This window comes from Hyla sarda, chromosome 1 (genome assembly GCF_029499605.1).
Source record: "Hyla sarda isolate aHylSar1 chromosome 1, aHylSar1.hap1, whole genome shotgun sequence".
NCBI lineage: Eukaryota > Metazoa > Chordata > Amphibia > Anura > Hylidae > Hyla > Hyla sarda.
The window spans coordinates 207,636,615-207,910,413 of NC_079189.1; the positions used below are offsets into that span (position 1 = coordinate 207,636,615).

Sequence of the window (273,799 nt, forward strand, 5' to 3'; positions counted from 1 at the left end):
GGCCCTGCCATGTGCCACACCGCTCGGAGCACCTCTCTCACAGTATCCTTTGCAATCCACCCCTGTGCCTCCCGCCGAGGAGGCTATGCAAGTGGATCGGTCTCGCCTGACCCCTGAAGAGAGGACTCGCCGCAGAAAGAAAGAAGATTTACTTCTATACTGCACTGTGCGATTGAGCATGGAACTGTATCTCGGAAAAATTGAACTTTTTGTTTTGCCCAAATGCTCCTCTGAAGTCCTCCTCGGTCTGCCATGGCTCCAACGCCACTCCTCTACCCTTGTCTGGACCACCGGGGAGATCATGAGCTGGGGTGCTTCTTGCCACAGAAAATGCCTCACGTCTGCTCCCAGTCCCGTCAGTCAAACCTCTGTGTCTCCCCCTTTACCTGGTCTCCCCAAGGCCTATCTGGACTATGCTGTGTCTCCTCCTCACAGCCCCCGTCCTGTTAACACTCTGCCCCGTGCCAAGCTTCACCCTCTTCCCTCCCTCCCCACCCCCACGCCTTCTTGTGTGCCCGCTGTTGATGAGGTTTCCCGGGGCTTCGCCACCGTCTGGAAAAAGACTCTAAAATTCCTCATACTAGCCTCATCCCGGGTGAAGAAGCTTGCCGGAAAAAAGAGAAGAGCTCCTCCTGTTTTTGCGTGGCTCTCCGCCAAGTATATCCGCTTCCGTGTCCCCAGTTTTTATCTGGGACCACGTTACCTTGGACCCTTTGAAGTTAAATACCTAGAGGAAGCCACTCCGGTCTCCGGGTCCTCAGACGTCTTCCGGATTAAAGAATTTTCAGGTCCCAAAAAGAGGGGGAGACCCAAGGGGGGGGGGTACTGTTACGCCGAGCGCTCCGGGTCTCCGCTCCTCCCCGGAGCGCTCACGGCGTCTCTCTCCCTGCAGCGCCCCGGTCAGTCCCGCTGACCGGGAGCACTGCACTGACATGGCCGTCGGGGATGCGATTCGCACAGCGGGACGCGCCCGCTCGCGAATCGCATCCCAAGTCACTTACCCGTCCCGGTCCCCTGCTGTCATGTTCTGGCGCGCGCGGCTCCGCTCTCTAGGGCGCGCGCGCCAGCTCTCTGAGACTTAAAGGGCCAGTGCACCAATGATTGGTGCCTGGCCCAATTAGCTTAATTGGCTCCCACCTGCTCCCAGACTATATCTGCTCACTGCCCCTGCACTCCCTTGCCGGATCTTGTTGCCCTTGTGCCAGAGAAAGCCTTTCCTTGAGTGTTCCTAGCCTGTGTTCCAGACCTCCTGCCGTTGCCCCTGACTACGATCCTTGCTGCCTGCCCTGACCTTCTGCTATGTCCGACCTTGCTCTTGCCTTATCCCTTGTACCATGCCTATCTCAGCAGTCAGAGAGGTTGAGCCGTTGCCGGTGGATACGACCTGGTTGCTACCGCCGCTGCAAGACCATCCCGCTTTGCGGCGGGCTCTGGTGAAAACCAGTAGCTACTTAGAACCGGTCCACCGACACGGTCCACGCCAAACCCTCTCTGACATAGAGGATCCACCTCCAGCCTGCCGATCCGTGACAGTTTCCATACTCAAAAGAGATAGGGTTAACAATTTTTTGGGGGGCATTTTCTCCTATTACCCCTTGTAAAAAAGTAACATTTGGGGGAAAACCAGCAGAGCACTTCGCATACACTTATGAGTTATTTCCTTACTCGAGAAAAATTGGGTTACAATTTTAGGGTGATTTATCTCCTTTGCTGCTATTCCTGTGGAACACCTAAAGGGTTAACACACTTGCTGAATGTCATTTTGAATACTTTGAGGGGTATAGTTTTTATATTGGGATTATTTATGGGGTATTTCTTTTATGAAGGCCCTTCAAATCAACTTCAAAACTGAACTGGTCCCTGAAAAATTAGAAAATTGCTGCTGAACTTTGAAGCCCTCTGATGTCTTCCAAACGTAAAAACATGTAAATGTTATGAATCAAATATAAAGAAGACATATTGTATATGTGAATCAATATATAATTTATTTGGGATGTCTCTTTTAAAATTTTCATCAAATTTTGCAATTTTTCAGCAAGAATATCGACAAAAATTTACCACTAACATAAAGTAGAACATGTCACGAAAAATTTTTCTTGGAATCAGAATTAAAAGTAAAAGCATTCATGAGTTATTAATGCTTAAAGTGACAGTGGTCAGATGTGCAAAAAAGGGCTGCGTCCTTAAGGTGAAAATGAGCTGCGTCCTTAAGGGGTTAAGGACCAGGCCAATTTTATTTTAGCATTTTCGTTTTTCCTCCTCGCCTTTTAAAAATCGTAACTCTTATATATTTTCATCTGACTAGTATGAGGGCTTGTTTTTTGTGTGACCAGTTGTCCTTTGTAATGACATCCCTCATTTTACCATAAAATGTATGGTACAACCAAAAAAAATACTATTTGTGTGGAGAAATTAAAAAGAGAAGCACAACTTTGCAAATTTTGCAAGATTTCGTTTTCACGCCGTACAATTTATTGTAAAAATGACGTGTTCTTTATTCTGTGGGTCAATATGATTAAAATGATACCCATGATTTCATACTTTTCTATTATTGTTGCGCTTATAAAAAAAATCTTAAACTTTTAAACCAAATTAGTACGTTTAAAATCCCTCTATATTGACAATCTATAACTTTTTCATTTTTCCATATAAGTGGTGGTATGAGGGCTCATCCTTTGCGCCGTGATCTGTATTTTTTATTGATACCACATTTGTGTATATAAAACTTTTATACATTTTTTGTTAATCTTTTTTAAATAAAATGTATCAAAAAAAGCAGCAATTTAGGACTTTTTTTTTTTTTTACGTTCACACCGTTCACCAAATGGGATCATTAACATTATATTTTAATAGTTCAGACATTTACACACTCGGTGATACCAAATATGTTTAATAATTTAATTATTTTTTTTACATTTTTGGGGGGTAAAATGGGAAAAAGGGACATTTTACATTTTTATGGGGGGGAGGGGATTTTTCTAATTTTTTTAACTTTTATTTTAATTTTTTTTACTTCATCTGAGGGGTTAATGGCAAACATCAGTACGATTGCGGGCAGGGGTTTACAGTTTTCAGCTGCAGGTTTAAGCTGAGGCAAACTTTCCACCGCAGCACAAATTCCCAGCGGGAAACTCGCTGTGAACCCCTGCCCTATGACTGTACTCTAAAAACACTACGCTTTGTAAATTACTTCTATTAAAAAATCTTAATCCTTCCTCTACTTATTAGCTGCTGAATACTACAGCGGAAATTCTTTTCTTTTTGAAACACAGAACTGTCTGCTGACATCACGAGCACAGTGCTCTCTGCTGTCATCTCTGTCCATTTATGAACTGTCCAGAACAGCATATGTTTGCTATGGGGATTTCCTTTTACCCTGGACAGTTCCTAAAATGGACAGAGATGTCAGCAGAGAGCACTGTGCTCATGATGTCAGCAGACAGCTCTGTGTTTCAAACAGAAAAGAATTTCCACTATAGTATTCAGCAGCTAATAAGTACAGGAAGGATTAAGATTTTTTAATAGAAGTAATTTACAAATCTGTTTAACTTTCTGGCATCAGTTGATAAAAAAAAAAAAAAAGTTTTTCACCAGAGTACCCCTTTAACCCCTTAAGGACGCAGGACGTAAATGTACGTCCTGGTGCGGTGGTACTTAACGCACCAGGACGTACATTTACGTCCTAAGCATAACCGCGGGCATCGGAGCGATGCCCGTGTCATGCGCGGCTGATCCCGGCTGCTGATCGCAGCCAGGGACCCGCCGGCAATGGCCGACGCCCGCGATCTAGCGGGCGTCCGCCATTACCCCTCAGGTGCCGGGATCAATACAGATCCCGGCATCTGCGGCAGTGCGCGATTTGACTGAATGATCGGATCGCCCGCAGCGCTGCTGCGGGGATCCGATCATTCATAACGCCACACGGAGGTCCCCTCACCTTCCTCCGTCCGGCTCCCGGCGTCTCCTGCTCTGGTCTGAGATCGAGCAGACCAGAGCAGGAGATGACCGATAATACTGATCTGTTCTATGTCCTATACATAGAACAGATCAGTATTAGCAATCATGGTATTGCTATGAATAGTCCCCTATGGGGACTATTCAAGTGTAAAAAAAAATGTAAAAAAATGTAAAAGTCAAAGTAAAAAAAAAGTGAAAAATCCCCTACCCCAATAATAAAGTAAAACGTCCGTTTTTTCCTATTTTACCCCCAAAAAGCGTAAATTTTTTTTATAGACATATTTAGTATCGCCGCGTGCGTAAATGTCTGAACTATTAAAATAAAATGTTAATGATCCCGTACGGTTAACGGTGTGAGCAAAAAAAAAAAAAAAAAAGTCCAAAATTCCTACTTTTTTAATACATTTTATTTAAAAAAAATTATAAAAAATGTATTAAAAGTTTTTTATATGCAAATGTGGTATCAAAAAAAAAGTACAGATCATGGCGCAAAAAATGAGCCCCCATACCGCCGCTTATACGGAAAAATAAAAAAGTTATAGGTCATCAAAATAAAGGGATTATAAACGTACTAATTTGGTTAAAAAGTTTGTGATTTTTTTTAAGCGCAACAATAATATAAAAGTATGTAATAATGGGTATAATTTTAATCGTATTGACCCTCAGAATAAAGAACACAAGTCATTTTTACCATAAATTGTACGGCGTGAAAACGAAACCTTCCAAAATTAGCAAAATTGCATTTTTCGTTTTAATTTCCCCACAAAAATTGTGTTTTTTGGTTGTGCCATACATTTTATGATATAATGAGTTATGTCATTACAAAGGACAACTGGTCACGCAAAAAACAAGCCCTCATACTAGTCTGTGGATGAAAATATAAAAGAGTTATGATTTTTAGAAGGCGAGGAGGAAAAAATGAAAACGTAAAAATTAAATTGTCTGAGTCCTTAAGGCCAAAATGGGCTGAGTCCTTAAGGGGTTAAGGGGCCACATATGGGGTATTTCCATACTAGGGAGAAATTGCATTACAAATTTTGGGGGACTTTTTCTCCCTTTACTCCTTATGAAATTGGAAAGTTTGGATCTACACCAGTATGTTAGTGTAAAAAAAATGAGTACGGAAATAATTCATATGTAAACGTAAAGTGCTCTGCGGATACACAACAAGGCTCAGGAGTGAGAGAGCGCCATGTACATTTGAGGCATAAATTGGTGATTTGCACAGGGGTGGCTGGTAGTTACAGCGGTTCTGACATAAATGCAAAAAGAAACACCCACATGTGACCCCATTTTGAAAACTACACCCCTCACAGAACATGACAAGGGGTATAGTGAGCCTTAAAACCCCATAGGTGTTTGACGGGAAAATGAAAAATCCGATTTTTTTCACTAGAATGCTGATGTTACCTAAAATTTTTCATTTTCATAATGGGTAATAGGAGAAAAAGCCCCCCCCCCCCCACCCCCCAAAAATTTGTAACCCCATTTCTTTTGAGTATGGAAATACCCCATATGTGGATTTTAAGTGCTCTGCGGGCGCACTACAGGGCTCAGAAGAGAAGGAGCGCCATTGGGCTTTTGGAGAGAGAATTTGGCTGAAATTAAAGGTCATGTGCGTTTACAAAGCCCCCATGGTGCCAGAAAAGTTGGCCATTCCTCAGGGAATGTAATAAGGGGTACAGTGAGCATTTACACCCCACAGGTGTCTGACAGATTTTTGGAACAGTGGCCCATGAAAATGAAAAATAAAATTTTTCATTTGCACAGTCCACTGTTCCTAAGACGCCAGTCAGGTGTAAATGCTCACTGCACCCCTTATCACATTCCGTGAGGGTGTGTAGTTTCCGAAATAGGGTCACATGTGGGTGGGGGGCGCACTGTTCTGGCACTAGTGTTGCTCGCGAAAATTCGCAATGCGAATTTTATTCGCGAATTCGCGAATATTCGCGAATATAGCACTATATATTTGTAATTACGAATATTGTTTTTTTTTCACAGTACACATCACAGTGATCACCCCTCTCTGCTTCCAGCTTGTGTGGTGTAAAGAAGGCTTTAATACTACTGTGTGAGACTGGCGTCTCGCTTTTGCAAATTTTTGTATATGCTAATTTTCGCATATGTAAGTTTTCGCATACGCGAATTTGCGCATATGCAAAAATTAAACGAGAATATTACTAATATGCGAATTTAGCGAATATATGACAAATATTTGACCATATATTTGCGAATATTCGCGAATTTGAATATGGCATATGCCGCTCAACACTATCTGGCACCATGGGGCTTTGTAAACGCACGTGGCCGAATGGCGCTCCTTCTCTTCTAATCCCTGTAGTTTGCCCGCAGAGGACTTTACATCCACATATGGGGTATTTCCTTATGAGGTTACAAATTTTGGGAGGCTTTTTCTCTATTTATACCTTGTGAAAATGAAAAATTTGGGGTAACACAAGCATTTTAGTAAATTTTTCTTTTTCACGTCCCAATTTAACAAAAGTTTGCCACCCTCCTGTAGAGTGTTAAAGGGATACTACCGTGGAAAACTTTTTTTAAAATCAACTGGTGCCAGAAAGTTAAACAGATTTGTAAATTACTTCTATTTAAAAATCTTAATCCTTCCAGTACTTTTTAGGGGCTATATACTACAGAGGAAATGCTTATCTTTTTAGATTTCTCAGATGTCATGACCACAGTGCTCTCTACTGACCTCTGCTGTCCATTTTAAGAACTGTCCAGAACAGGAAAAAATCCTCATAGAAAACATGCGTTGCTCCGGACAGTACCTAAAATAGACAGCAGAGGTCAGCAGAGAGCACTGTGGTCATGGCATCAGAGAAATCTAAAAAGATAAGCATTTCCTCTGTAGTGTATAGCCCCTAAAAGTACTGGAAGGATTAAGATTTTTAAATAGAAATAATTTGCAAATCTGTTTAACTTTCTGGCACCAGTTGATTTAAAAAAAAAAGTTTTCCACGGTAGTACCCCTTTAAAGGATAGGGGATAAGATGTCTGATCGCGGGGGTCCCGCCGCTGGGGACCCCCACATTATTGCATGCGGCACTCACCTGTGTTCTCACCAGAACAGCTGGAGGGTCTGAGTCGCGACAGGTGGTTGCCGCAGGCAATAATGTGGGGGTCCCCAGCGGCGGGACCCCCGCGATCAGACATCTTATCCCCTATCCTTTGGATAGGGGATAAGATGTCTAGTGTGGGATTACCCCGTTAAGGCTCACTATACCCCTTGTTAAGTTCCTTGAGGGGTGTAGTTTCCCAAAGAGTGTGCCATGTGTTTTTTTTTTGTTTTGCTGTCCTGGCACCTAAAAATTATTAAACATTTTGTTATAAAAAAAAATAAAATAAAGTAACATTTCGTTAAATACAATTTTTCCATCACTACTGTGTCTTTTATAGTACCCTGCGAAATGTTATTAAAAAAGGTATCCCCATCACTTTTATGGATTGCTAAAGTCCAAAAAAAATAATAAAAACTGCCTGCAAAAACGGCAAAGTTAAAAACAACATGGCGTTTTTCTTGGCATTTTTTTACTCTACTCTTTTTTACTTCTATGGGAGAAAAACGCCAGAATTTCAGGGAAAAAAACACCATAGGCTCAATATGCTGCGACTTTGCAAAACTGCCAAGGAGCTAAAAAAAAGAGTGAAGAAACGTCAAAAGGATAAAAAAAATACGCAAAACTGAAAAACGCAAGTGGAAAAAGAATTTTGCATTTTTTCACTGATTTACAGCTAACATCTGGCCGCAGAATTGGCATTTTTCTTGGCGTTCCCCCCCCCCCCCCCAAAAAAAAAAACTAGTAGAATTCCGGCCTTAGGGGTTAAAAAACACATAAGTGGACATTCATATGCTAACAATATACATATTGTATACTTAAATATAAATGCAAAGTATAAAATATGCACAAAGCTAAATATTTACTGTATGTATTAAAATGTGTGCAAGTAACATTTGGAACTTCAGCACAGGATCGCTCAGGTGTGGTGCGGCTTAACCCCTAGTGTGCCACACTCGATCCACATAAATATTTCCTCCACCAGGAAACAGCACCCAACACGCGGTCCAGTTTAAAGTGCAAGCCACAGGGTCTTTACTGCATCAAGATATACAATGCGATGTTTCAGCTGACAAGCCTTTTTCAAGCATAACAAACATATAAAAATCCAGCTACACCAAAAAAAAGATACCAGTATACTGATTGAATACAAAAATAGTGAGTAAGCTTTATTCAAGTGCATTATAAAAACATACATAAAATACAGGGTACTATATAGAGTACTAGGGTACTATACAGAGTACTAGAGTACTAGTATAGTACTAGTACTATACTTAGTACTAGACACGCCCCCTGACGAAACCCATACGCGAAACGCGCGTTGGGGTACAGGTAGTGATCTCCCCTATTGGTGTATGGCAGGTACTTGTTACTTTATGCTGTCTTTCATGCTCTCTTTTTCACCATATAATGCTGCTGACTGACCTGTGAACAGGGCTAGGTGCAATACAATTAGTCATTTGCACTTTATTCATAGCCCTATCGAGGACATATACCAGCCTTATACATTCACTATATGTATGTTTCATTATTTAATTTTTATTTATGGGCATGTTGCAATTTGATATCTGTGGACTGTATCCCTGCCGTCCTTATTGTCTACCATTGTGGATTTAGTATCACTACCTTTCTTCTGTAGCTTTCATCTGTATAGTACCCTGTATTTTATGTTTGATTTTATAATGCACTTGAATAAAGCTCACTCACTATTTTTGTATTCAATCAGTATACTGGTATCTTTTTTGGTGTAGTTTGGTTATGATAGGATCCAGTTTATGCAATTGCCTGTTAGCCAATTGTGCTTGTTCAGTGACAGAGATATAAAAATCCAGCCTGAATAGATAACAAAGTGACATGATTTATAGAAACACAAGTGCAGTGAATGTGGTAATTAGTCATGAGCCACCCTCTTATACATCATTGGTCGGAAAAGTGACATGTGAACATGACAGCTGTCATATAATAATATATATCACAGGGATCTTTTATGTAAAACATGATATGTGACAAGAGAATACAGTAAGGGGGGCTCCGTGACACCAATACATTAATCTGATGACTTTACCTTAGCTCAGTTGTTGAGATCTGCTAGGGCCTCGACTATGTTTGTAAACATTGTCAATGTGGCTGCGCGGCATCTCCCTATCAGATCACATACATTTGGCTCTCTAAAACGTGAATGCGCATGCGCAACCATGATATGCGCTGCGCATCCCGTTCACTATCACGGCACATGTTACAGGGAGCCATTGCGCATGCGGTTAAATCTCACATATCCCGCAGCGAGTCTATTGAGGCGCCGGCCGTATCTACAGCCAAGGCCAAAACAGACCTATATACGGATCCACTAGCCACAGTAGTGTGAATTGTCATCTAGAAAAAATTATAAGAATAAAAGATTTTAAACGATTTTGGTATCAAATTTCTTCTATTATGGTGAACATAAAAAGAGAAGTAAAAACAAAGTTTATGGGAGGGAGGGATGTTATCGTATGTATTTTATGTATGTATATATTAGCCCAGGGGGATGGGGGGGATAATGGCACAAGGGCTTTAAAATGGAGGGGGAGGGATATTGGCAAAGACAAAAGGGGATCAGAGGGAGGGGGGAATAATGGCACAAGGGCATTAAGATGGAAGGGGGTGATGATTATACCCCTCCATCTTAATCCCCTAGCGCCATTGTTCCCCCCCTTCATCTTTGTCCCCTTGTGCCATTATTCCCTCCTCCCTCTGATCCCCTTTTGCCATTATCTGATAGCGACAAAAGGGGATCAGAGGGAGGGTGGAATAATGGCAGAAGGGCATTAAGATGAAGGGGTGGGGAGGAGATTAAACCCCCCCCTCCCTCCATCTTAATCCCCTTGAGCCGTTATTCCCCCCTCCCTCTTATCCCCTTTTGCCATATCAGATAATAATGGCACAAGGGGATTAAGATGGAGGGGGGAATAATGGCAAAAGGGGATCAAAGGGAGGGGAGAATAATGGCACAAGGCATTACGTTTCACATTAGTATACACATTAGTATTAAGGTAAGCACATTATGAAAAAAAGTAATTTTATGACTTATTTTGTCCGTGGGTGCTGTTATGGACATGAAAATGACATACATTTTATTTGCTATATTTTGTGATTCTAGTACAAGAAGGCCGCATGGAGTTTAGATAAAAGAAAAGATGGAGGTTCATCTTTATAGTAGGGGTCTCCAAGGCATGCTTACAGGGGCTTTTGTAACATTAGACAGACCACCTGGGGGCTGGCTGGGGGGCGGAGAACATCTAAATAAAAGTCCATTCAAAGGGGGCAAAGGGCTCTCTTTCTATTGCGGGGCTGGATACCAACACACCTGGCCATTCAACTTCCTGTTGGGCCTGAATCCTGAAACAAAGGACTGCAGCCTACTCCCATGCCTGTCTTTGTTCATCATACTTGCTGTAAAGGGTCCCCGAAGCTAAGTATTTCAGTATTATATTCTCTGTGTGTTTCATTTAGTATAGTTGTATCTTTTAAGGAAAATCCACCCATATAGCCAATTATAGGATTTCTACTATAATTGTAGTATATGTGTTTCCTTACATTGCAGATTTAAACTTCTAGGTGTTAGCAATATATTTTCTCTTCTCTCTCTCTCTCTTAGTTAGAGTGTGTTTAGTTTACAACTGTGTATTAAACATCTTTATTTCTGCCAGTGTTTGGATGTGTAGTGTTGGTTTGTGCATTGGATATTAGGATATAACTCTTCCAAAATTCCTTGTTTCAATTCTAGAACATGTTTCAGATTGTCTGAGATTTATTGTTTATATACAGACATGTTATTTTTGTTTAAGTTATATGTCATTTTTATTAGTTCTTTGTATTTCTTGAAAATTCAATAAAAATTTATTTGAAACAAAATTCCTAAATAGGTTAGTCTGTGGGGTGTTTATGAATGCATTTGTTCTCCGGTGATACAGCTAGTTAAATATCTGCGGTCTGTGTGAATATATATTGTATTCACTAGTCCGCATGGCCATTTTGTGTCTCGGACATTTTGTGTCCCAGATGCATGGTCTGCAGATTTTAACTGGTCGTGTGACCATTGGAGCCAGATATAATTCAACACCAGAACCACGAACCGCAACAGGTACCCCTTTTGCGTAAGTTCCGTGCGAATTTACGCGTGATGGGTACCTGCAGACATACTTTCACCCTTTGGGGGTACAGTCGCGAAAAAGGTTGAGAACCACTGCTCTAAATATATTATTGCCACACACTGTACCCCCTGAGTAAAATACTGCCACACATTGTACCCTCAGAATATAACACTGCCATACACTGTACCCTCTGAATATAACCCTGCCACACAGTGTGCCCATAATAATAATGTCACACAGTGTTTTGTCTCAGTTCAGCTGAATACCGTCCCAGCACCGTCCACCTCTGTGCCCCCCCCCCCCCCCCCAGACCCCTTAGTCTTCCACCCGGCTCCGTTGATACACTCCTCTTCCCTCCTATACTTTGAAGTTCTCTTCAGGCTCCTCTGAGACCCCCCCCCCCCCCTTCCCAGACCCCCTAAGTCCTCTCCACGCTCCTATGCCCCCTCGTCAGACGACTAAGTCCTTTCCAGACTCCTCTGCACCCCTCGTCAGACTTCTAAGTCCTCTCCAGACTCCTCTGTCCCCTTCCCCAAAGTCCTGCTCTATAAGGCTGTCAAAACATGAGAGGAGTTGTACTTATGCAATAGCTGGAGATCAACAGATTAGAGAACACCAATCTAAACCAATATTCCCCAGCCCACTAGAGGTGTATTTTAATTTTGTTCTGCCCTAGGTCCACCCGAACCCAATCGCCTCCCACCCCTCCGCATTGATGTACAGTATATGTATGTATGTGGGTATGATAGTGTATATGGGTATGATGTGTATATGACTGGTATGTGTATGATAGATGTGTGTAAGTATGATAGACATATGTATGATAGATGTGTGTATGTTTGACAGTCGTTTGTATGATAGATGTGTGTGTGTGTAATAGATGTATGTATGTATCATGGATTTGTGTGTATGTAAGATGGTTATATGTATGATAGATGTATGTATGTATCATGGGTGTGTATGTATGTGTGTGCATGTATGATAGATGTGTGTATGTATGATGCATGTATGATAGATGTATGATGGATGTGTGTATTTATGATAGATGTGTGATCTATCATACGCACATCTATCATACACACACGTCTATCACACACTCCCACACACATTTATCATACATACACACATCCATCATACATGCACCTATCATACATACATCATACATACACACATCTGTCATACATGCGCACATCATACATACATACACACACATCTATCATACATACACACATCTATCATACATATACACATCATACATATACACACACACAACCCATCTCATCCTAGGTATCCTCATTACCGCATTTCCCCCACCCCATCCTTGTTCTCCTCATCACCCCAATGCCCCCCCGAACCCCATCCTTGGTCTTCTTATCACTCCATAAACCCCATGCACCCCATCCTCAGTCTCCTTACTTCATAAACAAACACCCAGCCCCCCACCACACCCCATCCCCAGTCCCCTCATCACCTCATACACCGCCACCCCCTCCTGCACCCCATCCTCGGCCACCTCATCATTTAATCCCCCCCCGCACTCCATTCTTTGTCTCCTCATCCCCCCTCATTCACCCCATTCACGTCAGACGACTAAGTCCTTTCCAGACTCCTCTGCACCCCTCGTCAGACTTCTAAGTCCTCTCCAGACTCCTCTGTCCCCTTCCCCAAAGTCCTGCTCTATAAGGCTGTCAAAACATGAGAGGAGTTGTACTTATGCAATAGCTGGAGATCAACAGATTAGAGAACACCAATCTAAACCAATATTCCCCAGCTCACTAGAGGTGTATTTTAATTTTGTTCTGCCCTAGGCCCACCCAAACCCAATCGCCTTCCACCCCTCCGCATTGATGTACAGTATATGTATGTATGTGGGTATGATAGTGTATATGGGTATGTGGGTATGATGTGTATATGACTGGTATGTGTATGATAGATGTGTTTAAGTATGATAGACATATGTATGATAGATGTGTGTATGTTTGACAGTCGTTTGTATGATAGATGTGTGTGTGTGTATGATAGATGTGTGTGTGTAATAGATGTGTGTATGTATCATGGATTTGTGTGTATGTAAGATGGTTATATGTATGTTAGATGTATGTATGGTAGATGTATGTATACACACATCCATCATACATGCACCTATCATACATACATCATACATACACACATCTGTCATACATGCGCACATCATACATACATACACACACATCTATCATACATACACACATCTATCATACATATACACATCATACATATACACACACACAATCCATCTCATCCTAGGTATCCTCATTACCGCATTTCCCCCACCCCATCCTTGTTCTCCTCATCACCCCAATGCCCCCCCGAACCCCATCCTTGGTCTTCTTATCACTCCATAAACCCCATGCACCCCATCCTCAGTCTCCTCACTTCATAAACAAACACCCAGCCCCCCACCACACCCCATCCCCAGTCCCCTCATCACCTCATACACCGCCACCCCCTCCTGCACCCCATCCTCGGCCACCTCATAATTTAATCCCCCCCGCACTCCATTCTTTGTCTCCTCATCCCCCCTCCTTCACCCCATTCACGTCAGACGACTAAGTCCTTTCCAGACTCCTCTGCACCCCTCGTCAGACTTCTAAGTCCTCTCCAGACTCCTCTGTCCCCTTCCCCAAAGTCCTGCTCTATAAGGCTGTCAAAACATGAGAGGAGTTGTACTTATGCAATAGCTGGAGATCAACAGATTAGAGAACACCAATCTAAACCAATATTCCCCAGCTCACTAGAGGTGTATTTTAATTTTGTTCTGCCCTAGGCCCACCCAAACCCAATCGCCTTCCACCCCTCCGCATTGATGTACAGTATATGTATGTATGTGGGTATGATAGTGTATATGGGTATGTGGGTATGATGTGTATATGACTGGTATGTGTATGATAGATGTGTTTAAGTATGATAGACATATGTATGATAGATGTGTGTATGTTTGACAGTCGTTTGTATGATAGATGTGTGTGTGTGTATGATAGATGTGTGTGTGTAATAGATGTGTGTATGTATCATGGATTTGTGTGTATGTAAGATGGTTATATGTATGATAGATGTATGTATGGTAGATGTATGTATGTATCATGGGTGTGTATGTATGTGTGTGCATGTATGATAGATGTGTGTATGTATGATGCATGTATGATAGATGTATGATGGATGTGTGTATTTATGATAGATGTGTGATCTATCATACACACACGTCTATCACACACTCCCACACACATCTATCATACATACACACATCCGTCATACCTGCACCTATCATACATACATCATACATACACACATCTGTCATACATGCACACATCATACATACATACACACATATCTATCATACATATACACATCATACATATACACACACACACAACCCCTCTCATCCTAGGTATCCTCATTACCGCATTTCCCCCACCCCATCCTTGTTCTCCTCATCACCCCAATGCCCCCGCACCCCATCCTTGGTCTTGTTATCACTCCATAAACCCCATGCACCCCATTCTCAGTCTCCTCACTTCATACACCAACACCCAGCCCCCCACCACACCCCATCCCCAGTACCCTCATCACCTCATACACCGCCACCCCCTCCTGCACCCCATCCTCGGCCACCTCATCATTTAATCCCCCCCGCACCCCATTCTTTGTCTCCTCATCATTCTATATATGCCCCCCCAATCCCACCCAGTGTATGTATGATGGTTATATGTATATGAATGATAGATGTATGTACGATAGATGTGTGTATTATGATTAGTGTTGAGCGGCATAGGCCATATTCGAATTCGCGAATATTCGCGAATATATGGACGAATATTCGTCATATATTCGCGAATATTCGCATATTCGTTATATTCCCGTTTTATTTTCGCGCATGCGAAAATTAACATATGAGAAAATTCGCATATACGAAAATTAGCATATGCTAATTTTCGCATATTCGAATTTTCGCACGCCAGTCTCACACAGTAGTATTACAGCCTTCTTTACACCACACAAGCTGGAAGCAGAGAGGGATGATCACTGTGATGTGTACTGTGAAGAAAAAAAAAAAAAAAAACGAATATTCGTAATTACGAATATATAGCGCAATATTCGCGAAATTCGCGAATTCGCGAATATGCGATATTCGCGAATAATATTCGAATTGCGAATATTCGCGAGCAACACTAATTATGATAGATGTGTGATCTATCATACACACACATCTATAATACACACACGTCTATCACACACTCCCACACACATCTATCATACATACACACATCCATCATACATACACCTATCATACATACATCATACATACACACATCTGTCATACATGCACACATCATACATACATACACACATACACGCACATCTATCATACATACACACTCCTCTATCATACATATACACATCATACATATACACATACACAATCCCCCTCATCCTAGGTCTCCTCATCACCGCATTGCCCCCACCCCATCCTTGTTCCCCTCATCACCCCAATGCCTCCCCGCACCCCATCCTTGGTCTTCTTATCACTCCATACACCCCACGCACCACATCCTCAGTCTCCTCCTCACCTCATGCACCAACACCCAGCCCCCCCCACCACACCCCATCCTCAGTCCCCTCATCACCTCACACCGCCACCCCATCCTGCACCCCATGCTCGGCCACCTCATCATTTAATCCCCCCCCAGCACCCATCCTCTGTCTCCTCATCATTCTATATATGCCCCCCCAATCCCACCCCGCTCGCACCCAATCCTTGGTCTTCTCATAATCAGCCCCCCCCCCACCCCGTCCTTGGTCGTCTCCTTATCATTCAACCCCCGCACCCTATCCTCAGTCTCCTCAGCGTTCAATCGTCCCCCACCCCAGCCTTGGTTTCGGCCGGGGGAAGCTGCAAGGAAGCCAAGACACCCCATCCTTAGTCTCCTCATCAATCAATTCACACACTTCTCCATCCTCAGTCTCCTAATCATTCAATCCCGCCACCCTCTGGACCCCATCCTCGGTATCCTCACCTTCCTGGAGATCAGTGCATCAGTGCTGCGATGTGGGGTTGCTGCACCTGCCACTGCCTGGGATGGATTTTGCAGGGTCAGTGGCAGGTGCTTGGAGCAGACATGCGTGCTGCATGGGGCACATCTGCTCCCATCAGCCCCTGGCCTGTCTCTAGAGCTACGCCACTGCTTGCGCCAGTTCATGCTGCCATTGCCTTTATAAAGTTTTAATTATTTTTTCCCCTCAGCTTTCTCGAGGTGGTTGGGGTGAGAGGAGGGATTAGAGGGGAAAGTTCAAATTTATGTATTTAAGGATTGTATTGTTGGTACAATTTACTATGTGCAAGGTTTTCATACGCCGCACGTATATAAAGCTACACTCATTTCAGTTTGCTGGATTTACTAAGTCTCGCGCACCTCTTAGTAAATCCAGTGGGGCTTTGCGACTGGTCGTTGCGCCTAATTCTGAGCTGTTGTACATTTCTGCAACTTTTGTCACACCTCGGGCCTAAAGTCTCATGTGAAGCTGTTGTGCCCCCGTATGCCCCTCAAAGTCATGCTACCTTCCTGGCTCCTTCTCTCTCACTATGTAGACGCAGCATACTTTTAAATAAACACGCAACCTTAGTAAATATCCCCTTGCCCTTCATTTGTGTACAATTTAGAGTCTACAAATACATTTTGTAGGATTTTGCTAGTTTATTGCTGGTAGCACACCCAGTTTGGTCAATATTTAGATTATACTGGACCACAAGTGCCTAGTGGCAAATGCAAACCTGCATATAATACACAACCTGGGCACTCACCACACAAGACCATCTTTGCCTCTCACCTTCACTCCTGTTCGGGAAACAGCATGCTTTCACAGCACCACCTATGGGTGCATGCACACCCCGTTTTTGCTATACAGTTCCTGTATATGGTTTCAAGTTAAAAAAAAACGTATGGAACTGTATAGAAAACTGTATGCATTGACTTAACATTGTAAACCGTATGTCAAATGCATCATCCGGTTTAGTCCGTTTTACGTCATATGCGGTTTTGTCCGTTTTTTGTTTTTTTACCCGTACCCGAAACCATAGTCTACCATGTCTTTTGGTCCAGGTGAAAAACTGTATTAAACCGTATACATTTTTTTTTTTATTAACATGGGAGTCAATGGGAACCGTACAGAACTGTATGTGCGTACGGTTCCATCAGGTTTTCACCATACGGTTTTTGACTAGGCACAGTTTTTTTCTTGGAATTTCAATCAAACAAGTGAAACTTTATTCAAAATGGAGTGAAAAGTTAAAAATGTATAGGTTTTTTTCTTTAAAAATGGATGCAACCGGACATCATTTTTCAAACTGGATAAGGTTTTCAACCGTATAGGGGTTAAAATTTGCACACACGTTTTGATACAGTTTAGTCAGGTTTTGAGGAATCCGTTTTTCATCAAAAACCTGATACGGGAACTGCATTGCAAAAACGTGGTGTGAATGCACCCTTATATGGATTTGTCCGTTTTTTTTACCCGTACCCAAAACTGTAGTCTACCATGTTTTTTGGTCCGGGTGAAAAACTGTATTACGCCGTATACGTTTTTTTTTTTACCATGGGAGTCAATGGGAACCATACAGAACTGTATGTGTGTACGGTTCCATGCGGTTTTCACCATCCAGCTTTTTACTTTGCACAGTTTTTTTGTTGTAGTTTTGCAACAACTGGAGGCACCCTGGTTGGGAAACATCATTTTTTAAATCGTATACGGTTTTCAACCGTATATGGGTTAAAATTTGTACACACGTTTTGATACAGTTTAGTCAGGTTTTGAGGAATCCTTTTTTTTTTTATCAAATACCTGATACGGGAACTGTATTGCAAAAATGTGGTGTGAATGCAGCCTATATCAGTGTTTCCCAACCAGGGCGTCTCCAGCTGTTGCAAAACTACAACTCTCAGCATGCCCGGATAGCCGTTTTGCAACAGCTGGAGGCACCCTGGTTGGCAAACATAATTTTTTACACCGTATACGGTTTTCAACCGTATATGGGTTAAAATTTGTACACACATTTTGATACAGTTTAGTCAGGTTTTGAGGAATCCGTTTTTCATCAAAAACCTGATATGGGAACTGTATAGCAAAAATGTGGTGTGCATGCACCCTATATCAGTGTTTCCCAACCAGGGTGCCTCCAGCTGTTGCAAAACTACAACTCCCAGCATGCCCGGACAGCCGTAGGCTGTCCGGGCATGCTGGGAGTTGTAGTTTTGCAACAGCTGGAGGCACCCTGGTTGGCAAACATCATTTTTTAAACCTTCTACGGTTTTCAACCGTCTATGGGTTAAAATTTGTACACACATTTTGATACAGTTTAGTCAGGTTTTGAGAAATCCTTTTTTCATCAAAAACCTGATATGGGAACTGTAATGCAAAAATGTGGTGTGTGTGCACCTTATATCAGTGTTTCCCAACCAGGGAAACTAAAACTCCCAGCATGCTCGGAGTTGTAGTTTTGCAACAGCTGGAGGCACCCTGGTTGGGAAACACTGACCTACATATTAAAGGGGCAGTGCCCACATTTAGCCAGTGCCAGTGCCTCCCCCTGCTTGCCATTACTGTTAGAGCGATCCATCCCTGGTGCAGCTGTACACACAGCAGTCTACTGCTCTCCTTTGTAGTGAAGGACAGCCCGGCTCCCTCCCCCTCCCTCCCCGACTGACAGCAGCATCACTGGGGGGCGGGCCAGCACTGACAGCCGGAACGCTTCCCTGTGGAGCTGCGGCTGCTGTGCACGGCTCCAGGACAAGGGGAGACGCTGGGAAAAGCACAACACACACATATAGGGCAAGCAGTGGCTACCATCCCTCTCCTGTGGCTTGTATGCCCTCAGATGCCCTGCCTGTGACATCCATGGATGGAAAGCCAGGATATCATCAGTGACTCCTCATTAACTATTGGATTACCATTGACAGTGGCTGCAGATGATGAATTTCCCTGCAAGGTCAATGCTGGCTTTCCTGTGTGCAGCACTGAGGGTAAGAGATGCATTCACTGCCTTTGTCTTAATCCTTGTATTCCAGTGTGGAACAGCTGCAGCTATCCTCCCAATGATGGGGATTAGACAGCATCACATATTACTGGGTTTAATTACAGAGCAGGGACAAGGCTGCTGGCATGATGATGATGATGATGATGACCTCTGCTGGGTGCATCACTATGTAGTAGCATTCTTTCTGCCATGTATTCCTAACACTGGCATAAATAATAGAAAGTGCCAGCTAGGGCAGGACCATCCAACTTACAGCAGCTAATGCATTACTGTAGTGCCCAGTGCTGCCTGACTGCAGTGAGGATGTGCCCAGGAATGCTAATGGCCAGTGACAGAGGGGCCATGGACTCTGCATAGGACATGTATGCTGCACTATATAAAGGGATACCCCCCATTATCTAGGACACACTACAGGAAGGAATTGGTGTAGTTTCATGTTTACCAGGCAGAGTTAATCCCCTATGGTCATGGCTGACTATTAGACTATGCATCTATAGGTTGTCTAGCTTGGGATACTGCAGGCTCCTAGGGATTCATTGGTTACAGTGTATAAAGGGGAAAGGATAGCAACAAACTGTATAGTATGGAACTTACATGGACACATAAGGGAACATATACAATAGTGGCGGTGTTGCTAGGTTACTGCTTATCATTATAATGTGCGTCAAATGTATTCCCTGGAAGCGCTTCTCTCTGTCTTTTCACCTTGTGCAGGTTTTATTATTTTTTTTTAACTATTTGCATATTTAGCAGCACATCGTAGGACTCATATATGGGCAGCAGCCGGGTGTGAGACAATATATAGAACTTAGGTATAGCTGTAGCAGATCCGATATGTGTGTCACAGAATGGGAAGCCTGTGGTTTATCTTAATAATAAACAAAATTCATCATGCTGTTTACTTACTGTTATGCTGGGAAAGTAGATGTATGTAAATACACAGGTATATATATATATATATATATATATATATATATATATATAGATGGAGGGAGAGAGAGAAATAAATAGAGAGAGAGAGAGAGAGAGAGAGAGAGAGAGAGAGAGAGAGAGAGAAATAATACAAAGGCAAATAGATATATAGATATGAGAGAGAGAGAGAGAGAGATAAATAGAGAGAAATAATACAAAGGCAGATAGATATATAGATAGATGAGAGAGAGAGAGAGAGAGAGAGAGAGAGAGAGAGAGAGAGATAAATAAATAGAGAGAGAGAGAAATAATACAAAGGCAAATAGATATATAGATAGATGAGAGAGAGAGAGAGAGAGAGAGAGAGAGAGAGAGAGAGAGAGATAAATAAATAGAGAGAGAGAGAAATAATACAAAGGCAGATAGATATATAGATAGATGAGAGAGAGAGAGAGAGAGAGAGAGAGAGAGAGAGAGAGAGATAAATAAATAGAGAGAGAGAGAAATAATACAAAGGCAAATAGATATATAGATAGATGAGAGAGAGAAATAGAGAGAGAGAGAAATAATACATAGGCAAATAGATATATAGATAGATGAGAGAGAGAGAGAGATAAATAAATATATATATATAGAGAGAGAGAAATAATATAAAGGCAAATAGATATATAGATGAGAGAGAGAGAGATAAATAGAGAGAGAGAAATAATACAAAGGCAGATAGATATATAGATAGATGAGAGAGAGAGAGAGAGAGAGAGAGAGAGAGAATACACAGGTAGATATATAGATTGATAGATGGTGAGAGATAAATAGAGAGATAAATAGATAGATGGTGAGAGATAAATAGAGAGATAAATAGATAGATGGAGAGAGATAAATAGAGAGACAAAGAAAGAGAGAGAGACCTGCCTGCACCTTACTACTTAGACCTGCCTGCACCTTCTTACTACTTAGACCTGCCTGCACCTTACTACTTAGACCTGCCTGCACCTTCTTACTACTTAGACCTGCCTGCACCTTCTTACTACTTAGACCTGCCTGCACCTTACTACTTAGACCTGCCTGCACCTTCTTACTACTTAGACCTGCCTGCACCTTACTACTTAGACCTGCCTGCACCTTCTTACTACTTAGACCTGCCTGCACCTTACTACTTAGACCTGCCTGCACCTTACTACTTAGACCTGCCTGCACCTTACTACTGAGACCTGCCTGCACCTTACTACTGAGACCTGCCTGCACCTTACTACTTAGACCTGCCTGCACCTTACTACTTAGACCTGCCTGCACCTTACTACTTAGACCTGCCTGCACCTTACTACTTAGACCTGCCTGTACCTTACTACTTAGACCTGCCTGTACCTTACTACTTAGACCTGCCTGCACCTTACTACTTAGACCTGCCTGCACCTTACTACTTAGACCTGCCTGCACCTTACTACTTAGACCTGCCTGCACCTTACTACTTAGACCTGCCTGCACCTTACTACTTAGACCTGCCTGCACCTTACTACTTAGACCTGCCTGCACCTTACTACTGAGACCTGCCTGTACCTTACTACTTAGACCTGCCTGCACCTTACTACTTAGACCTGCCTGCACCTTACTACTTAGACCTGCCTGCACCTTACTACTTAGACCTGCCTGCACCTTACTACTTAGACCTGCCTGCACCTCACTACTTAGACCTGCCTGCACCTTACTACTTAGACCTGCCTGCACCTTACCACTTAGACCTGGCTGCACCTTACTACTTAGACCTGCCTGCACCTCACTACTTAGACCTGCCTGCACCTTACTACTTAGACCTGCCTGCACCTTACCACTTAGACCTGGCTGCACCTTACTACTTAGACCTGCCTGCACCTTACTACTTAGACCTGGCTGCACCTTACTACTTAGACCTGCCTGCACTTTACTACTTTTACCTGGCTGTTATGCTCTCCTTTTTTTGTGATATATATATTACTTTGAGTGATACATTGCATGCATTGATTTACACATAATGGTAATTGAGAAGGGTATTTATCACTTCTGGTGAAAGGGTAGAGTAGAATACTACTTTGAAAGTCTGCTGGATTTAACCGTCCACATCCAGTTGTAAAGTTTTTCCTGTAGTTCTCTTTCAGTGCTGTCCACCTTGTTTCTGTACCACATCCATTATTTATTGTTATCATTTATGTTTCTTGTTCTGTATTATGTTATTCAGCCAACACCACAAGATTATCGTAATGCTCCAGACCGCATGACAGTGATGTCATCTGTACTTCATGTCGAGTATTGGTACCAAGTCTGAATCTATTGTTACTGCAGATGCTGTACGGTTATCAGGATTATTATTGTGTATAATAAATATGTATTACTACTTTTACTATTCTATTTCTTTTCAATTGTATTTTTACACACATCATGCCAGGCAAAATAGACTTGGGGGAAAAATAATGGCTGAAGGGTCAGCATAAAATTCCATCATGATTTGGATCAGGGCTGGAGTGGGACTGAAATCCATCTCAGGCATTTTAACACTTACAGGCCCACCTGCTGTGTAGTCAATGTTAAATATGGTTGTGCGCTTGTGAGTTATGACTGGTCACAGTATATATAATGTTTAAAATATACATGTTCCTGTAAACATTTGTAGACAAAGCTGAAAAGACAACACTTGGAACGTCAATTTCTCTCCAGGGAAGTTTTGATTCTTCTAGACAGGGATCATGGCCATATTCGAACTGGAGACTCTCATTACATGCAGCCAAAGATCAATTAAACACATGCTGCCCCCACCCTAATTCCCTAAAGGAGGTTCTCTAGTCCAAATATGGCCCAAACTGCTTTCAGGAGTATGTTGTAACCCCTCCATCACAAATCTGGAGCACTGAGTCAATTTATTGGTAATAACTGAATGCACTCTTGAACACTGAGATACTGCAGGTTTCAGTATAACCTATTAATGCCTAATTACAAACTAGAACACTAAAGTATTACAAGTGCCATCATTATCCACTAATACATAAATATATACCTGGTGCCTGAAGGGACCGAAAGGCTGCTGTTCCACTGAGGCCAAGTTTCCACTTGGTTTTTTGTGTCGTTTTTTTCCCCCTAAAAAACACCAAAACGGCCCCCAAGGCATTTTTTTTTTAAACACTGCAGACAGATGTTAGCTGTAAATCAATGAGAAACCGCATCTACACATGAAAAATATTTTTTTTAAAGAAAAAAAAAAGGGAAAATCACTCACACACTATATTTTTATTATTGTCGGCTACATTTTTAGTGCCCTGCCCGCCCACATAAATTGATCCCCGTTTTAAAATTAATTAAAATTTTGCTATTTATTTATTTATGTTGGTATCCAACAAATTTAGAAAAAAATGTCAAAGGGGCCAAAAATGCAATTTCCACTGAAAGGCAAAACACGCCAGAAAAAAACGCATGAAAAAAACCACAGGAAAATGCCGTGGTATTTTTTCTGGCGTTTTTTTTTTGCGTTTTTTTTTTTGGGCCAAAAAACAACCAAGTGGAAACTTAGCCGTAAGAAGACACTAGTATTATAAATAACACATGGTAGAAGGGGTCCTTGTTATACATTTTGTGTTTGGGCTTAGGAACTTCAAATTACTCCCGAATTCTCCCATTAAAAATGATGCCCTATGTAAATTTATATTAAACCTACAGCATATATATGTAAAGCAATTACAGTGGGGCAAAAAAGTATTTAGTCAGCCACCAATTGTGCAAGTTCTCCCACTTAAAAAGATGAGAGAGGCCTATAATTTTCATCATAGGTATACCTCAACTATGAGAGACATAATGAGAAAAAAAAAATCCATAAAATCACATTGTCTGATTTTTTAAGAATTTATTCGCAAATTATGGTGGAAAATAAGTATTTGGTCAAGTTCATCTCCATACTTTGTTATATACCCTTTGTTGGCAATGACAGAAGTCAAACCTTTTCTGTAAGTCTTCACAAGGTTTTCACACACTGTTGCTGGTATTTTGACACATTCCTCCATGCAGATCTCCTCTAGAGCAGTGATGTTTTGGGGCTGTTGCTGGGCAACACAAACTTTCAACTCCCTCCAAAGGTTTTCTATGGGGTTGAGATCTGGAGACTAGCTGGGCCACTCAAGGACCTTGAAATGCTTCTTATGAAGGCACTCCTTCCTTGCCATCACTGTCATGCTGAAAGACCCAGCCACGTTTCATCTTCAATGCCCTTGCTGATGGAAGGAGGTTTTCACTCAAAATCTCACGATACATGGCCCCATTCATTCTTTCCTTTACACGGATCAGTTGTCCTGGTCCCTTAGCAGAAAAACAGCCCCAAAGCATAATGGGGGAGATTGATCAAAGTTGTCTATTTCCTGCATCAATATAGACCAACCTACAGAGGGTTAGGCTGGTCTATTGTGCGCTTAATTTATCAAAAGTCGCAAGGCTCTTGATAAATTCTGCGCACAGACTTCAGGGTCTATGGTTTAGACTGTATTTAAACCTGCTCCATTATGGTCTGACATTTCAGCGTACTTTCAGCTAATATTACTTTTCGCAGAAAAGCTGCTATTGATAAATTCAGCACCAATGCATTTTTCTGTCTAAAATGTACTAGAATGCATCATGTTCTAAAAATCCTCTAAAGCGAAAGTCGCAAAAAAGTAGCACATATTTAGACTGCGACTTTCTGTGTGACAAATTTAGATGGGAAAAAACTGTCTAAATCCTTTGATAAATCTCCCCCAATGTTTCTACCCCCTATGCTTCACAGTAAGTATAGTGTTCTTTGGATGCAACTCATCATTCTTTATCCTCCAAACACGATGAGTTGAGTTTTTACCAAAAGTTCTACTTTGGTTTCATATGACCATATGACATTCTCCCAATCCTTTTCTGGATCATCAAAATGCTCTCTAGCAAACTTCAGATGGGCCCAGACATGTACTGGCTTTAGCAGGGGGACACGTCTGGCAGTGCATGATTTGAGTCTCTGGCGGCGTAGTGTGTTACTGATGGTAGTCTTTGTTACTTTTGTCACAGCTCTCTGCAGGTCATTCACTAGGTACCCCCCCGTGTGGTTCTGGGATTTTTGCTCACTGTTCTTGTGATCATTTTGCATGGATCCCCAGATCGAGGGAGATTATCAGTGTTCTTGTGTGTCTTCCATTTTCTAATATTTGCTCCCACAGTTGATTTCTTCACACCAAGCTGCTTGCCTATTGCAGATTCAGTCTTTCCAGCCTGGTGTAGGTTTTCAATTTTGTTTCTGGTGTCCTTCGACAGCTCTTTGGTCTTGGCCATAGTGGAGTTTGGAGTGTGACTGTTTGAGGTTGTGAACAGGTGTCTTTTATACTGATAACAAGTTCAAACAGGTGCCATTAATACAGGTAACGAGTGGATGACAGAGGAGACTCTTAAAGAAGTTATAGGTCTGTGAGAGCCAGAAATCTTTCTTGTATATAGGTGACCAAATACTTATTTTCCTTCATAATTTGCAGATAAATTCTATAAAAATCAGACAATGTGATTTTATGGATTTTTTCTTTCTCATTATGTCACTCATAGTTGAGGTATACCTAATATGAAAATTGCCGTCCTCTCTCATCTTTTTAAGTGGAAGAACTTGCACAATTGGTGGCTGACTAAATATTTTTTCTCAACACTGTACTTACAAATGGTTACATCATGTGTATGTACTAAAGGAAGATCTCCACCATCTCCCACTGCATGAATGATAATCCACTCCTGACCCCGAGCAGCAGGTGCGTTTTCTCATAGGGACACATACAGGAACATGTCCAAAGGGAAATATGGCACTGGTTATTTAATAAGTGGGAAAATATAGATACAAAGATTCTACTCCCTTACTGATCAGAGTAACTGAGGTGTTTATGGCCTGCTTAAATTTGGCTTTGGTAGAAACAGCTATCTACCCATATTTGGGGTGATCAGGTACCTCACATCTCTTGAATTTGTGAGCATAGACTGTGGAAGTTCTTTCCAACACATTAAAGGGGTACTCCACTCGAAAATATTTTCTTAAATCAATTGGTGCCAGGAAGTTAAACAGATTTGTAAATGACTTCTATTTAATCATCTTAACCCTTCCAGGACTTATCAGCTGTTTTATGCTCCACAGGAAGTTCTTTTCTTTTAGAATTTCCTTTCTGTCTGACCACAGTGCTCTCTGCTGGCACCTCTGTTCATTTTAGAAACTGTCCAAAGTAGAAGCAAATCCCCATAGCAAACTTATCCTGCTCTGGACAGTTTCTGACATGGACAGAGATGTCAGCAGAGATCACTGTGGTCAGACAGAAAGGAAAAAAAAACTTCCTTTGTAGTGTACAGCAGCTGATAAGTACTGGAAGGGTTAAGATTTTTTAATAGAAGTAATTTACAAATCTGTTAAACTTTCTGACACCAATTGATTTAAAAGAAAATGTTTTCTAGGGGAGTACCCCTTTAAGTCTTCTGAAATCCTAAATCCTTTTCCTCAGATACTGTATCAAATATTCTATATTCTGTGACATGTGCCTTGACATGTGCCATTTATCTGTCACCTATGTAAAAAATCCATGTAAAAAAAAAAAATAATCACTCTGTAATTTCTTATATAGTGCAGCATAGGCTATTAGAGAATAATGTAGAAAAGTTTCTTGTGTACGTGTCATGCTTAAAGGGGTACTCCGGCCCTAAGACATCTTATCAAAGAATAGGGGATAAGATGTCTGTTCGCGGGAGTCCCGCCGCTGGGGATCCCCACAATCTCTCATGCAGCACCCTCCTGTCTCAGCTGCATGCAGCGCTGTCTGAAGCCACAGGACCACAGGGATGGAGTATCGTGATGTCACGACTCCACCCTCTTGTGACGTCACACCCCGCCTCCTAAATGCAGGTCTATGTGGCCATCAAGCCCCCTCCCATAGACTTGCATTGAGGGGGTGGGGTGTGATGTGGGTGCTGCATGAGAGATTGCGGGGGTCCCCAGCGACGAGACCCCCACGGTCGGGGATAAGATGTCTTAGTGCCGGAGTACCCCTTTAAGTGTTGTGGCTTATGTTGTATGAATGGCTTTTCAGTCATATTGATTTCTTTTATCCCACTAAAATAATTTCAGAATGCTGCCTACATTTCCCATGAATCTGCTGGCTTTTTCAGTACTGCAGTTGATCTCATCAGGCTGCTGATAAATATTGCCTTGAGACAAAATAATTAAATCTATAACCTATTGAGGTGTTTCATGAAGATTGTAAGTCTTCAGGCTCTGTTCACGTCATGTTTTTACAAAATTTTTGTAGTGTTTTTACTGAATATTTTTTGCTATGATTTTTCCAAATTGCTGAAAAAAATTACTTGTTTTTATTATAATTTGTGCAGTTGCCTTAACCAGTTAAGGACTCAGGGCGTACCTGTACATCCTGAGTCCCGTTACTGGGGTTTAAAGCGTTCTTACGACCAGAGAACGCTTCAAACCCTGTGGGTCCTGATTGCTAGTAGCAGCCAGAACCCAGGGTTAATGCGGGGCACCACCAATCGGGCCGATGCCCGGCATTAACCCTTTAGACACCGTGATCAAAGTTGATTGCGGTGTCTAAAGTGAAGATAAAACTATCCCGGCAGCTCAGCGGAGCTGATCTGGACTTTCACGACAGAATTGCGATGTCCGGATCAGCTTACTGGGCGACAGGAGGGTCCTCACCTGCCTCCTGGTCGTCAGATCAGCGATCTACTGCTCCAGGCCTGAATAAGCCCCCCCCAAGAAAAGTTAGCATTTTTGGTCACTTCATATACCATAAAAATATTAATTAAAAGCGATCAAAAAGTCCCATCAAAACAAAAATGGTACCGATAAAAAACTAAAGACCACGTTGCAAAAAATGAGCCCTCATATAGCCCTGTACGCAGAAAAGTAAAAAGTTATAGGGGGTCAGAAGATTACACATTTTTTTTCATTCCCCCCCCCCCCCTTTTTTTTATTCTCCTTGGAAGGACTTTGAGTCTTTTTGTATTTGTTGTATGTATATGTGTTATGTCTAAAGAAAACAATAAAAGAGATTTTGGAACAGGGACAGAAGATGACAATTTTAAACATAGCCCTAAAAATTAGCAAAATGATGTTTTTTTATTTTTATTTCACCCCACAAAAAAAAATTTCTGCCACAAATTATGTTATAAAATAAGTAATATCATTACATAGTACAATTGGTGATGCAAAAAACAAGCCCTTATTTGGGTCTGTAGGTGCAAAATTGAACGTGTTATGATTTTTAGAAGGTGAGGAGGAAAATGGGTGTCCTTAAGGGGTTAAAAATCACCATTTTACTGTGATTACAGGAAAATCACAGCAAAAACAAGTGAACACAGCCTCAGATATATATTCATATCCCATAGAGATAGCAGGGTGAGATGGGAAGGGGTCTATCAGCAGCCTAATAATAAAAGTTGTTCACAGGAAGTCAGCTGACTTAAAGGAGTACTCTGGTGCAGATTACTCCTGCTCCGACCTGCCCGGGCTGCAAAAAAAATGAAAATGATGCTTCGTTCACACGGAAGTATGAAGGGGATGGACTGGAGGACCGATCAGCTGTAGTGGTGCTCAGCAGGAACCCAGGAAGGTGAGAGATGGTTTATTTTCATTTTTTTTGCAGCCCGGACAGGACGGAGCAGGAGTTCTCTGCTCCAGAGTACTCCTTTAAGACTGACCACATAAAACACAGTAATTTCCGGTGGGTCAGTCTGGTGATCATATGACCCAGTTACAGTAATAAACTGCTAGAATACGGCTGTTCTGAAATTGAACACATAGTGCTGTAGAACCAGTGATGTCAGAGTGCCTGATATGTGCAAAAATAAATGCATTCAGGAGTGCCATTTTAGACATATATATGCCCAGCACCCCTGCCAAACAGCGCTATGACAGAGCCACAACCCCCCCCCCCCACCCCCCTTACACAATGAACAGGGCTGCAATTAAAGTTAAGATGTTTAGTGTGGCCTATTGACCTGTGTAGATAAAGTTGAACTAAGTGGCATGCTGTTACAGGGGGATTACCATAAGTGTACCATGAGGTCCACCATGTAGTCAATTGGCTGTGGGGAAGTATGACAATCTGGGCCCAGGTGTCACTCCAAGCCCAAGCGTCACGATTTCTGATAGGAAAGGATTGCAGGCAGGGACCAGAGAGGGACACGGGAGGAACCGCAGGAGCCTAAGTACAGAGTACAGGTTTATTTTTTTATATAATGTACAATGGGCAAAGTTCTACCAAAAAAAAAAAAAAACTCCTACCAGATAACCCCTTTAATTGTTAGTAAATTTTGATTCATTATTACTTTGTTAGTTTCAAGTTATTTTAGCTCCAATAATGCGATCACTATTTTTGTGTGGTGCAGTTCTTATGTCTGATGCGCAGCCAACCATGGTTTTCTGTATCCTGTTGTTCTCCTATGTAATAGAGACACCCGAGTCTAAGATGTGACGAAAGCCTCTGTTCCCCCTATACTTACACTTTGGTGTGGACCAGGGTGCCTCCAGGTGTTGCAAAACTACAACTCCCACCATTCCTTTCCATGCCTGGACAGCCAAAGGCTGCCAAAGGCTGTCCAGGCATGCTGGGAGTTGTAGTTTTGCATCGTCTGGGAAACACTGGTGTAGACTCTTGTGTAGCGTAATTTAAAATAAATACATTTGTCACGATTCGGCAGGCTGGAGGTGGATCCTCTGTGTCAGCGAGGGATTGGCGTGGACCGTGTCGGTGGACCGGTTCTAAGTTGCTACTGGTTTTCACCAGAGCCCGCCGCAAAGCGGGATGGTCTTGCTGCGACGGTAGCAACCAGGTCGTATCCACCGGCAATGGCTCAACCTCGCTGACTGCTGAGAAGGCGTGGGACAGAAGGACAAGGCAGAGGCAATGTCAGACGTAGCAGAAGGTCGGGGCAGGTGTCAAGGTTCGTAGTCAATAAGGATAGCAGGAGATCTGGAACACAGGCTTTGGACAACAGTAAACGCTTTCACTGGCACAAGGCAACAAGATCTGGCAAGGAAGTGCAGGGGAAGTGAGGTAATATAGCCAGGGAGCAGGTGGAAGCTAATTAGGCTGATTGGGCCAGGCACCAATCATTGGTGCACTGGCCCTTTAAATCTTAGAGGGCTGGCGCGCGCGCCCTAAGGAGCGGAGCCGCGCGCGCCAGGACATGACAGCCGGGGGCCGGGACAGGTGAGTGACTTGGGATGCGATTCGCGAGCGGGCGCGTCCCGCTATGCGAATCGCATCCCCGCCGGCAGTGTCAGTGCAGCGCTCCCGGTCAGCGGGTCTGACCGGGGTGCTGCAGAGAGAGAAACACCGCGAGCGCTCCGGGGAGGAGCAGGGACCCAGAGCGCTCGGCGTAACAGTACCCCCCCCCCTTAGGTCTCCCCCTTTTTTTGTCCGGCAATTGCTTCACGTGGGACGAGGACACTGGGAGCGATTGTAGGGTTTCCTCATCAAATGCAGGCAGTTCAGCAGGAGTGGGAATGGGGAGGGCAGAGGGTGAAGCTTGGCACGGGGCAGAGTGTTACCAGGACAGGGGCTATGAGGAGGCAAAGCATAGTCCTGATAGGCTTTGGGGAGACCAGGTGTAGGAGGAGGCACCGAGGCTTGCCTGACGGGACTGGGAGGAGACGTGAGGCATTTCTTGCGGCAAGCAGGGCCCCAATTCTTGATCTCCCCGGTGGTCCAGTCAAGGGTGGGAGAATGATGCTGGAGCCATGGCAGACCGAGGAGGACTTCAGACGTACAGTTGGGAAGGACGAACAATTCAATCTTTTCGTGATGGAGTCCAATGCACATTAAGAGGGGTTCTGTGCGGTAACGTACGGTGCAGTCCATTTTAACTCCGTTGACCAAGGAAATGTAGAGCGGCTTGACGAGACGGGTCACCGGGATGCAGAACTTATTCACCAAAGAGGTCAGAATAAAATTTCCAGAAGAACCAGAGTCCAAGAAGGCCGCGGCAGAGAAGAAAGAGTTGGCAGAAGGAGAAATCCGCACGGGCACAGTGAGACGTGGAGAAGCAGACTTCGTACCAAGAGACGCCACACCCACGTGAGCTGGGTCCGTGCGTGCGTTTCCCAGACGTGGAGGGCGAATAGGGCAATCCACCAAGAAGTGTTCGGTACTGGCGCAGTACAGACATAAATTGTTATCCCTACGGCGAGTCCTCTCTTCAAGGGTCAGGCGAGACCGATCCACTTGCATAGCCTCCTCGGCGGGAGGCACAGGGGTAGATTGCAAAGGATACTGTGAGAGAGGTGCCCAGAGATCAAGGTCTTTTTCCTGGCGGAGCTCCTGGTGTCTCTCAGAAAAACGCATGTCAATGCGGGTGGCCAAATGGATAAGTTCTTGCAGGTTGGCAGGAATCTCTCGTGCGGCCAGCACATCCTTCATGTTACTGGATAGGCCTTTTTTAAAGGTCGCGCAGAGAGCCTCGTTATTCCAAGATAATTCGGAAGCGAGAGTACGAAATTGGATGGCGTACTCGCCTACTGAAGAATTACCCTGGACCAGGTTCAGCAGGGCAGTCTCGGCAGAAGAAGCTCGGGCTGGTTCCTCGAAGACACTACGGACTTCAGCAAAGAAGGACTGGACAGTGGCTGTGGCAGGATCATTGCGGTCCCAGAGCGGTGTGGCCCAAGACAAAGCCTTTCCAGATAGAAGACTCACTACGAACGCCACCTTAGACCGTTCTGAAGGAAATCAGTCCGACAACATCTCCATATGCAGGGAACATTGAGACAAGAAGCCACGGCAGAGTCGGGAGTCCTCATCAAACTTGTCCGGCAGGGACAAGCGGAGGCTAGGAGCGGGCACTCGCTGCGGAGGAGGTGCAGGAGCTGGCGGAGGAGATGGTTGCTGCTGTAGCAGTGGCAGGAGTTGCTGTAACGTGGCGGTCAACTGCGACAGCTGCTGTCCTTGTTGGGCAATTTGCTGCGATTGCTGGGCGACCACCGTGGGTAGGTCAGCGAGACTTGGCAGCAGCACCTCAGCGGGGTCCATGGCCGGATCTACTGTCACGATTCGGCAGGCTGGAGGTGGATCCTGTGTGTCAGCGAGGGATTGGCGTGGACCGTGTCGGTGGACCGGTTCTAAGTTGCTACTGGTTTTCACCAGAGCCCACCGCAAAGCGGGATGGTCTTGCTGCGACGGTAGCAACCAGGTCGTATCCACCGGCAATGGCTCAACCTCGCTGACTGCTGAGAAGGCGTGGGACAGAAGGACTAGGCAGGGGCAAGGTCAGACGTAGCAGAAGGTCGGGGCAGGCGGCAAGATTCGTAGTCAATAAGGATAGCAGGAGATCTGGAACACAGGCTTTTGACAACAGTAAACACTTTCACTGGCACAAAGCAACAAGATCCGACAAGGAAGTGCAGGGGAAGTGAGGTAATATAGCCAGGGAGCAGGTGGAAGCTAATTAGGCTGATTGGGCCAGGCACCAATCATTGGTGCACTGGCCCTTTAAATCTTAGAGAGCTGGCGCGCGCGCGCCCTAAGGAGCGGGGCCGCGCACGCCAGGACATGACAGCCGGGGGCCGGGACAGGTGAGTGACTTGGGATGCGATTCGCGAGCGGGCGCGTCCCGCTATGCGAATCGCATCCCCGCCGGCAGTGTCAGTGTAGCGCTCCCGGTCAGCGGGTCTGACTGGGGCGCTGCAGAGAGAGAAATCCGCGAGCGCTCCGGGGAGGAGCAGGGACCCGGAGCGCTCGGCGTAACAGTATTGTTGGTTTAGAAAAGAAGAAAAGATGCACTGAGTCAATATTAATAGAGAGGTCATAAATATAGAACTAATTGCTAACAAGGGGATATTGTAGCCATCGCACCAATTCGAGCAGGAACCCAGCATCTTTATTTCCCTCTTGGGTTTGTAACCGCATGAGGCTTGCTATACTCTAAAGATAGTTGTCACCGCTATCTTTCCCGATCATCCCAAACATGCAGTGGGGGATTAACCGCTGCCAGCACCTTATCTCCCTGAGAACGAAAAGATTGAACACGTTGATTTCCAACATATCTGCCCCATCCAACATCGGCCGTAGAGGAGAGTAGGGAGGCTTACACATTAGATTATGGCATATACCCTGAAATTGGCATTTATTTTGACATTATTCTGATTTGTATAAATACAATTATGTTAATTTTCAATAAAATATGAGGTTTCAAAAAAAAAAAATGGGCATGTCAGATGTTCGGCTAGTAGTCAATAACAATTGAATTACTTCAAGCAGACTGTCTATTGTATTCACTTTGTCTCCAAAGATGTTGGTTTGAACCAGTATTGTAATCTTTTTGCATTGTGAACAAATTGATTCAGATTTATTGATGGGTTGTCGAAGGAAATCCATTCCTAAATTCCTAAGTTGTCACCTTATGGCAATGAGTTGGGCTCTTTGTGGCTGCTGCAGGGAAATGTAGCATTTCATTTTGGCTCTTCAAATGGAATGAGAATGGAACGTCTGGTACATAGAGGGTGGTCCCAAAGGGATATGAGGGCTGAAATGAGACAAATCCTATACTACTGCCCTAGGGACGTATTTATGTGCTATGTGATACTGCTTGTATAGAAAAATATTCTATATTATAATATGTCTCATATGAGAGAAATAATTACAGATAAAAGGGCTTATACATAAAATGAGGAATTCAATCTGAATTTGTAATCCTTACTGGTACTGGATTATGCAGTATGGACAGGGTTTTCATGCTGGTTATTGACATTGACATTGGCACAAGTTCCTCTCTTACCTAGAGCCATATAGCAACAACATGACTTCTGGACAGCATTGTGCAAATAACATACTTAAAAATCCATATGGGGTCATTTGTCTCCTTGAGGAAAGTGTCATAAAGAATTGTGTGGACTTATAGACCATTCATGCAAAGCAGCTACCATTTCAAGGTAGCTTTTTCTTAAAGTCAGGGTTTCACTCCAGTTAGAAGTCTTACAACATCACTGGGAATGTATGCCAATCAAAAAATCCTTCTAGAATGAAAGAATACCCATCTGTAGACAACTGTTCCAAGGTTATTGAAGGGGCAATAACCTTAAACAAAATAGTTGTTTACAGATAGGTATTCTTTCTTTATGAAAATATTTCTTTCTGGTTTGGTATATATTCCTTGTAATGTTCTTAGACACCTTCATGGGGTACTCCGGCCCTATACATCTTATCCCCTATTGTGGGGGGTAAGGCTGCTGGGACCCCTTGCGATCTCTGGGTCGTCACCTCGGCTTTCTGAACACTGAAGCTTAGGGCATCTGTGTTCGTGAGGTCACTCCATGCCCTCTCCATATATGTCTATGGGAGGGGGAGTGACGGTTAGTACACAATTGCCACGCCCCCTCCCATATATATGAATGGAGGGAGTGTGGCGTGACTTCACGAATACGGAAGCCCCAAGCTTTCGTGTTCAGAACACAGCGGTGCTGGCCCAGAGATCGTGGGGGGGTCCCAGCGTCTGGATTCCCCAAGATCAGACATCTTATGCCCTATACTTTGTATAGGGGATAAGATGTATAGGGACGGAGTACCTGTTTAATGGAATAAAACTCTCATTATAAGGAAAACTGCTTTGAAAAAGTGTCATGAGAGCTGCTTTGCATATCCTTTTTAAAAATTCCATAGCAAGCATTACATTTAGAAATTGAATTCATTCCTTACTTTGTTACCAAACATGTCATTGATAGGTGTGCTATAGTAAATATAGAGTAACACTTTTTATTGTGTTTGTTGATAAGAAATACAGTAACAACGGTGCCTGAACACAAAGCCTTAAATGGGCACTGTCAGATACAAAAACTTTTGATATGTTGTTAAGCATGTATAACCAATAGGTTTTGCAATTGCTTTCAAACAACTGCCTCCCCTGCCTGCTTGGACACATACTAGTCCTACTGTGTCCATGCATTATCACCTATGTCATGGACACACTTCCTTGATTGACAGCTGTGAGTGCAGAGCTCACAGCTGGAGGAAAAATCCTCCCACTGTCAGCTTGTGTCCCGCTACTGTCAGTGAGGACAAGCTGGGAGTTGTAGTTTTGCTAATGCTAGGGGAGATGTGAGCAGACAGCATACTGAGGGAGGGGGCGGAGACCTGCACAGTGAGGCCACGCCCCCTCCCTTTGAGAGGAATTCAGACAAGTGAGCTAAATTAAAAGTGTAATAAAAAAATAAATAAAGGTGCTAGACACATAAAAATTTGATGTACATGGTCAGGATGGTCAGGAACTGAGTGATACATTAAAAAAAAAAATTTGTTGGATCTGACGGGTACGCTTTAATGAATTCACATAAGACCAAAAAGATTACTTTTTACAACCACCACTTTTTACTACTTTTTGGAATCACCATAACTAGAGGCTGTTTACCTATCAAACACATAAAAGTAATGAATTAACATATATATAGTAAAAGTATTTTGATTCCACCCTTGAGGAAACTGTCAATAGATACATGCTATAATATAATAGGTTTGTATTCATATTTTTATATTGCACATGTATATCTGTGATGTGTGTATTTCCTATGAAGTAAAAAAAAATGTAATGATCATACTCTATGTGTGGTGATTCCATCATTTATGCCAGGGGTTCTAAATGGTATGTTTCACTTCAATAAGAAGTCTTACAACATGACTGGGAATGTATGGCATGCAAGAAATCCTTCCAGAATGAAAGAATACCCATCTGTAGACAACTGGGTTTTTTTTTCGGGTAATTTTTATTTTACCACCGATTGCTTGGGTATATGTCGTGTACTTTCCCCACATTTATCAAAGAGGTGCATATTTGTTATAAATAGCGAAGGAGCTTAGCTGTAGACTGGCTGTGGTCCTGACTACTATGGATTTATGGTGTACTAGCTGTAGACTGGCTGTGGTCCTGACTACTGTGGATTTAGGGTGTAAAGAGTTGCTTTGTGACAAAAAAATGCGCCTTTTCACATAAGTGGCACGCAATAATTTAAAGACCACTGCACAAACTTGCCTAGAAAACCTTCCACCATAGCCTGCTTTGTAAATCACTCAAAATTACATAAATATTTTGCACTAAAACACACTGGGGGACACGTATCAATGTTTGCTTATGTATTCCTTTTGTCTCCCAGTCATTTTTTCCTTAACTTTTTTTTTGCTTATGCGCGACTTATTTATCAGCTGGTTGCAGCCTGTTGATAAATTTGTTGCATGTAAGCAATTTTTTTTTTATGCTTTGGTAGTGGCTTTTTCTGCTCCATGTTTGAGCTGGAGTAAATTTGGTATTTTTTTTCATGCAATGTAATTTTTTTGCGACTTTTGCACTTGATAAATCTCTGACCACTGCAAGTCAAAAATCACTTTTTGCTTTGGTAAGCAACAAGTTCCTTTTTTTTTTTTTTGCTTAGGGCACTGCACAATCAAAAAGTCGCACAAAAAATAGAGTAGTCGCACATGCAAATTTTTTTTGCAGCAATTTTAAGCAAAAAAAAAAAAAAACTACTAAATGCTTTCAGAAATGTCCCCCACTGTGCCAGACCACTGCGATAAACATACACAAAAAAATGAGTAAAACCAATGATAAATTTCCCTCCTTATGAAGCATATTTTCTCATAAATTTGTGTTGTGCCATTCCTGTAGCCTGATGCGCACGGATTGGACAGTGTTGGAGTATGTAAGGACACAGCCACAACACGGCCTGCAAAAATTAGCTAAAATATTAAATTGTTGCATTTGATAAATCAGCTACCTCTGCAAAAGTCAAACCAAATTTGACTTCATCCTAAGGAGTTTTAATAAAATATCTCAAGTCGTGTGGAAGCCAAAAAGTTGCAACATTTTAGGTAGTTTGCCATTTTTCCCAGATATTTGTGACAAATGTACACAAAAAAAGCTGTGTGAATACAATGATAAATTATCCCTCAGATTTCAAGGAAAAGGTTCTACTGAGTTGTTATATTTTGGGGAATACAACTATTTACTAAAAGAAACATATCAGGAAAGTTTTCTGATACTGTGCCAAGGATAACAATGTCGTATAGGAAGCAATGTGAAAGGGTAACACTCTTCCTGATCTGGTGAAGCAGTCATAGAACCCATTGTGGACATCTAGTGCACAGTCTTCTGAATTGCTTTTTATATAGGACAAACTCTCTAAGATGGCCTCACACTCTTTTTATCTTTACTGCAAAGTGAGCAGCTGATATGTATTAATACTCCATATTTTATAGCATTTTTCTAGCTATTACCTTACCTGGTTCCAGCATTCCGTCCTGTTGGGTGGCCATGGCTGCCTACTAATTGGATGCCCATTCCTCTGGTGATATATCTAGTTCCACAGCCCTGCTGGATAGGGCTACAGCTATAATGCTCTGGCTTCATAATAGCATTGGGGTGCCAGTTGCATTGGTGGCCTGGAGCCTGGAGGCCAATTAAAAGGAGATTCTGCCAAGGACTCCCTTCTTTCTGATTATGATTCATTCTCTTTACTGGCTCTCGTTCTTTGCACTACCAAAACTTTTACCGATTGACTCTGACTGTGACTGCTGTTGGATTGTCCTGCTGCCTGACCCTTTGGTAACTGGAGATCCTCTCTGTCTGTGACCCTTGGTTCCCTTCCTGGCTACTCGCCCATTTTATCCTATTGGTCTGTTGTATCCTGACTCCTTGGGATGACTCTCAGCTCAATTCCTGACTATGCTACTGTTGCATCAACATTACTGCTACCAAATGGGGACTATTTTGAGAACTGGACAAGTCTGTACTTCCTTATTGAGGTTAAAGGGGTACTCCGGTGAAAAACATTTTTTTTATATAATCAGCTGGTGCCAGAAAATTAAACAGATTTGTAAATTACTTCTACTTAAAAATCTTAATCCTTCCAGCACTAATCAGCTTCTGTGTGCTATAGAGGAAGGACTTTTCATTTTGAATTTCTTTTCTGTCTGACCACGGTGCTCTCTGCTGACACCTCTTTCCATGTCAGGAACTGTCCAGAGTAGGATAGGTTTGCTATAGGGGTTTTCAGCAGAGAGCACTGTGGTCAGACAGAAAGGAAATTCAAAAAGAAAAGAACTTTCTATGGAGCATGCAGCAGCTGATAAGTACTGGAAAGATTTTGAAATAGAATTAATTTACAAATCTGTTTATCTTTCTTACACCAGTTGATAGAAAAAAAAATGTTCTACCAAAGTACCCCTTTAAGGGTGAAGAATGGGGAGATATTGTTGGCTTTGCACCCTGGTCAAGCTTGTACTAAACCATTTATGGCTTAGAATATCATAACATTATCAATTTGTTATTTACAATTCGTCATGTGTAGAAGTACATTTTGGGATATATGTTTTTCCAGATCACTGGATTTTACATTACCATTTAGTTAAAAGAGACAAGGTGTTTTCGTGTATTAACACTGTAGGAAAATCCTTTGAGGGTTTGGTTGTCACTTGAAATCTATCTAGTTCAGTAGAAAGCGAAAGGTATTGACAGCAGAGAATATAAGCTGTTGGAGACCTGTATGATTTCAATTAGTAGCTTCAACCCGTTCTAGAAAGGAATTTAACATCTGAGAAATAAATGTCTGGCGCCCAGGCTGGCGATTCACAGAATAAAAAATCTTTTATAAGAGCTTAGTGGGGTGTTAGATGTGATTGACACAGATCATTTGTCAATTTCTAAGCCTTTTCCTGATGGATGAATGGGTATTAAAACAAGACTTATATGAACAGATTACATAACCTAAAACCATGTGGATTATGTTTTTTCATTAAAAAATACTCTGTGAATTGTGTGAAAATATTAATAATATCAATAAACGGTATGCAGTGTATACTGTAAGAAAGCAGGAGAGACATCAAAACTGTAAATAATTGATCGCTAGAATGCTAAACAAAGGCACGAAAAATAAAACATCAGCTAACCGAAAGACAAACCTTAGAGGATCATCTGGCAGAAGTTTGTATTTCATGGCCATTGAGCTTTACAAGGCGGCTTTCATACTAGTATATTTGTGATGGATTATTTATGATTTGTGTTCCTGTTGAAGAAGCCAAGCATTGATTAAAGCCTTATCTCCAAGCCTAGAAACTAAAATGAGGCTAACACTGACCCCAAATTCCACCCCCTAACCATAGATAATTCACAAAGGTTCAGCAAGCTTATATAGGTGGTGTTGTGGAGTCCTTACTCTGTTAGGCTACCTTGGGTTTAATAACTTTTTCCTCTGCGTTCCCTATATTATTGGCGGGCAAAGTTGTACAATGTGAAGAACCCATTCAAACAACTCCTTATATCGTGGTTTAGTGGACCTTTTTGAGTTTGACATGGGAGAAGAGGAAATTGGGTTTAGTCATACAATTTGTAAGTTTTAAGCTATGCTTTAAGCTTATTTATATAAAACCGCTATATAAATTATTTAATTCTGTGACACCTTATGTCCTCTTAAAGGTAATCTGTCAGTTCTTTATCATGCTCAGAGTTACAGACATGGGCAGATAGCTGATAGGGAGATACAACAATACCTATCATGTAGCTGTTTTCAGTTATGAAATTATGTTTTCCTTCCGATGTTAAATGTTGAAAAGGTGGTGCTGAGCTGTAGCTTGCATGCCTCCTCTCTCCTCCACCACTTCTTACTCTGCATAATTGGTTTACTGGGCTTAGCTTCCAGCACTGAGCCTCGTAAAAAAATCAGTAGAAAGAAGGACTGGGAATTTAAGAAAATTCCTCAAAATGTCGGTTTTCAGTATTCCCAGTCCTGCTCTCTACTGATCTCAATCTTCCCATTTTTAAAAATCAAATGCAAGAAGCTCCCAGCTACAGAATAAGGCATCTCTACTAACTAAACATATTTTCAACATTGCTCTGCCTGCAGCGCAACACTAAAAGGTGACCACCTTTTACCTTATCTAAACCTATAGCCTAAACCTATAGCACTTAATAGTGCTTCTCTTTTTCTATTTTTCTCATTGTTGTGCATCAGTTAAGCAGAGCAGGTTTGAGGTGGAGGAAAAAGGAGGTGTGAATACTGCACCCCAGTGACAAGTTGGACATTTTTTTTTACACATTTCCAGGGGAACAGCACTGTGCCCCAAGACTGTCCTTTCATTGGAAATTCAAAAATTTACTAAATTTACTATTGTACCCTTCTGTGCACACAATTTTAATAAAATAAATAATGTAATCCAGTAAAGGGCTCTCAAATAGGTCACTTTTATTTTGAAGTTGACCACTAGTGCTTTTTAGCCACCTTTTTGATCCAACCTAATTTAAACTTTAATATTGATGGCCTATTCTCAGGGCCTATTAATATTTAATTTAATATTACATTTAATATTTAATATTGATGGCCTATTCATCAATGTCTAATCAATGTAGTGGTGGCTTCCATTCACTTCAATAGGATGCAGTAACCCAGCACTGCCACTACACAATGAACTGAGTCATCTTCTTCTGGGCCTATTCATTGTGTATATGCTGGAGCTATGGCTGAGCTGAACTGCTGATCAGTGTGGGTGCTAGGTGTTGGTACCATGAAGATCGGCCATTAATGGGCATTCTGAGAATAGGCAATCAATGTAAGAATCCATAAAAACCTATTAATCCGGTTAACACAGACTGCTGTACAGCAATCACATTGATATCAGTCATTTAACCCTCTAAATAGGGATCAATAGCTATCACAGCATTTAAAAGGCTAAATGGCAGGTGTCTCTCAGGTCAAGGGCCCAATCAGCAGCTCTCACAACACGAATGTGGGGTGCCGATCAATTATTATGGCAGTCAGAGGCCTTTAGTAGGCCTCCGAGCCTGTCATAGTAATTCTGTTATAGTAGGCCTAGACAGACTGTACTGGAAGAGTGCCAATCTAACTGATCAATGCTCTGCAATATATCAGGCATAAAAAGAACAGTCAGTTCACAAAGTCAATGTGTCGGAAGCAGGAAAAATAGTAGTATAAATATCTGTGTACCGGTCACAATAATAAGATTGTGTTGGTTAGACGACTGAGCATATAGAATATGGTGGATCTTGTGGGATGGTTCTGATATGCGATAGCAATAGTGTGCCCTGCGTCTATGTAGGTACACCACTGCTATAACTACTGTAAGAAAGAAGCAGTAAATCGAATGTGTAGAATGCTTCTGTAAGACTTAACTCTTCAAAATCCTCTCATACAAGAATAAGCTCAACTCCAACAAGTAAAGTCATATTAAACATTGGGTTGCTGAAATGTTTGCTTGTGAAATTAGGTGAATAAAATATCTTATCTTCACTTTACTTGTGTTGCTTATCATAAGTTCCTTTATCCATTTGAAATATGGAAGTTGTGAAAGCATTGTTCCTGTGACAACATATCCTCTTATATACACAATCTGTGACTACAGACCAGCCTTGGTTAATATATTGCAAAGACTTTGTTGACTGCAGCTGATCTGTTGCTATACAGGTGAGAGTAGAGTCACCTGGATGGTGTGTTTTTAGCTGCTTGAAAAGCAGTTTACCCTCACTGAACGCAATACAGATAAGGTTATATTCACACCTACAGCCGGGTTTCTGTAATGAACAGACACCATGACACACTGCCAAATCTGTCACATGGTTGACATCAGTGGACGGAAAGGATATTGTAAGTTATTTTCTATCTGTGTCCTAAAAGGAAGGTTTGGAAAAACCATTAAACAGGGTATTCCAGTATTTTTTTTTTTTTTACTATGACTATGCTACAGGGGCTGTAAAGTAAGTGTAGTTAATAATATAATGTTTGTACCTGTGTGTGATGGTGGTCTCGCAATTCTTCTGTGATTTTTGCCCCCAAATTTATTTTTAACAAGCATACAAAATGCCGTCTCAGGTTTTCCCGGTTTGCAGTGAGACATTACAGCACTAGTCAGACATAGTAACATAGATCTAGTATACATAACCAGTGATGTTATTATTCTCCAAAATGCATCCAGTCACTTTTTGAACTCTTTTACAGAGTTAACCATGACCACCTCCTCAGGCAGAGAATTCCACAGTCTCACTGCTCTTACAGTAAAGAACCCCCGTCTGTGCTGGTGTAGAAACCTTCTTTCCTCGAGACATAGAGGATGCCCCTTGTTATAGATACAGTCCTGGTTATAAATTGATCATGGGAAAGATCTCTGTACTGCCCCCTGATATATTTATATATAGTTATTAGGTCTCCCCTACATCTTATTTTTTCTAAACTAAATAACCTTAATTCTGATAATCTTTCTGGGTACTGTAGTCCTCCCATTCCCCGTATTACTCTGGTTGCCCGTCTTTGAACCCTCTCCAGCTCCACTATATCTTTCTTGTACACTGGTGTCCAGTTTTGTACACAGTATTCTATGTGTGGTCTGACTAGTGATTTGTACAGTGGTAGAATTATTTCCTTGTTGTGGGCATCTATGCCCCTATTGATGCACCCCATTATTTCATTTGCCTTGGCAGCAGCTGCCCGACACTGGTCACTACAGCTAAATTTACTGTTAACTAAGACTCCCAAGTCCTTTTCCACATCAGTCGTCCCAAGTGTTCTCCCATTTAACACATAATCCCCGCCCGGATCTTTCTTCCCCATGTGCATTACCTTACATTTATAAGTGTTGAACCTCATCTTCCACATCTCAGCCCAAATCTCCAACCTATCCAGATCAATTTGTAACAGTGCACTGTCCTCTATTGTGTTTACCACTTTACAGAGTTTAGTTATCATCTGCAAAGATTGCTACTTTACTATTCAACCCCTCTACAAGGTCATTAATGAATATATTAAATAGAATAGGACCCAAGACGGACCCCTGTGGTACCCCACTAGTAACAGTCATCCAATCAGAATAAGTACCATTAATAAATACCCTCTGTTTCCTATCACTGAGCCAGTTACTAACCCACTTACACACATTCTCCCCCAGCCCAATCCTTCTCATTTTGTGCACCAACCTGTTATGTGCAACCGTATCAAATGCTTTAGAAAAATCCAGATATACGAAATCCAGAAATTGCCCCTGGTCCAGTCTGGAGCTCTCCTCCTCATAAAAGCTGATCAGGTTAGTTTGACAGGACCGATCCCTCATAAAGCCATGCTGATATGGAGTCATACATTAATTTTTTTTCAAGATAATCCAAAATAGCATCTCTTAGAAAACCCTCAAACAGTTTACATACAACAGAGGTTAAACTAACAGGTCTATAATTCCCGGGGTCACCTTTTGGCCACTTTTTAAATATTGGCACCACTTTTGCCATGCGCCAGTCCTGGGGAACAGTCCCTGTCACTATAGAGTCCTTGAATATTAAAAATAGAGGTCTGTCTATTACATTACTTAATTCATTTAGAACACTAGGGTGAATGCCATCTGGACCTGGCGATTTGTCTATTTTGATTTTTTGTAGGTGGCACTGTACTTCTTCCTGTGTTAGACAGGTGACCTGTACTGGGGAGTTTACCTTATCTCGCTGTATTTCACCTGGCATTTAATTTTCCTCGGTGAATACAGTGGAGAAGAATTTGTTTAATATATTAACTTTTTCCTGATCCCGTCTATAATTTCTTCCTCATCATTTTTTAAAGGGTCAACACTTTCATTTTTGACCTTTTTGCTATTTATATAGTTAAAGAACATTTTGGGGTTAGTTTTACTCTCTTTGACAATGAGTCTTTCTGTCTCTATTTTTGCAGCTTTTTCTCTATAGCTTTTTAATGCTTCTTCACTGCCGTCCTGTTTTAGTAGTTTAAATGCTTTTTTTTTTGTCATTTATTGCCCCCTTAACGTTCTTATTCATCCATATTGGTTTTCTTTTATTTCTGACCCTTTTATTCCCATTAGGTATATACATCTTACAGTGAGAATTTAAGATATTTTTAAAAGTCTCCCATTTAGTGTCAGTATTCATGTTTTTGAGGACATTATCCCATTTTATATTGTTAAGGGCTTCTCTGAGTTGGTCAAACTTTGCCTTCCTAAAGTTCATTGCTTTTGTGGCCCCTCGAGAGTTTCCCTTATTGAAGAATAAGTTATTATATTATGTATTATATTATGATCACTATTTCCTAGGTGTCCTTCTACTTGCACATTAGTCTCTGTCAGGTCTGTTGGTTTATATTAAGTCTAGTAGGGCGCCCCCTCTGGTCGGGCTCTGCACCATTTGGGACAGATAATTGTCTTTAGCTATAGTCAGAAACCTGTTTCCTTTATGAGATTCACAGGTCTCAGTCTCCCAGTTTATATCAGGATAGTTAAAGTCCCCCATTTTTATCAACTCATTCTGATTTGCTGCCTTGTTTATTTGCCTCAATAACTGATCTTCTGCCTCTTCCATTATGTTTGGTGTCTTATAGCAAACCCCTATCAGAATTTTTTTTTTTAAATCTCCGTATATTTAATGACTCCACATTATCATTACCCTCCCGTATATCCTCCCGCAGTACGGCTTCAGACTGGACTTTACATAAAGACATGAAACATTACATCACTAGTCATGGGTTCAAAAGAGCCTGCCTGCTTCAATGGGTGGAGCAACCGCTGGGTGGGAGGAAGATCATTCTGTAGTGAATTGTAGTTTTGCAATAGCTGGAGGAACCCTGCTTAGAAAACATTGGTCTATTCTTCACAGCAAAGCATGGAAAGCAGCACAACTATGCTTCAATGGAAGGTGGTGGTGGTGGGGGGGGGGGATTTGATGTGTGGGAGGAAGTAAAGAGACCTCACACTTAAAAACAAGGAATTCTAGGACTTGCAGTTTAAGTAAGGGAACTCTTAACAAGAAATAGCCATTTCACAATTACAACACAGCCATTTAGCCCCAAGATAAGCACAGATCCTTCCTAAGCATGTCCATTACTGTGTGGCACGTAAGTACTAAAATCATGTTATGGTGAATAACCCCGTTAACCCCTTAGGGACCTAGGGCATACAGGTACGCCCTGGCTCCCTGGGACTTAAGGACCTGCTGAAATCATGCAAATGCCTGGGGGGGTCCTGAGAACACCCCCCCCCCCCCCCCATGTTGGCGATTGCCGCAAATTCCCGATCAATTCAGATCTGCAATTTGCTGTGATTCCGGGCTGATCGGGTCTCTGGTACCGATCTACTGGAAAATAGGGAAAACAGCTCCGACCATCCTGAAGGATAGGAGCGAGGTGGCAGGGGTGCCACCTCCTCCTTTCCCCTGTGGATGGCCGGTCAAGACTGACTGGTGAATCGCAGGGCAGGTGCGGGGGGTGACAGTTCATTTCCCCTGCTCTGCCCGCCCCTGGAAGTCCAGGCAGAGCAAGGGAAGATGGTGGCGAGGGCTGCGGGGGCCAACATGGCGGGGTGACCGGCGGAAGTTACTTGATCACCGGTGTCAGGCAGCTGGGACCAGTGCAGGCAGCAGGGGACCGGCGCAGGCAAGTGGATGCAGCGGCGGTGTCAGATGCAGCAGTGAAGATCGCTGTAAAGTGATCTTCGCTGCTGCTTCTAGGTGTTTCAAATCTACAACTCCACGCATGTCCAGACAGCCTTTGGCTGTCTGGGCATGCTGGGAGTTGTAATTTTGCAACATCTGGAGGGCCACAGTTTTGAGACCACTGTGCAGTGGTCTCCAAAATGTGCCCTTCTAGATGTTGCAAAACTACAACTTTCAGCATGCCCAGTCAGTCCAGGCATGCTGGGAGTTGTAGTTCTGTAACATGTGGCCCTTCAGATGCTGCAGAACTACAACTCCGAACATGCCTGGACAGTCTTGGCATGCTGGGAGCTGTAGTTTTGCAACATCTGGAGGGCTACAGTTTGGAGACTGCTATACAGTGATGTCCAAACTGTAGTCCTCCAGATGTTGCAAAACTACAATTCAAAGCATGCCAAGACTGTCCAGGCATGCTGGGAGTTGTAGTTTGGCAACATCTGGCCCTTCATATGTTGCCGAACTACAACTCCCAACATGCCCTTCGACTGTCTGGGCAGGCTGGGATTTGTAGTTTTGCAATAACTGGAGGCACACTGGTTCGGAAACATTGTCTGTTACCTTACTCAGTGTTTCGCAACCAATGTGCCTCCAGCTATTGGAAACTATAAACTCCCAGTATGCAATGACAAACCGTACATGCTGGGAGTTGTAGTTTTGCAACAGTTGGAGGCACACTGATTGCGAATCACTGAGTTAAGTAACAAACTCTCAATGTTTTGCAACCAGTGTTCCTCCAGCTGTTGCATAACTACAACCCACAACATTCACGGACAGTCAAAGGGCATGCTGGGAGTTGTAGTTTTGCGACAGCTGGAGGTTTGCCCCTACCCACCCCCATGTGAATGTACAGGATACAGGGTACATCCACACAGGTGGGGTTTACAGTGAGTTTCTCACTGCAAATTTGAGATGCAGCAAACTTGCTGTAAATCTCCGCCTTGTGAATGTACCCTAAAAACACTAGACTACACTAACACAAAATAAAAATTAAAACACTACATATACACATACCTCTACAAAATCCCATTGTCACTTCTTCCCTTCTGAGCCCTCTAGTGCACCCACAGAGCACTTTACATCCACATATGAGGTATTTCTTTACTCGAGAGAAATTGGGCTACAAATTTTAGGGAGATTTCTCTCCTATTACCCCTTGTAAAAATTCAAAAACTGGGTCTACAAGAACATGCAAGTGTAAAAAATGAAGATTGAGAATTTTCTCCTTCACTTTGCTGCTATTCCTGTGAAACACCTAAGGGGTTAACACACTTACTGAATGTCATTTTGAATACTTTTAGGGGTGCAGTTTTTATAAAGGGGTAATTTATGGGGTATTTCTAATATGAAGGCCCTTCAAATCCACTTCAAAACTAAACTGGTCCCTGAAAAATTTCGATTTTGAAATTATTGTGAAAAATTAGGAAATTGCTGCTGAACTTTACAAGCCTTCTGATGTCTTCCAAAAGTAAAAACAAGTCAACTTTATGATGCAAACATAAAGTAGACATTGTATATTGTATATGTGAATCAATATATAATTTATTTGGGATGTCCATTTTCCTTATAAGCAGAGAGTTTCAAAGTAAAAAAAAAATTCTAAATTTGCTATTTTTTCATAAAATTTCTGCATTTTTCACCAAGAAATGAATAAAGTATCGAAGAAAATTTACCACTATCATAAAGTAGAATATATCATATAAAAAACAATCTCGGAATCAAAATTAAAAGTAAAAGCATCCCAGAGTTATTAATTCTTAAAGTGACAGTGGTCAGATGTGCAAAAAATGCTTGGGTCCTTAAGGTGAAAATGGGCTGAGTCCTTAAGGGGTTAAGTAGTAAATCTAAAATAAAAATACATAGCTGTGAATATCTACCTTCAACTGTCTCTAGGAATTACATCCTAAAAGTATGTTACGTATGTAAAAGCTGTTTAGCTCTGCAATGCAGCCATTCTGTTGACTGCCTAATCGATGCCTTTATAGTGGTAAAAAAAAAAATTTTTTTATATGGAGTCAGCAACAATTGGATAGGCATGGCAAGGGGTTTGTTATGCCACCAGGCTGCCATGCTTCTTTCCTTTACTTCAGCACAGTGCCTGCTGTGTGACTGACAGACAGGTCCTCAGCGTATGCCGGGTAGCATTAGAACGAGCACTCTCTGAGACCTCTCACTACGCTATCGTAGAAATCGACAGTGCATGCACTGAGGACCTGTATGTCAGTCACACAGCAGTCCAAGGACTAATGTAAAGAAGAGAGGTGTGGTGGCCCAGAGACCTTGTGGATCCCTTGCTGGCTCGGGACAAAAAGTAACCGATTGATGAATTCAATTACAAGAAAGTAGCAGCGCCCTCTAGTGGTGGTTGCAGGCAGCCAGAATGTAATATTTTTAATCCACTGTATATCTATGAAAGGATTCAGTTTTAAAAAGACAGAGCTAAACTTTTATAAAATAAATTGGGAAATTATTCAGAGCAGAATTTAGCTAAAAAATAAAAAGTGTGCCTTCAAGGGTGATTTCATGTCAGGTCTATTTGTAGATTTTAGTGTGAACTACTTGAGACTCAAAGAAAGTGCCCCAAAAAACAATGAATAGAATTTGTTTGTTATGTATCACATGTAAATTACTTAATTGTACCAATAGATATTAAAGTGTGGTGAGGGTGTGATGCAGGGCAGATGGAATTACCCTAGGGGCAGATTGCATTAACCCCTTGTGTTTGTGACACCAGAGCATGGTTTATCCTCTACACCACCCAAAGGAATACCACTGGATCCTGGGCTAGGCAATAACTCCAATGACAAGTTATGGAACAACGGCAGCTTTACTGAGTCAGACAGGTGTAACAGTCTATACAACTTTGCTAGGCCCACAGAGGTGACCAGTGACTTCAGAGACCTTAGGGCTTGCCGGGACTTATAGTGGACTTGGCCAATTTGGATGCAGGCCTGACTTGAGACAGGATGACTTGGACTGACTTGACTATGACAGACTATGACTGACTTCACCCCTTCTGTAGCTTTACAGGCTTTAACTTGACCTGTGGGGCTGCTTGACTGACTTTAGGCCTCCTCTGGACTCCAGACACACACCTAGGACTTGACCTTACTGCAGCTCAGCATACTGCATAAGAGCAGAGCTCCAAGAGAGCGAGCTAGCTCCACCCAGGGCTTATATGGTAGAGACTAGGAGGGGTCCCATAGGTCACCCTTAGGTCACATGGTCACTGATACCTCACTGGGTTTCAATCACGTGACAACAGGTCTTAAAGCTATAACACACTTTATGTACATTATATGGTATAACATAGGCATTTAAGTGCAGGGGGGCCAGGGGTCACTGTATGGAGTCTGCCAGACAGGGCAACTAGGGTACAGGGGTGCAACTCCGGTACTGGGCCACCACAAATGTGTTCATAAAGAAAATGTGATAAAGTTTATGTATCTTTTCATGCACAAAGAATAAAGTTTAAGTCAGTGATTGAAATGAAATGTAAGATTAATAGAGAGTTAGTATCTTAAAAGAAAAGAAGATTTATATTAGTGGGTTAAAGTATAAAGGCATATGGAGATAATAACATGACTTAATATTAATCCCTGGAGTATCAAGATAATCTTATTTATCTTTTCTATTCCTGGGTGATGACCATGTCTGCAGTTTGCTTTCCAGTATACATATGTATATATAGGGAGCACACCTCCGAATCACATAAAACATGTATAAAATCTCTTCATAGATTAGTTCTATCCTTCAATAGCAAATAGCAAGAAAGAAAGGAAAACGTAATTCTTTTTCATTTTCATTCTTTCACTAGACGACCTTTTTGAGAAAGTTTTCATATAGTCGTTATGGCATCAGCAGTCAATAGAATCACTCCTCTAACCATCCAGCCATCATTGGGATGTTAGAAGGATAGCAGTAAACTGATCTGACATTGAGGACATTGATGTACATCTATATTTGGGGGGCTAGTGTTGAGTGGGGCTCAACTGGCTCCAGAAAGTTAAACAGATTTGTAAATTACTTCTATTAAAAAATCTTAATCCTTTTAGTACTTATGAGCTTCTGAAGTTAAGGTTGTTCTTTTCTGTCTAAGTAATCTCTGATAACACGTGTCTCGGGAACCACCCAGTTTAAAAGCAAATTCCCATAGCAAACCTCTTCTAAACTGGGCGGTTCCCAAGACACGTGTCATCAGAGATTACTTAGACAGAAAAGAACAACCTAAACTTCAGAAGCTCATAAGTACTGAAAGGATTAAGATTTTTTAATAGAAGTAATTTACAAATCTGTTTAACTTTCTGGAGCCAGTTGATATATATAAAAAAAAAGTTTTTCCCTTGATAACTCCTTTAAGTAAAGGGTCTGAATACTTATGTCAAAGCAATGTTTAATTTTTCTTTATAGTAAATGACTGTAGATTTCTAAGGGCACGTTCACATGACCGTCTGTCCCAGTGTTTTTTCCCCGTTTAGGTTCCGTTGTTGCTGCTTGTAAATGGATAACAAACGGTTGTAAAATAATCCCATTGATGTCAATGGGATATTTTTTACAATCCTTTCACATCCGTTTGCACCCGTCTGCACTCAATTCCGTTTTTTTATGGGAGAAAAGACGGTGCATGCAGTATTTTTTTCTCCCATCAAAAAAACTGGGAAAAAAAAACGGATACAGTAAATTTACAATTGAAGTCTATGGAAAACGGATGAGCATTTAATGTCATCTGTTTGTATCTGTTTGTATCTGTTTTTTGATCCGTTTTTACTTCAGAACAAAAACATTTTTTTTGTTTATTAATTGAACAATAACGGATCCAAACGGATACAAATGGATAACATCCGTTTGCATCTGTTATTGTCCGTTTTTCTTTAAAGTCCATTTTTATTTTTGTCGGGAGAAGAACGGGATGGGTCTAGATGGCCATGTGAACGCAGCCTAACATTCTGTTTGTCATTATGGATTATTAAAAGGCTATTCCAGAAAAAAAAATAATAATTATATCAACTGGCTCCAGAAAGTTAAACAGATTTGTAAATTACTTCTATTAAAAAATCTTAATCCTTTCAATAATTGTCAGCTGCTGAAGTTGAGTTGTTGTTTTCTGTCTGACAACAAGTGCTCTCTGCTGACATCTCTGCTTGTCTCGGGAACTGCACAGAGTAGAAGAGGTTTGCTATGCGGATTTGCTTCTAAACTGGGTGGTTCCCGAGACACGTGTCATCAGAGAGCACCTAGACAGAAAAGAACAACTCAACTTCAGCAGCTCATAAGTACTGAAAGGATTAAGATTTTTTAATAGAAGTAATTTACAAATCTGTTTAACTTTCTGGAGCCAGTTGAGATATATATATATATATATATATATATATATAAGTTTTTTCCTGGATAACCCCTTTAAGCACAGAATTATAAGGGGAAAAAATGATTTTTTTTTTAGTGCATAATGGTAAGAGCTTTCTAATCTTAACCATACAAGTCATATACTCTTGTAAACATGCAAACAAAGCACCCCCCCCACACACACACACAAATATATATATATATATATATATATATATATATATATATATATAATTAATCTAAGTCTGATTGCAGATTGGTTGATGTATTTTCTACTATATGTAATGATATGTAATGATTTTGAATGTTATACTGGCCATAGGCATAAATATGAATGTAGGGACCATTTTGGCTCTATTTCATGTTGGCCATTAGTTGATGTACTTGACAAATGTCAGACAAAGCTATTGAAGCTTTGATCTGCTGTCTTGATCTTCTTTCAGCAGTGATTCATAACCCGAAGATTATGATATTGAATTCATTTATATAGGGACATATGGACAAATGAAAGAGTTAATTCACTTTTTTTTACCAAAACAATTTCACTTTTGTAGAGGGCAATAGACGTTGTCTGATTTAGCTTCCCAAAATAACCAGCTAAAGAAGAAATTTAGTGCTTAATGTCCTCATTTTGCAGGAAGGGTTCTATTCTTTTGTGTAGGCGCAGCACATCCAAGGGGAATGACTTTAATTTGAAGGTATCTATTTTCTTCACACTTCATTATACCAATTGAGACTTGTACATTAAGACAGGCCCAAAACAATTATTTCCTAGAATCTTAACTATGCATTCTTGTATTAAACATTTCATAGCTGGGTAGAAATTAGGCAATGCTCACGCAGCTGAATTTCCGCATGGATTTCCGCATTGAAATCCGCATGGGAATTTTGCATGTGTTTATAGCCTATTCATTTCAATTGGATTCCGCAGTCCCATTCACATTGCATAATTTTCATGGTGGATGTTACGCAGCTACAAAATATAAGTCAAGTCTTATATTCTATGGCAGGGGTACTTAAAGTGGTACTCTGGTGGAAAACATGTTTTTTTTTTTTAAATCAACTGATGCCAGAAAGTTAACTCCTTAAGGACGTAGGGCGTATCTGTACACCCTACGCCTGGTCCCGGTGTTTAAAACGGGGGTCACGCCGTGACCCTGCATCACACGGGGTCGGTCCCGGCTGCTAATCATAGGCGGGACCCTGGGCTAACAGGGCGCAGCATCGATCGTTGTGCAGCGCGCTGTTAACCCTTCAAACGCGGCGATCAAAGTTGACTGCCGCGTCTGAAAACGAAAGTAATCGCTTCCCGGCAGCTCAGTTGGGCTGATCGGGACATCGCGATAAAATCGCGATGTTCCGATCAGCTGAGACGCAGGCGGAGGTCTCCTTACCTTACTCCGCAGCGTCTGATCGTTGATTGATTACTCCAAGCCTGAGCTACAGGCTTGAGCAATCAAGCCCCTATCTGACTGATCCGTGCAAAGCTATGGCTTTGCAGGGATCAACATAGGAGATCAGTGTGTGCGGTGTTATAGGTCCCTATGGGAGCTATAACACTGCAAAAAAAAAAGTGAAAAAAAAAAGTTAATAAAGGTCATTTAACCCCTTCCCTAATAAAAGTTTGAATCACCCCCCTTTTCCCATAAAAAAAATACTGTGTAATTAAAAATAAAAATAAACATATGTGGTATTGCCGTGTACAAAAATGTCCGAACTATAAAAATGTATCATTAATTAAATCACACGGTCAATATTGTGCACGCAAACTCACTTTTTATATCATGAAAAAATGAATAAAAAGCGATCAAAAAGTCAGATCTACACAATAATAGTACCAATAAAAACTTCAGAACACGGCGCAAAAAATTAGCCCTCATACCAGCCCTTACGCGGAAAAATAAAAAAGTTATAGGGGTTAGAAGATGAGAATTTTTAACATATAAATTTTCCTGCATGTAGTTATGATTTTTTTCCAAAGTAAGACAATATCCAACCTATATAAGTAGGGTATCACTTTAACCGTATGGACCTACAGAATAATAATAAGGTGTTATCTTTACCGAAAAATGCACTGCGTAGAAATGGAAGCCCCCAAAATTAACAAAATTACATTTTTCTTCAATTTTGTCACACAATGAATTTTTTTTCCGTTTCACCGTGGATTTTTGGGTAAAATGACTAATGTCACTGCAAAGTCGAATTGGTGGTGCAAAAAATAAGTCATCATATGGTATTTTATTTGCAAAATTGAAAGCATTATGATTTTTAGAAGGTGATGAGGAAAAAATGAAAATGCAAAAACCGAAAAACCCTGCGTCCTTAAGGGGTTAAACAGATTTGTAAATTACTTCTATTAAAAAATCTTAATCCTTCCAGTACTTTTAAGCTGCTGTGTGCTACAGAGGAACTTCTTTTCTTTTTGAATTTCTTTTCTGTCTGACCACATTGCTCTTTGCTGACACCTCTGTCCATGTCAGGAACTGTCCAGAGTAGGAGTAAATTATTACCCAAATAATAAGTCACATTTTAAAACATGCTACTGACGTGTGGATGATACAAATCTACAACACTGTAAGGCTAAGTTTTCACACAGGTTATTTCTGCCAATTTTTTTTTAGACTTCAAAAAAATGCCAGAAAAATCAGCACTGCTTTTTGCAGCATTTTTGTAATTGCAAGACATGCTAAAAACGCAAGATGTGAACAGAATCTGACTTACTACCCCCTTTCCTGTCTGTCATGTTGTGTAGTGTTGCTTTGCCTCTAGTGACCACTTCACTAGAGAGGGGAATACACAGGTCCAGGTTGGACTAGGAACAGGAACAGTGCAACTTAACCCTGTCACTGCTGGGCTGGCGTGTAGTGCTCGGCCCAACATGGGGTTACAGTAAACCAGCAATCTATAAAGATCGCTGGTTAACTGTTGGATGGGAGATATACAATGTATGAAAAATAAAAATTTACATCAAGGGATTTACGGGTGACATCTTTTCTGATTGAAGTCTTTTACTTTTCTTTTTCATTCTGTTTTGACTACAATTAAGACTTCTACTAGCCATGTCTCAGCTATATAGAGTTTGCTGGCATGAGATCTTAGGATCTTCGCTCAATATACTAGCTCTATATTGTTACACTATGCACCTAATATTGCTAAACGCGAGACCACTAAGTTATATTGCCACTGTATCTTTAATATAAAACTGCCACATGCTGTACCCTGAACTGAGTAATGAACTGTGCCACTATCCCAATAATGAACTATGCCATTGTCTCCATAATGAAGCATGCCACTGTCCCCTTTTTGAACTGTACCACTGTCCCCATAATGAACTGTCCCACTGTCCCCCTAATGAAGTCTGTCACTGACCTCCTAATGAACTGTGTCACTGTCCCCCTAATGAAGTGTGCCACTGCCCCTAATGAACTGTGCCATTGCCCCCGTGTGTCACTGCCCCATAATGAAATGTGTCACTGAACCCTTAATGAAGTGTGCTACTGTCCCCCAATAAACTGTGCCACTGCCCCTAATGAACTGTGTCACTGTCCCACTAATAATTTGTGTCACTGTCCCTAATGAACTGTGTCACTGTCCCCTAATGAACTGTGTCACTGTCCCGCTAATAATTTGTGTCACTGTCCCTAATGAACTGTGTCACTGTCCCTATAATGAACTGTGTCACTGTTCCCTAATGAACTGTGTCACTGTCCCCTAATGAACAGTGTCACTGTCCTCTAATGAACTGTGTCACTATCCCCTAATGAACTGTGTCACTGTCCCCTAATGAACTGTGTCACTGTCCCTATAATGATCTGTGTCACTGTCCCCTAATGAACAGTGTCACTGTCCTCTAATAAACTGTGCCACTGTCCCCTAAGGAACTGTGTCACTGTCCCCTAACGAACTGTCACTGTCCCTCTAATGGACTGTGTCACTGTCCCTCTAATGAACTGTGTCACTGTCCCTCTAATGAACTGTGTCACTGTCCCTCTAATGAACTGTGTCACTGTCCCCTAATGAACAGTGTAACTGTCCCCTAATGAACTGTGTCACTGTCCCCTAATGAACAGTGTCACTGTCCTCTAATTAACTGTGTCACTGTCCCCTAACGAACTGTGTCACTGTCCCCTAATGAACTGTGTCACTGTCCCTATAATGAACTGTGTCACTGTCCCCTAATGAACAGTGTCACTGTCCTCTGATAAACTGTGTCACTGTCCCCTAATGAACTGTGTCACTGTCCCTATAATGAACTGTGCCTCTGCTCCCTAATGAACTGTGTCACTGTCCCCTAATGAACTGTGTCACTGTCCCTCTAATGAACTGTGTCACTGTCCCTCTAATGAACTGTGTCACTGTCCCTCTAATGAACTGTGTCACTGTCCCTCTAATGGACTGTGTCACTGTCCCCTAATGAACTGTGTCACTGTCCCTAATGAACTGTGTCACTGCCCCTAATGAACTGTCTCACTGTCCCCTAATGAACTGTGTCACGGTCATCTAATGAACAGTGTACCTGTCCCCTAATGAACTGTGTCACTGTCCCCTAATGAACTGTGTCACTGTCCCTCTAATGGACTGTGTCACTGTCCCTCTAATGGACTGTGTCACTGTCCCCTAATGAACTGTGTCACTGTCCCTCTAATGGACTGTGTCACTGTCCCCTAATGAACTGTGTCACTGTCCCTAATGAACTGTGTCACTGCCCCTAATGAACTGTCTCACTGTCCCCTAATGAACTGTGTCACTGTCCCTATAATGAACTGTGTCACTCTCCCTCTAATGAACTGTGTCACTGTCCCTCTAATGGACTGTGTCACTGTCCCCTAATGAACTGTGTCACTGTCCCTCTAATGGACTGTGTCACTGTCCCCTAATGAACTGTGTCACTGTCCCTAATGAACTGTGCCACTGTCCCTGATGAACTGTCTCACTGTCCCCTAATGAACTGTGTCACTGTCCCCTATGGAACTGTGTCACTGTCCCCTATGGAACTGTGTCACTGTCCCCTAATGAACTCTGCCACTGTCCCCTAATGAACTGTGTCACTGTCCCTCTAATGAACTGTGTCACTGTCCCCTAATGAACTGTGTCACTGTCTCTCTAATGAACTGTGTCACTGTCCCTCTAATGAACTGTGTCACTGTGCCCTAATGAACTGTGTCACTGTCCCTCTAATGAACTGTGTCACTGTCCCCTAATGAACTGTGTCACTGTCCCCTAATGAACGGTGCCACTGTCCCCTAATGAACTGTGTCACTGTCCCTCTAATGAACTGTGTCACTGTCCCTCTAATGAACTGTGTCACTGTCCCCTAATGAACTGTGTCACTGTCCCCTAATGAACTGTGCCACTGTCCCCTAATGAACTGTGCCTCTGCTCCCTAATGAACTGTGTCACTGTTTCCTAAACTGTGGCTCTTCACCTATTGGAAAAATCATGCACTGACAGAAGGGCATGATGAGAGTTGTACTTTTGCAGCAACTGGAGAGCCACAGGTAGAAAAACATGTCCCCCTGAGAATACACACCTGATCCTGTCCTGTGCCTTGGTGGCCTTTTCTAGTCAGACCTGGCCATATTAATCAGGAAGTGCCAATGCATGGCTATCTCAGGGAAGCACTGGATCGCTGGGCAGGGAGCAGAGAATTGCCCTTCTCCTTCTCCATTGTATTAGTGTCTTAAAGACACCAATCCATTGTATTAGTGTCTTAAAGACACCAATACAGTGAAGAGAGGGAGAGCGCATGACTCCTCTTGCGGGGATGGGGCCTTAAATGGGCACTGTCACCAACTTTATTTTTTGATATGTTGTAGTACTTATGTTCTACAACATATCTCTAATATACTTTTATTATTTTTTTTTTTCAATAAAAAGGTTTAAATTACATTTAAAAACCGGCTACTGAAAAAGGACTGATTTTGTGATTTTGGAATGGCAATCAGTCCTTTTTCAGTTAGGCTGCACTCGCTCCTTGCCTGTCAATCAGTTTCACTGCAGTGAGGTTGGGGAAGGGTTAAGGCCTTGCAGCCATCATATGATGCAATATCACAGCCACCTGAAACCAGTCAGGATAATGCATGTCACAACATATTCAACTTGATGATGTCACAGTCATCCAGATTAGAGAATGAACATCTGCATGGTGTTTGTGACCTTGGTGAGGAATGATTTGTCATGTAAAATGCAGATGCTATCACACGTGGGAAAACTATTTATTGCTAATAATTTGGCTTGTTTTGTTTTCTTCATGAGATCTTCATCTGTTGTTACTTTACAAGGCTTAGACCAATAATCGTCATTAGTTTAGGCTCTGTTTACATTGACATCATTCCTGTCTGGCGATCTTTGTTTTCTTTTTCATGAAAGAGAATTTTCCTCATCAGAGGACCTTTCTAATATTTCCTAAATGATTCCTTTTAAATGTGGTGACAGGGAGAGCAGCTCTGGGAAAAAATCGAAATCCCCGCATCAGCTCTCCCAGGTGTTGTCAGCAGGATTCTGGCATTGTGTTAAAGGCTATGGTCACCTCTTCATGCTTTTTTTTTTTAATTCTTGTTCTATACTTATTATAGTACATAAAGATTTTCTCCATAGTATTTTTTTATAGGGGTACTACCATGCTGACAACTTATCCCCTATCTAAAGGATAGGAGATAAGTTGCCTGATAGCACGGGGTCCCACCGCTGGGGACCCCACGATCTTGCACGCAGCACCCAGCTCTCATCAGGCCCTGGAGCGAACATCCACTCCGGGTCTGATGACGGGGCTGGTGATCGTGACGTCACAGCTCCACCCCCCGTGTGACGTCACGCTCCTCCCCTCAATGCAAGTCTATGGCAGGGGGCGAGACAGCAGTCATAGATATACATTGAGGGGCGGAGCATGATGTCACATGGGGGCAGAGCTGTGACGTCACGATACTCCAGCCCCGTGATCGGCAGTCATCAGACCCGGAGCGATGTTCGCTCCGGGGCCTGATGAGAGCGGGGTGCTGCGTGCGAGATCGTGGGGGTCCCCAGCGGTGGGACCCCGTGCTATCAGGCAACTTATCTCCTATCCTTTAGATAGGGGATAAGTTGTCAGCACGGTAGTACCCCTTTAATTAAAAAAAAATTGCTCACTTTACCTTCTACAGTCTCCTGCAGGGAAGTCCTCTTTCTGACAGGTTTGTTATCAGCCCTTTTCTCCTTTCCGAACCTTGATGTATGGTTACATTAAGTTGACCTTTGATCTGGTCATAAGTCAGCCCACATAACAGTTCAGAAGAAGAGAGATAAGGAGACCAAGCCCCTCGGAAAGAGCCTGATGAACTTCCGTAAGAACATTGCAGAAGGCTGTACAAGAAAACCTCATTTTTTTTTAGTAAAGACCTACATGTACAGAAAGTGTTTTACACCACAATACAAATCAAGAATAAAAAATGCATTTTAAAGATGTTAATAGTGTTTAACCCCTTAAGGACCAAGGACATACCGTTATGTCCTGAGTCCTCTCCCTTACTATAGCGCAGGGGCCACGGCGTGGCCCCGCATCATAACGGGTCGGGCCCGGCCTCTAACAATGGCCGGGACCCGTGGCTAATAGCGCGTGACACTGATCGCGGTGCTGCACGCTATTAACCCTTTAGACGCGGCGTTCAACTTAGTGAAAGTAAACTAATGTCTGTTGGCTCAGGGAGCTGTTCGGGATCGCCGCGGTGAAATTGTGGCATACCGAACAGCTCTTAAGACAGCAGGGGGGTCCCTTACCTTACCTCCTGGTGTCCGATCGCCGAATGACTGCTCAGTGCCTGAGATCCAGGCATGAGCAGTCAAGCGGCAGAATCATTGATCAATGGTTTCCTATGAGAAACCATTGATCAATGTAAAAGGTCAGTGTGTGCAGTGTTATAGACCCCTATGGCAGCTATAACATTGCAAAAAAAAGTGGAAAAAAAAAGTGAATAAAGATAATTTAACCCCTTCCTTAACCTGTTCAGGACGTGGGGCATATGCATAAGCCCTGCATCCTGAGTCCTTAAAGGGGTACTCCGGTGAAAACCTTTTTTCTTTTAAATCAACTGGTGGCAGAAAGTTAAACATATTTGTAAATTACTTCTATTAAAAAATCTTAATCCTTGCAGTACTTATTAGCTCCTGAATGCTACAGAGTAAATTCCTTTCTTTTTGGAACACTGATGACATCACGAGCGCAGTGCTCTCTGCTGACATCTCTGTCCATTTTAGTAACCATGCATAGCAGATGCATAGCAGATGCATAGCAGATGTATGCTTGGGGCAGCATGGTAGCTCAGTGGTCAGCACTGCTGCCTTGCAGCACTGGGGACTTGGGCTCAAATCCCCCTAAGGACATCAATCAATAAAGCATTATTATTATTATAATAATGTCAGCAGAGAGAACTGTGCTCGTGATGTCATCAGAGAGCATTCTGAAAAGAAAAGAATTTCCTCTGTAGTATTCAGTAGCTAATAAGTACAGGAAGGATTAAGATTTTTTTATAGAAGTAATTTACAAATATGTTTAACTTTCTGCCACCAGTTGATTTAAAAGAAAAAAGGTTTTCACCGGAGTACCCCTTTAAGGACGTAGGGCGTATGCATACGCCCGTGGGAATTCTGGTCCCTGCCGCTAGCCGGTTGGGGACCAGACCGGGATTACTGCTGGAATCATTCAGCAGGCATCCTGGCACATCGCCGAGGGGGGTCCTGAGACCCCCCTATCTCGGCAATCGCAGAAAATTGCATGTCAATTCAGACATGAGATTTTCTGCTATTCCGAGCTGATCGGGTCTCTGGTGGATAGGATAGGAGCGAGGTCGCAGTGCTGCAATCTCCTCCTATCCCCTGCCATTAGTCAGAACTGAGTTCTGAACAATGGCAGCGCAGGACAGGGGGTTGCCATGGAAACCCCCCGTTCTGCCCACCCCTGGATGTCAGGCAGAACGGGGGAGAGAAGATGGAGACCAAAACCTTACCTGAAGATGGCGTGGGTACCGAAGATCATCGTGCCGAACTGCAACTCCCAGCATGCCCAGACAGCCAAAGGCTGTCTGGGCATCCTGGGAGTTGTAGTTTTACAACATCTGGAGGGTCACAGTTTGGAGACCACTGTTACAGTGGTGCCCAAACGGTAGCCCTCCAGATGTGGCCAAACTACAACTCTCAGCATGCCTAGACTGCCCAGGCATGCTGGGAGATGTAGTTCTGTAACATCTGTCCCTTCAGATTTTTCAATTTTCATGAAATTTTTGAAAATTGCTGCTCTACTATGAAGCCTTCTAATTTTTTCAAATAGTAAAAATATGTCCATTTTATGATGCCAACATAAAGTGGACATATTGTATTTGTGTAGGAAAATAAAATAAAAGTAGAGAGCTTCAAAGTTAGAAAAATGCAAAATTTTCTAAATTTTCATGAAATTTGGGGATTTTTCACCAAAAGAGGATGCAAGTAACGCCAAAAATTTACCACCAAAATAAAGTAGAATATGTCACGAAAAAACAATCTCAGAATCAGACTATTCGGTAAAAGCGTTTTAGAGTTATTAATGCGTAAAGTGACGGTGGTCAGAATTGCGAAAAAGGGCTCAGTCCTTAAGGTGATAAAGGGCTGCGTCCTTAAGGGTCTAATAAAAGTTTGAATCACCCCCCTTTTCCCATAAAAAAAAAAAAAACTGTGTAAATAAAAATAAACATATGTAGTATAGCTGCGTGTGGAAATGTCCGAATTATAAAAATATATCATTAATTAAACCGCACGGTCAATGGCGTACGCGCAAAAAAATTCCAAAATCCAAAATAATGTATTTTTGGTAACTTTTTATATCATGAAAAAAATTAGTAAAAAGTGATCAATAAATCCTATGAATGCAAAAATGGTACCGCTAAAAACTTCAGATCACGGCACAAAAAATGAAATTTTTTCCACAAGTACGACAAAATCAAACCTATATTAGTAGGGTATCATTTTAATCTTATGGACCTATAGAATAAAGATGAGGTGTCATTTTTACTGAAAAATGTACTGTGTAGAAACGGAAGCCCCCATTGTGTTTTTTCTTCAATTTTGTTGCACAATTATTTTTTTCCGTTTCCACGTAGATTTTTTGGTAAAATGAGTGATGTCATTACAAAGTAGAATTGGTGGAGCAAAAAATAAGCCATCATATGGATTTTTAGGTTCAAAATTGAAAGAGTTATGATTTTTTTAAGTTAAGGAGGAAAAAATTAAAGTGCAAAAATGGAAAAAAAACCTGGTTCTTAAAGGGGTACTCCGGTGAAAACCTTTTTTCTTTTAAATCAACTGGTGGCAGAAAGTTAAACATATTTGTAAATTACTTCTATTAAAAAATCTTAATCATTCCAGTACTTATTAACTGCTGAATGCTACAGAGGAAATTCCTTTCTTTTTGGAACACTGATGACATCACGAGCACAGTGCTCTCTGCTGACATCTCTGTCCATTTTAGGAACCATGCATAGCAGATGTATGCTAAGGGCAGCATGGTGGCTCAGTGGTTAGCACTGCTGCCATGCAGTGCTGGGGACTTGGGTTCAAATCCCACTAAGGACAACAATAAATAAAGTGTTATTATTATTATAATAATATCAGCAAAGAGAACTGTGCTCGTGATGTCATCAGAGAGCATTCCAAAAAGAAAAGAATTTCCTATGTAGTATTCAGCAGCTAATAAGTACAGGAAGGATTAAGATTTTTCAATAGAAGTAATTTACAAATATGTTTAACTTTCTGCCACCAGTTGATTTAAAAGAAAAAAGGTTTTCACCGGAGTACCCCTTTAAGGGGTTAAAATAAACCTGTCAACTGTTTCATGCTCTCCAAACCACAGCAGCATGAAACATGGTACACAATTATTTACTCTGAAACGCTCTGGCACTTCAGAGATACCATAGTTTAAAAAAAGCCACCATGAGCCACCACGAGACCAGCATCATGTGAGGTGGTCCTAAACACAGAGTAAATCATAGTGTTCCATGGCCCTAATCCTTGCAATTGTTAATGCTGCCTGTGGTTTGGGTAGCATAAGAGTACCTGTCACCAAATAAAACTTTTAATATATTGTTCCTTGTGTAATTAGCAGACACTTGCTTTTAAAATTATAAAAGGGGTAGTCCACCCCTAGACATCTTATCCCCTATCCAAAGGATAGGGAATAAGATGTTTGATCGCCAGGGTCCTACTGCTGGGGACCCCCGCGTTCTCATTGGTGGCAGCCCGCCGTCATCACAGCACAGAGGAAATTCTCTGTGTTTCCAAGTGGGAATGGGCTTGGAAATGGGGAGTGAGAATGGGGAGTGGGATTTTCCACTGTGCTGTGATGACGGCGGAGTGCCGCTACTGAGAACGCGGGGGTCCCCAGCAGCAGGATAGGAGATAAGATGTCTAAGGGTGGAGTACCCCTTTAAAATGTAAAAGAAAAAACTAGGTGGGTCTGTTCTGTTCCCTGCCACAATTAATACAGCGAGTTTGGTCTCCTCCTGGCCTGGCAGGAGTCCGGACTCAGGAAGTGCTTCTCTGCACTGAGCTTAATTGACAGCTGCAAAGAGCCTCACTGAGAGCTGCACAGAGCCTCATTGAAAGCTGCACAGAGCCTCATTGAAAGCTGAATAGAGCCTCACTGAAACAAAAGCTCAGAATTTTTTTAGGGGTGGGAGGAGTCTTAGGAGTAATTAGCGAAAATAGCCTGATTTTGTTTAGAAAAGTTTATCTGGTGACAGGTACTTTTTAAGCTTCTATATTTCACTAATGGAGAGCAATGGGGCAGTTGTAGTGTTATAAAGGAAGCTATCTTTTAGCAGAATGCAGACACTATAATCAGTGCTGTCTGCTTTTAATATTGGGATGTATGTAGTTCTTTGCTATACGGTTCAAAAAAGGTGAGCCTTAGCTTTAAAATAAATAGATTAGGATAGAACAAATGCTGTTCTAAATATATAACTATACATATTGCGTAAGTGAAGAGAGTTGAGGCCAACATTTTTTTAAATGTATTAGGTAATATTAATATTAGTCACCACAATGTAATCATCTAAATGTTGCCAGATTACATATTACAGAATAGTCCAACCCACATGCAGTAGTTTTGAGAAATTGTGTTACATAAAGTAATTTCCAAGGCTACAGTTTTAAAAGGGTTCTCCGATGGAAAACATTTTTGTTTGCCATTTTTGTTTGCTATGGGGATTTGCTCCTGATCTGGACAGTTCCTGACATGGACAGAGGTGTCAGCAGAGAGCACTGTGGTCAGACAGAAAATAAATTAAAAAATAAAAGAACTTCCTCTGGAGCATAAGTATTGGAAGGATTAAGATTTTTAAATAGAAGTAATTTACAAATCTGTTTAACTTTCTGGCATCAGGGGAGTACCCCTTTTAAATAATGCATTTTTTTAAATTACCATGTCCTTTTTTTATATTGATATGTCTTATCATATTGTAGTGTCCCGGTACAGGACCTTGTCCTGTCCCGTGTCTTAAGTCCCCTCAGCTAGAGTCCCTACATTCATATAGGGCTCTCCTGCAGGGCTTACCCTTGATCGCCTCATGTCAAGTGTGTTTATACTTATTTAATGTATAGGAAATGTATGTACAGGACCTTAGTGGTCACATGATATACGGTTGTGATGTATAAAATGTACAAGGACCTTAGAGGTCATGTGATGTACCCAGAGTTCACTGGGTTCATAACTTACAGGTTTGCTGACCAATGAGCTTTGTCCAGCCCCTTATTATATAAAGGACTGTAGTCAATCAATTCACTCTCTTAGTCTCTTGTTCCTGCACTAAAGAAGCGCAAGCATCTCATCAGCATCAATTCAAATCAACTAGGCCCAAAGCCTAAGAACCTGCAGCCACTAAATGTGAGTTACCCAAAGCTCCATCTATCAAGTCCTGTGTGACTACTACCAGCTCAAATCTTCTAAATTAGTAGCACAGTGGCCTGCATAAAAGCTCATTGCTTCCAAATCCCAGCAAACCTGTGAGGAACCTGTATCCCGGTTCACTCTTGAAACAACTGTTATGTTAAAGACTGTTTCATAAATTCCGCAAGTAAAGTTCTTCAGTTTATTCCTGAAATCTGCTGTGGACATTCCATTATTTTTTCCCTGCCGTTTGTGGGACGGTTGGCGGCAGGAACATTACTATTCAAGGGTTAATATCACCAGACCCTACACTACCACTGCAACACCCCAGTCACCGTTACTCTCCCGGCCCCACAATATCTTATCATAAATAGAATTTGTTAGTGTACCATAGTAGCTCGGTGGGCACCTCAGACAATAATGCCAGAACACCCCCTGCACCTGAGTTTATGAAAAATTCTGTTACAATGTGTTATAAAAACATTCAGTTAATCATTAGCAGAGATTTACTAGCTAGTTTTTGCTGACTGTTATGTCAATTGCATACCTGTTATCTAGCTTATCTTGGTATGTTTGCTGACTGAAGTGATGCAGTTTTACTATAGTTGAGGAACGGGTAAACATCAGTAGTAGTTACGTGTTTTATTAAGTTAATAATGCTATGAAAATGGCATTGAGTAATCCAGAAGTTAACAATATACTTTGTTATTCTTCGTTAGAAATAGCATGCAGTCTTATGTAGTGTTGAAGAAGACTGAAGTTTTTACAGTTATTATAATAAGCTTAAAGGGAATATGTCTCCTGTATTTGCTGCTAAGAGCCAACATTTAAAATGACCTTTTTATTTCTCAGTGTCAAGGAGGTAGGGTTCAGCCTCAGGTATCGGCTCATCCTAGATTGACATATGGGATTCTGTACACCAGTAAAGAAAGGCTTGGGAGGTGGGAGTGAGCAGGGAGGTGTGCCAGGCTGTGGCACTTAACTTACCTATACCCACCCACTTGGTTGGAGAAGTAAAAAGAAAGGAAGATACCATCAGCTTTAGGACAAGCTATGCACCAGTGTCTGCATTTCTTAGCAGCAAATTCAGCTGACAGATTTCCTTTAACCCCTTAAGGAACCAGGGTTTTTCCGTTTTTGCACTTTTGTTTTTTCCTTCTTACCTTTAAAAAAATCATAATTCTTTAAATTTTGCACCTAAAAATCCATATTATGGCTGATTTTTTGCACCACCAATTCTACTTTGTATTGACATCAGTCATTTTACCCAAAAATCAATGGTGAAACAGAAAAAAAATCATTGTGAGACAAAATTGAAAAAAAAATGCCATTTTGTAACTTTTGGGGGCTTCCGTTTCTACACAGTGCATTTTTCAGTAAAAATGACACCTTATCTTTATTCTGTAGGTCCATACGGTTAAAATGATACCCTACTTATATAGATTTGATTTTGTCGTACTTCTGGAAAAAATCATAACTACATGCAGGAAAATTTATACATTTAAAATTGTCCTCTTCTGACCCCTATAACTTTTTTATTTTTCCACGTACAGGGCGGTATGAGCCCCATTGTTTGAGCCATGATCTGAAGTTTTTAGCGATACCATTTATGTATTGATCGAACTTTATGATCTTTTATTCATTTTTTCATGATATAAAAAGTGACCAAAAATACGCTATTTCTTACTTTGGAATATTTTTGCGCATACGCCATTGACCGTGTGGTTTAATTGATGATATATTTTTATAATTCAAACATTTCCACACGCGGCAATACCACATATATTTATTTTTATTTACACAGAGTTTTCTTTTCAAATGGGAAAAGGGGGTGATTCAAACTTTTATTAGGGAAGGGGTTAAATGATCTTTATTAACTTTAACACTGCACACACTGATCTTTTACATTGTTCTATGGTTTCTCATAGGAAACCATTGATCAATGGTTCTGCTGCTTGACTGCTCATGCCTGGATCCCTGGCACTGAGCAGTCATTCAGCGATCAAACTACAGGAAGAAGGTGTGTCCTGCAGCTGTTCACTGAGCTAGCATGGGGTAGTTTACTTTCACTTTAGACGCAGCGATCAACTTTGAAAGCCACGTCTAAAGGGTTAATAGCGCGTGGCACAGCGATCAGTCCGGTGGCCCCACGTTTTAGAAAGGGAGCGGACACAGGGTGTACAGGTACGCCCTGCGTCCTTAAGAGGTTAAAGGGAAACTCCGGTGGAAAACCTTTTTTATTTTTATTTTTTTAAATCAACTGGTGCCAGAAAGTTAAACACATTAGTAAATAGCTTCTATTAGTTAAACACATTAGTAAATAGCTTCTTCTGTCCTTAGAAGAATAGGTTTGCTATAGAGATTTTCTCCTGCTCTGGACAGTTCTTGACATGGACAGAGGTGTCAGTAGAGAGCACTGTGGTCAGACAGAAAAGAAATTCAAAAAGAAAATAACTTCTTGTGGAGCACACAGCAGCAGTACTGGAAGGATTAAGATTTTTAGAAGATAATAGAAGTAATTTACAAATCTGTTTAAAGGGGTACTCCAGCCCTGAGACATCTTATCCCCTATACAAAGGATAGGGGATAAGATGTCTCACCGCGGGGGTCCCGCAGCTGGGGACCCCGGCAATCTTGTTTTCGCCACCCACCTGTTTGAGCTGAACGTCGCGGTGCCAGCTCACAAACAGCCGGGTGGCGACCATGGGGCCGGAGTATCGTGACGTCACGACTCCGCCCCCATGTGATGTCACCCCCCGCCCCGCTATGCAAGTCTATGGGAGGGGGCGTGATGGATGTCTCAGGGCTGGAGTACCCCTTTACCTTTCTGGCACCAGTTGATTTAAAAAATAATAATTTCACCGGAGTACCCTGTGGTAGCCCTTGGGGGATGTTGGTAGTGGGGGTATTGTTTCGGTAGATGAGGGGTTAATATTAACCCTATAGTTCGTGATGCCAGGCTGAGGGCTAATATGTTGAGGTAATTCTCCGGCCTATCGCCGCCCTTCCCAGTAATGATAGGTGCATGTAATGAAACGACTGAAGGTCCACAAGGTACTTGAACTTGGGTAACTTTACTTAAGTGCTTGCGGTATCTCCAAGGTACAACAACAGTCTCAGGAATACAGGCTTTATATAGCTCGATGACTGACAATTGTTGCGGACCTTGAAATAGATTACTCTGACAATTGTTGCGGACCTTGAAATAGATTACTCTGAATTTAGGGTAATTATTGCAGATCCGTCCGGATTTAGGGGATAGATAAGGTCCAGTGATCTTGCAGACTGCGTGGGGATTGATACACTCAGAAATTAGAAGTAATCGGCCGGCGCCGCAAGGTTCAGGCCTAGACTCACTGATCTCAGCAGCGCAGATGCTTCTTGCTTGTTTGCACAGGAACAAGAGAGAAATCAATGGCCGCCGCTCCCTTATATGGGCAGGGGCGGGGTGAATCTGATTGGTCCGAACATCTGTCACTCACTGTTACACAGTGTAATGGGATTAACTATGTCACAAGCAGAAAGTTCACTTAACCACGTGACCCGCAGGTCCTGCTTTGCTATAGACAGGTAATTAACTATTTATAGGGCATCTATATAATATTTACATGCTTCCTAAGTAAGCTATTGGAGCAATAACTATCTGGATGAGAGGTGACTAGGGGTAAACTAAGCAATGGAGACCCCAACGTCCTAGGGACTCGGTACCGGGACACCACAACCCCTTTAACCATTTATGGGTAAGGTCACACGGAGCACATCTGCAACGTATTTCACGTAAATGTGCCAACGGCAGTCACAAGAGAGAGCTCACTGCTGCAGCTGGGTAGCTCTGTGTGTTCACTCGTATCGGCGGATTTCCCGCTGCTCATCTGCTACAAGCAGGCACTGTGTTTACAGCAGGAATTCCGCTACGAGTGGATACACAGAGCTACCCAGTCACAGCAGTGACCTCGCCCTTATGACTGCCGTCAGCTCATTAGCAGGATGAAATACATCGTGGATGCGCCCCGCGGGACCCTAACCTTAGACATCATTTTAATTCTAGGATATTTTGAACTTTGGTCATTATTTTAAAAATGCACTAGCTGTCCATGAATTGAAACCAACATGTCTAATTGTTTTTACAGAAGACAGTTTTCCATAGTCTGGACAATCATCTAAAGGCCAAATACATCAGTAATATAGCTCTCTCCTCTGTCCTGATCAGCAGTGAATAGTATTGCGTATATACAGATTTTTAACCCCTGCACATAAAGTAGAATGTTCCCATTTTATTGAGTGAATCTCTGAAAGCCCTATTATTCTGCCAGGAGTATACACCATATAACTACAGCAGCCAAATAAAGCTTTGTGAGTTGGTCTTAATATCAGAGCAGTGTGTAGTGATTGTCTTGGTCATGTATACTTGATGGCATAATGGATTCTTGTTATTGCAAAATTATTTGGAAGCAGTCAAGTTGCCATTTAATATTGAAATAAAGGGGTACTCCAGTGAAAACCTTTTTTCTTTTAAATCAACTGGTGGCAGAAAGTTAAACATATTTGTAAATTACTTCTATTAAAAAATCTTAATCCTTCCTGTACTTATTAGCTGCTGAATACTACAGAGGAATTTATTTTCTTTTTGGAATGCTCTCTGATGACATCATGAGCACAGTTCTCTCTGCTGACATTATTATAATAACACTATATTTATTGTTGTCCTTAGTGGGATTTGAACCCAAGTCCCCAGCACTGCAATGCAGCAGTGCTAACCACTGAGCCACCATGCTGCCCTTAGCATATGTCTGCTATGCATGGTTGCTAAAATGGACAGAGATGTCAGCAGAGAGAACTGTGTTCGTGATGTCATCAGTGTTCCAAAAAGAAAGGAATTTCCTCTGTAGCATTCAGCAGCTAATAAGTACTGGAAGGATTAAGATTTTTTTATAGAAGTAATTTACAAATATGTTTAACTTTCTGCCACCAGTTGATTTAAAAGAAAAAAGGTTTTCACCGGAGTACCCCTTTAAGATAAAACGTTGTGATCGCAACAGGCCACAATGTAATCATCTGAATATTGATAGATTACATATACAGCAGTGTTTTCCAAACAGTGTTTCTCCAGCTGTTGAAAAACTACAACTCCCAGCATGCCTGAAGCTGAAGGTTGTACGGGCATGCTGAGAGGTATAGCTTTTGTACAGGCATGCTGAGAGCTGAGAGGTGTAGCTTTTCAACAGCTGGAGATACACTGTTTGGAAAACACTGATATAAAGGGGTTTTAAAGTGCCATGCTCTAAATTGTTGGGGTGGGTGATTGTGCAGGGGACTGTACTGTCTCTTTAAAGGGTTTTTCTTATATGGGTATATTGATTTAATAGAGGGGGAACTCCCCTGTATGATTCCGCCCTAGGCTAGACATTGCTTTATACAGGGGATATCTGCAATGTTGTTTTTTCATTGTCGAGTAAATACCCTCTTAGATTTAATATATGCTCATCAAAACTGAATGGAGCGTCTGCATCTTCAGCACTCACTCCTCACTGAGCCTGGGGGCCCGATCAGGAGATTGTGGGGGTCCCAGTGGTCAGACCCTCTGTGATCAGTTAATTTTCAATGGATATCTCTTATAAAGAGAAAGAGAAAAAATTTCAAATGAACTGGTGCCAGAAAGTTATACAGATTTGTAAATTATTTCTATTTAAAAATCTTAATCCTTCCAGTACTTATCAGCTGCTGTATGCTCCAGAGGAAGTTGTGTATTTCCTTTCTGTCTGACCACAGTGCTTTCTGCTGCCACCTCTGGTCGTGTCAGGAACTGTCTGGAGCAGGAGAGGCTTGCTATGGGGTTTTGCTCCTGCTCTGGACAGTTCCTGACACGGACAGAGGTGTCAGCAGAGAGCACTGTGGTCAGACTGGGAAGAATTGCATAACTTCCTCGGTAGTATACAGCAGCTGATAAGTAATGATTAAGATTGTTAAATAGAAGTAATTTACTAATCTGTATTATATTCTGGCACCAGTTGATTTGAAAACATTTTTATCCTCCAGAGTCAGGACATCCAAACCCTCATGCTGGAGGGAAACCTTTGCTCAGAATAAGAACTTTATTGACTAATTATGGGTAGCCATTGAAGTTTTACATCTCTCCAGTGGAGGACAACACTCTGAAAGGTAATTGAAGTAGTCATGTCACCTAAAGAAATAGAGCAAATGTATGAGAAAGAGAAATCGAAAGGTCATGGAAGCCTTGGAAGTAGTGATAGCAAATCAATCAAATAAAAATGAAATAAAGAAATATTCAAGCTGCAATAATAATTCAATAGAAAAGAAAACTGTCCCATTGCTTCTCAGTAGTGATGATGTATCCTGTTTGTGTTCTCATATTTTTGTATCTAAGGAAGGTTTTCTTTGGACTTTGATCTCAGAACAAGGGCTGCTTTTATATATAAATCATACTCTGACATATTACAGCACGCATATTTGCTTTCACCGTCATAACGTGTCTAACTCCTTAAAATGAAGCAAATCATTTTCAGTAAGCAAATCATTTGCATTGAAAATATTCAGTCAGGTCTTGTTGGAAATTGCACTAGTCTAGAACAGTGCTAGAACTTCTCTGGAAGATTCCGTCGGAAATTGAACATGTTAAATCTTCTGTGTCGGAAGTTCTGCTACAGACATCCTGTAATGTGCACTAAGCAGAAGAGTCCCAATGGGAGTCTGCTGCAAGTTGAATCTCATAGCATGAACAGGCAGCCCGGCAGCATTTGGGGTACCTAACAAGTTACAGTACATCTGCAGACAGGTTGTAAGAAAGGATAGTGTGGCACATAACTCACTGTAAGGGTAGGTTTCCACTTGTTTTTTTTTTTTTTTTGCAAAAATGCCAATAAAAACGCCCATTCTTCCGCTTGGCGTTTTTTTTTTTTTTTTTTGTGAAAAAATGCTGCAGCCAGATGTTAGCTGCAAGTCATCCTTTTGGCATTTTTCAGCTATTTTTGGCTACTTGGCAGTTTTTCAAAAACGACCTCTTGTTGAGACTTTAGAAGTCTATGGGAGTGAAAAAAACACCAAGAAAAACACCATGTGGGTTTTATCTTTGGCGTATTTGCCAGTGTTTTTTTTATTCTTTTTTGGACTTTAGCGATCCAAAAAAAGAGATACCTTTTTTAATAAAATGTCGTAGGGTACCATTAAAAAATAATGATAAAAAAGATACAGTAGTGATGGAAACATTTTTTTAACGAAATGTAACTTTAATTTCAATTTATATAAATATAATATAATTTTATGTGGGCAGGCAGGGCCCTAAAAATGTAGCCGACAATCGACAATAAAAAAAAAATGTAGTGTGTGTGTGTGTGTGTGTTTTTTACTTTTTTTCTTTTTACATTTTTTAGGTAGTACTACTACTCCTAGCATGGAACACACTGTTCCATGATGGGAGTAGTAGTTCCTGTTCTAATTGACAGATCCCCTCGGGTCCGTTACGATCCTTCGGTATCATTAAGGCTAAGTTTCCACTTGGTTTTTTTTCTGGTAGTTTTTGGAAAACTACTACTGCAGTGTTTGAGCCAAAGTCAGGCATGGATCCATAAGGAAGGAGAAGTATAAATATGTTTCCCTTTCCTTTTGAATATACGTCTGGCTTTGGCTCAAAAACTGCAGTGGCAGTTTTCCAAAAACTGTCAGAGAAAAAACCAAGTGGAAACTTAGCCTTATAGATGCGGCCATCCGCTCCTCTATGGTACCCTGCACTGCCGTATATATACACCTATTCATATTTCCCGCAGAGAGCTGTGATTGGCCAGATGGTTACAGCCAATCACAACTCTCTCTGGGAAATATGAAGTGTAAATATACGTCAGTACAGGGGACCATAGAAGAGTGGCCTCCCGTATCTATACATTGCAAAATTTTTGCATATGGAAGCCCTAAAATAAGGATATAGTCCAGGCGCTGGTCCTCACAATTAGATGGTGTCAAGAGTCAGGTGTAGGTAAAATCAAAGTTTCTTTAATGCAACATAAAAGTTTCAAGTCCTATGTTGGACTCTTCCTCATCTGAGGAAGAGTCCAGCATAGGACTTGAAACTTTTATGTTGCATTAAAGAAACTTTGATTTTACCTACACCTGACTCTTGACACCATCTAATTGTGAGGACCAGCGCCTGGACTATATCCTTATTTTACGGCTTCCATATGCCAAAATTTTGCTTTCTCTGCTGAGTACCTGTGGCCACTCAGAAAGGATCCGGAGCAGCGGTTACCCTCATTGTCTCGAGCGAGTCTACAGGCTTTTACAGGTGTTGTACCCTCAGCACAACACCATCTGGTAAGCTCACATCTTACCTTACTTTGGGGCCTACCGTTTTAAACCTATTGCACTAGCAGCGCACCTTGTCCTTTTTGTTTCCTTTTTCATATCTACACATTATACAGGAGGATCGCATTGGGTGTCAGAAGTGACACTCGCTGCAATCTGTCTATTAATGCAGGTACTACCGCTCCCAGCATGGAGCAGAGTGTGCTCCATGTTGAAAGTAGTAGTGCCTGCAGTTAAGGACAGATCACAGTGGGTATCACTCCTGACACCCGATGTGATTGTCCTATCTATTGCAGAGATGCGGAGCGGCTCTCCACAGCACTCACATCTCTGCTCTGTACTCTGGCCAGTGATATGAATAGAACATAACTCATTCATATTTCCCGCTAAGAGCTGTGATTGGCGGCAACCATCTGGCCAATCCCCACTATGGGTGGAAAATATGAATGAGTGAGGTGAGTACAGAGCAGAGATGCGAGCGCTGTATGGAGCCGCTCTGCATCTATGCAATAGATAGGATGATCGCATCGGGTGTCAGGAGTAACACCCGGGGCAATCTTTCTATTAGTACAGGTACTACTACTCCCATCATGGACCAGTCTGTTCCATGCTGGCAATAGTAGTACTACAAAAAAAATTGGAGAAAAAAAAGTGCAACACACACACACTTTATTAAAAAAATAATTACAATTTCGCTACTTAAAATAAACATTTTGTTAAATAATTTTTTTTCCCATCCCTATTGCATCCTTTTGGTACCCAACAAATTTAGAAAAAAACGCCAAAGGGGCCAAAAATATCATTTCCACTCAAAGGCAAAAATGCCAGAAAAACTGCCAAAACGTAGAAAAACCTATGGCAGTTTTTCTGGCATTTTTGCTGGCGTTTTTTTAAGTGTAAAGAAAAAAACAAGTGGAAACCTAGCCTTAGATTATGTTCACACAATTCATATGTTATTTTATGCGCACATTTAAGACTGCATTTTTATCAATCAAGGCCAAAAATGTGCACTAAACATAAAACATGTAGCTTGATTTTACAATGTGTTAAAATAACACCTATTTTCTCAGATTTTATCGCAATTGATCAGGCTCCAAACATTTTTTCTTTGAATATAACATCTATTGTTTTAACAGGGTTCATTCACACTACAGAATTTCCACCCAGAGATATTCCAGGCAGAGATTAAACATTTAGCAGGCCTCAACTGAGCACAGCAGTAGAGTCATAAGATGGCATGAGAGGTAGAAAGACCATATACACTGATGTAACATTGCATCTTTTATGTGCACCTAAAGCTGCATAAGAAATGGTTGTATGTTCTTTTTTGTTGCACAGCCACGCCTCTTTCTGTTCCCAAATCCTCATATAGACTATTTTGATAATTTACTGCAGTGTTATTAAAGTAATGTCTGGCACTGTTATTTTAGCAGTGTATTGTGCTATTGTTTATGTGCATCACAGTACTGTTATTTTATCACAGCAAGATGGGTTTATCGATGCATCATATGTTAGTTGTATCTGCGCTGCCTGTACATGTATTCACATAGCAGAACCAAAGGGACATGCTTATGTGGTGTCGGGTGAGGGTAATGTGTAATTAACCTTTTTGTGATGCCAGGGTGGGGTTAGCCTATACACCACCCGAGGTTGAGGCAGCTTCTCCTGTGCCAGGCACGGGGCAATAAATACTCAGACGCAAGGTTACAGATAACTGGCTTTACTGAAACAGGATAGATGGTAAAATCTGTTACAGCTCAGATTGGTGCTAGATGAACCTTGGAAGCTTATCAGCTTGCTGGGACTTATAGTTGATTATGCTGTGTATGACTGACTTGCTGTATGGCAACCCACGCTTGACTTTAGTGACTTGTATGACATACTTGACTGACTTGAATGACTTGAATCCCCAGGACGTAAGTGCTTACCGCTAGGCTTGACATTCATCTGGGCCTCCTCAGAACACCTTACAGACTTACTTCAGACTTCTCCAAACTGTACCTCAGCTGAATCTGAACTCTGATCTTCTACCACAATATATAAGGGCCTGATTTGGAGCATTCCCATTGGGTAGATAAGTCACATGGTTCACCTTATGCACACTCCCCTAACAACAGGGTCTTTAAGGCTTAAAGCAACAGGTACATAGAAAATCCCAATACATTAACCATAGCATAACATTAGTAGATATAGATTACTGAGTAGTGTGGGCCCAAGACAGACACTGAAGGCAACATCTGCCCCACAGGACGGGCAGGATGCTCTATTCTGTACTGGGTAACCATACTTATAAGCCTGGTGTACTGCAAGGGCTCAACTTTTTTGGATAAAGTTGTAGAAAACATAACTAAAACTTACTTTGAGTACATGGTACCATGGCTGCTACAAAGGTTTTTACATAATGAACCTGGACCAGACTGACCATCAAGCACACCAGGCATTTGCCAGGTGGACTGGGCTGTCTGCTTGCCCTGAACATACAGTATTGGGGTCACTGCTTTAAAAATCTGTGCTGTCCCTAAGGAAGGCTGTCGATGTGCCGCATAGGCACATTTCCTCATACACACCCCTCACATTGCCTGCTAGGAGTTGTAGTTTTGCAACAGTTGTAGGCACCCTGCTCATTGTCTCTCTCTTCCTATCTGAGCTAGCCTTGGATCATTAATTGAAACCCAATCCTTTCTGTCTTTTAACTAACCAAATCCAAGGTAGTTCACTGAGAATGTCATATATATTAAATTGGTTGTGTTGACATCTCTGTAGGGTAGGTCCTTTACTACACTGGTAGGTTACATATAAAGGGAAGGTACAGAATGGAATTATAGAGAACCTTAGGTTAAAAATATATTCTAGTTGCAGGCATCATGTTTTAAGGCAAAATGAGTTAAAGAGATTCCTATCCATAGTGTAAAGATTCAGTATAACTAGTAATTTATTCATTTAATTGGGCACTGTCATTGGTAAAACCTTTTTATATAATGTAGATAATACTATTTTATGTATATTTGTAATATACACTTGATTAAACAATGTGTTTATTTTTGGGTGAAAAATGCTGTCCCTGCAGCTATTGTCTGTGTGTCTCTGTGCAGAGACCAAATATAGGAAGTGTGAGTGGACAAGCAGGGCTCTGTGCACTGAGGACAAGCAGGGCTCTGTACACTGAGGAGAAGCAGGGCTCTGTACACTGAGGACAAGCAGGGCTCTGTTCACTGAAAAAACGCAGGGCTCTGTGCAGTGAGGACAGCAGGGCTCTGTGCAGTTAGGATAAGCAGGGTTCTGTGCACTGAGGACAAGCAGGGCTCTGTTCACTGAAGACAAGCAGGGCTCTGTGCAGTGAGGACAGCAGGGCTCTGTGCACTGAGGACAAGCAGGGCTCTGTACACTGAGGACAAGCAAGGCTCTGTGCATTGAGGACAGCAGGGCTCTGTGCACTGAGGACAAGCAGGGCTCTGTGCACTGAGGACAAGCAGAGCTCTGTGCAGTGAGGACAGCAGGGCTCTGTGCAGTTAGGATAAGCAGGGTTCTGTGCACTGAGGACAAGCAGGGCTCTGTGCACAGAGGACTAGCAGGGCTCTGTTCACTGAAGACAAGCAGGGCTCTGTGCAGTGAGGACAGCAGGGCTCTGTGCACTGAGGACAAGCAGGGCTCTGTACACTGAGGACAAGCAAGGCTCTGTGCATTGAGGACAAGCAGGGCTCTGTGCATTGAGGACAGCAGGGCTCTGTGCACTGAGAACAAGCAGGGTTCTGTGCACTGAGGACAAGCAGGGCTCTGTACACTGAGGACAAGCAGGGCTCTGTGCATTGAGGACAGCAGGGCTCTGTGCACTGAGAACAAGCAGGGTTCTGTGCACTGAGGACAAGCAGGGTTCTGTGCACTGAGGACAAGCAGGGCTCTGTACACTGAGGAAAAGCAGGGCTCTGTGCACTGAGGACAAGCAGGGCTCTGTGCATTGAGGACAGCAGGGCTCTGTGCACTGAGTACAAGCAGGGCTCTGTGCACTGAGGACAAGCAGGGCTCTGTGCACTGAGGACAGCAGGGCTCTGTACACTGAGAACAAGCAGGGTTCTGTGCACTGAGGACAAGCAGGGCTCTGTACACTGAGGACAAGCAGGGTTCCGTGCACTGAGGACAAACAGGGCTCTGTGCAATGAGGACATGCAGGGCTCCGTGCACTGTGGACAAGCAGGGCTGTGTGTACCGAGGACAAGCAGGGTTCCGTGCACTGAGGACAAGCAGGGCTCTGTGATGCCAGGGTGATGCAGGGCTCTGTACAGTGAGGACAAACAGGGCTCTGTACACTGAGGACAAGCAGGGCTCTGTGTACTGAGGACAAGCAGGGCTCTGAGCACTAAGGACAAGCAGGGTTCTGTACACTGAGGACAAGCAGGGCTCTGTGCAGTGAGGACAAGCAGGGTTCTGTACACTGAGGACAAGCAGGGCTCTGTGCAGTGAGGACAAGCAGGGTTCTGTACACTGAGGACAAGCAGGGCTCTGTGCAGTGAGGACAAGCAGGGTTCCGTGCACTGAGGACAAACAGGGCTCTGTGCAATGAGGACAAGCAGGGCTCCGTGCACTGTGGACAAGCAGGGCTGTGTGTACCGAGGACAAGCAGGGTTCCGTGCACTGAGGACAAGCAGGGCTCCGTGATGCCAGGGTGATGCAGGGCTCTGTACAGTGAGGACAAACAGGGCTCTGTACACTGAGGACAAGCAGGGCTCTGTGTACTGAGGACAAGCAGGGCTCTGAGCACTAAGGACAAGCAGGGTTCTGTACACTGAGGACAAGCAGGGCTCTGTGCAGTGAGGACAAGCAGGGCTCTGTACACTGAGGACAAGCAGCGCTCTGTGCAGTGAGGACAAGCAGGGCTCTGTGCAGTGAGGACAAGCCGGGCTCTGTGCACTGAGGACAAGCAGGGCTCTGTGCACTGAGGACAAGCAGGGCTCTATGCAGTGAGGACAAGCAGGGCTCTGTGCAGTGAGGACAAGCAGGGCTTTGTTCAGTGAGGACAAGCAGGGCTCTGTACACTGAGGGCAAGCAGTGCTTTGTGTAGTGAGGCCCTGCGACACTCTTCCAGCTGACACAGCAGGATGGTTGAGAAGCCAGGAGCCTGCACAGAGCCCTGCTTATCCTGTTCACACTTCCTGTATTTTACCCCAGCTGGGTAGTCACACAGACCAGGACAAGACAGCATTTTTGCACCCACAAATATACAATTTTGTAATCAATGTATATTACAAATATACATATAATGTTATTATCTACATTATATAAAAAGTTTTTGCAAATGACAGGTACACTTTAAAGGAAGCTTTTTTATTCATGACCTATCCTCAGGCCATCAATATCTGATCGGGGACATGCCGATACTTGACACACCCACGACCAGTTGTTTACCAGAGCCGCCACACCCATAGTATGCATTGAATGGAGCCAGAAGCTGACATCTTCATACACTGTGTAGTGGTCTGGCTGAGTTACTTCTTTTTCATTTCATTAGGAGCTAAGGTGTAGTAACCTTAACTACATTGCACCATAACAAAATTTGCCTTTGGATAAGTGTGCAAGGTCACCTTGCTCGCACCTGCCTTTTCAGCTTTGCCCATAAATTTTCAAAAGTATTGAGATCAGGGCTTTGTGATGGCCACTCCAAAACATTTTCCAAGAGTTTCAGGTTTTTACTAGTGGGAAAAGTTGTTTCAGACATGCAGGATTCCTCTCTATTTACTATTGGGAAAAGTCGGGAATATTTTCTGACCAGCTTTTTCTAGGTCGATATTTCCAGCCATTTACCCACAGGATTTTCTGTGAATTCCATAGTAAATCGGTCGGGTTGTAAAATCACGCCCCTTTTTGGGTGACCACACCCCTTTTGTGAAAGACCATGCCCCTTTTGGGTTTGTCGGATTTTTCAGGCACACACTGTCGCACACTGGCGCAGACATGTCTCAGACATGTCTCAGGCTAAATAACCAGACAAAAACTGGTCGGTTTCAGCCTAGTAAATGAGGACTATTGACTTTGTTATCCTTAAGCCACTTTGTAACCAGTTTGGCAGTATGCTTTGGGTCATTGTCCATTTGGAAGACCCATTTCAACCCAAGCTTTAACCCCTTAAGGACGCAGGGTTTTTGAGTTCTTGCATTTTCGTTTTTTCCTCCTTACCTTTTAAAAATCATAACCCTTTCAATTTTCCACCTAAAAATCCATATTATGGCTTATTTTTTGCGTCACCAATTCTACAGACATTAGTCATTTTACCCAAAAATCGACGGCAAAACGGGAAAAAAATCATTGTGCAACAAAATCGAAGAAAATACACCATTTTGTAACTTTTGGGGGCTTCCATTTCTACGCAGTGCATATTTCGGTAAAAATGACACCTTATCATTATTCTGTAGGTCCATATGGTTAAAATGATACCCTACTTATATAGGTTGGATATTGTCATACTTTATTTACACTGTTTTATTTTTTTAATGGGAAAAGGGGGGGTGATTCAAACTTTTATTAGGGAAGGGGTTAAATGATCTTTATTAACACTTTTTTTTTAACTTTTTTTTTGCAATGTTATAGCCCCCATAGGGGCCTATAACATTACATACACTGATCTTTTACACAGATCACTGGCGTGTATTAACATGCCTGTGATCAGTGTTATCAGCACTTGACTGCTCCTGCCTGAATCTCAGGCACGGAGCAGTCATTCGCCGATCGGACACTGAGGAGGCAGGTAGGGTCCATCCCGGTGTCCTGTAAGCTGGATGCCGCAATTTCACCGCAGCGGTCCCGAACAGCCCGACTGAGCAGCCGGGATAGTTTCACTTTCGCTTCAGATGTGGCGGTCAGCTTTGATCGCCGCATCTGAAGGGTTAATACAGGGCATCGCCGCGATCGGTGATGTCCTGTATTAGCCGCAGGTACCATCGTTTGTCGTTAAGGAGTTAAAGGGGTACTCCGGTGGAAAACTTTTTTTTTTAAATCAACTGCTGCCAGAAAGTTAAACAGATTTGTAAATTACTTCTATTAAAAAATCTTAATCCTTCCAGTACTTATTAGCTGCTGAATACTACAGAGGAAATTATTTTCTTTTTGGAACACAGAGCTCTCTGCTGAAATCACGAGCACAGTTCTCTCTGCTGACATCTCTGTCCATTTTAGGAACTGTACCCCTTTAAAACTAGTATTAAATTGTGTGATGGCTGGATGTTACTACACCATGGTAGGCTTATTGTGGGAAGATTTTGAAAATTATTTATTTATCATTTAGTGGTGAATGATCTTTAAAGCGATTGAAGAGAAGGAATCATAACCTATTGAACAGTTGTCTTTGCCCATGCAATGTATTGAAAGCCATATCTTTGGTCTTTAGGGTATTAAACAAATCAATTGCCATTGCTGCCAGATATACATCATCTTGGGTCTTTCTTTATATCTTTACAAGCTTCACTATTAATGTTTGTTCACAGAAACTACCATGTATAAGACAAATTAAACGTTATTTTGCTAAGTATGTCATAGCCCTTTATTGACATATTTTTTTCTGACAGTCTTGGAATCAAATTTTTTTTTTAGTTCTCACATCAACATCAATCTCAACAACTAACCAGCCTATTCTGTGCAAAATGTCACATTAGTATAATGTCATGATTCATAGCTATTGCTTTGTAACTTTAAAGGGGTACTCCGGGGAAGTTAAGAAAAATAAAAATGCCCCAAAGCCACTACAATACCTTTTATGTGTCCCCTGTAGTTATTCATGTGATTTTGGCATCTCCTGTGGCCCCTGTTGTCTCCTTAATACTTTTTTTTCCTTGTTTGCTGCACAGACTACAACTCCCAGAAGTCAGTGCAGCTCTGTGTAATGGCTGCCAACCAATTGCTTTCACTATCTGTGTGCATATTCACACTGCAGCTCACACACTGTGCAGGTCTTTTCATCCTTCCTCCAGCAATAAATCATGTTATGCTTTGCATGGCAGCAGTGAGTGATAAGATCTACAGCAATCTTCACTCAGCTTCTCTCACAGCACACATAGAGGATAGGGGAGGGGGAGGGAAGCTGTGGCTCTGAAGCCAGGAATCACGTGGTGCTCTATGTAAACCCCTCACTGACCTAGCCCCCACCCTTCTGTTAAGACACAGTAGTTGGCTGGATGACATTTTCCTCACACTTCCTGCAAGTGACATTCGAAAGAGGAAAACTGCTGTATATAGCTAATGAATGATATTTAGACAAATACATAGGTTGGTGAGATGGAAAGGATGGGCTATGGGTTTAGTTAGCTGGAGTATCCCTTTAAGATTGTTTATTTTTGAGGATTAGCATTGTCATCTATATCTTCAAAGTGAACCAGCAACCAAGGTGGTGACCTGCCTCAGACAGTAATTGGTCACCACTAGTGGTGCACAGAAATGAAAACTTTGGGCCTTAACTGAAAATTTGAGATGTACTTGGCCAAAAACAGCCCAAAATTACAACTCCTATCAAAGTTGTGATTTAAAATCTGTAGCTTTGTTGCTGGTTTAGAAGTACAACTTCCAGCATGTCCTTACTTCGGCTTTTAGGGCATGCTGGGAGTTATAGTTCTGTATCAGCTGCAGAGCCACAGATTATCTCTTCTCTATAGCACAACATGTCTGGGTGTAGTTCAGTGTTTTCCAAACGGTGTGTCTCCAGCTGCTGCAAAACTCCCAGCATGCTGGGACAGTCAAAAAGGCTGTCCACTTCTGCCACACATCTCATCCTATGTCCTCCACAGGCCTCCTCTTCCTCCGTCACATGTCTCATCCTTTATGGGCCTATTCTTCCTCTGCCACATATGTCATCCTCCTTCCTCTGCAGGCCTCCTCTCCTGCTACCACATTTCTTATTCTCCTTTCGCAGACCTCCTCTTCCACCACACACCACCTGTCTATCCTCTTGCCATGACCTGGTAGGCCGCAGCCCTTTTACTCACGGCCTCCAATTTTGTCCCCAATTGCTCTTTCAGCCCAAGGCCAAAAACATCCGGCCAGGATAATTACCAATGGACAAAATGTGGTTGCATACCTAGCCTCCACTGTGGTGCAGCAACTGCAGGTCTCTATGGAAAGAAAATATATTATGTTTATGGTTTTTACATCACCCCCAGCTCGGGAACTAATTTTCTCTGAATAATCTCTTTAACGGGAATTTGACATCAGTATCAACCACACTAAACTGTTGGTACAGGCTTGTAGTGTGGAAGACACTGCTGGTAATGGTCCTTACCTTTCTTCACTCTATAGCTCCTTTGGTCCGTAATCCCTTTTCTATGCTAATGGTAATGAGCCTGCTTGGTACATGCGTGGCGTTCCTAAGCCCCAAATGCAACCGGACATCGAGCCAGCTTCCCTCCCCAGACCGGCCCACCTTATGAAAATTCATATCCCTCCTTCTGTGTTCTGCGCATGTGACGCTTCCAGTATAATGCGGATGCTGCTTACACAGTCATAGAAGGTCGTGGCTGAGAAGCAGTGCCAGACGGTGCTTCCTGGTGTACCCTGAACGCGGAACATGCCTAGTAATTGACCAAGGGAGGCAGAAGTCAGAAGGAGAGATATGAATATCCATAAGGCAGGCTGGGCTGAGGAGAAAGCTGGATGTCACATTGCCCTTGGTGTCTTGAGAATGCCTTGCATGGCTCATTAGGCTGTAATGAAAAAAGGGGATTACAGATCAGAGGAGCCATGGAGCAAAGAAAAGTAAAGACCATTTCCATCAGTGTCACCCACACTACATGTCTGTACCAACAGGTTAGTGCAGTTGATACTGAGGACAGACTCATTTTACGGGCTCATGACCATGCCAGCATTACACCGCTGTTTGTACAAAGCTACAATAGGTCAACCCTAGATGACCCTGGGATCTTTACTCAATTTCATATGCAGATATAAGGAGTTTGTATTTTTTTTCAAATAAATGTTAGTTTATTGTGTTTTCTATTTTGTATTTTCTCCAATTGTGATATTATTATGGTAGTAGTATGCCATTTTTCAGACACTGCATATGAATGTCCATCTGGCCAAACACACACATGTTCCAAATGCTTCTTCTCTTCATGCCCATCAACCCTGATGGATTCATGGAAAATTTCAAGCTATGGATTTTCTGTTTCAAACACAGCAGCTAGCAGGTAGGGTCATATGATAGTATGACATAGCCATGTTTCCCTCATCTGACCTAGATGCAATGATTAAGTTCTCCAGAACAGCAGTGAAACAAGCAAGGTGAAAAGCCCCTGCTGATAACCCACATGTATACAGTCCCTCTTCACATTAGGAAGTAATGGTGCAGATAAAAATTACTCAGAGGATCTAACTTATATCCCAATGAATAATGGAATGGAATAGTATGATGCCATATTTTACACTATATAAATTATTTGCCTAAATGTAGGCCACTGCATCCCCTTGAGAGTTCACATACTTCCAGTAAAACTATTACATTTAGAAAGATCACTGTATTCAGCTAGTTTCAATACAAAGCAGAACAGTATATACAGTATTGCATATCCATAGAGGTGCAAGGACACAGCCCTTGTAAGAAAATGAGTGCCCTATTTTAAAAGTAGTTTTCAATTAGATATTTAGTTCTGCCAATTTACTAACCTTAAAGGGGTACTCCGCCCCTAGACATTTTATCCCCTATCCAAAGGATAGGGGATATTATGTCTAATCGGGGTGTTCCCGCCGTTGAGGACCCTCGCGATCTTGGCTCCATGCCGGATGACTTGCGACGGCTGTCACGCCCCCTACTTTAGACTTGCATTGAGGGGGCGTGCCCATAATGTCTCGAATGGAGCATGGCCGTGATGTCATGAGCCTCCGGCGCAGCCCCCGACACTCAAGATGAACGCCAGGTGCAGCAGGGAGATGGCGGGGTCCCCAGTGGCGGGACCCCCGCGATCAGACATCTTGTCCCTATACTTTGCTAGATATTATTATAAAATAATTTATAGCTCCCTGTGTATGCCTTGTACTAATCTGTTTTAGCTAATGTGGCATGCATGAGTTTTTAACCATATTGATTTGTATTTGTCTACTTAAATTATTTTCTAATACTTCCTACATTTCCCATAAAGCTTCTGGGTTTGCAGAGAGGGTGAGAGAGGTGGAGTCTCATTTCTGCAGATTATCTTGTGATCTAATTACCTATCTAGACACCAGCAAACTAAACTGCTGAGACTCATAAGTGGTTTGATGTCAGTTCACATCATGTGCAGTTTTGATGAAATATTTCCAAGAAGAAATTGATCTAAATACTCACAATCCACATACTATTTAAAGTCCAGTACCAAACTCCTCACTCCCCTCCGATTCAACCCACAGATCTCAAACAGTTATGACACTGCAACAGTTACCCCATGGATTTCATCCAAAATCTTCCATTTACCCGATATAACAGATCCATACAAGAGGACACTCTTCCCCTTCCAAACACTCAGAGACAAATATCACCTCTCTAGTGATGCCTTTCAGCTTTGTCAAGCAATTAAACATCACGTGAACACGACCTCTGACGACTACCCTTTTCCACCTCCTACGCCATTTGAAAATCTATGTAGGGGCTCCAACTCAACCAAGGGCCTCTTTTCTAACATTTATAATATATTGTCCCCGGAAGGGGGCATTGACAATCATAGGCACACATACATGGACAAATGGGACTCTTAACTCGGTCACCCCTTGTCCACTTCTCAATGACAGAGCATCTGGAAAGCTGCAGCAAACTCATCCTCCTGCATCTCCCACCGGGAGAACCAATACAAAATTTTAATGATGTGGTACCAAACTCCAGAAAACTACATCATCTCTTTCCACAAGTGTCCCCTTTGTGTTGCAGATGTCAGGCTGGTACTGGCTCTAGACATGTGCAATTCGTTTCTGCACGAATGTCTAATTTACCGAATTTTACAGATTTTGGGCATTCGGACCGATCCGAATGCACAAAAACATATTTTGAACATTCACTATGCTTAAAAACAGTATTTGTCTACAACACCAGCAGTTGTGTACTTTTGGCTGGCCTTTCACAGTATCTAGGCCCTTAGGACTATAGCCACGATAATACGAATAGCAAAATAATGAATGCAATCGTTAATTACCGAATGCATGCGGTAAATAACGAATGCATTCATTATCCGTAAACGAAAGTAAAGAATTCATTCAAATTTTTTTATTGGTCCTTGCGCTATCACTGTTGCGCTACACACTCTTTCTGTTACTGTTACCAGGGTGCCTCCAGCTACAACACCCACCCAGCATGCCGTACAGCCAAAGGCTGTCTGGGCATGCTGGAAGTTGCAGTTTTGCAACAGCTTGAGGCACACTTTGGCAAACATGCGCAAAGCTTTTTAATTCATTTTCAAATTCCACTCGCTTTTTTCAGAAATGGGTTAGTAGGTCAATGCATAGTAATTGCCGTCGGAACATTTTTCATTCATAAAACCGCAGGCTTAATTGGATGATTGCCGTTAAGAACGTTGGGACCCCAAACATTCTAAACGGCAATTATCCAATTAAGTCTGCGGTTTTATGAATGAAAAATGTTCCGACGGCAATTGCTATGCATGTCATTGACCTACTAACCCATTTCTGAAAAAAGAGAGCGGAATTTGAAAATAAATTTAAAAAAAAAAGCTTTGCGCGTGTTTGCCAAAGTGTGCCTCCAGCTGTTGCAAAACTGCAACTCCCAGCATGCCCAGACAGCCTTTGGCTGTCAGGGCATGCTGGGTGGGTGTTGTAGTTTTGCAACAGCTGGAGGCACCCTGGTAACAGTAACAGTGTTAGCGCAAGTGACATGACATGTTATACATAAATCACCCGACAATCAAACACATCGATCAAACACATCAATCATTCATACAGCATTCATTCATTCATTCATTAATTTACTCATTCATTCAACATTACATTATGTATTAATAATAAATCACATAAAATTATATTATCTTACCTGTCTTCCAATGTTCCGACCTCTATGGCTGCCCTCTTTTCCTGCACACACACGCTCCCGATAATGGTCCCCTGCTTAAAAAAGATTTACCCGAATTTACCCGAATGTACCCGAATACCAAATGCTGAATGTATCTGAAAAATCAAAACCGAAAATATTACCGAACCGAAAATTTTATCCAAAACGAAAAAACGAAACGAAAATGTTTCTTGTGCACAAGTCTAACTGGCTCCCTCCAACATATTTTTTGGGACTGCCCCACATTGAGACACTTTTGGTTGGGTTGTAGGCGTTTGTCCTCCCTTGCATACATACCTTCTAAACCTTCCCCCTCCCGGAATGTCCTCCACTTCATTCAAACTACTCTTACACATCCTAACGGCTTCCAAATGTCTCATAGCCTGCTGATGGAAGCGTTCTGATACCCCACCTATCCAGGCTTTACTAGAAAAAATCAGGGAAGTACGCAGGATGGAACGCCTAGCAACTTTCATGGAGAATAGTTTTTTTTTTCTTTTCAGAAGATTTAGAGACTTTGGGAGGAGTACGAAGATTCTATAACTATTCATTGACTGATTATGACCATGCGAGACCCTGATCTTTTCTTTCTTCTTCTTATATTCTTCCACCCTCAGATATTCCAACCGGATTCATTACGGCTTTTTCTTTCCTCACTTTTCAGTGAGCTCATATCCTTTATCTGAATTTCTGTACTTCTCTATAACCTCTTTCTTTTCTTTATTTCTTATTCTTATGTACAATGCCATTTTATTAAGTACTTGTGTACTGTATTCATGCGATCCTAACTAGATCTATTGTACATCCCTCTTTATTTTTTCTGTATGTTAAAATGAAAAAACTCTTTTAAATAAAGTTATAAAAAAAAATTGATCTGACCTATAATCACAAACAATGGCTTGGTCAACTTTGGTCATGTTTTTGTTGGGATTTTTGGAATTGTTTACTGTGATATGTGCAATTGTAGTAAAATAGCAATATTCTGCAGTGATTTCTGGAGAATCACAGCAAAAACGCAATAAGTCCGGCACTACAGTGGCTGGCCATGCACTGCCCTTTGGTGCACATTTTCTGCTGCAGATTTCAGTGTGAAAAAAATCGGTGCATAATCCTCAGTGTATTCTCTATGTGTGAACATACCATAATAGAAAGTTATTGTCATACATAAGAGTTGCAACTCTGTTAACCTTAAAACTTTCTATGGGCCTGTTAGCTCGAATTATATTTACTGCCTGAATCTTCTGTAAGTACATGACATTCAACTAACCCTTCAGTGAATGGAATGTGAAGCCTGCAAATGAACAGCATATAGCACTCATTTTCAATGGATTTTGGGCTTCCCCAGTCTAATAATACCAGCCCAGTGCAACCCCAATACCCGACTATCAATGTATAGCCAGGTACTGGACCATCCCCTTTGCAGGACCCCGGCTGCGGTGGGTATTGGGGTAATAATGGGGGGGGGGGTAATGTTAGCCTATTTAGTAGTTAACACTAAGTCCTGTCTTAGTGTGATGGATGCTGTCAGACAGCAGCCATTGATAAGGAATTAGTAATGAAGTAAAAAAAGAAAAAGAAAAACATACTTTATTGATATAAAAAAAAAAAACTTACACCCCTCTGCCGGACATTGATGTATCCCAAAAAAATCAACGTAGTCCCATAAGCGGATCTGCAAAAAAACTAAGAAAGAGAAAAACACATCAGTAAACAATAAAACAGTACATTTATCATACTTACCTGTGGTGGTCCAGCTCCTTACGGATGTAAACAAGCCCATGATGATCATTTCCTTGTTTACATCATGTGATAGGGGTTACTAGAGCTCATTTTAAAATAACTATAGTAACCTCCAGGCTCCCTGCATCTGCAGAAGTTCTCATCTTTCCTGTCATTGGAAACTTCTCTTTTCTGATCCCAGGAAAGATGGGTACTCACTCTGCCTGACAGTAGATTGCACAGGCAGGCTACAAGCAGAAAGTTGTAGCCAACCATGTACTGCCAGGGTTTACAAGTCATCTATTGCCAGCAACAGACGACGCTCTCTGCCCTGGAGCCAGAAAGATGGGTAATGCATATCAATAGCAAATGCAACAATGAAGGTTGCAGTCTTAAAGGGGTATGTCACGGCCACGCCCCCTAATGATGTCACACCACGCCCCTCCCATAGACATGAATGGAAGGGTGTGGCGTGACATCACAAGAGGGTGTGGCGGTGACATCACGTCCCCATCTTGGAGGCAGCGAGCCGGTACAGAATGCCAGGGGCTGCACCGAGATCATGGTGGACCCCTGCGATCATACATATTATCCCCTATCCTTTGAATAGGGGATAAGATGTGTAAAGCCGGAATACCCCTTTAAACTTTTTGAAATCTTTTGTTTTAAATGCAAGGTAGCAACTAACATGGAAAAATAGTTTTCTAGATTTCAAAGCTGTGCAAAGTCTTAGCAGGGGTTGTCTAGCCATTTTATTTGGTTTATACTTACTGGTCTCTCTTAACATTGACATGTGATGACAGAAACCAGCAGAAATTGGTGAATGGCCAAAGGGGTAAAAAGGTTTCTATACAGGAACTATAAGGAATTGGTCGGGTGAGTATAACTTACATAAACTTATCAACTTACATTTATTTTTTTTCACCATTTTGAAAAAAAGGATACATAACGCCTGTTTAGTAGTTCAGAATGGAAAATCACACCTAAGGGAAATTATTCCTCAGACCATACAATGCATCGGAAAGTTTTAGGCCTCGTGTATTTTTTTTCTTCACATTTTGTTATGTTTCCCCCATCATTTTCCACTCAATACCCCAAAAGGATGCAGAATTCTCGAAATTTTAGCAGATATATTAAAAGTAAGTATTTAGACCCTTTGCTATAACACTTGCTCTGGCTCCTCCCATTTCTCTGGATCATCTATGTTTCTATACCTTAATTGCAGTCACCTGTGGTAAATCCAGCTTATTGGACAGGATTTGGAAAGAAACACCCCTGTCTATATAAGGTCTCACAGCTGACAATGCATATGAGTTCAAAACCCAAGCCATAAGAGGGAGAAACCTACCTGCAGAGCTCAGGATTGTGTAGAGGCACAGGACCTATAGAAGGGTACATAGAAAATGTCTGCTGTGCTGAAAATTTCCAAGAACAAAGTGGCCTTCATAATTCTTCAGTGGAGGAAATTTGGAATAACCAGGAACCTAGAGACAAATTCACCAGGGAGAAGGACCTTGGTAAGAGAGGTCTGGACGAGCTCTAAACATCCTGTATGCAGATCGGAGAAACGAGTCATAAAAAATCATCTCCTTAGTGAAAAACAAATGAAAGCCCACCTAGAGTTTGCCACAAAAAAGACATCTAAAGGATTCTTAGACTGTGAGAAACAACATTCCCTGTTCTGATGAAGCCAAGACTATACTTTTGGCCTCAATTTTGAGCATCATGTCTGGAGCCAACCAGGCAATGCTTATGAGCTGCCCAATAACATCCCTACCAATACCATCTCAGCTGTGGGGGTGTTTTTCAGCAGCTGGGACAGTGAGACTGGATTATGCAGGGAGCTACATCACAAAAAAGGAGTGAATAGTAATAAAGGGAAGGGTTAGACGGGATGGGAGATCGTAGCAGCGTGATCGTCACTAAAAGAGTAATGGGAGCGCCTCTGTTGCTAGTTTTTCCTAATAAGCATATTTTTACTTTTGTTCATAACTCTGCCATTGGTCCACTGATTCTGGTGAGTGATACCTTGTTTGAAAGAGGGTCACCCATACTATAAGCCTATATGCATTCCTCTTGTCAGTTTTCCTTTAAAGAGGTAGTCCAGTTCAGAAAGTTTTTGTGTCGTCATCCCTGGGCAGACAGAATATAAAACAATCAACCTGGCTCACCTGCGGCCACTGCCTCGGTGCCCCGGTATCAGTTTTTCCCTCCTCTGGTGCCATCTTCTTCCAGGTTGCCGGTGGTCAACGCATCACACTGCAGTCTGTCGTCGGCCGCAGCAATGTCACACCTGGGCCAGCGATAAGCTGAGCGGCAGTCTGATGCATTGTCTTTGGGATATAGACATACAGTATGAATACTGCCAACATTGCTGTAGAGATTAAAGGGGTGGGGAGGTCAGCCTGTCAGTGCTCAGACCATACGTGGCATACTGCATTAAATTGGTCTGCATGGCTGTTGTCCCAGAAGGAAGCGCATGACTAAGAGGGTTTGGCCTTAAATGTACCATGCGGCAGGAGGGAGCACAGGTCGCTATCCATCTGACTTGATTAAGATCAGACATCTTTTTGTATGAAGTTTTGTTGGAATATTCTGTGAAGTAATGAAGCTGAAAATAAAAGTAAAAGAATTTGAGAAAGCATCTGAGTCTGTGAGTAACTTCACTGAATGATCTTAGTATACATCTAACCGAAGCCATGCTGTGCAGGGACCTTCTATATAAGTCCCAGAAGGAAGCCTCTTCCTAAAGATGATGCAAAAGAAATCTTGCAAACAGCTTGCTGAATTCAAGCAGACTAAGGGCATGGCTCACTGGAACCATGTCCTGTGGTCCGAGGAGATGAGATTAACTTCAGTTTGCTTGATTCAGATGGTGTCAAGCTTGTATGGCAGCAACCAGGTGAAAAGTTAAAAGACAAGTGTGCCTTGCCTACAGTCGGGCATGGTGATGGGAGTGTCATGGTCTGGGCCTGCATGAGTGCCATTGGCACTGGAGAGCTATAGTTCATTGGGACCCATCAATGCCAACATGCACTGTGACATCCTGAAGTACAGCATTATCCCCTCCTTTGGGAGACTGGGCCACAGGGCAGTATTCTAACATGATAACCTCAAGACGCCTTTAACCCTATTAAGCATTTGTGTGGCATCCTGAAACGGAAAGTGAGGGGAGTGCAGGTGTGATGTCATCTGGGAATAATGGAAGAGGACAGGCAACTTGTGACGCTCTGGTAAACTCCATGCCTAAGAGGCTTAAGGTAGTGCTGGAGAATGATGGTGGTCACACAAAATATTGACATTTTGGGCCTAAGTGGGACATTTCCACTTAGGGGTGTATTTACATTTTTTGCCAAGGTTGAGACATTAATGGTTATGTGTTGAGGTATTTTGAGGGGACACAACAATAAACAATGTCTTTCCTCTGTCTTTCCTTTCCTCCAACAGACTACAAATATTTACGGAACATCGTAAATATCCCCATTGCCATTTGCTTATTATGCACATACATTAATTGTTAGATTAGGTAAATATGCCACATATACCAAATATTCAATCTGTAAAGCAATATTAAGCCTTGCAAGAGGTTTTACTGCCTGGCACAGGATTTATCATCTTACACAGCAGTTAATCCTATACTGTACATCATCTGTCAGACCTAAATCAAGCTTTATTGCAGTACAATCAATGGAAAAGAGGAAGATATAGAAACAGCAAAACTCAGTAAATACATTATTTCAAATACATGTTTTATGTTTCAGTAAGTAAGTAAGTAAACATAAGTATATGTTTATTATATTTTATTTTTTAAATAAAAAAAGCATAATATTTAACTATACAGTTAGGTGCTCCAACTAAATACTAAGTAAGGGTGTATTCACACATACAGTATCCTGTGTATATTTGATGAACAGGATTTGAGGCACAGGATTTGAAACTTCATCTTTTTTAACAAAATTAGCTTTTTAACATTAACAATTCTGTTTTTACTTTATCATTATGAGGTATTTAGTGCAGGTTTTCTTATTTTAGCAGAAGGAATGATGTGACGTTCCCTTGTGAGGGTCTCCTTTGTATTGAGGTTCCCCATGTGGTCTTCAGACCAATCTCTGGCTATCATTGTGTCAGAGACAAAAGCAGCACTCCATTCCATCTGTCTTGCTCTGCACCATGATAGTCTTTGAGAGCGGTGGCGTGGGGTCAATGAAACACCTGTAGCTGGTTGTCTGACTGGTACCCCAATGTCGAGGAAGCGCCTTATGATGCTTTGTCTAGACAATGTTTGATGCCCTTGGCTTGACGTGAGACACCCAATTTTTCTCGCAATACAAAAGGGATTGATATGCCACATTTTTCTAATTAGACCATTTGTGCACCTCTTTCTGTTATTCTACTTCGTTGTTGGTCTCCCAACCACTGGGGTACACAATTTAAAGAGGTGCTGACATCTTAGCCTATAATAAACCAAGGCCTGTCCCACTCAGTGTGGGATATGTTGCAATAACAGGCATATCAACGAACAGGAGGCATCGCACAATCATATAGTACTGACTTGATCTAATTTATTATGTGGCAAAAAAAAATTATATACAATTTATGTGGCAATTTTTTTTATATACCATTAAAGCCCCTCCCACATGCCACAGATTGGATCTTAGCAACACCTAGTACTTCCTCAAGCTGCATAACATTCTGGCTTGTCCTACTAGGTGTTGCAAGTTAAGTGACCGGGGGTTTTTCCGTTTTTGCATTTTTGTTTTTTGCTCCTTGCCTTTAAAAAATCATAACTCTTTCAATTTTGCACCTAAAAATCCATATGATTGCTTATTGTTTGTGCCACCAATTCTACTTTGTAATGACGTTAGTCACTTTGCCCAAAAATCTACGGTGAAACAGAAAAAAAAATCATTGTGAGACAAAATTGAAAAAAAAACGCAGTTTTGTAACTTTTGGGGGCTTCCGTTTCTACATAGTACATTTTTCGGTAAAAATGACACCTTATCGTTATTCTGTAGGTCCATACGATTAAAATGATACCCTACTTACATAGGTTTGATTTTGTCGTACTTCTGGAAAAAATCATAAATTCATGCAGGAAAATTAATACGTTTAAAATTGTCATCTTCTGACCCCTATAACTTTTTTATTTTTCCACATATGGGGCGGAATGAGGGCTCATTTTTTGCGCCGTGATCTGAAGTTTTTAACGGTACCATTTTTGCATTGATAGGACTTATTGATCGCTTTTTATTCATTTTTTCATTATATAAAAAGTGACCAAAAATGCACTATTTTGTGCGCGTACGCCATTGACCGTGCGGTTTAATTAACAATATATTTTTATAATTCGGACATTTCCGCACGCGGTGATACCATATATGTTTATTTATATTTTTATTTACACTGGTTTTTTTTTATGGGAAAATGGGGGTGATACAAACTTTTAATAGGAGAGGTGTTAAATGATCTTTATTCCCTTTTTTTCTCATTTTTCTCATTTTTCTGCAGTGTTATAGCTCCCATAGGGACCTATAACACTGCACACACTGATCTTTTACATTGATCACTGGTTTCTCATAGGAAACCAGTGATCGATGATTCTGCCGCTTGACTGCTCATGCCTGGATCTCAGGCACTGAGCAGTTATTCGGCGATCGGACAGCGAGGAGACAGGTAGGGACCCTCCAGCTGTCCTGTAAGCTGTTCGGGATGCCGCGATTTTACCGAACAGCTCCCTGAGCTAACCGGCATGGTTTCACTTTCACTTTAGATGCGGCGTTCAACTTTGAACGCCTCGTCTAAAGGGTTAATAGCGCGCGCCACCACGATCAATGCTGCGCGCTATTAGCCACGGGTCCCGGCCGGGCCCGACCCGCTATGATGCGTGGCCACGCCGTGGCCCCGCGTTATAGATCGGGAGCGGACACATGACGTTCCAGTACGTCATGTGTCATTAAGGGGTTAAGGAGTGCAGGTTCTAATAGTGTATCGGATCTTTCCTGGAAACCTATGTAAGGATTAACTGAATTTTTTTTGCAATCCTTGCTATAGGCACAGGAAGTATTTAGTAAACCAAGAGAGAAAAATAACACATTTTAACTCTTCAACAGGATATGGAAGAACGTATAACCAAAGCAGAAATGTCATGAATCAACATAAGTTTACAGCATTTCATGTTAAGGAAGGATTGCAAGCATGAGGAGCCCAAGAGGCCCATTCTAAAAAATGTGGATTAATGTCCATCAGTTTTGCAACAAATAGCATGACATATTTACAAATTGTATACCTTTGCCAGTGTCTTCCTGTCATTAGCTTTTGTCCCTCGTAGCATGTGGGATCCATAACATGTACAGCTCTACAAAATTGTGCTGGCCATCAAAAGGAGCAGTCAATACCAGGCCGTACATAGTGACTTTTTAACTAGAGCTATTCAACTTTACACAGGTCTATTTCAGACTGCAAATGGGAATGTACAACCTTGCCCCCCCCTCCCCCTTACAGTCATAAAAGGTATTGTCTTTTTAAATATGGTAAGGTACATCTCTTCTTAAATATATCACATATGTCACCCTTGTCCGCTGCAGCTCCGCTTCTTTTCCTTCTGGTCTCCAATGCTTCTTTCTTTTTCCTGCTTCCAAGATCAGCATCCTGGAAGTCCTGTCTCGGCCAGTGATTTGCTGAGCCTTAACACCCCACAGTTGTTTGATGAACTTTCGTTAAAGTTGGATGTGAAAATGAAAAATGAAAATTTTTTCACTAAAATGTTGGTGTTATCCCATATTTTTCACTTTCACAAAGGGTAATAGGAAAAAAAAATTGTAACCATATTTCTTCTGAGTATATAAATACCCCATATCTGGATGTAAAGTGCTCTGAGGGCGAACTACAATGCTCAGAAGAGAAGGAGCGCCATTGGGGTTTTGGAGAGAGAATGTGGCCCCCATTTTGGAAACTACACCCCTCACGGAATGTAACTAGGGGTGCAATGAACAGTAGTCTATAAAAATGAAAAATTTAATTATTCATTTGCACAGCCCACTGTACCAAAGATCTGTCATACGCCAGTGGGGTGTAAATGCTCACTGTACCCCTTACTAAATTATGTGAGGGGTTTAGTTTCCAAATTGGGGTCGCATGTGGGGGGGGGGTCCACTGTTCTGGCACCATGGGGGCTTTGTAAAGAACATAGCCCCCGACTTCCATTTCAATCAAATTCTTTCTCCAAAAGCCCAATGGTGCTCCTTCTCTTCTGAGCATTGTAGTTTGCCCTTAGAGCAATTTACATCCACATATGGGGTATTTCCATACTCATAAGAAACGGGGTTCAAATTTTGGGAGGCTTTTTCTCCTATTTCCCATTGTGAAAATTAAAAATTTGGAGTAACACCAGCATTTTAGTGAAAAAAATCAGATTTTTCTTTTTCATGTCCAACTTTAGCGGAAATTTGTGGGTTGTTAAGGCTCACTGTACCCCTTGTTATGTTCCTTGAGGGGTATTGTTTCCCAAAAAGTGTGCTATGTGGGGCTTCTTTTGCTGTTCTGGCACCATAGGGGCTTCCTAAATGTGACATGCCCCCCAAAAACCATTTTAGCAAAATTTGCTTTTCAAAAGCCAAATGTGGCTCCTTCTCTTCTGAGCATTGTAGTTCACCAGCAGAGCACTTGACGTCCACACATGTGATATTTCTATACTCAGAACAGAGGAGGTTAAAACTTTTGTGGGGCATTTTCTCCTATTACCCCTTGTAAAAATGTAAAATGTGGTGGAAAACCAGCATTATAGTGAAGAAAAAAAAGTTAATTTACACATCCAACTTTAACGAAAATAATCAAACACCTGTGGGGTGTTAAGGCTCACTGTACCCCTTGTTGCGTTCCTTGAGGGGTGTAGTATGCCATGTGGTGTGGGCTGTTCTGGCACCATAGAGGCTTCCTAAATGTGACATGACCCCTAAAACAATTTCAGAAAAACTCACTCTCCAAAATCCCATTTTGGCTCCTTCCCTTCTGAGCCCTCTACTGCGCCCTCTGAACACTTTACATACACATATGAGGTATTTCCTTACTCAAAAGAAATTGGGTTACAAATTTTGGGGGGATTTTTCTCCTTTAAGCCCTTCTAAAATTGAAAAACTGGGAACATGCAAGTGTAAAAAATTAAGATTTAGAATTTTCTCCTTCACTTTGCTGATATTCCTGTGAAACACCTAAAGGGTTAACACACTTACTGAATGTCATTTTGAATACTTTCAGGGTGCAGTTATTATAATTCTGTCATTTGTGGGGTATTTCTAATATGAAGGCCCTACAAATCCACTTCAAAACTGATCTGGTCCCTGAAAAATTCAGATTTTGAAAATTTTGTGAAAAATTCGAAAATTGCTGCTGAACTCTGAAGCCCTCTAAGGTCTTCTAAAAGTAAAATCATGTCAACTTTATGATGCAAACATAAAGTATACATATTGTATATGTGAATTAATATATCATTTATTTGGTATGTCTATTTTCCTTACAAGCAGAGAGCTTCAAATTTAGAAAAATGCTAAATTTTTTCATGGAATTTTGGAATTTTTCACCAAGAAATGATGCAAGTATCGGCGAAAATTTATCACTATGTTAAAATAGAATATGTCACAAAAAAAACTGACTCGGAATCAAATTCAGAAGTAAAAGCATCCCAGAGTTACCGTTTTAATGCTTAAAGTGACAGTGGTCAGATGTGCAAAAAATGCTCTGGTCCTTAAGGTGAAAATTAGTTTGGTCCTTAAGGGGTTAAGAGGTTATCTAGGAAGCAAATCTGCAGCAGATCTGCAGCAGAAAATATGCATGTGTGACTAGCCCTAAATTTGGATAAAAATAGCAGCACATTCCATCCATATTTTGATACTGTCACGTTAACAAGGTCACACAGCTGCTTCAAGAACATACACATGTATATATGTGTGTGTGCGTGTCATGGAAACATATTTGATGACAGAAGGCTGTTCACTGATTTTCACAATGATTTATATGGGCCAGGGGATTATATGTGATGAGCATTAGAGTCATGCTAAGTAAAAGATTAAAAGTGGTGGGGATAACCTCCACAGCTCAACATGTCTATGTATGGTTGCAACTTAATAAAAAAAATTAAAAAAATTGTTTTTCATAACTTGAAAATCCTATTCATTTTAGTATACACATTTTTTTGCAAATCCATATAACAGCCAAAGTAATGAGAACAATGCAACAGGTACTGCTCTATCCCCGTAACCCGGCTTCCGTGCTGCAGACCGGCAGGGTGGCGTTCCCTTCCACGTGCAATAGTAGAAAAACGGAAGATGTCCAGCACCAGGAAGGCAGGTAAAAACTTGTTTATTGAGGTACAAAAAGTAACAAACAGCATATCAAGGAGCGTAGAGCCTACGCGTTTCAGGCTGAAGAGCCCTTAGTCATGGCATAAAAACTTTACAGCACTGTGTTCTTTTATAGTAAAATGCATTAGAATCACATGATCTGAGCAGCAAAGTAGTGGATCATCTAAAAAATGCGGCATGGAGTTAATCACAAACCAATAAGATTGTTATACATCTATAGAGATGGCGTACAATACACAGGTATATAGGGCAACCACAAGATTCAATTGCACTGGTACTTATATTATCATGAGCAATATTGAAATCTGGCTAAATAGATGGACCGTATTTACTAATTACTTCTGTTATTAGAACGTTAGTATAAGGTCTTGTCTCAAATTTAACCCTTGTGGTTCTCTCGTGCCTAGCATGAATATCCAGAATGATTCCCTATTGAGAACCATTCTTCTTAAGTCCCCACCCCGTCTCGGTTTCCTAACCTTTTCTATGCCCATGATTTGTAATGTATTCATGTTGCCTCCATGAACATCCCTGAAATGCCTGGACAACGCAGAAATATTACTATTAAAAGACAAAGTATTCTTTGCATCAGATATGTGCCTGCGTATCCTAGTTTTCAGGGAGTTCATGGTACAACCAACATACTGGCATTGGCATGATGTGCAGGACGCTAGATAAACTACATTTTTTGTATTACAATTTACATAATCCCTCAAAACAAAAGTTTTGGTATTTGAATATGATTTAAATTCCTTATTGACCTGCATGTAACTGCAAGTGATGCAGACATTGTGCCCACACTTCCAGTTACCCGCATGAAGCAACCAATTCGTACCAGTATGTTTGTTGTCAGTACTACTAAACATACTGGGTGATAGGATAGATCCCAAAGAGGGACCTCTTTTGGACACCATCTTAAAGTTGTCCTGTAAAAGATTATACAAAACAGTGTCTTGATGCAATATAGGTAAATTCTTTTCAATGATATTCCTAATTTTATGAAATTGTTTGCTGTACTGTGTGATGAAGAAAGGGGGATGAGCCCTATCCTGTCTCGTTGTAAAATCCTTATCTTTGGTACCATGTGCAATGAGATCCCGTCTATCTAGTTTGGCCGCTCTATTTCTTGCCTTATTGAGTGTCTCCGGGTGATATCCTCTTTCCCGTAGTCTGTTAAAGAGTAGGTCCGATTCATGTATAAATGTTTCTTGTTTGCTACAATTGCGTCTTAATCTGCACCATTCCCCATAGGGGATGTTGCGGAGAACATGTTGGGGATGGCATGATGTGGCTTGTAGTATAGAATTCCCTGTATTCTCCTTTCTATAGGGGGCCGCCACAATCCTATTATTATCCACAGAGAAACATACATCCAAGAAGGGTATGCTTTCCTGTGAAAAATTGTAGGTGAAGGAAAGGTTCAGTTTGTTATCATTAATGTATTGTACAAACTCTTTAAACTCCAATTCCGAGCCTTCCCACACGACACGTCCCCCTCATCCCCCTTTCTTCATCACACAGTACAGCAAACAATTTCATAAAATTAGGAATATCATTGAAAAGAATTTACCTATATTGCATCAAGACACTGTTTTGTATAATCTTTTACAGGACAACTTTAAGATGGTGTCCAAAAGAGGTCCCTCTTTGGGATCTATCCTATCACCCAGTATGTTTAGTAGTACTGACAACAAACATACTGGTACGAATTGGTTGCTTCATGCGGGTAACTGGAAGTGTGGGCACAATGTCTGCATCACTTGCAGTTACATGCAGGTCAATAAGGAATTTAAATCATATTCAAATACCAAAACTTTTGTTTTGAGGGATTATGTAAATTGTAATACAAAAAATGTAGTTTATCTAGCGTCCTGCACATCATGCCAATGCCAGTATGTTGGTTGTACCATGAACTCCCTGAAAACTAGGATACGCAGGCACATATCTGATGCAAAGAATACTTTGTCTTTTAATAGTAATATTTCTGCGTTGTCCAGGCATTTCAGGGATGTTCATGGAGGCAACATGAATACATTACAAATCATGGGCATAGAAAAGGTTAGGAAACCGAGACGGGGTGGGGACTTAAGAAGAATGGTTCTCAATAGGGAATCATTCTGGATATTCATGCTAGGCACGAGAGAACCACAAGGGTTAAATTTGAGACAAGACCTTATACTAACGTTCTAATAACAGAAGTAATTAGTAAATACGGTCCATCTATTTAGCCAGATTTCAATATTGCTCATGATAATATAAGTACCAGTGCAATTGAATCTTGTGGTTGCCCTATATACCTGTGTATTGTACGCCATCTCTATAGATGTATAACAATCTTATTGGTTTGTGATTAACTCCATGCCGCATTTTTTAGATGATCCACTACTTTGCTGCTCAGATCATGTGATTCTAATGCATTTTACTATAAAAGAACACAGTGCTGTAAAGTTTTTATGCCATGACTAAGGGCTCTTCAGCCTGAAACGCGTAGGCTCTACGCTCCTTGATATGCTGTTTGTTACTTTTTGTACCTCAATAAACAAGTTTTTACCTGCCTTCCTGGTGCTGGACATCTTCCGTTTTTCTGCCAAAGTAATGAGTTGTATTTGTTCCAAACTTTAGGACTTGCTAAGCAGAGTTTGGGAAACACTAAGTAGCCAGGCATATTCTATCTAAGAGCCGAGGAATGTGCTCTCGAATCACCCAAAGTGCAAGAAAAAGTGCAAACGTGTTACACTAAAAAAAAACGTGCACAGAGGATGCGGTCTATCGCAATCCCTTTTCCGATAGGAGAGAGGCCCCCAACAAACCTTACCCTTCACATCTGGACCAAAAGGTACCTGCGAGGTTCCAGGTTCGATGTCCCTTTTCGCCGAAGTTACTAAGGGACCACAAATGCTCCCGGCATCCCCCTGGGCGTTAGCCAAGGTAACTGCCAGCAGAGCCAATAACGGTTGGTACCCTGCCAAAGCAGGAGTACCCGGGGTGTTTGCAGGGAGGTGGGGAACCTGATGGCCACACACGTCCCCTAGATTGCCAGGAGGGACACCCAGAAGGGCTACCGCATCGTGACAAATCCAGTGGACACACAACACGCAAAAAGTGACACAGTGAGACAAAAATAAATAAATAAGTGAATGTGTGCAGATATACTGCCCGGACATCCGGCCGGATCTATAAAAATGTCTCTGATCCTAGCCAGAAGGCCGGGAATCAAGAGGTGAGTGCCACAAGGTGAAGAGATTATGGTGCCCGTGCTTCCACTCGTGAGTTTCAGCACTTCGGGGTCACCACTCCCCGAGGCACAAAAGTAAATCGGCTCTAGACCCTCTCAGCCTCATGGCGAGACCCGGAGGGAACTGGTCACATCGGGGCAGCCATCGAGCTGATTCCTCAGAACCAGCCCCGGAAAGCCCCGGTACACCTGCACCCTCCATGCAGCACCCATCCCCACCAGCCCAAAACCGGCATCATTCGGGCACCGGCATGAAACTGATAAGAACAGATACTACACTTTATCTTAGCCAAAAGGCCGAGAAGCAGCCAGGCACAAACTGCTAAGCCCCAGAGATCTGCTGTAAGAATGCTCACCTGCTGCATACTCCTGTCTGAGGCCCGACTGGCATCTCCTCTTTGGCTTTTAATGACCATTTCAGGATTATTAGAGATGAGCGAATTGAAGCTGACGAATCTGAATTCATTACTAATTTCATGAAAAATTTGATTCACAACGAATGCGAATGTCGCCGCCATTCTATTGCACGAATCGCTTCATTAAACTCCATTTAGCGCGGTCTAGGCTCTAGGGCATCTAAAATGGTGGATCCACATGTTAGGACATTGGGCAAGGAACTCTGGGAAGGCAAGGCGGGTAGGCGGGATGACCCTGAATCACATGCAGGATGCAGCCTATCAGCAGCCAATCACCCCTGTGATGTCACATCCCTATATAATCGGCAGCCATATTCCACTGCACTGTTCATTACACTGCAGAGAGATAGGACAGACAACCTATGTGTGTGTTACACAGAAAAGCTTTTTCCAGCAGCGTTTCACCTCCTAGTCACATCAGCTTTCTGGTGGACAGTAGTGTTGCTCGCGAATATTCGCAATTCGAATTTTATTCGCGAATATCGCATATTCGCGAATTCGCGAATATTCGCGAATATAGCGCTATATATTCGTAATTACGAATATTCATTTTTTTTTGTTTTTTTTTTTACAGTACACATCACAGTGATCATCCCTCTCTACTTCCAGCTTATGTGGTGTAAGAAGGCTCTAATACTACTGTGTGAGACTGGTGTGCGAATTTTCGCATATGCGAAAATTAGCATATGCAAATTTTCGCATGCGCGAATTTTTGCTTATGTTAATTTTTGTATATGCAAATTTTCGTATAGGTTAATTTTCACATATGCGAATATTCGTATATGCGAAAATAAAACGAGAATATTACGACTATGCGAATATTCACGAATATGACGAATATTCGTCCATATATTCGCGAATATTCGCGAATTCGAATATGGCCTATGCCGCTCAACACTAGTGGACAGAGAGCAGTGCTTTTTTTCATTGCAGCCATTAACCTCCCAGTCACTTTCTACAGCATTGTATTACAAAGAGGGGCAGAAAGCTGTGTGTTGCCTGATACATTTCAAAAAGCTGCCTCAACTTCATAAACCTTAGCAGAGGAAGCAGGAATAAGTTTTTTAGGGCAATTCTGTATCTTTGTTCCACAACAAATAATCTGCTGTTTATACTAGTCTGTAGACGGTATAATACCCAGCAGTCAATTCCTAATAGTCTTTGACAGAGTGCAATTTTGGGTTTACCACACAGCTTTCGTGTGCTGCAGCACTGTTGTGTACTGCTGGTGTTGTGCAAAAATATATATTTTTAAGTTTACTGTAGTGCATTTTCCTGCCCTCATAAGTGCATACCTCTAACCTACAACTTATTAGTGAACTATTTTGTGGCTGTTAATCTGTCAAGGGCCTAAATACTGTGAAAGTCCAGGCAAAAGTAATCACCGGCTGGTGTTGTACTCAGGTACTTTTTCTTTTTTAAGCGTACTGTAGAGCATTTTTCTGCCCTCGTAAGTGGATACCCCATACGTACATCTAAGTAGTGTACTATTTTTAAATGTTAATCTGTCAAGGTCCTAGATAATGTGAAAGGCCAGCCAATAGTGCACACCTGCTGCTGTTCTAGACAAATACCGTTTTAAGTGTAATGAAGCGTACTGTACTCCCCTCATATACGCAATAAGTATGTCAGGCAGAGTAGTGCCAGTTCCACACAGGAACGTCTCCCTATTTCAAGCTAAAAACTATGGGAAATAGCAGTGTTTTTAGTTTGAAGGCAATATGATTTTTAGAAGGTGATGAGGAAAAAATTAAAGTGCAAAAACAGAAAAACTCGTGGTCCTTAAGGGGTTAAAAGAGACCTGTCAACTGTTTCATGCTCTCCAAACCACAGCAGCATGAAACATGGTAAACAATTATTTACTCTGAAACGCTTTGGCACTTCAGAGATACCATAGTTTAAAAAAAGCCACCATGAGCCACCACGGGACCAGCTAAGTAGTCATGTGAGGTGGTCCTAAACACAGAGTAAATCAGTGTTCCATGACCCTAATCCTTGCAATTGTTAATGCTGCCTGTGGTTTGAGCAGCATAAAACAGGTGACAGGTTTCTTTAAAGAGTACCTGTCACCAAATAAAACTTTTAATATATTGTTCCCTGTGTAATTAGCAGACACTTTCCCATTCACTTGCTTTTAAAATTATCAACATAAATATGCTAAAAGGAGTATTCCACCCTTAGACATCTTATCCCCTATCCAAAGGATAAGGAATAAGATGTTTGATCGCGGGGGTCCTACTGCTGGGGACCCCCGCGTTCTCATTGGTGGCAGCCCGCCGTCATCACAGCACAGAAGAAAATCTCTGTGTTTGATGACGTGGCGATACAGGGGCTGGAGCACCGTGACCTCTAACAGGTGGAAGGAAACAACGTATGGTCCATTGTAACAAGTGGGGGTAAAAACTTCCCCTGTAAGGCCCTACTCTAGCACTATTAATTCCCTTCTTGGCAAGTGTTACTCGTCCTAAAAAGGGCAGCCCCACACAGGAACCTCTCCCTATTTCAAACTAAAAACTATGGGGAATAGCAGTGTTTTTAGGTTGAAAGCAATATGATTTTTAGAAGGAGATGAGGAAAAAATGAAAGTGCAAAAACAGAAAAACCCGTGGTCCTTAAGGGGTTAAAGAGGGGCGTGTCCCACAAAAAAAAATGCTGTATATTACTCAGTAGTATAGGTGCTAGACATTTATATTTCTCTCTCAATTATCTTCTTTCTGTAGCGTACTTGGTTTTTTATCCTGTAGAGAGGGTATGTCTGCCTCTTGCCCTCTATCTGCATGACTAATCTTCCTCCCTAAGTCTGTGCTTCAGCAAAGATGATGCTGCAACTGGACAGGATTATAGGGGAGATTTATCAAAACCTGTGTATAGGAAGAGTGGTGCAGTTCCCCATAGCAACCAATCAGATTGCTCCTTTCATTTTTCACAGGACTCTTTGAAAATGAAAGAAAATTATATGAAGTATATTACTGAAATATGCTGAAATATGTGCCAAGGACATATTTTGGCAAGAATATGGCCCAAAAGAAGACCCTGCTCCCTTAATTTTCTGTCCGTTACTAGACTTAAATTTTTATTGTGTGGGATCTAAATAAAATTTTCCTTATTCATTCAGTTGCATTCAATTGGGAAGAAAATGCCAATCTAGTAAATGCCGTCTTCTCTACTGTATATATACAGGACAATCCAATGACAGATGACATGAGAAGGGTTAATGTAAATTAATACAAATCACCAGGCCCATATGGCATCCATCCAAGAGTTTTTCAGGAATTAAATACGATGCTAGACAGACCCATATTTTTTATACTTAAATATTCTATAATATGATGGATTGTTCCACAGGAATGGCACTTAGCAAATGTGGTACTGTTGTGGATAAAAATAATTAAAGGGGTACTCCAGTGGTCAACGTGTTTTTCCGTTTTTGACTTACCCTATTTGTTTTGTTTCATTTCTATTCTTGTTGTTTAGCCTACTCTATTTCTGTTCTTTGTTGTCTTTTTATCCCCCACTTTGTTTTCCTATGTTTGCCTCTATTTCCTGTTTCTTGCTGTGCTGAAAACTACAAATCCCAGCATGCTACATGCCTTGCTGGTTTGGGGAGGCTCCTTTTTTTTTTTTTTTTTTGTTCCACCCTTTAACCATCCTACTATTTTCCCGGGTCGGCCCCTTTATACACAGCACACAAATATAATCAGCCTTGGTTGGGATACGCTGTCATACACACACAAAAGGGACTACAACTCCCAGCATGTGTCATTCAGGAGTCTTCAGTCTGTGGTATGCTGCCTCTGTAGTCTCCTGGGGGTTGTAGTTCACCACACCTCTGTAGGGCATACACCAGTGTTTCCCAACCAGGTTGCCTCCAGGTGTTGCAAAACTACTACTACCAGCATGCCCGGACAGCCTTTGGGCATGCTAGGAGTTGTAGTTTTGCAACAGCTGGAGGCACACTGGTTTGGGAAACACTGGTGTAACGTGATGTGTATGCTGAATAGGCTAGAACAGTGTTTCCCAACCAGTGTACCTCCAGCTATTGCAAATCTACAACTCCCAGCATGTCCAAAGTCTGTTAGGGCATGCTGGGAGTTGTAGTTTTGCAACAGCTGGAGGCACACTGGTTTGTAAACACTAGCATACACACACACACAACAAGGACTACAACTCCCAGCATGTGTCATTCAGGAGTCCCCCCTCCCCCTTCACATATAGAGATCATTCCCAGTATGAGATTTATTCCCCTGCAGTCCATACATCCCCAGCCCGAGCACCTTCTCATCCTCCCCTTCAGATAACACTTATCTTCTCTGTGTTCTTTCTCCTGTGCAGACCTGCATCCTTAGAATACAGAGGAGGGGGGAGGGGAGGAGCTGTGTACTCAGCTGGATGAGATGAGGGGGCGTGGCTTATTCCTCTCATGCAGACAGAGAGGGAAAAAAAAGCTGTGACATGTTGTCCACAACAGACTCAGAACTGTGGACAACAGTAAAAGAAAACACTCTGAACTACAGAACTTCCTGCCCAACAAACAGGTAAGAAAAACACATACATGCTGCCAAAACATATAACACATGTATATTGCAAAAAAACTAAACTTACAAAGAAGGTACCATATAGTCAAAAAAATTAACCACCGGAGTACCCCTTTAAGGATTACCGGAAAAATACTATTTTGAGTATTTTAACCACTTCCCTCCCCAAGATGTATGGGTATCCTGGGAAAGAGGGAGAAGCTACGAAGCAGGATTTAATAGGCTAATCGCCGCTGCGAGCCTATTAACCCTGTAGTTCCTGCAGTGAAAACTGACAGTGGGACCTAAAACCGGCAACTCAATGTTGCCAGCTGGTTACTATGGGTAATCGGGACCACTGCCGGGCAATTGCGCGATCTCAATCACCTTAAATGACGTCTGGAGGTTCCCTAACTTCCTCTCTGCCGTTCAATCTTCTTTGTGTTGTTCTAGCCTGCTTTGACAGGCTAGAGCAACAGAGCGCAGATAACACTGATCAATGTTATGTCCAGCATTGATGTGTTAGATTCCATGTAATAGTACCCATTGGGACTAATAAAAAAGTACCATTAAAAACTAAAGGTCATGGTGCAGAAATTAGCCCTCATACAGCCCGTATACATAAAAATAAAAAAGTTATAGGGGTCCAAAGTAGACAATTATAAGCCTACTAATTTTCTGATAAAAAGTTATATTTTTTTTCACTAGCAAAATAAAACAAAACCTATATAAATTGAGTATCGTTGTAATTGTATGGACAAAAGATAATGGCCCTCATTTACTAAGAGTGGAGTGTCTGTGTTTCTTTTTGTGTTTCCAACCTTTTTTCCACTTGATATTTACTAATCTGTTGTACTTTTCCCGATAATTTTTGCTCCAGGGAAAAATTATTTTGCGCGGTACTTTCTGTCGCATGGTTCTGTCGCACGGTAATTTCTGTCACAAGGTTTTTGGTCGCACAGTCATTTCTGTTGCAGGGTTCATCTGTCGCACAATAAAATCTGTCACAGGGTTAATACTGTCGCACATTAAAATCTGGCGCATGCATAAATCTTTCGCAATGAAAATTCTCTCACAGTGTGACAGATTTTTTAAATAAAAACTGGGAAATGAAAAAAATTATAATTTGTGAAAATATATATGTATTGAAATATATATATATATATATATATATATATATATATATATATATGTACAAAGCAAAATGATCCTTGCAGCACACCCAAATAGTGCAAAGTAGTGAAGGTTTATTAACCCATACAGACGATACAACGTTTCAGCAGCATCAGGCTGCCATTCTCAAGCATGCTTGAGAATGATGCTACTGAAACGTTGTATCGTCTGTATGGGTTAATAAACCTTCACTACTTTGCACTATTTGGGTGTGCTGCAAGGATCATTTTGCTTTGGATCCACTTCCATGGTCTGCGATTGGGACCGTGTACTTCACTTGCCTGCACCTCAACAACATCCTTGAACTGTGGTTGTGCTGCCTCTACCTTGCTGTATATATATATATATATATATATATATATATATATATATATATACCGTAAATCCGGATAACAGCAGCACACAAAAATAAGTGCAAAAGTTAAGGTTTATTGCATCATTCCATTGTATACAGAGCAACCTTTCTGCGACCTCTTGCCGCCATTTTCAAGCTCGGGAGGTCGCATAAACGTTGCTCTGTATTCACTGGAATGATGCAATAAAGCTTAAAGGGGTATTCCAGGAAAAAACTATTTGTTTATGTCATCTGGCTCCAGGAAGTTAAACAGATTTGTCAATTACTTCTATTAAAAAATCTTAATCCTTTCAATAATTATCAGCTGCTAAAGTTGAGTTGTTGTTTTCTGTCTGGCAACAGTGCTCTCTGCTGACATCTCTGCTTGTCTCGGGAACTGCACAGGGTAAAATAGGTTTGCTATGGGGATTTTCTTCTAAACTGGGCATTTCCCGAGACACGTGTCATCAGAGAGCCCTTAGACATAAAGAACAACTCAACTTCAGAAGCTCATAAGTACTGAAAGGATGAAGATTTTTTTAATAGAAGTAATTTACAAATCTGTTTAACTTTCTGGAGCCAGTTGATATATGTGTATATATATATATATGTCTATAAATGACATTTTACAGGGATTACAGAGTAGAATTTCAATATATGCATATGACACTAAACTGGGTAAGGTGATAACATAATATTACAGAGGGATCTGGGGAGGCTAGAGGCTTTATCACAGACATGGAAATGAAGTTTAAAGTAGGTTATGCACTTAAGCCATTAAAACAACATGTACAATCATGTGCTAAATAATAAAACATTAGGTGAAACATCTACTGAAAAAGATTTGGGTGTACTGGTTGACAGTAAGCTCAACTTTATTGACCAATGCCATACACTGACTGCCAAGGCAAATAAAGTCATTAGATGTATCAAGAGAGGCATAAAGGCTTTGTTAAAATCATTAGTCAGACCACATATAGAGTACTGTGTCCAATTTTGGGCACTTGTATATTAATGTAAGTTAATGTAAACAAGCAGGGGGCTCTGCTTCACATAGTGGCTGGGGTGCAGAACAGTGCGACTACACAGAATAAAAAAATACCACAGAACACTACACACTGTATATACCGGTGCACACCCAAATATCACAACAATAATATGTAGTAGAAAACATGATAATACATTATTATACATCAATGAAGTACAAAACAGACAGATTAAAATCATTTTAAAACACTACAAATAAATCTTGGAGGTGGCAAGACGCTCACCCTCCAGAGCACATGAGCATGTAGTATACACAAAATACATACACCTCCACAATGAAAATTAATGGGTAGGGTTGTTCCTGCTGAAAAGGATTACTTGTACAAAATTGTAAAACCTGTAATCATAGAAAATGTATCATGCGGCTAAAGAGCATGCTATGAAATGCAGACAAACGTCAGATAAGTAAATAGCAATTCCTAAGTCAAGGACCCAATATATCAGCAGGATGAAACACGCAATACAAACTGAACACTGTGGAAAATCGAAGGTGGAGTATGTGCTCAGATGACCCCTTGCGTTCCGTTGCTCAGGGCAACTTCCTAAGAAGGACTTGGCTGAACTGGAGAGCGTGCAGAGGAGGGTGACCAAGATAATTGAGGGAGTGGCTGGATTAGAGTACCAAGACAGGTTATTAAGCTTGGGGTTATTTAGTTTGGGGAAAAGCCGTTTTAGAGGCAATTTGATCACAATGTACAAATATATGAATGAACAGTACAGAGATCTTTCTAGTGATTTTTTTAACATCTAGGCTGGTAATCATTAAAAGGGGGCATACTTTTGGTCTAAGAAAGAAGGTTTCACCATCATCACAGACAGAGATTCTTTACTGTAAGAGCAGTGAGACTATGGAACTCTTGGAAAAGGAACCAATAAGCAACCAATAAGATTGCTTCTTTCATTTTGCAGAGGCATTGTTAAAAATTAAAGAAGCGAGCTGATTGGTTGCTATGGGCAACTGGGCAACTTTTCCTCTGGACAGGATTTGAGAAATCCCCCACTATAAAGCTAAACACCATGGAAGAGCTTAAGTTGTATAAGTGCTGCAAAAACTGTTAAATCACACACTAGAAGAGATAGCAAGACAGTGTGAATACCTTTTTATCCCCTGCTGTGCTGAACACTGTCTCTCGGTGATTATATAGAACCTATTTTTGGCTGCAGCTGGACTTGCCACTATATAAATCACCAAGTTCAGGTCCTGCTTGAAATTTTCTGAATTGCATACACTAGTGGTGACCACTAGATCTGCCTCTAAGAGCACCCTTAAAGGAGTGATGTAATAGGTCCTCTTATTAACACTAGTTCTGATGGCAGATTTCATCCACACTGCTGTGATCTGGAAAACATACTAGTAGATTATTTGAAACAGTGAATAATATAATATCTAACCTACTTAGTGCCTGTGTCAATGGGTGACCTATTTTCCATGCATTTATATTCCACTGATACAGGCCAGTTTGTGGAATTACTTCTGCTGCCTGCTGACTAGAGACACTGGAAGCATTTGGCAAAATATATGACTAGATTACTTCCAATTAAGCCTCAGTGAGGTTTGTTCTTCGACTAACTCTATTGATTTGATGTAAACTACAATGACCAAAGGGGACTCTCAACACTTATTAAAATGATTTACACTGTGTGTTTGTTAGTCTGACCTACAGCAAGAGTCTAGTTGTTTTAAATGTCTTCTGACTTTTCCCTAAGCCATTGTCTTTGTGTATTATCTTTTCTTTCATGAAAGAATATACAGTGCCACCATTACATTCTATCAACTGAAAACTTTTATTCAATGCCTATTGTATTTAATCAGATGTCTTGAGAATAAACAAAAAATGTAAATATTAAAGACTCTATCTAGTTCAGAAAGCCAACCTAACCTTGAGATTACCCATGAAGGCACTTTATAGCTACATAGGACCAATCTGATCAGCTGTTGCTGCAATGAGAAGGAAGATGGCAGGGCATCCGGTACTCATATTTATCTCCTAACATGTGTTTTAGGTACACAGTTTGTTCAACTAGCCTGCTAGCCAGGTTTTTCTAAAATGAGCCCCCACGCAGGCCTCCTTTAAATAGTTAGAAATATTTGTAGCCAGCTAAAGTGTTGAAAGAATGTATAAGAAGTCAAGGCTAGATCACAGTTAGGGCTGCTTGTTCCCTCAGGCCTTTACCACACTAAAAACCTAGAAAAAAGGACAATCAGGTTATGCTGATGACGAATGTATTAGTATTTTATGTATCCAGCATTATGCACAAATTCTACCCCAATATATACTCTTCTAGTTTTAGTTGTTCAGAAATTGGAACCATGCCTAATGGACTTGTCTTGTGATCTCAGCTTTTTAGGACTTCTTGGTTAATGTTCTGGCCAGAACATTTTTCCATAAATGCTCCATTAATAATAAGCCGCAGAAAAGTATCCAGTATATTCTCATGAAAACCAGGACCCATGTTGCAGCCAAATGAAGAACCTCAACTCTGTTCACATGTGGTTCGTGACAGGACTAACTTATCATGCTCTGAGAAATGATTCCTTTATTCCTTTTTCTGGTACATTAAGATTTGGCAACCTTGGATGCTATGCTGAAGCCCTATACTTAATTTGAGTCACCTCTGATTTAGCCTCATACAGGCCTTGACGACAAGAGATTTAATACTTGGCTATTCTGCCTATTATGTCTATCCCAGACTGGTAAAGACACAGTGCCCTTGAATTTAGATTTATATGCTTTTCTATTTTGTTTCTAATGTGATTTATGTACTGTACCACTGTACGCTATCCTAACTTTATCCCCTGCAAGAGGACCATATTATTCTTTGACCTGTTTGTCAGAAAGAAATTATGTGTAATACATAATTTAAGACATTTCTTACTTTAGAAGATCTACCCCCTCCCCCCCTCTGTTTCTTACCTGTGACCAGAGGGGGATAGCACATTTGCTGGGTGTCTGTGGCATCGTACAGGCCCTCAGCTGCCTATTTAGTGAAGAGGAAGACCAACTTTATCTATCTCACTACCAGCCATCTGGTTCTTGTCAATTAAGGTTTTCAAATTGAGAATGTGAGAAAAAAAAAACACATAAAATGCAAATACATTTACAAATGAGTTTTCTCTTATTTATAAAGCTATAGAGCTTCATGGGACAAAAAATTCCACAACCTATGTGGCGGTTTTCCTCACTTTTAATTCTATTTTTGTGTTATTGTGTTTTGTTTTCTTTTTTTCCATTATGCAACATGCCTTAGGTCTTTTATACCATAGACTTCCATAGGTTTATTTCCTGCTCACAAAAATATGAGTATAAAAATGTGTTGCATTTTATTCATATTTGTGGTTTAGATTCATTTAGTTCTTTTTAGATATAGAATTATATAGAAATAAAGATAATAAGTTGTCCTGTTTCTGGAAGCATCTTATGATATATTGCAGTAGGCTTTCTTTGTGAAAATAAGTGCAAATAAAAGGGTGAAGAGTTGCCCATTGTAATGACTTAGGCTACTGCTTTCTGAAAGATCACAGCTTTATTATAGTGTATAATAGTTGGATGGTGTATTAGTTATCTATTATGTTCTTTGCAATCATTTGTATACATGAGTTATATAATATATACAGCCCAAAGCCATCATGAATTAGTATAAAAGATGCTGTGACTGAATAATCCAAGAGGATTTACAATACATTTTTTATTTCCAATAATGAGCGATAACCAATCAGAACTCTCTATAACATAAAACCACCTGTCTAATATTCTCTCACTTGTAGGCCACAAGACATTTTAGGCATGGGCAAAGCTACATCATAATAGGGAACAGGGCAGCAAAGAAGGAATCCTGTTATCAGTAATTCATACATTATACTCTTAAATTTGAAAAAAAAAATCTGTTAATGGTGTCCAACCCATTTAACAGTACTGTATTTACTTATACATCTGCAGATTATGTGTATACAGTAAGTCTGGTATCTATCACTATATGCTCAATGTATAGTAGCAATATTAGTCTCTGCGTCATTATTATTGAGTAACAGTAGCAAAATTGGTAATATCCTAAATTTTAATATTGGTAACGTATGGTAATATTTTTTACTTGTAGTGATAATGGTAGCTGTCACAGTGTGTTAGTATTTTTTTGGGCCTTATATATTGATATTACTAGCTGAGTACCCGGCGTTGCTCGGTTTTCCCCTCCTAATCCTTGTTGGGGAGGAAAATCAACAAAGGTGGAAGCTTTTGACTTCATATCCCGTCCTCATATATTGTTGTCATATCCCATTCCCATATTCTGTCCTCATATCTCAACCTCATATCCCGTCCTCATATCTCAACATCATATCCTGACCTCCTATCCCATCCTCATATCTTGCCCTCATGTCCCATCCTCCTATCCCGTCCTCATATCCCGACCTCCTATCTCGACCTTCTATCTCAACCTCATATTCCGTCCTTCTATTTCATCCTCATATCCCGACCCCCTATCTCTACCTCATATCTCAACCTCATATCCCGTCCTCATATCTCAACATCATATGCTGACCTCCTATCCCATCCTCATATCTTGCCCTCATGTCCCATCCTCCTATCCCGTCCTCATATCCCGACCTCCTATCTCGACCTCCTATCTCAACCTCATATTCCGTCCTTCTATTTCATCCTCATATCCCGACCCCCTATCTCGACCTCATATCCCAACCTCCTATCCCTTCCTCCTATATCGACCTCATATCCTGTCCTCATATCCTGTCCTCATATCCCTACCTCATATCTCGACTTCCTATCCCGACCTGCTATCCCGACATCCTATCCTGTCCTCATATCCCAGCCTCCTATCCCATCCTCCTATCTTATCCTCATATCCTGTCCTCATATCCCGACCTCCTATCTCAACCTCCTATCCCGACCTCCTATCCCGTCCTCATATTCCGTCCTCATATCCCGTCCTCATATCCCGTCCTCAATTCCTGTCCTCCTATCTCGACCTCATATCCCGACCTCGTTTTTGGTGTGTACACACACACATACACACATTGAGTTTTTTATATATATAGATAACTAGCTGAATACCCAGCGTTGCCCTGTTTTTCCTTCCTAATCCTTGTTGGGGAGGAAAATAAAAAAGGAGGAAGTTTTTGACTTCATATACCGTCCTCATATATTGTTGTCATATCCCAACCCCATATCTCGTCCTCCTATCCTGACCTCCTATCCCGTCCTCATATCTCGTCCTACTATCTCAACCTCCTATCTCGACCTCCTATCCCGACCTCCTATCCCGACCTCCCATCTCGTCCTCATATCCCGACCTGTAATATGTGTACCAGGTATTGAAATATCTCCAGCCGTACAGAAGTTATGTGGGAACATACATTTCCCATTGATTTGAATGGGACTTTAAACAAAAACCCTGACCCTCACAAATGGGGGTAGTAAAGGGTTAAATTAACTATCCTTTATTTTAAGTGGACATATAAGTAACATGTGACCAAGTATTATAGAAATATCTCCAGCCGTTTGGAAGTTATGCAGTAACATATATTTCCCATTTACTTGTATGGGACTTTAACCCCTTAACGACGCAGGACGTATATTTACGTCCTGCGCCGGCTCCCGCGATATGAAGCGGGATCGCGCCGCGATCCCGCATCATATCGCGTGGGTCCCGGCGCTAATCAACGGCCGGGACCCGCGGCTAATACCACACATCGCCGATCGCGGCGATGTGCGGTATTAACCCTTTAGAAGCGGCGGTCAAAGCTGACCGCCGCTTCTAAAGTGAAAGTGAAAGTGACCCGGCTGCTCAGTCGGGCTGTTCGGGACCGCCGCTGTGAATACTGCGGCGTCCCGAACAGCTGATCGGACACTGGGAGGGCTCTTACCTGCCTCCTCGGTGTCCGATCGACGAATGACTGCTCCGTGCCTGAGATCCAGGCAGGAGCAGTCAAGCGCCGATAATGCTGATCACAGGCGTGTTAATGCACGCCAGTGATCAGCATTAGAGATCAGTGTGTGCAGTGTTATAGGTCCCTATGGGACCTATAACACTGCAAAAAAAATGTAAAAAAAAAGTGTTAATAAAGGTCATTTAACCCCTTCCCTAATAAAAGTTTGAATCACCCCCCTTTTCCCATAAAAAAAATAAAACAGTGTAAAAAAAATAAAAAATAAACATATGTGGTATCGCCGCGTGCGTAAATGTCCGAACTATAAAAATATATCATTAATTAAGCCGTACGGTCAATGGCGTACGCGCAAAAAAATTCCAAAGTCCAAAAAAGCGTATTTTGGTCACTTTTTATATCATTAAAAAATGAATAAAAAGTGATCAAAAAGTCCGATCAAAACAAAAATCATACCGATAAAAACTTCAGATCACGGCGCAAAAAATTAGTCCTCATACCACCCCATACATGGAAAAATAAAAAAGTTATAGGGGTCAGAAGATTACATTTTTAAACGTATAAATTTTCCTGCATGTAGTTATGATTTTTTCCAGAAGTGCGACAAAATCAAACCTATATAAGTAGGGTATCATTTTAACCGTATGGACCTACAGAATAATGATAAGGTGTAATTTTTACCGAAATATGCACTGCGTAGAAACGAAAGCCCCCAAAAGTTACAAAATGGCGTTTTTTTTTCGATTTTGTCGCACAATGATTTTTTTTTCCGTTTCGCCGTGCATTTTTGGGTAAAATGACTAATGTCACTGCAAAGTAGAATTGGCGACGCAAAAAATAAGCCATAATATGGATTTTTAGGTGGAAAATTGAAAGGGTTATGATTTTTAAAAGGTAAGGAGGAAAAAACGAAAGTGCAAAAACGGAAAAACCCTGAGTCCTTAAGGGGTTAAACATAAACCCCACCCCTGGCAAATGGGGGTGAGTAAGGATTAAATCACCTATCCTATGTTTGTTGTTGTCATATGAGTAACATGTGTGCCAAGTTTCATGTTAATATCTTTAGCCATTTGGACTTGATGCTGGAACATACACACACACACATTGGCCCTCATTTACTAACGTGAAACCGACAGTTTTTGTCGGTTTGTGCAACCAAATTTGTGTCGCATAGCCCATGCGACACAAATTTGGTCACACAATCCGACAAAAGATATGCTCTCCGAGTGATTTTTAAACCCGTCAAAATGGGCATGGTTATCACAAAAACGGGTGTGTTCCCGACAAAAAAGAAAAAACACTCGGAGTATGATGAAAAACTCACAGGGAAATTACTGAACACCGAGTGAATCCTACCCCCATCATGGAACAGGGTCTATTCCATGTTGGGGGTAGTAGTACAGGGGTTGATCGCATCGGATCTCACTTCTGAGACCCGAACCGATCAAAAGTTATTAAGCAGGGGAGCGGGCGGCATGGTCCACTCCCCAGCGATGTATGATGTGTTTTACTTTCATTTTCCCAGCCGGGATCCCTGAATAGCCCGAACTGAGGAGCCAATCAGGGATCCCTGCGAGCTGCGGTGGGGAAAGATATATAAAATCGCTGGGGGGGGATGTATATGTCCCCACAGCTTCTATATATCTTGCCCCCAGCTGCGCAATATGTCTTGTCCCCCGCCGCGCTATTATATACCCCCCCCCCGCAGCGCATGTGTACACACATATATATACTATATACCCCCCCGCATAGCGCTATTATATACCCCCCACAGCACATGCAGATATATATTATACATGCCCCCGCACAGCGCATCTATATACACATGCCTCTGAAGCACTATCAATGACTAATGCAGTGGTCTCCAACTTGCGGACCTCCAGATGTTGCAAAACTACAACTCCCAACATGCACGGAGCATTCTGGGAGTTGTAGTTTTGCAACATCTGGAGGTGCGCAAGTTGGAGACCACTGGCTAATACTTGTCAATGATAGCGCTTCAGAGGAATGTGTATAGAAGCGAAGTGTGGAGCAGACATATAGCGTTATCTGGTCCCCACTTCGCTACAATACACAATCCTCAGCCATCACCGGAGCTGCCCCATCGCCTCCCCCATCCCCGGGGTTATAATTACCTGTTGCCGGGGTCCGCGATGCTCCTGGCTTCAGTGCTCTTGCTGTGCGCTGTCACTGTGCGCACTGACGGTGACGTCACGACGTGCGTTGGGGACGTCACCATCAGTGCGCACAGTGACAGCGCACAGCAAGAGCACCGAAGCCAGGAGCATCGCGGACCTCGGACCCTGGCAACACTCTTAGTAAATGAGGGCCATTGAGTTTTATATATATATATATATATAGATTGGTGATATTGGTTTCTGTATAATTCATTTATACATTAACACTTAATCACTGTATTTTTGTAATATTTGCTCTTGGTAAAGAGATCTTATTTGATAACTATTAATGTATAAACGTATAAATCATTTTTATAAACCCTAGTAATAGCCCGCGAGGAGATCAGTGCTGTAATTCTCGGTACACTGTCTTCAAATTGACTGATTGTGTTATTGTTGAAGTATTTCTGCACTTGGGACCCCAGAGTTTTTACCTAGGGCCACCCTTTGTCTGAAACCAGCCATGTCCTTACAGCTATGAGCAGAAATATGGCTATGAGCCCTGTCTGCCTCCCATTTAGGGCTCCAGAAGCTGAACAGGCATCAATGGGTCCCGACAGATCCCACTGACTTTAATGGGATCCGTCTGGTTGTCCGTTTTGTTTCCGTTGTTTTGCAGACTTTGAGTGTAGAAATAATTACTGCTTGTAATATTTTTTTTCTCTGTTTATATCCCACTGTTTCAGTGCAATCAGCGAATGGAACTCCCCTGAATGGAGTCATGCACTGATGTACATGAAGCCTTAACTGACATTCCCCAAGATATACAGTACCTAGAAGTTAAAAGAAGGATAATCAAATCTTTAGAAACTATCTAATACAAATGTCAATAAAAGATTTAGTAGTTTGTTTTAAATGTCCCCCTGGTAACATTGTGCTCTGGAAAAGTTTAAGAACTTTATCTAATCTGTTTTAAGATAGCTCACCGGAACACATCTTTCCACAGGCAAAGCTGTTTGTTTTTTTTTTTACCTTTTTTTCTCCTTGAGATATGGTGTCACAGTAAGGGCTCATATACTTTCAACATGAATATCATTAAAGATTATCAGTAAATTAAACAGAGAGCTCTTGTAGAATTTGCTAAACATAGTGTTCAACTATAAACACTTACATAAAACTATAATAAAAAGGGGCCCTGCTCACATCACGATAGAGCTTTACTTCCAGCATATACCTTTACCATGCATATACACCAAATATATCCATAGTGCTCCATTCACCTGACAAAAATCGAAGCAGTGTCCTTTTGGCTTCTGTCAGATCAGTATACTCCAGTAAATCTCCTTCTTATTGTATAGAAAAGGTTAGTTGAGGCATTCAACTTTTAACAAAGGTTATTTTTGTGTACAAGAATGTTATCCGTAGACTCAGGATTTAACACCTTATCGACACAGGGCTTACATGTAATCCCTGGTTGCGGTCTGGGTGTAAGAAGCAAGTTTACAAGTTGTGCATGCTTTATACCTGGTGAGTTCAGGCAGCTATCAGATAGCAGCCAGGACTCACCGATAGTGCTGGATTACATTATTACTAATGACTGGCATTGTCCCTTTATATGCTGCAATCAAAGTTGGAAATTCTGTCAGTCCTTTAGAGGGGCTGATCTGGACCTCTGGGACGCAATTGTGGGGACCCGATCAGCCTGCATGATGGCCGTAGGGCCCTTACCTGCTTTCATGCTGTCTGCTCATCAATCTGATTCTCGAGGAAGTTTCGGCAGGCAAGAGAAGCAGAATGCTATGCTATGGAATAGAATTAAACAGTGTTTGCAATCAGAGATTGTATGTAATAGTTCTAAAGAATTCTAAACACTCTGTATTTTATTTAAAGGGGTACTCCGGCACTAAGACATTTTATGCCCTATCCAAAGGATGAAGGATAAGATGCCTGATCGCGGGGGTCCCGCCACTGAGGACCCCCGTGATCTTGCACGCAGCACACCGTTACAAATGGTCCCAATAGCACATTCACTCCAGGTCTGATTGCTGGCGATCACGGGGGCGGGAGCATTGTGATGTCATGGCCCCGCCCATAGGCTTGCATTGAGGGGGCGGAGCGTGACGTCACATGGGGCGAGGCCGTGGAGTCACAATGCTCCGACCCCCATGATCGCCAGCAATCAGACCTGGAGTGCTGCGTGCAAGATCACGGGGTCCCCAGGGGCGGGACCCCCGTGATCAGGCATCTTATCCCCCATCCTTATCCCCTTTAAATAAAATACAGAGTGTTTATAGACAAAAAACATTTAACATCATTATTAGACAAGTGATTCTTCTGTAATATAGTAAGGTTTCCATATCTTTATATGTGTTAGCATCAATTTCATAGAAAGAGTCTAGATTATTTAAGCCAGCAGTCAAAAAAGCAATAAAAATATTAATTAGTTAAACAAATCCTCTAACTGTCTGTTTACGCTGACACCAAGGCTGGCATTGAAGGCGTAATTGCCATTATTTTTACACAAACACTAAAACTGCTAATTATTCTAAAAATAATGAATTCATCTCCTTCAATTAACAATGTGCAGATTGTCTAGTCTTCATCCTTGGCCATTTATCCACTATTAAAGCTTGTACAACAGTCTTTGCCAGTATGTTAACATTTTTAATGGTAATTTTCTATGATATTAGGTAAAATCAATGCAGCACAATACAACTGCTGAATTGTGACATAGATTATTACTTATTTTCACAGAAATTAAAGTGTTCTTGTCGTTAACAAAAATTTTAGATACAATGTAGATAATACTATTATATGTATATTTGTAATATACATTGATTAAAAAATTTGTGGGTGAAAAAATGCTGCTCCTGCACCTATTGCCTGTGTGTCTCTATGAGGAGTCCAAATACAGGAAGTGAGGGCAGGACAAGAAGGGCTCTGTGCAGGCTCCTGGCTTGTCAACCATCCTGAAGTGTGATCCAGGAGCGTGTCACAGAGCCTCACTGTACAGAGCCATGCTTGTTCTCAGTGTTCAGAGCCCTGCTTGTCCTCATTGCACAGAGTTCTGCATGTCCTCACTGCACAGAGCCCTGCTTGTCATCACTGCACAGAACCCTGCTTGTCCTCACTGCACAGAACCCTGCTTGTCCTCACTGCACAGAACCCTGCTTGTCCTCAGTGCACAGAGCCCTGCTTGTCCTCAGTGTACAGAACCCTGCTTGTCCTCAGTACACAGAACCCTGCTTGTCCTCAGTGTACAGAGCCCTGCTTGTCCTCAGTGTACAGAGCCCTGCTTGTCCTCAGTGTACAGAGCACTGCTTGTCCTCAGTACGCAGAGCCCTTCTTGTTCTAAGTACACAGAGCCCTGCTTGTCCTCAGTCCACAGATCCCTGCTTGTCTTCAGTGCACAGAGCCCTGCTTGTTCTCAGTGCAGAGTCCTTCTTGTCCTCAGTGCACAGAGCCCTACTTGTCCTCACTACACAGAGTCCTACTTGTCCTCATTGCACAGAGCCCTGCTTGTCCTCAGTGCACAGAGCCCTGCTGGTCCTCAGTGCACAGAGCCCTGCTTGTCCTCAGTGCACAGAGCACTGCTTATCCTCAGTGTACAGAGCCCTACTTGTCCTCACTACACAGGGTGTCTACTGGCCAAAAACCATTGATAGGCCACTAAGGCATGGAACTGAGGCTTCTGGCTCCCATGCACTTTTTATTTCTGGGCTCAGCTGATTGGCAGGGGGGTGCCTATTGTCAGTACCCCTCTGATCAACTATTGATGGTCGAACCTGTGGATAAGCTATCAATAGTTTTTGGCTAGAAAACCCTATTAGGGTATGTTCGAACGACCAGATCTTCTATGAGTTTCCCTGTATGGGTTTAAGCCTAGGCGGGTTTTCCGCAGCAGATAATCCGTAGCAGTCCACCATTGAGGTCAAAGTAATCTCCTCATTAAGTGCTGTGTATACAGTGAACGGGAAGCCAGGGACAGTAATAAACCATCCCTGCCTTCTCTCATCCCTTTACACAGGGAAATTCCAGAGGAATTCCACGTACAAAAGCCTCATCCGGAATGGGCAATTAATGTATGTGGCAATCTACCACGGACAGTAAGTACAGTTCTATTCACTACAGTGCAATGCCAGGAATTCTCCGGTGTCTGCACTTCTGCATTGGAGGTTTCACTACAGAATTTTAGTAGTGTGGACAAAGTAGCAAAATCCCATTGAGATCAATGGTAAATTATGTAGTGTGAAAGGGCCCTAATTGTACAATAGAAAAGGTAGATCTGGAGCATTAACATACGGTGCATACTAAGCAGCTTTTCTGTAAAACAGCTGTCAATGGACCAGCAAGCTATTTTTAGCTCACCCCTTTTCTGCTGTCCCTCTCCCGTATATCTGAACTGAATTTTACTGTGGGTTTTCAGTAAAGATTAAAACATTTTTATATGGCAACCAGGTAAGTGCCACTATCAATTTCTTTTTGACCCATGGGCATTTATTTATTTATTGTAAAGTTGGGTTTTGACCATGGTTTGATATACTATACACTGATGTTGAGCTTTTCTGCTTGATACAGATGTGACTACAAGGAAATACATGTACAGTAGTCATTATTTAAAAAAAATGTCTTGTACCAGCAACCTGGTATTGTCTATTGTCTCCTTAAACTTCTATAGACTTTTTCTTGGCATCTTTCCATTATACTGAAGATTTGAAAGTACTGAGGCATCCACGCTGCATTTAATTTGTACCCTAATTATTTTTGGTCCCTGCAAGAAAGTTTACTGTCTGCACATCACAGCGCTACTTCACCGAGGGATACCCCCCCTCCCTCTGCCCGGACTGGTAGAGAAGCGCTCCTCACCCAGCCTGGTCCTGCTTCCTGACAACCAATCCCCAATCACAGTGCTCCCTCCACTACACCTCCCATGTATATATATATATATATATATCCCCTCCCCCATCCATGGTGTATATATTTGTATATATATATCAGCGTTTCCCAACCAGGGTGCCTCCAGCTGTTGTAAAACTACAATTGGGCAACATGGTATGGTGTTGTTATTTAGTCACGATATGACGTTATTGTTCTGGTATGGCAGTGTTGTTCAGTCATTGTATGGGGTATTGTTCACAAACAAATGGGGGAACACAGCCCAAGGCCTTGTTTGCAGGTCGGACAAAAATATGTTTTTTAGATCAAGGGCCAGACCCCCAAGGGTTGGGTTGGAGGGGTGGGGCAGCAAATTGGGGTTTTGCCTAGGGCGGCAAAAATCCTTGCACCAGCCCTGCTTTCATTTGTAGTTTTTTTTTTTGTATTTTTATGATTGTTCCTCAGGTACAGTGTTTATGCAAAATGCAAGTACATTTTAAAGATAATGAGGACTTCGAATGAAAAATACTCCTCACATTATAAGATAGCAAAGCACACACATATGTCCAGATAGCAAGGCACACACATAGATTAACAATGGAGGATAGTTTGAATAAAGTGTAACCAATTTATCATACTCACTAAACCTGAACATAAACAGTTATATTCTGCCCCACATGAGTTTCACCATAATGGCTTCATCTGGCACTAATCTCTTTGGTATGGTGGATTTTTGTAATGATAAAAAGGCAAAAAAAAATGTATACATATGTATTTATAAAACATGCACAGACATAATGATGCATTATTATTAATATTAATATGTTTTTAGTATTACCCCTTCATCATTTGACTGACTCATGGAAAAGCTGATAAAGCATGATTTTAACCTGTGGCTGTTACATAATACCAGTGATTAAGAAGATGCAGTATATTTGGTTGTGCCTTGCACTTCCTAGAAGGCAACAGATGGCAATTACCCAGAAATCTTGCTTGACCTTTCTACAAAGATTTCATGAGGAGAGAACCTTGATCTGCTGTGTAAGACAACTGCATAGGAGTAATAGAATTCAGAAATAGCTGAAATGAAAGAAACCGCCTATGAAGCTGTAGCGCATAACTTCAATGAGTTGCGCAGCTCGTCTCATGTACCAAACTCTTCAGTGCATATGTTTCTACAATGCTAGGGATTCTACCTGATTTCTATGAATTAACGTGGAAGTTCAAGGTGCTACAAAATGTATGATTTTGATCCTCCACTAAGTTAGTAAATGACTTGAAAGAGGTTGTAGCAATTGTAGCTATTGTAATGGAGGACTATTGTAGCAATTGTTGCAAAGTACATATGAAAGCCGGGAAAAACAATAAAATTCAGGTGTCTTATTAATGTAATAGCGTGCACAATGAAAGTCTATGAAAAAGTGTCTGTCAGTGCACACACTGTTAAAGGAAATTTCCATAATTCCAACACTCGAATTAGAGAAGCTTTTTTAAACAGCTTGTGCCTTGACAGGTGCTTTTCCATAAACTTTTCTTGTGTAGATTATTAGGTCAAAAATAAGTTTTTATATTATTATTATTATTATTCCTATTTTATTAACATATTTTACAATTCATTTTACAACATGTGAACTTAGTCTACCAACTAAAATACCTTTATTGTTTACATTTTATTTTATGTTTTTTTTATGACCTTCCAACCACCCTTCAACTGTGGGTCTGGTTATGAGTTTTTTTTTTACCCTGGACAGTAATGTTTACTAATATCTAATTCAACTAATTATAACATCAGTAAAAAATATGCACTATTTAAGCAAAGGAATGACAGTTTTCATGTGTCTCTTTCAATTTCATTGTCACAGGTGTATAAAACACCTATCAATACCTTTACAAACTTTAGCAAAAAATAGTTTATTTAATTACAGTGGTCTGTATTAGGATGCCACCACTGTAACAAATCAGTTTATTAAAGTTTTTCCATCTTTCAAATTCCACAACCATTTGTAAGGGGCATTATTGAAAAGTGGAAGCATTTAGGTACCACAACACATCAGCCACAAAGTGGAAAACTGCAAGAGCATAGTGTGTAAATGTCACCAATTCTTCTTACTCAGTAACTGCGTTGTTTCAAACCTCTTCTGGCATTAAAGGGGTGCTCCAGGGAAGTAAAGAAAAAGAAAATGCCCCAAAGCCACCAAAGTACATGTTCTGTGCTCCCTGTGTAGATTGTGCCAGCTCCTATTGCCCCTGTTGTCTCCTGAATATTATTTTTCCTTGCTTGCAGCCCAGACTACAATTCCCAGCAGTCAGTGCGGCTCTGTGTAATGGCTGCCAGCCAATTGCTTTTACCATCTGTGTGCATGTGTGCATTTCAGTCAGCAGCACACACTACATGTCTTTTCTTTCAAATTATCCCTCCCCCCCCCCCCCCAGTAATAAATCATACTGTGCTCTGAATAGCAGCAGTCAGTGATTAGATCTACAGTAGGCAAAGAGCAGCGTTATGTGCTGAGGAGACACTGTGCTGTTTCTCTGCCGGCAAGATCCTCACACATGGAGGGGGAGGGGAGGTGTGGCTGTGAAGCCAGAGCCCTAGACAAGACATAAATCACATGGTGTTTGTCTTCCAGGAGGGTGGGGGCTAGTCTTACAGAGGGCTTTTCCCAAAGATAAAGTGGATCTGATAGTAATGTCTTTCTCTCACTCCCTGCATGTAAATGACAGCTGAAAGCAGGAAACTGCTCTATATAGCTAATGAATGATGTTTAGACAAATAAATAGGTTAGTGAGAGGGAAAAGATGGGCTATGGGTTTAGCTCCCTGGAGTACCCCTTTAAGATCAGCAAAATAAATGTCTACTAGTAACTTTATGTCCGAGCATCTGCATGCCTACCTTACATCCCCAGACACAATGGCAGGTGTTGGATAGAGTAACATGTAAAGCATTTTAACACCAGGTGCTGGAGTAGTAAAAACATGTTATGTAGAAGGATGAGTCCCACTTCTCTATCTGAATGTCTTGGTTTAACAAATTCCAGGAGAACATTACCTGCCTGACAGTAGAGTGGCAACTGTTAAGATTGGGGAGGAGGAATAATGCTATGTGGTTGTTTTTCAGTGGTTGGTTTGTTCTAACTGCATTGAGAGGTGCTAACTTTAGAGTAGTGCCTATAGATTTAGAATAAGATGTCCTATAAGGTGTAGGTGTAATGTGTTTGTATGGAATCAAAAACATAGCCTGAAGTTGCTTTAAAATGAATCCAACAACATGAACCCATCAAACATTGATAACAACAATTTTCCAGGATTCTTGCAAGATTGTACAGGATTCTTGCCAGATGTAATAACCATCAAACTTCAGGTAACATGATTACAAACCATGGGTGATGCACTAAATAACCTGTTATTGCAATTCCCCCACTACTCCCATACCTCTTCTCCCTCTTCTTAGGGTATGTTCACACTATGTAATTAGCGTGGAATTCCACGAGCTGAATTGCAAATCAGAATTTCACATTGAAATTGATCCACGCAAAGAACATGTTCTTTCTTTGCACGGAAGTCCGCAAGTACTGTATAGCCATCAATGGTGATGGCGCAATGCCACGAGGTCCTATCGCTGAAGTACTTCAGCGGCCGCCGCCAGATGGAATCTGTGCTCGCTAAATTCTGCGAGTGGAGATTCCGTTCAAAATACGTAGTCTAAACATACCCTTAGTGTACCTGTCATTATATAATGTAGATAATACCATTATATGTATATTTCTAATATACATTGATTTAACAATTTGTATATTTTTTGGTGAAAAAATGCTGCCCCTGCAGCTATTGTTTGTGTGTCTCTATGAGGAGTCCAAATACAGAAAGTGTGGGTGGGACAAGCAGGACTCTGTGCAGGCTCCTGGCTTGTCAATCATCCTGATGTGTGAGCCGTGAGCATGTCATAGAGCCTCACTGCACAGAGCCCTGCTGGTCCTCACTGCACAGAGCCCTGCTTGTCTTCACTGCACAGAGCCCTGCTTGTCCTCAGTGCACAGAGCCCTGCTTGTCCTCACTGTACAGAGCCCTGCATGTCCTCAGTGCACAGAGCCCTGCTTGTCCTCACTGTACAGAGCCCTGCTTGTCCTTACTGCACAGAGCCCTGCTTGTCCTCAGTGTACAGAGCCCTGCTTGTCCTCACTGCACAGAGTCCTGCTTGTTCTCAGTGCACAGAGCCCTGCTTGTCCTCAGTGTACAGAGCCCTGCTTGTCCTCAGTGTACAGAGCCCTGCTTGTCCTCATTGTACAGAGCCCTGCTTGTCCTCAGTGTACAGAACCCTGCTTGTCCTCACTGCACAGAGCCCTACTTGTCCTCAGTGTACAGAGCCCTGCTTGTTCTCAGTGTACAGAGCCCTGCTTGTCCTCACTGCACAGAGCCCTGCTTGTCCTCATTGTACAGAGCCCTGCTTGTCCTCACTGCACAGAGCCCTGCTTGTCCTCCCTGCACAGAGCCCTGCTTGTCCTCAGTGTACAGAGCCCTGCTTGTCTTCAGTGTACATAGCCCTCCTTGTCTTCAGTGCACAGAGTCCTGCTTGTCTTCAGTGTACAGAGCCCTGCTTGTCCTCAACGCACAGAGCCCTGCTTGTTTGAAGTCACATGGGGCCTGATGTTTGATGGTAATTACAGGTTTCTAGATGTTAAAGTGTGTCTAAAAATCTTTGTGTCATTAACCTCTTAAGGTTTACAGCTACGCCCTGCACCTGGTCCCGACATTTAAAACGGGGTCACGCCGTGACCCTGCATCATACCGGGTCGGTCCCGGCGGCTTATGATAGGCGGGATCCTGGGCTAATGGCGCGCGGCACCGATCGTTGTGCCGCACACTATTAACCATTTAGACGCGGCGATCAAAGTTGATCGCCACATCAAAAACAAAAGTAAAAGCTTCCCGGCAGCACAGTCGGGCTGATCGGGACTATCGTGATAAAATTGCAATGTCCCGATCAGCTAGGACACGAGCAGAGGTCCCCTTACCTTGCTTTGTCACATCCGATTGGCATTTGATTGCTCCAAGCCTGAGCTACAGGCTTGAGCAATCAACCCCCTATAACGCTGATCAATGCAAAGCTATGGCAAAAAATAAGCCATCATATGGAATTTTATGTGCAAAATTGAAAGCGTTATGATTTTTAGAAGGTGATGAGGAAAAAATGAAAATGCAAATACGGAAAAACGCTGAGTCCTTAAGTAGTTAAGGGGTTACTCGTGGGCACAACATGCAATGAATACATGTATGTAGAACTTCACTGGGCTGGTGATAACTAAGTGGTATGGTACTTTGAAAAAACAACTAAGGGCTGGATAGGTTTGCGCAGTAGGGATGTCACAATGTAAGTAAAGGGGATCATAAAAAGGATTGCCTGGCCGCATATCCAACCCTAGACGTCGGCCATACTATAAAGGTAAATGCTGCTTTACTGTATTTAGCGATACGTCCAGTAATTGTTAGCTTAGGGGTTGATGGGGTTGTTCGCGCAAAGGAGCGTTTTCTTACAATGACCTGTCACTCGTATGGCATGATGAATAGTCACAGGTGGGTATTATTGAATTGCGGCTTGCTGAATGATGACTGAATGTTTGATCATAATGCTGACGATAATTGCCACTATAATGCATTTGACCAAAACATCAAGCTGCCGGGTAAGCTAGCTGTGCATATTGCATCCTAAGTGGGCAAAAAATTTAAGTGTGCATTAATTTCCCATATATTAATATATTAATCAGTGGGGGTTGGTATAGGATCTCTAGATATTATATATTGGATGAAATGTTGTTATCGACACTTCTGTAAAGTAGTAAAAAATAAATGGAGATGCATAGGAACATAGATAATGTATATATAATGTATGCATATTAGGATGGATCATGTGGGCGTTCCTGGAGGTATTGTTTATTACACAGACTAGAACATGTTATCTGGGTCATTATATCAGAGATTACCAAGCTTCCTTTCTTCAGTGTTGTCACTTGAAAAGATATAATAAAATATTTTCAGGGTTCCTCTTCTTTTCTTCTTCCTCTCTTTCTCTCCTTTAGTTGTGTTCTTCTCCCTTTTTCCGCTCCCCTTCCATCCCTGTTTTTTTCCTGCCCCGTGTTTGCCCACCTTTCCATGCCCCCTCCCCCTCTTCTCCCCCCCCCCTCTCCTTCTGAGAGGGTTGATGTTTGCTTGATCGGCTTGCAGTTCCCTGTTTTTCCGTTATACCTGTGTATTTGCTGTTCTGATTGTCCTTATGTGTTTCATTGGACCGCCTCTCTCATGTCATATTGCCTGTCACTTGCATCGTGATATTGCATATGTTTCTTTATGTGCATGGAAATTGAATAAAACACATTCATTTGAAAAAAAAAAAACACACATATATATATATATATATATATATATATATATATTTTTTTTTTTTTTTTTTCAGGGTTTTAGATTAGGTTTAGAGGTGTGGCCATCACGGAGCAGGTGTCAGCAAATCTCAGAGATGTTCTTTCAGGAATAATGAGAAATATGACAAAAACATGACATGAAGTATGTTATGAAAGTGGAAAGGCACATTATCCTAGGCCATTTCCATTAAAGAATATCATTGCAGTGAATGGGTGTACATGGTCTTAGGTCTTATGTTGGGTAGGGATGAGGCCAGAAGATGGGCTAGTTTTTGCTCCCACACGCATCAGTGGTATGCATTAAACATTTCCATAGACCTCATTACTCGACAGAGGCCAACAGTGTGTCCTTTAAGTCTCCATTCAGGTGGTATATGTAGGGGTTTGCTGGATGGAATTGCGCAAACTTTTGTGCTTCTCCATACACTTTTGACGTAAAACATACACCACATGGTACACATACTTATAACCTGGAACCCAATGTATGATGGATTCTATTAAGTGGCATCTATCATAGTTTTACATCAGAAGTATATGGAGTTTCGACAAGGTTGTTCTAAATTTAGCACTTGGCAAATTTTCCTGGTACATGGACATCAACTTTAAGAACTGACTGTTCCCCTGCTGCCTAATGTATCTCATACCTTGACAGGTGATGTTGTAATTCAGTTTACTTATTAGTATTTTTTTCTGTCTGTCTGTCTGTCTATCTGTCTGTCTATCTGACTATTCGTCCATACACACACATCTGTGTGTTTGTGTGTGTGTGTATATATATATATATATATATATATATTCATATATATTTCACTAGCTAATAGTATATTACCAGATGCCTCGAAAGACAAGTTGGACCATAATAATGTTGATGATGTATTTCTAATTTGAGTCAAGTATTGGCTGAATTCCTAATCAGAAGCTTGCCTAATTCCACGTAATGACCATCTGGATGTCTATTGTTATGCAAACCTTCTACCTCATGATAGTTTATCCTTATACAAACATTACGTAGTACATTCAGTTGGTACAAAATACACATACTGAAAAATATCCAGATTTTCCATGCAAACATTAAAGGACAAGTCTCATGATCAAAAACTCATATAAGTTTTAGATCACGGGGGATCCAAACGCTGGGGCCCCCCGCGATCTCCTGTTTGGAGCCCCAGTGTGCCGAAGTGGAGGCCGCCACACCCCCTCCATATAGTTCTAGGAGAGAGCCGTTCGGAAATCTTCTGCGTTTGTAATCATTTTTGATCATGAGACTTGTCCTTGAAATGTGTATATAAAATGTTGTACCTCCATACATACACAGAAATGCACACAAATACATACATATATACATACATACATACATACAGCGATCCCTCAACATACATTGACCTCAACATACAATAGCATTAACATACAATGGTCTTTTCTGGACCATTGTAACTTGAAACCAGACTCAACATACAATACTACAGACAGTCAAGATCTGTGATACCTGTCAATGGCTGGAAGAACTGAACAATCAGAATGGGCATTTTACTGGTAACACACCTGTGTTACTAAAGTGCATGCACTGACTGGCTGTCTGGTAGCGCCTCCCTACAGCACAGATTGGTACTACATGTTCTGTTTACTTTTGCCACGCTTAGGTGCTCCTTTGGACAGCAGGTGAGGGCGGCTCCATTTTACTTTTTTAGGACATTGTGTGTACTGTACAGGACCCTGAAGAAGCTCCTGTTCCCTACATAGACAGTGATTACAGCTCCCAGCAGATCTGTCTTACTTTTAAATGTAAGGACTTGCTTTATCTGTACTAGTTATCTACTGATTCTTCTTAAATCCTCACTTTTTTCTATTTTGAACAACATTTTGGTGGCTTCAGAATCAATTACCAGGTTTCCATAAAGTTATGGTCTCAACATACAATAGTTTCAACATATAATGGTCGTCCTGGAACCAATTAATGTATTGTAACTTGAGGGATCTTTAGGGATCTTAAAAACTGAGATAATATCTGTTTTCAGATGATAAAAATACATAAAGTCAGGTACCACATGAACTTAATTGTGTTAAAGATGAAGACTAAGGCTGTATTCATACCGTATTTTCTTCTTTCCATCATTGGTATCCTTCAGCATCTTACCAAGAACAGAATGCTGACGTATACTGTTGCACACAGTAGCTGATGTTATTCATTTCAGTGGCCCAAACGGAATCACCTAGTGACTCCATTCATGCTTCTTTTTGTCTTCTCTTTTCTTTTCAGTATGCAGTTATTTATCAGGGCTTTATAGCACAGCAGACTGTGTAATGAAAGTCCTCCAGAGTATACACTGGCATCCCGTTCTCGGTGCCAGTGTATACTTATGACAGAAAGGCCACCTTAAGGCCACCTGCAGATGCAGTCCCTTCTTTCTCCACCCTCTATCCCAGTCTCTAAGGGCTTTTGCCAAACCATCATATAACCAGTCATATTGCTAACTTATTGGGGCTTAAATGATACTTCGGAAAATACACAGCCACTGGCAACAGTTTCTCAGACTCACCTGCCTCTGCAGCTCTTTTACATTCCAAGTGACAACGTTTAAGGGCTTCTTTCTCCAGGGCCCTCCAAAACACCAGCAAAGATGTAGTAGTTTCACAGTCTTCACAAATCCCTAGGCATCCAGTTATTTTTTTTTGACCCTTACTCACTTTCATAGCCCACCATTGTTCTCTTCAATGGCTTTCTAGGCCCAGATGTCTGTTTTTTCTCACAGTTGGTCTGCCTGTCCTTAATTTACTTGCTGCTCATTCTTTGCCCTAAAATGTTATGGTGCAGCACTTCTAGCTATAGAATATTGCTGCCTAATATATCCTTTCCTTCAATAGGTGCCAGTGTTGTGAGATATTATCTACTTGAACTGTCATAAGTTATAATGTTATGTTTTGGTTTCTATCTTGTTGTTACACTAGAAATTCATCTTATTATTATTTATCTATATCAAATTCTTTATTTTTTAAACTCTTTGTTTCTTACACAGGTTTGAAAATACAAGAACCCGTCTTTGATCTGTTAAGCTGTTGCCTTATAAAATACAGTAATTCTGCCTGAAGATTCTGTCCAACAAAATCAGATTCCATGGGGACTGTACCGGATCCTTCAGGATCTGACAAGTCATCACCCTCGTTGACAGAGGAGGAATGCCTTGCTAGAGAAATATCCCAGGAGGATGCTCTTGAGCTTAAACGGGCAACATCAAGCAATGGGAATGTTGCACAAATAACAGGTACATGTTCTTCAGATCTGAATTGCAAACTATCGACAGAAAGTCCTGGTATTGAAAATATATGTGAGCATGAAGACCAGCAAACCAATGAAACATTGTCATCGTTCAGGACTTGTACACAATCAGATACCCAACCTCCCTTAGATTTAACAAGCAAAGAGGCACAAGCCATCCATGAAACTAGTCAACATGCTGCCAGTTCTAACAATACAATACAGTCACAAACAACTACTGTATCATCTGTTGTTACAGACATGACATTGCCAATTGAGGAACCACCAACAGAAGAGAGTGGCTTGCCAAAAGGTGTAACTTTGGTACAAATAGCAACAGAAACTCAAGTAGAGAGCAGAAGATCAAGCACACATATATCTGAAATGACCCAAAATATGGATAATAAATCATTAGGCAGTGACAAAAATGGGCACATTCCTTCTCCTAGTGAAGAAACATTAACTGAGAATACACAGACAGAAACAAGTCTCAACTCAGATCCAGTACAAGATGTAGCAAACATAGAAGATAATAACATTGAACCTCTTGTAATGCAATGTTCACAGATTAGCCGGACTGAGGAAGAGGTGAATACAAATGGGGATCATGATACCGTGGAATTACAGTTGGTTTGCAAGTTTAAGGAAATGGGTACAATGACATCACAGCTCGAGAGCTGGGCTAAACAAGACGCTGAAGTACAAGCTGTAGCAAATGTAGAAAATAAATCGGTGTCCACCAGCCCAAGTATATTTTCTGCATTTCTGAAATCTAGCTCACCAGTTCTTAAAGACAGGCAAGAACAAGTATGTATATTCTATCAGGGTAATACAGGGAATCCTCAGATTGACCGAGCTAATTTTGCATTGCATTCTCAACTGTCCCAAAACCATTTAACTCCAAAAGTATGTTTTCAGCCTCCTGATGCAATGGGTCCTCAGCCTCTCCAGTTGCACACAAAAAGTCCCCCAGATATGATACGATCCCCCTTTCAGAGACCAGAACTAACAAGAAATTCGCAGGTTTTATATAGAAGTGAATTAGACGGACAGGGATTATGTCTTAGAGAAAACCACCCAATGCCACAGATGCAAATGGCTAATGCCTCCCCAATTTTAATGAATGTAAAACCTGTTTACCAAATCAACATAGACAATAGTAATCAACCGAAAGCTTGCCAGATGGCAAAGGACAAGTTCAGTGAGCAGTCCCAGTTCAGGGCAGCTCATGAACTGGGCAGCAAAGCTAGGCTCCATCATTTAAGTGGAATAGAAAACATTCAGTTACATAACATTCGCCAAGACAATGAGCAGACAGACACTCTTAGCATCCCAGGTGAAGGTAGTTCTGATAGGAAACCTTTTCATTTTAAGATTACCAATGAGCAGGGTTCCACCCAGGCTATCATCACCACAGATATAAAAAAGCCAAAGAAGGAAGAAAGACCAACTCCACTTCATGTTGAAGTTGAAGTCAACAGCAGTATTGGAGCTACTGGAGGTCAAGTAGAGGAAATACTTGAAGTTTTGGTTAGGAAGGATCAAGATGAAGGAGAACATGCCAAAAGGTCGAGCAGTCTAAGTCTGCAAACCAGACCAGCAACAGACTTCAATCAAAGTTCAGTACAACTCACACCCCGACAAAGAAAAGCTAGGGAAGAGAAAAAGGAACCAATTCTGGTCACCTTACCTACCTCTGAACCTCCCAAGTCACATGGAAAAAAGTCAAGTCCAAGTTCAAGTGGAGAGTCTAAAAGCCAGGCAAAGCAGCCAGCTAAGAGTGTAAAAGATGTGGTATGGGATGAACAGGGCATGACATGGGAAGTTTATGGAGCTTCTATGGACCCAGAGGCCTTAGGGATTGCTATACAGAACCACTTGCAAAGACAAATCAGAGAACATGAGAAGATGATTAGGGCTCAATTAAAACAAAACCGTAAATCAATCTGTTCCGATTCTTCAGGGAAAAAGCACAAAAGAAGACAGCACAGGGTATTTCAATCAATACTGAAGAATTTTAGACGGCCCAATTGCTGTAGTCATCCTCCTCCTTCTGCTGTCATAGAGTAACTTTCTGTAGCATTGTTGACATTTATTGCCACATCAACTAGTAGACAAATATGTTTCTTTGCACTTAAGAATGTCATGGAATGTTTTTTTATTTGATTACTGTACAGGGTTTAGGGTGATTACTGCGTCACCCTTATTTTTATTTTCACTATAGGGTGGACATTAATGGATACATTCACACGTTGTCTTTCCAACACCAACATTTGATAACAGTTTTGTATGTATTGAATTTGTATTTTCATCTCAATAGGCAAACAGAATTAGGCTGAGCTGCTGAAATGTCAATAAGTGTGCCATTAAATGCAGTGCCAGAAACGCCTTTTCACATCGGCCTTGTTTGACTCTGAAGTTAAAAATAGAATGAGTGATGATCAGTTGTATATAAGAGCAATATAAAAGCACCACAGATGTCTGCACCATATTAGTATTACATCCTCACCTTCGATACATTCTTTCTCCAGAAAAAGGGTCTTTTACAGTAAACAACCCAAAAGAAGAAAAGTATAGACAGGTCAAGTTTTGCACAGTATCACACTTTACTAGGGTTCCTTCATACGCCTTTGAAAGTAAACAGAGAACCATCCAGAAAAAGAAGAGCAATTAAAATGTATTTACAGGCAAGACATTGGCCACTTCTGTTATAATTCTAAAAATCTTAGGCACCGTTTTTAAAAGATAAAAAATTATGTCAGACCATGTGTTGTTAGTAATGTACTGGGTTGACAACCTTAGTTTTAGTTTTTTACTGGCAAAAATCAGATAATATTTTTTAATATATTAAACAAATTTTGGAACCTACAAGATTCTTTTATTGCAAATAGTACATTATACTACTACTAGGGCTAGAAAGACATTTTAGTTTTTTCTTAGCAATTCAAATTATAATGATAATGATAATATTACTATTACAACTACTTATTGTACTACTGTTTCAACCAGCGACACATTAAGGCTATCAGAATCATTGAAGTTTATAATTATTTACTTCTGTTCACATTGGTTATTCTAATTGTACACTGGTACTAAAACAATACATTCACAAAGTTTTCAGGCCCTTTCACTTTTCACATTTTGTTATGTTGAGGATTTTTGCTAAAATAAAATAAAATTCATGTTTTCTTCTATCATTCTGCATTTAATACCCCCATAATGACAAAGTAAAAACTGAATTTAAGAAATTTTTGCAAATTTATTAAAAAGGAAAAACTACAATTTTGGAGGGATATAAATATTGAGATCCTTTGCTATGATACTAGAAATTTGGCACTTGGTGGCTGATTGGACATCATTTAGAAAGACACTCCCTGTCTAAATACAGTCATGGCCGTAAATGTTCGCACACCTGAAATTTTTCTAGAAAATGAAGTATTTCTAACAGAAAAGAAGTGCAGTAACACATGTTTTTCTATACACATGTTTATTCCCTTTGTGTGTATTGGAACTAAACCAAAAAAGGGGGGGGGGGGAAAGCAAATTGGACATAATGTCACACCAAACTCCAAAAATGGGCTGGACAAAATTATTGGCACCCTTAACTTAATATTTGGTTGCACACCCTTTGGAAAAAATAACTGAAATCAGTCGCTTCCTATAACCATCAATAAGCTTCTTACACCTCTCAGCCGGAATGTTGGACCACTCTTCCTTTGCAAACTGCTCCAGGTCTCTCTTATTGGAAGGGCGCTTTTTCCCAACAGCAATTTTAAGATCTCTCCACAGGTGTTCAATGGGATTTAGATCTGGACTCATTGCTGCCACTTCAGAACTCTCCAGTGCTTTGTTGCCATCCATTTCTGGGTGCTTTTTAACATATGTTTGGGGTCATTGTCCTGCTGGAAGACCCAAAATCTCGGACGCAGACCCAGCTTTCTGACACTGGGCCATACAGTGCGACCCAAAATCCATTGATAATCCTCAGATTTCATGATGCCTTGCACACATTCAAGGCACCCAGTGCCAGAGGCAGCAAAATAACATAAAAATCTGCACCATATTTCACTGTAGGTACTGTGTTCTTTTCTTTGTAGGCTTCATTCTGTTTTTGGTAAACAGTAGAATGATGTGCTTTACCAAAAAGCTCTATCTTTGTGTCATCTGTCAACAAGACATTTTCCCAGAAGGATTTTGGCTTACTCAAGTTCATTTTGGCAAAATGTAGTCTTGTCTTTTATGTCTCTGTGTTAGCAGTGGGGTCCTCCTGGGTCTCCTGCCCTAACATTTCATTTCATTTAAATGTCGACAGATAGTTCGCGCTGTCACAGCAGGACAGCTTGAATATCTTTGGAACTTGTTTGGGGCTGCTTATCCACTATCTGGACTATCCTGCGTTGACACCTTTCATCAATTTTTCTCTTCCGTCCACGCCCAGGGAGATTAGCTACAGTGCTATGGGTTGCAAACTTACTGATAATGTTCCGCACTGTGGACAAAGGCAAATCTAGATCTCTGGAAATGGACTTGTAACCTTGAGATTTTGGTTCTCAAGTCCTCAGGCAGTTCTTTTCGCTTCCTGTTGTCCATGCTTAGTGTGGCACACACAGACACACAATACAAAGACAAATTGGACTTTCTGGTGGGATTTTTATATTGCTTACACCTGTTACTTGTCCTAGGTGAGTTTAAAGGAGCATGACATGCTGGAAACAATCTTATTTTTCCACAATTTTGAAAGGGTGCCAATAATATTGTCCAGCCTATTTTTTGGAGATTGGTGTGACAATATGTCCAATTTCCTTTTTTTCCTCCCTTTTTTGGTTTAGTTCCAATACACACAAAGGGAATAAACATGGGTATAGCAAAACGTGTTACTGCAATCCTTTTCTGTGAGAAATACTTAATTTTCGAGAAAAATTTCAGGGGTGCCAACATTTACGGCCATGACTGTAAGGTGTTACTGCTGACAATGCATATCAGAGCAAAAACCAAGCCATGAGAGAGAATGAACTGCTTGTAGAGCTCAGAGACAGGATTATAGGGATCTAGAGATATGGAGAAGTAAAAAGAAAATGTCTGCTGCACTAAATCACTAAAAGTTCCAAAGAGCACAAATGCCTCCATATTTCTTTAATTAGTTGAAACAACCAGAACTATTCCTAGAGCTGGCCACCCCACCACACTAAATAATCGGGGAAGAGGGGCCTTGTTGAGAGAGGTGCCCAAGAACCCTATGATCACTGTGGCTGAGCTCCAAAGATCCTGCGTGCCGATGGGAGAAATTTCCAAAAGGCCAACCATCACTGTAGCGCTTCACCAATTTTGGCTAAATGGCCAGAAAGAAGCCTCTTCTCAGTAAAAGACACATCATGGAGTTTGCAAAAAAGCAACTAAAGGACACTCAGAGATTTAAAAACAAGATTCCTTGGTCTGATGAAACAAATATTGATGTTTTTGGCCCCAATTATAGGTGTCATGCCAGTACAAAACAGGCAGTGCTTATCACCTCCCCCATACCAACTGACATACAGTGTAATGTGGAGGCAATATCATGCTGTAGGGGTGTTTTTTCAGAGCTGGGACAGGGAGACTACTCATAGTTGAGGGAAAGCTGAATGGAACAAAGTATAAAGATATTTTTAATAAAAACCTGATCTAAAGTGCCCTAGACCTCAGACTAGGCTGAAGGTTCACCATCCAACAATACAATGACCCCTACACACACACACAGGCAAGACAAAATAGACTCCTGGCAACACAAATTCCTGCATTAGGGATAACTATGAATGTCCTTGAGTGGCCCAACCAAAGCCCTTACTTGAACCCAGGTAAACATCTTTGAAGAGATCTGAGAATGGCTGTGCATGGACAGTCCCCATCTAACTTGACAGAGGTTGCGAGGATCTACAGAGCAAAATGGCAGAAAATCCCCAAATCCAAGTGTGTAAACATTGTGACATCATAGCCTATAAGACTGGAGGCAGTAAGCACTGCAAGGGGCTTCAAGTACTGAGTAAAAGATCTGAATACTTATGTCTATGCAAAATTTTATTTTTCCCTTTTAATAAATTTGCAGAAATTTCGAAAATTATGTTTTCACATTATCATTGTGGGGTATTGAGTGTAGATTGATGGGCAAAGTGTGAATTCTGTTGATTTTAGAACAAGGCCACAAAATAACAAAATGTGAAAAAAATATAGGCCACTTCACAAGTAGTGCCACCACAGTGCCCCTATGAATGCAGCAATAGCCACAGTGCCACCCATAAACACTAACAGTTACTGTGCCCCCCATAAAGTTGTTGTTTGAGAGTAGAGTGCTGTTTATGATAAAGGGAGGGCCTTTATCATTAAAGGGAGGGCCTTTATCATAAACAGCACTCTACTCTCAATAAATGTTGAAAGCCACGGTGCCCCCTCCCTGGCAGCTACATACCTCTGTCTGCCAAAATCAGACTGAATACAGAGGGATGACAGCTTCACTACTTGCTGTGCCACAACTGTATTCAGTTACTTTTTGGAGAGTACTATTGCTGCTTATACAGCGTCCCCATAAACAATGACAGCAATAGTACGCCCAAAAAGGTAACTGCCACAGAACCAATCATAAACAGCAACAGCGCATTGTCCCTTAGTTGCAACCATGGTACAATAGTAGAATTTGTATAGTCGTGATCTTAAGCATTACATTGTTGACATTCTAATTCTGCTTGATCATGAGTCAACCAGTCTGGTGACCTGGTTTGTAACAAATTATATGAGGGCAGCCATGAATATTACTTGTATTGGGTCACAAAGCACAAAAAAATTTTGAACTGAAAGACGATATATGATATTTTCATTTATAATTTGGATAATCCCTCACACATTATTTAAAATGATTCTTACCCTCAATAAGGGATGGGCATTTATCATAATTAGTGCAAAAGAATGGAAGCACTGCCTATAAGTATCATTCAATATCCAGCACTCCTTTTACAAAGGTTATATGACAAATGTATGAAGCTCCCATTTAAAGAGGTAATTCCGTGGAAAAAAATATTTTTTAAATCAACTGGTGCCAGAAAGTTAAACAGATTTGTAAATTACTGAAAAATAATTGAATAGTAAGGGCTGTATTATACACACAAGTTACAAACTGACCTGTAGATAGTACGGTTGCTGAAAAAATCGGTGGTTGCGGTGTAAGTGTAATGATCCCACAGCAATGCTGTTACAGTGCGATTGCTGTGTATTGCAGTGAAGGAGGTACCGCTCTGCAGATACGTGGGCTCCCTGAAGTGGTGTTCCAGAGGTTGCAAGTGGTTCTTACTGAATTGACTCCCGGATGTAGCGGGTTACTTCTTTTAATGTTGTTTCCCAGAGTGTTACTTCATGAAGGGTCCGGTCTCAACATTTTCTGTATATTACTTTCTACACAGTGTGCATCCATAGGGGAGCACATTTATAGTAAAGCAGCAGTACAATCACACATCAAACCAGACCCATCCAGCGCTAGTGATCTTTTTTATTCTCTAAGATTTGTAAATTACTTCTATTAAAAAATCTTAATCTTTCCAGTACTTTTTAGGGTCTGTATACTACAGAGGAAATGGTTTTCTTTTTGGAACACAGAGCTCTCTGCTGACATCATGACCACAGTGCTCTCTGCTGACATCTCTGTCCATTTTAGGAACTGTCCAGAGCAGCATTTGTTTCTATGGGGATTTTCTCCTACTTTGGACAGTTCTTAAAGTGGACAGAGATGTCAGCAGAGAGCACTGTGCTTGTCATGTCAGCAGAGAGCTCTGTGTTCCAAAAAGAAAACCATTTCCTCTGTAGTATTCAGCAGCTAATAAGTACTGGAAGGATTGAGATTTTTTTAATAGAAGTAATTTACAAATCTGTTTAACTTTCTGGCACCAGTTGATTTAAGAAAAAAAAAAAAAAGTACCCCTTTAAGCATTACCTCCACTTTCAAGTTGCACTCATTTTCATAAATCTCAACCATTTGTTCAGAAGAAGATTAAGGAAAGGAAGCAGGGAAACAGATCACTTAAAATTGTGTCGCCGTGAATATCCAGCATACACAACAGATTATGTATAGCACAAATCATACATAGTGGGAAACAGCTTGTTCTATTTACCTGACAGTTATGACATAACTATGTTCTATTGGGTTGCCCCCTCATTGACCACTATATTTTGCTGGAATATTCCTTCATTTATTGATAAATCTTGCAAAATTTACCATGTAGCCATAAACGTACTATACACACCATGTGGATGTACAGTGGTCCCTTAACATACGATGGTAATCCGTTCCAAATGAACCATCGTTTGTGGAAACCATCGTATGTTGAGGGATCCGTGCAATGTAAAGTATAGGACAGTGGTCTACAACCTGCGGACCTACAGATGTGGCAAAACTATAACACCCAGCATGCCCGGACAGCCAACGGCTGTCTGGGCATGCTGGGAGTTGTAGTTTTGCAACATCTGGTGGTCCGCAGGTTGAAGACCACTGGTATTGGAGGTTATACTCACTTTTTGCTGCCGCTCCGGACCGTCACCGCTTGTCACCGCTGCCCTGGATGTCGCCCTCCATCGCTGTTGCCGCATCCCCGTGGTGTCCCCGACGCTCAGGCAAGGCCTCTGCTTCCCCGGCATCCTCGCTCTCCGTCACCGCCATCACGTCATTACGCACGCCGCTCCTATTGGATGACGGGACGGCGTGCGCAGAGACGTGATGACGACGATGGAGAGCGCCAACGATGCAGGGGATCCCGAAGAGGACGTGCCGGAGCCCCAAGGACAGGTAAGTGATCATCACCGGAGCACACGGGGCACCGTAAACGGCTATCCGGCGACAGCTGAAGCAGTCAACGCTGCCGGATAGTCATTTATGCAATGGCCCCGACATACAAAAGCATCGTATGTTGATGCTGCCTTCAACATGCGATGGCCTCTGAGAGGCCATCGTATGTTGAAATGATCGTATGTCGGGGCCATCGTAAGTTGGGGGGTCACTGTATATAGCATGCAGTAGGGAAAGAAGCTCTCGTATAATGATACATGGTTGTTTCCCCCAGTAAAATAATCATTTAGCTCACAAGCATCCTATAAACAAGGGAAGGATGAGAATGAGGAAACAATGGACTCACGCAGGAAATCTGTTGTAGTCGATTTTAAATGCTCTGTCACTGACCTCATTTCAACAACCGTGCTACTAAACTGTAAACATTTCTACAATTTCGGAACGCAAATAGGATAACGTGGTACTACTAAGCAATATCTCACGTCATTCCGAACAAGCACTGTTTTTTGTTTGGAAACCTTCTGTCTCCAGCACACAGGGAACTGCAGTTTTAAAGGATTTTCCCTTCATGCGTATAGGAGGATTAATCAGAATGACCAAATTATCAATCCATGCTAATCCTAGGACATGCTTAACACTGCGGTACTGTGTGACCCATATGCATGCTGGGTACAATTGTGCATACTGCCCAGAAGTAAATAAGATAAAACAGGGTGTATTTATTTTATTTCCGAATTAATGCAATTTTATTGTTTCTGTCCTGACTATGCTTCCTCTATAAGCAATACAAAAGAGCTCTAAAATGTAAATATATATGCATTGATTTAATTTGCAACGTATGTTATAAATGTAACAGAGACGTTCATTTCCCTTACATGATGAAGTGTAAAATGGTTGATCTCATTGAGTTAATGTATAATAACACTCTTTGAAGAGGTTCGTGTTTAAAACAATCTGTGAGTCGGTGTGACTGTAGTATTTCAATTAATGTAGCTGACAAAATTGTCAATTATTCATGCAAATGTTTCCAAGGTGTACTAATAGACAAGTGACACCATCTTTGTCCTGTTTATCTAGGTCACATTCAGTGTTTCCAACATGTGATATAGAAAGATGGAGTTGGTTGATGTTGATGTAAACATGTTACATGAAGCTATTTAAATAGTTTTCATCAAAAATCCATATAATTTGTATGTATTGTAATGTTAAAAAAAAAACATGTTATAAAAAAAAAGAAAAAAAAAAGAAGAATGTCCTTTTATGTGTATAGCGATAAAAAAAAGACATTTTCTATTTGAATGAAGAAATATTTTCAGGCACATTTTTCAAAGCTACACCATCAAGAGAAACTAAAAGATAATAGAAATGTTATAAACAACTTTGATTTTTATTATATTAGTATGTAACATTTATGAAAATATATCTGGAATAAGTAAATGCACTTGTGTCACAGATCTGTAATAAATATAAATCAAATCATGCATTGAATTGTATTAATACCTGACACTTGTCTCATCAGAAATTATTTATTGGCACGTTTCTGTTGTATTGTTAGATATTGTTTGATATTTTAATTTTATTTTTTTCTTTGTTTATTGTATTGTTTATATAGAAAAACACCTGTTGCAACATGGAAACCAACAAGCAGGATGACTGCTGCTGAAGAATCTTATTATGGATTCTGTGGCTCACTACTTATTATTTAAATTAAATGGGTACGTGGTCTCATTAGTTTAGGATGGTATAGGGGTTGTCAGGTTTAGAAAACTCAATCCCAAATTCTCTATTATAGTACTTGAGTTAAAAGAGGGGGCCCCTCAGTGAAGTATTCATCAAATAGCTTGAGCAGAGAGTGGCTACAACGTGTCCTATTTATGTCCATGCTTTATATGGACAGCCCAATGATCAGAATAGCCTGTAACAACTATGCCCCATCTACTCCCCCCAGCATCATCTTAGCCTATGGCTCCTTGCTACTCTTAACCCCTTAAGGACTCAGCCCATTTTGGCCTTAAGGACTCAGACAATTAAATTTTTACGTTTTTATTTTTTCCTCCTCGCCTTCTAAAAATCATAACTCTTTTATATTTTCATCCACAGACTAGTATGAGGGCTTTTTTTTTGCGCGACCAGTTGTCCTTTGTAATGACATCACTCATTATATCATAAAATGTATGGCGCAACCAAAAAACACTATTTTTGTGGGGAAATTAAAACGAAAAATGCAATTTTGCTAATTTTGGAAGGTTTTGTTTTCACGCCGTACAATTTCTGGTAAAAATGACATGTGTTCTTTATTCTGAGGGTCAATTCGATTAAAATGATACCCATTATTATATACTTTTATATTATTGTTGCGCTTAAAAAAAATCACAAACTTTTTAACCAAATTAGTACGTTTATAATCCCTTTATTTTGATGACCTATAACTTTTTTATTTTTCCGTATAAGCGGCGGTATGGGGGCTCATTTTTTGCGCCATGATCTGTACTTTTTTTTGATACCACATTCACATTTGCATATAAAAAACTTTTAATACATTTTTTATAATTTTTTTTTTAATAAAATGTATTAAAAAAGTAGGAATTTTGGACTTTTTAAATTTTTTTTCGTTCACGCCGTTCACCGTACGGGATCATTAACATTTTATTTTAATAGTTTGGACATTTACGCACGCGGCGATACCAAATATGTCTATAAAAAATGTTTTTTACGCTTTTTGGGGGTAAAATAGGAAAAAACGGACGTTTTACTTTTTTATTGGGGGAGGGGATTTTTCACTTTTTTTTTACTTTTACATTTTTTTACATTTTTTTTTACACTTGAATAGTCCCCATAGGGGACTATTCATAGCAATACCATGATTGCTAATACTGATCTGTTCTATGTATAGGACATAGAACAGATCAGTATTATCGGTCATCTCCTGCTCTGGTCTGCTCGATCACAGACCAGAGCAGGAGACGCCGGGAGCCGCACGGAGGAAGGAGAGGGGACCTCCGTGCGGCGTTATGAATGATCGGATCCCCGCAGCAGCGCTGCGGGCGATCCGATCGTTCATTTTAATCGCGAACTGCCGCAGATGCCGGGATCTGTATTGATCCCGGCACCTGAGGGGTTAATGGCGGACGCCCGCGAGATCGCGGGCGTCGGCCATTGCCGGCGGGTCCCTGGCTGCGATCAGCAGCCGGGATCAGCCGCGCATGACACGGGCATCGCTCCGATGCCCGCGGTTATGCTTAGGACGTAAATGTACGTCCTGGTGCGTTAAGTACCACCTCACCAGGACGTACATTTACGTCCTGCGTCCTTAAGGGGTTAAGTAGTGCACATGCTTATCCAATCCTAAGAGGGCTACCCTTCCCCATTAAGAGGGAAAATACTTGAGATGGTTACACCACTGAACTTGGGTGCCATGTCTGATACTTCATCAGAATCAAGATGCTTTCTTACGTGGTATCACATACACACTGTCCCACTTTATTAGAGACACCTCACTGCTAGGACACCCAAACCCAAAATTTTGCCCCCACCTGCATGCAATCTCCAGAAGGGATCCCCAAGAGTTTTTTATGAATGAAGCAGCAAGTCAAGCATGCACTCCATTCATTGTCTTTTCAGCTGCTGAATGGAGACAGATGATGTATAAGGCCATCTTTGTCAGCTCCATAGACAATGAATGGAGCAGTGTTGTGCATGTGGGAGTCGCCGCTCTGATTATTTCAATGAGTTGGAGCCCTGTTCTGGAGATCACGTGGGTTAATCTGACTCCTATTCCGTATGGATAGGGGATAGGTAATTTTAACTTGTCACCAGGTTTTATCCCATAAGGCCTCTCACACTGTTCTATGGGGGTGTTTAATCATTCCTACTATGTCCATGTTATAGTAGGGCACTCTTGCAATCCAAAGAACTTTGAGTCCTTTGCCATATGCTAATGACTACCACCGAGTTGCCACCATTTGCTTAGGATCCCTCCTATGCAGGCATGACTAACAGGCAAGAAGCTATGTACATGATTTGCAGCAGCCAGTAAGCTTCAGGGCATCACTTTCCTGCAGGTAATAGTCTCAAATGCAGTTGAAGAAAAGGATTGCAGCTGGACACCTTCCAGAACTTTTACATTGCTGCCCAGGCGTACATAATACCCATACTCACCAACAGGGTGAAGTGCAGCCATGCCAGGGTAATCCCTGGCTCACGGAAGGTGTAATGCTGCTATCCTCTTCACATTGGATTCAATGCTATTATATGCAGACTGCAGTGAGTGATGAAGGAAGCTCCTTGCCTGTCATTGACGTCTGCCGAGGCAAGATTGTAGGCAAATGTTGGTGACAAATTAGTGCAAGGACATTATGACGATGCAGTGATAAGAGCTGGATTCTTCTTCTTCAAAAAAAAAAGGACTCACAATTTCTGGTTTCCACACGCTTATTCCCCCTTGTTCTCCTGATCAGTGGAAGTCTCAGCACTAAGACCCTAACTGATAAAAACTTTTGATATGTCTCTGTGACATGTCAAAAGTTTTTTTAAAGGACAGAGACATTTTACATTTATAGATGACACATAAAGTGTCAGGATAAGGTTCTTAATTTATTTTTTAGTTGCATTATCTTTAAATTTTTCCTGTGGGATTGCAAGGTCATGGTCCCCTTAATCAAGACCAATTGGCGACAGATATAGTTTGGTGAAGCATCTCCTCTAAAGCGAACCTCTCATTTTACCCAGGCTTTAAATCATATCAACTCTGTTCTCCGTTGCTAAAGTGAGCAGTATACAGAATTGTGTGAAGCGAAGTCCCATAGAATTGCGCTTGATGGGATTTTACGCTTGGATCCTGCCACCTTGGTGAAAAAGGTGAAGAGGTACCCTTTAAAATGCCAGGGCTGATGGTATTATTGGCTGCTGTTTGTCATGGCAACCCACTGCAGCTAAGAGGTACGAACAGGGGGCCATGATCTCTGAGACATCACTGGAAATTTTGAGGAAAAAGTCTCTGGTTGACTAGGAACAAGATCCAGCAGGCAGCTAAAGTTGTGGCCAATTCCTGGATTTAACAGAAGTAACAGGACCTGTTTCTTAAGGCCTCTTAAGGGTTCCAAGAAGCTTGAGGGGATACATTAAGTGAGTATTTTTGACAAGCTCTGGAGTATGAACATCCTCCTTGGGTATCTATGTTTCTCCATTGGACCATAGCTTCTTTGATCAATAGTACTATGGTATCTGTTCATCACAGTGATGTTGTTTAGCACAAGATATCAAGTATATCAGTTAAAAAGTTGACCAGTTACCTCTAGCAACCAATCAGATTGCTTCTATCATTTTTTTAGAGACCTTTTCAAAAATGAAAGAATGCTGAGGAAAAGTTGACCAGTTGCCAATAGCAACTGATCAGATCACTTCTTTCATTTTCAGAGGCCTTTTAAAAAATGAAAGAAGCGATCTGATTGGTTGCTATGGGCAACTGGTCAACTTTTCCTCTGCACATGTTTTGATGAATTTCCCCCAGTGTTCTGAGAGAACCTCTCCTGCCCATTTCGTTTTTGTCAAATATAAAGACTTGAGTTGTAATTCCAGGTTTCATTTCAGTCCAAGAAGGCAATGCTGAAGTAGTGGACCTCGCATAGTTCCAGTGATTGCATCTAGGCAGGCATCCCAACCCTTTTCTTCTTTCTTCTTATCTTCTCCAGTGGCCCTATTCGAACAGGCAGGGTGGTCCTGGCATCTATCAGCCACTGGGACCCGTGTCTTATGCCGGACATCACTGATCGTGGTGATGCCCGGCATTAACCCCTTAGACGCGGTGATCAAAGTTGATTGCTGCGTCTAAAGTGAAAGTAAACGGTTCCTGGCAGCTCAGTCGAGCTGTTCAGGATCGCTGCGGTGAAATTGTGGTGTCCCAAACAGCTGAGAGGATGGGGGAGGTTCCCTATCTGCCTCCTCTCTGTCCGATCGGCGATCTGCTGCTCCATGCCTGCTCAGCAGTAGAGAGCCGATAAGACTGTTCAATGCTATGCTATGGCATAGCATTGAACAGTGTATGCAATCAGAAGATTGCATGTAATAGTCTCCTGTGGGGACTAATAAATTGTGTAAAAAGAGTAAAAAAAATAAAGTTAAAATGGGAACGCGATCGGCGATGTGTGGTATTAGCCGCGGGTCCCGGCCGTTGATGAGCGCCAGGACCGACGCGATATGATGCGGGATCATGGCGCGATCCCGCTTCATATCGCGGGAGCCGGTGCAGGACGTAAATATACGTCCTGCGTCGTTAAGGGGTTAAAAAAAAAGCCTAATAAAGAGTTATCAAAAAGTCCCATCAAAATAAAAATGAACTGGTTCCGATAAAAACTTCAGATCATGATGCAAAAAATTAGCCCTCATACATACCCATATGCGTAAAAATAAAAAAGTTATAGGGGGTCAGAAGATGACAATTTTACGTCCTTCGCCGGCTCCCGCCATATGCCCCCGCGTCATATCGGGTTGGTCCCAGTGGCCATTAACGGCCGGGACCCGCGGCTAATACAGGACATCACTGAACGCAGTGAAGCCCTGTATTAACCCTTCAGACGCGGCGATCAAAGCTGACCGCCGCATCTGAAGTCAAAGTGAAACTATCCCGGCTGCTCAGTCGGGCTGTTCGGGACCACCGCGGTGAAATCGTGGCGTCCCGAACAGCTTACGGGACACCCATAGGGACCTTACCTGCTTCCTCGGTGTCCGATCGGTGAATGACTGGGATCCAGGCAGGAGCAGTCAAGCGCCGATAACACTGATCCCTGGCATGTTAATACACGCCAGTGATCTGTGTAAAAGATCAGTGTATGTAATGTTATAGGCTCCTATGGGGGCTATAAAATTGCAAAAAAAATATAAAAAAAAAGTGTTAATAAAGATAATTTAACCCCTTCTCTAATAAAAGTTTGAATCACCCCCTTTTCCTATTAAAAAAATTAAGTGTAAATAAAAATAAACATACCGTATATACTCGAGCATAAGCCGACCCGAGTATAAGCTGAGGCCCCTAATTTCACCCCAAAATCCCAGGAAAAGTTATTGACTCGAGTATAAGCCTAGGGTGGGAAATACATCATCCCCCCCTGTCATCATCCAGACCCCCGTCATTAACATCCTCATCATCATCACCCTGTCATCATCCAGACCCTCATCATCATCACCTGTCATCATCGCCTTGTCATCATCCCACCCCCCCCTTCATCATCCCCTTGTCATCATCCCTACCCCCCTTCATCATCCCCTTGTCATCATCCCACACCCCCCCCTTCATCATCCCCTTGTCATCATCCCCACCCCCCTTCATCATCCCCTTGTCATCATCCCACACCCCCCTTCATCATCCTCTTGTCATCATCCGCCCTCAGTGGTCTTCAACCTGCGGACCTCCAGAGGTTTCAAAACGACAACTCCCAGCAAGCCCGGGCAGCCATCGGCTGTCCGGGCTTGCTGGGAGTTGTGGTTTTGAAACCTCTGGAGGTCCGCAGGTTGAAGACCACTGCGGCCTTCGACATCATCCAGTCCCCTCTCACCCCCTTTAGTTCTGTACAGTACTCGCCTCCGCTCGGCGCTGCAGGACTGTCGTCCGGTGGGATAGTGGTTCCGGGCTGCTATCTTCACCGGGAGCGCCTCTTCTCCGCGCTTCGGGCCCAGAATAGAGGCGTTGCCTTGACGATGACGCAGAAGTACGTTGGTAATGAACGTACCTCTGCGTCGTCGTCAAGGCAACGTGACTATTCTGGGGCCGGGCCTGAAGCGCTTAGAAGAGGCCTCCCCGGTGAAGATAGCAGCCCGGAACCACTATCCCACCGGACGACCTCCTCACCGGACAGTCCTGCAGCACCGGACCAGCGCCGAGCGGAGGCGAGTACTGTACAGAACTAAAGGGGGTGAGAGGGGGCTGGATGATGTCGAAGGCCGCAGTGGTCTTCAACCTGTGGACCTCCAGAGGTTTCAAAACTACAACTCCCAGCAAGCCCGGACAGCCGATGGCTGCCCGGGCTTGTTGGGAATTGTAGTTTTGAAACCTCTGGAGGTCCGCAGGTTGAAGACCACTGCGGGTGGAGAGTTCACTCGAGTATAAGCCGAGGGGGGTGCTTTCAGCGTCAAAAAATTCCAAAGTCCAAAAAAGCTTATTTTTGGTCACTTTTTATACCATAAAAAATGAATAAAAGGTAATCAAAAAGACAGATCAAAACAAAAATGATACCGATAAAAACTTCAGATCATGGCGTAAAAACCGCCCTGTTTGTGGAAAAATAAAAAAGTTATAGGGGTCAGAAGAGGAAATTTTTAAACGTATATAAGTAGGGTACCATTTTAAACGTATGGAACTACAGAATAATTGTAAGGTGTCATTTTTACCAAAATATGCACTGCTTAGAAACGGAAGCCCCCAAAAATTACAAAATTGATTTTGACGCACGATAATTTTTTTTACCGTTTCGCTGTGGATTTTTGGGTAAAATGACTAATGTCACTGCAAAGTAGAATTGGTGACGCAAAAACTAAGCCATAATGTGGATTTTTAGGTGGAAAATTGAAAGGGTTATAATTTTTAAAAGGTAAGGAGGAAAAAAAACGAAAATGCAAATACTGAAAAACCCTGCGTCCTTAAGAGGTTAAATATACTAATTTGGTGCATGTAGTTGTATCAAAATAAAACCTATATAGATTAGGTATCTTTGTGACTGTATGGACGTACAGAATAAATATTTTTACCGAAAAGAGCACTGCGTAGAATCGGAAGCCCCCAAAAGTTACAAAATGGTGCAGAAAACAACCAATAATAATATCCACATGGCCCTAAAGTTAGGTAACAATGTATTACAGAAAGTATACACACTTATTGATCAGATAAAACAAATCTATATATATATAAAACTCAATGGGGAAGATTTATCGAAAACCTGTTCAGAGGAAAAGTTGCTTAGTTGCCCATAGCAACCAATCAGATCACTTCTTTCATTTTCCAGAGGACTTTTCAAAAATGAAAGAAGCAAGCGGATTGGTTGCTATTGGCAACTAAGCAACTTTTGCTCTGGACAGGTTTTGATAAATCTCCCCCAATGTGTGTATGTATGTGCGTATGTTTCATCATCACTTCCAAACGGCTGGAGATATTTTGATATGACTTGGTACACGTTACTTATATGTCAACTAAAAATATAGATTAGTTAACCCCAATACAACCCCATTTGCCAGGGTCTTGGTTTTTGTATAAAGTCCCATGTGGCTCTATGGGACATCTGGTACCTTATTCCACATGCTCCGCTCTGCACTCCTGACCTCATAACCCGACCTCACATCCCGACTGTTACGCCGAGCGCTCCGGGTCCCTGCTCCTCCCCGGAGCGCTCGCTGCGTTTCTCTCTCTGCGGCGCCCCGGTCAGACCCGCTGACCGGGAGCGCTGTACTGACATTGCCGGCGGGGATGCGATTCGCATAGCGGGACGCGCCCGCTCGCGAATCGCATCCCAAGTCTCTCACCTGTCCCGGTCCCCGGCTGTCACGTCCTGGCGTGCGCGGCTCCGCTCCTTAGGGCACGCGCGCGCCAGCTCTCTAAGATTTAAAGGGCCAGTGCACCAATGATTGGTGCCTGGCCCAATCAGCCTAATTAGCTTCCACCTGCTCCCTGTCCATATTACCTCACTCCCCCTGCACTTCCTTGCCGGATCTTGTTGAGCGTTTAGTGTTGTCCATAGCCTGTGTTCCAGATCTCCTGCTATCCTCCTTGACTACGAACCTTGCCGCCTGCCCCGACCTTCTGCTACTTCTGACCTTGCCTCTGCCTAGTCCTTCTGTCCCACGCCTTCTCAGCAGTCAGTGAGGTTGAGCCGTTGCCGGTGGATACGACCTGGTTGCTACCGCCGCAGCAAGACCAGCCCGCTTTGCGGCGGGCTCTGGTGAAAACCAGTAGTAACCCTAGAACCGGTCCACCGACACGGTCCACACCAATCCTTTGCTGACACAGAGGATCCACATCCAGCTAGCCGAATCCTAACACCGACATCATATCCTGTCCTCATATCCTATCCTCATATTCTGACCTCATATCCTAAACTAATTTCCCATCTCTGTGATGAAGAGGTTATAGATAAAAAATAGAAGGGGGTGTAAGGCTTTGTTCACATATGTCCAGCGCCCAGCATAGTTTCCCTGCTGCGTGCACTGGAGGGAAACTGATGCTATAACTGATCCCATTCATTTGAATGGTACAGTTCACAATCATCCAGCGTCTCAATTTTGATACTGGATGGTTGGACACGCTGGACAGCACCAAACAGAAGATCGCAGCTTGCTGCATCCCCCTGTCCGGTGTCCAGAAACAATGGACACCAGATGCCATACAACTGATGGCAACTGATGTACATTCAATATCGCATCCCTGTGGGTCCCAGGGCAAAATGTATTACTGAACGTCCCTCAGGGTAACCCCCTAGAGAAAGGAAGCCCTCTATTTGGGACTCACTAAAATATAACTTTTATTTTGTTACTTAAAATTAACAAAAATTAATAGAAAACACTCACATGTGATTTAAAATTGTTGATGGTCATTCACACTTTGTATTGGGATTAATTCTTATCCCATTTGAATATACAACCACAATGAGGTTACATCAGTAGCCTCATGTACCCTTGACAAAGCCAGTGGTATGGCGAAATGTTGGGGGAGGCTGGTGTTAAGATTTTAAACAATGGTCATTCTATAATAATAACCTAAAAAGATGACATAATATACACCTAATGCTACAATAGAGATAGCTGTTAAGATCCAGTTGGGAAGGTGTGAGAGACCTCCCAAGTGGGAAGGGTTGATAGACCACCCACTGTTTGCAGTAGTACATTGTAATTGTATATTCAAATGGGATAAGAACTAATCCCAATACAAAGAGTGAATGACCATTGACAATTTTAAATCACATGTGTGTATTTTCTATTAATTTCTATTAATTTTAAGTAACACAATAAAAGTTATATTTACACCTATTCACCCCTGTACTCCTCTACACCTGTAAACGGTCTTGTAGTGATGTTGATAGACTTTAGTTCAGCCTTGTAGACTAAAATAGACTTGACTTTGGACTTGACTGGGTCAAGTCACTGAATACTGGATAGTGACAGCAGACATAGACTTGACTTATTGTAATGTGACTGTTGGTGGCTTGAGACTTCCAGATATGCTGGACACTAGCTCTGAGACATCTGGTCTTTACTGTGCCTCAGTAGGAAGTAGAAGAGATAGATTGTAATGGCTGCCCCTGAGCTAGAAGCCCATAGGTCAAGCTGCAGGTCACCTGGTTTGCTGGTGCTCTCTGGGTAACAAACACATCATGTGAACACATTATCATGCGACAACTCAAAGGTCCTGAAAGGTCCTTAACCCCTTAAGGACAGTGGACGTACTCCTACGCCCCCATTTCCGAGTCCTTAAGGACCGAGGACGTAGGAGTACGTCCTGTCCTTTCCCGGCCCCCTGCCGCTAGCCGGAGGGGAGCCGGTGCCCGATGCCTGCTGAAATCGTTCAGCAGGCATCGCGGCATATCGCCCAGGGGGGTCATTATGCCCCCCCATGTCGGCGATGGCTGCAGATCGCTGGACAATTCAGTCCAGCGATCTGCGGCGATTCCGGGTCAATCGGGTCTCCAGTGACCCGGTGACCCGGAATTACTGGCTGATCGGGGCCGTCAGAGACGGCCCCGAACAGCCAGAGCCTGCAGGGGTGAGGTGGCACTGGTGCCACCTCACGATCGCCCTGATTCGTCGGCCGGATTACCGGCCGACGAATCAGGGCGCCTGCTGCGGGTGTCACTCCCGCAACCCGCTCCGCCCCTCTTCCGGAGGACGTGAGCGGGTGCGGGACGTGCACCCCGGGTGCTGGGGACCCCGATCCCCGGCGTTAATGTTGGGATCGGGGCCCCAGGAGCGGCGGCGGCGGCGGCGGGACTGACCTGTGCGGCGATCAAGCAGCAGCAGGAGGTGAGTGACAGCCTCCTGCTGTTGCTTAGCAACAGCTCCCAGCATGCAAAAAGGGCATGCTGGGAGCTGTAGTTATGCAACAGGAGGAGGCAGACCACCACAACTCCCAGCATGCACTTATGGGCATGCTGGGACTTATGGTTTTGCAACAGCTGGAGGCACATTCTTTCTATGGAAAAGTGTACCTTCAGCTGTTGTGTAACTACAACTCCCAGCTTGCACAAACAGCTTAAGGGCATGCTGGGAGTTGTAGTGGTGCATCTGCTGGTTGCATAACTACAACTCCCAGCATGCCCGTTGGCTGTCGGTGACTGCTGAGAGTTGTAGTTTTGCAACAGCTGAAGGCACACTGAGTTAAGTAGCAAACCAGTGTGTCTCCAGCTGTTGCATAACTACAATCCCCAGCATCCCCAGCCAAAGTAGTATGCCTCCGGCTGTTGCATAACTACAACACCCAGCATGCCCTTCCGCTGTCCGTACATGCTGGGGGTTGTAGCTTTTGCAACAGCTGAAGGCACACTGGTTGCAAAACACTGAGTTTGTTGTCAAACTCGGTGTTTCACAACCTGTGTGTCTCCAGCTGTTGCAAAACTACAACTCCCAGCATGCACTGATAGACCGTACATGCTGGGAGTTGTAGTTTTGCAACAGCTGGATGTCCCCCCCCCAATGTGAATGTACAGGGTACACTCACATGGGCGGAGGATTACAGTAAGTATCCGGCTGCAAGTTTGAGCTGCAGCAAATTTTCTGCTGCAGCTCAAGCTGCCAGCGAGAAACTACTGTGAACCCCCGCCCGTGTGACTGTACCCTAAAAACACTACACTAACACACAATAAAATAAAAAGTAAAAAAACACTACATATACACATACCCCTACAATAAAAATGAAAAACGTCTGGTACGCCACCGTTTCCAAAACGGAGCCTCCAGCTGTTGCAAAACTACAACTCCCAGCATGCACTGATAGACCGTACATGCTGGGAGTTGTAGTTTTGCAACAGCTGGATGTTCCCCCCCCCCCCAATGTGAACGTACAGGGTACACTCACATGGGCGGAGGATTACAGTAAGTATCCGGCTGCAAGTTTGAGCTGAGGCAAATTTTCTGCCGCTGCTCAAACTGCCAGCGAGAAACTACTGTGAACCCCCGCCCGTGCGACTGTACCCTAAAAACACTACACTACACTAACACACAATAAAATAAAAAGTAAAAAACACTACATATACACATACCCCTACACAGCCCCCCTCCCCTCCCCAATAAAAATGAAAAACGTCTGGTACGCCACTGTTTCCAAAACGGAGCCTCCAGCTGTTGCAAAACAACTACTCCCAGTATTACCAGATAGCCACTGACTGTCCAGGCATGCTGGGACTTTTACAACAGCTGGAGGCACCCTATTTGGGAATCACTGGCGTAGAATACCCCTATGTCCACCCCTATGCAATCCCTAATTTAGGCCTCAAATGCGCATGGCGCTCTCACTTTGGAGCCCTGTCGTATTTCAAGGCAACAGTTTAGGGTCACATATGGGGTATCGCCGTACTCGGGAGAAATTGGGTTACAAATTATGGGGGGTATTTTCTGCTATTACCCTTTTTAAAAATCAAAAATTTTTGGGAAACCAACATTTTAGGTAAAATTATTATTTTTTTTTTTAACATATGCAAAAGTCGTGAAACACCTGTAGGGTATTAAGGTTCACTTTACCCCTTTTTACGTTCCCCGAGGGGTCTGGTTTCCAAAATGGTATGCCATGTGGTTTTTTTTTGCGGTTCTGGCACCATAGGGGCTTCCTAAATGCGGCATGCCCCCAGAGCAAAATTTGCTTTCAAAAAGCCAAATGTGACTCCTTCTCTTCTGAGACCTGTAGTGCGCCAGCAGAGCACTTTTCACCCCCATATGGGGTGTTTTCTGAATCGGGAGAAATTGGGCTTCAAATTTTGGGGGGTATTTTCTGCTATTACCTTTTTTAAAAATTTAAAAATTTTGGGAAACCAAGCATTTTAGGTAAAAAATTTTTTTTTTTTAACATATGCAAAAGTCGTGAAACACCTTTAGGGTATTAAGGTTCACTTTACCCCTTTTTACATTCCCCGAGGGGTCTGGTTTCCAAAATGGTATGCCATGTGTTTTTTTTTGCGGTTCTGGCACCATAGGGGCTTCCTAAATGCGGCATGCCCCCAGAGCAAAATTTGCTTTCAAAAAGCCAAATGTGACTCCTTCTCTTCTGAGACCTGTAGTGCGCCAGCAGAGCGCTTTTCACCCCCATATGGGGTGTTTTCTGAATCTGGAGAAATTGGGCTTCAAATTTTGGGGGGTATTTTCTGCTATTATCCTTTTTAAAAATGTAACATTTTTGGGAAACCAAGCATTTTAGGTAAAACTTTTTTTTTTTTTTTTTTACATATGCAAAAGTCGTGAATCACCTGTGGGGTATTAAGGTTCACTTTACCCCTTGTTACGTTCCCTGAGGGGTCTAGTTTCCAAAATGGTATGCCATGTGTTTTTTTTTTGCTGTCCTGGCACCATAGGGGCTTAGTAAAAGTGACATGCCCCCCAAAAACCATTTGACGCTCCTTCCCTTCTGAGCCCTCTACTGCGCCCGCCGAACAATTAACATAGACATATGAGGTATGTGCTTACTCGAGAGAAATTGTTTTTCAAATACAAGTAAAAATTTTCTCCTTTTTACCCCTTGCAAAAATTCAAAAATTGGGTCTACAAGAACATGCGAGTGTAAAAAATGAAGATTGTGAATTTTCTCCTTCACTTTTCTGCTATTCCTGTGAAACACCTAAAGGGTTAATACACTTATTGAATGTCATTTTGAATACTTTGGGGGTGCAGTTTTTATAATGGGGTCATTTATGGGGTATTTCTAATATGAAGACCCTTCAAATCCACTTCAAACCTGAACTGGTCCATGAAAAATAGCGAATTTGAAAATTTTGTAAAAAATTTCCAAATTGCTGCTGAACTTTGAAGCCCTCTGGTGTCTTCCAAAAGTAAAAACTCATAAATTTTATGATGCAAACATAAAGTAGACATATTGTATATGTGAACCCAAAAATGTTTTATTTTGAATATCCATTTTCCTTACAAGCAGAGAGCTTCAAAGTTAGAAAAATTCAAAATTTTCATTTTTTTCATCAAATTTTGGGATTTTTCACCAAGAAAGAATGCAAGTTACCATAAAATTTTACCACTAAGTTAAAGTAGAATATGTCACGAAAAAACAATCTCGGAATCAGAATGATAACTAAAAGCATTCCAGAGTTAATAATGTTTAAAGTGACAGTGGTCAGAATTGCAAAAAACGCTCCGGTCCTTAAGGTATAAAATGGCCTGGTCCTTAAGGGGTTAACCATAACACACATAACACTATACATTACATATATTATTATGGGGGAGACACTGCAGGAGAGCCCATAGGACTCAAAGGGACTCAACCTGACAGGGCCTAAGTACTGTACAGGACTACATCCCGTATTGGGACATCACATATGCTGCCTTCCTAATGTGGGAAAACTATGCTACCAACCTAATGTGGGGGAACTGCTGCCCACCTAATGCTGCAGATAAAGTGAGTCACATTGCTGTGGAGCTCTTGAATATGCAGTGCAATTGTATGGCATAGTACTTGGCTGATTAAACCATGACAGGTACAGGAGAAAAAGTTACAAAACAAGGATGCTGTACATGTAATGTAAGGTGTGGGTTACACAGCATCTATGTGAGCTGACAAACCCTAAAGTGCCTGTAGCACCCTTGCATCCCATGGCCTGCTGATACTATTATGTTTTCTACAGAAGAAGTGTGAAGTCAAAGCTGTAATAAATGTATTGCTTAAAAATTTTCTTAACCCATTAACCTCTGCAAGGAGGTCTGGTCTTTTCTTGTTGCTCCCAGGACATAGACCCCAGAACTATTGCCAATGGGTCACGGTTGTGCTGTGGAGATGAACATGAAGAGAATTGAGCTGGAGGAAACTAAACAGATAATTCTTTAGGCTGCAGCAAGCAGGAGAGTGAGACAGAACTGTAGACAGAAGTCAGTCCAGTAGTTTATATGAAGATCAGGACCGAAAGAATCGGATGACAAATCCAATAGAAATAATAACCAGCAAGTGATTCATTACTACAGCTCTCCACAATCTGTACTTTATGGCAGAGTGGCCAGAAAGAAGCCTCTCCTCAGTAAAATACATGTTAAGCCCAGCTGGAGTTGGCAAAAAAAATGTGAAAAAAGTAAAAGGGTTTGGAAACATATTTCCATGCTGCCATTACTGGAGTTTTGCTGCTGATTTCTGAATAGAAATGAGGATTAAACTGCATGAAATGGGTTGTCCAGGATTCGAAAATGGCTTTTTTGTTACAAAAGCAGCACCACACCTGTCTACAGGTCATGCATAGTACTGCAGCTAAGTGCAATTCACTTCAATGGAGCCAAGCTACAGTACCAGGCACTACCTATGGACAGGAGTAATGCTATTCTTGACAGTTTTTCTAATACTGGACAACCACTTTATGTTTCATCAATTTTAATTCTCCTTGTGACATCTGCAGTGGCCACTACATGGTTGGTAAATAGAAATCATGTCTTGAACTAGAAAAATATTAAACTTTGGAACCCATAGGTCTGCCAAATAAATAGGAGGCAGACTTCCTACGTGACTGCTTCATGGGCTTTAGCTCTCTCCTTGTATAAGGCAGAGCACTTGACATGTATAATTATATTTGACTTTATTGTGATTTATTCTTTAATTAGTTAGCAACTGCTACCATCCTTTTCTAATAGCATTTGGCATCTAAAGTTCGTTAGATCTTGAGTGGAACGTACAAGAATTCTAGGTAGTGCAGAGCCTTTGACTATAAATCATGCTGACAATGAGGGTGAAATTATGCTTCCTGCACTATATCAAACTAATGAAGTGGCAGAATCAAGTTTTTTTTCTTTGTTTTTGCCAGTTCTTTTATGATGAAAGTAAGAATTATGTAAATTTTTACAATAGACTTTTCGTTCTTAGTCCTATTACACAAATGACAACAAATAGACAAGATGTTAAGGAAGAATCCTAACTAGCTAGTATATGCCAGGAGACTTTTATAGCTTATGGTGTAACTGATAATTCTGGGTTGCCATTAAGGGACTTAAAGCATTACTGTCATTTAAAGCAACACAGACATGTCAAAAGTTAAAGGGGTACTCCGCACCTAGACACCTTATCCCCTATCCAAAGCACAGGGGATAAGAAGTCAGATTGCGGGGGTCCCGCTGCGGGGGACCACCGGGATCTCGGCTGTGGCACCCCGCTATCATTACTGCACAGAACAAACTCGCTCTGTGCGTAATGACGGGCAATACAGGGGTCGGAGGATCGTTACATTATGGCTCCGCCCCCTTGTGACATAACGGCCCGCCCCCTCAATACAAGTCTATGGGAGGGGGCATGGCGGCCATCACGCCCCCTCCCATAGACTTGCATTAAGGGGGCGGGCCGTGACGTCACGAGGGGCAGAGCCGTTATGTAACGATCCTCCGGCCCCTGTATCGCTGGTCATTACGCACAGAGCGAGTTTGTTCTGTGCAGTAATGATAGTGGGGTGCCGCAGCCGAGATCCCGGGGGTCCCCAGCAGCGGGACCTCGGTGATCTGACATCTTATCCCCTATCCTTTGGATAAGGGATAAGATGCCTGGGGGCGAAGTACCCCTTTAAGATCGGTTGGGGTCTCAGTGCTTGAGATCAACTCCGATTGTTAGTTAAGCAGTGGTATAGTGTAGGTTGGCAGCACTAGGGCAAAGCAAAGTATTGCGCCACCCCAAACCAGCCTGTGAGTGTATCAGTGGTGATTCATACAATAAATGCAATGCTGCTCACACATGCAGGATTTTTTCAAGGATTGGAGTTTAACCCCTTAAGGACCAGGGGGTTTTCCGTTTTTGCACTTAAATTTTTTTTCTCATTACCTTTAAAAAAATCATAGCTCTTTCAATTTTGCACCTAAAAATCCATATGATGGCTTATTTTTTGCGTCACCAATTCTACTGTGTAATGACATCAGTCATTTTACCTATGGGCTTCCGTTTATACGCAGTAAATTTTTCATTAAAAATGACACCTTCTCTTTATTCTGTAGGTCCATACAATTAAAATGATACCCTACTTGTATAGGTTTGATTTTGTCGTACTTCTGTAACAAATCATAACTACATGCAGGCAAATTTATACATTTAAAATTGTCATCTTCTGACCCATATAACTTTTTAATTATTTTGCATACGGGGCGGTATCATTTTTTGTGCCGTGATCTCAAATTTTCAGCAGTACCATTTTTGTATTAATCAGATTTTTTGATCGCTTTTTATTAATTTTTTGCATGATATAAAAAGTGACCAAAAATACGCTATGTTGAACTTTGGAAGTTTTGTTTGCGCGTACGCCATTTTTGCAGTGTTATAGCTCCCATAGGGGGCTATAACACTGCACACGTTGATCTTTTACATTGATCAATGGGTTCTCATATGAAACCATTGATCGATGAATATGCCGCTTGACTGCTCATAACTGGATCTCAGGCACTGAGCAGTCATTCGGCGATCGGACACCAGGAGGCAGGTAAGGGGACCCTCCTCATGTCCTACAGCTGTTCAAGACGCCGCGATTTCACCGAGGCGGTCCTGAAAAGTCCCCTGAGCTAGCCGGGGGTAGTTTAGTTTAACTTTAGACGCGGCAATCAACTTTGAACGCTGCATCTAAAGGGTTAATAGCTATTAGCCACAGGTCCCGGCCATTGTTAGAGGCCAGGCCCGACCCGTTATGATGTGGGGCCACGCCGTTGCCCCGCGTTATAGAAAGGGAAAGGACCCAGGACGTACAGGTACGCCCTTGGTTCTTAACAGATTAAAAAAATAAAATACCACCACACCAGTTAGACATTACTACTGCAGCGAAAAAATATTACCATCATACTGTTATGAACTAAAAAAAAACACTATACACAGACCACTAAACAAGGCACAAATAATAATGCCACACCTACCATTACCACCCTATAGTTGAATAAAACCACTGTATACCACAGTACTGATGCTTACTTACAGTAAATTCAATTTGGTGGGCTGGAAAAGGTGGATACATTCCTAGGAAAGAGTCTCCTAGGACTGTATCCACCTTTTCCAGCCCACATGAGCACCTGAAAGTTGAACTAATTTATGCAGCAAAAGTCAGCAACTGCCGAGCCGAGAAGTTTGTGACGAATCGAATTTACTGTAAGTTCGCTCATCTCTAAAAAATACTGTACACAGACCAATATCCAGCCAATAGAGTGCCTATATACTGTAGAATATCTAACATGAGTACACCCCTCATATTTTTGTCAACATTTTATAATATCTTTTCATGTAACAACACTGAAGAAATGAAACTCAATGTAAAGTAGTGAGTGCACAGCCTGTATAACAGTGTTTAATGTTACTGCCCCCTCAAATAACTAGTCAAACAGCCATTAAGCTCTTAAGGACGCAGGGCATACCTGTACACCCTGCCCCTGGTCCTGGTAAATAAAAAGGGGTCACGCCGTGACCCCGCGTCATACCAGGTCGGTCCCGGCGGCTAATAGCGTGGCCGGCACCCTGGGCTAATAGCGCGTGGCACCGATCATTGCACCGCACGCTATTAACCCTTTAGACGCGGCAATCAAAGTTGATCGCCGCGTCTAAAATGAAAGTGAAAGCTTCCCAGTCGGGCTGATCGGGACCATTGTGATAAAATCGTGATCTCCCGATCAGCTAGCACGCGAGCGAAGGTCCCCTCACCTGTCTCCGTCGCGTCCAATCGGCGATTGATTGCTCCAAGCCTGAGATACAGGCTTGAGCAATCGACCGCCTATAACACTGATCAATGCAAAGCCATGGCTTTGCAGGAATCAGTGTAAAAGATCAGTGTGTGCAGTGTTATAGCCCCCTATGGGAGCTATAACACTGCATAAAAAAAGTGTAAAAAATAAGTTAATAAAGGTCATTTAACCCCTTCCCTAAAAAGTTTTTTACCCAAATATCCATGGTAAAATGAGGGTGCGTGTGTGTGCGCGTGTATACCCCGATACACCCCCAGGAAAGGCAGCGGGAGAGAGGCCGTCGCTGCCGGCTTCTCTCCCCCTGCCTTTCCTGGGGTCTAGAGCCCTGCTGCCGGCCCTTCTCTCCCGCTGGCTATCTGCGCCGCTGCCCATTCTCTCCCCCTGACTATCGGTGCCGACAGCCAGAGGGAGAGAAGGGGCAGCGGCACCCATTGCCGGCGCCGCTGCCCCGTTGCCTCCCCCCATCCCCGGTTACATAATTACCTGTTGCCGGGGTCGGGTCCGCGCTGCTTCAGGCCTCCGGTGTGCGTCCCCTGTGTCGTTGCTATGCACTGCACGGCGCAGCGCAACGACGCAGGGGACGCACACCGGATGCCTGAAGCAGCGTGGACCCGACCCCGGCAACAGGTAATTATGCAACCGGGGATCGGGGGAGGCAACGGGGCAGCGGCGCCGGCAATGGGTGCCGCTGCCCCTTCTCTTGCCCTGGCTGTCGGCGCCGACAGTCAGGGGGAGAGAACGGGCAGCGGCGCCGATAGCCAGGGGGAGAGAAGGGCCGGCAGCAGGGCTCTAGACCCCAGGGCAGGCAGGGGCAGAGAAGTCGGCAGCGCTGGCTGTCTCTGCACCTGCAAAGCCGCTGCAGTTCATTGATTTAAAGCGCCCGCTTTAAATCATTGAACTGCAGCGGCTTATCGGCGTATAACACGCACATAGGGGGAGATTTATCAAAGGATTAAGACAGTTTTTTCCTGTCTAAATTTGTCGCACAGAAAGTCGCAGTCTAAATATGTGCGACTTTTCTGCGACTTTTGCTGTGGAGGATTTTTAGAACATGATGCATGCAAGTCTATTTTAGACGGAAATGCATTGGAAAATGCATTGGTGCTGAATTTATCAAGTGCGACTTTTGTGCGACAAGTCGCTTCTGCCCAAAATACGCTGAAATGTCAGACCATGTTGGAGCAGGTCTAAATTCAGTTAAAGCTGTAGACCCTGAAGTCTGAGCACAGAATTTATCAAGGGCTGTGAGACCTTTGATAAATTGGGAGCACAATAGACAGGAGACTACCACATACGCTGGTCTATAAGCATACCCAGAATAGACTAGATTAGTAAATGTCCCCCATAGACTTTAGGCTAAAAATTTTAGCCTAAAAAGTGCATGTTATACGCCGATAAATACGGTAGTTATGATTTTTTTTCAGAAGTACGACAAAATCAAACCTATATATATATATATATATATATAAGATATCGTTTTAATCGTATGGAGCTACAGAATAAAGATAAGGTGTCATGTTTGCCAAAAAATGCACTGCGTAGAAACGGAAGCCCCATTTTGCCGTGGATTTTTTGGTAAAATGACTAATGTCACTGCAAAGTAGAATTGGTGGCACAAAAAATAAGCCATAATTTGGAATTTTATGTGCAAAATTGAAAGCGTTATGATTTTTAGAAGGTGATGAGGAAAAAAATAATAATGCAAAAACGGAAAAACCCTGCGTCCTTAAGGGGTTAATGTCTAAACCTTGGCTACATAAGTTAGTACGCCCAAATTAATTTAATATGTCCAAATTAGGCCCAAAGAATCAATATTTTGTGTAGCCTCCATTACTTTCCAGGGGTATGGAGATCCCCAGAGCTTCATAGTTTGCCACTCGAGTCCTCTTCCACTACTCCCTGACCACATCACAGAGCTGGTGATGTTGGAGACTAGAGATGAGCGAATCGAAGTTGATGAACCCGAATTCGTTACTAATTTCATGAAAAATTTGATTCGCAACGAATCCGAATATCGCCGCGATTCTATCGCACAAATCGCTTCATTAAACTACATTTTACAGCGTTCCAGGCTATTGTAGAGCTAAGATGGCGGATCCACATGTGAGTACATGGGGCAGGGGATTATGGGAGGGCGTGAAACAGCGGCGGGAATGAAGGTAGGCGGGCTGATCCTGAACCACATGTGAGATGCAGCCTATATGTGTTCACTGACCCCTGTGATGTCACAGCCCCTATATAATCGGCGGCCATCTTGCCTCTCTTCATTTAATCTATGCACTCAGATGGAGAGGACGGGACTGTGTGTGTGTGAATAGCTCATACCACAGCGTTACACTGCAACTGCTAGTCACATCAGCATTAGGGAAAGGCAGGAGTGCAGAGTGCTGTGCTGTTACTCTGAGAAGGATCATTGATTGCTAAACCTCCTATTCACGTTATTGAGCATTGCAGCAGAGAGGGGCAGATAGCTGTCAGCTGCCTCATACAGATCTCCAAGCTGCCTGAACTTTCTGAAGCATCTCATCTCCTCATTTTTCAGCCCAATTGAGTTTAATTTTATTTGCTCCACAAATCTTCTGCTGCTCAGAATTGTGTGACAGAGTGCAATTTAGGGTTTAATCCCTGGATTTTTTTTTGGTGGTGCTGCACTGTTGGGTCCTGCTGCTGTTCAGAAATAAGTCATATTAGTGTGGACTTTAGTGCCTTTTTACCATTTTTCACCTGTTACTCTGTCTCTGTGCTAAATTCAGTGTAATACCACACGTTATACACCTGCCGGTGTATTAAAGAAAAAAAAGTTTTTCCTGAGTACAAATACGCTTTTTCAGTGCCCTTATCATTGCAAAGGGCCTAAATACAAGCAAATAGAGTACCATATACCACCTTTTTTTCTGTCTCTGTGCTAAATTCAGTGTTATACCACACGTTATACACCTGCCTGTGTATTAAAGAAAGAAATGTTTTTCCCAAGTACAAATACGCTTTACAGTGGCATTAGCATTGCAAAGGGCTTAAATACAAGCAAATAGCGTGCCATACACCACCTTTTTTTCTGTCTCTGTGCTAAATTCAGTGTTATACCACACGTTATACACCTGCTGGTGTATTAAAGAAAAAAAAGGTTTTCCTGCGTAAAAATAGGCTTAACAGTGGCCTTATCATTGCAAAGGGACTAAATTCAAGCAAGTAGCATACCATATACCACCTTCTTTTCTGTCTCTGTGCCAAATTCAGTGGTATACCACACGTTATACACCTACCGGTGTATTAAAGAAAAAAAAAAGTTTTTCCTGAGTACAAATACGCTTTTTTAGTGGCCTTATCATTGCAAAGGGCCTACATACAAGCAAATAGTGTACCATATACCACCTTTTTTTCTGTCTCTGTGCTAAATTCAGTGTTATACCACACGTTATACACCTGCCGGTGTATTAAAGAAAAAAATGTTTTTCCCGAGTACAAATACGCTTTTTCAGTGGCCTTATCATTGCAAAGGGCCTACATACAAGCAAATAGCGTACCATATACTACCTTTTTTTCTGTCTCTGTGCTAAATTAAGTGTTATACCACACGTTATACACCTGCCGGGGTATTAAAGAAAAAAAAGTTTTTCCTGAGTACAAATATGCTTTTTCAGTGCCCTTATCATTGCAAAGGGCCTAAATGCAAGCAAATAGAGTACCATATACCACCTTTTTTTCTGTCTCTGTGCTAAATTCAGTGTTATACCACAGGTTATACACCTGCTGGTGTATTAAAGAAAAAAAAAGGTTTTCCTGAGTACAAATACGCTTTTTCAGTGCCCTTATCATTGCAAAGGGCCTAAATACAAGCAAATAGCGTACCATATACCACCTTTTTTTCTGTCTCTGTGCTAAATTAAGTGTTATTCCACACATTATACACCTGCCAGTGTATTAAAGAAAAAAATGTTTTTCCCGAGTACAAATACGCTTAACAGTGGCATTATCATTGCAAAGGGCCTAAATACAAGCAAATAGCGTACCATATACCACCTTTTTTTCTGTCTCTGTGCTAAATTCAGTGTTATACCACACGTTATACATCTGCTGGTGTATTAAAGAAAAAAAAAGTTTTTCCTGAGTACAAATACGCTTTTTCAGTGGCCTTATCATTGCAAAGGGCCTACATACAAGCAAATAGCGTACCATATTACCTTTTTTTCTGTCTCTGTGCTAAATTAAGTGTTATACCACACGTTATACACCTGCTGGGGTATTAAAGAAAAAAAAGTTTTTCCTGAGTACAAATATGCTTTTTCAGTGCCCTTATCACTGCAAAGGGCCTAAATACAAGCAAATAGAGTACCATATACCACCTTTTTTCTGTCTCTGTGCTAAATTCAGTGTTATACCACATGTTATACACCTGCCGGTGTATTAAAGAAAAAAGTTTTTCCTGAGTACAAATACGCTTTTTCAGTGCCCTTATCATTGCAAAGGGCCTAAATACAAGCAAAAAGAGTACCATATACCACCTTTTTTTCTGTCTCTGTGCTAAATTAAGTGTTCTACCACACGTTATACACCTGCCGGTGTATTAAAGAAAAAAATGTTTTTCCCGAGTACAAATACGCTTAACAGTGGCATTATCATTGCAAAGGGCCTACATACAAGCAAATAGTGTACCATATACCACCTTTTTTTCTGTCTCTGTGCTAAATTCAGTGTTATACCACACGTTATACACCTGCTGGTGTATTAAAGAAAAAAAAGGTTTTCCTGCGTAAAAATAGGCTTAACAGTGGCCTTATCATTGCAAAGGGCCTAAATTCAAGCAAATAGCATACCATATACCACCTTCTTTTTCTGTCTCTGTGCCAAATTCAGTGTTATACCACACGTTATACACCTGCCGGTGTATTAAAGAAAAAAAAAGTTTTTCCTGAGTACAAATACGCTTTTTCAGTGGCCTTATCATTGCAAACGGCCTAAATTCAAGCAAATAGTGTACCATATACCACCTTTTTTTCTGTCTCTGTGCTAAATTAAGTGTTATACCACACATTATACACCTGCCGGTGTATTAAAAAAAAAAGGTTTTCCTGCGTACAAATACGCTTAACAGTGCGCTCATCATTGCAAAGGGCATACATACAACCAAGTAGAGTACTATTTAGTACCTGTATTTCTGTCTCGGTGCTAATTAAATTAAGTGCTATTCCACACATTAGTATACACTGGCTGGTGTATACACCAAAAAAGAGTTTTTTTCTGCGTATAAATACGCTTAACAGTGCGTTCATTATTGCAAAGGGCATACATAGAACCAAATAGTGTACTATTTACTACCTGTTATTCTGTCTCTGTGCTAAATTCAGTGCTATTCCACACATTATTATACACCTGCTAGTGTATTTTAAAAAAAAAAGTGTTTTTGTTCTGCGTAGAAATACGCATACCAGTGCGCTCATCATTGCAAAGGGCATACATACAACAAAGGAGTGTACTATTTAGTAACTGTTATTCTGGCTAGGGCCTATATACTTTGAAAGGACAGCCGTAAGTAATCGCCTGCTGCTGTTCTATACCCTCATAAACGCACTAAGTATGTCAGGCAGTGAAGTGCAAGGAAGTGCACAGAGAAGGGGCAGAGTCCTACATACGTCAGGCAGAGTTGGCAGCAGACTTGGGGCGAGTGGCAGCAGGAGTCACAGCAATAGGCTTGAGCGCCCGTTAACACCCAGCGATCGTGTCGTCGACCTATCTCTCCTCGTCAATTGGTTTGCACACTCATCCCCATCATCACAAGCGACATCTGACAACCACAGTCAAGAGTCGGTGGGTTCCTCAGACACAACCCTCAGTTGGCACTGCCTGGGAGCAGTCCCTGTAATCCCATTGCCTTTGTCCTATGCTGTTCGAACTCCCAAAGAAGTATCTCATGATTTGGGTTAAGCTCCATTATTTAGTGAGGACGATATAATAGAGGACAGTCAGCATCTAATGGGCAGCCAAGAATGTGAGGAGCCATGTGTCCCTTGCTTCGCAAGGCGGGCAAGTATTGATGCGGAGAGTGACGTGGGAGGCGGTGTTTCAATTGTTCAGGGTCCTGAGGCAGACACTGTTGTGGAACACGAGGAGGACATCAGTGACGTGCACACATCTTTTGATGATGATGAAGCCGATCGCAATTGGGAGCCGGGTGCAGAAGCTGGGGCTTCATCTTCATCAGGAGAAGAGATTTGCTCTTTGTCTATGAGGCAGCAAGGCGGTAGCACGGTCAGCGTGGTGGTGGCAGTAGTGGAAATTCAGGAGCCAAACGTGCCAGGGGGAGATCACCTGCTTCGCGGCAAGCTACCATTCAGGGAGGTAGTGGAACAGGTTCCTGGAGACGGCGCCAATAGCAGTGAAATAGTGCGAACTGCGGGTGGGAAAATCAGCTACTCTGCGGTGTGGTTGTTCTTCATAAAGAATCCGGAGGACCTTAGCGTAGTCACATGCAAAATCTGTGGGCAGAAAGTGAAGCGTGGCCAGGGTCCCAATCTCGGCACCACGGCCCTGCGTCAATACATGATTCGCCACCATAAAGCGGCCTGGGATAACCGTGGCTCCGAGGTAGTGGTCCAGCCTGCTGCACCACCCAGTGGCCATCCGCTCCCTCCGTCATCCAGCCAAGGCTCCACCACCTCAGCCGAAGGGAGCATTGTGTCAAACCCTCCACTCGTAGTTAGCCATTCCGCCAACAATCGATCGGCGAAGCCATGTCCAAGAGACAACAGTATGCGCCTACTCATCCAACGGCGCAGAAATTGAATGTGCTCCTGTCCAAGTTGCTGGTGTTGCAGTCCCTCCCTTTCCAACTGGTGGACTCTGCAGCTTTCAGGGAATTGATGGCTTGTGCCGAGCCGAGGTGGAGAGTCCCAAGCCGTCATTTCTTTGCGAAGAAGGCAGTACCAGCCCTGCATAAGTTTGTACAAGAGAAGCTGGGCCAGTCCTTGAGCCTGTCGGTGTGTTCAAAAGTGCACGGCAGTACCGACGTGTGGAGCTGTAACTACTGGCAGGGACAATACATGTCTTTTACGGCCCACTGGGTAAATGTTGTTGCTGCACAGCCACAACAGCAACTTGGACAGGTCACATTGCTTCCTCCTCCACGCTCTGGCTCACAGGCAGGTGGTCCTTTTACAGTGTGCGCCTCCTCCTCCCCCGTGTCCTCGGCCTCCACTGCACGTCCAAATCTCGGTGGCCCTTCATCGTACCACGTGTGTAGGGCACAGCGGTGTCAAGCCGTCCTTCACATGGTTTGCCTTGGCGAACGGAGTCACACAGGGGAGGAACTGCTAAAGTTCATTAGGGAAGAAATCCGAGTATGGCTTACTCCACGAAATCTGGAAATGGGAACCATGGTGACCGACAATGGGAAGAACATTGTTGCCGCGCTGTGACAAGGAAGTGTAAACCATTCGCCCTGCATGGCACACGTGTTGAATCTGGTTGTCAAGAAGTTCATCAAGTCTTCACCCCATTTGCAAGACGTCCTGACAATGGCAAGGAGTGCATGCACTTCAGCCACTCATACACCACCAAGCACACTTTGCTTGAACTGCAGCGTCAGAACGATAACCCACAACATAGTCTCATTTGTGACGTTGCCACATATTGGAATTCCACCCTCCATATGTTTGACAGACTATACGAACAAAGAAAAGCCATCTCAGATTTTTTGATTATACAAGCAGATAGGAGTACTCCCCTGTGTAACTTCAATGTGAACGAGTGGCAGCTCATATGTGACATCTGCCGTTTGCTGAGGCCCTTTGAGGAAGCTACATTTTTTGTTAGTCGCTCGAATTACGCCATGAACGACGTAATTCCACTCCTACATTTACTCTAAAAAATTACTGAAAACATGGCTGGTCACGGCAATGGAGATGTTAAGCCTACATCAGAAGGCTACATGAGTCATGTGGGGGATGAACTGGAGGAGGATGATGAGGGGCAGAGCGGAGCACAGTTTACGGTGGATGAGATGGCCGGTGTTTCTGGTCATTGGACAGGAGAGGAGGAGCAGGAGCAGCCAGAGGAGCTGGAGGGTTATTACGAGGGAGGCGAGACAGAGGACCCAGACACACCTTGGCAGTATGCAGTGGAGATGGAGGCAGGTAGTCCCAGCGAGTCACTGTCACAGATGGCACGATGCATGCTGAGTTGCTTGCGTAGTGACCCCCGGATTGTCAAAATTCATCAGCGCAATGACTTCTGGATCTCCACTTTATTAGACCCTCGCTACCGGCCCAGAATGGGGGCCTTTTTTACACCCACTGAGAGGGAGGACAAACTTACCTACTTCAGGGAGCTTCTACGTAGTCGGTTGGCCGATGCCTATTGGCCACATGGTCCATCCACTCGCAGGTCTGACTCGGGGGGCCCTCTGCGCTCACCTTCCACTGCCAAGGCTGCTGGGGAGCGGAGGGGTGGCAGGAGCAGTACCGGCTCAATCAGCAGCAGCCTGAGTCTACAGTCGCTGATGAGTAGCTTCCTTCAGCCACATAGTGAAGCTACTCATCAGCAGCAGGTGGACATGGAGCAGGACCTGAACCAGCAGGTGGTGGCTTACTTCGACATGACCCTGCCAACAACCGTTGAAGATCCGCTGGACTTCTGGGCAGCCAAACTCGATTTATGGCCACAACTAGCGGAGTTTGCCCTGGAAAAGCTGTCCTGCCCAGCCAGTAGAATGCCATCAGAGCGGGTGTTTAGTGCGGCTGGGGCCATAGTCAACCCAAGGCGAACTCGTCTGTCCACTAAAAATGTGGAGAGACTGACGTTTGTCAAGATGAATCAGGGATGGATCAGCCAAGCTTTCCAGCCACCAATGACAGATGGGTCTGAGTAGATTGACCATGCTCCTACAACAACATTTTCTCTATTGTGGTTGGTTATGAAACCCTCTGGGGCAGACCTAGGCATTGTATGGCCCGCTTGCCACATACGGCCCTTTGATTGGCCCTGACCGGCCCGTGCTGATTGGGGGACAGCTATGCTGCCTAATCTGGGGGACATCTATGCTGCCTAATCTGGGGGACATCTATGCTGCCTAATCTGGGGGACATCTATGCTGCCTAATCTGGGTGACATCTATGCTGCCTAATCTGGGGGACAACTATGCTCCTTATCTGGGGGACAACTATGCTCCTAATCTGGGGGACAACTATGCTCATAATCTGGTGGACATCTATGATGCCTAATCTGGGGGACAAGTATGCTCCTAATCTGGGGGACATCTATGCTGCCTACTCTGGGGGACAAGTATGCTCCTAATCTGGGGGACATCTATGCTGCCTAATCTGGGTGACATCTATGCTGCCTAATCTGGGGGACAACTATTCTCCTAATCTGGGGGACATCTATGCTGCCTAATCTGGGGGACAAGTATGCACCTAATCTGGGTGACATATATGCTGCCTAATCTGGGTGACATCTATGCTGCCTAATCTGGGGGACAACTATGCTCCTAATCTGGGGGACATCTATGCTGCCTAATCTGGCTGACATCTATGCTGCCTAATCTGGGGGACAACTGTGCTCCTAATCTGGGGGACATCTATGCTTCCTAATCTGGGGGACAACTATGCTCCTAATCTGGGGGACGTCTATGCTGCCTAATCTGGGGGACATCTATGCTGCCTAATCTGGGTGACATCTATGCTGCCTAATCTGGGGGACAACTATGCTCCTAATCTGGGGGACATCTATGCTGCCTAATCTGGGTGACATCTATGCTGCCTAATCTGGGGGACAACTATGCTCCTAATCTGGGTGACATCTATGCTGCCTAATCTGGGTGACATCTATGCTGCCTAATCTGGGGGACAACTATGCTCCAAACCCGGGGACATGTATGCTGCCTAATGTGGGTGACATCTATGCTGCCTAATCTGGTGGACAACTGTGCTCCTAATCTGGGGACATCTATGCTGCCTAATCTGGGGGACAAGTATGCTCCTAATCTGGGGGACATCTATGCTGCCTACTCTGGGGGACAAATATGCTCATAATCTGGGGGACATCTATGCTGCCTAATCTAGGGGACAACTATGCTCCTTATCTGGTGGACATCTATGCTGCCTAATCTGGGGGACATCTATGCTGCCTACTCTGGGGGACAAGTATGTTCCTAATCTGGGGGACATCTATGCTACCTAATCTGGGGGACAACTATGCTCCTAATCTGGGGGACATCTATGCTGCCTAATCTGGGTGACATCTATGCTGCCTTATCTGGGGGACAACTGTGGTCCTAATCTGGGGGACATCTATTCTGCCTACTCTGGGGGACAAGTATGCTCCTAATCTGGGGGACATCTATGCTGCCTAATCTGGGGGACAAGTATGTTCCTAATCTGGGTGACATCTATGCTGCCTACTCTGGGGGACAAGTATGCTCCTAATCTGGGGGACATCTATGCTGCCTAATCTGGGTGACATCTATGCTGCCTTATCTGAGGGACAACTATGCTCCTAATCTGGTGGACATCTATGCTGCCTAATCTGGGGGACATCTATGCTGCCTAATCTGGGTGACATCTATGCTGCCTAATCTGGGGGACATCTATGCTGCCTAATCTGGGGTACAAGTATGCTCCTAATCTGGGGGACATCTATGCTGCCTAATCTGGGGGACAACTATGCTCCTAATATGGGGAAAACTGATGCTTCTGGCCTTGGGCCTATAATTTTTTGAAGTTTAGCAGTAGCTAAATACATGCTTAATGCAAATGTAAACATTGATCTTTAAATGTAAGGGGTTATGAAAACCTCTTGGGTACTGCAAATGCATGCTCCGGACTCATTCTGTGTCTTTCAGGAACTACTTGCCTCCCTGGTGCCTCTGGCCTTGAGCCTTACATTTTTGGATGTTTAGCAGTAGCTAAATACATGCTTAATGCAAATTTCAACAATGATCGTTAAATTCTCGGCGCTCTGCCAGGGCCTTCTCCTACCCCACCTAGGCCGATCACTAACTAATCCAATCGCTTATAGCGACGGCCGGTGTGTACAAAGGGCAGGGACTTAATCAACGCCAGTTTATGACCCTCACTTACTGGTAATTCCTCGTTTTAAGGTTAAATAATTGCAATCACAGATCCCTATCACGAACTGGTTTCAGCGTGCACCATGCACCTGTCCTTGAAAGATAGAGAAACGCTAATCCGTTCAGTGGTGCACTAGTGCGGCCCAGGACATGTGAGGCCATAAGACACCTGTCATTGCTCGATCTCGCAATTGATCGGGCAAGGTAAGGGGATATTAAAGCCTCTTGGATACTGCTGAGGCCTACTCCTGACTGCTCCTGGTGCAATGTATGGGGTAATTAAACACTCTTGGGTAGTGTTATTGTTAAATTTACTGGTAATTTTATCAGTAATAAAATTGAATTTTGCAGGATGCTAACCATTACACAACGGAACGCTTGTTGCGTGTGATTTTTTAATGAAAATAAATAAATAGATGGAGAGGGATTAACTCTGCTTAATCATTTTTGGCGATTAGAATCCTTTTGTCATCTTATTTTTGGAGATGCGCTTACACACATGTAATAATTTTTTTAACCAAATTTCAAACATTGTGTGGTTTATTATTTTTGAGAAGAATGTCTTTTGGTGGTCCACCATCCTGCATTATAAAGTCTTCTGAACTGCTGTATATGCGCTTGTTTTTTAAAAAAAAAAGGTATTTTGTCAGACAATTTCAATAAAATTTTGCGTTTTTTTGGGGTGGATTGTGAAGCCCGGGTGACGGGTGTGTAGTATGTACTCGTGCATCAGTCAACTCCAGTCTGTGTCCGTTAGGCAATATATGAGTTACTGATGCAGCAGAGGTGGGGCCTTGGTCTTGGAATTTCAATTATTTAAAAAAATTGAAAATATTGTGTGGTTTATTATATTAGAGAAGAATGTCTTTGGGTGGTCCACCGTCCTGCATTATAGAGTCTTCTGAGCTGCTGTATATGTGCTTGTTTTTACAAAAAGGTATTTTGTCAGACAATTTTAAAAAAAATTGCATTTTTTTGGGGTGGATTGTGAAGTCCGGGTGTGTACTCGTGCATCAGCCAACTCCAGGCTGTGTCTTTCAGGCAATCTATGGGTTACTGATGCAGCTGAGGTGGGGCCTGGGTCTAGGAATTTCAATTTAAAAAAAAATTTCAACAATTGTGTGGTTCATTATTTTTGAGAAGAAAGTCTTTGGGTGGTCCACCATCCTGCCTTATAGAGTCTTCTGAAACGTTGGATATGCGCTTGTGCTTACACAAAGTTGTAAATTAAAAAAAAAATTATTTATTTTATAAATTTTGTTGATTTTGGGGCAGATTGTGAAGCCCTGTGTGTACTGGTGCATCAGCCAACTCCAGGCTGTGTCCTTCAGGCAATAAATGGGTTCCTGATGCCGCAGAGGTGGGGCCTGGGTCTGGGAATTTAAAATTTTTGGATTGCGGGTGCTGCAAAAAAAGATGGACACACCCTAATCCGTTCAGTGGAGCGCGCCTGCGGCCCCGGACATCTGAGGGCATAACACACCTGTTATTGCTCGATCTCAGGGGAAGGGGGGTTCATCATCGGGAGAAGAGAGTTGCAGGTTGCCCTTGAGTCAGCAAGGCGGTAGCACGGTTGGCAGTCAGCGTGGTGTGGCAGTAGTGGAAATTCTGGAGCCAAACGTGCCCGGGGGAGACCACCTGCTTCGCGGAAGCTTACCTTTCCGGGAGTTAGTGGGTTACCAGCACCGGTCGATGAAAGATAGAGACACGCTAATCCGTTCAGTGGAGCGCGCCTGCGGCCCCGGAAATAAGAGGGCATGACACATCTGGTATTGCTCGATCTCGCAATTGATCGTGCAAAGGTAGGGGGTTATTAAAGCCTCTTGGGTACTGCTGAGGCCTACTCTTGACTGCTCCTTGTGCAATGTATGGGGTAATTAAACACTCTTGGGTAGTGTTTTTTATTTTTTTTATTTACTGATAATTTTATCAGTAATAAAATTGAATTTTCCAGAATGCTAATCGTTACACAACGGAACGCTTGTTGCGTGTGATTTTTTTTATGAAAATTAAAAAAAAAATTAAAAATACATACAGGGATTAGCTCTGCTTCATAATTTTTGGCGAAAAAAGTCCTCTGGTGATCTGATCTTTTGTAGACAGATGCGCTTACACACATTGAATTAGTTTTTGTAAAAAAAATTCAAACTTTGTGTGGTTTATTATTTTTGAGAACAATGTCTTTGGGTGGTCCACCGTCCTGCATTATAGAGTCTTGTGAACTGTTGGATATGCACTTGTTCTTAAACAAAGGTATTTCTTTAAAAAAATTCAATTTTTTTTTAATTTTTTTGGAGGGGATTGTGAAGCCCTGGTGTGTACTGGTGCATCAGCCAACTCCAGGCTGTGTCCTTCAGGCAATATATGGGTTCCTGATGCCGCAGAGGTGGGGCCTGGGTCTGGAAATTTCTAATTTTTGGATAGTGGGTGCTACCTATGAGAAATTTTTGACATAAATTTCATATATTGTGTTGTTTTTTGGGGGGGGGATTGTGAAGCCCTGGTGTGTACTCTTGCATCAGCCAACTCCAGGCTGTGCCATGCAGGCAATATATGGGTTACTGATGCCGCAGGGGTGGGGCCTGGTTCTGGAAATTTCAAACTTTTGGATAGCGGGTGCTACCAATGAGAAATCGTTGGCAAAAATTTCTCATTGTGTTGATTTTGGAGGGGGAATTGTGAAGCCCTGGTGTGTACTGGTGCATCAGCCAACTCCAGGCTGTGTCCTTCTGGCAATATATGGGTTACTGATGCCGCAGAGGTGGGGCCTGGGTCTGTTCATTTCAAATTTTTGGATAGCGGGTGCTACCAATGAGAAATCTTTGTAAAAAATGTCATATATTGTGTTGTTTTTTGGGGGGGATTGTGAAGCCCTGGTGTGTAGTGTACTAGTGCATCAGCCAACTCCACGCTGTGCCATTCAGCCACTAAATGGTCTCCTCTTGCTGCCAACATGTCCACGCTATGTCATTCAGTCACTATATGGTCTCCTGACACTGATACCACCATCAGACTCTGTCATTGTGCTGCTGTGCGGCAGTGATTCTAAGAGCGATGCCGGTAATCTGCATGCTATTCTGAATAACAGTATTATTTCACTACCCCAGCACACTCCATATGCGTTTTAGGACACAGCAAAGTGTTCTATACCCCTATAGAGGCTGTATGTAGGCTAGAAATAGCCTTTTTTAATATTGATTCGCCGCGAATAAATTCGGATCAAAACAAATTTTTCGGGAAAATTCGGAGAATCGGCCAAATCGAATTTTTGAAAAGTTCGCTTATCTCTATTGTAGACCTTGCACTCCCCCACCTTCCATTTGAGGAGGCCACACAGATGAGCAATAGGGTTTAGGTCTAGAGACATGCTTGGCCAGTCCATCACCTTTACCCTCAGCTTCTTTAGCAAGGCAGTCATCATATTGAAGGTGTGTATTGGGTCATTATAATGTTGGAATATTGCCCTGTGGCTCAGTCTCCAAAGAGGGGGAGGGGGATCATGATCTGCTTTGACAGTACTTGTTGGCATTCATGCTTCCTTCAATGAACTGTAGCTCCCCAGTGCGATCAGCACTCCTGCAGCCCCAGACCATGACACTCTTACCACTATGGTTCACTGTATGCAAGACACACTTGCCTCCTCACCTGCTTGCTTCCACACACGCTTGACACCATCTTAACCAAATAAGTTTATCTTGGTCTCATCAGACCACAGAATGTGTTTCCAGTAATCCATGTCCTTAGTCTGCTTATCTTCAGCAAACTGTTTCAGGGCTTTGTTGTGCATCATCCGTAGAAGAGGCTTCCTTCTAGGATGAAAGCCATGAAGACCAATTTGATGCTGTGTATGATCTGAGCACTGAGGGGCTGACCTCACACCCCTTCAACCTCTACAGCAATGGTGGCAGCATTAATACATCTATTTCCAAAAGACAACTTCTGGATCTGATGCTAAGTATGTGCATTTACCTTATTTGGTCAACCATGGGGAGGCCTGTTCTGAGTTAAACCTGTCCTGTAAAACCACGGTATGGTCTTGCCCACCAATCTGCAGCTTAGTTTCAGGGTATTGGCAATCTTCTTATAGCCTAGGCCAGGGCTCTCAAACTCCCGGCCCGCAGGCCATTTGTGGCCCGCAAATCGAGATTTTGCGGCCCGCACTAAGGATGGGTAATTTGTATTGCCCGACGGCAGGAACATGCAGTACCGGGCACCGGGCAGAGGACTTCTTCAGGCATTTAGGCCTGCTTCAGGCAAGCAGCGCTAAATGCTGGAAGACTTCACCCCGCCCCTTCCAATAGAGCCCATTGCCTTCACTTACCCCGCCCTCCTCCTCCCAGTCTCCGGTTGGCCAGCTGGCCCGAGTCTGATGAGGGACATCGCGCATGTGACGTCCCTCCGCAGACCTGCGCAGGAGGAGGTCAGTGACGTCACTCGTCAGGCCGCCGCCGGAGAGAAGTGCAGCGCAGGACAGGTAAGTGTGTCTATGTGTGTGTGTCTGTCTGTCTGTGTGTGTGTGTCTGTGTCTGTCAGTGTGTGTCTGTCTGTGTGAGTCTGTCTGTGTGTCTGTCTATGTGTATGTTCCTAATGCTACCTAATGTGGGGAACACAATGCTACCTAATGTGGGGAGCACAATGCTACCTAATGTGGGGAACACAATGCTACCTAATGTGGGGAACACAGTGCTACCTAATGTGGGGAACACAATGCTACCTAATGCGGGTAACACAATGCTACCTAATGTGGGGAATACAATGCTACCTAATGTGGGAAACACAATACTACCTAATGTGGGGAATACAATGCTACCTAATGTGGGGAACACAATACTACCTAATGTGGGGAACACAATGCTACCTCATGTGGGGAACACAATGCTATTTAATGTGGGGAACACAATGCTACCTAATATGGAGAACACAATACTACCTGATGTGGGGAACACAATGCTACCTAATGTGGGGAACACAATGCCACCTAATGTGGGGAACACAATACTAACAAATGTGGGGAAACTGCTACCTTTCTAATGTGTGGAAACTGCTACCTTCCTAATGTGGGGAAACCGCTACCATCCTAATGTGGGGAAACTGCTGCCTACCTAATGCCCCCCCCCCCCCCCCCCCCCAGAAGTAGCATCCCCATCATTCATCAGCTCATGTTATTACCACAGGGGGTAGGGGGAATGGGGAGGGGGGTTGCTGGTGGATGATGGCGGTGCTACTGCTGGTGGGGGGTGTTGCTGGTGGATGATGAGAGGCGCATGATGGGGGGCATTATATGTGAGGGGCGCATGATGGGGGGGCATTATATGTGAGGAGTGCATTATAAGGGCATTATATGTGAGGAGCGCATGATGGGGAATTATATGGGAGGGGAAAATTATGAGGGCATTATATGTAAGGGGCGCATGATGGGGGCATTATATGTGAGGGGCATATGATGGGGGCATTATATGTGAGGGGTGTATGATGGGGCACTATATGTTAGAGGCGCATGATGGGGAATTATATGGGAGTGGCACATGATGGGGGCATTTTATGTGAGGGTAAAATGATGAGGGCATTATATGTAAAGGGCGCATGATGGGGCATTATATGTGAGGGGAAAATGATGGGGGCATTATATGTAAGGGGTGCATGATGGGGGCATTATATGTAAGGGGCGCATGATGGGGGCATTATATGTAAGGGGTGCATGATGGGAGCATTATATGTTAGGGGCGCATGCGGCCAGCCTCACCCAGCCGCTACCTCCAGTGGCCCCCAGATAATTTGAGTTTGAGACCCCTGGCCCCTAGGCCATCTTTATGTAGACCAACAATTCTTCTTTTCAGATCCTTAGATAATTCTCTGCCGTGAGATGCCATGTTTGCTGTTAAGTGATTAGTATTTAAAAATCCAAATTACCAAATTTAAGAAACCTGCTTCCCATTCACACCTGAGATTTTGTAATACTAATGAGTCACATAACATCGTGGAGGGAAAGTATATAATTGAGCCAAATTTGGATGATTTCACTTAGGGTGTACTCACTTTTGTTTGCAAAGTTTAGACATTAATGGCTGCGTGTTGTGCTATTTTGAGGGGACACAACATTAAACCCTGTTATACAGGCTGTGCACTCACTACCTTACATTGAAGCAGAGTGTAGCAGTGTTGCCACATGAAAAGATATAAAATATTTACAAAAATGTGAGGGGTGGACTCATGTATGTGAAATAATGTATATATACCCACATCCACTGGTCTGTTGCCAGTACCCAAATTTTACCTTTTAAGGACACCGAGCGTATGCATACGCCCTGCATCCCGAGTCCTTAAGTACGTGGGACGTATGCATACACCCATGGGAATTCCAGGCCCTGCCGCTAGCCGGTTGGGGACCGGACCGGAATGCCTGCTGAAATCATTCAGTCCTGAGACCCCCCATGTCAGCGATCTCAGAAAATCACATGTCAATTCAGACGTGTGATTTTCTGCTATTCTGGGCTGATCGGGTCTCTGGTGACCCAATCACCTGAAAAATAGGGATGATCGGAGCTGTCAGGGACAGCCCCGATCATCCTGAGGGCTAGGAGCGAGGTTGCAGTGCTGCGATCTCCTCCTATCCCCTGCCATTGGTCAGAACTGATTCTGACCAATGGCAGGGCAGGACAGTGGGTTGCCATGGCAACCCCCCGTTCTGCTCACCCCTGGATGTCGAGGGGATCGTGGGAAGAAGATGGAGGCCGGTACCTACAGGAGAAGATGCCTGGGGATCCCCGATCGTCGCTGGAGACTGCTGGATCCTGGCTCAGGTAGGGAAACTATGTAGGGGGGGAATGAAAGTGAAAGTAAAGGGATTTTTTTACTGTGGCAACCACTAGGAAGGCCAAACTGCAACTCCCAGCATAATCAGAATATTCGGTAAAAGCGTTTTCGAGTTATCATTTCGTAAAGCGACGGTGGTCAGAATTGCGAAAAAGGACTCAGTCCTTAAGGTGAAAAAGGGCTGCGTCCTTAAGGGGTTAAGATGCCTGAAATCATATTAATATTTGCCACATATAAGTAATACTAATAATATTGCAAGACATAGAAAAATTACCTATAACTGTGACACTACTGCGTACAGGAAAACAGCTATGAAAACTCTGCAGCGGAAATTGAAATTCCTGGCAACATTTTAATTTCTTGCCAAACATGTATATTCGTTTGGCAGACATCCTAGCACCGGTGGATTTCGTTGGTGGCCACTGCACTGGGGATATCTGCAAAATTTTTGGCCAGATATTCCATAGTGTGAATATGCTTTTAAGCAGCACTAGCTGCTGCTGCTAGTAGAGACTAATTAGCGGGCTTGGTGCACGCAGGGCGTTCCCAAGCCCCAAGTGCACGTTGGGGTTGAGCCTACTTCATTCTTTGTCTGGCCTGCCTCATGAATATTCATAACCCCCTTTTGCCTTCAGTCTCCTTTCAGCAACTACTGCGCATGTGCCATTTCCAGGATTCGAAAGGGAAAGGGAGTAACGGAAAAATGAAGCCAGAGAGTGAATAGCGGTACCATTTATATAGGTGTCACCCACTTTATGAGCCTGCACCAACAGGTTAGTGTGGAAGATACAGATGACAGATTTCCTTTAACCCATAGAAAACCTTGAACCTGATGAAAAAAATGGAAGCACAAGGATACCAAATAATTGCCACTCACATTTATTTACAGGAACCATGTGTTAGGTTTATTACTGGCTTCTGTTACTGCTCTTGACTGTGAGGGTCCATGCACACTATGGGTTTTCCAGAGCGGAATTCTGCTTGGAAATTCTGGTGGAGCAGCATCTCATTGCTGTCAATGGGATTCCACAGCACAGTGCACACTACGTAATTTGAGTGGAGGATATTTACCCACCCAAAGAATGAACATGTTCATTGTTTTGGCAGATTACAGAGTGGAATGTATTGTTGGCTATTGGGACTGGAAATATCAGTACTGTCAGCAATTAGTCTGTGATGGCTGCCACTTGGATCTCTGCCCAAAATGTATCCAAACAGAGATTCCATAATGTGCATGGACCCCAAGTGGTTTGATCATGTCTTGAGCTTAACTCATGAACAGGAAAATTATGGAGTCCCAGAAATTGGTTGTTTAGTATCAAGAATCCCAGAAAAGAAACCCCCATAGCCAACCTATTAGCTGGGACCCGGAATCTGCATTAGGATTCTCAATACTTGACAACCAATTTAAAGGCTATTCACGCCTCCCCGGCTCCTCCACCGCTGTCAAGTCTTCTGGTCCACGCTGAAGTCTTCTTCTTCAAGTGATGTTTCATACTCGCAGGAACTTACCACATAGTACAATGATTGGCTGAGCAGGACTGAAACATCATCAGGAGGAATGAGAGGACTACAGTAATGATAGGAGATGGGGAGGTCATTTTAGCCTCTTTGTTCTTTTCACTGTTTCGGGAATCATATTACACAAAAATGCTGCAGCCCAGATAACTCATTTAATTAAAAATATCTATGCTAGCCATTCATACATATACATTCATTTTCTGAACACTTTTCTCCACCTAATTGTCTCTTTATGCTTTTAGTTGTTTTGTTATACCAGCTGCCTTATTTGGGCTACAACCTTCTTGGCAATTACGGTAGTCACTGTCTGGTTGTTTACAATTCTATGAAACATAATTATAAAACTTACAAAGATTCAATATGTTCTGTTGTAATTTCCAGGACGGAAGCATTACGAAAACCTCATTGACATATCTGGTGCAGAAATGATTTATAACTGGTATCTAATATACTTGCCAAATGAAAGGGCTCCACATACTAAAAATAACTGTTTTATTCTATCTAGTGATACAATAATGCTTAATGGCAGAGGTGTAGCTTGTAGCTTCTGGGCCCCGATGCAAAATCTGCAACAGGGCCCCATATGCCAATTATAATACTGGTCTCTTATGGGGCAGATGTGCTTTTGGGCCCCCTTAGGCACCAGGGCCTGGTATGACTGATACCTCTATAGCTATGCCCCTGCTTCATGGCTTTCTTCAGCAATGCTGGATAACTGATAAAGCTTTAGGTATATTCACATGCAGAATTATAAGTATATTTCACATGAATATTGCCCCAAAAACCATGGGTGTTGTCAGGCCCAAGACCTGATTATTAAAATCCTATATGTGTATTATAAATTATATCTGTGTATAAACTAAGACATGGGTGAGGGGTCATTCAGACTGTGTTTTGTGTATTGCATTTTATTGGAGGTCTGGCTGTCTTGGTATCTCCTTTCAAGTCGTGCACTCTGGTCCCATCATATAATCAAACAGATAAGGGACCAGGAAGAGAGAAGACCCCCTGGTGGGACCAGAGGGGAGGGGGGAATGGAGTCTCCCTCCCAAGAAAGCAGATATGTTATTTAAAACAATGCTAGACTCAAAGTTGGTTGTTAAATGCTATGCAACAAGCTGACAAGACCATCCTAAGAACAGCTGAAACTTACTCTCTTGGAACTGCTATACCATCATGCTGTAAGAACTTCATCTTTTGTTTTCTGAACTTGCCTTGCTAAACTCCTTTATATATTTTTGTAACTGTATGTTATTTGTTCCTGTATTTTTTATATATATATATATATATATATATATATATTTATATATATATTATATATATATATATATCACTGTGGTACCTTTTATCAGATTAAATGTTTAATTAATCAGCTCTGGTCTTTGATCTCTAAATATATGAGCTCACCTTTCTGAAGGCAGCTCTGGGGGAAACACATTTATCTAAGGGTTAATTTGGTGACTTGCTGGGACTAGTAGTGGATACCCAGAGGTCTGGTGGCTTTAACCCTTGCACCATCACACTCTCTCTAGCGTCTTGGCTGGACCGATAGGGTGTGATCGTGACAGGCGTCATATTCAATTATTGAAAAATAGACAGTTATTATTATAGTTTTTACAATAGTTATTATTGGAAAATGTTAATAAAAAATTATATATATATATATATATATATATATATTATTTTCATGGTCGCTGCACCTGCACCCACATTTAACCACTGGACATGTTTTACATATACAATTATCCCTTGTATATGTAATCACTAGTAATCATGGAAAATTATGTGAGATGCTTCCGCCAGAATTTTCTGCAATTCAAATTTGGTGCAAAAATGGCTGATTTTGGTACCAAACTCTACAATCTTGATGCCAAAAGATGTTGGCAAAAAAAATAAAAAATTTGTGCCAAAATCTGCAATTTAGCCGCAAAAAAAAGTGGCATGAAAATGAACTCTCACATTTTTTCAGATTTTCAAAGCAGCACAAGAGACCTTTGAAAATGTGAAAAGAATAATAGGAGTGCGATTAATATCGCTGTAACAGAAATTACAGTAGTTTTTTAATATCTCCCTCCATGTCTTCAACAAGAATAAATAGCATAGTTGATGTGAGGCAGATTTTTCTGACATGGATTTGAAAATCCCTGAGCATAAAAAAAAATTGACCAAAGGTATGTATGCTCTTCCCTTACCGATGGCCAATTACTGCTGATTTGCTTTAAAGGGGTACTCCAGTGGGAGATTTTTTTTTTTTAGATCAACTGGTGCCAGAAAGTTAAACAGATTTGTAAATTACTTCTATTAAAATTTTTAATCTTTGCAGTACTTAACAGCTTCTGTATGCTCCAGAGGAAGTTGAGATGTTCTTTCAATCTGACCACAGTGCTCTCTGCTGACACCTCTGTCTATGTCAGGAACTGTCTGGAGCAGGAGAGGTTTGCTATGGGGATTTTCTTTTACTCTGCACAGTTCCTGACAGACAGAGGTGTCAGCAGAGAGCACTGTGGTCAAACTTAAAAGAACTATACAACTTTCTCTGTAGCATACAGCAGCTGAGAAGTACTGGAAGGATTAAGATTTTTTAATAGAAGTAATTTACTAATCTGTTTAACTTCCTGAAGTCAGTTGATATGAAAAAAAAAGTTTTTCACTGGAGTACCCCTTTAAGGACTGGAAGAATTTTCATTTTTGCAATTGTACAGAATTTACAATAGTTTTGTTCCTTCTTGTTCCACAACTCTAAGGGTATGTTCAAATGGCAGAATTTTCGTGCTGAATCCAGTGGAAAAATTCATCTCAGAAATTCTGCAGCATGAAGTTAACATTGTGGTGAATGGAATTTAACCCCTTAAGGACCCGGCCATTTTTTGAACATCTGACCACTGCCACTTCAAGCATTAATAACTCTGGGATGCTTTTACCTATCCTTCTGATTCAGAGATTGTTTTTTCCTGACATATTCTACTTTATGTTAGTGGTAAAATTTTGTCGATACTTGTTTAATTTCTTGGTGAAAAATTCCAAAATTTGATGAAAAAATTGAAAATTTAGCATTTTTTTTTACTTTGAAGTTCTCTGCGTATAAGGAAAATAGACATCCCAAATAAATTATACATTGATCCACATACACAATATGTCTACTTTATGTTTGCATCATAAAGTTGACAAGTTTTTACTTTTGGAAGACATCAGAGGGCTTCAAAGTTCAGCAGCAACTTTCCAATTTTTCACAAAATTTTCAAAATCGGAATTTTTCAGGGATCAGTTCAGTTTTGAAGTGGATTTAAAGGGCCTTCATATTAGAAATACCCCACAAATGACCCAATTATAAAAACTGCACCCCTCAAAGCATCCAAAATGACATTCAGTAAGTGTGTTAACCCTTTAGGTGTTTCACAGGAATAGCAGCAAAGTGAAGGAGAAAATTCAAAATCTTAATTTTTTACATTCGCATGTTCTTGGAAACCCAGTTTTTGAATTTTTACAAGGGATAAAAGGAGAGAAATCTTCCTAAAATGTGCAACCCAATTTCTCTCAAGTAAGGAAATACCTCATATGTGTATGTCAAGTGTTTGGCGGGCGCAGTAGAGGGCTCAGAAGGGAAGGAGCGACAATGGGATTTTGAAGAGTGAGTTTTTCTGAAATGGTTTTTGGGGGGCATGTCACATTTAAGAAGCCCCTATGGTGCCAGAACAACAAAAAAAAAACACATGTCATACTATTTTGGGAACTACACCCCTCAAGGAACATAACAAGGGGTACAGTTAGCCTTAACACCCCACAGGTGTTTCATGACTTTATGTCAAATTTGGATGTGTTAATACATTTTTTTTTTCACTAAAATGCTAGTTTTCCCCCAAATTAAAATTTTTTGCAAGGAGTAATAGGAGAAAATGCCCCCCAAAATTTGTAACCCCATCTCTTCTGAGTATGGTAATACCCCATATGTGGACGTCAAGTGCACTGCGGGCGCACTACAATGCTCAGAAGAGAAGGAGTCACATATGGCTTTTGGAAAGCACATTTTGCTGAAATGGTTTTTCTAGGGCATGTTGCATTTAGGAAACCCCTATGGTGCCAGAACAGTTAAAACCCCCCACATGGCATACTATTTTGGAAACTACACCCCTCAAGGAACGTAACAATTAGAAATCACACACCGTTCTATGACGGAGTAAAAAAAATTGCGGCCAAAAAATAAATGGGGGGGGGGGGGGGGGACAAATGCAGCGCCCTGAACCCCTAACAGGTCACACTGAAAAATTTCTGGTGGACCCTTGGGGACCTATTAGTGGGTCAGGGGGGGGATTTTTTTTATTTTTTTTATTTTTAACTTTTTTACACTCACTCCTACCTTGCCCTGGAGTGTATTCTTTCCCTGCTCTGTCCCTGCAGATCTTCTTCCCTGAGGGGGCTCAGATCGCACAGAGGGGGGGTCCCTGGCACCTTCGAGTAGCTTTGCCTGCTGACTGAACTCAGTTAACGGGCAGAGCTGCAAGAAGATGCAGTTAACCCCTCCCCTGCCGGCTGCTATTGGCTGGACGATCGTCCAGCCAATAGCAGCGCTCCTGGGGGGTGACAAAATCGCCACCTCCCCATAGATACAGTGGGTGATAGGGGGTGTATTGTACACCCCCGATCACCTTGTATCTCCGGGTCATCGGGTCACACGTGACCCGTATGACCCGAATCCCGGCAGATCGTTAGTGTGAATTCACTGCCGCGATCGCGGACACGGGGGGGTCGGATAACCCCCCTCGGCATTTGCACGGGATGTCTGCTGAATGATATCAGCATGCATCCCGGTCCGGTCCCAGCCCGGCGCGCGGCAGGGACCGAAATTCCCCCTGCGCCCTGGGTCCTTAAGTACCAGAACGCCAGGGCTTATCCATACGCCCTAGGTCCTTAAGGGGTTAACATTGCAGATTTCCCAATGTAGAAATTCAGCAGTCCGACATCTGCAAAAAGATTGAGATTCTGCATCAGAGTCCCATTGAAGTCAATGGGACTCTGCATTCTGTCCGGAATCAATGTGTCAGTACAGAAACCGCACAGAATCTGCAAAACTGCAAAAAAATCAGCTGCCTGCTTGGCGAAAGCATGGAAATTCCACCATTTAAACATAGCCTAACATCTTTAGTGAAAGTCACTGCCTCTACCAAATTCTGTGGTGAAGCCTAGGCTGAGCAGAGTTGCACCCGAGCTAAAGTCTTGCCCCAGTCACAACTGCATGCCTCAGTGATTGCCCTAGTCTTGCCCCAGTGATTGATGCACAGTAATGCATTGCATTTGTTTTTAGTTGGCATTAAGAGCTTTTCCTCGCCCAAAATGTAATTTGAAGGTAAGAGTCGTGCAAGCTTTATACCAAACATGACAGCGACAGATTTCACTCCATAGTAACCAAAATAGCAGCAACAGTGCTCCCTAACAACAATGCCCGATGCCCCTTACACTACACACATCCCCCCCCCCCCCCCCCCATGCCATCACAATGACTTCATGAGGACATACATACAAGGACTGGTCCCCTTTTTTATGAATGTTCCGTAATACAGTAGATATAAATAAATATTTAGCCTGGGATTTATGAATTATTGGGGAGATTTGTCAAAACCTGTGCAGAGGAAGAGTGGTGCAGTTGCCCATAGCAACCAATCAGATTGCTTCTTTCATTTTCCACAGGCCTCTTTAGAGGCCTGTGGAAAATGAAAGAAGCGATCTGATTGGTTGCTATGGGCAACTGCACCACTCTTCCTCTGCACAGGTTTTGATAAATCTCCCCATATATCTTTAAATTATACGAAAACAGAAAACTTAAATGTTTATGTACTGTGCACTATGTAGGCCGATAGAGAATACAATAGTAGAAAACTGTGCTAGTTATAGTCATAGTTATGGAGGATACTGTAATTAAAGTGAGGCAGCTGTAACTGTGTACACAAGGCATTGATTCGAAAGCCCTGTTAAATAGAGCAGCAGGATATTGGTTATTTCTGGTTCTGCAAAATTCCCAGGCATTTGTGAACTTTCAGAAAACTGCTTCTGTGTATTTACTAAGCGCTGTGTCTATGCTATGGTAGACACTTTTTATTTTTTTTATTTATTTTTTTGCTGTTTGATGAACTTACAATTACAATTTGTATCTTCCACATCATGTCAACAATTTATTTAGAGAATTTTCAAGCAAAATTATGTGCAATTAAAGGGAACCTTTAATACGGGCAGCAAAAAGTAAAGACAGACACCCTGATGATAGTGGTATGTCCCTTGCTTGTAATTTAGTATGCAGTAGTACTGGTAAAGCACAAATTCTCTGTCCAGTGATATATATATATATATATATATATATATATATATATATATATACAATGAAGGCGACTGCAGCACACCAATTTAAAGTGCAAAAAAGTGATTTATTCCAGAAAATACAGGCAACATTCCTGTGGCCTCACACCACCATTATCAAGCTTGAAAATGGTGGTGTGAGGCCACAGAAACGTCGCCTGTATTTTCTGGAATAAATCTGTTTTTTGCACTTTGAATTGGTGTGCTGCAGTCGCCTTCATTGTATATACAGCCATTGGATCCAGGACTGGGATCCCTGAGACTTCTTGCACCCATCTACTATTTTGCTGACTTGGGAGTGCTGCTAACATCTCTTATATATATGTATGTATTTATATATATATATATATATATATATATATATATATATATATATATATATTCTGTATTCATAAGAGGCTGGCTCCCCTTTCCCAACCAGCACTATTCGATCATTTTTTCCCTATGTGAGATGCAAATTAAGCCCACAACTCAGTTGCTCAGGTTTTTATAATTTTTATACATTGACCAATTTCCTATATTTTATGTTTTGCCTCTGTCTGGCTAGCAGTAGCCATGGGTATTTAAGGCATATCGTTTTGTCTGTTGTGAAGATATTGTTATAGAACTCACAGTTCAACAATAAATATTTACTTTTCAATTTACCCAGGAGCCTACTGATATATAGTAGATACTTTAAAGGAGAACTCCAGACCATAAAAATTGTCCCCCATAGTGCTGGCAGTAAAAAAATAATATTGTACATACCTTCCTCCGCTCCCCCAGGGCCTCTGGTAACCGTCTCCGGTCTCCGCCGCAATCCACTTCCTGGTTGCCGGTGGTCGGATGAATCAGCCAATCACCAGCTGCAGCGCAGTTCGACTTGGCCGGCGATAGGCTGAGCGGCAGTGTGACGTTTTCGGCCCCGGCCGCAGGTGCCGGTGTAGTGAAGAATGTTGTGTCCTGAAGCGTTTTCACACTGCCGCTCAGTCTATCGCCGTCCAAGTCGGACTGCGCTGTGGCTGGTGATTGGCTGGTTCATCTGACCACCGGCAACCAGGAAGTGGATTGCGTCGGAGACCAGAGCAGGTTACCGGAGTCCCCGGGGAGCGGAGGAAAGTATGAACATCTTTATTTTTTTACTGCCGGCACTATGGGGGACAATTTTTATGGTCTGGAGTTCTCCTTTAATGTCAACAAGCTTAGTTAAAAAATGTAATCCCTTAAGGACCACAGGTTTTTTCATTTTTGCACTTTCATTTTTTTTCTCCTCACCTGACAAAAATCATAATGCTTTCAATTTTCCATCTACAGACCCATATGAGGGCTTGTTTTTCGCGCCACCAATTTCACTTTGTAATGAAATAATAATTTTTTATAATTTCACCACAAAATCTAAAGCAAAACCAGAAAAAAAATATTTGTGGGGCTAAAATGAAAAAACTAAAAAAAAAACGCCATTTTGGGGGGCTTCCGTTTCTACGCAGTGCACTTTTCGGTACTAATGACACCTTATCTTTATTCAGTACATCCATACGATTAAAATGATGCCCAACTTATATTGGTTTGATTTTGCTTTACTTCTGTTAAAAAATAATGCATGAAAATGCATGAAAATTTGTAGGTTGAAAATTTCCTATTCTGACCCCTATAACTTTTTTATGTTTCCGTATATGGGAATATGTGAGGGCTCATTTTTTGCAACACGAGCTGAAGTTTTCATCGGTACCATTTTTGTTTTGATGGGACGGTTTTTATACATTTTTTAAGGATATAAAATGTGACCAAAAATACGCAAATATTTTTAAAGTTCAGACATTTACGCATGTACCGTAAATGTAAAAATATGTTTATTTTTATTATGTTTATATATTTTTTTTTGGAATTTGGGAAAAGGGGGGTGAGTAAGAAATTAACCCCTTCATGACCCAGCCCATTTTCACCTTCATGACCTGGGCATTTTTTGAAAATCTGACCACTGTCACTTTAAACATTAATAACTCTGGAATGCTTTTACTTATCATTCTGATTCCGAGATTGTTTTTTCGTGACATATTCTACTTTATGTTATTGGTAAAATTTCACTGATATTTGCATCCTTTCTTGGTAAAAAATCTAAAAATTTCATGAAAATTTTGAAAATTTTGCATTTTTCTAACTTTGAAAGTCTTTGCTTGAAAGGAAAATGGATATTCCAAATAAATTGCATATTAATTCACATATACAATATGTCTACTTTATGTTTGCATAAAAAAATTGACAAGTTTTTACTTTTGAAAGACACCAGAGGGCTTCAATGTTCCGCAGCAATTTTCCAATTTTTCTCAAGATTTTTAAAATCGTAATTTTTCAGGGCCCAGTTCAGGTTGGAAGTGGATTTTAAGGGTCTTCATATTAGAAATACCCCACAAATGACCCCATTATAAAAACTGCACCCCCCAAAGTATTCAAAATGACATTCAGTCAGCATTTTAACCCTTTGGGTGTTTCACAGGAATAGCAGCAAAGTGAAGGAGAAAATTCTAAATCTTCATTTTTTACACTCGCATTTTCTTGTAGACCCAATTTTTTAATTTTTACAAGGGGTAAAAGGAGAGAAATCACCCTAAAATTTGTAACCCAATTTCTCTCGAGTAAGGAAATACCTCATATGCGTATGTAAATTGTTCGGCGGCCGCAGTAGAGGGCTCAGAAGGGAAGGAGCGACAATGGGATTTTGGAGAGTGAGTTTTTCTGAAAGGGTTTTTGGGGGGCATGTCCCATTTAGGAAGCCCCTATGGTGCCAGAACAGTGGACCCCCCCCCACATGTGACCCCATTTTGGAAACTATACCCCTCATGGAATTTAATAAGGGGTGCAGTGAGCATTTACACCCCACTGGCGTTTGACAGATATTTGAAACAGTGGACTGTGCAAATCAAAAATTTTATTTTTCATTTTCACAGACCACTGTTCCAAAAATCTGTCATACACCAGTGGGGTGTAAATGCTCACTGTACCCCTTATTACATTCCGTGAGGGGTGTAGTTTCCAAAATGGGGTCACATATGGATATTTATTGTTTTGCGTTTGTCAGAACTGCTGTAACAATCAGCCACCCCTGTGCAAATCGCCTCAAATGTACATGGTGCACTCTCCCTTCTGGGCCTTGTTGTGCGCCCCCAGAGCACTTTGCGCCCACATATGGGGTATCTCCGTAGTCGGGAGAAATTGCATAACAAATTTAGAGGGTCTTTTTTCCCTTTTACCTCTTGTGAAAATGAAAAGTATAGGGCAACACCAGCATGTCAGTGTAAAAACTAATTTTTTTTACACTAACATGCTGGTGTAGAGCCCAACTTCACCTTTTCATAAGGGGTTAAAGAAGAAAAAGCCCCCCAAAATTTGTAAGGCAATTTCTCCCGAGTACGGCGATACCCCATATGTGTCCCAAAACTGTTGCCCTGAAATACGACAGGGCTCCAAAGTGAGAGAGCGCCATGCGCATTTGAGGCCTGAATTAGGGATTTGCATAGGGGTGGACATAGGGGTATTCTATGCCAATGATTCCCAAACATGGTGCCTCCAGCTGTTGCAAAACTCCCAGCATGCCTGGACAGTCAATGGCTGTCCGGCAATACTGGGAGTTATTATTTTGCAACAGCTGGAGGCTCCGTTTTGGAAACAGTAGCGTACCAGACGTTTTTCATTTTTTTGGGGAGGGGGGGCTGTGTAGGGATATGTGTATATGTAGTGTTTTTTACTTTTTATTTTAGGTTAGTGTTAGTGTAGTGTAGTGTTTTTAGGGTACAGTCACATGGGCAGAGGTTCACAGCAAGTTTGCCGCTGAAAGTTTGAGCTGCAGCGCAAAATTTGCGCCATCTCAAACTTGCAGCACTCACTGTAAACCTCCGCCCATGTGAGTGTACCCTGTACATTCACATTGGGGGGAGGGGGCAAACATCCAGCTGTTGCAAACTCCGAGCATGCCCTTTGGCTGTCCGTGCATGCTGGGAGTTGTAGTTTTGCAACAGCTGGAGGAACACTGGTTTGGAAACACTAAGTTAAGTAATAAACTTTCAATTGTTTTGCAACCAAACTTAGTGTTTCCAAACCAGTGTGCCTCCAGCTGTTGCAAAACTACAACTCCCAGCATGCATGGTCTGTCAGTGCATGCTGGGAGTTATAGTTTTGCAACAATTGCAACAGCTGGAGGCACTGAGGTAGGAAACGGACAATGTTTCCCAACTAGTGTGCCTCCAGTTGTTGCAAAACTACAACTCCCAGCATGCCCAGACTGCCCAGGCATGCTGGAAGTTGTAGTTCGGCAATATCGGAAGGATCAGATGTTGCCGAACTACAACTTCCAGCATGCTTGGGCAGTCTGGGCATGCTGGGAGTTGTAGTTTTGCAACATCGGGAGGTCCACAGTTTGGAGACCACTGTATAATGGTCTCCAATCTGTGCTCTTCCAGATGTTAGAGAACTACAACTCCCAGCATGCCTGGACAGACTGAGCATGCTGAGATTTGTAGTTTTGCAACATCTGGAAGAGCACAGATTGGAGACCATTATACAGTGGTCTCCAAACTGAGGACCTCCAGATGTTGCAAAACTACAACTCCCAGCATGCCCAGAAAGCCAAAGGCTGTCTGGGCATGCTGGGAGTTGCAGTTTTGAAACTCCCAGAGGCAGCAGTGAGATTAATTTACGGCGATCTCACTGCTGCCAATGAAGATGCCGCACTGCTGCCGGAAACTCACCTCCGGGACGCAGCGCCGCCGGGACCGCATGGAGGACGTCGCTCGCGCCGGGACCGCTCGGGACACCGCTCGGACGGGTAAGTGACGCCGGGGGACGGGTCAGGGACACTTAGCAGAGCGGTGTTCATGACGTACCTGTATGTCATGGGTCGGGAACACCTTGCCACCCATGACGTACATGTATGCCATAGGTCGGGAAGGGGTTAATGTGTGTGTTTTTAAACTTTTTTTTTAACTTCTTATTCAAAGGATAGGGGATAAGATGTCAGATCGCGGGGTCCTGCCCCTGGGGACCCCTGGGATCTCGGCTGCAGCACACCGCACAGAGCAAACTCACTCCATGCGTGCTGACAGGCGATACTGGGGCAGAAGCATTGTGATATCATGGCTCCGTCCCTTGTGACATCATGGCCTGCCCCCTCAATACAAGTCTATTGGAGGCGGCGTGGTGGCTGTCGCGCCCCCTCCCATAGACTTGCATTAAGGGGGAGGGCTGTGACATCACAAGGGGCAGAGCCATGATGTCACAATGCTTCAGCTCCTGTATCGCCCGTCATTACACACGGAACAAGTTATCTCTTTGGATAGGGGATAAGATATCTAGGGGCGGAGTACCCCATTAAGGCCTACGACTCTAATTGGCCATAGTGTTCATATTATTCCTCTGCAACCTTTCGCTTGATGATACAGAACACTTTATCCAAGGTGGACAACATACATTGGTATAAAACCTGGGATAATAAATACAAAATCAAATAACAAGTTCCCTGGAGCTGTGGGCTGAAACGGGCATCTAGGGCAACATCAACCTAACAGGACAGGCAGAGTAGTTAAAGGGGTATTCCAGTTTTTTTTTTTTTTTTTGACTATGCTACAGGGGCTGTAAAGTTAGTGTAGTTCATAATATAGTCTTCTGTGATTTTCACCCCAATATTTATTTTTACCAGCATACAAAATTACCCAGCTTGCAATGCGGCCGAGACCTGACTCACTAGTCAGCTGATGACAGGAAGCCTGTCTGCTTCAATGGGTGGAGGGATCAATCTTCAACTAATGCAACAGCTGTAGGCACACTGATTGAAAACCACACTGATTTGAATGGATGCAGCTCATTTATGTTTCAATGGGTGGGGTGGCTGATGTGTGGGAGAGAGGAAAATGGAATTGTGGGATTTGTAGTCAAAAAAAGAAAAGTCAAACAGGAAATACTGGTTCACAAACAGCTAGCCACAGTGTTATGGTAATCTCACAACATAGCCATTTAGCCCCAACACAAGCGCATATACTTCCTTAGCATGTCCATTACTGTCTGCCAGGTATGTACTAAAATCACCTTATGTTGGAGAACCCCTTTAATGATCACGCAACTTTTATTTTTGTATTTTGGTTTCCTCCCCCTTACATTCCAAAATCCATTTATCTTTCAGTTTTGCACCTACAGGCCATATGAGGGCTATTTCATGTGGGACCAATTGTACTTTGTACGGACATCACTTATTTGACCACAAAATTTATGGCAAGACAATAAATATATATTTGTGGTGTGAAATTGAAATAAAACAAGCAGTTTTCTTTTTTGGGGGGGGGGGGGTTGTGTCTGCACAGTGCACTTTACAGTTAAAATGACATGTCATCTTTATTCTGTAGGTCAATATGATAACAACGATACCCAGTTTATATAGGTTTTGGTTTTTTTTGCTACTTTTTGTAAGAAAATGAGTATGCTTAAAGGGGTACTCCACTGGAAAATATTTTCTTTTAAATTAACTGGTGCCAGAAAGTTAAACAGATTTGTAAATTACTTCTATTAAAAATACAAATCCCACCAGTACTTATCAGCTGCTGTATAATACACATGAAGTTCTTTTCTTTTTGAATTTCCTTTCTACCTGACCACAAAAGCTCTCTGCTGACACCTCTGTCAATTTTAGGAAATGTCCAGAGTAGGAGCAAATCCCCATAGCATACCTCTCTTGCTCTGAACTCTTCCTGACATGGACAGAGGTGTCAGCAGAGAGCACTTGTGGTTAGGCAGAAATGAAATTCAAAAAGAAAAGAACTTCCTGTGGAGCATACAGCAGAAGATATGTACTGCAAGGATTGAGATTTTTAATAGAAGTAATTTACAAATCTGTTTAACTTTCTGGCACCAGTTGATTTAAAAGAAAATGTTTTCCAGTGGAGTACCCCTTTAAATAGGTTCTCTCTTATTCTTCAATAAACAAGGCTGTATGTGAGCTCATGTTTAGGTATTGAAGTTATCAAAAATCAGCAATTCAGGACTTTTACATATATGCCATGTATATGCCTTCAGTTTCAGTAACATTATATTTAGAATTTGGACATTTCCTCACATGGCATTGTCACATATGTTTATGTTTATTTTTATTTACATTGTTTTATTTGAACAGTGGGAAAATTCATACATATTTTATTATTTGTTTTTAAAAAAAATTCACTATTTATTAGTCCCTAAAGAGACTATTACATGCAATTTTGTATGGCATACACTGTTTAATGCTATACCATAGCACAGCAGGAATTTGTGTTATTGGTGCTACATTACCACAGGCTGCTGAAGCACCGATCAGACAGCATGGAAGAGGGTTAGTGACTTCTGGCTGTCATCCCAACTGATCAGGATGACCAAACCTACTGGCACCAGGAATTTTACCCTTTAGATCCCGGGATCATTGAGGGCACATTTTGTTCGGCATGCTCTGCAGTTTTTATCAATACCACTTTTACAGCAGGAGCTGCTCTTGCATCATAGACTGTAAGTCGTGGCTGCTATCAGCAGCCATGCACTCATTTATTCACAACCATTCTCTGTCATCAACTCCTTAAGTGCTGTGATCAGTAATCATGCCACTTAAGAGCCACAATCACTGTTCCCTTAAAGGGATTATCCACCATAAGGTGATTTTAGTATGCACCTGGCAGACAGTAATGGACATGCTTAGGAAGGATCTGCGCTTGTCTTGGGCTAAATGGCCATGTTGTGAGATTACCATAACACTGTGGCTAGCTTTTTGTGAACTTGTATTTCCTGTTTTCAGTTTTCTTGTTTGCCTACAAATCCCATGATACAATTTTCTCCTTCCCACACATCAGCTACCCCACCCATTGAAACATAAATGAGCTGCAGACCTGTGGTTTTCAATACAGGGTGCCTCCAGCTGTTGCCTTACTTGCAGATTGCTCTCTCCACACATTGAAGCAGACAGGCTCCCTGTCATCAGCTGACTAGTGAGTCAGGTCTCGACCACATTGCAAGCTGGGAAAAATCTGAGACAGCAGTAATTTTGTATGCTGTTGAAAATAAATAAATATTGGGGTGAAAATCACATAAGAATTGTGAGAAAACCGTCACACACAGGTAAAGACAGTATATTATGAACTACACTAACTTTACAGCCCCTGTAGCATAGTCAAATAAAAAAAATTCCCGGAATACCCCTTTAACCAATAAGCACCCCTGCAACATGTATGCGATGGTCCAATCAGTTTGAATGCCTGCCGGAGGTCTCCTCACCTGCTCCATGTCAGTCCTGGCTTTGATTTGCTGATAGAGCCTGCTATAGATATACAAAGGGATACCACTTTAAATATTCCAATAATATCAAAAATCTGTTAGTTGAATGCAGATATTTATTTAAGTGAATCTGGAGCAGCTCCTGTACAGTATCTCGAAACTTGACATTATCTTTATGTAAAAAAAAATAAAAAAAATAAAAACACTAATAGAAAAGTGTGGTAGATACTGTTTGATATTAACCCCTTAAGCCCAGCGGATTATACTCTGAAATTCCGTTGCATTAGAGGCCCATTGTTTTCAATGGGATTCTGCTGCACAGTGCACATGGCAGAATTTCCGTGGCAGAAGCATCTGCCATGTAAATTCTGATTCCGGCCTTTGCAGAAAGAATTGTCATGTCAGTTCTTTTGGAGGAATTTGCTTGGGAATGCTTTGCTATCTGTGGAGATTGCGCACTTCCGAGCGGTCCTAGAGCCAGTATGTTCTGCTGGTGCCTGCTGTCCACAGACTTACCACCGGAAGTTTTCCAGCCAGACATTCCGCATGAAATGTGCCATATGAACATAGCCTAACCGTTTTAAGAACAGCAATTCTCTTTTTTTCCTCCTTGCCCTCTAAGAGCCGTACGTTTACGTCTAATGGCCCACATTTATCATTGCAGTGCAAGTTAAGCATTTTTTACACCTTTTTTTTGTGTGCTGATAATGTGTAGGAGCACCAAATTTATTAAAAGGTAAAAGAGCTTTGATAAATTTTGTGCAGGTCACATTTTCTGAAATTTCTGTCTACACATACACCAAAAAGCTGCACTATGTCTGGGCTGGTGTAGTTTTAGAGACTTTTCAGTGGCTTTGCGCCTTTTTTTGCTCCTTTTTACAAAAAGCTGCAATGATAAATCCCTTCCATATCATGTCTATTGCCAAAATCAGTGGATTGCAACTCAAAATCAGCAGAAATGTGTAAACAAAAAGGGGCAAAAAAGGCGCAAAAACCCTGCTTGCGCCTTTTTTGCCCCTTTTTTAGGCACAAAAAACAGTCTAAAGACAATGATAAATGTGGGCTATTGTCCTTAAGGGGTTAAACTTTTTCATTACATCTGCATTTTTCGTCTGATTTATGTATTTTGCTGTTTTAGTCCAGAAACAATTATTCACACCACTACACATTATGTGGTACAGAAGCAGGTGATGTTTCAGTCAAGCTCGCAGCATCTAAAATAGTACTATCTAGTCATATGAAATCATCGCCCCTCTACAGTGACCTGAATAATATATAAGGTAGGTGAGAATGATTAAGTATAGAGCAGCACCGATGGGAACTTCATTAAGAATGACTGATGGAAATTAAAGACTCTGTGCAGGAGGCAGTCACCAAGAAATAGAGGTCAAATCTGTATGCCGCCCTCCAGTTCTGGAGGAAAAGGTTAGGTCACTGTCTTTTCTAATGGAAATATGTTACATTGGAATATTCTTCTAACAATGTATTATTCTGTTATATATATGTTTTACTTTCCATATGATATGACTATTAGGCTTTGTTCACATCAGCATTGTGGAGCTCCAGTACAACAGCTGAAAATGGGGCTGGCGGTTGTGACAGCGGGCATCAATGGTCCCATTCACTTTGAATAAGGTCCATCGGGGTTTTGTTAGTTGCTTGTTATTTTGCATAATTTTAACAAAGAAAAAAACTGACATACAGGGTCCCATCATTATGACGGAATCAGTAAACGGAGCTACAAGCACTGATGTGAACCTAGCTTTACAGATATTTAAAATAAAATTATAATAAATGAGCATATTTTATCTTATGACATACACTTTGTGCACAGCTGCAATTTCCAAGTACAAGTAAAGTGATTGACATTAACTTTGCCATTATCTGATTCTTATAATGCCTACATAATGCCTACCTGCCCCATACATTAAATATGCACTAAACACACAAACATTATCTTCAAAGTCTCCGCCCTTCTGACCGATTACCTGTGTGGTGACCACTGGTGTGAAGTGTCCTGGCAGTGGTTTTGGGTAACAAATAGACACATTTCGTGATGCCAGGGTAGTGTTAACCTCCAAACGCCAAGGATAGCAGCTTCCTGGGCTAAGCGCTGAGGCAATAACGACCACAGATGCAGGGTTATGGAACCTGCTTTCACTTTACTCAGGAACTTGCATATTAAAAAGGTTAGTTGCTGTCTTTGCTGTCTAGTTTCTTGCTTGCTGAATTATTCTTTAGACCAGTGGTTCTCAATCTTTTTGGCAACTGAACCCACAAAGGCTGAAAGCATGTCCCTCACGTGTAAATTTGCGCTGAACTTACGTGCAAGGGGTACCTGCGGACAAAAGGTGTTTGCTTACCTTTATACTAATGCGCTACTTAATCCCCTTGTGCTATTATTCCCTCCTCCATCTTTATCCCCTTGTGCCATTATTCCCCCTCCCTCTGATCCCCTTTTGCCATTATTCCCCCCTCCATCTTAATCCCCTTGTGCCATTATTATCCAATATGGCAAAAGGGAATCAGAGGGAGGGGGGAATAGCACAAGGGGATTAAGATGGAGGGGGGAATAATAGCAAAAGGGGAATATAATGGAGGGGGAATAATAGTATAAAGGGATTAAGATGGAGGAGGATTATCAACCCCCCTCCATATTAATCCCCTTGTGCCATTATTCCCCCCTCCAACAAGAATTGCACTCGTACAACAGAGTTCATGTTCATAATATGAATACTTTACTTCATCCGAAAATAATTTTTATTCCATTCCATTACAGTCCTAATGGACTTGCTGGAATTAATATTGAATACAAATTATTTTTCGGTTTGGAGAGCAATATTTTTTGCAGCAACAAGAAACTTTGATGGGGTCCCCAGTGGCCCCCAGTTTAGCAAATATTTTTATGAATAGATTTGAGAACAAGTTTGGTTCAGCAAGTCCATTAGGAAAAAATGTGAGTATATGTGGACAATTTGTGGACGATGTGTTTGTCCTATGGGCAGGCAAACGTCCGGAATTGGATGAATGAATCAAATTCCTCAATAACTGTCACCCACTCATTGAATTGCGAGTATAGTCAGAAAGAGATACATTATTTAGATGTATACATCACTAAGGTAAATAACAAATTGGAGACTTCCCTCTTTTCTAAGAAGACAGATCGTAATGATATCCTCCATAGAAATAGTGGACATGCACCTCAGGTATTCCGGGGCATTCCCAAAGGACAGATAGTGAGAGCTAAAAGAATCTGTAGCAAACAAGATGAATATAAAAAGAATAAAGAGAAATTAGTGAAAACTTTTGTACAAAGAGGATATAATAAAAGAACAGCTGAGGAAGTAGGGAGAACAGTGGATGACATACCAAGGGAGCATTTTGGGATAGAAAAGGAATCAGAAAAGGGAAAAGAAGAAAGATGAAATTGTATACTTTTCAGTGTTTGATGGATCTAAATTGGTAAAAAAAAAAAAAGGTGATTAATAAATATTGGGGTATGTTGAGAGCTGACCCGAAATATGGTAATTTATTTAAACAAAAAACAAGATTTGTATACCGCAGGGGTAAATCGATTGGTGATATGTTGGTGAGATCAGATGTGAGGAAGAAAAAAGTATCAAAACAAACTTTTCTAAAAGCGAGACAAAATGGCACATTCCCATGCGGTTTGTGTCAGAACTGTAATGGTATTGTGAGAGGTGACACGGTGTCCCATCCAATGAAGGGGACTAAGTTTCTGATCCATGGATGGTTCACCTGTGATACTAAACAAGGGGTATACCTGATAAAATGCCCTTGTGGCAAGGTGTATGTTGGTCAAACAGCTAGATCAGTAAAAACTTCAGAAATATGGCTAAGAAGGCAGAACAGGAAAGAGAAGTGGAGAATTCTAAATATGAGAAACCAATGTTGCAAGACATTATGTGGAAAATCATCACCAAAGATGTGATCTTAAAGGGGTACTCTGGTGGAAAACTTTTTTTTTTTTTTTTAAATCAACTGATGCCAGAAAGTTAAACAGATTCGTAAATTACTTCTATTAAAAAATCTTAATCCTTCTAGTACTTATTAGCTGCTGAATACTACAGAGGAAATTATTTTCTTTTTGGAACACAGAGCTCTCTGCTGACATCATGACCACAGTGCTCTCTGTTGACATCTCTGTCCATTTTAAGAACTGTCCAGAGTAGAAGAAAATCCCCATAGCAAACATATGCTGCTCTGGACAGTTCCTAAAATGGACAGAGATGTCAGCAGAGAGCACTGTGGTCATGATGTCAGCAGAGAGATCTGTGTTCCAAAAAGAAAATAATTTCCTCTGTAGTATTCAGCAGCTAATAAGTACAGGAAGGATTAAGATTTTTTTAATAGAAGTCATTTACTAATCTGTTTAATTTTCTGGCACCAGTTGATTTAAAAAAAAAAAGTTTTCCACCGGAGTACCCCTTTAAATGGATGGTGTTAGAGGAAGTAGGTGGATCAAGGAGTGAAGAAATAAAGAGGAGGTTACTAAGAAAGGAGGTGTACTGGATTACTAAATTGAATGCTATGTCCCCTAATGGTGTTAATGAAAACTGTAACTTTATGTTAGAAATCACGGCAGGTGGACAGCAGGTGGTGGATCCTCTGGGCCTGTGTGGAAGGAGACTTGAGCCGTGCCAGGGAGCAGGCTCTAAGGTACCACTGGTTTTCACCAGAGCCTGCCACAAAGCAGGATGGTCTGGCTGCGGCAGGTCGGCGAGTCCGGCCGGAGCGCAACTGTAACAGTACCCCCCCCCCTCCCCTTTGGTCACCCCATTTCTTTGGAACTGTCCAGTGCCCCCCAGAGACCTGGGGGCACTGGACAGGGCAAAGGCTGAATGGAACTAACAGGTTTCTGGGAAAGAGTCTTCCGTCTTCTAAGATGAGCATCTGGAGAGGAAAAATTGACAGAAGACAACACAAGAAAAACAAGACAATGAACTTGAAAAAATACAAGACGGTCCACATCCATAGCCTCTTCGGCAAGAGGCGAAGTTGGTAGCAAGGAAGGATGTTGAGACACCAGATGAGGCAAAGGCAGACATAGCTGGAAACCAGGAGACTGTAGGAACTGGAAGGTGCAAACGGTCAACATCCATAGCCTCTACAGCAAGAGGCAAAGTTGGTAGCAAGGAAGGATGTTGGGATTCCAGACGAGGTACAGACAGGCATAGCTGGGAACCAGAAGACACTGCAGGAACTGGAAGGTGCAAACGGACCACATCCATTGCCTCTTTGGCAAGAGGCAAAGTTGGTAGCAAGGAAGGATGTTCAGTAGACACTGCAGGAGCTAGACGGACAAATGGTCCACGTCCAAGACCTCTTCGGCAAGAGGCAAAGTTGGTAGTAAGGAAGGATGTTGGGACTCCAGACGAGGTACCGACAGGCATGGCTGGGAACCAGGAGACACTGCAGGAGCCAGAAGACGTAAACGGACCACATCCATAGCCTCTTCGGCAAGAAGCAAGGTTGGTAGCAAGGAAGGCTATTCAGAAGACACTGCAGGAGCTAGACTGGGCAAAAGATCCACATCCAAGACCTCTTCGGCAAGAGGCAAAGTTGGTAGCAAGTAAGGATGTTGGGACTCCAGACGAGCTACAGACAGGCATGGCTGGGAACCAGGAGACACTGCAAGAACTGGTAGTGAGCAAAATTGTGGTACCTGCTGCTGTTGCAAGGCCAAAAGCTGTTGCATCATTGGTGAAAGTAACTTCAGTTGTTGCGCTTGACGGCCCACGACAGCGGAAAGAACTTCTGGCAGAGGTACTTCAGCAGAATCCAAGGTCGGATTGAAAAGACCCGAAAAATCTGACAAAAGCGCCCCAGTGGAATCCATGGCCGGATCTTAATGTTATCACGGCAGGTGGACAGCAGGTGGTGGATGCTCTGGGCCTGTGTGGAAGGAGACTTGAGCCGTGAAAGGGAGCGGGGTCTAAGGTGCCACTGGTTATCACCAGAGCCCGCCGCAAAGTCGGATGGTCTTGCTTCGGTGGGGGGCACCCAGGTCGCCACCCCTGGCACGACTCGTCCACACAGGTAGCTGGGGGGTGATGTGGCACAGGCAGAGACTGGCAAGACGTAGCTGGTGGGACGTGGCAGACAGGACGAGGCTGACAGGATGTGGTTGACCGGACGTGGCTAACAGGACGTGGTGGGATGACAACAGGACCGGGCAGGAACACGGGTAGTGGATAGGACAGAACTAGGAACAGATACACAGACTCTTGGAACAAGCCTTCACTAAGGCAAGACAACCAAAGATCCGGCAGGGAAAGCAGGGAGGAGCAGATACTTATGGAGCAGGGACAGGTGTAAGCACTTTAACTAATTGGGTATTGGCCCTTTAAGAAAGTGAGCTCCGGCGCGTGCACGCCCTAGAAGGCAGAGGCACGCGCGCCGGAGCTGCGGGGACACATGGAACAGAGACACAGGACCGTAAGTGACAACGGGCTGAGACTCGCATGCGGGCGCATCCCGCGATGCGAATCTCAGCCCTGCCGGCAGGAGGGACAGAAAGTGCTTGCGGACGGACGGAGCACAACTGTAACACTTTAATGTATTTTTATAATTGTATATGTAGTTCCGATGCATTGATACATGGTAATGCTATCGACCTGTATATTTAAATTATTCTACATGTGATTTTAATTCATAGATATGAAATCTCGCGAGACTACGGTCCATATGTAATGGTGGTGGGTTTACTCACATTAGGCTTGAGAAAGGGAGAGATCCTTAAACATCACCAGTAGCGCTCACAAAGGTGTGAGCTCTTTTCACTGTCTGTCTGCAAGGAAAGCTGGGTGAACAGCAAGCATAGAAGCTGCGGCACGAGCAGCTCCGGCAGGAGCAAGATACTTTGAATTAATGCTGCAACCCTGATCAGCGACGAGCACTTGGGTGAATATAACGTGTTCTACTATACTGCTCCCGTATTATTAAGTTTTTTTTATGAGAACTTTTGCCATTGTTTCTCCCCATCCCCTCATTCTGATCCCCTTTTGCCATTATCCCCCCCCCCCCCTTCATTTTCATGCCTTGTGCTATTATTTAATACAGCACAAGACATAACACCTTTAAACTTGGAGTTTTGGGGCTCAAAACAGACATTTAGTGAAGCACCTGAGGCAGCATTTACATGACAGGGCCATTTTCTGCACTGGGACACCGCACCTGATTTGTCAGAAGGGCTACAGAAGGAAGGGGGAATGACATACTATGGACAGGTATGTAATCAGCCCCCCTGGGCTAGTTATAGGTTACACTATCCCATTTTTTTTTAGTGTACTTGAGTGAAGTACAAAGTTTTACATTTTCAATTTCATAAGTAGTTTGTATAAGGTAAGATAATCATCATTAAGTTCTAGATATTGTGGGAGGTGGCAGATATTTAGAGAGAGTTTCAGTCCTGTATCGGGTAATTATTCTTCATTATCTGAGAGTGTTGTAAGATTTCCTTGAAGCACAGTATTGGCTTGTCTTACCTGGGTTGGGAACTGAGACCAGGTGCGGCCTTATTTCAAAATTAATAGTATCTTATGAAAATAAGGCTACAATTACCGTCATATCATAAAGGCTTGCAATTTTGATTCGATGGCTGTCTATTAATGTAATTATCATTTAGGATGAAACAGTTGTTTAAGGTAAATTCCTTACTAAAGTGTGTGAAATGCAATATAACATATAGTCTCATAATAATTTCTAAGCCCCCCTCCTCCCCTCACAACATAGCAGAGCTGGACAGAGCTGTGACCTGTGAATAAGACATAGCAGAGCTGTACAGAGCTGTGACCTGTGAATAAGACATGACAGAGCTGTACAGAGCTGTGACCTGTGAATAAGACATAGCAGAGTTGTACAGAGCTGTGACCTGTGAATAAGACATAGCAGAGTTGTACAGAGCTGTGACCTGTGAATAAGACATAGCAGAGCTGTACAGAGCTGTGACCTGTGAATAAGACATAGCAGAGCTGTACAGAGCTGTGACCTGTGAATAAGACATAGCAGAGTTGTACAGAGCTGTGACCTGTGAATAAGACATAGCAGAGTTGTACAGAGCTGTGACCTGTGGATAAGACATAGCAGAGCTGTACAGAGCTGTGACCTGTGAATAAGACATAGCAGAGCTGTACAGAGCTGTGACCTGTGAACAAGACATAGCAGAGCTGTACAGAGCTGTGACCTGTGAATAAGACATGGCAGAGCTGTACAGAGCTGTGACCTGTGAATAAGACATAGCAGAGCTGTACAGAGCTGTGACCTGTGAATTAGACATAGCAGAGCTGTACAGAGCTGTGACCTGTGAATAAGACATAGCAGAGCTGTACAGAGCTGTTACCTGTGAATAAGACATGGCAGAGCTGTACAGAGCTGTGACCTGTGAATAAGACATAGCAGAGCTGTACAGAGCTGTGACCTGTGAACAAGACATAGCAGAGCTGTACAGAGCTGTGACCTGTGAATAAGACATGGCAGAGCTGTACAGAGCAGTGACCTGTGAATAAGACATAGCAGAGCTGTACAGAGCTGTGACCTGTGAATAAGACATAGCAGAGCTGTACAGAGCTGTGACCTGTGAATAAGACATAGCAGAGCTGTACAGAGCTGTGACCTGTGAATAAGACATGGCAGAGCTGTACAGAGCTGTGACCTGTGAATAAGACATAGCAGAGCTGTACAGAGCTGTGACCTGTGAATAAGACATGGCAGAGCTGTACAGAGCTGTGACCTGTGAATAAGACATAGCAGAGCTGTACAGAGCTGTGAACTGTGAATAAGACATAGCAGAGCTGTACAGAGCTGTGACCTGTGAATAAGACATAGCAGAACTCTACAGAGCTGTGACCTGTGAATAAGACATAGCAGAGCTGTACAGAGCTGTGACCTGTGAATAAGACATAGCAGAGCTGTACAGAACTGTGACCTGTGAATAAGACATAGCAGAGCTGTACAGAGCTGTGACCTGTGAATAAGACATAGCAGAGTTGTACAGAGCTGTGACCTGTGAATAAGACATAGCAGAGCTGTACAGAGCTGTGACCTGTGGATAAGACATAGCAGAGCTGTACAGAGCTGTGACCTGTGAATAAGACATAGCAGAGCTGTACAGAGCTGTGACCTGTGAACAAGACATAGCAGAGCTGTACAGAGCTGTGACCTGTGAATAAGACATGGCAGAGCTGTACAGAGCAGTGACCTGTGAATAAGACATAGCAGAGCTGTACAGAGCTGTGACCTGTGAATAAGACATAGCAGAGCTGTACAGAGCTGTGACCTGTGAATAAGACATAGCAGAGCTGTACAGAGCTGTGACCTGTGAATAAGACATGGCAGAGCTGTACAGAGCTGTGACCTGTGAATAAGACATAGCAGAGCTGTACAGAGCTGTGACCTGTGAATAAGACATGGCAGAGCTGTACAGAGCTGTGACCTGTGAATAAGACATAGCAGAGCTGTACAGAGCTGTGAACTGTGAATAAGACATAGCAGAGCTGTACAGAGCTGTGACCTGTGAATAAGACATAGCAGAACTCTACAGAGCTGTGACCTGTGAATAAGACATAGCAGAGCTGTACAGAGCTGTGACCTGTGAATAAGACATAGCAGAGCTGTACAGAACTGTGACCTGTGAATAAGACATAGCAGAGCTGTACAGAGCTGTGACCTGTGAATAAGACATAGCAGAGTTGTACAGAGCTGTGACCTGTGAATAAGACATAGCAGAGCTGTACAGAGCTGTGACCTGTGGATAAGACATAGCAGAGCTGTACAGAGCTGTGACCTGTGAATAAGACATAGCAGAGCTGTACAGAGCTGTGACCTGTGAACAAGACATAGCAGAGCTGTACAGAGCTGTGACCTGTGAATAAGACATGGCAGAGCTGTACAGAGCTGTGACCTTTGAATAAGACATAGCAGAGCTGTACAGAGCTGTGACCTGTGAATAAGACATAGCAGAGCTGTACAGAGCTGTGACCTGTGAATAAGACATAGCAGAGCTGTACAGAGCTGTGACCTGTGAATAAGACATAGCAGAGCTGTACAGAGCTGTGACCTGTGAATAAGACATAGCAGAGCTGTACAGAGCTGTGACCTGTGAATAAGACATAGCAGAGCTGTACAGAGCTGTGACCTGTGAATAAGACATGGCAGAGCTGTACAGAGCTGTGACCTGTGAATAAGACATAGCAGAGCTGTACAGAGCTGTGAACTGTGAATAAGACATAGCAGAGCTGTACAGAGCTGTGACCTGTGAATAAGACATAGCAGAACTCTACAGAGCTGTGACCTGTGAATAAGACATAGCAGAGCTGTACAGAGCTGTGACCTGTGAATAAGACATAGCAGAGCTGTACAGAACTGTGACCTGTGAATAAGACATAGCAGAGCTGTACAGAGCTGTCACCTGTGAATAAGACATAGCAGAGCTGTACAGAGCTGTGATCTGTGAATAAGACATAGCAGAGCTGTACAGAGCTGTGATCTGTGAATAAGACATAGCAGAGCTGTACAGAGCTGTGACCTGTGAATAAGACATAGCAGAGCTGTACAGAGCTGTGACCTGTGAATAAGACATGGCAGAGCTGTACAGAGCTGTGACCTGTGAATAAGACATAGCAGAGCTGTACAGAGCTGTGACCTGTGAATAAGACATAGCAGAGCTGTACAGAGCTGTGATCTGTGAATAAGACATAGCAGAGCTGTACAGAGCTGTGATCTGTGAATAAGACATAGCAGAGCTGTACAGAGCTGTGACCTGTGAATAAGACATGGCAGAGCTGTACAGAGCTGTGACCTGTGAATAAGACATAGCAGAACTCTACAGAGCTGTGACCTGTGAATAAGACATAGCAGAGCTGTACAGAGCTGTGACCTGTGAATAAGACCTGGCAGAGCTGTACAGAGCTGTGACCTTTGAATAAGACATGACAGAGCTGTACAGAGCTGTGACCTGTGAATAAGACATGGCAGAGCTGTACAGAGCTGTGATCTGTGAATAAGACATAGCAGAGCTGTACAGAGCTGTGACCTGTGAATAAGACATAGCAGAGCTGTACAGAGCTGTGACCTGTGAATAAGACATGGCAGAGCTGTACAGAGCTGTGGCCTGTGAATAAGACATAGCAGAGTTGTACAGAGCTGTGACCTGTGAATAATACATAGCAGAGCTGTACAGAGCTGTGACCTGTGAATAAGACATGGCAGAGCTGTACAGATCTGTGACCTGTGAATAAGTCATAGCAGAGCTGTACAGAGCTGTGACCTGTGAATAAGACATAGCAAAGCTGTACAGAGCTGTGACCTGTGAATAAGACATAGCACAGCTGTACAGAGCTGTGACCTGTGAATAAGTCATGGCAGAGCTGTACAGAGCTGTGACCTGTGAATAAGACATAGCAGAGCTGTACAGAGCTGTGACCTGTGAATAAGACATAGCAGAGCTGTACAGAGCTGTGACCTGTGAATAAGACATAGCAGAGCTGGACAGAGCGGTGACCTGTAAATAAGACAGAGCAGAGCTGTACAGAGCGGTGACCTGTGAATAAGACATGGCAGAGGTGGACAGAGCTGTGACCTGTGAATAAGACATAGCAGAGCTGTACAGAGCTGTGACCTGTGAATAAGACATAGCAGAGCTGGACAGAGCTGTGACCTGTGAATAAGACATAGCAGAGCTGTACAGAGCTGTGACCTGTGAGTAAGACATGGCAGAGCTGTACAGAGCTGTGACCTGTGAATAAGACATAGCAGAGCTGTACAGAGCTGTGACCTGTGAGTAAGACATGGCAGAGCTGGACAGAGCGGTGACCTGTGAATAAGACATGGCAGAGCTGTACAGAGCGGTGACCTGTGAATAAGACATAGCAGAGCTGTACAGAGCTGTGACCTGTGAGTAAGACATAGCAGAGCTGGACAGAGCGGTGACCTGTGAATAAGACATAGCAGAGCTGTACAGAGCTGTCACCTGTGAATAAGACATAGCAGAGCTGTACAGAGCTGTGACCTGTGAATAAGACATGGCAGAGCTGTACAGAGCTGTGACCTGTGAATAAGACATAGCAGAGCTGTACAGAGCTGTGACCTGTGAATAAGACATGGCAGAGCTGTACAGAGCGGTGACCTGTGAATAAGACATAGCAGAGCTGTACAGAGCTGTGACCTGTGAATAAGACATAGCAGAGCTGTACAGAGCTGTGACCTGTGAATAAGACATGGCAGAGCTGTACAGAGCTGTGACCTGTGAATAAGACATAGCAGAGCTGTACAGAGCTGTGACCTGTGAATAATTATTAGGGAAGAGGTTAAATGATCTTTCTTCACTTTTTTTCTTCACTCTTTTTTCTAATGTTATAGCTCCCATAGGGGGCTATAACATTGCACACACTGATCTTTCACATTGATCACTGGTTTCTCATAGGAAACCATTGATCAATGATTCTGCCCCTTGACTGCTCATGCCTGGATCTCAGGCACTGAGCAGTCATTCAGTGATCGGACAGCATGGAGGAAATATAAATTTTCTTTTTGGAACACAGTGCTCTCTGCTGACACCCCCCTCCATTTTAAGAACTGTCAAGAATAGGAGAAAATCCCCATAGAAAACATATGCTACTCTGGACAGTTCCTAAAATGAACAGAGATGTCAGCAGAGAGCACTGTGGTCATGATGTCAGCAGAGAGCACTGTGTTCCAAAAAGAAAATAATTTCCTCTGTAGTATTCAGCAGCTAATAAGTACTGGAAGGATTAAAAAATGTTAATAGAAGTAATTTACAAACCTGAAGAAAAGGAAAAAAAGGGTGCAAGTGCAGCTCACAATTAATGTGTAGACACTACCTGAGGTCAACAGGGCATGCAACTATACCACAGCTGCAAAAAATAACGAAATATGTATAGAAAAATATTGCCCGGACCTTCCAAGGTAGTGTGATTTGATTGAATAGACAATAGATAACTGGGTCGTACTCCAATAATAATTCAATGGTTATTTATTTAAAATGTATAGTGCATTACTCCTCACAGGGCCCTTGTGAATAAGACATGGCAGAGCTGTACAGAGCTGTGACCTGTGAATAATACATAGCAGAGCTGTACAGAGCTGTGACCTGTGAATAAGACATAGCAGAGCTGTACAGAGCTGTGACCTGTGAATAAGACATAGCAGAGCTGTACAGAGCTGTGACCTGTGAATAAGACATAGCAGAGCTGTACAGAGCTGTGACCTGTGAATAAGACATAGCAGAGCTGTACAGAGCTGTGACCTGTGAATAAGACATAGCAGAGCTGTACAGAGCTGTGACCTGTGAATAAGACATGGCAGAGCTGTACAGAGCTGTGACCTGTGAATAAGACATAGCAGAGCTGTACAGAGCTGTGAACTGTGAATAAGACATAGCAGAGCTGTACAGAGCTGTGACCTGTGAATAAGACATAGCAGAACTCTACAGAGCTGTGACCTGTGAATAAGACATAGCAGAGCTGTACAGAGCTGTGACCTGTGAATAAGACATAGCAGAGCTGTACAGAACTGTGACCTGTGAATAAGACATAGCAGAGCTGTACAGAGCTGTCACCTGTGAATAAGACATAGCAGAGCTGTACAGAGCTGTGATCTGTGAATAAGACATAGCAGAGCTGTACAGAGCTGTGATCTGTGAATAAGACATAGCAGAGCTGTACAGAGCTGTGACCTGTGAATAAGACATAGCAGAGCTGTACAGAGCTGTGACCTGTGAATAAGACATGGCAGAGCTGTACAGAGCTGTGACCTGTGAATAAGACATAGCAGAGCTGTACAGAGCTGTGACCTGTGAATAAGACATAGCAGAGCTGTACAGAGCTGTGATCTGTGAATAAGACATAGCAGAGCTGTACAGAGCTGTGATCTGTGAATAAGACATAGCAGAGCTGTACAGAGCTGTGGCCTGTGAATAAGACATGGCAGAGCTGTACAGAGCTGTGACCTGTGAATAAGACATAGCAGAACTCTACAGAGCTGTGACCTGTGAATAAGACATAGCAGAGCTGTACAGAGCTGTGACCTGTGAATAAGACATAGCAGAGCTGTACAGAGCTGTGACCTTTGAATAAGACATGACAGAGCTGTACAGAGCTGTGACCTGTGAATAAGACATGGCAGAGCTGTACAGAGCTGTGATCTGTGAATAAGACATAGCAGAGCTGTACAGAGCTGTGACCTGTGAATAAGACATAGCAGAGCTGTACAGAGCTGTGACCTGTGAATAAGACATGGCAGAGCTGTACAGAGCTGTGGCCTGTGAATAAGACATAGCAGAGTTGTACAGAGCTGTGACCTGTGAATAAGACATAGCAGAGCTGTACAGAGCTGTGACCTGTGAATAAGACATGGCAGAGCTGTACAGATCTGTGACCTGTGAATAAGTCATAGCAGAGCTGTACAGAGCTGTGACCTGTGAATAAGACATAGCAAAGCTGTACAGAGCTGTGACCTGTGAATAAGACATAGCACAGCTGTACAGAGCTGTGACCTGTGAATAAGTCATGGCAGAGCTGTACAGAGCTGTGACCTGTGAATAAGACATAGCAGAGCTGTACAGAGCTGTGACCTGTGAATAAGACATAGCAGAGCTGTACAGAGCTGTGACCTGTGAATAAGACATAGCAGAGCTGGACAGAGCGGTGACCTGTAAATAAGACAGAGCAGAGCTGTACAGAGCGGTGACCTGTGAATAAGACATGGCAGAGGTGGACAGAGCTGTGACCTGTGAATAAGACATAGCAGAGCTGTACAGAGCTGTGACCTGTGAATAAGACATAGCAGAGCTGGACAGAGCTGTGACCTGTGAATAAGACATAGCAGAGCTGTACAGAGCTGTGACCTGTGAGTAAGACATGGCAGAGCTGTACAGAGCTGTGACCTGTGAATAAGACATAGCAGAGCTGGACAGAGCGGTGACCTGTGAATAAGACATGGCAGAGCTGTACAGAGCGGTGACCTGTGAATAAGACATAGCAGAGCTGTACAGAGCTGTGACCTGTGAGTAAGACATAGCAGAGCTGTACAGAGCTGTGACCTGTGAATAAGACATGGCAGAGCTGTACAGAGCTGTGATCTGTGAATAAGACATAGCAGAGCTGTACAGAGCTGTGACCTGTGAATAAGACATAGCAGAGCTGTACAGAGCTGTGACCTGTGAATAAGACATGGCAGAGCTGTACAGAGCTGTGGCCTGTGAATAAGACATAGCAGAGTTGTACAGAGCTGTGACCTGTGAATAAGACATAGCAGAGCTGTACAGAGCTGTGACCTGTGAATAAGACATGGCAGAGCTGTACAGATCTGTGACCTGTGAATAAGTCATAGCAGAGCTGTACAGAGCTGTGACCTGTGAATAAGACATAGCAAAGCTGTACAGAGCTGTGACCTGTGAATAAGACATAGCACAGCTGTACAGAGCTGTGACCTGTGAATAAGTCATGGCAGAGCTGTACAGAGCTGTGACCTGTGAATAAGACATAGCAGAGCTGTACAGAGCTGTGACCTGTGAATAAGACATAGCAGAGCTGTACAGAGCTGTGACCTGTGAATAAGACATAGCAGAGCTGGACAGAGCGGTGACCTGTAAATAAGACAGAGCAGAGCTGTACAGAGCGGTGACCTGTGAATAAGACATGGCAGAGGTGGACAGAGCTGTGACCTGTGAATAAGACATAGCAGAGCTGTACAGAGCTGTGACCTGTGAATAAGACATAGCAGAGCTGGACAGAGCTGTGACCTGTGAATAAGACATAGCAGAGCTGTACAGAGCTGTGACCTGTGAGTAAGACATGGCAGAGCTGTACAGAGCTGTGACCTGTGAATAAGACATAGCAGAGCTGGACAGAGCGGTGACCTGTGAATAAGACATGGCAGAGCTGTACAGAGCGGTGACCTGTGAATAAGACATAGCAGAGCTGTACAGAGCTGTGACCTGTGAGTAAGACATAGCAGAGCTGGACAGAGCGGTGACCTGTGAATAAGACATAGCAGAGCTGTACAGAGCTGTCACCTGTGAATAAGACATAGCAGAGCTGTACAGAGCTGTGACCTGTGAATAAGACATGGCAGAGCTGTACAGAGCTGTGACCTGTGAATAAGACATAGCAGAGCTGTACAGAGCTGTGACCTGTGAATAAGACATGGCAGAGCTGTACAGAGCGGTGACCTGTGAATAAGACATAGCAGAGCTGTACAGAGCTGTGACCTGTGAATAAGACATAGCAGAGCTGTACAGAGCTGTGACCTGTGAATAAGACATGGCAGAGCTGTACAGAGCTGTGACCTGTGAATAAGACATAGCAGAGCTGTACAGAGCTGTGACCTGTGAATAATTATTAGGGAAGAGGTTAAATGATCTTTCTTCACTTTTTTTCTTCACTCTTTTTTCTAATGTTATAGCTCCCATAGGGGGCTATAACATTGCACACACTGATCTTTCACATTGATCACTGGTTTCTCATAGGAAACCATTGATCAATGATTCTGCCCCTTGACTGCTCATGCCTGGATCTCAGGCACTGAGCAGTCATTCAGTGATCGGACAGCATGGAGGAAATATAAATTTTCTTTTTGGAACACAGTGCTCTCTGCTGACACCCCCCTCCATTTTAAGAACTGTCAAGAATAGGAGAAAATCCCCATAGAAAACATATGCTACTCTGGACAGTTCCTAAAATGAACAGAGATGTCAGCAGAGAGCACTGTGGTCATGATGTCAGCAGAGAGCACTGTGTTCCAAAAAGAAAATAATTTCCTCTGTAGTATTCAGCAGCTAATAAGTACTGGAAGGATTAAAAAATGTTAATAGAAGTAATTTACAAACCTGAAGAAAAGGAAAAAAAGGGTGCAAGTGCAGCTCACAATTAATGTGTAGACACTACCTGAGGTCAACAGGGCATGCAACTATACCACAGCTGCAAAAAATAACGAAATATGTATAGAAAAATATTGCCCGGACCTTCCAAGGTAGTGTGATTTGATTGAATAGACAATAGATAACTGGGTCGTACTCCAATAATAATTCAATGGTTATTTATTTAAAATGTATAGTGCATTACTCCTCACAGGGCCCTTGTGAGAAAAAACACATATAATAGATGTACAAAATTAGATATACAAGATTAAACGATCTTGAAATGTAAAAATATTATAAAAATATATCACTGGCATATAAAATAGCTCTATGTAGACGAATTCATATAACGTCTTTAGGGTATTGTGAAGATATAGTATAAATGTCCTTTTGTGTGGCAATTATAAATCAAAGTGGATACTCTGTTACCGGTCCTGGATGATGTGGCTCTGTCAGCTCCCGTGCCCGGATAGCGGTCAGCGGTCTTAGATAGTGCTGTGGCTTTAACTCTCAAGGTCCAGGTGTTATGCGGTAGTGGTCGTCCCAGGCTGGTGGCACTGGCAGGCGCCGATGGTGAATTCGCCGGGAGGCCGTGCGCTAGCAAGCGCCGATGGAAGATTTGTCAGGAGACCAAGCGCTGGCAGGCGCTGATGGTATCGATCTCCTCACCGCTGGACTTGGAAGCCAGAGACTACACGCTGGGTAGATGGAGCTTGCCTCGTGTAGATGGCGTGTGACGTCAGCTTGAGCCGGAGCTGACCAGGTAAAATCAGGACCGGACACTAGTCTAGATCGACTAATGCGTAGGAGATCCACAATGTGATGAATTTGCTCCGTGAGCTAGAGCTTAAGTTCATGAAGAGCATAAATGCCAGTGAGCAAGATTAATGTACAGGACTAGACGCGTTTCAGGGTTCTCAAATACGACCCTTTCCTCAGTAGTCATGATGGTTAAAAACAATGTTTGTCTATTTATAGGAGTACGAATCCCATGATTCAACAGTATTCTAAGTGATAACAAAAACATGAAATGGATAATTAAAAGGAATTACCTAGAGAGCAAAAGTAAATGGTTGTATATGTGAATACCGTCAGAAGAAGGGAAATGGACATATTGAATTACGTGTATGGGTGAAACTGACTAAACTATTTGTGGGATTGCAATTGAATATCTTTCCCACAATTGCAATGAAAGTAAACACTATTAATAAAATGGAAATATAAATAAAACATAAAAATAAAAGTAAAAGTAAAATTAAAAATAAAAATAAAATAAAAATAAAAATAAATATAAAAATGAACATAAAAAATGAATAAAAATGGAAAAGAAATTAAATAAAAATGAATAAAATTAAATGAAAAATAAAAGATAAGTAAATAAATCAATGATAATAAAATATAAAAAAATGAAAATAAAAAATAAATAAAAATAGAAATAAAAATGGATAAGTACGAAATAAAATGAAAATGTAATGAAATGAAAATGAAAATGTATAAGTAAGATGTCATTGTAGAGGATGGAGTCAGTCCATGGGGCACCCCCCCAAAACACTACAGGGGTGATCCCATGGGCCAAGTGCATCCCCTACAGAAATCCAAATAGTTCAAAACTGGAGTTGAGTCCCCCTGGTTCTAAAGTTGCAAACACGAACTTTTAAACAACTGTGACTTACAAATAAGCCAGTTAAAAATTGAAATAGACAAGTTCGAACAGAACGCAGAGTATTTCAAACAACAGGAATATATTTGCAAAAAATTAGACAAATTAGAGATGGAAATAATGAATAGAAAAAATAAGAAATTACATTGGCAGACTCAAAAACAAAATGCTACCACATATAATGATCAATATAACGTGCCTGTGAGGAACCACTACGCTCCTCTATTGGAGAGTGGTGATTTTTTAGAGGCAAACCCACACTACAAGAAACCACACCATACAAGGGAAGAATCACAATACAGGAATCCCCCCCAGGGAAACAACTACAGACCATATACAAATCACATAAACAGTCCTTACAATTTCCGTCCAAATTATCACAAACACCAATCATATCAAAACAGGTATCAACAAAAACATCAAATAACATACAGAGAAACTCAACCTATCAAAGTTCCACTAAAGACTCATACAGTATCAGCAGAAGTGCATCAAGCCCCTCCCACACAACAAACACTAGGGACCCCAAACAAAAAAAGAGGTTACGTAGAAGATATAGAGCTAGACCATGCCATTCTACCTCCACAAAAAATAGTCAAACCCCATCAGGGAATACACCCATTATAAATCTGAGTAACCATACATTAACTTCGGCACAAGAAACTCTTTTGAACAAGGGATTGAAATATGCCCCATCCCACACACTGGACAAGTTCCAGACTTATATTGGTTTGGAAAAATACATTCGTAACATTTGTTTAAAAAAACATTTTCTAAAAACTCCGCTACAACGATTAACGACTGAGACAGAGTATATACATACCGAGTGTAGACCTAAATCATGGTTCTATCCCAAACACCTTATGGGCCCCGATGTTACCACTTTTAAAAAATTAGTAGAAAATGATTTGAGAAAAATACAAAAGACTAAATACCCGAAGGATAATATTTCTCAGAAAGAATTACAATCATTAGATACAGTTACAATCCGCCCCGCCGATAAAGGGGGTGCAGTTGTCATTCTCAATACCACAGATTATATACGAGAATGTAAAAAACAGTTAAATGACTCTAGCACATACCAAAAACTAAAACATGATCCCACTCAGGAATATAGTCAACAATTACAGTTACTTTGTAAGGAGGCAGTGGAAGATGGTATCCTCAATGAGAAGGAACATCAATTTATAATAGGGACCCTAGACCGCTTGCCGATTTTTTACTGTCTCCCGAAGACACATAAGTGCCTGATCAATCCCCCTGGGCGTCCCATTGTGTCAGGGATAGGCTCAATCACCTCGAACCTGTCCCAATAAGTAGACAGATTTCTTCAACCATTTGTGCAAAAAACTCACACATACCTTAAGGACACCACTCAAGTTGTTGACATCATTGAAAAATTTGAGTGGTCCAACAAATACATATTAGCCACTTTGGACGTTTCTTCACTTTATACGATTATTCGACATGACTTAGGGATAGCAGCAGTCGAACACTTTTTGAAACATGGGCACATCAAATTATCACAGATTAATTTCATCACTTCAGCCATCCGATTTATTTTGACACATAATTATTTTCATTTTGAAGGGGATTATTATTTACAATTAATTGGTACCGCTATGGGCACCAGGTTTGCGCCAAGTTATGCCAATCTCTTTATGGCAGCTTGGGAGGAAAGTAACATCATACCCCATCTTGGCGCAGGCCTGGTGCTCTGGAAGCGGTACATCGATGATATTATTTTAATTTGGGAGGGTGACAAGATTAGTTTAGAGCACTTTATCCTAGGTTTAAACACACAAGATTATAATTTACACTTCACATCCACAATTAGCAGGGAATCCATCAATTTTTTGGATATTGTTATCAGCGCTGATCGGGATGGTCTTACTTGCAAGACTTATTATAAAACAACGGCTAAAAATAGCTATATAGGGTTTTCAAGTTGCCACCTACCTAGGTGGCTAATGAACGTCCCAAAGGGACAATATCGAAGGTTAAAAAGAAATTGTACCTCAGATGACCAATTTTTGGTCGAGGCCAACCTCCTTACAAATCAATTTAAGGAGAAACACTATCCCGATCAGCTCCTGGAACAATCTCTTGAAAACATTAAACTATTAGACAGAACCACTTTTTTTGAAAACACTAGGGAAAAAAAAGAAGCCGATTTTGGAGGAAAATTGGTAATTCCCTTTAATAATTCATATAAAAAAGTAGAAAAAATAATACGGAAACACTGGCATTTGCTACAACAAGACCGTGAGGTGGGGGCACTCTTACCATCACGTCCCCCGATAGTATATACTCGGGCCCCAAATTTGGGCCTTACCGTTGCACCATCCATAAAAGCTCCCCCAAGGAAACAGAATACTACCTGGTTAAACACAAAGGGATTTGTGAGGTGTGGAACATGTGCTAATTGTATGAAAATTAAGGGCCCTAAAAAAGTTCTAGAGATCTGTTCTAAAATTAACACGTTCAAATGGAAAATAGAAGAGCTAATTACCTGTAATTCAAAAGGTGTACTATATATAATCGAATGCGCTGTAAAAAGCAGTATGTGGGTCATACCAAAAGGGCCCTTAAGATGAGGATAGCTGAACACCTCAATAACATCAAAAATAAAAACTTAAAACATCCGTTATCAGCTCACTTTTCTACCATCCATAACAGCGATATGTCTTCTCTCTCCTTCACTGGTTTCCAATTAGTCAAACAAGATTGGCGTGGTGGCAGTTATCTGCTTAATATGTCCAAGGCTGAAAGTAAGAAGATCTTTGAATTTGCAACTTTAGAACCAGGGGGACTCAACTCCAGTTTTGAACTATTTGGATTTCTGTAGGGGATGCACTTGGCCCATGGGATCACCCCTGTAGTGTTTTGGGGGGGTGCCCCATGGACTGACTCCATCCTCTACAATGACATCTTACTTATACATTTTCATTTTCATTTCATTACATTTTCATTTTATTTCGCACTTATCCATTTTTATTTCTATTTTTATTTATTTTTAATTTTTTATTTTAATTTTTTATATTTTATTATCATTGATTTATTTACTTATCTTTTATTTTTCATTTAATTTTATTCATTTTTATTTAATTTCTTTTCCATTTTTATTCATTTTTTATGTTCATTTTTATATTTATTTTTATTTTTATTTTATTTTTATTTTTAATTTTACTTTTACTTTTATTTTTATGTTTTATTTATATTTCCATTTTATTAATAGTGTTTACTTTCATTGCAATTGTGGGAAAGATATTCAATTGCAATCCCACAAATAGTTTAGTCAGTTTCACCCATACACGTAATTCAATATGTCCATTTCCCTTCTTCTGACGGTATTCACATATACAACCATTTACTTTTGCTCTCTAGGTAATTCCTTTTGATTATCCATTTCATGTTTTTGTTATCACTTAGAATACTGTTGAATCATGGGATTCGTACTCCTATAAATAGACAAACATTGTTTTTAACCATCATGACTACTGAGGAAAGGGTCGTATTTGAGAACCCTGAAACGCGTCTAGTCCTGTACATTAATCTTGCTCACTGGCATTTATGCTCTTCATGAACTTAAGCTCTAGCTCACGGAGCAAATTCATCACATTGTGGATCTCCTACGCATTAGTCGATCTAGACTAGTGTCCGGTCCTGATTTTACCTGGTCAGCTCCGGTTCAAGCTGACGTCACACGCCATCTACACGAGGCAAGCTCCATCTACCCAGCGTGTAGTCTCCGGCTTCCAAGTCCAGCGGTGAGGAGATCGATACCATCAGCGCCTGCCAGCGCTTGGTCTCCTGACAAATCTTCCATCGGCGCTTGCTAGCGCACGGCCTCCCGGCGAATTCACCATCGGCGCCTGCCAGTGCCACCAGCCTGGGACGACCACTACCGCATAACACCTGGACCTTGAGAGTTAAAGCCACAGCACTATCTAAGACCGCTGACCGCTATCCGGGCACGGGAGCTGACAGAGCCACATCATCCAGGACCGGTAACAGAGTATCCACTTTGATTTATAATTGCCACACAAAAGGACATTTATACTATATCTTCACAATACCCTAAAGACGTTATATGAATTCGTCTACATAGAGCTATTTTATATGCCAGTGATATATTTTTATAATATTTTTACATTTCAAGATCGTTTAATCTTGTATATCTAATTTTGTACATCTATTATATGTGTTTTTTCTCACAAGGGCCCTGTGAGGAGTAATGCACTATACATTTTAAATAAATAACCATTGAATTATTATTGGAGTACGACCCAGTTATCTATTGTCTATTCAATCAAATCACACTACCTTGGAAGGTCCGGGCAATATTTTTCTATACATAATTTACAAACCTGTTTAACTTTCTGGGACAGTTGATTTAACCCCTAAAGAATGCTGGGCGTATCCATACACCCCTGTTTTTAAAGTCCCTAAGGACTGAGAGCGTATGGCTACGCCTGTGGGAATTCCTGGCGGGGGCGGGGACCGGACCGGGGTGACTGCTGATATCTATCAGCAGGCACCCCGTGCAAACCCCTGGGGGGAGGGGGGGTCCCGAGACCCCTCCCCCCATGTCGGTCAATTCAGACCGGCGATTTGCAGCGATACCAGGTCAATCGGATCTCTGGTGACCCGGAAAAAAGGGTGAATGGGGCTGTCCAAAATAAATCTGCCCCAATGTGTGTCCCTCCCCCAAAATAAAGAAATGAATAAATAAATATATATTGCACCAAAAACCTGCATGTGTGAATACTGTCATACTATTTGATTTGTACAGTACATTAAATCATCTGATATTTTAATAGCACATATTTTTCATTATCAGAAAATGTAGATTAGTCCTAACACCAAAAAAAAAGTGTACACTGTTAAAATGTAATTGTATTAATATTGTTTTAGCAGTACATGTCACGATGCCGGCTGGCAGGTAGTGGATCCCCTGTGCCAGAGAGGGATGGCGAGGACCGCGCTAGTGGACCGGTTCTAAGCCACTACAGGTTTTCACCAGAGCCCGCCGCAAAGCGGGATGGTCTTGCTGCGGCGGTAGTGACCAGGTCGTATCCACTAGCAACGGCTCACCTCTCTGGCTGCTGAAGATGCTGAAGATAGGCGCGGTACAAGGGAGTAGGCAGAAGCAAGGTCGGACGTAGCAGAAGGTCGGGGGCAGGCGGCAAGGATCGTAGTCAGGGGCAACGGCAGGAGGTCAGGAACACGGACTAGGAACAGACAAGGGAACGCTTTCACTAGGCACTAAGGCAACAAGATCCGGCAAGGAAGTGCAAGGGAGGAGACTAGATATAAGCAGGGAACAGGTGGGAACCAATTAAGCTAATTGGGAAGATTGGGCCAGGCACCATCATTGGTGCACTGGCCCTTTAAATCGCAGAGACCCGGCGCGCGCGCGCCCTAGGGAGCGGGGCCGCGCGCGCCGGGACAGGACCGAGGGAGAGAGTCAGGTACGGGGACCGGGGTGCGCATCGCGAGCGGGCGCTACCCGCATCGCGAATCGCACCCCGGCTGAAGGCGGGACCGCAGCGCACCCGGTCAGTGGATCTGACCGGGGCGCTGCAACAACGAAGATGAGGCGAGCGCTCCGGGGAGGAACGGGGACCCGGAGCGCTCGGCGTAACAGTACCCCCCCCCCTTGGGTCTCCCCCTCTTCTTGGGGCCAAAGAACCTGAGAAAGAAAAACTCAATTTTTTCGTGATGAGGTCCGATGCAAATTAGGAGGGGTTCTGTGTGGAAACGTACGAGACAGTCCAATCTTTTATTGTAAAAACAATAGATGTAGAGGGGTCTGGCGAGACTGGTCACAGGAACGTAGAACCTGTTGATGAGAGAGGCCAAAAAAAATTTTCCTGCAGATCCGGAATCCAAGAAGAGCATAGTAGAGAAGGAGAAAGTAGAGGCAGATATCCGCACAGGCACAGTAAGGCGTGGAGAAGCAGAGTTGACATCAAGAACTGTGTCACCTTTGTGCGGAGTCAGCGTACGTCTTTCCAGGCGGGGAGGACGGATAGGACAATCCTTCAGGAAGAGTTCGGTACCGGCATAGTACAGGCAAAGATTCTCCATGCGGCGTAGTGTCCTCTCTTGAGGTGTCAAGCAAGACCGGTCAACTTGCATAGCCTCCGCGGCGGGAAGCACAGGAACAGATTGCAGAGGACCAGAGGGGAGAGGAGCCGGAGAGAAAAAACGCTTCGTGCGAACAAAGTCCATATCCAGGCGGAGCTCCAGACGCCATCCGGAAGAACGCATGTCAATGCGAGTGGCAAGGTGAATGAGTTCATGTAGGTCAGCAGGAGTCTCTCGTGCGGCCAGAACATCTTTAATGTTGCTGGATAGGCCTTTTTTAAAGGTCGCGCAGAGAACCTCACTATTCCAAGACAACTCGTAAGCAAGAGTACGGAACTGAATGGCGTACTCGCCAACGGAAGAAACACCCTGGGCCAGGTTCAGCAGGGCAATCTCGGCTGAAGAAGCTCGGGCAGGTTCCTCAAAGACACTTCGAATTTCCGAGAAGAAGGAGTGTACAGAGGCAGTGACGGGGTCATTGCGGTCCCAGAGCGGTGCGGCCCATGACAGGGCTTTTCCAGACAGAAGGCTGACTACGAAAGCCACCTTAGACCTTTCAGTAGGAAACTGGTCCGACATCATCTCCAAGTGCTGGGAACATTGCGAAAGAAAGCCACGGCAATACTTAGAGTCCCCATTAAATTTGTCCGGCAAGGACAGGCAGAGGCTAGGAGTGGCCACTCGCTGCGGAGGAGGTGCAGGAGCTGGCGGAGGAGAAGATTGCTGGAGAAGTTGCGACTGAAGTTGGTGCGAAATGGTGGACATTTCCGACAGCTGACGGGTTAGAAGGGCGATTAGTCGGGCTTGCTGGGCGGCCACCGTGGTGAGGTCAGCGACAACTGACAGAGGAACTTCAGCGGGATCCATGGCCGGATCTACTGTCACGATGCCGGCTGGCAGGTAGTGGATCCCCTGTGCCAGAGAGGGATGGCGAGGACCGCGCTAGTGGACCGGTTCTAAGCCACTACAGGTTTTCACCAGAGCCCGCCGCAAAGCGGGATGGTCTTGCTGCGGCGGTAGTGACCAGGTCTTATCCACTAGCAACGGCTCACCTCTCTGGCTGCTGAAGATGCTGAAGATAGGCGCGGTACAAGGGAGTAGGCAGAAGCAAGGTCGGACGTAGCAGAAGGTCGGGGGCAGGCGGCAAGGATCGTAGTCAGGGGCAACGGCAGGAGGTCAGGAACACGGACTAGGAACAGACAAGGGAACGCTTTCACTAGGCACTAAGGCAACAAGATCCGGCAAGGAAGTGCAAGGGAGGAGACTAGATATAAGCAGGGAACAGGTGGGAACCAATTAAGCTAATTGGGAAGATTGGGCCAGGCACCATCATTGGTGCACTGGCCCTTTAAATCGCAGAGACCCGGCGCGCGCGCGCCCTAGGGAGCGGGGCCGCGCGCGCCGGGACAGGACCGAGGGAGAGAGTCAGGTACGCCGACCGGGGTGCGCATCGCGAGCGGGCGCTACCCGCATCGCGAATCGCACCCCGGCTGAAGGCGGGACCGCAGCGCACCCGGTCAGTGGATCTGACCGGGGCGCTGCAACAACGAAGATGAGGCGAGCGCTCCGGGGAGGAACGGGGACCCGGAGCGCTCGGCGTAACAGTACACATTATATATATAGATTAGGTTAAATCTCCATTAGACCAGGCTAATTTCTTATGTTTACTATGTGGCTTCACTGTATGGTCCAGATTTTTCAAACTGTGTGAGAGAAAAAGTATAGTGATTTTTTCACAGCGACCAATCACAGGTCATGTTTCACTTTAACAGAATTTATTAGCTGAGTTGTGATTGGTCGCTGAGGAAAGATCTCTGCCATTTTCTCTCACACAGTTTGATAAATCTGGGCCATAGTCTCTTCCATCTATGAAAATATTTCTGCTTATCAGGACAAAAACAGAAAAGTGAACAGTAGAAAGCACACGCCATGCAGTGAGGCCGGCCATAGTTGCCATGCTCCAGCTAAGCCCTGCCCATTGCAGGGAGGATGGGAAAATGACAGTTAGAAACAGTTGTAAATTTAGCAATATGGGAAATAAGTGGCACAGTGCAAAGTACTTTTAGATCCCCCTGTACAGATCTCATCCTTATCATCACTGATCTCTATAGGGGATGGTGGTCACCAATGTAACATCATGTGATAAGGGGGGAGTTTACAGTTACACTTACTCCTGGAGGGTACAATTCCCAATCTACACAAACTGCCCACTGCTCTTATCACCTATATTTGCCCTTATACAAGTAAAGTCCATTTTGGGGATTATGTGGATTATATTCCCTGCACTAAAATACACTTAAAAGAATTGGCTAAATTCTACCCAGTCTCTTCTGGCCCCTAATTGAATAGTCCCATTCCTCTGGGGAATGGTCCATATCCACATCTATCTACCTCTTCTATGTCACTCCTTTTATTATTAGTTGCCTGTGTGTGGTAAAAACACCTAAAAATAAGAGAAAAGCAAATATTACTTTAATGTCCGTTTATTTGTCTTTTCTATTTCTTTCTTTGGTGCTTGTTCTGACATGCCAGGGCCGCCTTCAGGGGGATACAGCCAGTACTCCAGTAAGGGGCCCCAGGCCCCTGTTGCATCCACCTGCAGGCGCCACAGCACAGAAGCAGGGGACCACTCTTTACAAAGCAGTCTCCTGCTTCCATGGCTGGTCCAGGACACATTAAACTATAAGAGCATCTTACAGATGCGCCTATAGTTCAATGCAGCGCACGGCATTGGCTCCTCACCTTTTCAATCACTCTTGTGGGCTGCCCACAATATGCAGGCACCGATAAGAGGCCCGGGTGTCCATCCTCTGTGCTCCGGCACTTGAATTTCCATCATCATCATGCGCCAGAGCACAGACCAGAGGAGTCAACAGAAGAGAAGAGGCCATGGACCGCGCTGGAGGTAAATATGTTTTTTCTCTATTGTTACCTAAGGGGGCTGACTATACCTAAGGGGATACTGATTCCTACCTATTGGGGCTACTGATAACTATACCTATAATGTTTGTCTGGCAGGTTATGTGGTTACATGTTGTGAAAGGAAGAATTTGTCATGACGGTCTGGGCCAGAAGGCGAAGAAAAAGGAAAGTGAACGACTCTGATCAGAAAAGATATCACCTGATGTTACTTCATGTAATCACTTAAATGGTATGCAGAGCCTGTATAGAGCTAATATCTACCACTATATGTTCACTGTATGGGGGAATATTTCCTCCTTGTATACTGTTATTATTGGTAATATCAGTCTCAGTATACAGAATTTGGTCAGTAAAAGTATGATGGTAAAATTTATAATGATACAATTCCTATTTGTATCCTGGTATTTTTGGTAGTAATGGTCTCAGTATACAGGATTTGGTCAGTAACAGTATCATAGTAATATGTATGGTGATAATATTTTCTCCTTCCTTCCCCATTGAACTAAAGGGTTCTTGTTTTTCTTCTTCTGTGGTTTAAACATTTTATTGTTATAGATGATTGGAAAGATAGTGGGCAGGCCCTAGGGGGGTGGAGGCATAGGTGCGGAGGGGTCGGGTGGTGGGGGCCCAGGCCTTGAGCTGTGTAAGGGGCCCCAAAATTTCTGATGGCAGCCCTGAGACATGCGGTACATGTTTGACCAGTTTCTTTCTGAGTTCTCTCTGGTTATGGGAGAGTTAATTCTTACAGCCTTTGGGATCGTAGGTGGGGTGTTTTTAGCCCAGCTCTCCTTCATCCCAGGGCTGGTAATTTTCATTAAAGGTTTACTCCAGTGGAAAACATTTTTTTTTTGTTTTTTTTTAATCAATTGGTGCCAGCAAGTTAAACAGATTTGTAAATTAATTCTATTTAAAAACCTTAACCCCTTCGATACTTATCAGCAGCTGTATTCTCCAGAAGAAGTTATTTTCTTTCTGAATTTCTTTTCTCTCTGACCATGGTGCTCTCTGCTGATACCTCTGTCCATGTCAGAAACTGTCCAGAGTAGAATAGGTTTGCTCTGGGGATTCGCTCCTACTCCTACAGTTCCGGACATGGACAGAGTGATATCACAGAACAGGGATAATACACATAGTGATGTCACAGTACAGGGATAATAATGTTTAACTGCTTTCATTTTATAATTTTACAATGCAACACTATAGTCCATTGACCTTGTATATTAAATTAGAGAGGCCTTCAAACTGTGGTTTACAATTTATACCTTCTATAACCAGTGATTATTTGATTCTTTACAGTGTATACATTTATATATGTGGTATCCCAGTTCCTCGTCTGAGGTCCCCGCAGCTAGAGTCCCTCCATGTCTATAGGGCTCTCCTGTAGGGCTTATCCTTAGTCGTCTTAAGTAAAGTGTGTACATATTAATTTAATGTATAGGAAATATATGTATAGGACCTTAGTGGTCACGTGATACACAGTTGTAATGTATAAAATGCTTAACCTGTTCAGGACCCCGGGCGTACCGGTACGTCCTGACACCCTGGGTCTTAAGGACCCAGGACGTACATGTACGTCCGTGGGAATTTCGGTCCCTGCCACGTGTCGGGAGGGGACCGGACCGGGGTGACTGGTGATATCTATCAGCAGGCACCCCGCGCAAATGCCCAGGGGGTTATCAGACCCCACCATGTCGGCGATCGCGGCAAATCACAAGTGAATTCACACTTGCGATTTGCTTTATTCCGGGTCATTACGGGTCTATGGTGACCCGGCAACCCAGAATATAATGGGGATCGCTTTTGTCCAAGACACCCACAATCCCCCTGAAGGGATAGGAGTGAGGTGGCAGGGGTGCCACCCCTCCTATCCCTGATATTGGGCGTCAAAAGCGACGACCAATAGCAGAACGGGGGCGGCGGGGTTCATTTTCGTTTTCCCCGTCCTGCCCACCCACAATAGGTGGGGGGGGGGGGACGGAAAAAATGACAGGGACCGGGCGCCTAACTCCACTTACCAATCGGTGGAGGCTGCGGGACATGATCGGCTGCGGTGATCGGCGCGGGCGGCATGTCGTGCGGCAGAAGAGGACGGCTCCCTGGATCCGACGGAAGCCGGTGAGATGCCTAGCAACATCTGGAGGGCTATAGTCTGAGACCACTATAAATTGATCTCTACACTGTAGCCCTCCAGATGTTGCAAAACAGACAGCTGTTTAGGCATGCTGGGATTTGCAATTTTGCAACAGCTGGATATCTGCACAGTGATCTCTATACTGTAGCACTCTAGATCTAGCAAAACTACAACTCCTAGCATACCCACACAGCTGTTTGCTGTCTGGGCATGCTGGGATTTGTAGTTTTGCAACGTCTGGAGGGCCACAGTTTGGAGATCACAGTGCAGTGGTTTCTAACTGTAGCCCTCCAGATGTTGCAAAACTGCAAATCCCAGCATGCCCAAACAGCAAACAGCTGTCTCGGCATGCTGGGAGTTGTAGTTGCGTACCTCCAGCTGTTGCATAACTACATCTCCCAGCATCAGTACATGCTGGGAGTTGTCGTTTTGCAACAGCTATAGGCACACTGGTTGGAAAATACTGAGTTAGGTAACAGAACCTAACTGAAGGTTTTCCAACCAGTGTGCCTCCAGCTGATGCAAAAGTACAACTCCCCACATGCACGGTCTGTCAGTACATGCTGGGAGTTGTAGCTTTGAAACAGCTGGAGGTTTGCCCCCCCCCCCACGTGAACGTACAGGGTACATTCACACAGGCAGGTTTATAGTAAGTTTCCTGCTTCAAGTATGAGCTGCGGCAAATTTTTCACCGCATCGCAAATTTCTAGCGGGAAGCTCATTGTAAACCTCTGCCACTACACTACACTAACACATAATAAAGGGTAAAACACTACATATACACCCCTTACACTGTCCCCCCCCCCCAATCAAAATGAAAAATGTATTGTATGGCAATGTTTCCAAAACGGAGCCTCCAGCTGTTGCAAAACAACAACTCCAAGCATTTCCGGACAGCCACTGACTGTCCAGGCATGCTGGGAGTTTAACAACAGCTGGAGGCACCCTGTTTGGGAATCACTGGCATAGAATACCCCTATGTCCACCCCTATCCAATCCCTAATTTAGTCCTCAAATGCGCATGGCGCTCTCTCACTTCAGAGCCCTGTCGTATTTCAAGGAAACATATGGGGTATTTAGGGCCACATATAGGGTATTTCCATACTCGGGAGAAATTGCGCTACACATTTTGGGGGGCTTTTTCTCCTTTTACCCCTTATGAAAAGGAAAAGTTGGGGGCTACACCAGCCTGTTAGTGTAAAAAAACAACAACATTTTAATACTAACATGCTGGTGTTGCCCCATACTTTTTATTTTCACAAGTGTTAAAAGGGAAAAAAGACCCCCAAAATTTGTAACGCAATTTCTCCTGAGTATGGAAATACCCCATATGTGGGCGTAAAATGCTCTGCGGACGCACAACAAGGCTCAGGAGTGAGAGTGTACTATGTATATTTGAGGCCTAAATTGGTGATTTGCACAGTGGTGGCTGATTTTACAGCAGTTCTGACATAAACGCAAAAAAAGAAATACCCACATGTGACCCCATTTTGGAAACTACACTCCTCACAGAATGTAACAAGGGGTATAGTGATTCTTAACACCCCACAGGTGTTTAATGAAAATTCTTCAAAATTTTTCACTAAAATGCTGGTGTTACCCTACATTTTTCATTTTCACAAGGGAAAATAGGAAAAAAGCCCCCCAAAATTTGTAATCCCAATTCTTTTGAGTAATAACATACCCCATATGTGGATGTAAAGTGCTCTGCGGGTGAACTACAATGTTCAGAAGAGAAGTAGCGCTATTGGGATTTTGAAGAGAAAATTTGTCCAGAATTGAAGGCGATGTGTGTTTACAAAGCCCCACTGCTCAGAAGAGGAGGAGCGCCATTGAGCTTTTGGAGACAAAATTTGGTTGGAATAGAAGTCGGGGGCCATGTGCGTTTACAAAGCCCCCCTGGTGCCGGAACAGTGGACCCCCCCAATGTGACTCCATTTTGAAAACTACACCCCTCATGTAATGTAATAAGGGGTACAGTGAGCATTTACGCCCCTCAGGTGTCTGACAGATCTTTGGAACAGTGGGCTGTCCAAATGAAAAATTACATTTTTCATTTTCACGGACCACTGTTCCAAAAATCTGTCAAACACCAGTGGGGTGTAAATACTCACTGCACCCCTTATTAAATTCTGTGAGGGGTGTAGTTTCCAAAATGGGGTCACATGTGGGGGGGGGTCCACTGTTCCGGCACCAGGGGGGCTTTGTAAACGCACATGGCCCCCGACTTCTATTCCAACCAAATTCTGTCTCCAAAAGCTCAATGGCGCTCCTCCTCTTCTGAGCAGTGTAGTACGCCAGCAGAGCACTTGATGTCCATACATTGGGTATGTCCAGACTCAGAAGAAATGGAGTTACAAATTTTGGTGGTCATTTTTCCTATTACCCCTTGTAAAAATGTAAAAAAAAAATTTCATTTACACATTCGACTTTAACAAAAAGTTGTCACTGTCATTTGTTATTTCTTTTCAAATTTTGTTTGGGAAATCAACCCTGAGTTTTCATTGCTCGTAGTAATGGAACATTTTCAATAGATGGCAGCAGAATGGCTAATTTTACTTGTCCTTTTATGCTCTTCAACCATGTTTAGCTTGAGAGACACACAGAAATATACCTGTGGGGTGTTATGGCTAGCATCAAAAGCTCATTGCTCAAAAGCTCAAAAGTCCCAGCAAACCTGTGAGGAACCTGTATCCCGGTTCACTTTTGAAAAGACTGTTATGTTCAATACCGTTGCATAATATCTGCAAGTAAATTTCTTCAGTTTTCTTCATAAAATCTGCTGTGGACATTCCGTTATTTCTTCCTTCCTTTTGTGGGACGATTGGCGGTAGGAATATTACTATTGAGGAAACCGCACCCTGGCGTCATGACATTCAAGGGTTAATACCACCAGACCCTACACTTACCGCAACACCCTAGACACCATCACTCTCCCGGCACCACATATACATCTACAGCACATACACAGAGCATATAGTCAATGCTCTGTAAGCTAAATATCCTGGACTCAGCCTAATACATTGCAGTAAAGTATCTGATAGCTTTGTGCAGTTGCTATTATTTGTTTAGCATACAGAAGATTGTGACTGGATACAAATTGTTGTTCTTATTTCCTTTCAGAAAACACACATCTTTACAATGATGAGGAACTGAGCTCAAAGTATATTAGAAAGTAATGGAACATGTTAACTTAAAGCTGGAAAACACCTTAAGTCACTGTTATTTGTTATTTCTTCTCAAATTTGGTTGGGAAATCAACCCTGAGTTTTCATTGCTCGTAGTAATGGAACATTTTCACTAGATGGCAGCAGAATAGCTAATTTTACTTGTCCTTTTATGCTCTTCAACCATGTTTAGCTTGAGAGACACACAGAAATATCAAAGGTGTATTTATGCAACATTAGATTTTAAGAAATCCATAAAAAATAGAAATGAAAAATAAATATATTATTGTTACTGCCATTTCACAGAGCTTACGTTCTCTGCCTAAGTGTATCATTACAATAGAAACAAGCAGCTATGACTATGTACAGAATTGTATGTGTGGTGTCAGCAGGGTGCAATGCAAGGGTGCATATTATAACCCAAGGGGCAGATGTTATTAACCCCTTCTTGTCATGACGCCAAGGCATAGTTTAGCCTTAACCACACGAAGGTAATACCGCTGGTCCTGGGCTAGGCACGGGGGCAATGAAGACACCGATGCCAAGTTACGGACAAAGAGTGGCTTTACTGAGGGTAGACAGATGACACAGTCTATGCAGTACAGCCAATATCCCAAGGAGATGACCAGTGACACAGGGGGATCTCGCAGGCTTGCTGGGACTTGCAGTATGTAGAGACTTGACTGATGACTGACTTGTGACTGACAAGACGATGACTATAGCTTACTTGAGCTGACTTGTGGCTGCAGACGTTAGGCTTGAGGCCTCCAATGCTCTGGACACACTCTGTAAGACATTTTGACTGCACTGGACCTCAGCAACAAAAGAGAGATTGCAGCCCCTCCCCTGGTATTATAGGGGGGCTATGCAAGGAGCCCATAGGCCACTTGGGGGTCACCTGGTCACTAGTGCCTCCTGGGTAAGAATCAAATGGTATAACTTAAATCACATGGTACAAACTATTAAAGGTACAATACACTTTATAAGGAATAACATATTTGCAATGGGGGGTAACACTGCAGGGGGCTTGAGGACATAAAGGGACTCTGCCTGACAGGGCAGGAGAAGAGTACAGGGAAACACCATTCCATACTGGGCCACCACGGAGAGGTCAAATTTATGTCAGCAAACTTGTATAGACTTAGTCAATGCTATTTCCACTGTGTTTGGTTGTAGACTTATTCCAGATCATAAATAAAATAATTTGAGCCCACCAGATTGAGACACAAGGTCCTGAAATGGGCTCATCCTTCCTTGACAGCAGGACATCCTGCAATAGCAAGTCTCTACTTCTTATCTCCCGGCACTACTGGTTGCCCCATCTTGAACGTGATGTTTCTGATTTTGTTTGTTCCTGTGAAACTTGCGCCTTGAAAAAACTCCTCGACAGAGACCTGCAGAACTCTTACAGCCCTTACCCATTCCAGAGACTCCCTGGTCCCATATCGCCATGGATTTCATCACCGATTTGCCTCTGTCTTATAATAACACTGTCATCTGGGTCATTGTAGATCGATTTTCCAAGATCACTCATTTCATTCCTCTACCAGGTCTTCCTTCTGCCCCACAGCTGGCAAAGTACTTCTTGTTGCATGTCTTTCATTTGCATGGTCTTCCTCAGCATATCGTTTTGGATCGAGGTGTGCAGTTTGTCTCTAAGTTCTGGCAAGCCCTTTATAACTGTCTGGACATCAATCTGGACTTCTCCTCAGCCTACGACCCTCAGTCCAATGGTCAGGTGGGGAGGGTTAATCAAATCCTTGAGACTTATCTTCGGCATTTTGTTTCAGCTCGCCAAGACGATTGGGTCAGAAGAGAGAAAAAGAACAGAGGAGCGTGATCCTAGTGTATCATCAAATACATTAAAAGCAGGGCATAACATCTACAACAGCGCATCAATAGTGGGTCAGCAGCCCAGGAGAACCCGATCATCCAAGGAAGTCGGCAGGCAGTAGTAAAATAGACAATTAAAAAGGAAGAAATTTTCTCCAAAGCCAGGCTCTTCTCCCAATAAAAAGTTATCTTTATTCCGTCAGGAAAGACATAAAAATTTGGTATAAAAAGCACTTTCTACGCGTTTCTAGCTCCGACTGAGCTCTTTATCAAGACGTGCACGTCTTGATAAAGAGCTCAGTCCGAGCTAGAAACGCGTAGAAAGTGCTTTTTATACCAACTTTTTCTGTCTTTCCTGACGGAATAAAGATAACTTTTTATTGGGAGAAGCGCCTGGCTTTGGAGAAAATGTCTTCCTTTTTAATTGTCTATTTTTAGACGATTGGGTCGACCTTCTCCACAAGGTCGTCCCCCTTTTTTGTTGTCTACGGTCTCCATCTCTGTCCCAGTTTCCTCGGGTGTGTCTGCTGTTGATGAGCTGGTCCGTGACTTCTTTACCATTTGGCAACAGACCTGACAGTTGGTCCCAGGCTTCTTCACACATGAAGGTGCAAGCGGATAAAAGTAGAAGACCTCCTCTGTCCTTCTCTCCGCTTCAAGATCCCCTGTTACAAGCTCGGTCCTCGCTACCTTAGTCCCTTCCAGATTCTACAAAAAATCAGCCTTGTCTCCTACAAACTCTGTCTGCATGCTATGTTACATATTAGACACCTACATAAGAGCCTATACCTCAAAGAGATAAGTAATGTGCATGATAGAAGCACCACCAAGAACAAAGAAAAAAATATGCACAAATGGACAGCATACAGAAGAAAAGTTAACAAAATCTTTATTAAAGTGTATCATCAATTAAAAACAACAATACATATACATAATAAAAACAAGGCACCGAAAGAAACTACAAATAGGTAGGTAAAGAATGGAACTCAGCATAGAAATGATAATAAACATAAGTATGAGGTCAGAGAGCAATGGAATATAGGTATCAAAATAAGAACGCACCAGAATACTACTAAACGCAAGCAAGAGGGCATGGAGGGAATAAATGAGAGAGCCAAACCCAAAGACCAAAAGGAACAAGTATGCCAGACCTTACCTACCAACCCCAACGATCGTTTCACCACTGAATGGCTTCCTCAGGGGGTGTGCGCATTAATTTGGAGAGGAGAATTCAAGAGGAATTACTCGAGTAAATTCCTCTTGAATTAGGGTGCGTTCACACTGACTAATTCAAGAGGAATTTACTCGAGTAATTCCTCTTGAATTCTCCTCTCCAAATTAATGCACATCTCCTCTGCCCATTGGCTTTAATGTTATCTCTGCTGTCCTGTTCACACTGAGGAAATTCTGCTAGCAGAATTCCGACGCTAAATTCCTTTCCGCTTGAAGAAAGAACATGTTCATTCTTCAAGCGGAATCCACTAGCAGAATTCAATCGAAGTCAATGGTAAAAAAAAATTCGGCCCGATATCGTTTTCAAGTGGAAATCAAGCGGAATTCGAGCGGAATTCAAGTGAAATTCAGAAAAGTAGATTAAATAGCCTCCACCTTCATTCCTCTTTTCCGCATGGAAATTCCGCTTGAATTCCACTCAAATTCCGCTTAAATTCCACTTAATGGATAAAATGACAGAAGGCAACAATTTCCTGACCTCAGATTCCTCAGTGTGAACGCACCGCAGTGACCACTGCACAAAGTGCTCTAAATAAGAACACTTCATGGTAATGACATGTAAACGTTCTAAATGAAAAGTCGCAGAAATTGTTGCACAGGGCTAGTCTGTGACTTTTCATGCAACAAATTTAGATGAAAAAGGAGTCTAAATGGTTTGATAAATTCCCCGTTATGTGCTTAAATGTGTTCTTCCCAAGTAGTACCACAAGTGCAAATGTAATCACCAAGCAAAGAATGTGTGGCACTGACCAGTGCTTTCTTCCAAAGTTTTTATTTAATTAAAAGATATTTTACATACTTAGCAAATGATCTGGATTTCCATGAAGGATAGTATTGTAAGCTCACAAACTAGGCAACAGCTGTTTCACGCTTTGGTGCACTTCATCTTTTGATTAAACTAAAAGCATGTTTGGATGGAATAAAAAGAGCATTGGAGGGACTGGAAGCACTGGTGAGTCCTGAACATTCTTTGCTGCCTTGGTTCTTCAGTGATCAATTCTGGGTCCTCTCCTCTCTGCACAGCCCCCATTGGGCAATTTATCAGCAGATTTGGTTTTCAGTAGCATCTGTACTCTGAAGACACCTAGCTATTTACCTCTGTCGGTGATATCACCACTGCACAGTATACTACATAATACAACTAACTGTCTCTATGCTGTCTTAAACATCATGTCCTCCCTATATCTGAAACTAGACCTTTCTTAAACTGAACTTCTTGTATATTCTCTGACTAATCTCCACCCTACCATGTTCTGCATTCTGCCATCATATGTTCTTATATTCTTCCTATGCACTTTCTAATGCTTTTTTAAGCTTTTTCTTGTGCTGCACCAGTTCTCTGAAATTTGATATCATAGACAGATCAATTTCCAACATCCGTAGTTTTAAGTGTGACATGTAAAAACATTGGGGGTAATTTACTAATACTGACTTATTCCAAGAGTGTAATTCAAGTGGATAGACTTAAAATGTGTCAGATTTATCACAGTGGCTCAGGATGTTTGATGAATCTGGTACATCTGTAGACTGCCAGGTCTAAGTTTTCACCATCTAGTTTACTATTGGTTGTCTTACTTTAAGCAAAAGTAGTTAGCAGGGGCAGCCCAAGACATTGTGCTGCCTAGTTCCAAGAGTGAAATGCTGAAGTTTCTGAAGTTAAGTTTTTAATGGTACCACTTTTGTTTATCTATGACTTTTTGATCACCTTTTATTATGTATTTTCTGGGACACAATGTGACCAAAAATCAGTAATTTTGGCATTTGTACTTTTTTGCGTTTATGCTGTTCACGATCAGGAATGCCATAATTTAATCGTTTGGACAATTACGCATTTGGTGATACCAAATAAGTTATTTTTTTTAATTTATACAGTATTTAACTTGAAAAGAGAAAATAGGGGAGTGATTTAAACTTTTATCGGAGTGGGGGGGGGGAGTATATTTTGAAAAACATTTTTAACTTTTTTTTTAATACTTAATTATTGGCGCTCAATTGCTAAGGGCTGCTAAAGACAGCCTTAAAGGGTACCTCTCATCAAAAAAACTTTTGATATATTATAGATTAATGTATGCAGAATAACTTTACAATTGCATGTTATTAAAAAATATGCTTCTTTCTATTTAATTTTTCACTTTGAAGAAATGACCACTAGGGGGTCTCCCTACCAGTCCTGGCAGCAAGCATTTCAGACTCATGCTGGAGTCCTAAACACTACGAGCTGCCAGTCTGCTTTGTTCACAAAGGAGAACACTCAGAGCTGCCAGCCTGCTTTGTTCACAGCCTGTTTGGCTGTGAACAAAGCAGGCTGGCAGCTCTGAGTGTTTAGGACTCCAGCATGAGTCAGAAATGCTTGCTGACAGGACTGATCAGGAAAAATACAATAGAAAGAAGCATATTTTTCATTAACATGCTATTGGAAAGTTATTCAACATTCATTAATCTAAAATATGTCAAAAGTTTATTTGATGAGAGGTAACCTTTAAGCAATCGCCGTTCTTCCCCAGCAGTCCCCGTTCTTCTCCAATAACCCATCTGCAGCTCGTGATTACATTGCGGAGCTGCATGGGTCCCCTAGCCACCAGGGATTACCGGTATTAATTTTTAAAAGCCGTGATCACGATTTATCATGGCATTTAACTATTTAAATGACAGACATTGGAGCCAGCTCTGATGTCCTTTATTACCGGCGGATGTCAGCGGCTGATAGCAGTGGGGATCTGACAGTTATGACCCGGACCTGTGCCATATTCCCCTCAAGATTTTTAAACCCTTCCCGGCTCATGACATACCAGTACGGGCATAGCCTCGTTAATGAGCAATATTTTTATGCATGGCATTGCAATTTGGGCCATGTCCCTTTATTCCATGCCACACTACTTTGCCAATCATATCCCTTTTCATGTTCATTTTTTGTACACACAATATACGGTAATAAATGTGTCATTTGGTTCCAAAATTGTGGAGCAACAGGCATAGTAACTGTGGGACTTTTCTTTTTGCTCTGAATCCCATTATTCATCAGTATTCCTCGCACTTCTTGTACCCTAACGCAGTTTATATTTGTATATACACAGATGCTAGCTGGGGCAAACTCATGTAGGTACATGTGCACTAGCCTATATTTACAGAAGATGTCAGGACCATTGTACAAAACAAGCACTATTACCTTTTGTGTCATTCTTATTTCTTCGTACATTTTAAGCTTGTGCAAGCATGGCTTGTTCGAATTAGTTATTAGTTTGTTACTCAGTAATGATTTAGCCATTGTATAGTGCTGAGGAATATGTTGAAACTATATAAAGCTTTCATTTTAGCTACCCAGTATCAATGAAGTTTGAGCAACCCAACACGGGTAAGCATAACTAAGATAAACATAACAATTTGTATAGTGATACTGTATAACAGAACAGTTTAAGGTCCATTTATGTAAAAGACAGAAATCAGTAAGACTTCTATGTACACTTCTTTATCAGATCAAAGGTTGACGTCCTTCGTAGATAAAATATCTGCTCAAACAAACAAAAAATATTTTCCATAACAATAACATAAATTTAAAAAAAATTTTAGTTTACTTATTCATAATTTTTATGACCTTATATTTGTTATACAAACGAATCAGCTATAAAATTAAAAAAATTAGCAAATGAAGAGAAAGACATTAAAGTGTGCCTGTCATTTGCAAATACTTTTTATATAATATAGATAATAACATTATATGCATATTTGTAATATACATGGATAAAAAAAATGTGTATATTTTTGGGTGAAAAAATCCTGGTAACTTTTCTGTGTGTCACTATGCAAAGACAAAATACAGGAAGTGTGGGTGGACAAGCAGGGCTCTGCACACTGAGGACAAGCAGGGCTCTGTACACTTAGGACAAGCAGGGCTCTGCGCACTGAGGACAAGCAGAGTTGTGGGTACTGTGGACAAGCAGGGATCTGTGCACTGAGGACAAACAGGGTTCTGTGCACTGAGGACAAGCAGGGCTCTGTGCACTGAGGACAAGCAGGGTTCTGTGCAGTGAGGACAAGCAGGGCTCTGTACACTGAGGGCAAGTAGGGCTTTGTGCACTGTGGACAAGCAGGGCTCTGTGCACTGAGGACAAGCAGGGTTCTGTGCAGTGAGGACAAGCAGGGCTCTGTGCAATGAGGACAAGCAGGGCTCTGTGCAGTGAGGACAAGCAGGGCTCTGTGCAGTGAGGACAAGCAGGGCTCTGTCCAGTGAGGACAAGCCGGGCCCTGTTCACTGAGGACAAGCAGAGATCTGTGCAGTGAGGACAAGCAGGGCTCTGTGCAGTGAGGACAAACAGGGCTCTGTGCAGTGAGGATAAGCAGGGCTCTGTGCAGTGAGGACAAGCAGGGCTCTGTGCACTGAGGACAAGCAGGGCTCTGTGCAATGAGGACAATCAGGGCTCTGTGCAGTGAGGACAAGCAGGGCTCTGTGCAGTGAGGACAAGCAAGGCTCTGTGCAGTGAGGACAAGCAGGGCTCTGTACACTGAGGACAAGCAACGCTCTGTGCACTGAGTACAAGCAGAGCTCCCTGCAGTGAGGACAAGCAGGTCTCTGTACAGTGAGGACAAGCAGGGCTCTGTGTAGTGAGGACAAGCAGGGCTCTGTGCAGTGAGGACAAACAGGGCTCTGTGCAGTGAGGATAAGCAGGGCTCTGTGCAGTGAGGACAAGCAGGGCTCTGTGCAGTGAGGACAAGCAGGGCTCTGTGCAATGAGGACAATCAGGGCTCTGTGCAGTGAGGACAAGCAGGGCTCTGTGCAGTGAGGACAAGCAAGGCTCTGTGCAGTGAGGACAAGCAGGGCTCTGTACACTGAGGACAAGCAGGGCTCTGTGCACTGAGTACAAGCAGAGCTCCCTGCAGTGAGGACAAGCAGGTCTCTGTACAGTGAGGACAAGCAGGGCTCTGTGCAGTGACAACAAGCAGGGCTCTGTGCAATGAGGACAAGCAGGGCTCTGTACACTGAGGACAAGCAGGGCTCTGTGCAGTGAGGACAAGCAGGGCTCTGTCCAGTGAGGACAAGCCGGGCCCTGTTCACTGAGGATAAGCAGGGCTCTGTGCAGTGAGGACAAGCAGGGCTCTGTGCAGTGAGGACAAACAGGGCTCTGTGCAGTGAGGATAAGCAGGGCTCTGTGCAGTGAGGACAAGCAAGGCTCTGTGCAGTGAGGACAAGCAGGGCTCTGTACACTGAGGACAAGCAGGGCTCTGTGCACTGAGAACAAGCAGAGCTCCCTGTAGTGAGGACAAGCAGGTCTCTGTACAGTGAGGACAAGCAGGGCTCTGTGCAGTGACGACAAAAAGGGCTCTGTGCAGTGACAACAAGCAGGGCTCTGTGCAATGAGGACAATCAGGGCTCTGTGCAGTGAGGACAAGCAAGGCTCTGTGCAGTGAGGACAAGCAGGGCTCTGTACACTGAGGACAAGCAAGGCTCTGTGCACTGAGTACAAGCAGAGCTCCCTGCAGTGAGGACAAGCAGGTCTCTGTACAGTGAGGACAAGCAGGGCTCTGTGTAGTGAGGACAAGCAGGGCTCTGTGCAGTGAGGACAAACAGGGCTCTGTGCAGTGAGGATAAGCAGGGCTCTGTGCAGTGAGGACAAGCAGGGCTCTGTGCAGTGAGGACAAGCAGGGCTCTGTGCAATGAGGACAATCAGGGCTCTGTGCAGTGAGGACAAGCAGGGCTCTGTGCAGTGAGGACAAGCAAGGCTCTGTGCAGTGAGGGCAAGCAGGGCTCTGTACACTGAGGACAAGCAGGGCTCTGTACACTGAGGACAAGCAGGGCTCTGTGCAGTGAGGACAAACAGGGCTCTGTGCAGTGAGGATAAGCAGGGCTCTGTGCAGTGAGGACAAGCAGGGCTCTGTGCAGTGAGGACAAGCAGGGCTCTGTACACTGAGGACAAGCAGGGCTCTGTGCACTGAGGACAAGCAGGGCTCTGTGCACTGAGGACAAGCAGAGCTCCCTGCAGTGAGGACGAGCAGGTCTCTGTACAGTGAGGACAAGCAGGGCTCTGTGCAGTGAGGACAAGCAGGGCTCTGTGCAGTGAGGACAAGCAGGGCTCTGTGCAGTGAGCACAAGCAAGGCTCTGTGCAGTGAGGACAAGCAAGGCTCTGTGCAGTGAGGACAAGCAAGGCTCTGCAATGAGGATAAGTAGGGTTCTGTGCAATGAGGACAAGCAGGGCTCTGTGCAGTGAGGATAAGCAGGGCTCTGTGCAGTGAGGACAAGCAGGGCTCTGTGCAGTGAGGACAAGCAGGGCTCTGTACACTGAGGACAAGCAGGGCTCTGTGCACTGAGGACAAGCAGGGCTCTGTGCACTGAGGACAAGCAGAGCTCCCTGCAGTGAGGACAAGCAGGTCTCTGTACAGTGAGGACAAGCAGGGCTCTGTGCAGTGAGGACAAGCAGGGCTCTGTGCAGTGAGGACAAGCAGGGCTCTGTGCAGTGAGGACAAGCAAGGCTCTGTGCAGTGAGGACAAGCAGGGCTCTGTGCAGTGAGGACAAGCAGGGCTCTGTGCAGTGAGGACAAGCAAGGCTCTGTGCAGTGAGGACAAGCAAGGCTCTGTGCAGTGAGGACAAGCAAGGCTCTGTGCAGTGAGGATAAGTAGGGTTCTGTGCAATGAGGACAAGCAGGGCTCTGTGCAGTGAGGATAAGCAGGGCTCTGTGCAGTGAGGACAAGCAGGGCTCTGTGCAGTGAGGACAAGCAGGGCTCTGTACACTGAGGACAAGCAGGGCTCTGTGCACTGAGGACAAGCAGGGCTCTGTGCACTGAGGACAAGCAGAGCTCCCTGCAGTGAGGACAAGCAGGTCTCTGTACAGTGAGGACAAGCAGGGCTCTGTGCAGTGAGGACAAGCAGGGCTCTGTGCAGTGAGGACAAGCAGGGCTCTGTGCAGTGAGGACAAGCAAGGCTCTGTGCAGTGAGGACAAGCAGGGCTCTGTGCAGTGAGGACAAGCAGGGCTCTGTGCACTGAGGACAAGCAGGGCTCTGTGCAATGAGGACAATCAGGGCTCTGTGCAGTGAGGACAAGCAGGGCTCTGTGCAGTGAGGACAAGCAAGGCTCTGTGCAGTGAGGACAAGCAGGGCTCTGTACACTGAGGACAAGCAGGGCTCTGTGCACTGAGAACAAGCAGAGCTCCCTGTAGTGAGGACAAGCAGGTCTCTGTACAGTGAGGACAAGCAGGGCTCTGTGCAGTGACGACAAAAAGGGCTCTGTGCAGTGACAACAAGCAGGGCTCTGTGCAATGAGGACAATCAGGGCTCTGTGCAGTGAGGACAAGCAGGGCTCTGTGCAGTGAGGACAAGCAAGGCTCTGTGCAGTGAGGACAAGCAGGGCTCTGTACACTGAGGACAAGCAAGGCTCTGTGCACTGAGTACAAGCAGAGCTCCCTGCAGTGAGGACAAGCAGGTCTCTGTACAGTGAGGACAAGCAGGGCTCTGTGTAGTGAGGACAAGCAGGGCTCTGTGCAGTGAGGACAAACAGGGCTCTGTGCAGTGAGGATAAGCAGGGCTCTGTGTAGTGAGGACAAGCAGGGCTCTGTGCAGTGAGGACAAGCAGGGCTCTGTGCAATGAGGACAATCAGGGCTCTGTGCAGTGAGGACAAGCAGGGCTCTGTGCAGTGAGGACAAGCAAGGCTCTGTGCAGTGAGGACAAGCAGGGCTCTGTACACTGAGGACAAGCAGGGCTCTGTGCACTGAGTACAAGCAGAGCTCCCTGCAGTGAGGACAAGCAGGTCTCTGTACAGTGAGGACAAGCAGGGCTCTGTGCAGTGACAACAAGCAGGGCTCTGTGCAATGAGGACAAGCAGGGCTCTGTACACTGAGGACAAGCAGGGCTCTGTGCAGTGAGGACAAGCAGGGCTCTGTCCAGTGAGGACAAGCCGGGCCCTGTTCACTGAGGACAAGCAGGGCTCTGTGCAGTGAGGACAAGCAGGGTTCTGTGCAGTGAGGACAAGCAGGGCTCTGTGCAGTGAGGACAAACAGGGCTCTGTGCAGTGAGGATAAGCAGGGCTCTGTGCAGTGAGGACAAGCAGGGCTCTGTGCAATGAGGACAATCAGGGCTCTGTGCAGTGAGGACAAGCAGGGCTCTGTGCAGTGAGGACAAGCAAGGCTCTGTGCAGTGAGGACAAGCAGGGCTCTGTACACTGAGGACAAGCAGGGCTCTGTGCACTGAGAACAAGCAGAGCTCCCTGCAGTGAGGACAAGCAGGTCTCTGTACAGTGAGGACAAGCAGGGCTCTGTGCAGTGACGACAAGCAGGGCTCTGTGCAGTGACGACAAGCAGGGCTCTGTGCAGTGAGGACAAGCAAGACTCTTTGCAGTGAGGACAAGCAAGGCTCTGTGCAGTGAGGATAAGCAAGGCTCTGCACTGAGGTTAAGCAGGGTTCTGTGCAGTGAGGACAAGCAGGGCTCTGTGCAGTGAGGACAAGCAGGGATCTGTACACTGAGGACAAGCAGGGCTCTGCACACTGAGGACAAGCAGGGCTCTGCACTGAGGATAAGCAGGGCTCTGTGCAGTGAGAACAAGCCGGGCCCTGTTCACTGAGGACAAGCAGGGCTCTGTGTAGTGAGGACAAGCAGGGCTATGTGCAGTGAGGACAAGCAGGGCTCTGTGCAGTGAGGACAAACAGGGCTCTGTGCAGTGAGGATAAGCAGGGCTCTGTGCAGTGAGGACAAGCAGGGATCTGTGCAGTGAGGACAAGCAGGGCTCTGTACACTGAGGACAAGCAGGGCTCTGTGCACTGAGGACAAGCAGGGCTCTGTGCACTGAGGACAAGCAGAGCTCCCTGCAGTGAGGACAAGCAGGTCTCTGTACAGTGAGGACAAGCAGGGCTCTGTGCAGTGAGGACAAGCAGGGCTCTGTGCAGTGAGGACAAGCAGGGCTCTGTGCAGTGAGGACAAGCAAGGCTCTGTGCAGTGAGGACAAGCAAGGCTCTGTGCAGTGAGGACAAGCAAGGCTCTGCAATGAGGATAAGTAGGGTTCTGTGCAATGAGGACAAGCAGGGCTCTGTGCAGTGAGGATAAGCAGGGCTCTGTGCAGTGAGGACAAGCAGGGCTCTGTGCAGTGAGGACAAGCAGGGCTCTGTACACTGAGGACAAGCAGGGCTCTGTGCACTGAGGACAAGCAGAGCTCCCTGCAGTGAGGACAAGCAGGTCTCTGTACAGTGAGGACAAGCAGGGCTCTGTGCAGTGAGGACAAGCAAGGCTCTGCACTGAGGTTAAGCAGGGTTCTGTGCAGTGAGGACAAGCAGGGCTCTGTGCAGTGAGGACAAGAAGGGATCTGTACACTGAGGACAAGCAGGGCTCTGTGCAGTGAGGACAAACAGGGCTCTGTGCAATGAGGATAAGTAGGGTTCTGTGCAATGAGGACAAGCAGGGCTCTGTGCAGTGAGGATAAGCAGGGCTCTGTGCAGTGAGGACAAGCAGGGCTCTGTGCAGTGAGGACAAGCAGGGCTCTGTGCACTGAGGACAAGCAGAGCTCCCTGCAGTGAGGACAAGCAGGTCTCTGTACAGTGAGGACAAGCAGGGCTCTGTGCAGTGAGGACAAGCAGGGCTCTGTGCAGTGAGGACAAGCAGGGCTCTGTGCAGTGAGGACAAGCAAGGCTCTGTGCAGTGAGGACAAGCAAGGCTCTGTGCAGTGAGGACAAGCAAGGCTCTGCAATGAGGATAAGTAGGGTTCTGTGCAATGAGGACAAACAGGGCTCTGTGCAGTGAGGATAAGCAGGGCTCTGTGCAGTGAGGACAAGCAGGGCTCTGTGCAGTGAGGACAAGCAGGGCTCTGTACACTGAGGACAAGCAGGGCTCTGTGCGTTGAGGACAAGCAGGGCTCTGTGCACTGAGGACAAGCAGAGCTCCCTGCAGTGAGGACAAGCAGGTCTCTGTACAGTGAGGACAAGCAGGGCTCTGTGCAGTGAGGACAAGCAGGGCTCTGTGCACTGAGGACAAGCAGGGCTCTGTGCACTGAGGACAAGCAGGGCTCTGTGCACTGAGGACAAGCAGAGCTCCCTGCAGTGAGGACAAGCAGGTCTCTGTACAGTGAGGACAAGCAGGGCTCTGTGCAGTGAGGACAAGCAGGGCTCTGTGCAGTGAGGACAAGCAGGGCTCTGTGCAGTGAGGACAAGCAAGGCTCTGTGCAGTGAGGACAAGCAAGGCTCTGTGCAGTGAGGACAAGCAAGGCTCTGCAATGAGGATAAGTAGGGTTCTGTGCAATGAGGACAAACAGGGCTCTGTGCAGTGAGGATAAGCAGGGCTCTGTGCAGTGAGGACAAGCAGGGCTCTGTGCAGTGAGGACAAGCAGGGCTCTGTACACTGAGGACAAGCAGGGCTCTGTGCACTGAGGACAAGCAGGGCTCTGTGCACTGAGGACAAGCAGAGCTCCCTGCAGTGAGGACAAGCAGGTCTCTGTACAGTGAGGACAAGCAGGGCTCTGTGCAGTGAGGACAAGCAGGGCTCTGTGCAGTGAGGACAAGCAGGGCTCTGTGCAGTGAGGACAAGCAAGGCTCTGTGCAGTGAGGACAAGCAAGGCTCTGTGCAGTGAGGACAAGCAAGGCTCTGCAATGAGGATAAGTAGGGTTCTGTGCAATGAGGACAAGCAGGGCTCTGTGCAGTGAGGACAAGCAGGGATCTGTACACTGAGGACAAGCAGGGCTCTGCACAGTGAGGACAAGCAGGGCTCTGTGCAGTGAGAACAAGCAGGGCTCTGTACACTGAGGACAATCAGGGCTCTTTGCACTGAGGACAAGCAGGGCTCTCTGCAATGAGGACAAGCAGGGCTCTGTGCAGTGAGGACAAGCAGGGCTCTGTGCAGTGAGGACAAGCAGGGCTCTGTGCACTGAGGACAAGCAGGGCTCTGTACACTGAGGACAAGCAGGGCTCTGTGCAGTGAGGACAAGCAGGGCTCCGTGCAGTGAGGACAAGCAGGGCTCTGTACAGTGAGGCTCTATGACACGCTCGCGGCTCGACACATCAGGATGATTGACAAGCCAGGAGCCTGCACAGAACCCTGCTTGTCCTGCCCACACTTTCTGTATTTTGACACACAAGCAATAGCTGCAGGGACAGCATTTTTTTTTTACCCGAATATAAGCTCTTTTTTAACCAATGTATATTACAAATATCCACATCAGCCCAGATTTATCAAATTGTGTGAGAGAAAAAATTGAGTGATTTTCCCCCAGCAACCAATCACAGCTCAGCTTTCACTTTACCAGAGCTCATCAGGTGAGCTGCTGAGTTGCTGTGGGAAAATCACTCTATATTTTCTCTCACACAGTTTGATAAATCTGGGCCATAATGTTATTATCTTCATTATTTAAAACATTTTGAAAATGACAGGTACACTTTAATCATCTTGTGGCAGGGGCACATGTAAAGGGTAAAATACATTGGACAGCAGCAAGTGACAGTCAGTGCTTTAAGTTGATGTGTTGGAAGCAGAAAAAATAGCAAATGAGGAATTTAGATAATTCCAAATTATAATGTCAAGAGAATTGGGTCAGAGTATTTTAAACACAGCAAGTGGTCCTGGTATGTTTTGGTTAGTACTTGAGATGAGCAAACCGAACCTGGCTTTAGTCAGTCCACATGGCAGGAAGAAGGTTGAAGGGAAGAATCATATGATCTTAGGGTTGTCCATAATGCCTTGCAAACAGCTCTCTCAGTCAATCAGGAGGCAGTTCAGGGGTAATATCAGAGCTACTATAAAAGCCTATGCAGATAGCTTCAGCAGCGATTTTAGAGATGGCAGATGTTAGGTGAAGATCTGGCAGGACAAAAATGAGCACAGAGGAGTGCCATTCCCGTCCTCAATTACTGGACTTTGTCCCTGCCTGTACTTCAGCTTGGACATAGATGATGCTGCAGCTGGACAGGATTGTTTTCTTGGTATGGGGACCCCTAGTGGTGTTTTGTTATACGTCACGATTTCTATAGAAAGTAAATTACATTTTCTTATAATGTTTATTAGAAAGGTTAATGTTTTGCAAAGATATACAGCATATAAAAAGTATCTGATTCTGACAGTGCCCAAGCAGCACTGCACAGAGTGTTCTGCATCTGCTCTGTAATTTGGAAAAGGCAGCGCTTAAAGGGTCTTGTGTTTTGTCACCTATGTGTCCAGTCTGTTTTATCAAAATTCAAGATAAAATGCAAGTTTTTATTTGTGGTATACTAGTTGTTGCTATAAAGCAGTGCATAGAGCTCTTTGTGTTGCTTTAACCCCTTAAGGACTCAGGGTTTTTCAGTTTTTGCACTTTCGTTTTTTCCTCCTTACCTTTTAAAAATCATAACCCTTTCAATTTTCCACCTAAAAATCCATATTATGGCTTATTTTTTGCATCACCAATTCTACATTGCAGTGACATTAGTCATTTTATCCAAAAATTAACTGCGAAACGGAAAAAAAATCATTGTGCGACAAAATCGAAGAAAAAACGCCATTTTGAAACTTTTGGGGGCTCCCGTTTCTACGCAGTGCATATTTCGGTACAAATGACACCTTATTATTCTGTAGGCCCATACGGTTAAAATGATACCCTACTTATATAGGTTTGATTTTGTCGTACTGCTGGAAAAAATCATAACTACATGCAGGAAAATGTATACGTTTAAAAATGTCATCTTCTGACCCCTATAACTTTTTTATTTTTCCATGTAAAGGGCTGTATGAGGACTCATTTTTTGCGCCGTGTTCTGAAGTTTTTTTCGGTACCATTTTTGTTTTGATCGGACTTTTTTTATCCCTTTTTATTCATTTTTTAATGGTTTAAAAAGTGACCAAAAATAAGCTTTTTTTAAAAAAAGCAAGACTACATTTTGCCAAAATGAACTTGAGAAAGCCAAAATCCTTCTGGGAAAATATCTTGTGGACAGATGAGACCAAGATAGAGCTTTTTGGTAAAGCACATCATTCTACTATTTACCAAAAACGGAATGAGGCCTATAAAGAAAAGAACACAGTACCTACAGTGAAATATGGTAGAGGTTCAATGATGTTTTGGGGTTGTTGGACTGCCTCTGGCACTGAGTGCCATGAATGTGTACAAGGCATCATGAAATCTGAGGATTACCAACGGATTTTGGGTCGCACTGTACAGTCCAGTGTCAGAAATCTGGGTTTGTGTCCGAGATCTTAGGTCTTCCAGCAGGACAATGACCCCAAACATACATCAAAAAGCACCAAGAAATGGATGGCAACAAAGCACTGGAGAGTTCTGAAGTGGCAGCAATGAGTCCAGATCTAAATCCCATTGAACACCTGTGGAGAGATCTTAAAATTGCTGTTGGGAAAAGGCGCCTTCCAATAACAGAGGCCTGGAGCAGCTTGCAAAGGAAGAATGGTCCAACATTCCAGCTGAGAGGTGTAAGAAGCTTATTGATGGTTATAGGAAGCCACTGATTTCAGTTATTTTTTCCAGAGGATCTGCAACCAAATATTAAAGGACAACTGAAGTACAAGGGATTTTATATATTGCTGTGCCCGGGCTGCAAAAATAAACAAAATAAACTTTAACATACCTCCCCACGTGCCCTCGTCGGTCCGGTACCCGCCTCACAGTCCAGCGGTGAGAACCTCATTCAACTTCCTGGGGACGGAGATGTCACACAGCCGTCGGCGTATCACTGGCCGCAGTGATGTCCCGCCCCAGCCGGTGATAGGCTGAGCGGACTGTCATGTAAGAAGCCGGCCAGTGCGCTCAGCCTATCACCGGCCGGGATGGGACATTGCTGCGGCTGGTGAAACGCCGACGGCTCTGTGACGTCCCCGTCCCCAGGAAGTTGAATGAGGTTTGCACCGCTGGACCAAGAGGCCGGTACCGGACCGACAAGGGCACGTAGGGAGGTATGTTAAAGTTTAGTTTGTTTATTTTTGCAGGCCGGGCACAGCAATATATAAAAGTCTTGCACTACAGTTGTCCTTTAAGTTAAGATTGCCAATAGTTTTGTCCAGCCCATTTTTGGAGTTTGGTGTGACATTATGTCCAATTTGCTTTTTTTCCTCCCTTTTTTGGTTTAGTTCCAATACACACAAAGGGAATAAACATGTGTATAGCAAAACATGTGTTACTGCCATGCTTTTCTGAGAGAAATGCTTCATTTTCTTGAAAAATATCTATTAAAAAACTTAAGTACTGGAAAGATTATTAGCTGCTGTATGCTCCAGAGGAAGTTGTGAAGTTATTTTCAGCCTGACCCCAGTGCTCTCTGTTAATACCTCTGTCACCTCTCTGCATGTCAGGAACTGTCCAGAGTAGAAAAAAAATCCCATTTGAAACCTCTCCTGCTCTGGACAGTTCCTGACACGGACAGAGCTGTTTGCAGTGGTCAGACTGAAAATAACTTCACAACTTCCTCTTTATTATACAGCAGCTGATAAGTACTGGAAGGATTAAGATAGTTTAGTATAAGTAATTTATAAATCAAAAAAAATGGGGTATGTGCAGCTCACAATATAAATTAATCGAGGCTAAATGGAAAGTATTTACACCAAAAAAATACTAGTACAAAAGATTATATAAGGGAAAAAAGGGGGGGTACCAAATGCCTCTAGACTAATACCATAAAATGGTACATGATGATGGAATTACAGAAAAAATAAATCGGACTGTGCTTCACTTTAAATGATGTACAAATTTAATATAGATTAATATAAAATATTACAAAATGAGACATAAAATAAATAATGCAAATCTAATACATAAATGCCTCCTACCACAGGGCCCTTGTGGGGAGGTATGATATTTGAATACAAAACATATATAAAAAGATGTTAAAATCTAGCATGTGAATTATGTTCTACCGCTATCCCAATGTATTGCAAACCGACATAGTGTACTTTTGTGCGGTACACTCCGTTCTCATGTGGTTTAGAACAGTTCACAAAGTGATATAGTTACCAACTCCTAAGGATAGTTTTGGCTGGACGTCCGAGAGATGGATATGTGGAGGCTATGTCCAGCGCTAGCGTGCGCTTACGGTGACGGGCCCGGATGCCACAGGCCGAAAAAGGTCACCGGTCACGGAGTAATTGTAGGCTCGATGGCAGATGCAGTGGAGGCTGTGTCCAGCGCTGGCATGCGCTTGTGGTGACGGGCCCGGTTGCCGCAGGCCGAGGAGAGGTCACCGGTCACGGAGTGGCTCCGGAGATGGAGATGTACTCGGAGATAGATGGATCTTGCTCCGGAAACAGGGAAAGGAAAGCCTCGTGGAAGATCTCTCCGCGTCTGGTGGAATGGCGGATGGATTACAGCCAGGTGTGAGATCAGCAGGTGATGGAGTTGTGTCAGAGGTAAGTGATGGCGGTTTGTGGATTGGGGTGGTCATGCGGTAAATATTTCTTTCTCTAGACGCGTTTCAGGGTACTTTATATATGACCCTTTCCTCAGTAGAGATATCTCTACTGAGGAAAGGGTCATATATAAAGTACCCTGAAATGCATCTAGAGAAAAAAATATTTACCGCATGACCACCGCAATCCACAAACCGCCATCACTTACCTCTGACACAACTCCATCACCTGCTGATCTCACACCTGGCTGTAATCCATCCGCCATTCCACCAGATGCCGAGAGATCTTCCACGAGGCTTTCCTTTCCCTGTTTCCGGAGCAAGATCCATCTATCTCCGAGTACATCTCCACCTCCGGAGCCACTCCGTGACCGGTGACCTCTCCTCGGCCTGCGGCAACCGGGCCCTTCACCACAAGCGCATGCCAGCGCTGGACACAGCCTCCACTTCATCTGCCATCGAGCCTACAATTACTCCGTGACCGGTGACCTTTTTCGGCCTGTGGCATCCGGGCCCGTCACCGTAAGCGCACACTAGCGCTGGACATAGCCTCCACATATCCATCTCTCGGACGTCCAGCCAAAACTATCCTTAGGAGTTGGTAACTATATCACTTTGTGAACTGTTCTAAACCACATGAGAACGGAGTGTACCGCACAAAAGTACACTATGTCGGTTTGCAATACATTGGGATAGCGGTAGAACATATTTCACATGCTAGATTTTAACATCTTTTTATATATGTTTTGTATTCAAATAACATACCTCCCCACAAGGGCCCTGTGGTAGGAGGCATTTATGTATTAGATTTGCATTATTTATTTTATGTCTCATTTTGTAATATTTTATATTAATCTATATTAAATTTGTACATCATTTAAAGTGAAGCACAGTCCGATTAATTTTTTTCTGTAATTCCATCATCATGTACCATTTTATGGTATTAGTCTAGAGGCATTTGGTACCCCCCCTTTTTACCCTTATAATTTATAAATCTGTTTACATTTCTAGCACCAGTTAATTAAAAAAAAATTCCATCAGAGTACCCCTTTAACCTGTTGGGGACAGAGGGCGTACCTGTACACCCTCCGCCCACTCCCTTTCTATAATGCGGGGCCACGCTCTAACAATGGCCGGGACCCATGGCTAATAGCACACGGCACTGATCGCGGTGCCGCGCGCTATTAACCCTTTAGACATGGCGTTCAAAGTTGTACGCCGCGTCTAAAGCGAAAGTAAACTAATGCCGGTTAGCTCAGGGGGCTGCTCGGGTTTGCCATGGCAAAATTACGGCATCCCAAACAGCTGTAGGACAGCAGGAGGGTCCCCTTACCTGCCTCCTGTTGTCAGATCGCCGAATGCCTGAGATTCAGGCATGAGCAGTCAAGCGGCAGAATCATTGATCAATGGTTTCCTATGAGAAACCATTGATCAATGTAAAAGATCAGTGTGTGCAGTGTTATACCCCCTATGGGAGCTATAACACTGCAAAAAAAAGTGGCAAAAAAAGTTAATAAAGATTATTTAACCCCTTCCCTAATAAAAGTTTGAATCACCCCCCTTTTCCCATTTAAAAACAAACAAACAATGTAAATAAAAATTAACATATGCGATATCGCCGCAAGCGGAAATGTCCGAATTATAAAAATATATAGTTAATTAAACCACACGGTCAATGGCGTACGCGCAAATTCCAAAATAGCGTATTTTTGGTCGCTTTTTACATTTTACAAAAGCGATCAAAATGTCCGATCAATACAAAAATGGTACCACTAAAAACTTCAGATCACAGCGCAAAAAATGATATCTCCCTGTACGCGGAAAAATAAAAAAGATATAGGGGTCAGAAGATGACAATTTTAATCATATAAATTTTCCTGCATGTAGTTATGATTTTTTAGTACAACAAAATCAAACCTATATAAGTAGGGTATCATTTTAATCGTATGGACCTAGAGGATAAAGATGAGGTGTAATTTTTACCAAAAAATTTATTGCGTAGAAGCGGAAGCCCCCAAAATTACTAAATGGCGTTTTTTCTTCAATTTTGTCACACAATGATTTTTGGGTAAAATGACTGATGTCATTACAAAGTAGAATTGGTGGCGCAAAAAATAAGCCATAATATGGATTTTTAGGTGCAAAATTTAAAGAGTTATGATTTTTAAAATGTAAGGAGGAAAAAACAAAAGTGCAAAAATGGAAAAACCCTCCGTCCCCAAGGGGTTAAGGCTTTTAGACAGTGTTATTTATGAGTTTTAGGGCTATTGGGGAAGTTCATGTTTGGACTGAACTAGTTTAGTCCCATCCAAACCTTTTGCTGAAGTTTGGCAAGCCTACCGAACTTTTGAAAATTTTTAGTATCTCTAGCTAGCACCTACCAAAAGTGGTTTAACAAAAAACAACCAGTGAACCCTTGGCAGGGTCAAGGGTGCCCAAGAATCGAGGCATGTGGGAAGAGAAGGCTAGAAATGTGTCATTATAGAGTGCATCACAACTTGACCATGATAACCTCCATCTACTGCTAAAAGTGCATCAGATCTGGAATAATTCAGCCATGGAAGAAGGTGTAGATAGCTGGATGCATGTACAGTACTTACCTGAGGAGGTGAGGGCACCAGAATGCACTATGGGAAGAAGATGGCAGATGCAGAATACCTGGGCTGTCATGAAAGCATTTTTGCAATTTCGTTTTTTCCTCCCTACATTTTAAAAATCATAACCCTTTCAATTTCACACCTAAAAGTCCATATGATGGCTTATTTTGCGCCACCAATTCTACTTTGTAATGTCATCAGTACTTTTACCCACAAATCTACAGCGAAACTGAAAAAAAAATCATTGTGCGACAAAATTGAAAAAAAAAATGCAATTTTCTGAAGTTTGGGGGCTTCCGTTTCTACTCATAAATGTTTTCGGTAAAAATGACACCTTATCTTTATTCTGTAGGTCCATACGATTAAAATGATACCCTACTTATATAGGTTTGATTTTGTCCGACTTCTGAAAAAAATCATAACTACATGAAAATGTATACGTTTAAAATTGTCAAATTCTGACCCCTATAAATTTTTTATTTTTCTGCGTACGGGGCGGTATAAGGGCTCAATTTTTGCGCGTTGAGCTGAAGTTTTTAGCAGTACTATTTTTGTATTGATCAGACTTTTTGATTGCTTTTTATTCATTTTTTCAAACGTTATTTTGGACTTTGGAATTTTTTTGTGCATACGCCAATGACCGTGCGGTTTAATTAACGATATATTTTTATAATTCAGACATTTCCGCACGCGGCGATATCCCATATGTTTATTTTTATTTTTATTTACACAGTTTTTTTTTATGGGAAAAGGGGGGTGATTTAAACTTTTATTAGGGAAGTGGTTAAATGATCTTTATTAACTTTTATTTTTCTATTTTTTTTTTCAGCTCCCATAGGGGGCTGTAACACTGCACACATTGATCTTTTACATTGATCTTTATTATCCCATAGGATAACGTAGATCAATGATAATGCCGCTTGACTGCTCATGCCTGGATCTCAGGCACTGAGCAGTCATTCGGCGATCGGACACCAGGAGGCAGATAAGGGGACCCTCCTCGTGTCCTACAGCTGTTCGGAATGCCGCGATTTCGCCGCAGCGATCCCGAACAGCCCCCTGAGCTAACCGGCAGCAGTTCTTTCAACGCCACGTCTAAAGGGTTAATAGCGTGCGGCTCCGTGATCAGTGCCGTGCGCTATTAGCCACAGGTCCTAGCCATTACTAGGTGCCGGGCACGACCCGCTATGACACGGGGCCACACCGTGGCCCCTGCGTTATAGTAAGGGAAAGAATTCAGGACGTACCGGTACATCCTTTGTCCTTAAAGGGGTACTCCGGTGGTTAAGATTTTTTACTATATTGCATCTTCTTTTAATGTTCATGTTTTTTGCAATTGACATGTATTATATGTTTGTGTAGCATGTGTCTTTTTTTTCTTACCTGTTTGTGGGCCAGGAAGTTCTGTAGTTCTGTGTTGGATCTCTTACTGTTGTCCACATGTTAGGATTAGGCTGTGGACAGCTTTTTTTTCTCTGTTCTTTCAGAACTGCATCATAGAGATAAGTCACGCCCCCTCATCTCCCCCTCCTGGAGGACACAGGTGTGCATGAGAGAAAGAAGCCAGAGCAGGGGGAGAGAGGACGTACTTCTGAGGACTCAGGTCTGCACTGAAAGAAGACAGAGAAGATAAGTGTTATCTGAAGAGGCGGATGAGAAGGTGCACGGCCTGGGGATGTATAGACTGCAGGGGAATAAATCTCAGACTGGGGATGATTTCTATGTGTGAAGGAGGGGGACTCCTGATTGACACATACTGGGAGTTGTAGTCCCTGTTATGTGTGTGTATGCTATTGCTTACAAACCATTGTGCCTCCAGCTGTTGCAAAACTACAGGGTGGCAAATTTATATGGATACACCTTAATAAAATGGGAATGGTTGGTGATATTAACTTCCTGTTTGTGGCACATTAGTATATGTGAGGGGGGAAACTTTTCAAGATGGGTGGTGACCATGGCGGCCATTTTGAAGTCGGCCATTTTGAATCCAACTTTTGTTTTTTCAATAGGAAGAGGGTCATGTGACACATCAAACTTATTGGGAATTTCACAAGAAAAACAATGATGTGCTTTGTTTTAATGTAACTTTATTCTTTCATGAGTTATTTACAAGTTTCTCTTTGCTTACAGCCATTGACATGTCGCCGAGGTTAACACGTGAGGAGCAGATAGAAATTGTGTTGATGTCTGATGAACGCAGTAACCTGGTCATTGCAGCAGATTTCAATGCAAGACGAGACCACCCATCTCCCATGCTACAGTTAACAAACTGCTTGTTAAGTTTCGTGAAACTGGTTCAGTGTTGGATTTGGCAAAATGTGGACGCATGAAATCTGTCACTAATGAAGAAATATCAGTGGCTGTCCTAGCTTCATTCAGCAAGAGCCCACAGCGTAGCACTCACCGCATGTCACTGGAGAGTGCCATTAGTCAAACATCCCTTCGGATATTAGCTACTCACAAATGGCACCCTTACAAACTCCAGCTACTGCAGCATCTCAACGTGGATGACACAGATCAGCGCACTGAATTTGCAAAATGGGCAAAACAAAAATTGGAACAGGACCCTCAGTTTACACAGAAGATTTTGTTCAGTGATGAGGCAAACTTTTATGTGAATGGTGAAGTTAACAAACAAAACCACCGCTATTGGTCTGACACTAACCCACATTGGATAGATCCCTCCAAGGCTGTTGGAACACAAAAATTGATGATATGGTGTGGTATATGGGGTACAAAGATAGTGGGGCCATTCTTCATCAATGGAAACCTCAAGGCCACTGGATATGCGAAATTGCTACATGATGATGTGTTTCCATCTTTATGCACTGAAGCTGGCACGTTCCCTGACTTTTTCCAGCAAGATGGTACACCACCACATTATGGGTGTCAGGTCCGTGCATTCCTAGATGAACAGTTTCCTGGAAAGTGGATTGGTCATCGTGGGCCAGTTGAATGGCCCCCAAGGTCTCCCGATCTGACCCCCTTAGACTTTTATCTTTGGGGTCATCTGAAGGCAATTGTCTATGCTGTGAAGATGCGAGATGTGCAGCACCTGAAACTACGGATACTGGCAGCCTGTGCTAGCATTTCTCCTGCGGTGTTGCTATCAGTGTGTGAAGAGTGGGAGAAGAGGGTTGCATTGACAGTCCAACAAAATGAACACATTTTATAAGTGGTCAGAAACTTGTAAATAACTCATGAAAGAATAAATTTACGTTAAAACCAAGCACATCATTGTTTTTCTTGTGAAATTCCCAATAAGTTTGATGTGTCACATGACCCTCTTCCTATTGAAAAAACAAAAGTTGGATTCAAAATGTCCGACTTCAAAATGGCCGCCATGGTCACCACCCATCTTGAAAAGTTTCCCCCCTCACATATACTAATGTGCCACAAACAGCAAGTTAATATCACCAACCATTCCCATTTTATTAAGGTGTATCCATATAAATGACCCACCCTGTACAACTCCCAGCTTGTCTGGACAGACGTTGGGCATGCTGGGAGTTGTAGTTTTGCATCAGCTGGAGGCACACTGGTTGGGAAACACTGTCCTAGCCTATTCAGCATACACATCATGTTACACCAGTGTTTCCAAATCAGTGTGCCTCCAGCTGTTGTAAAAATACAACTCCCAGCATTCCCTGACAGTCTTTGGGCATGCTGGGAGTTTTAGTTTTGCAACAGCTGGAGGCACACTGATTGGGAAACACTGGCCTAGCCTATTCAGCATATTACAAACAAAGTGCATTGTTTCCCAACCAGGGTCTTCAGCTGCATCAAAACTACAACTCCCAGGCTGTCCGGGCATGCTGGTAGTAGTAGTTTTGCTACACCTTGAGGCACACTGGTTGGGAAACACTGGTGTATGCCCTATAGAGGTGTGGTGAACTACACCCCCCCCCCCCCCCCCCCCCCCCCAGCAGACTACAGAGGCAGCATGCTGGTGTTCTACCAAAGACTGAAGACTCCTGAATGACGCATGCTGGGAGTTGTAGTCCCTTTTGTGTGTGTATGCCAGTGTATCCCAACCAGGGCTGATTATATTAGTGTGCTGTGTCTAAGGGGGCCGACCCGGGAAAATAGTAGGGTGGGTAAAGGGTGGAACAAAATAAATAAATAAGGAGCCACCCCAAACCAGCAAGGCATGTGGCATGCTGGGATTTGTAGTTTTCAGCACAGCAAGAAACAGGAAATAGAACCAAAGATAGGAAAACAAAGTGGGAGATAAAAAGACAACAAAGAACGGAAATAGAGTTGCCTAAAAAAAAAGAATAGAAATGAAACAAAACAAATAGGGTAAGTCACAAACGGAAAAACACGTTGACCACCGAAGTACCCTTTTAAGGGGTTAAAGAAGAAAAAATGCTGTCCAGTGCAAGCGCTCATCATAAAAACTTCACTCTTTATTGAATCTTGTACACAATAAAATCAAGACAGGTGGACAGGTAGACAGTGACATGTTTCAGTAGGAGATCCTAACCTTAGTCATACTAACCCCTCAGCTGATTAACCCCTTAACAACCACGGACGTAAATGTACGTTCTGGTTTGGCGATCGCGCGGATGTCCGCCATAAACCGATGCCGTGATCAATACAGATCATGGCATCTGCGGCATTGCAGCACTTTGATTGGATGATCAGATCGCCCGCAGCACTGCCGCGGGGATCCGATCATCCAGCATGACAGCCGGAGGTTTCCTTACCTAGCTCCGGCCGTCTCCCGGGGTCTTCTGCTCTGGTCTGCGATCGAGCAGACCAGAGCAGAAGATCACCGATAATACTGAGCAGTGCTGTTTCCTATGCATAGCACCGCACAGTATTAGCAATCAAAGGATTTCTATAGATAGCCCCCTATGGGGACATAAAAAGTGTTGAAAAAAAATTTGAAAAATTAAAAAAAAAAAAGTAAAAAAAAGGGAAAAATCCCCTCCCCCCAACAAAAATGAAAATTGTCTGTTTTTCCCATTTTACCCCCAAAAAGCGTAAACATTTTTTTTTAATAAACATATTTGGTATCGCCGCGTGCGTAAATTTCCGAACTATCAAAATATAATGTTAATGATCCCGTAGGGTGAATGGCATAAACGTAAAAAAAATTTAAAAAGTCAAATAATGCTGCTTTTTTGTCACATTTTATTAAAAATAATGAATCAAAAATGATCTAAAAGTTTTATATATGCAAATGTGCTATCTAAAAAAAAGTACAGATGATGGCGCAAAAAAATGAGCCTCATACCGCCCTATATACGGAAAAATGAAAAAGTTATAGGTGGTCAAATTAGGGCGATTTTAGATTACCGATTTTGTACAAAAAGTTTTAGATTTTTTTTAAGCGGTACAAAAATATAAAAGTATCTAGCCATGGGCATCATTTTAATCGTATTGACCCACAGAATAAAGAACACATGTCATTTTTACCGTAAAGTGTACAGTGTGAAAACAAAGCCCTCCAAAAAGTGCAAAATTTTGGTTTTCATTTAAATTTCCTCCCTAAACAAATGGTTCGCCGTACATTTTATGGCAAAATGAGAGGTTTCATTACAAAGTACAATTGGTCACGCAAAAAACAAGCCCTTATATGGGTCTGTAGATGGAAATATAAAGAGTTATGGATTTTAGAAGGCGAGAAGGAATAAACGAAAACGCAAAAATAAAATTGGCCTGGTCCTTAAGGTGAAAATGGGCTTGGTCCAGGGGCAAGGGCCATGGGCGTGGCTGAGGGTGGAGCCACAAAAAGGAGGGGCCAAGGGGCGGGGCCACTTAATGTCGCATGACTATAAAAAAATGTTGTTCCTTGCATTGGGGTTTGAGGTAGGGGTTAGTCTTATTGGCTGTCAGCTGATGTTACTTCAGGACAGGGAACACAAGTGCAAATGAGGAGCGTTATAGCATAGCACAGATTATTAGGTGAGACCACTCTATGTTCTAAGCTGAGGTGGGGTTCAGGTGACAGCAGCAGTAGCAGGGGGTTCAAGTTTTTAACAGGTTCCCTACTTGGAGTGAAGTGATGGATGCTTGTGCTGTAGAGCGCTGCGGAAAATTACTTCAACTATAATAATCAAATATACCAATTCTTACCATTTAAAACTACAGCTCCCAGTATGACCTTAAGTATGTGGTAAGGTTATGCTGGGAGTTGTTTCATAACTGCAGAACTACTGCTCTGATGGGACAGTCAGCATACACAATGATATCAGTGACATCTTCTCTATAGTTTTCCCTTATCTAATTCAGATGTACATACCACCAAGTCCAGCTAAATCTTCTCTCTGCAGAACCTGACGCCCAGATGTCTCCTCACTATGTCAGCGCAGTCTGATCCTTTATATGAAAACAATAATTATTATAATACTGCCGAACACTGTATCCTTTGAATATAATTCTGACACACTGTACACACTCTGAAAATACTAGAACACAATGTACCCTCTGTATATAATACTGCCACACACCATACCATCTGAATATAATACTACTACATACTGTACCCTCTGAATATAAAACCGCCACACACCGTACCCTCTGAATATATTACTACCACACACTGTGCCCTCTGAATATAAAACTACCACATACTGCACTCTCAGTATTATAGTCAGAGAGTGCAGTATGTGGTTGTTTTATATTCAACCACCTACTGTGCTCTATGAATATAATACTGCCACATACTGAACTCTCTGAATATAATACTACCACATACTGCACTCTCTGAATATAACCTTGCCGTGCATCCTCTAAATACAATACCGTATTGTGGCTCATAAAAACCAAACTAGCATTCCAGAGGTATAGTGTATATATAAAGAATTTCTGGGGTAAACACTCTGCCCCCCCCCCCCCCCCACATAATAATAATAATGCCCTCTGTCCTGTGCCCCTAACATATAATGCCACCTGTGCTGTGCCCCTCACATATAATGCCCCCTGTCATGTGCCCGCCACATATAATGCGCCCTTGACATTTGCCCCTCACTTAAAATGGCCCCTGTCATGTGCCCCTCACATATAATGGCCCCCTGACATCTGCCCCTGACTTACACATAAAAGGGCACATAACAGGGGGTCATTATATGTGGCAGGCACATGACCCCTAACATATAATACCCCTCTGTCAACTGTCCCTCATATATAATGGCCCTTTGTCATGTGCCACATCATATATAAGGGCCCCGACATTTGCCCCCAGGGGCGGTTGCATGGGGGCAGATACACATAAAAGGGCCCTTATATATGATGTGGCACATCACAAAGGGCCATTATATATGAGGGACAGATGACAGGGGGCTATTAAATGTTAGGGGTCATGTGCCTGTCACATATAGTGACCCCCTGTTATGTGCCCCTCACTTATAATGTGCCCCCCCCCCCCGTTTTAATAATTCCCCTGTACCATATAGCACTCCAGCAGCTTTCCCCTCCGCAGCGTCACCCTTCCCACACGCTGTTCCATTCTTGCAGAGTGTGAGCTGCGGGGACGTGATCTCCAGGAGCCGAATCGATGATGTGACATCATCGCGCCTGCAGTGGATGGTGTCCCCGCGCCGCTCACTTTGCAAAAATGGAACGGCGTGCAAGAAGGGTGAGGGATTGGTGGAGCGGGAGCTGTCCCACTCCACCATGCTATAGTGCGGGGGGGAAGGGGTTTGGGGCCGATCCGCCACTGCTTCTGTCCATGATAACAGACGTGCCTGCACACCACGGCATGCACGTCTGTTACCAGCAGCCCCCGGTCTGTTAAAGGGCCTGCCCTACGATACTGTAATCAATAAAGCAGGTGTCCCACCGGCGTGCTGCCACTGGCAAACAGCAGCCTGGTTGCGCGGCTACTGTTTGCCAGCACAGACACAGCAGAGAGTTCATACATTCGGGCAGGGGCGGACACAGACAGCATAGGGCCCCTGTGCAAAGAACGTGCCTGCCCCCCCCCCCCCCCCCATACATGAATTGTTCAGGTAGGAGATAAATATGAGATATGAGATAAATAGATAGATAGATATGAGATAGATAGAAGATAGATAGATAGATATGAGATAGATAGAAGATAGATAGCTAGATACGAGATAGATAGATAGATATGAGATAGATAGATATGATATAGATAGATATGAGATAGATAGATAGATAGATATGCGATAGATAGATAGATATGCGATAGATAGATATGAGATACATATAAGATAGATAGATAGATATGAGATAGATAGATAGATATAAGATAGATAGATAGATAGATATGAGATAGATAGATATAAGATAAATAGATAGATAGATATGAGATAGATATGAGATAGATAGATAGATATTAGATGGATATGAGATAGATAGATATGAGATAGATATGAGATAGATATGAGATAGATAGATAGATATGAGATAGATAGATAGATATGAGATAGATAGATATGCGATAGATAGATATAAGATAGATAGATATAAAATAGATATATAGATATTAGATAGATAGATATAAGATAGATAGATAGATATGAGATAGATAGATAGATAGATAGATAGATAGATAGATAGATAGATAGATATGAGATAGATAGATATAAGATAGATAGATAGATAGATAGATATGAGATAGTTGTGAGATAGATAGATATTAGATAGATATGAATTGTTCAGGTAGGAGATAAATATGAGATAGATAGATAGATAGATAGATAGATAGATAGATATGAGATAGATAGAAGATAGATAGAAGATAGATATGAGATAGATAGATATGAGATAGATATGAGATAGATAGCTAGATATGAGATAGATAGCTAGATATGAGATAGATAGATATGAGATAGATAGATATGAGATAGATAGATATGAAATAGATAGATATGAGATAGATAGATATGAAATAGATAGATAGATAGATATGTGATAGATAGATATGCGATAGATAGATATGAGATAGATATAAGATAGATAGATATGAGATAGATAGATATAAGATAGATAGATAGATATGAGATAGATAGATAGATAGATAGATATGAGATAGATAGAAGATAGATAGCTAGATATGAGATAGATAGATAGATAGATAGATAGATATGAGATAGATAGATATGAGATAGATATGAGATAGATAGATAGATATGAGATAGATAGATAGATATGCGATAGATAGATATGAGATAGATATAAGATAGATAGATATGAGATAGATAGATATAAGATAGATAGATAGATAGATAGATATGAGATAGATAGATGTAAGATAGATAGATAGATAGATATGAGATAGATATGAGATAGATAGATAGATAGATAGATAGATATTAGATGGATATGAGATAGATATGAGATAGATAGATATGAGATAGATAGATATGAGATAGATATGAGATAGATAGATAGATAGATAGATAGATATGAGATAGATAGATAGATATGAGATAGATAGATATGCGATAGATAGATATAAGATAGATAGATATAAGATAGATAGATAGATATGAGATAGATAGATATAAGATAGATAGATAGATAGATAGATATGAGATAGATAGATATAAGATAGATAGATAGATAGATATGAGATAGATAGATATTAGATAGATATGAATTGTTCAGGTAGGAGATAAATATGAGATAGATAGATAGATAGATAGATAGATATGAGATAGATAGATAGATGTGAGATAGATATGAGATAGATAGATATGAGATAGATAGATATGAAATAGATAGATAGATAGATATGAGATAGATAGATAGATAGATATGTGATAGATAGATATGCGATAGATAGATATGAGATAGATATAAGATAGATAGATAGATATGAGATAGATAGATATAAGATAGATAGATAGATATGAGATAGATAGATAGATAGATATGAGATAGATAGAAGATAGATAGCTAGATATGAGATAGATAGATAGATAGATATGAGATAGATAGATATGAGATAGATATGAGATAGATAGATATGATATAGATAGATAGATATGAGATAGATAGATAGATATGCGATAGATAGATATGCGATAGATAGATAGATATGAGATAGATAGATATAAGATAGATAGATAGATATGAGATAGATAGATATAAGATAGATAGATAGATATGAGATAGATAGATATGAGATAGATAGAAGATAGATAGCTAGATATGAGATAGATAGATAGATAGATAGATATGAGATAGATAGATATGAGATAGATATGAGATAGATAGATATGATATAGATAGATAGATATGAGATAGATAGATAGATAGATATGCGATAGATAGATATGCGATAGATAGATATGAGATAGATATAAGATAGATAGATAGATATGAGATAGATAGATATAAGATAGATAGATAGATATGAGATAGATAGATATAAGATAGATAGATAGATATGAGATAGATATGAGATAGATAGATAGATAGATATTAGATGGATATGAGATAGATATGAGATAGATAGATAGATATGAGATAGATAGATATGAGATAGATATGAGATAGATAGATAGATATGAGATAGATAGATATGCGATAGATAGATATAAGATAGATATGAGATAGATAGATAGATAGATATGAGATAGATAGATAGATAGATATGAGATAGATAGATATGCGATAGATAGATATAAGATAGATAGATAGATATGAGATAGATAGATAGATATGAGATAGATAGATATAAGATAGATAGATAGATAGATATGAGATAGATAGATAGATATGAGATAGATAGATATAAGATAGATAGATAGATATGAGATAGATATGAGATAAATAGATATTAGATAGATATGAATTGTTCAGGTAGGAGATAAATATGAGATAGATAGATAGATATGAGATAGATAGATATGAGATAGATAGAAGATAGATAGAAGATAGATATGTGATAGATAGATAGATAGAAATGAGATAGATATGAGATAGATAGCTAGATATGAGATAGATAGATAGATATGAGATAGATAGATATGAGATAGATATGAGATAGATAGATATGAGATAGATAGATATGAAATAGATAGATAGATAGATATGAGATAGATAGATATGTGATAGATAGATAGATATGCGATAGATAGATATGAGATAGATATAAGATAGATAGATATGAGATAGATAGATATAAGATAGATAGATATATAGATATGAGATAGATAGATAGATAGATATAAGATAGATAGGTAGATATGAGATAGATAGATATTAGATAGATATGAATTGTTCAGGTAGGAGATAAATATGAGATAGATAGATAGATATGAGATAGATAGATAGATAGATAGATAGATAGATAGATATGAGATAGATAGAAGATAGATAGAAGATAGATATGAGATAGATAGATAGATAGATAGAAATGAGATAGATATGAGATAGATAGCTAGATATGAGATAGATAGATAGATATGAGATAGATAGATATGAGATAGATAGATATGAAATAGATAGATAGATAGATATGAGATAGATAGATATGTGATAGATAGATAGATATGCGATAGATAGATATGAGATAGATATAAGATAGATAGATATGAGATAGATAGATATAAGATAGATATATATATAGATATGAGATACAGCAACCAAGTAGACGCAGCAGCACTCCATCGTAGTGAAGAATAGTGACTTTTATTTATCACCAAAATGCAATAGCGACGTTTCAACCACCTCACGTGGCCGTCCTCAAGCAGTGCAAGTTACATAATGCGTGCATTAAATAGGGAGAGACAATGTGACCTCACTTCCTGTGGGCGTACAATAATTTGCATGTGTAAACAAACAAGTAAGATTACAGTAATATACCTCTATACATCTCATGTACAGGGAGCCCTGTTCTACTGCAAAAATTAAGTGTAACAACAATTAAAATGTAAAAAAACAAAACATTCATGCTACGCACACAATAAAAATTTTTTGCTATGCAGTGCAGTGTTATGAAGCATTGTTCCGTGTCAATCAGTCCATACCTCCAGTCCCAGACGTGGGACCCGAACGTAAAGATCTCAAAAAATATCCCTGATACCTCCATAGGAACAAAAAAACAAAATGATCGGCGTCCTTGCCGACTGTAGTAATTTCCGGTGACCGGATCCGAACTTCCGGTTCAAAGGCCTGTGGTATTCCAATTTACACATATGTGGTGTTCCGGCTGGAGACCTCAAGCCATCTTGAGTGTTGGCAGGCCCTAGATAGATAGATAGATAGATAGATAGATAGATAGATAGATATGAGATAGATAGAAGATAGATAGAAGATAGATATGAGATAGATAGATAGATAGAAATGAGATAGATATGAAATAGATAGCTAGATATGAGATAGATAGATAGATAGATAGATAGATATGAGATAGATAGATATGAGATAGATATGAGATGGATAGATATGAGATAGATAGATATGAAATAGATAGATAGATATGAGATAGATAGATATGTGATAGATAGATAGATATGCGATAGATAGATATGAGATAGATATAAGATAGATAGATATGAGATAGATAGATATAAGATAGATAGATATATAGATATGAGATAGATAGATATAAGATAGATAGATAGATATGAGATAGATATGAGATAGATAGATATTAGATGGATATGAGATAGATATGAGATAGATATGAGATAGATAGATAGATATGAGATAGATATGAGATAGATAGATATGAGATAGATAGATAGATATGAGATAGATAGATAGATAGATATGCGATAGATAGATATGCGATAGATAGATATGAGATAGATATAAGATAGATAGATAGATATGAGATAGATAGATATAAGATAGATATATAGATAGATATGAGATAGATAGATATAAGATAGATATGAGATAGATATGAGATAGATAGATATTAGATGGATATGAGATAGATATGAGATAGATAGATATGTGATAGATAGATATGAGATAGATATGAGATAGATAGATATGAGATAGATAGATAGATATGCGCTAGATAGATATGCGATAGATAGATATAAGATAGATAGATATGAGATAGATAGATATAAGATAGATAGATAGATATGAGATAGATAGATAGATATGAGATAGATAGATATAAGATAGATAGATTCCAATTAACGCATGCGTGGTGTTCCGGCTGGAGACCTCAAGCCATCTTGAGTGTTGGCAGGCCCTAGATAGATAGATAGATAGATAGATAGATAGATAGATAGATATGAGATAGATAGAAGATAGATAGAAGATAGATATGAGATAGATAGATAGAAATGAGATAGATATGAGATAGATAGCTAGATATGAGATAGATAGATAGATAGATAGATAGATAGATAGATATGAGATAGATAGATATGAGATAGATATGAGATAGATAGATATGAGATAGATAGATATGAAATAGATAGATAGATATGAGATAGATAGATATGTGATAGATAGATAGATATGCGATAGATAGATATGCGATAGATAGATATGAGATAGATATAAGATAGATAGATAGATATGAGATAGATAGATATAAGATAGATAGATATATAGATATGAGATAGATAGATATAAGATAGATAGATAGATATGAGATAGATATGAGATAGATAGATATTAGATGGATATGAGATAGATATGAGATAGATAGATATGAGATAGATAGATAGATATGAGATAGATAGATAGATATGTGATAGATAGATATGCGATAGATAGATATGAGATAGATATAAGATAGATAGATAGATATGAGATAGATAGATAGATATAAGATAGATATATAGATAGATATGAGATAGATAGATATAAGATAGATATGAGATAGATATGAGATAGATAGATAGATATTAGATGGATATGAGATAGATATGAGATAGATATGAGATAGATATGAGATAGATAGATATGAGATAGATAGATAGATATGCGCTAGATAGATATGCGATAGATAGATATAAGATAGATAGATATGAGATAGATAGATATAAGATAGATAGATAGATATGAGATAGATAGATAGATATGAGATAGATAGATATAAGATAGATAGATAGATATGAGATAGATATGAGATAGATAGATATTAGATAGATATGAGATAGATATTAGATAGATAGATAGATAGATAGATATGAGATAGAAAGATATGAATTGGATACACAGATATTAGATAGAAAAATAGATAGATAGATAGATAGATAGATAGATAGATAGATATGAGATAGATAGACAGATAGATATGAGATGGATACGAGATAGATAGATGTGAGATAGATAGATAGATAGATATGAGATAGATAGATAGATAGATAGATAAATATACAGCAACAGGAGAATACAGCAGCACACTGTTAGCACAAAGATATAGATGAAACATGAGTATATAGATAAAACATGAGTATATAGATAGAACATGAAAAGCTATACAGCTGTAATGCAATAAATGAAGATATGAAACTATGAATTTATGAGGTACTTAGCTTGCAAATTTGGCGCCAAATAGCGTGGACCGTCCCACCACGGTAAGGTGACCTCATTCTGGGACGGACCCTATACTGTGAATATGCCTCTGTGTGAACAGTACAGCAGGCATGCAAGGTCTGAAACATCCAAGGCACCTTATATACACCTAATAGAGGTGGGTGGGGTGCAGGAGCCAACATGGAGGTAGCCACTCCCCCGTATGTGTAATACAACCAAAGATTAAATTGGCCAGCACTATTGATCCAAACTATTGTAAAAACCTGGCTTGCAGGTGTAAGCTGCTGGGCTAAATATACAGCTTTATTCTTTGGTTGTATTACACATACGGGGGAGTGGCTACCTCCATGTTGGCTCCTGCACCCCACCCACCTCTATCAGGTGTACATAAGGTGCCTTGGATGTTTCAGATCTTGCAATGCCTGCTGTACTGTTCACACAGAGGCATATGCACAGTGTAGGGTCCGTCCCAGAATGGGGTCACCTTACCGTGGTGGGACGGTCCACGCTATTTGGCGCCAAATTTGCAAGCTAAGTACCTCATAATTTCATAGTTTCATATCTTCATTTATTGCACTACAGCTGTATAGATTTTCATGTTCTAGCTATATACTCATGTTTTATCTATATACTCATGTTTCATCTATATCTTTGTGCTAACAGTGTGCTGCTGTATTCTCCTGTTGCTGTATATTTAGCCCAGCAGCTTGCACCTGCAAGCCAGGTTTTCACAATAGTTTGGATCAATAGTGCTGGCCAATTTATTCTTTGGTTAGATAGATAAATAGATAGATAGATGTGAGATAGATAGACAGATAGATATTAGATGGATAGATAGATGATAGATAGAGATAGATAGATATAAGATAGATACAGTAGATAGACAGATAGATATTAGATAGATAGATAGATAGATAGGACATGGATATCTTTTTACCAACCAGGGTGCCTCCAGATGTTGCAAAACTAAAAAAACTCCTGTGCCTTTGGCTGTTGAGGTATGCTGGGACTTGTAGTTTTGCAACAGCTGGAGGCACCCTGTGGGATGGATAGATTGATAGGTAGATAGATAGTGTTTTCCAACCAGGGTGTCTCCAGCTGTTGCAAAACTACAACTCCCAGCATGCCTGGACTGTAGTTTTGCAACAGCTGGAGGCACCATGGTATCTACCTATCTATCTCAGTGTTTACCAACCAGTGTGCCTCCAGCTGTTGCAAAACTATAACTCCCAGCATGCCCGGACAGTCTTTAGCTGTCCGGAAGTTGTAGTTTTGCAACAGCTGGAGGCTCCCTGGTTGGGAAACACTGCCTTAATGGATTAATGATAAATAAACAAGCAGTGTGTCCACATGTGGTGGCCCCAGTGGGGTCACTTTCCCTCCTCCAGGGTCCACAGGTTACCTACAGGTCACATTACAAGAACAATTTTTTGAAAAATCGCAGCAAAAACTGGCACAGTTTTACCGCGATTTTTTGAAATCGCAGTAAAAACCGCGCCATTTTTGCCACAATTTTTCCCCAAAATTATTCTTGTAATGTGACCTGTGAACACCGGAGCAGGCAAAGTGACCCCATGGGCTGCTACCCCCCAGCCCCAGGTTATACTGCTAGTGAGAAGAGAGGCAGGACAGGGGACATAACTTACCCTCACAGCCGCTGTGCTCCTGGGAGGCCGGTCAGCTCTCGGCCTCCGTCCTCTTCCTGTGCTGGGGGCGGAGCCATGAATCAGATACCTTCATCCCTGCGTTACTGCCTAATGATCCCTAATGATACCGGAGCAGGAGCAGCGCAGGGATTGTAAAAAAAAAATAGCGCTTGTCTGAGTGGGGATCGGGACAACTGTCCTGGATCCTCACCAGCTGCACCTCTCTCTCAGGGGCCCTTGGCCAGTGCCTGAGGGCCCATGTGTCGTGGCGGGCCCCTGTGCAGCTGAACATGCTGCACATGTGATTTGTCCGCCCCTGCATTTGGGGCACCAGCGGTTCACATTCGGGGCAGGTGCCCTGAAAGTTTTAATGTAGTGACGCCCCTGGTTTGGGCATTAAGGGGTTAAAGAGTACCTGTCATCAAACCATATTTTCAAAACAAACTCAGATTATATTCCCTAACTACTCCTAACACCCCTACTGTCCTTAAAAAATGCTCTGAGTTTTAAAAAGCTGTATATCATACCTTTCCCCTTGCTCACATTGTGTGAGCTCCTGGCAGGAGAAAGTGGGCATTCCCCAGCAGGAATGTCACGGAAGCCTGCGAGAGCCGTGCCTTGCCATGCCCTGCATGCAATTCCTGACTTTGGTTTCGCCATGCCCTGCAAGGCCGGGAGGAGACCAAACTAACTGATTGACTTGCACAGGGAACAGAACAGAGCCACCTAGTGGCCATTCACATAAAAAATATATAAAGGTTGAGAATTTTAACAGCAAGTAAATAGCAAAGAGTCTTATAATTACATAAGGAGCAATATAATAAAAGTTTATTGTCACGCCGAGTGCTCCGGGTCCCTGCTCCTCCCCGGAGCGCTCACGGCGTTCTCCTCTCTGCAGCGCCCCGGTCAGACCCGCTGACCGGGAGCGCTGCACTGACATTCACGATGGGGATGCGATTCGCATAGCGGGAAGCGCCCGCTCGCAAATCGCCTCCCAAGCCACTTACCCGTCCCAGTCCCCGGCTGTCATGTTCTGGCGCGCCCGGCTCCGCTCTAGGGCGCGCGCGCGCCAGCTCTCTAAAATTTAAAGGGCCAGTGCACCAGTGATTGGTGCCTGGCCCAATCAGTCTATTAGCTTCCACCTGCTCCCTGCCGGATCTTGTTGCCTTGTGCCAGAGAAAGCGTTTAGTGTTGTCCAAAGCCTGTGTTCCAGACCTTCTGCTATTGTTATTGACTACGAACCTTGCCGCCTGCCCCCGACCTTCTGCTACATCTGACCTTGCCTCTGTCTAGTCCTTCTGTCCCACGCCTTCTCAGCAGTCAGCGAGGTTGAGCCGTTGCCGGTGGATACGACCGGGTTGCTACCGCCGCAGCAAGACCATCCCGCTTTGCGGCGGGCTCTGGTGAAAACCAGTAGCAACCTAGAACCGGTCCACCGACACGGTCCACGCCAATCCCTCGCTGACACAGAGGATCCACATCCAGCTAGCCGAATCCTGACATTTATGTGGTAGCTTGGGGGGTGTAGGGTATGGGGAGTGTAGCTGTGCAGGTAATAAAGGGTGCTTGTTAACCCTTGCTATTCGTGACGCCAGGGTGTGGGCTCCTCAATAAAGCTTTTCCTACTGCCACCCTTCCCAGGAACAATAGTGAGGTAGATGATAATGAGTTTAAGTAGATAGTAATAATGGATTGTCCACAACCGGAAAGCTTCTGCAAACAGCGTTAACTTTACTGAAGATTTTCTATATACTTCAACAACATAACAGTCTCTCATAAATACAGCTTCCTTTTGGAGATTGACAATGGTTGGGACTTTAGCTTTAAGAGTCTCTAGACTATTGCGCTGCTCCACCTGATTTGGAGAATTAGTTGTGGTCCAGTAGTCAGGCTAATATTAGCAGGAATTAGTATCAGACTCACGATTTTTGGTTCTGCTGAGGCCGTAGGTTTTGAGGCCTAGCGTGTCGTTGAAAGTTGCGTAGCACACAGTCCTGTTAGTCCGGCATCCACGAGAGCAGCAACCCAAGAGAGCGATAATTGGACGCAGCTCCCTTATATGGGCAGGGGCTGGACTAAAGCTAATTGGTCCATACGGATGTCAATCACCATTACAGAGAATGCTGGGTATCACGTGACCAAAGGACCTCCTAAGGTCCTGCAACATACCATAGAGGTTACTAACTTGGTCACATGACCGAAGGTCCTGCGATGCTGAACAAGGTAAGTACTATACATTCCTATACATTACTATACAATTATAGATACAATTGCTAATATATACATTTATGAACATGAAAGTCAGAATTAAGGAGAGGCGAATTGGGGCTGTCCCACCTGAGGAACGCTACCTGAACGTAGTTACTCTGACTTTGGATGCAATATGGTACCGGGACACCTCAAACCCCCTTACTTAAGATAAGTCGGCCTCGACGTCAGTCCCCTAAGACAGAGGGATGAAGTGAAGGTCGAGTACAACCTATAAAACCTACTTAACATTTATTTTTTTGTGTACATAAATTGGTTTGGGTAAACTCACGAACAAGGTTGGTTAGTTCATGAATTTAGTAACAGGATGGTATTAGTCACATGAGATCCATCCTACTAAGCATTTTCTTTTCTCTAGTTCACTAGACAATTGTAATCTCACTATACATTTGTGCCATAGTATCTACCTGTTTAGTACACTGGAAGTATATTGGCTTGCCCGAGGCTTTCTACCAATAAGGGTGGCTACTAGGGTCTATTGGCTACATGCTCCTATCCCTAGAAAACAACAGATAATCCTTATCTAGGTTACCTTTAAGTACGTGCATTACCTTTAAGCTAGCAAGAGTATCTACTGGCCAGGCAGAACATCTCGCACACGTATAAGAACAGAGAATTAGTGTACATCACAGTGGCAGGAATGGGAAAAATGACATTAGCTACAATCCCCAAGGCAGTTACTTTAGTGTAAGATAAGTTTTTGCTTGTTTGGTGTACTAAGTTTAAGTGGAGTAAGTACACTTAAAGGAGTAGTCCGGCGCGAACTTTTCCCATTTTATCCCATCCGGGCTGCAAAATAAAAGAAAACAAACGTTCTCTTACCTGCCAACGAGCCCCCGGAGCTCCGGTACACTCCGGTACAGGTGTTTGGTCCCCGGGCTGTATTCTTCTTACTTCCTGTTAGCCCGGCACGTCACATGGAGCTTCAGCCTATCACCAGCCGAGGCGGGACATCGCTGCAGCCGGTGATAGGCTTAAGCTCCGTGTGACGTGCCGGGCTAACAGGAAGTAAGAAGAATACAGCCCGGGAACCGAACACCTGTACCGGAGTGTACCGGAGCTCCGGGGGCTCGTTGGCAGGTAAGAGAAAGTTTGTTTTCTTTTATTTTGCAGCCCGGACGGGATAAAATTAGAAAAATGCGCGCCGGACTACTCCTTTAAGTGATTGTTTTGTGAAGTACTATGTGTTTAGTACTGTGTGAGGTAGGTCAGTCTTGACATCTTAAGAGCAATTTCCCTTGAGTGGACCTTTGAGACCGACGCAACACCACTTCTTGACTCCCAGGGACTTCTTCAAAGGACAATTCTCTGACAACTTCGGTCCCGGTGGGGCCCTCTGGTGAACATGAACAGGAGTCATACTCTCCACAGGACTGGCGGGATCCATTAGGCTCGGTAAGGGAAGTCCTGGAGTACTTGGTTGAAGAACAGGAGTACTTGGAGCTGTTACTGGAGGACAATCTTGGCCAGGCGAAGAGATCAAAGTTGGTTGTACTGCAGCCAGGCACTGTACCCCAAAGAACAGGGCAGGATGAGGAGAGGAGAACAGTGGAACTTCCATTGTGGGGTGGATTCCCTCTCCCAGAACATACTCTCTTGTCGGCCTTGCTTCTGGGGGAGTTGGAGGAGGTGGTTAGTGCAAGTCATCCTTCATGCACAGCTTTATCCTATTGCGGAGGACCATCTGTGGCTGTAACCCCTCCATCCGCACCTCATAAACGTCCGCATCAGGGTATGGTAGGGTGGTAATAGTGTAAGGCTCCGTCTCCCACAGAGAATCCAGCTTATATGACCGAGGGAACTTTCGGAGCCAGACTCTATCGCCAAGTTGCAGTGGTCGAACGGATGCATGCCGGTTTTAGTCCTTTTGCTGTCTGTACTGAGCCTCGCCCATCTTCTTCTCCACAATATCTTTGGCTTCTTAAATCCTTCTTTGGTGCTCAGAGACCCAATCTTGAGAAGTCTGAGGAGAGTTGTTGAAAGGTGCTTGCAAGCCGAAGGCTCTATCTTTAGGCAGTTGACCTTGTCGGACCGTCATCAAAAAGAAGGGAGTGTACCCGGTGGAACAGTGGATAGTATTATTATAAATTTCCAACAGTTCAGGCAGTAGTCTAGGCCACTCTTCGTGCTTCGAAACAGATGCTGCCCTTAGCATGTGAATAAACACCTGATTGATTCTCTCGCACAGCCCATTCCCTTGAGGGTGATACGCAGTGGTCCTGAGCTTTCTACAATCATGAAACTGACAGAGTTCTTGGAACAGATGAGCTTCAAACGCAGTTCCCCGATCAGTGAGGACCGATTCAGGACACCCGAGAGGTTGGATTCAATGGCTGTAGAAGACCTGGGCGGCCGTCCTGGCATTAAGATCTTTGACGAGCACAACAACTACCCATTTGGAGTAGTGATCCACCATAGTCAAGGCATAGGTGTATCCCGATCGAGTAGGGGCTAACTTCACTTGATCCAGGGCAACCAGTTGGTTAGGCCTCTCTGTATGAATGGGATGCAACGGGGCTCTGGCGTCCTTGCAAGGATTATTGGTGACATTACAGATGTGCACTCGGCACACCACTTCTCGATATCTCCACGCATCCCTACCAAATAAAATTTTCTTCGGATAGTGGCCTTGGTCTTGTGAACCCCAAAGTGTCCCAACTGGTCGTGATAAGCATTGGAGGCATCCCTTCGGGGGACCAAGTTCTGATGCAGGCATTCTCCAGAGACTGGGTCCAAGGAATTTCGACACAACAGTCCTTTGTGGAGGAACAGGCAATTTCTTTGCCGCCACAACCGCTTCAATTCCAAGTCCCCTTGTGCCTTGCGGAGCCTGGTCGGCACTCTCTTTTGCAGTAGTCCAAGAGGTCTCCCATGACACTACTCTCATCTTGCAGAGTCCTCCAAGTGTACAAGTCTTCAGGTACGTTAGGAGGCCCAGGGTCATCACCTTCTTGGGTGGTTAGAGTACTCTGGCTAACGAACCTCTGATAAAAAGGCGGCATTTCCACATCTTCCCATACATCCTCCATGGGGGCTCTTCACTGGGGGCCATACAAAAGAGCACATCTGCATGAACATTACTCTTTCCGCTGCGGTATTTGATATTGAAATTATAGTTGGCCAATCGGGATGCCCAGCTTTGTTCAATGGCCCCCAAATTGGCAGTGTTCAGATGCGCCAATGGATTGTTGTCGGTGTAGACTGTGAAGGGCGTAGCTGGCAAATAGTCCTTGAATTTCTCGGTGACCACCCAGACCAGAACAAGGAGTTCAAGCTTGAAAGAACTGTAGTTAGCATCATTCTTCTCTGCACCCCGAAGGTGTCGGCTAGCATAGGCTATGACTCTCTCCTTACCGTCTTGCATCTGCGACAGGATAGCCCCCAAGCCTTCAAAGCTGGCATCAGTGTATAACCGGAACGGCTGGCTGTAGTCGGGGTAGGCTAGGATAGGAGGCTCAGTAAGGAGATGCTTCAGAGCCCGAAAAGCTACTTCTTGGTCTTCACTCCACTGTATAGGGAGTCTCCCGCTGTATTTTTCCTTGGCAATTCCCCGTAATAGTGTAGTCAGAGGCCCGGCGATCTGGGCAAAATGAGGAATGAACCATCTGCAGTAACCGGCAAACCCCAGGAAGCTTCGAACCTCCCGTACAGTTCTAGGCGTGGGCCACTCTTTCACGGCACTCACTTTATCGGGATCGGGTGGCACACCTTCAGCACTGACGACATGCCGCAGATAGTGGACCTTGGGCTTCAACAGGTGGCACTTGGAGGGCTTTACTTTCAGGCCATGCTGTATTAGGACCTGGAAGACTTCTCAGAGATGTTCCAGATGCTCTTGGTACGTTCAAGAGTAGACGATGACGTCGTCCAGATAGAGAAGGACACTTGCCCAAGCCATCTCTCCACCAACCGCTGAAAGGTAGCCGGAGCGTTGCAAAGCCCAAAGGGCATACTCTTGAACTCGAAGAGCCCCATCGGGGTCACAAAAGCCGACTTTTCTTGATCCTCTTCGGCCATAGGGACTTGCCATCACCCACTCGTCAGGTCCAGTGTGGAAAAGTAAGCCGCGGATCCCAAAGCGGTGAGGGGCTATTCTATCCTAGGAAGAGGTTATGCATCCTTATGGGTGATGTCATTCAACTTCCTGTGGTCCACACAGAATCGGACTAAAAGAGCGGCTCAAGGACTCTGGCTTTCTCGGATGACATCAGCTTCCTTCATTTCCTGCAGCAATTTTTTTTACAGCCTGGTACATTGCAGGAGCAACAAACTTTCGTTCAGCTTGGAGTGTGCTGAGGTGGTGTTGCGCGGCTCTCCGGCCAGAGGGTGACATGTAGGGAATAGAAGCTTGTAAAGAGTTAACTATGTCATCAAAACAGTGTCTCATGATGTTCATTCCCAGAATAAACTCAGCTGCATGATCATCAACAACACTAGTAACAATAACACCTTGTCCCCTAAGAACATGGTTCCCCACTTGCACTGTGGGCTCCCAGTAGCCATGCTTGGGTACTGGTTTCCCATTCCCTGCCACTACACGAAAATTTACATCATGAGGCTCACACAACATGTCCTCGAGGGATAGTGGACACCTGGGACCCAGTGTCAATCAAAGCTTGCATTTTAACTCCTTCTACTACTATTGGTACATAGGGGCAAGGGGCAACATACATAGAGAGTCCTGTTTTGGTGCTGGTTGATTCCGGACCTTCTGTGATTACTCCTGGGGTGCAGTTCTCGACCCCGAGGGGATGCCCGTTCAAAGCCCAACAGTGGCTCTTCCAGTGTCCAGTCTTGTTGCAATGACTACAAACAGGCCGTTGAGTCCCAGGGGGCCATACAGGGGGGTTATTAGGCGGCCTGGTAGGATGAGGGGCAGACTCTTTGGAGGACGGGGAATTAGTTCTCCCCACCATTTCTTTCACAGATTTCCTGCCCGGGACTCCGCCAAAATGGCCTCCGCCACTCCGGAGACTTCGTGGGCGGAGTTTCAGGATCACGTACGCGGGAAGGACTAGCTATGCCTTTAACCCCTTGCACTGCGAATTGCGGCTCCGCAGTATTTTTCGCATCCACCCTTATTTTTCTTGCGCACTTTCTGCACACTGCACCAACAGTAACATCCTGTACTTTAGCAGGCGATTCACAATACATTAATACAGTCTTTCACCTAGGAGGGAGTACACCTTACTTGGTGGCAACAGCTGGAGGCACACACCCGTATCCTGTTCATAAGACGCCAAAAAGCTATGTGGTAGCTTGGGGGGTGTAGGGTATGGGGAGTGTAGCTGTGCACGTAAAAAAGGGTGCTTGTTAACCCTTGCTATTCGTGACGCCAGGGTGTGGGCTCCTCAATAAAGCTTTTCCTACTGCCACCCTTCCCAGGAACGATAGGGAGGTAGATGATAATGAGTTTAAGTAGATAGTAATAATGGATTGTCCACAACCGGAAAGCTTCTGCAAACAGCGTTAACTTTACTAAAGATTTTCTGTATACTTCAACAACATAACAGTCTCTCATAAATACAGCTTTCTTTTGGAGATTGACAATTGTTGGGACTTTAGCTTTAAGAGTCTTTAATAGTCTAGACTATTGGGCTGCTCCACTGTATTTGGAGAATTAGTTGCGGTCCAGTAGTCAGGCTAGTATTAGCAGGAATTAGTATAAGACTCACGATTTTTGGTTCTGCTGAGGCCGTAGGTTTTGAGGCCTAGCGTGTCGTTGAAAGTTGCGTAGCACACCATCCTGTTAGTCCGGCATCCACGAGAGCAGCAACCCAAGAGAGCGATAATTGGACGCAGCTCCCTTATATGGGCAGGGGCTGGACTAAAGCTAATTGGTCCATACGGATGTCAATCACCATTACAGAGAATGCTGGGTATCACGTGACCAAAGGACCTCCTAAGGTCCTGCAACATACCATAGAGGTTACTAGCTTGGTCACATGACCGAAGGTCCTGCGACGCTGAACAAGGTAAGTACTATACATTTCTATACATTACTTTACAATTATAGATACAATTACTAATATATACATTTATGAACATGAAAGTCATAATTAAGGAGAGGCAACTAGGGGCTGTCCCACCTGAGGAACCCTACCTGAACGTAGTTACTCTGACTTTGGGAACCTCTACACTAGGTACTGGATGCAATACGGTACCAGGATACCACATTTAGTTTGGTGACAGGTACTCTTTAACCCTTAACCCAGTACACCTCAGCACTCAGCAGAAAAGTTAACCCTAAGCATACAGGAATAAAAACATACTAATATCCGTGCACAAAATGAACACCATTTTTAGATTGATGAGGTATTTTTGTGAGCTTGTACGTTGTCAGATATTCTTTGTAGATGGATGAGTAAAAGGGGAAAACGTTAAAGGACTGAATACTTTCTAAATGCACAATAAATACACCATTAAAATGTATAAAATTAAAAATTAATTCATTTCTATGGTTAAAAACTGTAAGCACAACGCAATGCAGAATCTTTGTAGAGAAGTGGTCAAAGTCCACAGAAATAGATAACCATAGATAAAATGATAAAGTCAAGTATATTATGTTGGTGATAATTCAGTTGTTTCAGTTGATCCATACTTTCATCTGGCTTCTTTGGGAGGCGAGTCCACCTACAGTGGGCTTCAAGTGCAGGAAGGATGAAGTCCAAAAAATTAACTTCCTTGGAGTTGACCTTAATTGTCCTTTTTGTGTTAATGACCGGGGCCTGCATTGCATTAATAGTGCTCCATTTTGTGAATCCTCAAAAAAATGAAGGTAAGTTCTGACACTATTTTCCTAACCTAACAAAAAAGAATGGTTGTTAGACATAGTGTAGCAAATTTTGGAGCTACAATACGTATTATGACTTTTTACAAAATGTATTTTTGCTATGTATTTTGCAAGCTCCCCATATGAATTAGAATTATGCAGACATCAAAATACATTGGTGTGACCCAATGTGGGGAAAATAGTAAGAAGAGAAAAAATCCTCTAAAAGAATAATAACACCTATTAATGAAAAATTGCTAGCAAGCTCCCATAAACAAATGATAAAACACAATAAAAAGATTGGAGCCGTTGAAAGAATAAATGTACAAAATATACTTTATTAAAGAAAAAAGATACACAAAATCATAAAAGCTGAGGACTCACACCAACAGATGGGGGACAAAGAACAGCAAGGGTGACATAAAGGGAGCTAATTTGACAGAACATACTTAAATATGATAACAGAGACCAATATACATAGAATCAAGTGGTGTCCCAAAAGGACTACAAAGGCTACATTAGAGGAAATAATAAACACATACTTATACAATTCTCCACTAAGGCCTGGGAGGACAATTGTTTTCAACTGAACTGGTGTAAGAAAGTTAAACAGATTTGGAAATGATTTCTATTTAATAATCTTAAGCCTTCCAGTACTTATCAGCTGCTGTATGCCCTGGATGAAGTTGTATAGTTCTTTCCAATCTGACCACAGTGCTCTCTGCTGACACCTCTGTCTGTGTAAGGAACTGTCCAGAGCAGTACAGGTTTGCTATGGGGATTTGCTTCTACTCTGGACAGTTCCTGAGACAGACAGAGTTGTCAGCAGAGAGCACTGTGGTCAGACTGGAAAGAACTATACAACTTCCTCTGTAGCATACAGCAGCTGATAAGTACGTGAAGGATTAAGATTTGTCAATAGACGTAATTTACAAATCTGTTTAACTTTTTGACACCAGTTGATTTGAAAACACTTGTTTTCCACTGAAGTACCCCTTTAACTACTAAAGACTATAATGTCTCAAAACATAATAAAATCAAAACATGGATTGGGGTCTGGTGGATGTTACTGTTTATTTTTATAGTGTCATTTAGTTTTTGGATATTTTTTATATCTTGCATTCTTATGTCGTTGGAATTCACATTTTTTTGTATTTATGTAAAAATTTATCAGAGTAGAGTGTCATATAACATATTTTTAGGTGCTTGAAAGGATGGTGCTGTTTTATGAAAGGCCCAGCTTACTGCAAGTGTAGTATTCCCACACTTTATACATTCCCTTCTTACTCTCACTAGATTTATTGGGCTGCGCTTACCAATAATATTGTTATACAAGGGACAAATAATATTGCCATACCATGACCACCATTACACTAAATGTGACTAAATAATACGATAACAATGTTTATTAATTAAATCTGTTATATACAGACCAATATCCCCCCCATACAGTGACCATATAAAGGTAGATGCCAGCACTTCATAGGCTTTGCAAACAATATATGTGATCACCTACAGTTCCATGTAGTAACTCACAGGTGACATCTTCACAGATTTAAGTCGTTCACTTTCTCTTTTCTCTTCAAGCCCCGACTATCATAAAGACTTCTCACTGCCACTACTTGTCTCTGCAGAATCTGCCAAATAAACATTTTAGGCTCCTCGTTTTATCAAACCCCTAGGCTCTATATTATAGTTAGGTCCCTATGTGCCCCCATATAGTAGTTAGGCCCCGCACTGCCATCATATAGACGCACCTTGTAAGCACCTTGTTTAATCCTGTGGGTACTGTCTCGAAATAGTGGGACCCCCAAATGCGTTTGAAATCTCACCTTTGTAAAGAACTAGATGGTTTCTACTGCAATGTAGGACCAGTGTAAAAACCCCTAGAAAGTGTGTACAGGAGTCCCTGCTTCTGTGTAGTAATATCCTGGAAAGCTACACTAATAGTGTAGTGCACCCTGTGAAAGATGTGATGTGTTTATGATAAAGTTGATGGCGACTACATCCTAAATTATCAGAGCAAAATATTTAAGAGTATAGTCCACATGCCATCTTAGAATTCCATAAATGGTGATTTAAAAGTGACCTTGTATTTTATAAGGTCTAATCTTTCTTCTTTCTTACAGGTCAAATGTATTTACGACATTGATTATAAAAAAAATACATACTGAAATCCAATATATAGGTTGCATAGAGCTGCAATGGCCTGGAAGCCACTACCATACATTTGTTACATAATAATTGTGATGTGTCCTAAATATATATCTATTTAAGTACTGACGCCTATGGAAAACATATACATACATCATGTTATATGAATACACCAAGTTATATAATCCCTTATAATAAATGTAAGTGGAGACTGGAACAATTATCCATTAAATAAAGTCTCTCGACAAGGGCTCTTTTTTGTATTGAAATTCTATTAGTAGATATTGGAGCAGATTTACTCTTTAATATTTAGACAACATAACTCCAGCAGTTGTCACATACCGGGATGCAGCGAGCCTGGGCATTCACTGCCATTGGGCTGTTTACTTTGCTCCACCTCCGTGCTGTCTGCTTCCTCATTTGGCTTCTCTCCTGCTGCTTCCCCCGTGCATTTTTAATGCCATTTTTCATGGTATTTCACTAGGATCTCGCTCCTCCTGTCTTTTTGTCTCTATAGTACATTGTATTGCCTGACATTGCCT

The 273,799-nt window shown here is 42.6% G+C and overlaps 1 protein-coding gene, 1 long non-coding RNA gene and 1 pseudogene across 2 annotated transcripts; 2 read left to right on the top strand and 1 right to left on the bottom strand.

The window, feature by feature from the left end:
• Positions 1 to 18,938: 18,938 nt before the first annotated feature.
• GPRIN3 (GPRIN family member 3) lies at positions 18,939 to 132,977 on the top strand. Its single transcript, XM_056567609.1, has 2 exons — positions 18,939 to 19,221; positions 129,269 to 132,977. The coding sequence occupies exon 2, from the start codon at positions 129,367 to 129,369 to the stop codon at positions 131,575 to 131,577; it is 2,211 nt and encodes a 736-aa protein (XP_056423584.1). The 5' UTR covers positions 18,939 to 19,221; positions 129,269 to 129,366; the 3' UTR covers positions 131,578 to 132,977.
• LOC130344607 (U2 spliceosomal RNA) lies at positions 99,670 to 99,778 on the bottom strand (annotated as a pseudogene).
• An 85,657-nt stretch (positions 132,978 to 218,634) lies between the features above and the next one.
• LOC130303681 (uncharacterized) lies at positions 218,635 to 225,245 on the top strand. The gene is made up of 3 exons (XR_008853718.1): positions 218,635 to 219,719; positions 219,833 to 219,965; positions 224,991 to 225,245. It is a non-coding gene; the product is annotated as an uncharacterized LOC130303681 (long non-coding RNA).
• Positions 225,246 to 273,799: the final 48,554 nt, after the last annotated feature.

Bases quoted from the DNA above. Each gene is read 5' to 3' on its own strand.
- GPRIN3 (XM_056567609.1), top strand. From the start codon at position 129,367: ATGGGGACTGTACCGGATCCTTCAGGATCTGACAAGTCATCACCCTCG.